Raw genomic sequence first — 288,358 nt, 5'->3', positions numbered from 1 at the left:
ATGGTAAGAACAAGGTCCGAGCCATCAACATGTACGCACTACCAGTCATCAGATACCCCGCTGGTATCATAAACTGGCCAAAGGAGGAGATAGAAGCCACAGATATCAAGACTAGAAAGCTCCTCACCATGCATGTTCCACCCCAAGTCCAGCACCCTGAGACTATACACTAAGCGGAAAGAGGGAGGCCGAGGGCTAGTGAGCATCAAGACCACAGTCCAGGATGAAACATCGAAAATCCAAGAATACATCAGAAAGATGGCCCCAAAGGATGAACTGCTAAGTGAATGTCTCAGGCAGCAGAACCCTGATGAGAGTGCAGAGGAGGAGGAGGAACAGACAACCTGGAGAGACAAACCCCTACATGGCATGTACCACCGTCAGATAGAGGAAGTGGCTGATATCAAGAAATCCTACCAGTGGCTGGATAATGCAGGACTGACAGACAGCACAGAGGCACTAATCATGGCAGCACAAGAACAGGCCATAAGCACAAGAGCCATAGAGACCAGGATCTACCAGAGTAGATCAGACCCAAGATGCAGACTGTGCAAAGAAGCCCCTGAAATAGTCCAGCACATAGTAGCAGGGTGTAAGATGCTAGCTGGATCAGCGTACATGGAGAGGCACAACCAAGTGGCTGGGATAGTATACAGGAACATCTGCAACCAGTATGGAATAGAAGTACCCAAGTCCCAATGGGCCATACCACAGAAGGTGGCTGAGAACAACAGGGCCAAGGTTCTGTGGGACTTCAGCTTCCAGACTGACAAACAGATCCTGGCTAACCAACCGGACATAGTGGTGGTGGACAAAGAGCAGAAGAGGGTGGTGGTGATAGATGTGGCGATCCCAGCTGACGCCAACATCAGGAAGAAGGAACATGAGAAACTTGAGAAGTATCAAGGGTTGAAAGAGCAGCTGGAACGGATGTGGAAGGTCAAGGGTTGCGTGGTCCCCGTGGTAGTGGGGGCACTTGGGGCAGTAACCCCCAAACTGGGAGAGTGGCTCCAGCAAATCCCAGGAACAACATCTGAAGCCTCAGTCCAGAAGAGCGCAGTCCTAGGAACATTGAAGATACTGCGCAGAACCCTCAAACTCCCAGGCCTCTGGTAGAGGACCCGAGCTTGAGGATGACATGGATACCACCATGTCATATATATATAATGTGTGTGTGTGTGTGTGTGTGTGTGTGTGTGTGTGTGTATATATACGGTATGTACACACGTGTATATATGCGTGTGTGTGTGTATATATATATATATATACACACACACACACACACATACATACACACACGTGTATATATGTGTATGTATATATATATTAATACACCCACCACACACATACACACGTGTGTGTGTATATTATATATACACATACACATATACAGTGGTGCTTGAAAGTTTGTGAACCCTTTAGAATTTTCTATATTTCTGCATAAATATGGCCTAAAACATCATCAGATTTTCACACAAGTCCTAAAAGTAGATAAAGAGAACCCAGTTAAACAAATGAGACAAAAATATTATACTTGGCCATTTATTTATTGAGGAAAATGATCCAGTATTACATATCTGTGAGTGGCAAAAGTATGTGAACCTCCAGGATTAGCAGGTAATTTGAAGGTGAAATGAGAGTCAGGTGTTTTCAATCAATGGGATGACAATCAGGTGTGAGTGGGCACCCTGTTTTATTTAAAGAACAGGGATCTATCAAAGTCTGATCTTCACAACACATGTTTGTGGAAGTGTATCATGGCACGAAGAGAGGAGATTTCTGAGGATCTCAGAAAAAGCGTTGTTGATGCTCATCAGGCTAGAAAAGGTTACAAAACCATCTCTAAAGAATTTGGACTCCACCAATCCACAGTCAAACAGATTGTGTACAAATGGAGGAAATTCAAGACCCTCCCCAGGAGTGGTCGACCAACAAAGATCACTCCAAGAGCAAGGCGTGTAATAGTCGGGAAGGTCACAAAGGACCCCAGAGTAACTTCTAAGCAACTGAAGGCCTCTCTCACATTGGCTAATGTTAATGTTCATGAGTCCACCATCAGGAGAACACTGAACAACAATGGTGTGCATGGCAGGGTTGCAAGGAGAAAGCCACTGCTCTCCAAAAAGAACATTGCTGCTCATCTGCAGTTTGCTAAAGATCATGAGGACAAGCCAGAAGGCTAATGGAAAAATGTTTTGTGGACGAATGAGACCAAAATAGAACTTTTTGGTTTAAATGAGAAGCGTTATGTTTGGAGAAAGGAACACACTGCATTCCAGCATAAGAACCTTATCCCATCTGTGAAACATGGTGGTGGTAGTATCATGGTTTGGGCCTGTTTTGCTGCATCTGGGCCAGGACGGCTTACCATCATTGATGGAACAATGAATTCTGAATTATACCAGTGAATTCTAAAGGAAAAGGTCAGGACATCTGTCCATGAACTGAATCTCAAGAGAAGGTGGGTCATGCAGCAAGACAACGACCCTAAGCACACAAGTCATTCTACCAAAGAATGGTTAAAGAAGAATAAAGTTAATGTTTTAGAATGGCCAAGTCAAAGTCCTGACCTTAATCCAATTGAAATGTTGTGGAAGGACCTGAAGCGAGCAGTTCATGTGAGGAAACCCACCAACATCCCAGAGTTGAAGCTGTTCTATACAGAGGCTAAAATTCCTCCATGCCGATGTGCAGGACTGATCAACAGTTACCGGAAACATTTAGTTGCAGTTATTGCTGCACAAGGGGGTCACACCAGATACTGAAAGCAAAGGTTCACATACTTTTGCCACTCACAGATATGTAATATTGGATCATTTCCCTCAATAAATAAATGACCACGTATAATTTTTTTGTCTCATTTGTTTAACTGGGTTCTCTTTATCTACTTTTAGGACTTGTGTGAAAATCTGATGATGTTTTAGGTCATATTTATGCAGAAATATAGAAAATTCTAAAGGGTTCACAAACTTTCAAGCACCACTATACACAGTGGGGCAAAAAAGTATTTAGTCAGCCACCAATTGTGCAAGTTCTCCCACTTAAAAAGATGAGAGAGGCCTGTAATTTTCATCATAGGTACACTTCAACTATGAGAGACAGAATGGGGCGAAAGAATCCAGGAAATCACACTGTAGGATTTTTAATGAATTAATTGGTAAATTCCTCGGTAAAATACAGTGCAATGTAATAATGAGTACACCCTCTTTGAAAAGTAACATTTCACACAATATGACAAGGAACACAAAGATATATTTCCAAAATGTTCCCAGACTAAGTTAAACACAGGTTCTGTTGAGCTTTTGAACTCAAAACAAAGGCTAATAATATAACTTAAATTATTTTTATTTCAGTTTTAGTGAAATTTGTGTGGTGCAGAAATGAGTACACCCCACTGAAGGGCTCTGAGTAAAGCAACTTTTTAGGCTACCAATGTGGACCTGAACAAACAATTAACCACAGGTGAGTCTAATTAGTCATTACACAGGTGTTAATTAGGCAGTTGGCTACAAAAGACTGTTACCTAAAGCAAACCACCCTTTCCCATTTCCTGCTGTCAGCAATGGCACCTCATGGCCAGGAAATGTCTCTGGATCTGAGAAAGTGGATTATTGCTTTACACAAGAGAGGTAAGGGCTACAAGAAGATCAGTAAAGCCTTACTTATCAGTAAGAACATGGTTGCAAAAGTGATCCAAAAATTCAAGACAGATGGAACTGTAGCCAAAGTACAGAGATGTACAGGCCGGCCAAGAACATTAACACCCAGGCAGGAGCGGCTTGTAATGAGAAAAGTTGAGGAAAATCGGCATGCAAGTGCACAACAGGTATCTAAGGAAGTAGAGACTGAAATTGGAGTGAATGTGTCACGTGACACAATATGCCGTACAGTGCAGCGGAATGGCATGCATGGGTGTCGTCCCTGAAGTAAGCCTCTCCTAAAGCCCAGTCACAAAAAAGCCCGTCTAGAGTTCGCCAGGGCACATGCTGAAAAGGATGAAGGCTACTGGGACTGTATACTCTGGAGTGATGAGACCAAAATCAATCTTTTTGGAATTGATGGCTTCAAAACAGTCTGGCGTCGCAAGGGTGAGGAGTACAAGGACAAATGCATGGTGCCCACAGTGAAACATGGAGGGGGTAGTGTTCTTATGTGGGGTTGCATGAGTGCTGCGGGTGTTGGAGAACTGCATTTCATTGATGGCATCATGAATTCTCAAATGGACTGCTCTATACTGAAAGCTAAGATGCTTCCATCACTTCGGGCCGTTGGTCGTCGTGCCATTTTTCAACAAGACAATGACCCAAAACACACATCTAAGGCCACTGCTGACTTTCTGAAGAGGAACAGGGTGAGAGTGATTCCATGGCCAAGTATGTCACCTGATCTGAACCCTATAGAGCATCTTTGGGGAATACTGAAGAGGCAGGTTGAGCATCACTCTCCATCCAACATCCAGGCTCTGAAAGATGTCATCCTTGAAGAATGGAAAAAGATTGATGTAGCCAAATGTTGTCAACTTGTGCACTCCATGCCAAGGAGACTTGGGGCTGTCATTGCAAATAATGGAGGCCATACAAAGTACTAAATGTACTGGATGTAATTGAGTTTGTTGTGGGGTGTACTCACTTTTGCTCCACCCCACTTTCACGGAAACAGAAAAATATGTAATTTAAGGCATCTTTTCACCTTTCTGCTTGAGTTATAATGTAAGAACATAGTGCAATAAACATCATCAAGGAACTGTTTGGGACATATTGTTTGTGTTCATTTTAATACTGTGAAAAATGTCATTTTTCAGGGGGGGTGTACTCATTATTGCATTGCACTGTAAGTATTTGGTCACCTACAAACAAACAAGATTTCTGGCTCTCACAGACCTGTAACTTCTTTAAGAGGCTCCTCTGTCCTCCACTCGTTACCTGTATTAATGGCACCTGTTTGTACTCGTTATCAGTATAAAAGACATCTGTCTACAACCTCAAACAGTCACACTCCAAACTCCACTATGGCCAAGACCAAAGAGCTGTCAAAGGACACCAGAAACAAAATTGTAGACCTGCACCAGGCTGGGAAGACTGAATCTGCAATAGGTAAGCAGCTTGGTGTGAAGAAATCAACTGTGGGAGCAATTATTAGAAAATGGAAGACATACAAGACCACTGATAATCTCCCTCAATCTGGGGCTCCACGCAAGATCTCACCCCATGGGGTCAAAATGATCACAAGAACGGTGAGCAAAAATCCCAGAACCACACAGGGGGACCTAGTGAATGACCTGCAGAGAGCTGGGAGCAAAGTAACAAAGGCTACCATCAGTAACACACTACGCTACCAGGGACTCAAATCCTGCAGTGCCAGACGTGTCCCCCTGCTTAAGCCAGTACATGTCCAGGCTCGTCGGAAGTTTGCTAGAGAGCATTTGGATGATCCAGAAGAGGATTGGGAGAATGTCATATGGTCAGATGAAACCAAAATAGAACTTTTTGGTAAAACCTCAACTTGTCGTGTTTGGAGGAGAAAGAATGCTGAGTTGCATCCAAAGAACACCATACCTACTGTGAAGCATGGGGGTGGAAACATCACGTTTTGGGGCTGTTTTTCTGCAAAGGGACCAGGACGACTGATCCGTGTAAAGGAAAGAATGAATGGGGCCATGTATCATGAGATTTTGAGTGAAAACCTCCTTCCATCAGCAAGGGCATTGAAGATGAAATGTGGCTGGGTCTTTCAGCATGACAATGATCCCAAACACACCGCCCGGGCAACGAAGGAGTGGCTTCATAAGAAGCATTTCAAGGTCCTGGAGTGGCCTAGCCAGTCTCCAAATCTCAACCCCATAGAAAATCTTTGGAGGGAGTTGAAAGTCCGTGTTGCCCAGCAACAGCCCCAAAACATCACTGTTCTAGAGGAGATCTGCATGGAGAAATGGGCCAAAATACCAGCAACAGTGTGTGAAAACCTTGTGAAGACTTACAGAAAACGTTTGACCTCTGTCATTGCCAACAAAGGGTATATAACAAAGTATTGAGATGAACTTTTGTTATTGACCAAATACTTATTTTCCACCATAATTTACAAATAAATTCTTTAAAAATCAGACAATGTGATTTTCTGGATTTTTTTTTCTCATTTTATCTCTCATAGTTGAGGTATACCTATGATGAAAATTACAGGCCTCTCTCATCTTTTTAAGTGGGAGAACTTGCACAATTGGTGACTGACTAAATACTTTTTTGCCCCACTGTGTATACATACATGCATACACACACGCGCACGTGTATACATACATGCATACACGCGCGCATACATACATACATGCATACACACACACACACACACATATATATATATATATATATATATATATATACACACACACACACCTGGACTTGCTTGAAATCCTTGAAGACATTTCACCTCTCATCCAAAAGGCTTCTTCAGTTCTGACTGACTAGTGGGAAGTTCCAGGTATTTATCCTCTAGTGGACCACAAGCAACCCTAAGGAGAGTTGTTGAGGTCATATGGGTCGTTGACCGTCTCGGTCATCCTGTAGGTTGTTAGGGTCACTGGAGGCCGGGTGTGAACAGTGTTAGCAGTCTATTGAAATGCAGGTGGTTCCTGTAATCTGCAAGTTTTCTGGAAGTCCTCTCATACTCCCGCACTAGTCGAAGGGTTCTCATCCCAAAGTGCATGGAAATATATTTGTGAAGGTTCTCAGTCATCTAGGTCATCATAAGCCGTAGGTGCTATAGAAGGCAACTGGACTTGCTTGAAATCCTTGAAGACGTTTCACCTCTCATCCAAAAGGCTTCTTCAGTTCTGTCTGACTAGTGGAGTTTCAGGTATTCATCTAAAATTAATAGAAAATTCAACAACAAAAAAACATGAAAGTAATTGGTAGCATGCCAGTCATACACACCCACTGGACACCACTCAACCCACAGAAAAGGCGGCATACACTCCGCCAACACACGCACAACAGCAGACACCAACCACACCACAAGCACATCAGACAACACAGAGGGAAAGTGTCCCACACAGTGGTGCAGATGTGGCACGGTTAAAAGAACAGCGCTAGCCAAGCAACAAGGAGTTAAGAGCTAGAAGCAAGCAGCCAGCGGTGAAGGAACACAGTAAGGTGTCTGCAACAGGCAAAGCAGCAGCCAACAAGTTTCTGAGACAATGTGTTTTTGAGCTTACAATCAGGAAACACTACAGCCATCCACTGTGTCTCGACCGATACCACATCAAAGAATGGCTTAACATTAACACATTCATTACACCCGATTCCCCCTAAATTATCTCTGAATGCACTCACCTGCTTCACATACGAGCATGTTACAGACTGCACAAATCACTAGGCCTACTTTCTGCATCTGAAGCTCTTAACGAACTCCCTAGACAAATAAACCGTATGATTGAACTGTGAGCGCACCAAATGCTAACTAAAGTGGATAAGATAAACAAGCAATGATCCATACCAGCGCAATCTGAATACCTGACATGCAGAGAAATAGAAAAAGCTGGCACATCTCCTGACTCTGTAAGCTGCGGACAATCAAACAACCTCCAACACCTGTGCTCTTAAAGGAGACCACGCTGATGAATGAACCTGTACCACCCGCACCACCCCATTCGCTCAACTTAAGTGGCATCCTACCACATGTGGTTAAAGTGTTGAACTATCAGGATTGAATACAGCCATAAAAGCAGTTTCTTTAGATTGTCCCAGTTTGAATTCAGACCGGTTAAGACTTTGGACCTGACTAAGAAAGAGTCAACTGATTGTTTATCAATTGACTTTTGAAAGGAATTCAAGGGAAAATAGCATGGGCTTTTCAGAATGAGTGGCATCCTGGCAGTTGGTACATGACCCGAGGTTATGGAGCCACTTTTGATGGATGTGGTAAAGAGGAGGATGTTGTGGGAGTCTGGTGGATCGTGGATGGGATGAACTCCAGTTGAGAAGTGATGGGACTAATTGATGTTAGTAGGTGTAGAATATCATTTGGAGACAGAGGAGAAAAAGATGTGGGGGAGTGAGGATTAGTGCAGGAAGTGGAGGCAGGGAAGATTGGCAGATCTTCCTAAGCTTATCTTTCAGAAAAACAGTGAAGAAGGCTTCAGAGATTAAGCGATGAAGGTGAAGAGCTCATAAAAGCTTAGGAGTCAGATGCTGATGATTTCATGTTTCCTTTGTAGATGATGGAGTTTAAATTAAACCTTTAAGTGTACTCAAGAATACAAGTGTCTGAGACATTTGAACTGATATACCATACACCCGAAACCCCTCACTCATCTTTGTGAAACTTTAATACAGATACAAGTGTAGTTACAGACACTGCTGCACTCACTTTACCCAGTGAGTCTTGAATGCAGCACACACATGCATGCACACGCACATGCTAGCATGCTCAAAGCCTCGTCATCATCTGTCCAGGGACAGTGTCTCAGTTGTTATGCAGAAGTATTTATAAAAGGAAAAACAACTGCCACAGAGCCTCATGAAATATGCATAACCACAGAATGCCATTCCCCTGCCAAGCAAGTAGATCTTTTTAAGCCAATGCATTAATAATTTACTCCACTCTGTTCCATTGCACTTCTCTCTCTCCTCTCTCTCTCTCTCTCTCTCTCTCTCTCTCTCACACACACACACACACACACACATACATATTAGTCATTCTTGTGACTTTATGCCCTTTATTCTATTATTTCCATGTAGGCAGATAGGAATTTCTGCCAGGACTGGTTCTCTCTCTCTGTCGCTTTCTCTCTCTCTAACTCTGTCAGTTCAGTTATCTCCAACTCTCCATCTGCATCCAAATACCAGCTCACTCTTCCTCACTGCACATCTACACATTAGACACAATCCAATCATTCATCTTGATTGTGTCACTGAACAGTAGAGTATAAAAAACCCATAGATGGTACTAGCTGTTGTTTGTTGCTCTTCATCTCTCTCTATGATGTACCTTCTGTACATCATAGATGGCAAGGTACTACCAAAAAAAATCTATGTTCATTCTCCCAGAGAAGTCTCATTTGAGTTGATAATGTAAATCTAGATTGACAGTGAGATGTTGCATCTGTAGCCGTCCACTCGAAGCATTGGCTCATTACGTTTACATTTTTTCTTTAGAGTTCAATGTGTTCTGGTATGTAGTCGCCTTTTCCTTCAAAATGTTCAATTGAAGTTTTCACGCATTTAACTGAACTAGCGCTTCAACTTAAGAGTGGAAAGGTTATTAAAGAATTTAAGCAAGATTGTGGTGGTTCCAGAGCCGATTGGACCATATTTGGTGCCAGTACTTCTCAAGGCATGCGCGCGCACACTCACTCACTCACTCTCTCTCCCTCTCTCTCTCTCATATATACCTAGTAGCAATTTAAAGTCACCAATCTGTCTATTTTGATTTTTTGGGAGACAGTTTAAACTGGAGTAGCAGAGAAAGTTCACTGATGTGTTTCACTCTTCTCTGGTATCTCATCTCATGTAGGTGGTAGCGTATCACTATTGTCAGGCTGACAATGCCTACACTTGCCTGGTGCCAGAGTTCGTGCACAACGTGGCAGCACTGCTGTGCCGCTCACCACAGCTTAACACCTACAGAGAGCTGCTACTGAGGGAACCACACATTCAGAGCACGCTCAGTCTGCGCTCCTGCGTCCAGGATCCACTCAGCGCTTTCACACGAGGAGTCCTTGAGCCACTGGATGCACTTTATAAAGGTGTGGTAAGACATTGATGCAAAAATCTACCCAGAACTCATTATATTCTGACATTGATATTCAAGATATAATGTTAGATTTTGGGTGGGTTGGCTGGTTGTTCTAAATGTTGAGTTATTTGTGTGTCCATGTCTTTGCCTTTCAGAGAGGAAAATGACAGTTGATGAAGACTTCATCATTCTTATAGATGGTCTTAATGAAGCAGAGTTCCACAAGCCTGATTATGGTGACACAATTGTCTCTTTCCTTTGTAAGACCATCGACAGGTTCCCAGCCTGGCTCAAGCTAGTGGTGACTGTTCGAACCTCATTGCAGGTATCACACATGCATGCTATTTCCCCCACACAAGTCACACTGTACAACCCCGATTCCAAAAAAGTTGGGACAAAGTACAAATTGTAAATAAAAACAGAATGCAATGATGTGGAAGTTTCAAAATTCCATATTTTATTCAGAATAGAACATAGATGACATATCAAATGTTTAAACTGAGAAAATGTATCATTTAAAGAGAAAAATTAGGTGATTTTAAATTTCATGACAACAACACATCTCAAAAAAGTTGGGACAAGGCCATGTTTACCACTGTGAGACATCCCCTTTTCTCTTTACAACAGTCTGTAAACGTCTGGGGACTGAGGAGACAAGTTGCTCAAGTTTATGGATAGGAATGTTAACCCATTCTTGTCTAATGTAAGATTCTAGGTGCTCAACTGTCTTATGGCCCTGTCACACTATAGCGTTTTGTTCGATGTTTGGTTGCGTTTTTAAAAATTTGAGAAACGCCGGGGAACGTCGACATTCTTCAAATTAAGTTTCTAGGTCAATGATGTTGTAACGTTCTTGTAACGCTTGGGTAACGCTCAGCTAACGTTCCCTCAGTGTCAGGAGACGTTTGTGGTCGAAAATAGCAGCAAAATCTAGCGTTCTCATAGCGTCCACAGCGCTTTGATAGCATTATCATAGCATTTGGGTAGCGTCTGCCTTGCATCCAGGTAACGTTCTCGACGTTTGTCCAGCGTCTAGCTGACATTCTCGACGTTTCCACAGCGTCTGCCTAGCGTTCCTGTAGCATTCGAGTAACGCGTGGAGCGTTTGTGTGACGTTCTTGTTACGTTTTGCCAACCTGCGGCTGGACGCGCAGTATAAAAGGGGGGGCTTTTGGCCAGAGTGCATCACTTCCATTTCAACCACCGCGCAGTCAACATCAAACGAAGAAGTATGCCTCCCAAGAGCAAGAGTGCCAGCAGCAGAGGTCGGGGCAGCAGCAGGGGCCAACGAGCAGCATCCTCTCCCAGCCAGGAGGTTGTTTCCATCACTGCAGAGGTCCATCCCCCTCCTGTTGAAAGCGAGGCTGATAGCCAGCCAGCAGGCAGCCAGCAGCAGAAGCAGCCGAAGAACAAGAGGGCAACAATCACCCCCTCCAGGTCCCAGTCGCCATCTCCAGCCTCTCCAGGGTCTCCAGGGTCTAGCTGCTCCTCCTCCTCCTCCAGAAGCTTGTCAGCAGCCTCCTCACAGGACAGAGGCAAGAGGAAGAAGAGCGACAGGATAAACTACAGCCTCTCTGAATCTGATGAGGCCATCATGGTCGAGTGGTTACAAGAGAACCGGACATTGTGGGACTCTAAGCTCCAGGCTTACCACAAGATCACGAACAAGGAGAAGTTGTGGGAGGCCCAGGCAGAGAAGATGCAGAAGACAGTGAAGCACTTGAAGGGCTGGTTCTGGTCACTGCGGGATAAGAACACCAGACTCATGAAGCACAAGAGCAGTGACGGTGCCCCAAGAAGAACAGAGAGGGACGAGTGGGTGTTCAGCAACTTCAGGTTCCTGCAGGAGGTAGTGCGACACAGACCGGAGCCAGCCAAGCCCATCCTACCCAGCAGAGCCTCAGCTGCAGCAACTGTCCAGGAGGAGGATTTACCGGTATCTGGACCTTCTATCACGGAGTCTACTGCCATACCTTCCAGACCTTCCACACCTGCCACAGCAGCCTCCAGCAGCAGCAGTTCCAAGAGGCCCAGACAATCTGGACAGGATGAGGATACCACCACCGAAGATGACGTGTTGGCTACCCTGCAGGAGAAGGTCAAGGAGTCAGAGGCTATACTCAAGGGTTTGTTCCAGCCTCCAGCAGTGACCCCTGAGTCGACCTTTGCCAACTACGTGAGGGACAGCCTTCTCACAATGTCGAGCCAGAAGTTCAAGAAGGCCAGGGCCAGCATCAACATGATCCTCACGCGGCTGATGGATGAAGACACTGAAGAGGAAGACCTGCCTACCTTCTCAGCTACATGTCAGTCCGCCCCCCCTCCTGGCATCACAACCACCAGGCAAGCCCAGAGCGACATGTTTCAGCTGGACCCTAGCCAGTGGCATGACAACCCGCCCACTGGCACTCCTTGGCAGTCACAGAACAGGGAGTGGATGGCCAGATACCACCAGCAGCAGCCTCACTCGTCCTTCCAGCAGCCTCACTCGTCCTTCCAGCAGCCTCACTCCTACTACCAGCCACAAAGGTTCTTCCAGCAACAGAGTAGGAACTCTCCCATCTTCCACACGCTGACAGCACCAGCCACCACCCATGCCTCCGTCTCTACGGCCATCAGCTCTGCAAGACACGCCATGGACCAGAGCAACCAAGGCAGCAGCTCTCCAGCCCTGGTTGTCACTTGTGCCGCCACGGATGTTACCGTGTTCCCCACCAGAGTGTCTACAGCAGCCAGTGTCAATGACTTGTTCAGCACCCTGGACAGTCCAGTTCCAGTTGCCACCCCGTCCATGGCTACCTCTCTGAATGACACGCTGAACACTCCACAGCCACCAGTGGACCCAGAGACTGACTCTTAGAACTTTTTGTTTAGGAATCTGTAAATAAATGTTGTACATAGTTTGAACTTTGCCTGCTTCTTGCGTGAAACTTTCAATTTCTTGTTTTTAATATTGTACCCCCCCAAAAAATAATGAAAAAAAAAATACAAAATAAAAAATAAAATAAAAAGTAAAATAAAAAATAAAATAAAATATAAAATAAAATAAAAAATATAATATAAAATATAAAATAAAATAAAAAATATAAAATAAATTAAAATAAAATAAGATAAAATAAAAAATAAAATAAAAAGTAAAATATATTTTTTATTTTATTTTTTATTTTATTTTATACGTTTTATTTTATATTTTTCATTTTATTTTATGTTTTATTTTATTTTTTATTTTATTTTATATGTTTTATTTTATTTTTTATTTTATTTTATGTTTTATTTTATTTTTTATTTTTTATTTTATATGTTTTATTTTATTTTTTATTTTATTTTATGTTTTATTTTATTTTTTATTTTTTATATTTATTTTACTTTTTATTTTAAAATAAAAAAAATAAAAAATAAAATAAAAAAATACAAAATAAAAAATAAAAATAAAATAAAGTTAAAAAAATGAAAGAATAAAACAATACAAAATAAAACTATGGCATTTATTAATACTGTTTTATACATTTGGTTACGTGAAAAGGGGTCGACTGGGAACTCAGTAAAATAAATAATTGAAAAAGAGATCGTGCCTAGAACAGATTGGCTAAAAAAGTAGGGCGATCAGTAAAAATAATTACTTCGAAATGACACACACAATTACTTTTATTATTACTGTTATCGACAAATAAGTCATTGTAAGTAAGTTACACATACAATATTTCAGTTTCTAAAAGTTGTGTCTACCAAAAAGTATAGTCTATATTAAGTCCATTCTGCATTACAACACTAGGGTCCAGGTCTACACCATCCTGTCCTGCCAGTCCAGTGCCCCAGCTGAGGAGTTGACCCAGTGCTTGATGAGGTTCCTCTGCTTCTTGGCTTCCTTGGTCGCAGTGTTGGGGCCTGCAACAACCTGTGTGTCTTCCATATTGAAGCCATCTCTCCAGGCACCAGGCACAAAGTCTTCTTCTGGCCCTTCTGGCTGGTCCAGCTGTTGGTTCTTCAGCGTTGGATATCTGACCCTCATCAAGTTGTGAAGGACCAAGCAGGTCTTCACTATCAGCTTCACAGTCTCTGGCTTGTGCTGCATAGTGCCAAGAATCACCTGGAACCTGTTGGCAAGGATCCCAAAGGCGTTCTCCACGACCCTCCTGGCTCTCGACAGTCTGTAGTTGAAAATGCGCTCCTCCTGTGATAGACCACGGAGACTGTAGGGCTTCATCATGTAGGCTCTCAGGGCAAAGGCGTCATCTCCAATGAAGTATGGAACATCTGTAGTGTCTTGTGGGAGAGGTATAGGCTGTGGAAACCCAAGCAGGTCTTCTTCAGCTCCATGTTTCAGCTCACTGGAGTTGTAGATCTGGGCATCGGATGCTGATCCCAGGCCTCCAAGATCTGCCCACAGGAACTTGTAGTCAGAATCCACAAGGGCCAGCAACACGATGGAATAGAACCCCTTGTAGTTGTAATACAAGGAGCCACTCTCTGCAGGACACCTAATGGCCACATGCTTGCCATCTAGTGCTCCCAGGACATGGGGGAAGTTCCACCTCTGATAGAATCTGTCAGCAACTTCCTTCCACTCTTCTGGCGTACTGGGGCAGGTCAGCATCTCATCCAGGTACTCGTCCAGTATGGCATGGCAAACCTCTCTGACCACCAGTAACTGTGTGTTGTGAGGTACTCTCCAGGCAAACTTCTGCGAAGCATAGCTGTCACCAGAGGCAAGGTGTCGCAAAGTCAGGCCCAGCTTCATACCAGGGTCGAGGGCCGGTCTAAAGCGAGTGTCCTTCTTGGTGATCCTGGGACCAACTCTCTGTCTCAGCTCATCAAACATCACTGCTGGCATGCGCAGGAAGTTGTGGAAGGAGGCTTGGTCTTCAGCTCTGAGTTCAGCCATCAGCTTGTCATGAACACCAAACTGTGGTCGCCTTCCTATCCAGGGTCTCACCCAGCTCTTTCTCCCTCTCCTCTTCCTTTTCTTCTTTGACTCTGCCTTGGACATCTTAACCTGGTGCAATGCCAACTGCAGGAGGCTGTTGTGATGCATGAGAGCAGCAACAGCATACTGGTGTTTCTCTTGGTCCGTCATTGTTCTGAAGTCTTCACTCTGTGAAAGTTCCAACAGGACTCTCGGTGGCCTCTGCAAGCCCCTTTAATATATATATATATATATATATATATATGGCAAGTGCCTGCCAAATGCTCCTGAACGCTACCAGTAGGTTACAGGCGCGTTACAAGGACGCTACATGGACGTTACACAGACGCTGGAAAAATTCAGAACACTGACAGACATTAGAAAGACGTTGAAAGAGCGTTACATGAGCGTTAAGAACGCTCGGCGAACGCTGACGAATGCTGAAAAATGTTGGCGACACGCTGGACAGATGTTCGATGGACGTTACACAGGCGTTAGGCAAGCGTTAGGCACGCGCTGGACACTCGACCCTGATGGGCCGGCGTCCGCCTAGCGTCCAGGGAACGTCCTGACTTTCGAGTAACGTTCGAGTAACGCCCGCAAACTTTCGTGTAACGTTCCTCTAACGTGTAAGTAGCGTTTTGATAGAACGTCCTGAATTTTTGTGCACGCCCAAAACTATTTTTCACCCTCAGCGTTCGCCGACGTCCCTCGATGTTCCCCAACGTTTGCCGACGCTCGTCTAACTTTCTTGTAACTTTTTTCTAACGTTCTCGATGTTCCTCTGCGTTTCGCAACACATTACTCAAACGCTGGTGAGAACATCGTAGTGTGACAGGGCACTTAGGTCTTTGTCATATCTTCCGTTTTATGATGCGCCAAATGTTTTCTAAGGGTGAAAGATCTGGACTGCAGGCTGGCCAGTTCAGTACCCGGACCCTTCTTCTACGCAGCCATGATGCTGTAATTGATGCAGTATGTGGTTTGGCATTATCATGTTGGAAAATGCAAGGTCTTCCCTGAAAGAGACGTCATCTGGATGGGAGCATATGTTGCTCTAGAACCTGGATATATCTTTCAGCATTGATGGTGTCTTTCCAGATGTGTAAGCTGCCCATGCCACATGCACTAATGCAACCCATACCATCAGAGATGCAGGCTTCTGAACTGAGCGCTGATAACAACTTGGGTCGATCTTCTCCCCTTTAGTCTGAATGAAACGGTGTCCCTGATTTCCATAAAGAACTTCACATTTTGATTCATCTGACCACAGAACAGTTTTCCACTTTGCAACAGTCCATTTTAAATGAGCCTTGGCCCAGAGAAGATGTCTGCACTTCTGGATCATGTTTAGATACGGCTTCATCTTTGAACTATAGAGTTTTAGCTGGCAACGGCGGATGGCACGGTGAATTGTGTTCACAGATAATGTTCTCTGGAAATATTCCTGAGCCCATTTTGTGATTTCCAATACAGAAGCATGCCTGTATGTGATGCAGTGCCGTCTAAGGGCCCGAAGATCACGGGCACCCAGTATGGTTTTCCAGCCTTGACCCTTACACACAAAGATTCTTCTAGATTCTCTGAATCTTTTGATATTATGCACTGTGGATGATATGTTCAAACTCTTTGCAATTTTACACTGTCGAACTCCTTTCTGATATTGCTCCACTATTTGTCGACGCAGAATTAGGGGGATTGGTGATCCTCTTCCCATCTTTACTTCTGAGATCCGCTGCCACTCCAAGATGCTCTTTTTATACCCAGTCATGTTAATGACCTATTGCCAATTGACCTAATGAGTTGCAATTTGGTCCTCCAGCTGTTCCTTTTTGTACCTTTAACTTTTCCAGCCTCTTATTGCCCCTGTCCCAACTTTTTTGAGATGTGTTGCTGTCGTGAAATTTCAAATGAGTCAATATTTGGCATGAAATTTCAAAATGTCTCACTTTCGACATTGGATATGTTGTCTATGTTCTATTGTGAATACAATATCAGTTTGAGATTTGTAAATTATTGCATTCCGTTTTTATTTACAATTTGTACTTTGTCCCAACTTTTTTGGAATCGGGGTTGTATGATGTTGATTATGTTAACTACTTTGTACAAAACGTCAGATATTCTCTTCTACTGAAGTATGTGTTCCGATGACATTCTGATGGATTTGATCTGAAATGGATCATAAGTTGTGGAGTCCATAACTTATGATCCATAAGTTGTGAGAGAAAGCAGAAAAGATTCAGCTTTTCACTCAAGTTGCAATGAAATGAAAATTGTTGCATTAAATTAGAAAGGAAGGCAAAATAGAAATATTTACACAAGTGGTGTCAGATTTTTGGACCCTACAGTGTATGTTATATACACTCCTGCATTTCGTGTTTTTCCCACGCTTTCATTCTCCCTTTCAGTTCCATTCTCTTCTTCACTTATGGCTTCATTACGGCATGCAGCTTGTCTCTTAGCACAGGCTTTTTTCCTGACTCTCCTCTCACCTGTGTGTCCGTGTGTATATCTCAGCTTCTCCTTACTACATTGCCTGTTGTCTATGTTCTATTGTGAATACAGTATCAGTTTGAGATTTGTAAATTATTGCATTCCATTTTTATTTACAATTTGTACTTTGTCCCAACTTTTTTGGAATCGGGTTGTACATGGGCATTCTATAAAAAGAAAAAAAAACTTGAACAAAACAGATTTTAGCATCCACATATTTCATATCAGATTATCTATAATGTAGGTTTAGCAGTTATTCCATGAAATCGAGTCATACATGAGCTGATAGCCGATGAGGCGCATAGCACCGAGTTGGCTATAAGCCATGTACAACGAGATTGAGTAGAATAACTGTTTTATTCTATCCACATTCACTGGATTTTGAGAAACAGAGCATTTTTATTTTTTGCAAATTCGATAAATAAAAACTTTATACAAAAATATCTGACAAAATCATTTCTGCTTAGAATGTAAACAAACCAGCGAAATGACAGTAGCAATTTGTGAAAAATGCTGCAATAATAATTCTTGAAAAATAACCAAATACGTTCATACTATCAAATACTTTCATTCAATATTTTGTTGCTTTTTTGTATTTTTGGGAGTTTTGTTTTCAGGTAAAGTTTTTATTTCATCCTCGGTTGGTTCAGCAACATGCTCTGCCATTTTGTTTTTCTCTACTCATAGTATATGAGCTGATAGCCTAGTAGTAGAGTAACCAATCAGAGCACACAATTGCTCATATCCAGTGAATGTAGATAGAATAATTTTTAATATACTGCCAGTGGAAGCTCATCCATAGGGGCAGATAGGGCAGAGTCCCACCCACTGAGCTCTATATAAAATCTGGACAGTTCATAGCCTATTCCCCTCTGTAGAGATGAGCGACACCATCTGGCCGCCATCTTACCACTCGCATTGCGTGTATTTGGCTTGGATGTTTAAACCATCGTATCTGATCAAAGTTGCCCCAAGAAAAGTATCTCCTAACATTTTCCCCTTTCATTACCTCCTCTTATTTTCTCACCTTTACCCCCATTCCTTACATATCTTTATAGTGCTCCCCTTCACTGTTATTTTTTTTCTTTTCCAGTCCAGTCTCTGATCATTTTTTGTTGAACGGCTCTTTTACTACTATAATTATTTCAACAGCAATTATTTCAGTTTCTCTTATACAGTATATCTTTCTCTTTCATATATTTCTTCTATCTATCTATCTATCTATCTATCTATCTATCTATCTATCTATCTATCTATCTATCTATCTATCTATCATACCAACACAAAGACTGTACAATACTTCCTTTCTATTTAGGACAGTTGTTGAAACAGGATTATTTTCTCATGTTATTTGCCATTTTCAATTTATTCTCACAGTCATGTCTTAACAGTATTTATTGATCATATTGGCTGCAAGCTGCATGAATATTCTGACAGTGAATTATGTGACCAATAAACCAATGTACTGTTACAGACCAATGTACTGTTAAGACATGACCGTGAGAATGAAGTGAAAATGGCAAACATGAGAAAATAATCCTGTTTCAACAACTGTCCTAAACAGAAGATAGATAGATAGATAGATAGATAGATAGATAGATAGATAGATAGATAGATAGATAGGAAGGAAGAACTATACAAAAGAGAAAGATACACTGTATAAGAGAAAAACTGAAATAATCTCCCTAAAAATAATTCTAGTCATAAAAGAGCCGTTCAAAAAATGATGAGACTGGACTGGAAGAAAAAAAACAAAAAACAATTGGCACAGTCCAGTCCAGTCAATCCATGCCTTAGATTGTGGGACTTCCAAGCCAGCTCCAGGACAGGAATTCAGTCCTGCCTTGCTGAAAGGCCATCAACCAGGACTTTTCAAGAACTGTTTGGAGCTACTCCATTTGTCAGACTGTCTTTTGTAGACTTTCCTCGCTTTGCTACAGCTCATTGGTATTGTGTCTTCTTGATTCCCCCTACCTGAATTTCTCCTTGTTTTTGGTAAAGTTTTTCTGTCCATTTTTTTGTCTTTTGCTACCTCTGCCTGGATTTCCCCTGTCCTTGTGTTCATCAGTTTTTGTGAAGATTTTTCTGTCTTGTTTTTTTTTTTTTTTGTCCCTGATCATGTCTACCTGCTCCTCTGTGTTTTTGACCTCCTGGCCTGTTTTTTGACCACCGATTTTTGCCTGAGCCCTACTGTACCTTTTTTGCCTTTCTGCCATCTACTTCATTAAAGAAGTTCTCTTTACACTGCCTGTTTTCTGAATCTGCTCTTGGGTCCTCACTTCACCTCAGCTCACCTCTCCTGACAACAATAACAGTGAAAGGGAGCACTATACAGATATGTAAGGAATGGGGTAAAGGTGAGAAAATAAGAGGAGGTAATGGGGGGGGGGGAGTCAGGAGAGAGTTTTCTTGTGGCAAGTTTGATCAGGTACAACGGTTTAACACAAGCCAAATACACGCGATGTGAGTGGTAAGATTGTGGTAAGATGGCAGCCAGATGGCTTCACTCTGACGAGCCTATGAGCTCTCCAGATTTTATATAGAGCTCAGTGGTCCCACTAATATATATATATATATATATATATATATATATATATATATATATATATATATATATAAAAAGCTGTTCAATAACAATATTCATAAAATCCTAATTCATAAGTGTGGGAAATAAGGCCAGACCGGTGGACATTTACTGGTAATTTTTGCATTTGTCCGTCTGTATTACAAAAGCATCAAACCAGATGGCCCATGGAAAAATTATAAAGATATGGGTCTAATCTACTTCCAATTTTATTCCAAATGTTACTCTGGGCGAATACATTGTCTTAACACGGACTGTGAAACGGGGATCCCTGTGGACGCGACTTTAAAAATTTATAACTCGGCCACCTATGGTCCGAGCCCTGCCAAACCTTACAGGCACCTTCCTCTCCCCAAGCCCTTTTGAACCAGCACAGGCATGGCCCGCAATGACCCTGCATCAGCCTGTCATTCGCCCCTGAATCCCCCATGCGAGTGCTGCTCACCAAGAACTTGAGCCCTGGTTCAAGCCAGCCTTTAAAAATTCATAACTTTGGTCACTGATGGTTCTAGCCCTGCCAAAATTTACAAGTACATCCCTCTCCCTGAGTGGCACACTAAATAAGATAATACACTCCGTTTTTATTGCATGATTCAGTTGAACTAGTGTTTTAGGGTTGACTAACTGATTTAGTCAGTTGCTTAAGGGTTCAGTTTACATGAAACTTTGCAGTACAGTGTTATGTTAAGTGCCAAACTGCCAATCAGTGGTTATGTGCATTTTTTATTCATAAGAATGACAGTCATAGTCACATGCTTTGGAGGATGTAGATTTATATTTTAAGAGTTCTTATTTTCTAAGTTCTAGTCCAGCAGATTTTAGTCTGAATGCCAAATGATATTACTATGTCTAGTTTTGAGTAATTTTAAAAGTAATTTTGTTACAAAGTTACTTGGAATCTCGTACTCAAAATTTTAACTCTTTTATATGTGGCGGCACGAGGCGTAAAGTATGGATTAGGACAGTGTAAAGGATTTAATTTGTTGCCAGACAACGCCACCCTGGGAATTTCACCCAGGGAAATATTTTAGATATGATAACCCCCAAAAGAAACACAAAAAGGGCACTTAGGTTCGTTAGTAAGTGAGACAGAGACGGCAGTTCAAGAATACAAAAATACAAATTTTATTATTAACAAGTTAATTTTTGTTTTAAAAAGAATAAAATATCACTCGCTCTGGGACAATCAAGGGAAAACCAATCAGGGCTGAGACTTAATTAAAAAACAGTGTTACTGAGCCACAGTACCGGAACCGACTGGCCAGCTGAATAGTCAGCGTCAGGCAAGGCAACCAGAAGCCAAGTCGGACGTGGAAAGGCCGTGCATGCCCGACGCAAGACAAAGCAAAGCAGCGCAACGCGGTGCAAAGTAATGCGAAGCAAAGTAACGCAAAGCAAAACAGCTTAAGGCAAAGCAGCAGTGGTTTCTCACAGGGTTGCCAGCTTTATGCCGCTGCTAGACTACCTTTACCCTGCAATACAAAACAAATACAAACATAAGCAACTTACAATGACTGGAGGAGGAAGCTAAAGCCACCACACTACATACCGGTCAGGCAGTCCAGGACAACACAGCGTGGAGCGAAGGGAGCGACGCTACACGAGAGCTACCTGTAAACAAACACACAGGTTGCTGCACATGCAACGTCACAACAGAGGACACATGAAAATAGCGCACTTACCAGCAGTGAACAGGGAGCGGCATAAGGAGCGGTGAGCAGCATGCAGCAACACCCAAGCAAGCTTCTATGACACAAAAATGAACACTGGATAGACAATGGGGGGAGAAGGCAACTGCTGCCAACAGCCTACCTGTTGCCACACAAAAGCAGAAATGGAAGACACCGGGACGTGATGTAACCCAGCCTCTGGCAAGTGAGAGGCAGACAGGTGCTCTCTGCTCACCTTTATGCAGCATTCTCATGCAGCGATTGGCTGGGATCGGAACCCAGCTGAACATCACTAGGGCAAATCACTGCATACTGCCACATATATAACGCGCCATGAATGGTGCAGGAAGGACTTTGACTATATAAGAATGGTTGTATTGTTAATTACTAAATTTCTTATAGACTTATTATAAACATAGTATAAAAGTCATTGTTGACAGAATGTTTCATGAATGTTATCATACCTACTATGAATACCAGTAAGTTGTAACAAACTGGAACATCCTTGCCCCAATACTTTTTTTGAGACATGGAACTGACCTTTGTGTGCTACTGTTTTCTTGGGTATAACTTAAGCATGTTTCTCTTGAATCTTCTGACATTTTCTTATAAATTATATTCAATTTGTAGTGTAATCAGCAACTAATGTCTTGAGAAATTTGGCCTTTGGAGAGCACAAAAATGTGCCTGGAAATAGCTGAGAAGCCATCTCCAGGCATCTAAAGCCCTTCAGCTTCCAGGGCCCTAATTCCTTATTTCCCACATTGCAACAATGTACTAATTACTATCTTGAGTGACCAACGATTAAAAAAAAAAAATGTTGCTATTTGGCATATACATGAGGATGATTTAGTATTTGTTAACCTCCATTATTATTATTCCACCTAGTGGTCAAATTGGCAACTGCAATCACCTGGTTGTACAGGAGTCACGGTTTTTACCCCAAATTGGCAGTTTAAAAACCAATATTAGATTAATTAATAATTGTTGGTCTCTTAATTTACAGTATGTATAGAAAAACAGCATAAACCATTTGGGGATTTGGCTATCAAAGGTCTCTAGTTGAAGGAACATAAATAAGCATAAACATAAATGTAAAAGTGTACATAATTAAAATCTATAATTAAAAGCCACACTGCTCAGTGTTGATTCTCTGCTTTTAAAGCCTGGTTTTGTTTTGGTTTTTAAATGTTGTTTAGTGCTGTTGTGGGCTTGTTCAGTTGATTGGCTTGCAGGTGTTATATTGATCTTGGCTGTAGTGCCCATCTGATTGCTTTGCCGTCACTAGTTGATACATGAAAGACTTGATAATTAGCTTTGAGCAGAGATGAGGTGGTTAGAGCAAGTACATTTAGGAATTACTTCAACATGACACCAGAACGACACCAAACTAATGAGAATAATATTCTTATGTTTGATTTTTAGGATATCACAAAACCGTTGCCGTTCCACCGTATCTCTCTGGATGCCCTGGAGGAGAATGATGCCATTGACCGGGATCTGCAAGCCTATGTGCTGCAGCGTGTGCATGGCAGTGCTGAAATCCAGAGCAACATCTCACTCAATGGTAAGATGGATGGCGCTGGCTTTGCCAAACTCAGCTCACACCTGAAGGCCCTCAGTCGTGGCTCATTCCTCTACCTGAAGCTGACCTTTGACCTGATTGAGCGTGGCTACCTGGTGTTGAAGAGCTCCGGCTACAAGGTGGTGCCTGTGAGCCTGGCTGAAGTTTACCTGCTGCAGCTGAATATGCGCTTTCCCACGCAGTCGTCATTCGAGCGAGCACTGCCCCTGCTTAATGTGGCACTGGCGTCGCTGCACCCACTCACCGATGAACAGATCTACCAGGCGGTCAATGCTGGCTCCCTCAGGGCCACGCTCGACTGGGATGATTTCCGCCAGAGAATGGAGCAGCTGGGTGTCTTCTTGGTCAAGAGGCGTGATGGCACACGTATGTTCGTGCACCCATCTTTCCGCGAATGGCTTATCTGGAGGGAGGAAGGGGAGAAGACTAAGTTCCTTTGCGATCCTAGGTGAGAAGGAAAAACAGGAGACGTTCCTGTACAACTAAAAATTGTAAACAGGATTTCATCATATAGGAACTGTATTTTAAGAAAGAATACACAAATATGCCTGAATAATTTTATTCTGCACCTCTGTTGCTGAGTGTAAAGTACAACAACAAATCAGAAAAAGTTGGTATGATATGTTGAAACTGAAATTAAAACTGAAAACAATAAGATGTTTAGGGACGGAAGACACCAAGTGATGAAGCGTTTCATGGGTTATTTTTTCCTGTTCTTCCTGCAAACAGGTCTTAAAGTGTATAACAATACAGGGTATATGTTGTCATATTTTTCATTTTGAACTTCACCACATATTTTTTGTTGGAGACAGGCACCCTCTTCTTCCACAGCCATGTCTTTGTAATGTGTGCAGAGTCTGGTTTTGCATTGTCCTTGTTGAAATATCCCTGGAAAAGATGTCAACTTGAAGGCAGCATATGTTGCTCCAAAATCTCAATGTACTTTTCTGCATTAATGCTGCCATCACAGACATGTAATTTACCTTTGCCAAAGGCACTAACGCAAATGAAATGAAGTTGACCAGACAAAACATGAAATATCTTGGGATCATACTGTCTGCAATGAAATACATGTCAAAGTCAATTTCTTTTTTATTTGCATTTTCCATGCCGTCCCAACTTCTTCTTTTTTGGGGTTGTATAATAATTAATGCCAACAGTCTTCAGCTAAGAGTGATGCTGCACAACAGCATGATTTAAATCAAAATGTTTCCTCAGCCTCTTACACGTCACATCTTTTTATTTTTTTTACTGTATTTTCCATTTGTTGCAGGAATGGACACACACTGCTGGCTTTCTGGTTCTCCAGACAGGCAAACAAACTCAACAGACAGCAGACTATAGAGCTAGGACATCATATACTCAAAGCACATATATTTAAGGTAAGAATAATCACAAGAGCACAATCAAAAAAACATCAGTCTATGTTTTTTTCGTATGCAAATGGAATATTGTGCACAGTGGCGATCCTAGAGTGATTTACTCCCCGGGCGAAACCCCCTGCTGGCGCCCCCCGCCCGTCTTGTTTTTTTTTTCGGGGTTTTTTTTTTTGGGGACCTTTTTTTTGGGGGGGACCTTTTTTTTTTCGCGCCCGCGCTCGTGCCGCCCCCCCACGATGCTGCCCCAGGCGGCTGCCCGGTCGGACCGCCCCCAGGACCGCCCCTGATTGTGCAATGTGGTTAATGGGATATTAACCTGTTTTAGTCATGTGATCTTCTGGTAACTGCCATATTTATGACCACTGAGCAGTAAAGTAATTACATAAAATTAAAAAACATCCAAAGAGTGACACTTTTTAAAAACACACACACACACACACAAAAAAAAAACATTGTCCATTGGTTTTGGTTCCAGGAAAAAATATATACACATATAAAGGCAGCACTCACTGACAAATTTAACATTCACAGACTTTTAGATATTTTTAATCCACAAGTCTGAGAGAAGCGTAACATTTCCTGAACAGGTTGGGGACATTAAGCTGTGACAACTGAAAGATAAAAAAAAAATCTCTGGTTGGTTCCCATCTCTGGTTGGGGAAGTAAACTTTATCAGGCTTTATAAATAGGAACAAAGTTTGTGGTGATGTGTGTTTTGTAATGGAATAAAATAATTATTATACATACAGGACACTTTTTCAATGGAAGAAAAACATGTATTCTATTCCCTTCTAGTGGGTTTCATTCATTTGGTTTGATAGCGTGCAATATTGTTAGCATATCGTTTATCCTACATGTATTATGTCACTCTACCCAGTGGAGAATGAGCATTGAATATGGTTTACGATATTGCATGGTTCTCAAGACAACGTGATGTCACACGTTGGAGACATAAAAGTTCCGCACTAGCGAGCAACTGTGACAATTTGTAAACAAACATGGCCGCCAGGTTTGCATTGTTAAATACGGAAGATTTTGAGAGAATTTTGGAAGAAAAAGATGCATTGAACACCCCAAAAAAGTGTAATAATAATGATAATAATAATAATAATAATAATAATAATAATAATAATAATAATAATATTGGCTGGCTTTTTTGTGGTATATCAGATATATTCCACTGAGCTAGCATGATATTGAACTCATCTTCAACTCATTCAGTATCATGCTAGCTGAATGGATCTGATGCATCACTCAACTCCAGCCAATATTATTTAAATATTATTGAAATTATTCAATTGTTCAAATATTTATTTATTTTTATTTTTACATATATAGTATATCATGTGTTAGCTCTAAAACCAGCTTAAAGTGTTTCAGCTAAAACTAGCCATTTTGTTTTATCTTTTGTGTTGCAGGGCCTGAGTAAGAAGGTGGGGGTCTCCTCGTCCATTTTGCAGGGGCTGTGGGTGTCTTACAGCACTGAGAGTTTATCCACTGCTTTATCTTCCCTGAGAAACCTGTACACCCCTAACATTAAGGTACCACACTCCAACCAAACCAAAAGGAGAAATTTCTAGTAGGACACGTAATAATCACATCACATCACATTATCTCTAGCCACTTTATCCTTCTACAGGGTCGCAGGCAAGCTGGAGCCTATCCCAGCTGACTACGGGCGAAAGGCGGGGTACACCCTGGACAAGTCGCCAGGTCAACACGTAATAATAATAATAATAATAATGATGATGAAGGATGGAATGTTTTTAAATACTAGTGAATGTTTTAGATTCCTACTAGCTTTCATTCATTAGCCACATTATCATTTTTATTGTGACATTTCTTTAAACCTACTCCTCATTAACAGTGATTGTTATTTACACATCATTGTATTTTTCTATACACATGGCAGCAGGATTTGAGGATCCAGTCAACCTGCTTTTTTTAATTTGCTGGTGTACCATACTTTGACCACATCTTTATTCAGTTCAATTCAATTCAGTTCAAATCCATTTTATAGCACTTCTAACAATAGACATTGGCACAAAGCAGCTTTACAGAATTCTACAAATATAGATTATATCTAGAGACATAATGAGTATACCAGAAACACAAGTGGAAAGGGAAAAACCCCTGAGAAGTCATTTGACCTTCATATGCATGTTTAGGTGTCTCGTCTGCTGATGATGGGAGGGGCAAACGTTAATTACCGGACAGAGGTGTTGAACAATGCACCAGTGCTGTGTGTGCATGCTCACTTGGGCTACATGGACATGGTGAACCTGCTACTAGAGTTTGGGGCCAACATGGACTCAGCATCAGAGAGTGGCATGACAGCACTGAGCTATGCTGCCACCGCGGGACACCTGAGCATCGTCACTGCCCTCTGCAAGAGAAGGGCTAAGGCACGGTGTACACACACACACACACACACACACACCTCTCATATTTTAGAATTAAGCTCAGTACCACAAATTCAAGGCCAATTATCAATTCAATTACAGTCTGATCAACCAGAAGCCCGATTCAAAAAAGGTGGGTCTTATGCAGGGACATACCTGAAACAAAAAAACAAGAAGCCTTTATTGTCACATGCACACTCAAGCACAGATTTAAGCACACAGTGAAATTCCTCCTCTGCATTTAAGCCATCTGAAGCAGTGAACATACACATGCAGACACACGTGAGCAATGAGCACACACGCATACCCAGAGCAGTGGGCAGCTATGCTACAGTGCCTGGGGAACAGTTGGGGTTTAGGTGCCTTGCTCAAGGGCACTTCAGCCCAAGGCCGCCCCATGTTAACCTAACTGCATGTCTCTGAACTGTGGGGAACCTGGAGCGTCCGGAGGAAACCCATGCAGACATGGAGAGAACATACAAACTCCACACAGAAAGGCCCCCATCAGCCACTGGGCTCGAACCCAGAACTGTGAGGTGACAGTGCTAACATCATCTGGATGGCAGCATACAGTGGCATGCAAAAGTTTGGGCACCCTTACTGAAAATGTCTGTTACTGTGAATAGTTAAGTGAGCTGAAGATGAACTGATCACCAAAAGGCATAAAGGTAAAGATGACACATTTCTTTTCAGCGTTTTCTGCAAGATTTGTGTATTATTTTTGTTTTGTACAATTGGAGAGTGAAAAAAGAAAAGGAACACCATGCGAAAGTTTGGGCACCCCAATACATTTGAGTTCTCAGGTAACTTTTACCAAGGTTCCAGACCTTAATTAGCTTATTGAGCTGTGGCTTGTTCAAATTCTTTGTTAGGAACGGTCAGATGATGCAGATTTCAAAGCTGTATAAATTCTCTGACTCCTCAAACTTGTCCCTAAAATCAACAGCCATGGGTTCCTCTAAGCAACTTCCTCGCATTCTGAATAACAAAATAATTGATGCTCACAAAGCAGGAGAAGGCTACAAGAATGTAGCAAAGTGTTTTCAGGTAGCTGTTTCCTCAGATTGTAATGTTATTAAGAAATGGCAGTTAACAGAAACAGTGGAGATCAAGGTGAGGTCTGGAAGAAGAAGAAAACTTTCTGAAAGAACTGCTTGTTGGATTGCTAGAAAGGCAAATAAAAAACCCTGTTTGACTGCAAAAGACCTTCAGAAAGATTTAGCAGACCCTGGAGTGGTGGTGCACTGTTCTACTATGCAGCGACACCTGAACAAATATGACCTTCATGGAAGAATCATCAGAAGAAAACCGTTCCTGTGTCCTAGCCACAAAATTCAGCGTCTGAAGTTTGCAAATGAACATTTAAATAAGCCTGATGCATTTTGGAAACAAGTCCTGTGGACTGATGAAATCAAAATAGAACTTTTTGGCCACAATGTGCAAAGGTATGTTTGGACAAAAAAGGGTGCAAAATTCCAGGAAAAGAACACCTCTCCAACTCTGAAGCATGGGTGTGGATCGATCATGCTTTGGGGTTTTGTTGCAGCCAGTGGCACAAGGCACATTTCATTGGTTGAGGGAAGCATGGATTTGAATAAATACCAGCAAATTCTGGAAGCAAACATCACACCATCTGTAAAAAAGTTGAAGTTAAAAAGAGAATGGGTCCTACAATAAGATGATGAGCCAAAACACACTTCAAAATCTACAATGGAATACCTCAAGAGGCACAAGCTGAAGGTTTTGCCATGGCCCTCACAGTCCCCTGACCTAAACATCATTGAAAATCTGTGGCTAGATCTCAAAAGAGCAGTGCATGCAAGACAGGCCAAGAAACTTGTAGAACTGGAAGCCTTTTGCAAGGACGAATGTGTGAAAATCCCCCAGGTAAGAACTGAAAGATTATTAGCCTGCTACAAAAAGTGTTTACAAGCTGTGATGCTTGCCAAAGGGGGTGTTACTAGGTACTAACCATGCAGGGTGCCCAAACTTTTGCTTCGGGCCCTTTTCCTTTTTTGTCATTTTGAAAATGTAAAAGATGGAAATAAAAAATTGTTTTTGCTTAAAATATAAAGGGAATGAGTCATCTTTAACTTTATGCCTTTTGGAGATCATTTCATCTTCAACTTGCTTAACTGTTCACAGTAACAGCAATTTTGACCAGGGGTGCCCAAACTTTTGCATACCACTGGTGCCAAAACCTGTATGTACTACACCTTTCAGCATTAATGGTGCCTTAACAGATGTGCAAGTTGCCCATGCTATGTGCACTAACGCACCCCCATACCATGACAGATTCTGGCTTTTGAACTTTGCACTGATAGCACTCTGGATGGTCCTTTTCCTCTTGAGCCCGGAGGACACAATGTAAATGATTTCCAAAAACAGTTTGAAATGAGGACTCATTAGAAAACTTTTCCAGATGAGCTCGGGCCCAGGGAATTTGTCGGTGTTTCTGGATGTTGTTGATATATGGCTTTCACTTTGCATGGTAGCTACAGTGATGAACTGTGTTTACTGACAATGGTTTTCTGAAGTGTTCCCAAGCCTATGTACTAATCCTTTATATAATCATGTCAGTTTTTAATGCAGTACCACCTGAGGGATCAAAGGCCACGAGTGTTCAGTGTTGGTTTTTAGCCTTGCCCTTTATGTGCAGAGATTTCCCTGGATTCTCTGAAACTTTTGATGATATTAGGGATTGTTGATGGTGAAATCCCTAAATTCTGTACAATTTTACATTGAAATAAGTTGTTCTTAAAGGAACAGTCCACCGTACTTCCATAATGAAATATGCTCTTATCTGAATTGAGACGAGCTGCTCCGTACCTCTCCGAGCTTTGCGCGACCTCCCAGTCAGTCAGACGCAGTCAGACATGCTGTCACTCCTGTTAGCAATGTAGCTAGGCTCAGCATGGCCAATGGTATTTTTTGGGGCTGTAGTTAGATGCGACCAAACTCTTCCGCGTTTTTCCTGTTTACATAGGTTTATATGACCAGTGATATGAAACAAGTTCAGTTACACAAATTGAAACGTAGCGATTTTCTATGCTATGGAAAGTCCGCACTATAATGACAGGCGTACTAACACCTTCTGCGTGCTTCGGCAGCGCATTGATACGGAGCTCAGATATCAATGCGCTGTCGAAGCGCGCAGAAGGTGTTAGTACGCCTGTCATTATAGTGCGGACTTTCCATAGCATAGAAAATCGCTACGTTTCAATTTGTGTAACTGAACTTGTTTCATATCACTGGTCATATAAACCTATGTAAACAGGAAAAACGCGGAAGAGTTTGGTCACATCTAACTACAGCCCCCAAAAATACCATTGGCCATACTGAGCCTAGCTACATTGCTAACAGGAGTGACAGCGCGTCTGACTGCGTCTGACTGACTGGGAGGTCGCGCAAAGCTCGGAGAGGTACGGAGCAGCTCGTCTCAATTCAGATAAGAGCATATTTCATTATGGAAGTACGGTGGACTGTTCCTTTAAAGTGGTGAACAACTGAGCCTTCATACCCAATCATGATACTATCACCTGTTACCAATTCACCTATTTACCTAAACTGTTCTAAATAGGTGATATATGGCTTTCACTTTGCATTTGTAGAAGCAGCAACAAATTGTGTTTACCGACAACAGTTTTCCAAAGTGTTCCTGAGTTCAGTGTTCGTTTTCAGCCTTTCCCTTTACATGCCGAGATTTCTCTGGATTCTCTGACTCTTTTGATGATATTCTGGATTGTCGATGGTGAAATCCCTAAATTCCTTGCAATTGTACATTGAGAAATGTTGTTCTTAAACTGTTGGACTATTTCCCCACAGTTTTTCACAAAGTGGTGAACCTTGCCCCATGTTTGCTTGTGAACAACTGAGCCTTTCCAGTTACCATTTAATCTGTTTACCTGTAGAATGTTTTTTGAGCATTCCACAACTTTCCCAGTCTTTTTTTGCCCCTTTCACAACTTTTTTGGAACATGTTGCAAGCAACAAATTCAGAATGAGTGTATATTTACAAAATATAATATAGATTATCACTTTGAACATTAAATATCTTGTCCTTCTGTTGTATTTAATTGAATGTAGGTCAAAAAAGGATTTGCAAATCATTGCATTCTGTTTTTATTTATGTTTTACACAGCATCTCAACTTTTTTTTTGGAATTGGGGGTTGTAGAACTGAAGTAGAACTGACCTAAAGCTCACCATTCATGATTTAATTTTGGTCATACAAAATAATTAATCAAGCCAGTTTTTGGCCATTATGACATCTTTCTGTGTATATGTGTATTCCACTGTAGCTTGACCAGCTGGACAGGAACGGCCAGTGTGCTCTGGTACATGCAGCTCTAAGGGGCCACATGGAGGTGGTGAAGTTTCTGCTACACAGCGACTGGGGAGGTGAGGGAGCAAAGACCACACAGCTTCACACTCCCTCTCCCACCAAACCATGTGACTCCCCACAGCTGTCCAGCCCAGAGCAGCAGGAGAAAGAGCAGGAGAAAGAGGGAGAGGAGACACCACAGGAGAAGGAGAGAGAGACAGAGCTCCCTGCTGAGAAGAAGGACACCAAGGAGGATTTGGAGAAAAAACACCAGGAAGCTCAGCCTCAACAGCAGCATGAAGCCTTCAGGAAGAGTCATGCAATACAGCAGGCTCTGGTAGCAGCAGCTAGTATGGGGCATATAGAGGTAATCATTAAACTAATGTTTATTCCTATGTGAAGAACAGTGTTAATTTTGTCAATGAAAATTTTGATGATTCTGATGAAGTATTGACCTTTTGTTTCATGACTAAATTATAACGACGACATAAATGAAAAAAATATTTGACAATGAAAGTAACAAGGAACACTGTTTATTATGCCCTGACGAATAAAGACGAGGTGAGCTCTGTTCAGGCAGACAAGCTTACAAGGGAATTTTTACAGCCAGGAGAAAAATCCATTCCTGTATGTTACCTTCCCTGTTCTGTGTTCCTGCCCAAAGTTGGGAAACAAGGGAATTTGGCTTGCTAGGCTCGCATGGCTTTCACAATGCTCCTGGATTCTAACAGGTATAGGAGTGAGGACACATACAGTATTGGTATGAACGAAATAACATCTTTATATGAAAATAGTGGTCATCAGTATCACAGTAGTGTTGTAGTTAAGGCCACCTAAACCGAGACCAAGTCATGACCAAGACCAGAGTGTATCAAGCCCGAGACAAGACCAAGACTTTGAGGGGTTGAGATCAAATCAAGACCAAGACCAAAGCAGGGTGAGACGGGGGGGAGACAACTGTTAACAGTAACGAAAATTTCAAATTAGCAATGAGTCACGTTACTGGTTGTTTTTGAAGCAGGAAGTTTACATCCAATCACAGTAACAATGTTAACAAAAAAAATCAGACAATGCAAAGGTAATTTATTGAAATCCCCACAGTTGTGGTCTTGACCGGTCTTGAAATAAAATTCAGAGTCCTCTGTGTCCAAGACCAAGACAAGACCGAGTAAAAAGACGAGACCAAGACCTTCAAAAAGTGATCTTGAAACCAAAGGCTGGTCTCAAGTACTACAACACTACATCACAGTGTACAAAATGCCATCTTCACTTGATAACCAGCAAAACGGTAATACATGGACTTTCTCAGTGACAAAGGTGCATCCTTTAAAGTCTGCATTTCAAGGATTCCATGAATACCGCCAAAGGATTGTTCCAATGTCTAGGAGGCTTTGAATTCTACCAAGTCCCCCTTTCGGAGAATTTTTCAGAAGTACATGTATGGATCCTTGGCATTCTTAAATCACCCATAATCCCATGCGCACATACAAGGCAGGGCCTTTTCAATGACACACACCAACATGATTGCATATCAGGCACACAAGCCCAAATTGTGATCTAAGATTAATCAATCTGGGGCATGTTTTTACTGTGTACTTTTGGAATGCAGGGAATATGCAGAAAAAATGGAGGATCTAGCTAAAGTGGCAAAATGTGGGTTGACATTAAATAGCCTGCTGAGTTTAGCACCTGGAACACAATCTATGGCTAAAGCTGTTTTCATATTTCTAAGGCTACATCCACACGACAACGGCAACGAGATGTTATTTAAAAATATATCGCGTCCAAATGGGCAACGATCAGTAAAAGATCAGGTCCATATGGCAACGCAACGCTTGCTGAAAACGATGCAATACACATGCCACACCTCTAGGGGCACTGTAAGACGGTCCCTTCGGAGACACCAGAACAATAGAAGAAGTAAGGACGCATGCGCATAAACTATTATGCGCGAGACTTCATATTAGCCACAAAGTCAGGAAAATCTGTTCGTAAAATTACATTATAATGACCAAATACAATGAAAAGTATTTTTCCAGTCTCACCTGTGAAAGGTAATCCCATGTGATCTCGTTTGGACGGCAAACCTGTTGGTACAGTTAAACGCAGCTAATCTTTATTCTCCGCTTTGACCTTTCCAATATGGCGGCGAGGATGACGTATGATTCTACGCGGAAGGCGGCGTCTTTAATGGTCCGGAATAAATTGAATACTACACGTTGATGGATTAATTTGTTGTTTCTCACCTGTGAAAGGTAATCCCATGTGATCTCGTTTGGACGGTAAACCTGTTGGTACAGTTAAAGGCAGCGCATGAATCTTTATTCTCCGCTTTGACCTATCCAATATGGCGGCGAGGATGACGTATGATTCTACGCGGAAGGCGGCGTCTTTAATGGTCCGGAATAAATTGAATACTACACGTTGATGGATTAATTTGTTGTTCTACGCCCTTTTTGAGGAATGTACTGTAGGACTAAAACCAACATCTGAAGAGGTGAGATCGCTCCTTTTTTCCCCTATTTTTGCTGGCGGGATTGACTCTGCCCTAAGGGCAGAGTCTCTCTCTCTCTCTCTCTCTCTCTCTCACTTTGCACCATTACACAATAAATATTCACAGTGAAAATATTTTGTAAGCACGTTTCATGAACCAAGTTATAGGATTTGTTGACAACTCGCATCGCAATGAGAAGATCATTGGCACTACTGGTGTTAAGAATCAGACCATTTCATAAATGAATATTTTGCTGTAGAGCTGCAGTGTTTGTACAATTGCATGTTTTTGCTTCACTATTACTGTCACTATTCTGCTTCTTGCATTACTACTGTGAACTAACACTGAACATAATAATAATAATAATAATAATAATAATAATATCCAAGCTCGTGTTTCACTCTCACTAGTGCTCTGTAAGGCTTTTTCCTGGTGATATCCTGGTGATATTCGTTACACTTCTACCCAGCGTGAAGCACTCACAGTCATGTGGTTGTGACATCATCGTAAACAAATCCGTTCTACTCATCCAGACGACTTCACAACGGCAACGTTGCCAGATCTTTCCACTCTGGAAATCGTTCTCAAAAAGATTGCGTTTTGGGCACCCAAAACGCCGGTGCCGTGTGGACGTCAGGCCTAAATGATAAGCAATTGTATCGGAGTCACCTGAATCCGTTGCCGTGTGGACAGGGCCTAAGTGTTCTTGCAAGAAGGTTCTGGTTTTGAACATTGCGGGCAATCAGGGCCTTTCAGTATGGAGTAAGCATGTTCTCCCCGTGCCTGTGTGGGTTTCCTCTGGGTGCTCCAGTTTCCTCACACAGTCCAAAGACATGCAGATAAGATCAATTGACTACTCCAAATTGCCCAGGTGTGAATGTGAGTATGAATGGTTGGTCGTTTCTATATTAGCCCTGTGACAGAATGGCGACCTACCCAAGGTGTACCCCGCCTCTCACCCGAAGTCAGCTGGGATTGGCTCCAGCTACCCCTGAGATCATGGCAAGTAAGTGGTAGAAATAATGGATGGGTGGATGATTTTGCAAAATACAATTTAACTAACTTACTTTGCTTCATTTCTGTTAGAAATGTAATTGAGTGTATCCATGTTTTGAGAAGACTGAATTAAAAACCTCTGTGCTCTGCCACTCAGTGATTGGTTTCCTCATGAATCCAAGAGTGACATCATTGACACACAGACCACGTTCAGAGATGTTTCTCAATTTAATTCTAAGTCATTACAGGCATTTAGCAGACACTCTTATCCAGAGCGACATACAACATACCCAGAGCAGCCTGGGGAGCAATTGGGGGTTAGGTACCTTGCTCAAGGGCGCTTCAGCCATTCCTGCTGGTTGAGGGAATCGAAGTGGTGACCTTTTGGTCCCAAAGCTGCTTCTCTAACCATTATTCCATGGCTTCCCATTGGTTCAAGTCAAACATGATTGTTCAATTCAAGTCAAACATGATTGGTCATGAGAAAACATGATTGGTCAGTTCAAACAAAGAAATACATATACCCTTCTAAAATTGGTTAAGACACGGCGGCAAATAATGACATGCATAGAAACAAAGACAGGAGTTCAAAGCGCTGCCAAGTAAGAGTTGACCTTGGGTGCAGAAGAATGCACAATGAGTTTTGTGTGCTGGTTGAAACATCCTGTATATTAAGAAAAACAGAAACAGTTGCGCCCCAAAGATTAATCTGATCACTTTCTTTCTAAAACATTTGTATTCCCAAAAGTATTTATACCTCAGTCCTGCAGATGGTGGTAATGTACTAAGATGGCAATAAACAAAAACAACAACACTGGAGTACCCTGCAGTACTCCTCCCATAATAGGCCATCTTAAAGCTATAGGGCACATTTTACAAGTATCGTGAAACTGTCTGAGAAAATAATGACTAAAATATTGACTAAAATCGAGTTCCACTGATTAAGTCTTGTCTAAAATGCCCAAAACTAAAACTAAAAAAACTAAATTAAAAATTCTATAATGTAAGTGTTAACAGAAACTAACTTGTTTTACAGATGCTCCACAACATTGAAGGTTACTATGAACAGATAAAAGGGATGATGTTTCAGTCTTAATAAAATTGCAATCATTGGCAAATCACTGTGGTATAAAAATATAGAATGAAACATGACAAGGTGTGCAGTTATAGAAAAATTATCAACTTTGCAGTGGCATTGGCCTTCTTCTTCGTGTCATATCCCCGTCTTCTCGGGTCTCATAACACCATTTCCATCATTGATTATTTTCCTATAAGAACATTCCCCAAAGAGTTTTATACCTTACTAATATTATGGGAAACACCGATCAGCCATAACATTAAAACCACTGACAGGTGACGTGAATAACATTTGATTATCTCATTACAATGGTACCTGTTAAGGGGTGGGATATATTAGGCAGCAAGAGCACAGTCAGTTCTTGAAGTTGACTTGTTGGAAGCAGGAAAAATGGGCAAGCATAAGGATCTGAGTGGCTTTGACAAGGGCCAAATTGTGATGGCTAGATGACTGGGTCTGAGCATCTCCAAAATGGCACATCATCTAGGATGTTTATGGTATGTAGTGGTTAGTACCTACCAAAAGTGGTCCAAGGAATGACAACTGGTGAATTGGCAACAGGGTCATGGGCATCGAAGGCTCATTGATTTGCATGGGGCACAAAGGCTAGCCCATATGGTCCAATCCCACAGAAGAGCTACAGTCGCACAAACTGCTGAAAAAGGTAATGCTGACATCTTTCTGTTTTAGCTAGCATTAACTTTTTCAGCAGTTTGTCCTACAGTGATGCACTGTGCTTGTGGATACTCTATTAGTAAGAAGCAAGAAGTAACCAATTGAAGGCTTTTCTAGGCAGTTCTGTGGTTACTTAGTCCATAATCTCTGATTCCTTCAGTGAGGTCAAAAGACCTTTGACTGTCATACAAGAGATACAAGGTCCTTGGAGGTAACATAAATACTGTGCAAATGAATTCAGTTATTACATGCCACACTGTAAACCCGAATAAGTTGAGTTTACTTAAAAAAATTGAGGAAAGTGGTTGCCTTAAAAAAAATAAGTAATTATTAATGATTGAATTGAGTACCTTAAACTTACCAGAAGATTGTAAGTTTAAGGTACTCAATTCAATCATTAATAATTACTTATTTTTTTTAAGGCAACCACTTTCCTCAATTTTTTTAAGTAAACTCAACTTATTCAGGTTTACAGTGCAGTTCCATAGCCTATAAAACACTATTAAATATGGTGTATTTTCTGATTCATTGCAAAAGAGAAAGATTCTCCTGGTTCACACCTTTTTGTGATTGAAACCTTGTCGTGGTGAAGGGGCTTGCATATTTCAGTGAACCTCAGGAGCATAACTCTCCCAGTGGGGCCACACCCTATGAACAGATGTGAAGAGAGAGGTCAAAGAGCAATCCTAAACACCTCTATGAAAAGCATAAAAAAGTCTAACTGTACCCTGCCCAGACTAGGATTATCAGGACCCAAACTTGGAGCCAGGCTTCAGGATGGTACCCTCAGGTGAGCATCTGGTGACCAAGCCACCCATCTAACCCACTCAGATTCAGCCAACAATGAACAATGGTGATGAGGAGCCATACAGTGGGCTTATCACCTGCAAGATGAAGGTTGGAGGTGAGGCCCAATGCCAGTTGGATGGCAGGCATGAGATGTGTTCTGTTTCATTGAAACTTGCACTCATGGGTTGACCAAGAAATGAAACAACTGCTGTTCCTACCTCAGTCCTGTCAACCTTATTACCTGTCCTGCCAACATCTAATTAATTTGTTTCTTTTAACTGAGCAGATCATTTTTTTCTACATCCCCATGTTCCTCATACCCTTTGCCTTAAATTCATTATCTAGACCACTGAGTAAGTGAAAGCTGCAAAGTGCTGAATAGTACCATTTTATGCTTGTCAGTTACCTGACTAAAATATGGCAAGTAAAGTAATTAAATTCAAAAGTAGGATAGGTTAATTATATGCATTAATACAGATGCTGGAAAATGATTGAGTGCTTTAATCTCTGGGAGGACAATTTTATGTAGCTACAGTCTTTTTATCCTCTCTTGATGATGTTTCTGGTGAAGAAGCATATCCTGTTTGCGCCCTCGACAAAAAGGCAGAAACTCTTTGGCTAACATTTCAGCTATGAGCTGTGCTGGTCTCATAGTGCATGTAAAAGACACTATCTGGCTAGGAGCTTCATTTTCGCTCAAGACGTATCTAAATATGACCTGACAGTGTGTTGTGCTAGAAACTTTTCAGAATTGAAAATGTAGTATCTGTTGTAGAAATAGTTTCTACCGATAGCTAAACCACATCTTTGCTTTGAGAAATAATGGGATTCATTTGGACCTCTTAATGGAGGGCAGTGGTTAGCACTGTCGCCTCACAGCAAGAAGGTTATGGGTTTGAGCCCAGTGCCCAATGGGGCCTTTCTATGTGGAGTTTGCATGTTGTCCCTGTGTCTGTGTGGGTTTGCTTGGGGTGCTCTGGTTTCCCCCACAGTCCAAAGACATGCAGTTAGGTTAAGTGGCTGCTCTAAATTGTCCATAGGTGTGAATGATTGTTCCCCAAGCCTGGACATGGGAGGGTTGCAGCATCCTGCATAAAATTATGCTCCAATTAATATATGACATGTGGATCAATAAGGTTCATATGGCAGCAACCCCACATGCGTAAGTGGGACAAGCTGGAAGAAATGAGTGAGTGATTTGGACCTCATAATAAAAACAATACTTTTCAATAGTCAGTGCAATACTTTGAGAGTCAGTGAATAGTCATTAAATGTATTTGACCAAATAGTATGTATCATAATTCACTGTAAAAATTAAACTTATCTGTTACTTCCTGTTTCTTTAGATTGTGTCCTACCTGCTGGATCTTCCCGAGAAAGAAAAAGAGGCTACAGAGTATGCTCAGATGAACAGCTATGACACTCTGTGGGGGGAAACAGGTAAATGGAGTAACCCCAGAGCTTTGCAGTATTGTATGTGTTACATACATTACTGACAGCTCTCTTATTCAATCTTCAGCACTGACTGCAGCAGCGGGACGGGGAAAGCTAGATGTTTGCCGGATGCTGCTGGAGCAAGGCTGTGCAGTATCTCAGCCAAACCGCAGAGGTGTCGTGCCTCTCTTTAGCTCTGTGAGCCAAGGACATTGGCAGGTAGATAAGCAGGAATTTCTCTTTCTTTCTTTCTTTCTTTCTTTCTTTCTTTCTTTCTTTCTTTCTTTCTTTCTTTCTTTCTTTCTTCTGAATTCTTAAAGATCCTCAAGAATTCTTCAGTTGTTTCCTGTGTTTCTCAATCGTTGAATATGGATATAATTATATCAAGGGTGAATAATTGGTCTTATGCCACAGTCCTGTTGGATTTGCAATTCTGATTGGTCAGAGGGTCGATTAATTTTCTAGAACAACAGTTCTAACAGTAGTTATAGCTGCAAAGGAAATCATAGCTTCTTATTAATGCGTTCTATTACATTATAATATTTGGCATGAAAGAATCAAAGAAAAATAATTGATATGGTGAACCTTGGAGACATTTATTTAACAGATTTTTAGAAGGAGTCACCAGGGTCATCACTTCACTATCAGTATCAGAAAAAACATTTATGAAGTGCTGGTAGCAGCTAACTTTTTGTGGACATTCCACTTAAAACACTTAAGGATGTGCTGTTATTGGAAAATAGTGAACTTCCAAGTACCAACAGTAACAATGTTTTGTATAAGGCTGTGTCACACCTCTCCATCACTGATTATCTCATTCATTCTCATTATCTCTAGCCGCTTTATCCTTCTACAGGGTCGCAGGCAAGCTGGAGCCTATCCCAGCTGACTACGGGCGAAAGGCGGGGTACACCCTGGACAAGTCGCCAGGTCATCACAGGGCTGACACATAGACACAGACAACCATTCACACTCACATTCACACCTACGGTCAATTTAGAGTCACCAGTCAACCTAACCTGCATGTCTTTGGACTGTGGGGGAAACTGGAGCACCCGGAGGAAACCCACGCGGACACGGGGAGAACATGCAAACTCCACACAGAAAGGCCCTCGCCGGCCCCGGGGCTCGAACCCAGGACCTTCTTGCTGTGAGGCGACAGCGCTAACCACTACACCACCGTGCCGCCCTCACTGATTATTGAACTATATATTTTAATCTGTCATGTTTCATAAAATGAACACAATTAAAATTATATACAAGGCTCGCAAGTGTGTGAGGTAGGTTTCTGTATGCTTAACCTGAATAATCTCTTACAGATTGTGGACTTGTTGCTGACTCATGGAGCAGACATAAACATGGTAGATAAACAGGGCCGAACTCCCCTGATGATGGCCGCCTCTGAGGGCCACATAGAAACCGTGGAGTACCTGCTGGCTCAAGGTGAGACACACATCTCTCATGTGATGGATTAGACCCCTACAGCTTAAAAAGGACATACTTTTAAAGCAATTTCAACAACTTTCCAAACATACAGTTTCTGGACATTTCCAACTATCTGGTAGTCCAAAAATTGTTTTACACGAAGAATCAAATGAAAGCTATCAAAAGTCTTGAAGCCGATAACTTTTTTGTCTGTGACTGGGTTCATGACGTTGGAAAAGGACAATAATCATCTTGTTTTTGCGAGGGGAAGTAATGTAAGCTGAAGTGTACTACATGATTCAAGTCAGAGCTGCTGTAGGCATTTTTGCAATGACATTTCAAACATAGCTCAGACTTATGAATTGACAACATTGGACAACCTGAAAAAAATACGTAAACAATCGAGTTTCAGTTGAGGCCGACCTACAAACTAGCTTCATCGTTTCATCAATGGTTTGTTTTATGACATCCAAAACTTAAGAACACTCATTTCACATTAGAAGTTTTGATTTTTAGATACATAAAGTTGATGGATACCTTTTAATAAAATAATCGCTGCAAACATGAGCACGTGGACTCTCAATTCCTTTCGAACACAGTGAAAGGTTTGCGTGCTGTTTTTCACAGCTTCTTTTGGAGATATTTTTCATTCTTTCACCCTTCTGCATGACTTGTTTTGGCATCCTATAATACTGTTTGTCTTTCTCAATTTGATTGGTTTGAACATCCAAATACAGAGCAACAATCTGGCATATTTGGAAGCGAAACACAAGAAACTACTGCAAAGTGACTGTAAATAAATATGATGCCTGCCCATCAGCTGGAAATCCGAATACACAATGAGGCAGATCACTACCGGAAGTGACATCTATTACAAACAAAGAATACACAACTCTTAAAGAGGAATTTTAAAAAAATGTATCAAGTCTCTGTGGTTTTAAAACTGTTCATTATAGCTCTGTAATGTTTGCAGGGTTTTATGTTTAAGCTCCTTTTCCTTTCTCTTTCATGTACCAGTTCTTTTTGTTTCTTTTCTCTGTCCATTTGATCATCTTAGTTTGAAACTGAATTCTGATTCATTATACAGTAGTGTAGACTTCAGTGAATATCATGGCTCCATGAGTCCAGTACCCGACTGTAATTTCCAGTGAAATCTCCATGTTATATTTTCTAAATTCCAAATTTGATTTAATATCTAGAACATAGTGTGTTATATGGTTTATTCAATTTAATAATTAGGTTTAAGCATTGCTGCCTCACTGCTCCAGGGTCTCTGGTTCAATCTTGAGTTCAGGTCACCATCTCTGTGGAGTTTTGGATGTTCTCTCTGTACCCATATATAGGGCCTTGCAAAAGTATTCATCCCTCTTGGTGGTTGTCCTGTTTTGTTGCATTACAAGCTGGAATTAAAATGGATTTTTGGGGAGGTTAGCACCATTTGATTTACATAACATGCCTACCACTTTAAAGATGCACATTGTTTTTTTTATTGTGACACAAACAATAATTAAGATGAAAAACACAGAAATTTGGAGTGTGCATAAGTATTCACCCCCTTTCGTATGAAATCCCCCAGACAATAACGTTATAACATTATAATGGCATTGATCTGGTTTTTGCACTGTTTATACAATGTCATAATACTCAGGTATCTGTCTGAATGTCCCTGCTCTGCACTTTATCAACATTGATGACTTGAACTTATGCTGCTATTTGCTATGCTGCTTTTTGTTGTACTGATGTAATACTGGGTCAAATGCTTACACTGGGTTACTTAGCGGGGTATGTATTTATTTATGGGTTTGCACTTTATCAACTCTGCTGTATGGATGCTCCAAATGAAATTTCGTTGTTCTTTTTTGTGACAATGACAATAAACATTCTGAATCTGAAATCTGAATCTGAATCTAAGAGCTGGTCCAACCAATTCACTTCATAAGTCACATAATTAGTTAAGATCCACCTGTGTGCAATCAAAGTGTCACATGATCTGTCACATGATGTCTGTATAAATCAACCTGTTCTGTTTGGACCCTGACTCTGCAATCCTACTAAGCAAGCAACATGAAAACCAAGGAGCACTCCAAACAGGTCAGAGACAAATTTGTGGAGAAGTATAGATCAGGGTTGGGTCATAAAAAATATCCCAAACTTTGAATATCCCACAGAGCACCATTAAATCCATTATAGCAAAATGGAAAGAACATAGCACCACTACAAACCTGACAAGAGAAGGTCGCCCACCAAAACTCATAGACTGGGCAAGGAGAGCATTAATCAGAGATGCAACAAAGACGCCAACGATAATGCTGAGGGAGCTGCAAAGATCCACAGCAGAGATGGGAGTATCTGTCCATAGGACCACTTTAAGCCATACACTCCACAGAGAGGGGCTTTATGGAAGAATGGCCAGAAAAAAAGTAATTGCTTAAGAAATCACGTTTGGAGTTTGCCCAACAGCATTTGGCAGACTCCCCAAACACATGGAAAAAGATTCTCTGCTCAAATGAGACAAAAATTGAACTTTTTGGCCATCATGGGAAATGCCATGTGTGGCGCAAACCCAACATCCTGAGAACACCATTCCTACAATGAAGCATGGTGGTGGCAGCGTCATGCTGTGGGGATATTTTTCATCTGCAGGGACAGGAAAGCTGGTCAGGACTGAAGGAAAAGATGGATGGCAGTAAATACAGGACAATTCTGGAGGAAAACCTGTTTGAGTCAGCCAGAGGTTTGAGACTGGGATGAAGGTTCACGGTCTAGCAGGACAATGACCCTAAACATACTCCTAAAGCTACACTGGAGTGGTTTAAAAGGAAACATTTAAATGTCTTGGAATGGCCTACTCAAGGCCCAGACCTCAATCCAATTGAGAATCTGTGGCATAACTTGAAGATTGCTGTACACCAATGCAACCCATCTAACTTGAAGGAGTTGGAGCAGTTTTGCCTTGAGGAATGAGCAAAAATCCCAGTGGCTAGATGTGCTAAGCTAATAGAGATATACCCCAAAAGACTTGCAGCTGTAATTGTAGCAAAAGGTGGCTCTATAAAGTATTGACTTTTTTTGGGGGGGATACTTATGCACACTCCAGATTTCTGCTTTTTCATCTTAATTATTGTTTGGGTCACGATAAAAAAAACAACAATATGCACCTTTAAAGTGGTAGGCATGTTGTGTAAATCAAATGGTGCTTACACAGAAATCCATTTTAATTCCAGCTTGTAATGCACCAAAACAGGACAAACATCAAGGGGGATGAATACTTTTGCAAGGCACTGTAGGTTTCCTCTGGGTTCTCCAGTTTCCTCCCTCCTCCCAAAAACATAGTCATAGATGTTAGGTTTTAGGTTAACCTAAAATTGCCCCAAAGTATCAAAATCTGTGTGTCCTTGATGCCATGTGATGGACTGGCATTCATTCCAGGGTGTATTCCCACCTGTGTTCCTTGGAGAGACTCTGGATTCACATCAGGTGTTGATTGCAATCAGGGACATCACTGCAGGGGGAATAGCAGAAACATCATGGAGGGGTTCTTGAGTTGCCTAGACTAAAAAGTTTGCATTTTCAACTGATGGGAAGAGAGCCTACAGAAACTGGCCTTGCACAAGGATTAGAATTTTGTGGAATGTCACTGATTAGAGCATATGAGGATTTAACTCTATTTGTACACTAACTGGTAAATGTGCACTATTCTGCAGGTGCGTCCATGCCCATAACAGATAAAGAAGGTCTTACTGCGCTAAGCTGGGCCTGTCTAAAGGGACATTTGCCTGTGGTTCGCTGTCTGGTGGAAAGGGGTGCAGCCACTGATCATGCAGATAAGAATGGGCGCACGCCTCTTGACCTGGCTGCCTTTTATGGAGACGCAGATGTTGTAAGTGTCCAGGATTAAAATTCCAAGAATTCCAGAATTCCAACTAGAATTCAGAGCTCCTGAGTGGTACAATATAAAAGCATTTGACCTGTTCCAAAACACCGCAGCCATCCATGGCCGTGAGTCCAACAGAGCAGAATTGGCCGTGCTCTCTGGCTGGGAGGGATGGCATACGCGCTTCCCTGTCAATCACAGCAACAATAGACACCAGTCTTGGGTGTTTGTGAGCTTATGTCTGCAGAAAAGGGCAGTTAGCATGTTCTGCCCTGTGTGTGTTACATTGCCCTGTGATGAAAATACAGTATGCAGTGGCTTCATATGTCACAGAAGAAGCATGTAATAACCTTGATAATCTACAGTTGGTAGCTGTCAGGGAGAACTATGTAGTGGGTGGGAGTTAGCAAATGGTAGAAAATTTAAAAATATCCCAGCATTCAGAGATTACTTTTTATCTTGCCATGACACCACTTTATTTCTCTCTCAGGTGCAGTTTCTTGTTGATCAAGGTGCTTTGATTGAGCATGTGGACTATAGTGGGATGCGTCCACTGGACCGGGCTGTGGGCTGCCGCAACACATCAGTGGTGATGGCTCTTCTCAAGAAAGGAGCTAAGATTGGTATGAAGAAAGAATGGCATATGCCTGTGATCCAAACTGACAGCAATTATAAAAGCTACTGTATATGTGTAAATGGTTTAAATAGCTTTTTTCCCAGTCCAGTTATGTGGTGGTGTTCCATTACTTTTGGTCTGATAGTGATACAGACATGCAGCATTATCACATGGCAGGGAAGTCAGTCCGATTCCAAATCATGCGTTCATTGATTTAAGCATGTCTGGCCCATCTCTAACTGCTCCTCTGCTGCCCCCTACAGTCTGCAGTGTGTGACTGCAGGTGTCTGTGTGTGTGCTCTCTGCAGCTCAGTTTTTGCTGTTGCTTAAATGTGGCTTCTGTGGCTCTGTAGCACTGTTACAGCTGCTTGTGGTTTTCTCTTCATGTCAAAATCAAAATGAATGACTTACTTTTTATATCTTGAATGAGTTCAGTCTCTTCTGTCATTCTGTTGTTCTCACTCTTATGTACAGACTAGAGTACAACTGGGTACTATACCACAACTAAATTGTTGATACTGACACCATGTCATTCATGAAAAAATATAAAGGTACTTTAAATTTGACTCAATGCTGAGTTAAGCTTAAGCAGAGATGTATTGTGTTTGTATTATACGTATTTCCCAGCTTTTTTCAGTAAATGTTGTTGGTTGTGTTTGTTGTCCTTTCTTGCTTTTTTTTCCTTATCTTGGCTGGAGCTCTTGTTCCCTGCCTCTCACTGCTGCTTCTTTTTGTGTTCCCTCTCTCACACTTTCACGACCACCAACTCTCTTCTTTTCTATCTCTCTCATCCTTTCACTCACCTACATACCTGCACTCCTCTCCCCTAAACTCCTCCCTCTCCACTCACTCTGATTGGGTTGTTCACTCCATTCCACATTTCCTTGCCAATGCTCCCACGCTCACGTCCTATGACACCATGACCTCTGGCTGCAGGATGTCAGACCTTGCCAAGTCGGCACAAAGGAGGTAACAGTCATGCTCAGGGTGTCGACTCTTCATATCCCAGCAGGCTTTTCATAGCTTCTTTCCTCCTCACTGTGTTTTGTGTCCTTTGTTTAATGTACTTGTTTGGTGGTTAGCAGCTATCACTGTAAACCCCAAATTACCCTTAGAATTGTCTTACAATTTGCCTGCATTTCAGTTTATCCTCAGTCCAATTGTCTGTTTGCAGTCTCCATCTGCTTTGATTTGTGGATTTGAATTTAAGTCAAACTCCAAGAATGACACAGGAAAACATATTTTGTTTCTTTTCATATGGATACAGCTTGGTGCATGTTCTTAAAAGCCATTTGCTGTATCATTGATCATTGAAAAATGACAGGGAAACATTCCGTGTTTAGTGTTTTGTTGACGTATACTTTTCTGTTTTTCTTTCTATTGTCAAGATCAGAGTTAGGTATTTTCAAAAGAAAAGTGGTGCCATGCAAAAGACATTTGTCTTGTCTCTTCTTGTTTCATCTTCATCTTGTGTCTGGTTGTCCTTGTTGGTTGTCCATATTGTTTTACATTTACCATAGAACACAGTGCACTGTCTTCTCCCTATCTGTCTCTCCCTCTCAAACCGTTAACTCTTCATTTTGACCCATCCATGCATCCTGTTGATCGTAGGTCCGGCTACATGGGCAATGGCAACCTCAAAACCAGATATCATGATGATCCTGCTGAGAAAACTAATTGAAGAAGGGGATGGTTTCTACAAGGTCTGATTTTTGTGTCGCCTAAACATTATGTGAACTTTTAGGACATACTCATAATATTTATTTCACAATTATTTGTGTACAATACAGAAAGGCAAAGTGAAAGAAGCAGCACAACGTTATCAGTATGCTTTAAAGAAGTTTCCTCGTGAAGGCTTCAGTGAAGATCTGAAGGCCTTTCGAGAGCTCAAAGTATCTCTGTTTCTCAACTTATCTCGTTGCCGCAGGAAAATGAATGTGAGTATTTAATAGGTGTGTTAATAAATGTTCATAAATTATGTCAGCATGCACAATAAAGGAACTGATTTTCAAATATTTAGACTATACAGCTGCACTATATTACCTTGGAAGAAATAGCTGATAAGCAGTTAGACTTAAATTCTCATTTTCTTAAGAAAATTGACCAAATCCTGAATTTTTACACCTGATAAATAGTATACAATGGTAAACTTATTTGTCAGGGTTTTTTTTTTGTTTTTTTTTTATTTGATTGGTCACTGTAGATAATTTTTCCCATACCTTAGGAACAAGGCTTTATTCAGTTATGCTCATTTTCATGAAGGGTGCCAATACTACTGAACTTTGTATAAATAAACACAAAGGAAGATTAAACAATAGTTGAATAAACAATCAAACGTTAGAGAAATATACAGGTACCCTGTGGGACTTGTTATGGAATGAAGAGGTAGATCATCACCAAGCCATGACATTTTTAAGACCCCTTTCCAGGAAAGGCACAGTTAACATTTGAGACCTAGTGGTATATTATGGAGCACATTTATCAGAAAGCATGAAACTAATGCTGACTATTTTATGTTGGCAAATGTCTGTCTTATTCTCATCACTTCCTGCTGTGTCCCCAAGGACTTTGGAATGGCAGAAGAGTTTGCTACCAAAGCTCTAGAGCTGAAACCCAAATCCTATGAGGCATACTATGCTAGAGCCCGAGCTAAACGCAGCAGCAGGTAGGACATGTTTTATTGTTTTATAGCTTTCTTCCTGATGAGCAGCACTTTTACATTCATTTAAGAATTACACTGTGGTCACTCATTTGCTGTAACACATTAAAAGCATATAGTTGACCTTAAAGGGATAGTTCGGGATTTTTGACATGAATCTGTATGGCATCCCCATCAATAGTGTCGTGCAAAAAGTCAGACCTCGAAATCGCTTGGCACTATTTTCTCTCCCTTCTTATCACTGCGCGCTGCCGCCAGGTGACAGCGAATGCAGACCCACTAAGCTGGTGGGAGACCAAGGCTGCACTCTATCCACGGCTTACACACGTGATGGCACGGAGGATGTGTATAGTGGCAGCATCTGTCCCCTCAGAGAGGATCTTTTCAAAAGCAGGACAGATTATAACTGAGAGGAGAAATAGAATCAGAATTAACTAGTTAATTGCAGCAATTAAAGGAATAGGTAGGAAAAGGAAGGCGCAAAGACACCGCGCAGCGCCTGAAAACGGGTTTTCAGGCGCTGCGCACCCGTTTTCAGGCGCTGCGCGGTGTCTTTGCGCCTGCAGCGGTGCTTTGCCTGTGCTGTGGCTGAAAATAGTTCCAGATATAAATTGGTCTAGTAAATCCCTTCGTGTTAATTTGCATTGATATGTGTACTCGATGTGACTGTACAAGTCATGAGAAATAATTATAAAAAATCTTGAGTTATTTAATTCACTTTTGTAACGACAATGCTAGCTGGACACGCCGGATTACAGCGACTACGCTAAGCTAAGCTAACCGGGGTGTTTATAGATCAGGACAATGGCTGGGTCGGCTACAAAATGCTTTGGCTCACTCATCCAACTCTAGGGACTGCAGGGACTGACTCAATTTCATCTGGGGGTGGCGTACTCCTTTAAATCAAAAATAAAATCTCAGGAGCCGAAAGAGCCGGCTCCTTATAGTAAGAAGAGCCAAAAGAGCCGGCTCCCGAAAAAGAGCCGAAATTCCCATCACTAGTAAACAATGAATGAAACAGCCGTGGCTGTCACCTGGCGGCAGCGCGCAGTGATACCGAGGGAGAGAAAATAGTGCCAAGCGATTTCGAGGTCTGACTTTTTATTTGGCAACGGTTTTGTGATGCAAATATATCACTCTTTTGAACACATACTGTTTTGAGACGAAAAACGTTTTACTTTCGTGACCCCAACAAACTTGCCGGACTACTTTCGTCTGGACCAAAACTGGACAAGAACTGGACTCACAGGATGCTGTCAGGGGTAAGTCAGTGTGTTTGCACGACACTATTGATGGGGATGCCATACAGATTCATGTCAAAAATCCCGAACTATCCTTTTAAGATCTAATCTTGGTGTTGTGTGTGTTTTCTTTGCCTATTTTAAATCACCCTTTAAATTTATCCCCATCTTTATGCACTGCAGACAATTTTCTGAAGCTCTAGAGGACCTCAGGGAAGCCATAAAGCTGTGTCCCAACAATCGTGAGATTGTGCGTCTCTTGCAGCGTGTGGAGGAAGAATGCAGGCGAGTCACCCAGACAGAGGAACCTGAACTTGAGCCCCCACCATCCCCACCACCATCCCCTTTACCTGTGGAGGAAGAAGAGGAGCCACCTCATCATACTCCACCCCCAGAACCACGACTGGATGACATGGAACCTGTGCAAGATCTTTTTGAGGATGATGACTTTCTGGAACAGGAGCTGGAGGGCATGTCTATTGGCCTTCCTCCTGAACACATCAATCCATCCAGCCTCCAAATTGTCCACAGCCCACCTCTCTCTCCTGTTCCTCTATCAGGAGGCCAAGCCTTTGAGTTCCACCCAAGCTCCTCTTCACTGTCATCTCCAACTCGCCAAAGCTACCAATCAACCTCACCTTGTGTCTCTCCCACACACCAGAATTCCCATTACCGCCATAGTCCTCCACACACTTCTCCTGCCCATCAAGCTTCCTACCGCTTCAGCCCTCCACCTATGGGTAGTGGAAGTCAGGGGATAGACTACCAGAGTCCCCCACCTTCCCCTCTTCGTCGCACAGCACCATACAGAGCCAGCCCCCCCTTGGAGAGTGTGTGTCTCTACCGTTCCCAGTCAGGATCTCCAGTCCGGTATCAGCAGGAGCCTTTGCCCAGTCGCCCCAAATCACCCCTATCTAAGATGAGCAGTCAACGCTCTTTTCAGCTCCAGTCACAGCCATCCCAGTGCTCCCAATCCTCCCAACACCACCAAGCCCAGGGCCTCCGACTGCAGCCTTCTGTGGCCCAGATTGTACGCACCAACCAGCCAGGGAGTGGCATCTATAGCCAATTGGCCCACCCACTCAGCAGCAGGTACCAGGGCAGCTCCATTGACATAGACCGGGAAAGAGAGCGGGAGGCCCGGCTGGTGTACCAGCCCTCCTTGGATGGAAGGTCCATCTCTCAGGTACAGTCCAGTCTGAGTGTGGGTGCTCTATGTAAGCATGGAGGGCGAGGTGGGCCTGGAGGAGTACTCGAATCTGGAGTGGGGAAAGATGAAGTGCCTCAGCGCCCTGCCTCAGCCTACCGCTCTGCAACCGGAGGTCCGGGAGGAATGCGCTTTAGCCAGACACCTCAAATTAGCCGCAGCCAATCTGCAGCATACTACCCCGTCTCAAAGCATGAGCTGGAGAGAGCTGCTGCAGCATCTTCCATGTCTCCATGCCAGCTAGGTTCACCGGAGATCCCACATCTGGTGCGTCGGCCCATCAGTGCAAACACGGGCGATCTGAAACCACACATGTCCACCCCTAGACCCCTAATCCACTCTCAGAGTGTGGGTCTGCGATTTTCCCCCTCCAGCAGCAATATCTCCTCAGGCTCTGGTCCTAATCTAGCTTCTGGCTTTAGGCCTTCCTCATCCATGGCCCAGATGGAGATCCCCCTACAGGTGGCATATGAACGCAGCTTTGATGAGCCATCCTCACTCTCGCCCTCACAGAGTGGCCTGTACCCCAGCGAGCCAGCCCGATCTCGGACAACACCCTTTATGGGCGTTATTGACAAGACAGCACGGACTCAGCAGCAGTACTTGCACCAGCCTTCTCGCGCATGGCCAGTCACATCTTTGGACAATGTCATCACAAGCCCTACATCACCAGGGAACCTGATTCACCAGGCATCTACAGCCTCCTCCTACAGCCCACCCACCTCATTAGGAAACATTGCCTATTACAACAAGACCAACAATGCCCAAAATGGCCACATGCTGGAGGATGAGTACTATAACCAGCCACAGCCCTCATCCCTAGGCAAGCTGGCAAACGGAGGAGCCCGTGACAGGGACCTCCTGGAGCGGGTCAGTCAGGTGCCGACATACCAGGATGTGAAGGTGGCACGGACAATGCCCGTGGCACAGGCGTACCAGGAAAACATGTACCGCCAGCTCTCTCGTGATGCCAGGCAAGGCCCCACCTCACCCATTAAACCAAAGAGACCCTTTGTGGAATCAAACGTGTAACAAGGCCAGTAGAGTGTAATGGATGTGTGATAAGGAGTGAGTGTGTGTTTAAATGTGGTGGTGGTCCAATGTATTAAAATAACTAGAAAATGTCATTTTTTGAAACTCCACTAACCCAGGGAGGGTAATGTTGATATATTGAAACTCAATGAAAGAAATTGCTAATGCCTGGATCTGTGCCTGCTTCTGGTATACTTGAGGCATAAGCTTTAGTGCGAGAAGACCTGAGACACTTGGACTTAGAATTCCATGAATATGATACTACTGAATGTTCTTTAAAGCTCTGCACATTATGTGAAAGCACATTTTGAACCTTCCCTGAATTGAAGCAACAAACATGAGTGCACACACGCAGCTTGAAGAACAGTGTGTGTCTTGCAGTTATTATCCCACAAGTGTGAGTGAGCATCATGAGCAAGAATGTGTGAATCACGGCCTGTTCATGAATTTAAATGCTTAAATCGTTTCCTCTCTTCAGTAGGCAATTCCAAACAGGACTGCTAGGCCTTCCAGAGTATATAATGTTGGATTATTCAATGCTGTTTAATAAAAAATAATAAATAAATAAAAAAAGCTGTAGTTACAGAAGGAACACAAAGGAATATTTATACCCGAGTTCGATAATGTACAAATCAAAGCATAAACTTAGTTTCTGTGTTTGCTTTATTTTAAGTTATCTTTATTTTTGTATCTTTTTTGGCAGGAGAAATGGTACATAATATTTTCGAAAATGCAGATTCAAAGTCTATGGATTTAGAGACGGGAATGTACAAACTTTCAGCACACTGTTGTTCAAAAGCTTACAAGAGTTATATCCTCATTTTTACAATAACCCCATTTTCATACTTAAGAAATGGCTTTCTAGAAAAAAAAAACCTGGATAGAGAATACATTATAGCTGTAATGCAGACTGAATCAGAAGTGATCATGAGTTCATTTTGTTTTTAGAGCAATCACTGAAAAGGCTGATGAACAGTCGTACATCTTTTTTTAATGAACTGAAACATTTATGTAAATTGGATCATCAAAGTTTGTACATGCTCTGCTCCATATATATAAAAAAGATGTTTCAGGGGTGTTGAATAATTGATGGTAGTTTCTTTTTTTTTTTTATTTTGAAACAGTTTTAACAGTTACAGTATTGTTCTAAAATATGAAAAGCATTAGTATATTTAGCTATAGTATATTTGTTTTAACCTTTCAGTGACAATATTGGTTCTTTTTGCTGCACTGTATGCCCATGAAAGCTCTGAAGAAAAAAATAGCACTTTATTAGTTTCATTCTGATGATGGAAAATCATACAGTAGGCATGAGGAATGGCTCATTTGGACTTAAAAAATCACTAACAAACACAGAGTGAACACTGGAATATTATTTGTGAATTAATTGTCCTACTAGAAAATCAAAATAGCAGTCTTTGTTATTGGTGCAATCTTTTTTCTTTTACAAAGCTAAAGAATAAACAGTAAAATGAGTGAAACTATGTTTTTAAAAAGCTATGAAAACATGTATATAATAGCCTTTATAGAGCGCACTGTATGTGCTGTATATACTGGCCAAATGTGTTTATGCGTAACCAATTCATGACTATTTCTCTATAGCTAATTCTTCACTGTTGTAAGGTTATGGTTAACACCTAAGAAACAAATGAATAACAGTATGCAGTATGTACTGTAGAAGTGAATAATTGAAGCAAATATCAAATGTGAAACATGGGTGTTCAGGTTCCATAGCATCCTGAAACACTACCAAATGATTTTTACTATGAAATCATAAACTCCAGGAAATGTTTTCTGAAATGTCATAAAGCTGTCTGCAGTAGAATGCAATATAGCCAACATGCAGTGTTCAAACTCTCTATGGTCACATGTTCTCAATAATGGACTCGGACACCTGCTGTCTCGAGTAAGCCCATACATTTTAAGTGTTTATGCCAGTAAGCTTTCACCCTTTCTCATGCAGGACTAATTGATAGTGCTTAAGAAGTAACAATTATTCATCAAATTAAAGGGAACAAAGGACTACAAAGATTTCTTTCTTTAAGAAGGGATAGTTTTACTATTAGTGTAGATTATTTTGCTGTAAATACATTGCATGTTCTATCCTCAGCCACCCCTGAGCTCATGTGCACACGCTGAAGTGTACCTGATGTGCATCTCAAATGAAGCTGGTTTCCAAATAATTCATTCCAACCTCTCATTTTTCCAATTGTTAATTAGGAAACACACTACTGACCTCCTATGAGTTGAACTGGGCTTTTTTTAATTTGCATTTAAGTTTATATTACTGTACTTGCTTGCTGCGCTGAGTTCTCTTGTCTGTAAATGTGAGCTTTCAGAGCGCTGTGACAAAGTTCTATGACTACAATAAAACAGAATGTGTTTTTATCATATTGGAACCTGTTATTAATTACTATTAAGCTGAACTAACACTGTCTGAAAATCACCCCCTCCTGTGATAGAGATTAATTCCCCAATTCACCAAAGTTATTTTACTGATCTGAATTAACATTGGATTTTCAATTAACAGTGGGGAAATCTCATCTCATTACCTCTAGCCGCTTTATCCTTCTACAGGGTCGCAGGCAAGCTGGAGCCTATCCCAGCTGACTGCGGGCGAAAGGCGGGGTACACCCTGGACAAGTCGCCAGGTCATCACAGGGCTGACACATAGACACAGACAACCATTCACACTCACATTCACACCTACAGTCAATTTAGAGTCACCAGTTAACCTAACCTGCATGTCTTTGGACTGTGGGGGAAACCGGAGCACCCGGAGGAAACCCACGCGGACACGGGGAGAACATGCAAACTCCACACGGAAAGGCCCTTGCCGGCCCTGGGGCTCGAACCCGGACCTTCTTGCTGTGAGGCGACAGCGCTAACCACTACACCACCGTGCCGCCCAGTGGGGAAATCAATATCTTTTATTTTTGAAAAGTGTGATTGCATAAGTACTCTACCCCCATTGCTAGGAAACCCCTAAAATTAGTTCTGGTGCAATCAGTTGCCATCAAAAGTCACATAAATTGTTAAATGGAGTCTACCTGTGTGCAATTAAAGTGTCCTATGATGTCCAAGTTTATTAATGAACATACTTAAACAGCATCATAAAGACAAGGGTGCTATCAAAACAAGTCCAGGACAGAGTTCTAGAAAAATATTATTCAAGATTTGGTTATGCAGAATATACACCAAAGAAAAAGAGAACATCCCACAGAGCACCATTAAATCAAATATTTAACAAATGGAAAGAATTATAGCACAACCATGGCTTGATCCTGCCTAAAAGAGGCTGTCCACCAAAAATCAGCCATCAGGTTGTTAGGTTTTGATCTGTCTGTAGCGAAGGAGGTTGAAATGACAAAGTACAATCTAGGAATGTAGACCTCTGACGCCGAAGAGATTCTGCCTCATGGAATGATTCAACAGTCACTGCCACAGACACAGCTGCTCAGAGAGGTTTCTCAGTTTACTGTAGGACAAACATGAGTACAACCCCGATTCCAAAAAAGTTGGGACAAAGTACAAATTGTAAATAAAAACGGAATGCAATAATTTACAAATCTCAGAAACTGACATTGTATTCACAATAGAACATAGACAACATATCAAATGTTGAAAGTGAGACATTTTGAAATTTCATGCCAAATACTGGCTCATTTGAAATTTCATGAGAGCATCACATCTCAAAAAAGTTGGGACAGGGGCAATAAGAGGCTGGAAAAGTTAAAGATACAAAAAAGGAACAGCTGGAGGACCAAATTGCAACTCATTAGGTCAATTGGCAATAGGTCATTAACATGACTGGGTATGAAAAGAGCATCTTGGAGTGGCAGCGGCTCTCAGAAGTAAAGATGGGAAGAGGATCACCAATCCCCCAATTCTGCGCCGACAAATAGTGGAGCAATATCAGAAAGGAGTTCGACAGTGTAAAATTGCAAAGAGTTTGAACATATCATCATCTACAGTGCATAATATCATCAAAAGATTCAGAGAATCTGGAAGAATCTCTGTGCATAAGGGTCAAGGCCAGAAAACCATACTGGGTGCCCGTGACCTTCGGGCCCTTAGACGGCACTGCATCACATACAGGCATGCTTCTGTATTGGAAATCACAAAATGGGCTCAGGAATATTTCCAGAGAACATTATCTGTGAACACAATTCACCGTGCCATCCGCCGTTGCCAGCTAAAACTCTATAGTTCAAAGAAGAAGCCGTATCTAAACATGATCCAGAAGCGCAGACGTCTACTCTGGGCCAAAGCTCATTTAAAATGGACTGTGGCAAAGTGGAAAACTGTTCTGTGGTCAGACAAATCAAAATTTGAAGTTCTTTATGGAAATCAGGGACGCCATGTCATTCGGACTAAAGAGGAGAAGGACCACCCAAGTTGTTATCAGCGCTCAGTTCAGAAGCCTGCATCTCTGATGGTATGGGGTTGCATTAGTGCGTGTGGCATGGGCAGCTTACACATCTGGAAAGACACCATCAATGCTGGAAGGTATATCCAGGTTCTAGAGCAACATATGCTCCCATCCAGATGACGTCTCTTTCAGGGAAGACCTTGCATTTTCCAACATGACAATGCCAAACCACATACTGCATCAATTACAGCATCATGGCTGTGTAGAAGAAGGGTCCGGGTACTGAACTGGCCAGGCTGCAGTCCAGATCTTTCACCCATAGAAAACATTTGGCGCATCATAAAACGGAAGATACGACAAAAAAGACTTAAGACAGTTGAGCAACTAGAATCCTACATTAGACAAGAATGGGTTAACATTTCTATCCCTAAACTTGAGCAACTTGTCTCCTCAGTCCCCAGACGTTTACAGACTGTTGTAAAGAGAAAAGGGGATGTCTCACAGTGGTAAACATGGCCTTGTCCCAACTTTTTTGAGATGTGTTGTTGTCATGAAATTTAAAATCACCTAATTTTTCTCTTTAAATGATACATTTTCTCAGTTTAAACATTTGATATGTCATCTATGTTCTATTCTGAATAAAATATGGAATTTTGAAACTTCCACATCATTGCATTCCGTTTTTATTTACAATTTGTACTTTGTCCCAACTTTTTTGGAATCGGGGTTGTATATTCACATTCAAGAGCGTGTTGTAGCTATATGATTAGATAATGATGATGTGATTGACGAAGCTAAGTTATCTATGTATGACAGGGTAACGTCAATGGGTGATGAAGCATTACATCACTGGTTTAGATTACACTACTTTATGAAAGAAGAGAGACATTATGTACCATTACATCACCCATCAGGATCATAGTCTTATGAAAAGAAGAAAGACATTACCGGTCAGCATAACCTTCATTAAGCAGAGAGCAGAATGTGTGAGCGAAAATAAATCTCAAGGATTTAACCAACCAAAACAAGTAGCAATCAGAACAGCCTGCTTGTTCCGGTGTCAAGAACAAATAGCAATCAGACCAGCCTGTACTAGTTCCAAGCATGCCAAACAAATATCTCTATCATTTGGTAAAGCAACCAAGTGGCCAACTCTGAAGGAGTTAGAGAGATCCAGAGCTTAGAAGCGTGTTTGTTGGTTTGTATACTGAGGATGCCGCAGCTATCCGTGGCCAGTACCTCTCTGGGTAGTTAGGAATGGCATATTCATGTCTGAACAGGGCAGATAGCACTTTCCTCTGTGTGTGTTACACTGCCCTGTGAGGCAGAAAGAACCGTTATTCAAAGTATGTGGCTGGCTGGCTTCACATCTTGAAGGAAGCATGTCCAAGCCCTCACCCAAAAGATTTGAGACTGGGGCAGATTTTCACCTTTTAACAGGAAGCATACTGTCAAAGTGACACTAGACAAGTTCAAAACCAAGAACCTGGAGTGTGTTAGAATTGCCCACAAAGCCCAGGTCTCAATCCAATGCAGCAATTATGGCAAAACTGGAAAGTTGCTGTTCACCGATAGGCTCCATTCAGTTTGACAGAGCTTTAATAATTTTGCCAAGATGAAAAAGTAAACATATCAGGATTATACACCATATGGCCAAAAGTTTGTGGGCACCTGATCATCAACACCCATATTTACTTGTTGAACACCCCATTCCAGATTTAGTCCCCACACTCCTGTTATAATAACCTCCACTCTTCTGAAAAGGTTTGCCACTAGATTTTGGAGTGTGGCTGTGGAAATTTGTTAATTCAGCCACAAGAGCAGTAGCCAGGTGAAGTTGGATGAGGAGGCCTGGGGTGCAGTCGACATTCCAGTTCATCCCAAAGATGTTCAGTGGGGTTGAAGTCAGGATACTGCCATGCTGGAACATGTTTGAGCTAAGCCTCTTAATTCAAGTGAAGGGAAATTGTAATGCTCCAGCATCCTATCCTATACAGTCATGTGCTTCCAACCTATGTGGCAACAGTTTGGGGAAGAACCACATATGGGTTTGATGGTCAGGTGTCCAGAAAGCCTTGGCCATATAGTGCATCTTCAAATAAATATATTTCCATCAACAGGTATTAAAACAAACAAACAAAAAAAAATCCCCATCTACAATTTGTAAAACAAGTTACAGAGGAGGGCCCCACATCTTAAATCTGTCTTGAGAGCATGAACACCAGCCTGGTGACTAGTTTCTGAATGATGGCAAGCTAACGCTTTTCTTTTTCCTTTTGTCATTACTGATTTAATGATTTCTTAATTTTCACCATGGCTAATTTTTTTTGTCAACAAAAGATTGACAAAATAATAACAATAACGGTTGCTGCATTGAAACAATGTCTGACCATTGCTATTTGGTCCAGCTAAAATAAATAAATAAATAAATAATGTGAACAGCATGTACATGCCCTTAGCCTACATTAATATTTGTGTTTGGTTCATTAACTGTCTGTTTACCTTTAAAATAGCTTACATTCTACATCTCATGGTTACAAACAGGCACTGGGCTCATGGTGTCCCGGACAGCAATAGCCTAAAATCATAGAAGTGTGAACTATTTGAACATACTTGAACTTTGTGTTTTCATTAGTATAATGATGCATTTTGCATGACAGTGCCATAAATCAAGCCTTTCTTCAGAAAAGGTTAATCGCAGGCAGTAAATTAGACTAAAGTTGAATGTGCATGCATCTTTTTTTATTAGCTTCATCATCAGTACTTCTCATCTCATCTCATTATCTCTAGCCGCTTTATCCTTCTACAGGGTCGCAGGCAAGCTGGAGCCTATCCCAGCTGACTACGGGCGAAAGGCGGGGTACACCCTGGACAAGTCGCCAGGTCATCACAGGGCTGACACATAGACACAGACAACCATTCACACTCACATTCACACCTACTGTCAATTTAGAGTCACCAGTTAACCTAACCTGCATGTCTTTGGACTGTGGGGGAAACCGGAGCACCCAGAGGAAACCCACGCGGACATGGGGAGAACATGCAAACTCCGCACAGAAAGGCCCTCGCCGGCCACGGGGCTCGAACCCGGACCTTCTTGCTGTGAGGCGACAGCGCTAACCACTACACCACCGTGCCGCCCTCATCAGTACTTAAATGAACAAAAAGAAATAATGTAAATTCTCATCTCATCTCATTATCTGTAGCCGCTTTATCCTGTTCTACAGGGTCGCAGGCAAGCTGGAGCCTATCCCAGCTGACTACGGGCGAAAGGCGGGGTACACCCTGGACAAGTCGCCAGGTCATCACAGGGCTGACACATAGACACAGACAACCATTCACACTCACATTCACACCTACGGTCAATTTAGAGTCACCAGTTAACCTAACCTGCATGTCTTTGGACTGTGGGGGAAAACGGAGCACCCGGAGGAAACCCACGCGGACACGGGGAGAACATGCAAACTCCACACAGAAAGGCCCTCGCCGGCCACGGGGCTCGAACCCGGACCTTCTTGCTGTGAGGCGACAGCGCTAACCACTACACCACCGTGCCGCCCATAATGTAAATTTTTACAAGTAAATAAGTACATACTTTTGCACAGCACTGTGCAAAAGACTTAGGCACATGTAAAGAATTGCTGTAGACCAAAAATGGCTTAAAAAAATGATGAAATTAAATGTTTCAACATTTAATACTAATATACTATACTAATATAAACAGCAGTAAGCTCTAATAAATGAAACAAAGTCAATATTTGGTGTGAGATGACCCTTTGATTTAAAAAAAAAGTAGTCTCAGGTACAATGAGTGCAGTTTTATAAGGAAATGAGCTGTAGGTTTTACTGAGCATCTTGCAGAACTAGCCACAGTTCTTCTGGACACTTTGTCACACTTGCTTCTTCATTTTGCAGCAAAACCCAATAGCCTTCATTATGTTTTCTTTTTTAATCTGAAAAGTGGTCTCTTATGTAATATGCTACTCAGAAGCAAACTTTTTTTTTCTGTAACATTTAATTTTGTGCTGGAAAACGAACGTTTGGACTCTAAAATGTTTTTGTCCTGACTTGATTATGTAGAAGTCATAAAATAGAAATTTATAACAAAGATTGTATGAAAAAAATAGGGTGCCTAAGATTTTTGCACAGTACTGTAGATTTAAAAGTGCAAGGGTTGTTACAGTCACAATTATTTAAAGCAGAAAAATAATAATTCAACATGCTACATTTGAAAGAGCTAAGATTGTCTGTGTTTAAATTCAGTTAATCAGAAAGAGCGTTCAACATTCTTGTAGTTCTAACGGTAAAGGATTTCTGGTAGGTTGTGGTTTTACACTTACGGACATCGTACTTAACGACATTGGTGCTCGAGGATCTGGTTGATCTCAAGCAGTGAGGAAGAGGTTGCACTGACGGAGATACATTTACCAGATGATGAGACATTTTAGAAAAGAAAACTATATTGAGAGAGAGCATCTACAGAGATGTGATTTAATTAATTAGCCTACTTCAGTACACTATGGGTGTATCACATCCGATTGTTTTGTTATTATACATATTATTGTTATACAGTGGTGCTTGAAAGTTTGTGAACCCTTTAGAATTTTCTATATTTCTGCATAAATATGAGCTAAAACATCAGCAGATACTCACACAAGTCCTAAAAGTAGATAAAGAGAACCCAGTTAAACAAATGAGACAAAAATATTATACTTGGTCATTTATTTATTGAGGAAAATGATCCAATATTGCACATCTGTGAGTGGCAAAAGTATGTGAATCTCTAGGATTAGCAGTTAATTTGAAGGTGAAATTAGAGTCAGGTGTTTTCAATCAATGGGATGACAATCAGGTGTGAGTGGGCACCCTGTTTTATTTAAACAACAGGGATCTATCAAAGTCTGATCTTCACAACATATGTTTGTGGAAGTGTATCATGGCACGAACAAAGGAAATTTCTAAGGACCTCAGAAAAAGTGTTGTTGATGCTCATCAGGCTGGAAAAGGTTACAAAACCATCTCTAAAGAGTTTGGACTCCACCAATCCTCAGTCAGACAGATTGTGTACAAATGGAGGAAATTCAAGACCATTGTTACCCTCCCCAGGAATGGTCGACCAACAAAGGTCACTCCAAGAGCAATGCGTGTAATAGTAGGCGAGGTCACAAAGGACCCCAGGGTAACTTCTAAGCAACTGAAGGCCCCTCTCACATTGGCTAATGTTAATGTTCATGAGTCCACCATCAGGAGAACATTGAACAACAATGGTGTGCATGGCAGCATTGCAAGGAGAAAGCCACTGGTCTGCAAAAAGAACATTGCTGCTCATCTGCAGTTTGCTAAAGATCATGTAGACAAGCCAGAAGGCTATTGGAAAAATGTTTTGTGGACGGATGAGACCAAAATAGAACTTTTTGGTTTAAATGAGAAGCATTATGTTTGGAGAAAGGAAAACACTGCATTCCAGCATAAGAACCTTATCCTATCCGTGAAACATGATGGTGGTAGTATCATCGTTTGGACCTGTTTTGCTGCATCTGGGCCAGGATGGCTTGCCATCTTTGATGGAACAATGAATTCTGAATTATACCAGCGAATTCTGAAGGAAAATGTCAGGACATCTGTCCATGAACTGAATCTCAAGAGAAGGTGGGTCATGCAGCAAGACAACGACCCTAAGCACTCAAGTCGTTCTACCAAAGAATGGTTAAAGAAGAATAAAGTTAATGTTTTGGAATGGCCAAGTCAAAGTCCTGACCTTAATCCAATCGAAATGTTGTGGAAGGACCTGAAGCAAGCAGTTCATGCAAGGAAACCCACCAACATCCCAGAGTTGAAGCTGTTCTGTACGGAGGAATGGGCTAAAATTCCTCCAAGTCGGTGTGCAGGACTGATCAACAATTACCGGAAATGTTTAGTTGCAGTTATTGCTGCACAAGGGGGTCACACCAGATACTGAAAGCAAAGGTTCACATACTTTTGCCACTCACAGATATGTAATATTGGATCATTTTCCTCAATAAATAAATGACCAAGTATAATATTTTTGTCTCATTTGTTTAACTGGGTTCTCTTTATCTACTTTTAGGACTTGTGTGAAAATCTGATGATGTTTTAGGTCATATTTATGTAGAAATATAGAAAATTCTAAAGGGTTCACAAACTTTCAAGCACCACTGTATGGTCAAGAAAGGAAGTACATGATTTTCAGTTTGTGGCTTTAATTCGTAAAACGAGGCCCAGTCTTCCAGCAGCATCAGTAAGCTAGCCTACTGATAGTAAGGAACTGATAGTAAACAATTGTAAGGCAAAATTCATAAGTAGGCTCGTGTAAATAAAATAACAATATTAAAACAGCATTATAGCCTACAACCATAGCCTTATGTTATCATCATTCTAGTCAAAAAATGGATTAGGCACTCGAGAATATTATGGCCTAAAGAGAAATATAGGCTACTGACATATTCCACCAAAAGAAAAGCAACACTACCCTGTTGTTGTCATGAGAAGGCACACTTCCCCCCAAAAAAACTCTCGAGACACCACCCTGACATTTTGCCCCTAGGCAACCGCCTGCGCCACCTATGCCATGGGTTGACAGACTTTTAAAAGACTAGAGTCTGCGACCCTCTGACATCTTAAGACAATGTGTCACTCGTCACAGAGCTATGCTGGCCTTACACCAAATGACTTTCCAAGTGATTATCTATGATTTTGCAAAGACTGGGGATCTTGCAGTGTCACTATCTGTATGAGCCATGACTAAAAATAATATTAAACATGAAACGTCAAGACAAGTCTGTGTCTATGTGTCAGCCCTGTGATGACCTGGCGACTTGTCCAGGGTGTAGCCCGCCTTAGCTGGATAGGCTCCAGCTTGCCTGCGACCCTGTAGAACAGGATAAAGCGGCTAGAGATAATGAGATGAGATGAGACGTCAAGACAAGAAAAAAAACTGACTGAAGACAGCTATCCTGACCACCTTACAACAAACAGCTGAGATGATGGGAGCGCAGCCCAACTCCAGCAAAAGTTTCATGATTGTGTGCTGACACTGGAAATTTATCTGAGACAGTGAAACAGCTTGAAAAGCCAATTGGTGTAAGACCAGCATAAGCAGCTGACAGTCGTGACAGTAGTGTCCTATAATCGGTCTCACACAGAAAGGGGAGAAAATGTTGGAAGTTAAAAACGATGTGTGACTGCTATTAAAGGGATACACCAATGATTTTCTCAATTTTCAAATCTCAATGCACAGCATGAGAGATTATTACAGAAAAAACTGTACATTTTCTCTGAACAAGACAAAAAACATTTATGCCACAGGCGATTGCTCTAAGACAACGAGGGAGGCTCAGCCTCCTCTAAAAATGACGAACATCGTGTAGGATGAATTGCGCTAGGCTTATGCTATAGCCAACCTTATAACATTGCTATTTCAGATCCAGAATCATAGAAATATATGTGCTCAACCCAACTACAGTGCGAAATCATTCCGTTATAACTTTCCCCAGTTCGCCTAATGTGTGCGTGAGTTTTTCCCCCTCGTGACAGCGCGATGTAACCCAGCCTCAGTGCACTTCAGTGGCATTTGGGAGCTCTGCGCTTTTCAATATCAAAATGCAAGACGATTATTGGACAAATACTGCGAAAACGCCCGCCCACGGAGTCCCACGGACTCCCAGCCTCAGTGGACTTCAATGGCATTTGGGAGCTATGCGCTTTTCAATATCAAAATGCAAGACGGTTATTGGACAAATACTGCGAAAACGCCCGCCCCACGGACTCCCAGCCTCACAGTGGGAGGGACATGGCAAAGCTTTCCGTGAGGAGACTGGTGATTGGTGAAAGCGGCCGGATATTTTCTTTGATTGACAGCTCGTTTCAAATATAGACAGGCAGCGGTGAATTTCAGTTCCGTCCCATGCGGATTCGCAAGTGCTGTGGTGTATTGTAAGGGATCGGCTTACATTTCGATTTCATTCATTACATATGGTTTCTACCAGCTTTTTTAGTTTGTATATATTTTCATTGTAAATAAAGTGTAAATATAGTGTTGTCAAGTTTGCTATCTTAGTTCCAGAAATTTTGTTTATTTGAGTGACTGAACTTGAACTTGAGGGGGCTAGTCAGCTAGCAAGAAAGCTGCGCACGGATGCCAAGCATTGCTGATTTAATTTTGGCGAAGCCATTTGCCAGTCTTCCTTTCGAGGAAAAAATTAAAATTAAAGAGCAGGGTAGATCAACGCCTCAAATTGACTTGGTGAAAAAGGTAGGGAATAATACTCGTTCCTTTCAGCTCTCCTGGTACGAGAAAGTGAATTGGCTAACAGCAAGTGACCCACATCAACAACAGTAAATAGGCTACTTTAGTAATATGTCATGGATGGACCAAAAATATAGAATCTATTTAAAATAATTATGCTGAGTATATTATATTTGAATATATATTTTTCTGGATATGAAATAAACACAGCTATAATTTGGAAAACATTTTAAAACAAAAACACAGCCGAGAACATTTCACACTACAGACCTGGATTAAAAGTGAAGGGTTATCAAAATTGTCAATAAAACATTTCTCAGTCAAAATAAGTAAAATATAGGGAAAGTGTCATTGAATGAAATGTGTGGCACCCAGTTCTATGTTTGGCTCCCCAAGGTCAGTGCTTGTGCCTATTCCAGAACACTCTGCTGTTACTGCTGAGGTTCCTGACAAAGAGCTGCTTTCAATAATGATCAATTTTTAAACAACATGCCACAATTTTAAAATATAAAATGTCAAAATATACCCCCCCCCAAACACCACCATCATGTATATTGGACAGTAGGCTAATGGGCCAAAAGAACCTGTTATTTCACAGTTTGTGACCCTGCCAACAATCAGCCAGATCAGAGGCAAGAGTATGGGCAAAATTGATGTTTTTTTCTTTTTTCTTATAAAATCCGGAAATATCGTAACCGACCAGCCTCCCCTGTTTGAAAGACTACCAGCCGCCACTGATTTATGCCAAACTGCAACTGGACATCTAAGGGCAGGTGTTGAATTATGTGGATAAACATTCACACAAATCATTCATCCATCCATCCATCCATTATCTGTAGCCGCTTATCATGTGTAGGGTCGCAGGCAAGCTGGAGCCTATCCCAGCTGACTATGGGCGAGAGGCGGCATACACCCTGGACAAGTCACCAGGTCATCGCAGGGCTGACACATAGAGACAAAGAACCATTCACATTCACGGTCAATTCAGAGCCACCAATTAGCCTAACCTGCATGTCTTTGGACTGTGGGGGAAACTGGAGCACCCAGAGGAAACCCACACAGACACGGGGAGAACATGCAAACTCCACGCAGAAAGGTCCCCATCAGCCACTGGGCTAGAACCCAGAACCTTCTTGCTGTGAGGCGACAATACTAATCACTACACCACTGTGCTGCCCTAGTTCCATCCAGAGTCATGTTAATTTTTCTTATCTTGTCTTGATGACTGTAGAGTCGAGCCACTCTGTAAAGTCTTCTCCAGCACATCCCAAACACTGTGGGGGTAAGGTTGGGACTTTCACTCACTCACTTCTTCCAGCTTGTCTGTCCCGTGTGTGTGGAGTCACTGCCATGTGGACCCTACTGATCCATGTCATATTAATTAGAGCATAGTTTTATGCGGGGCGGCACGGTGGTGTAGTGGTTAGCGCTGTCGCCTCACAGCAAGAAGGTCCTGGGTTCGAGCCCCGGGGCCGGCGAGGGCCTTTCTGTGCGGAGTTTGCATGTTCTCCCCGTGTCCGCGTGGGTTTCCTCCGGGTGCTCCGGTTTCCCCCACAGTCCAAAGACATGCAGGTTAGGTTAACTGGTGACTCTAAATTAACCGTAGGTGTGAATGTGAGTGTGAATGGTTGTCTGTGTCTATGTGTCAGCCCTGTGATGACCTGGCGACTTGTCCAGGGTGTACCCCGCCTTTCGCCTGTAGTCAGCTGGGATAGGCTCCAGCTTGCCTGCGACCCTGTAGAAGGATAAAGCGGCTAGAGATAATGAGATGAGATGAGATAGTTTTATGCCAGATGCCCTTCCTACTGCAAGCCTCCCATTTTTGGGCTTGAGAAACAACAATTCACACATGCATTCACATGTATGGACAATTTAGAGTAGCCAGTTAACATGTCTTTGGATGATGTAGAAAACCATAGCACCCGGAGGAAACCCACACAGACATGGGGAGAACATGCAAACTCCACACAGAAAGGCCCCCACCAGCCACCAGGTTCAAATCTAGAACCTTCTTGCTAATCACTGCATCACCGTGCTGTCTGGGTAAGGTCAAGACTCTGTGGTGACCAATTCATGTGTGAAAATGATTCCTCATGCTCCCTGAACCACTCTTTCACAATTTGAGCCATAATTGTGTTTCTGTGCCATCAGGGAAGAAAAAAATCTATTGATGTGTGTAGCGGTTCAGTATTGGTGGGTGGAGCACAGAGGACGGCAGGACAGAGATCAGGTTCAAAATAGTGTTTATTGCTAGACTTTTCAGTTTAACAACTTCACTCACTCCAACAGACACACACACACACACATACACACAACTGGCGTCTTGTTCAAGGCTGAGCTCCTTCCGCTCTCACTCTCCCTCCTGATATAGGGCGCGGTCACTGGGAAAACACACAAACACAGGTTAATTGCTCTCAGGTGTAGTGATTCTGCCACTTACCTTCCCTGACTCCGCCCTCCTGTCACAGACCGGCGCTTGACCACGGCCCCGCTGCCACATACCCCCACCGCCCGACTCAGGCCGGGCGGCTGTCCGGCCTGCAGCCGACTCCCCCCCTTGACAGGAGAGGAAGTCCGCCACGACCATCTGCGCCCCCGGCCTGTGGACCACCTTGAAATTAAAGGGTTGGAGCGCCAGATACCAACGGGTGATCCGGCGTTGGCATCTTTCATGCGGTGGAGCCACTGGAGGGGCGCGTGGTCTGAACAGAGGGTGAAAGGGCGCCCCAGCAGGTAGTAACGGAGGGCGAGAACCGCCCACTTGATGGCCAAACACTCTTTCTCTATGGTGCTGTAGAGCCCCTCACGCACCGACAGCTTCCTGCTGATATACAGGACAGGGCGGTCCTCCCCCTCCACCTCCTGGGACAAAACCGCCCCCAGCCCTCTGTCCGACGCATCGGTCTGCAACATAAAGGGGAGAGAAAAGTCAGGGGAGTGTAGAAGTGGCCCCCCACACAGTGCAGCCTTTACCTCTGAGAAAGCCCGCTGGCACTGCTCAGTCCACTGGACTGGATCTGGTGCCCCCTTTTTAGTGAGATCAGTCAGCGGGCTGGTGACGTCCGAATAATTAGGTATAAACCTACGATAATAGCCAGCCAGCCCCAGGAACTGTCTCACCCCCTTTTTGGTCTTGGGCCTCGGGCAGGCCCCAATTGCTGCGGTCTTGTTAATTTGGGGACGCACCTGCCCGTTGCCCAAGTGGAAGCCCAGATACCGTACTTCCACCCACCCAATCGCACACTTCTTTGGGTTGGCTGTGAGCCCCGCTCGCCTCAGCGACCTAAGAACGGCCCTCAGATGTTCGAGGTGCCGCTGCCAGTCATTACTATAGATGATGTCATCTAAATACGCGGCCGCATAAGTGGCGTGAGGGCGGAGGACTCTGTCCATCAGCCGCTGAAACGTAGCGGGCACCCCAAACAGCCCAAACGGAAGGGTGACGAACTGGTGTAAACCAAACGGTGTGGAAAAGGCCGTTTTTTCTCGGGATAGTGGAGTCAAGGGGGTCTGCATGGTCTGAAGTTCTTCCCGAACCACCTTTTTTTTGTGTTCGGGTAGCCTGTAAGGGCGGCTATGCACTACCACCCCCGGGGGCGTCTCTATGTGGTGCTCTATGAGGTTAGTGCGACCGGGCAGGGGCGAGAACACATCCGAAAACTCGGTCTGCAACTGGGCGACCTCCGTGAGTTGGGTCGGGGAGAGGTGGTCTCCACAGGGGACCGGAGAGGTACATGATGCCAATGTCCCTTTTTGAACCTCCGGCCCCACCTCCGCCTTCTCCGGAACCACCGACACCAACGCCACGGGGACCTCCTCGTTCCAGAGTTTAAGCAGATTGAGGTGGTAATTCTGTAGTGCCCCACCCCTGTCCGTTCGCCTCACCTCATAGTCGACGTCCCCGACTCGCCGTGTGACCTCAAAGGGTCCTTGCCACTTGGCGATCAATTTGGAGCTCGACGTGGGCAACAGTACAAGTACCTTATCTCTCGGTGTGAACTCTCTAAGGCGCGTACCCTTGTTGTACAGGCGGGCTTGCCGTTCCTGGGCCTGCCGCAAATTCTCCTGAGTTAGGTGGGTGAGCGTGTGGAGTTTTGCGCGCAGGTCCATAACGTACTGAATTTCGTTCTTACTTTGTGAAGGTCCCTCCTCCCAATTTTCCCGCAGCACGTCCAGGATGCCGCACGGCTTACGCCCATATAATAATTCGAACGGGGAGAACCCCGTGGAGGCTTGGGGGACCTCTCGCACTGAGAACAGCAAGGGTTCGAGCCACTTATCCCAATTACGTGCGTCCTCACTTACGAATTTCTTTATAATATTTTTGAGGGTGCAGTTGAACCGTTCCGCTAAACCATCCGTTTGTGGGTGATACACGCTGGTGTGGATCGGCTTAATCCCCAATAACCCATACAGTTCGCGCAGTGTTCGTGACATAAACGTAGTGCCTTGATCAGTCAGAATCTCTTTCGGGATTCCAACTCGGGAGATGATGCGGAAGAGTGCCTCTGCAATACTGCATGCTGAGATATTGCGCAGAGGCACTGCTTCCGGGTATCGCGTTGCATAGTCCACCAGAACTAATATAAAGCGGTACCCTCGTGCTGACCGATCTAATGGCCCGACGAGATCCATTCCAATTCTCTCAAACGGGGTCTCGATTAACAGTAGAGGGCGCAAAGGCGCTTTTGGAATGGCCGCTGGGTTTACTAACTGGCATTCGCGGCATGCCGTACACCACCTACGAACATCGCCGTGAATCCCTGGCCAATAGAATCGGGCCATTATTCGGGCTAGTGTTTTATCCTGCCCCAAGTGTCCAGCCATGGGATTAAAGTGAGCCACCTGGAATACCAATTCCCGGCGGCTCTTCGGAATTAAAAGCTGCGTGACTCGCTCTTTAGTTTGAGTGTCCTGCGTCACTCGGTATAATCTATCCTTCATAATCGCGAAGTAGGGGAAGGACGGGGTGGCGTTCGGCTGGAGCGTTTGACCATCGATTACTCTCACTTGGTCAAACGCATGCTGCAGAGTCTCGTCTCGCGACTGCTCTAATGGAAAATCTGCAAGGGATTCCCCGATAGAGAGAGGAGGAGCCGGCAGCTCCTCACTCTGACGCAGAGATGACGTAGACGGCTCTGTGACAGCTGCTCCCGCCAAAGCGACACCAGGACCTCCCCCTGTCAAATGGCAGGACCCACTCTCTACTAGGCGCATTATTAAACCCCGAAATCCCGGCCAATCAGTCCCCAAAATTAAAGAGTGGGTAAGGCGAGGATTAACCGCCGCCTTCACTATAAATTTTTCCCCTCTGAAAATAATGTGGACCGACACCAAAGGGTAGCGGTGAACATCCCCGTGCACACACAACACCTTCACCCCTTGTGCTCCCCCCAATGCCTCGTTTTGAACCAGGCTTTGGCGAATTGAGGTCTGATTACAACCAGAATCCACCAACGCCTGATATGTAGCCCCTTGGATACTTACCGGTATGCGATACGCTCTGGCCCGATCGAGGGCGGCCTCTGGCGCGTCGGGGATCCGAACCACCGCGCCCAATTCCATTACTGTCCACTGCTGTTGAAGGTGGCCCGGCTCCCCGCAGCGCCAGCAAACCGGCCCGGGCTTTCCCTCTGCACCGGTGATCTGGGGCTCACTCACCTGAGGTGGGGGAGAGACAGACACAGAAGGGAGAAATGGGAGGGCACCGCGGGTGCGGCGGGCCGGCTGGGGTGGTGCCGGCCCCCGCCTCCGCGGTGGGGGAATGGGGCGAGGACGGGACACAGGAGGAGGGAGAGAGAGAGAGAGAGAGAGAGAAGAGGAGAGCAGAGAAGATGCCATCTGCTGTCCTGCCGCCGGGACAGCCACCAGATGATCCTCCGCCAGCTCGACTGCCTGATCCAGTGACGCCGGGCGGTGGCACTGGACCCACTCCGCGGTTCCTGCTGGTAAGCGGGCGATGAACTGTTCCAGTACCACCTGGTCGACGATTCCCTCGGCGTCGCAATCATTGGCCCTCAACCACCGCCAGCAGGCGTCCCGGAGCTGCTGGCCGAACGTGAACGGCCGGCCGACTTCCTCCAATCGCAGCGCGCGGAAGTGCTGGCGCTGTTGTTCCGGTGTGCGCCCCACGCGCTGGAGGACGGCCCGGCGGAGGTCCGCGTAGCCCAGCCGGCGGTCGGCGGGGAGCTGTAGCGCGGCCAGCTGTGCCTCTCCCGTTAGCAGGGGGAGGAGGCACGCCGCGCGCTGCTCCATCGGCCACCCCGAGGCTTCGGCGACCTGTTCAAACAACGTGAGGAACGCCTTGGGGTCGTCCTGTGGGCCCATCTTGGTGACAGTGAGGGGAGACGGGCCCGCGGCCGGAGCGCTGGTGGACCCCACCGACGTGAGGAGATGCCGCAACGCCTCGCGATCTTCCTGCTGGGCCAGCACCAGGGCTTCGAAGCGCCGTTCTTGTTCCTTTCGGAGTGTGACGAGCGCCTGGTGCTGGCTTTGTTGAGCCGTGGCGAGGGCGTGGACCAGGTCGGCGAACGGGGAGGATTCCATGGGGCTGCTGGGTTGGTGCTCCACTCTCCCGGGTTTCGGCACCACTGTAGCGGTTCAGTATTGGTGGGTGGAGCACAGAGGACGGCAGGACAGAGATCAGGTTCAAAATAGCGTTTATTGCTAGACTTTTCAGTTTAACAACTTCACTCACTCCAACAGACACACACACACACAACTGGCGTCTTGTTCAGGGCTGAGCTCCTTCCGCTCTCGCTCTCCCTCCTGATATAGGGCGCGGTCACTGGGAAGACACACAAACACAGGTTAATTGCTCTCAGGTGTAGTGATTCTGCCACTTACCTTCCCTGACTCCGCCCTCCTGTCACAGACCGGCGCTTGACCACGCCCCCGCTGCCACAATGTGATAACCTGGTCATTCAGTACATTCAGGTCGTCAGCTAACTTCATTCATCAGCTAACATCCCATAATGTTTCTGAGCCTCGACCTGACCAACTGAAGCAACCCCAGATCATAACACTGCCTCCAGAGGCTTGTACAGTGGTCACTATGCATGATGGATGCATTGCTTCATGTGCTTCCCTTCTTACCCCGACACACCCATCACTCAGGAATAGGGTAAATCTGGACTTATCAAACTGCATAACCTTTTTCCATTGCTCCAGAGTCTGACCTTTATGCTTCCTAGCAAACTGAAGATTTTTCTTCAGATTAGCTTCACTAACAAGTGGTTTTCTTATGGCCACACAGCTGTTTAGTCCCAATCCTGTGCGTTCTCATCACACTGTGAGTGTGGAAATGCCCTTACTTTCACTATTAAACATAGCTGTAAGTTCTACTGTCAGATTTTTATGAAGCAGCATAAAAACCGCTGCAATGCCCTTCTACCACGCCAGCTTTCCAGCTGAGACGAGAGGAACGTGTGTGTGTGTGTGTGTGTGTGTGTGTGTGTGTCAGTGTAAGTGTGGGTTCACGTTACTCACAATCCACCGGTCAGACCAGGAGAATCAGGTTGCAGATGATGATGATGCCATCATGCAGCAGATGCTCCTGAGCAGAGGGCTAGCTACTGCTGTGGGTTAGCTGAGATGCAGCTTGCCCTGAATCCTTCGGCAGCTGGCTGGATCCCGTACACAGTGAGTCCCCGGGAATGACGATGGCGCTCCGGTGGGCCCAGCACCGGAGGGCAGATGTGTCCAGTCAAGACAGTGTCCTTCCTCAAAGGTGGGACTAGGCTAGCAGCGACTAGCAAGCCTGTCTAGAGAACATCCCGCGAAAACCCGCCAAGCTAACCTAGCAGCTAGATTTCTCGCCAGTGAAGAAGAAAAAAATAAATGAAAGAAACAGCAAGATCACTCACTGGAGTGACACTGGAGTCCCAGGTACACATTAGGGCCATGAGCAGGCCGAAATAACAAATGCTCTCCGCCAAAACAAGCAAGAAAATCCAGCCAACAAACAGCGCAACCTCTCTCTCCTTTGGTGCATGCTGGACCGCCACGGGCTTCGCTCCCACGAGATGATGGAACATTGAGAGAGCTCGTGAATTTGTGGGCATTAAATATTTACAGCTTACCATTGGTTCATATCAAAATTCAAATAAAAACATATTAAAGTAACAAATCTGATTGGTCTGAATGTACAGTATAACACAATGGTGAAAAATATTTTAAACCACAAAGCATTATGGTAAATAGAGTTATTTAAAATACACAGTATTATTTTATAGGACCTTATATACACACATATATATATATATATATATATATATATATATATATATATATATTACACACACATACACACACACAGTGCTCAGCGTAAATGAGTACACCCCCTTTGAAAAGTAACATTTTAAACAATATCTCAATAAACACAAACAATTTCCAAAATGTTGACAAGACAAAGTTTAATATAACATCTGTTTAACTTATAACGTGAAAGTAAGGTTAATAATAAAACTTAGATTACACATTTTTTCAGTTTTACTCAAATTAGGGTGGTGCAAAAATGAGTACACCCCACAACAAAAACTACTACATCTCGTACTTTGTATGGCCTCCATGATTTTTAATGAGACACCAAGTCTTCTAGGCATGGAATGAACAAGTTGGCGACATTTTGCAACATCAATCTTTTTCCATTCTTCAACAATGACCTCTTTTAGTGACTGGATGCTGGATGGAGAGTGATGCTCAACTTGTCTCTTCAGAATTCCCCATAGGTGTTCGATTGGGTTCAGATCAGGAGACATACTTGGCCACTGAATCACTTTCACCCTGTTCTTCTTCAGAAATCCAACAGTGGCCTTAGATGTGTGTTTAGGATCATTGTCATGTTGGAAAAGTGCACGACGACCAAGGGCACGGAGTGATGGTAGCATCTTCTCTTTCAGTATAGAGCAATACATCTGTGAATTCATGATGCCATCAATGAAATGTAGCTCCCTGACACCAGCAGCACTCATGCAGCCCCACATAAGGACACTGCCACCACCATGTTTCACTGTAGGCACCATGCATTTTTCTTTGTATTCCTCACCTTTGTGATGCCATACAGTTCTGAAGCCATCAGTTCCAAAAACATTTATCTTGGTCTCATCACTCCAGAGTATAGAGTCCCAGTAGTCTTCATCTTTGTCAGCATGGGCCCTGGCAAACTCTAGGCGGGCTTTTTTGTACCTGGGCTTTAGGAGAGGCTTCTTTCATGGATGGCATCCATGCATGCCATTCCTCTGCAGTGTACGCCGTATTGTGTCACGGGAAATCGTCACCCCAGTTTGGCTTTCTACTTCTGTAGATAACTGCAGTCAACTTGCATGCCGATTTTCTTCAACCCTTCTCATCAGAAGATGCTCCTGTCGAGGTGTTAACTTCCGTGGACGACCTGGACGTCTCTGTGAGATGGTTGCAGTTCCATCTTTCTTAAATTTTTGTACCACTTTTGCTACAGTATTCTGACTGATAAGTAAAGCTTTGCTGATCTTCTTGTAGCCTTCACCTTTGTGGTGTAAATAAATTATTTTCTTTGGGGAATTCTGAAGAGACAAGTTGAGCATCACTTTCCATCCAGCATCCAGCCACTAAAAGAGGTCATTGTTGAAGAATGGAAAAAGATTGATGTTGCAAAATGTCACCAACTTGTTCATTCCATGCCTAGAAGACTTGGTGCTGTCATTAAAAATCATGGAGGCCATACAAAGTACTAGATGTAGTAGTTTTTGTTGTGGGGTGTACTAATTTTTGCACCACGCTAATTTGAGTAAAACTGAAAAATGTGTAATCTAAGTTATATTATTAAGCTTACTTTCACGTTATAAGTTAAACAGATGTTATATTAAACTTTGTCTTTTCAACATTTTGGAAATTGTTTGTGTTCATTGAGATATTGTTTAAAATGTTACTTTTCAAAGGGGGTGTACTCATTTTCACTGAGCACTGTATGCACAGCAAGCAAGTACGTTAAAATGAACTCAAATGCAAATTTTAAAAGATTATTTCAAATTGGTTATTAACGTTTAGCGTGTGAAATAAGCATTTGGGCCCAAATGCTTCATTTCACACACTAATAACACGGCTTGAAATTCGCGGTGGTCCGGTCGCCCGAGGTGACTTAATTTGTCATTTGGTGGGTAATTCCTGTCACTAGCCAGCCCGGGTGGCTAGTTGAAAATAAAAAATATATATGAAGCGAAGATTCAGACTAAGGCTGTGCAATATATCGAATATACTTGATATATCTCCGAAAATTCTGTGTGAGATACATAAAATTATTATATCGTAACTATCGAGTATTTTATGGTCATCTGCCGACTTGCGTTTGTTTCGTGTTTGTTACGTTTGTTTAAAACATTTTCCTGTGATTTTCTCCCTGTCCCTCAGGCAGTAATGTGAGAGGCTGCCTAAGGGTAAAAAAAACAATAACGTCACGCACTCGCCAACCAATCCCGGGCGACATCTAGGTGCTGAAAGGAACTTGCGGGAAGATTTTCTAGTTTCGGTTTACAGCGCTGACTCAGTTTGTGCAATCACTGGTGTTGCATAGGCTACCGTGTAAGCTCTGTCAATTTCAGCGACAAATTAAAAATGGAAGCGGACGAATTGGTTCCTAAAAGAACGAGTAAGGGGTCAGTCATCTGGCATTTTTTTTGGGATATCGCGAGGAGGATGTGGAACAGCAAATGCCAATTTGTAAAGTGTGCAAAAAAACCCCTGTCATCACAAAAGGCAGCAGCACTACCAATATGTTCCATCACCTGAAAACTCACCCGGTACAGTATGCAGAGTCTCTTAAACTCCGAACTACTTGCCCATGAGCTAAAACCCCCCCACAAGCTAAACAAATGACCATAGCGGCCTTGTTCTCCAAAGCCACCCCATATGAGAAAACGAGTCAGAGATGGAGAGCTATAACGGATGCAATCACTGCCAAAGACATAATCCCAATTAGTATAGTGAAAAAAACAGGCTTCCAAAAATTACTAAACACTTGATCCCAAATACGAGTTGCCTGGTCACAGACATTTTACAGAGAAGGCAATACCGGAATTATACACATCTGAGAGGCAGAGCCAGAAAACATTCAGTTCAAAAATGTGCAAAGAGAAAAATTATGTTTCGCATATCTCTCTCTTCTCTCCCTCAATCTCTCTCTCTCTATTGTGAATATTCCAGTGGTTCTCAGTAGTCAGGTTAATAGCTTGGAGATCTACCTCTATTTTTTTAAATAATTTAAGGAAAGAGCACTTTTCTTATTGAGGCTAAATGTCTTTCTCAGTGTTGAGCTTGCACTTTATTGATTTGAGCTCTGAGCAGCTCTGTATTGTATTGCCCCTTTGTTGCAATTTTCAAGATTGTTTTTTCAGTTTGTGCTACATTTTTGTCGAATAGTCTTATTTCAACTCAATTGTGATTAATCACGAACATGAAAATTTAAAATGTGTTGTTGAAACCCACCTGTAAAGTTAACCAAGAATGTTATTTAATCTGCAGGGATTGTAGTGAAAACAGTAAAGAGTAAAAATTAGATTTCATGGGGTCCTTTAGAGGAGATTTCAATATCTCCTCTATATCGTGAAATGGAGAAAATGTATCGGGATATTCATTTTTTCCCATATCGCACAGCCCTAATTCAGACACACCATCAACTAAAGCCGCCACATATTAAGCGTGTGCCGTGTCTGTGTTAATCGATGTGTTTATCGGCAGGACGGAAAATACCAAAGAATTCCGAATCACATCGTGTACGAGTCAGGCTGTCGGTTTTTTCACTACTGTGCATGCATATAACGCATCTCGTTGAATATCGCGGTAATCACGTTATTAAATTCAATAGATGTGGCCACATTATCGCCCATTTAAACATGTGTTTTTGTTGTTGTTTACATCTACATCTGCCAAAGCTACATTGCGATGTGGAATTTTCTGAAAGGTGTACAGAAACCACCAGAGACAGGGACAAAGCGACCTTGGTCTGAAGAGGAGAAAAAGGCCGCCAATAAAGCGTACGAGAAGGAGAAATGACAAAGGACTTATAAGCAAACGTGGGAGCAGGGTAGGCTTTGGCTGTGATACGATTTTTATGGAATAATTAAATTTTTTCAAGTTGATTCCTAGTCAGTATGAAGCTCCTAATGCTTTCTCTCTCATAAATGGTTAAATACAGAATATTTTGGGTGCTATAGTCATGATAGTAAGTATATTTGTTTTCAATACTCATACACCAAGTTGCCAAGTTTTCCAATATATTATTATTTGTTGATATTATATTATGGTGCTCTGTGTTGTTCTCATTTATGTATTTAACAACAGTATCAAAATATTTGGGTCTTGAAATAAATGCACATTAGTCATGAACAATGGTAACTACTCTCTTTTGTGTTATTTTTGACAGAAGTAAAATTCATACATGAACAAGTTTTGGCTAGTTGATTTTCTATTTAGCTAGTTACTTTGGAAGGTAACTAGTCCAGCTGGCTGGTGAAAAAATATATGAATTTCTAGGCCTGAATAACCTCCAACTTGAAATAATCTTTTAAAATTTCCATTTGAGTTCATGTTAATGTACTTGCTTGCTGTGCTGGGTTCTTTTGTCTTTAAAGGCTTTCAGAGTTCTGTGACTGAAAGTGAATATAATGAAACACAATATCTAATCATATTCCAAACAGCTGAGACACATTCAACTCCAAAATTATTCTGAAAATGAGCAGAAATTCTTATATATAATGAGTAACACATACAGTTAATGGTGTTTTAGGTCATATGTTTGATGCTGTATAATTATATTTTAAAATATTTTTTCAACCATAACCCTTTAAAGCAGTACAATTTCTACAGAAAAAATTTTTTCGGAGAAAATCTTGGATCCTTCTTGATGCACTTTTTTTACACTCCTTTGTATTCCTATGCATATGGACACTTTCAATTCACATCACTGGTTTTCAGTCAGGTTCGTTTTTGCAAAAGCCAATATTTATAATAATCCCATTACTGCCACCAAAATGTCATTATTTTTCCTTTGCATTATGAACACACACAAAAAGGCCTCACTGCCTGCAATTATGCTTGATATTACACTGACTTGATATTATGCTTGAATATGCTTGATATTAGACTAACTCATTTTCTTTTTAGGTTGCACATTATTTTTAATGAAAGTGCCATTGTATTACCTGTGTCACAGGTGCAAAAGAAAGCCACTGCAAAACACTGATACTGTGTCCTTTAACCATGTGCTGATTTGGGCTCATCTCTTTAACAACTGAATAGAAGACCTTTACACTCAGTTAGGGTTTCATCTCTTACTGTGACATGAATAGAGAATACAGTATGTATGTAATAGCAGTAATGGAATACTGTACACAACAGTTGAACTGTTTCAAGCCTTAACTTCAACCAGACAACCCGGAAAATATCTTGGTCTCGAGCAGAACTAATGATACTATCAAGGATTGCCAGTCACAAATCAGCTCCACAGCACCAATGATCCACCAGGCTTTATAGTGGGCTGGAGGCTTTTCCTTACATATGCTGATGTTGTTCATAATCAGAAAGTTTGATTTTGGTCTCATCTGACTGGAGTTTAGGAGCTGCAAATTGTACGTTGTCCTTAAGAAGGACTTCTTTCACATGACACTCCAACAAAATTGCTATAGAAGCAGCATCCAGTAGTTGATTTGCCAAGAATCAATTAACCTGGGCAATTAAAGCAATTCAAACAATCTTAAAACTGTCAGTCAGCATTTCCCCATGAAGATGGATGACCAAAGAATTAAGCACCTACAGTAGTTATGCCTAAGAATGACATGACATAGTCAAAAACAATAATAAGGTTATTGCTTATAATGGTTGATAAGCAATATTAAAAACAGGAGCACAGAACTGCAAAAATGCACACTGCTCAGGATTGGGATTACACACGAAGGGACATTTTCTCAGCATATACTCTGTAACATATTCATTATATTTATATATTGCTTTATTATTCTGTTTATAAACCATCCTTTATTGTTTGAGATATGTTACTACCGTTTAATTAAAACAAGTGACAAAAATAATTGTTTTTGAATTGGATGGAACAATTCCCCTTCTGTAGGAGACAATATGAAAATCTTTCAATCTCCTCTATATGGAATGATATCTATAGAATAATGTAAAACAGTTAATCCTAGCATGTAGGACTTACTCAAATACAAAGACTTCATTGTTCAGTTGCACTCACAGGAGTTGATCTTTTGATGAAGGATAAACTTCTGAATCAATTCAGAATGGTTATCTTTCATGTTCTTCTAAAATAGTAAGATTTTCTGACCATGCCAATTAAAACATCAATCACTGATAAACTGGTCATTGGTAAATTTTATGTCGAATTATGACTTATGACAACTAATGTGATTGTCCTGGCACAGCCATGTCAATATACTGCCTTAAGTGGCCATTTTTGACTCCATGTAGAGGTTAAAAGTCATTCTGTTTAATCCTCTCAATCCCTCTTGGGTTTGGATGTGAGGAGATGCACCAGCCCAGGTACCAGCACCATCACTACCGGGGGCACTATTACATATTTGAAGAAAAAGAGTGAGTAAAAGAGGAGGGCTGGAGCTGGAGGCAGAGGGAATCGGCTCACGTGGTATAGGGCCATAGAGGACAGTGCCATACAGAGGGTCTTCGGTGCCCAGGGAAGTGCCCATCCTCCTGGCTTCCAGAACTGGGCAAGCCCCAGCCCGAGCAGAGCACCAACATCGCGGCTCAGAGAAGAAAAAGGATTTGTGTCCATGCGAACCCACTCAGACTTAGAACACCACCTCTTGGCCAATGCAATAGACCTGGAGTTCAGTGAAGAGGGTAAGATCAGTGATTTGGAACCTGTACTTCCTCATTACTTTTCGTTTCATTTTCTTAATAACCAACAATAATTATTTACCCACATTTGTAAAGGTTGGAGGAAAATAATCCTTTTATTAAAATTAAAAACATTAACAATAAATAAGCCTTTTCTTAAAAAACTTTTATGAACATTTGCACCACCAGCATTTTCTTTTCTTTAGCTTTTGGCAGTCTGTAAAAAGACAGCCCTGATTTCTTGTTAAACCTAGCTGTATAGTCAATCACAGAACAGTTATTTCCCATTTAAGATCTTTGTGTGTGTGTTTTCATGGCATTAGAGCTGTGTTACTTGTGCCTAAGGTGAAGTCACACACATTCCCGCTATGGAGGACAGTCATGTGACGTCATCGTAACTGCAGATTTGTTTCTGTGGCCATATTGCCTGGCGAGCTTTGTGTTTGCCAGCGACTGGCACAAGTGTATGTGAATGATTGTAAGCCAAATTCAGGAAACATCTACAGATAAACTTGCAGAAGTTACATCTAAAAGAACAATACCAGAGATCTTCAGTGCTTTTGGATGAAATAACGGACATGGAGATAAGCCTGGTTTAACTTTTCACTGCTTCCCAGAGAACCCAGAAAGACAAGGAAAATGGCGAGCTACAGTTAAACAGGATGACTGGATGCCAGCAAAACATTCCCGTGTGTGTGCAGAACATTTTATATCAGGTTAGTGTGAAAACTCTGTGTAACATTAAAATGTAGATCTGGATGTGGGCTTTAGAAGCGATATATTTTATTAAATCTAATGCTTGGCTAGGCTAGCATCATGGTCGTTATGTACTGATAATGTAGACTTGGCTAAACACCATAAAATATGCTAAATCTAGGATCTGGCTTGTTTATGACTGTTATAAGTCCACATCTGAGCTTACCTTTGTCATAATAAGGTATTTTTCTTTATCAGGAATTTCCCATAACATTCCGGCATGAAACCTGCCTCAAAATATCGGTTGGCAACTGTACTTTTGTCTGCCTTTAGCATCTCCGGTGTATTTAGAAATCCCAAATACTAAATAGTTCAGGATGTCGTAGTGTCCCAAATCTGGTAAATGGTTTGCTGAACACTTTTCAAGTGGAAGAAATACATTTGTGGGTAAATTAAGAAGAAGCAGCATTTATTTTTATCAAATTCCTCCTCTGTATTTAACCCGCGCACGCACACACACACCTAGAGAGAGAGAGAGGAGAGAGAGCGCACGCACATGCAGTGGGCAGAATGAATAAATAAATACTTTTGTGGGTAAATTATATGGATGTGATTGCTGCATGTTCCGGCTTTTTGATGTAACGCGATCTGCTGGTATAAAATGAATTTTTTATCGTTTCAGAGAGATTATATTGACTGCAGTCCTCTCGAGTTTCTTCATTCCCTGTCGCAGCTATGGTTCTTTGTTTGCCTGGCAATATGGCAGACGCTGCGTGATAAACAAAAATCCATGATGTCAGTGAAAGTCCTCTGTATAAACACCACAATTACAGATAGAAAAATCTAAGAGATTACACAACCTGATAATCACAATTCATTTTTCATTTCAAATCAAATCAAATCATCATAAATTTGTATGGTGATATATCATTGCATGAGATATTGTTACGTGCCTAATGTTTACTGTACAACATGTATCAATGCTTATTTTTTTTATTATTATTTTGAATTTACTATTACAAACAGCAAATTGGTTAAAAAAATAAAAGTGATATCAGCAATTTGTAAACTAAACTATTTCATTCTGTAATAAATAAAAAGCAGACTCAAAATAACCTACTAATATGCAATATCTATGATTCAATGTCAATCAGATGACTTCTCCTCCTAGGCCAATCTTTAACCCCGTTTTTGTAAATAATTTATTTCATTTAAAGTCAGTTGTAAGTCCTCATGTTTCTTTTCTAAGTACACAAAGTGAAGAACAATGTTGGACTTACCAGGCAAGGTCGATGCCAACCTTCTTCAGCCCAGCATACATAAGCAGTGCTCCGAACAGCAGAGCCATGCTGGAGCACAGGAAGAACAGCAGGGGGCGACAGTCTGGCACTGTGCGGTTTAAAAACACTCCCAGCATCATGCCTGAGAAAGCCCAGGTGGCACAATTCAACCGAATGCTTATACCACAATGATAGCATCAACTCTTTTTTCCACCAAATCTGGCAAGTATTTATAGTGAATCCATCTCAAACATTTTATTAAAGGGTGGTTGAATTCTTCAATCAGAAGGTGTGGATTCATTTTCTGTAACATCAACTCTCAGGGGTGGCATGGTGGTGTAGTGGTTAGCGCTGTCGCCTCACAGCAAGAAGGTCCGGGTTCGAGCCCCGTGGCCATCGAGGGCCTTTCTGTGCGGAGCTTACATGTTCTCCCTGTGTCTGCGTGGGTTTCCTCCGGGTGCTCCGGTTTCCCCCACAGTCCAAAGACATGAAGATTAGGTTAACTGGTGACTCTAAATTGACCGTAGGTGTGAATGTGAGTGTGAATGGTTGTCTGTGTCTATGTGTCGGCCCTGTGATGACCTGGCGACTTGTCCAGGGTGTACCCCGCCTTTCGCCCGTAGTCAGCTGGGATAGGCTCCAGCTTGCCTGCGACCCTGTAGAACAGGATAAAGCGGCTAGAGATAATGAGATGAGATGAGATCAACTCTCAGAGAAGTTCTGGTTGTAGCATGAGCAACAGGTTTATATTAATGCACGCATTCTAATATACCACTGTTTCTATAGCAGTAGGGAATTGTTTGGTTGATGAGCCACATAATCTAAGTCTGATAATAAATTTTAAAAAAGGATGTTGTTATTTAACAAAGACAAAAATATAATTGTTGATATGGTGTGTTTTTCACCACAGGAGAGTTTTCAGAACAGAGGACTTTGATATTTCTGGTCTCTCAGTAACATGACAAGTGGCATATTTTTATTTTGGTCTTATTATTAATGTCAAAAAAGACAAAGAAAAGAGAGGCTGGTGAGGGAATGACTGTTTAAAGCTGCTAAAAGCTAAGTGATAACAGGAACTAACTTGTCTCCTGGATCTTCCATAACATTTTAAATGTAAATATTCTATCCACATTCACTGGATATGAGCAATCGCGCGCTCTGATTGGCTACTCAACTACTAGGCTATCAGCTCATATATTGTGAGTAGAGAAAAACAAAATGGTGGAGCGTGTTGCTGAACCAACTGAGGATGAAATAAAAAGATACAAAAAATATAAAAATACAAAAAAGCAACAAAATATGGAATGAAAGTATTTGAGGGTAAGAACATATCTTTTTTTTCCTAAGAATTATTATTATAGTATTTTTCACAAATTGCTTCTGTCATTTTGCTGATTTGTTTACATTCTAAGCGGAAATTATTTTGTCAGTATAAAGTTTTTATTTATTGAATTTACAAAAAATAAAAATGCTCTGTTTTTTAAAATCCAGTGAATGTGGACAGAATAAAAAACAGTTATTCCAGTCAATCTTGTCGTACATGGCTTATAGCCAACTCAGTGCTATGCGTCTCATCGGCTCACGTACAACTCGATTTCGTGGAATAACTGTTAAATGGTCTTAGTGACTGGGTTCCAACATGGATAGCCAAAGAGCTCAACTCAGTTTCTCTTATGGTTTATCCATGCTCACATTTGTCCCTCACTGGCACCTACACAATTACCACAATAGTCAAAGAGCACTGCCTATTTGGCACTAATTTAGGAGGCCAATCCCCCTCTGTATCTGCTCCAGCTACTGGTAATCTATCATATATTTGATGTTATGCTAAAGATATTACATATGTTAAATAATATACACCATGATTTTTCCTCTGTTCTTCATATCAGGAATTAATGGGAGACAGATTTACAGCGAAGAGTTGAAGACTAAGAGTGGGATTCAGCTCTTCTATGAAATACTTCATCTTTAATCTGTTCTAAACAGTTTGATTCACATGAAATTGGTATATTGGACAAAGCCAAAGGTAGCCAAAATTAAACCAAATACTGTATTGACCCTCTATGTGACAGATGCCTTTAGCTCCTGCCACCCTCTATCACATGTTCTGGCTTTGTTTTTTTCCTGGGAACTTACTGCAGTCAGTATTGAGGTATTTCACTCACGTGACCAAGTCATGTGACGCTGCCATTTTGGACGGCACGGCTCGAATCAGTTTGAACGCGAGGAAGGCGACAAACGAAAAACATAAAAGAAAAAGGAGCGAGATGCAGAAAACACCTTCACTATCCAGCGACGTAGGGCATTTACAGGGCGAGCAGAGGGAGAGGGATTTGCAAAAATTGAGGTTAGCAGGCTTAGAGAACGACGTTTACCTGCTTCCACCAGGATTGTTCACTGACGTACGGAAGTACACGAAGCCCTCGTCTTTACCTGACTTCGGCCCACATGATCTGTATACCTATGTCGTTAAAAACCCATCGCCATACACAGGTATTGATCTGAAAGCGTATAAGAGTTTGGATGCCTACAAATATTTTGTGTCAGGCTGGGTAACATGCCTACATCAGCGGGTCGTCCCTGGAGCCGGTGGTCGCCATCTGATTACAGCTAAGGTTTGTTCACATTTTCATTTACTTTCGGTCCTCAGGATAAACAAAATGTTATTAAATGTCATTGAAATAACTTCTTAGTCTGTTGAGACATGGCCCGTTATAAATTTTCTGTTACCAGGCAATGACCAAGAACTGTATTATTAGGGTCGGTGTAGTTGTAGCAGTGTATTAGCAACTAGCTGTTAGCACTAGCTAATGTCAACAACATAGTAGCTGGTATGTTACTGTAGCAATGTTTACGTTCAGTCATTTGGATGACTGTTAAAACCTTTCAGTCTCAAGTTTTTCCTTTACTGGATTTACTAGTTTACTGAGCCATCGCGCGCTCTCCGGCCGAGCCGGGAGCCATCGCGCGCTCTCCGGCCGAGCCGGGAGCCATCGCGCGCTCTCCGGCCGAGCCCGGAGCCATCGCGCGCTCTCCGGCCGAGCCCGGAGCCATCGCGCGCTCTCCGGCCGAGCCCGGAGCCATCGCGCGCTCTCCGGCCGAGCCCGGAGCCATCGCGCGCTCTCCGGCCGAGCCCGGAGCCATCGCGCGCTCTCCGGCTGAGCCCGGAGCCATCGCGCGCTCTCCGGCCGAGCCCGGAGCCATCGCGCGCTAGCTCAGTAAACTAGTAAATCCAGTAAAGGAAAAACTTGAGACTGAAAGGTTTTAACAGTCATCCAAATGACTGAACGTAAATATTGCTACAGTAACATACCAGCTACTTTGTTGTTGACATTAGCTAGCTTGCCGTCCAAAATGGTGGACACCGGGGCGTCACGTGACCCTGTGACGTCAGGTGAAATACCTCAATATATATGTTATTTACCAGCTGGGAGGTCCATATCATGAAATACCATGACTGAGGTCTTGAAAGTACTGACCGATAAATACTTAAATACTGACCCTCTGGGCCGAGGTCAGTATTTAAGGCCGAGGTCACGGTATTTCATCATACGGACTGACCATAAGCTGGTAAATAATATATTTTTTTCCTTTACCAAATTCTAACAGCAAACGAGAGCGCCTGAAAGGGAAAACCGAGCTGAGGCGAGCTGCCATTTTGAATCCTTATTCACGGCTGTAATGCAAATGGCTTCCTCCTCGGTATAGAAGTGCACTTCCATGGCAGGAAAAAAAACTATATTTTGCCGTCTATGTAGTCCCCTATTTATACAAAATTGAGTCTGTGGCAGCGGGGGCGTGGTCAAGCGCCGGTCTGTGACAGGAGGGCGGAGTCAGGGAAGGTAAGTGGCAGAATCACTACACCTGAGAGCAATTAACCTGTGTTTGTGTGTGTCTTCCTAGTGACCACGCCCTACATAAGGAGGGAGAGCAAGAGCGGAAGGAAACTCTTCCTGATCCAGACGCTGAGAATGTGTGTCTGCAAAGTACACATCGATTGTTATGCTGAAAAGTGTAGAAATAAAACAGTCTGTCAAACCTTATCTCTGTCCTGCCGTCCTCTGTGCTCCACCCACCAACACCGAACAGTTACAGTGGTGCTGAAACCAGGGATCTGAAGCACAGCAGCCTAACAGCCCCATGGAGTCCTCCCCATTCGCTGAACTGGTCCACGCCCTCGCCATGGCCCAGCAAAGCCAGCACCAGGCGCTACTCACCCTCCAAAAGGAGCAAGAACAGTGGTTCGAGGCCCTGGTGTTGGCTCAACAAGAAGATCGAGAGGCGTTCCGGCACCTCCTCGCGTCGGCGGGGTCCACCAGCGCTCCTACCGCAGGCCCATCCCCCCTCACCATCACCAAGATGGGCCCGCAGGACGACCCCGAGGCGTTCAATCACGCTCTTCGAGCAAGTCGCCGAAGCCTCGGGGTGGCCGATGGAGCAGCGCGCGGCGCGCCTCCTCCCCCTGCTAACGGGAGAGGCACAGCTGGCCGCGCTACAGCTCCCCGCCGACCGCCGGCTGGCCTACGCGGACCTCTGCTGGGCCATCCTCCAGCGCGTGGGGTGCACCCCAGAACAGCAGCACCAGCGCTTCTGCGCGTTGCGCTTGGAGGAAGTCGGCCGGCCGTTCGCGTTTGGCCAGCAACTCCGGGATGCCTGCTGGCGGTGGCTGAGGGCCAACAACCGCGACGCCGAGGAGATCGTCGATCAGGTGGTGCTGGAGCAGTTCGTCACGCGCTTGCCAGCAGGAACCGCAGAGTGGGTCCAGTGCCACCGCCTGGCATCGCTGGATCAGGCAGTCGAGCTGGCGGAGGACGAGCTGGCGGAGGACCATTTGGCGGCTGTCCCGGCGGTAGGACAGCAGATGGCATCTTCTCTTCTCTCTCTCTCTCCCCCTCCTCCTGTGTCCCATCCTCGCCCCATTCCCCCACCGGGGAGGCGGGGGCCAGCACCACCCCAGCCGGCCCGCCGCACCTGCGGTGCCCTCCCATTTCTCCCTTCTGTGTCTGTCTCTCCCCCACCTCAGGTGAGTGAGCCCCAGATCACTGGTGCAGAGGGAAAGCCCGGGCTGGTTTGCTGGCACTGCGGGGAGCCGGGCCACCTTCAACAGCAGTGCACGGCGATGGAAGTGGGCGCGGTGGTTCGGATCCCCGACGCGCCAGAGGCCGCCCTCAATCGGGCCGGAGCGTATCGCATACCGGTGAGTATCCAAGGGGATACATATCAGGCGTTGGTGGACTCTGGTTGTAACCAGACCTCAATTCACCAAAGCCTGGTTCAAAACGAGGCATTGGGGGGAGCACAGGGGGTGAAGGTGTTGTGTGTGCACGGGAATGTTCACAGCTACCCTTTGGTGTCGGTCCACATTTTTTTCAGAAGGGAAAAATTTATAGTGAAGGCGGCGGTTAATCCTCGCCTTACCCACTCTTTAATTTTGGGGACTGATTGGCCGGGATTTCAGGATTTAATGACACGCCTACTAAAGAGTGGGTCCTGCCATTTGGCAGGGGAAGGTCCCGGTGTCGCTTTGGCGGGAGCAGCTGTCACAGAGCCGTCTACGTCATCTCCGCATCAGAGTGAGGAGCCGCCGGCTCCTCCTCTCTCTATTGGGGAATCCCTCACGGATTTCCCATTAGAACAATCGTGAGACGAGACTCTGCGACATGCGTTTGACCAAGTGAGAGTAATCGATGGTCAAACGCTCCAGCTGAACGCCACCCCGTCCTTCCCCTACTTCGCGATTATGAAGGATAGATTATACCGAGTGACGCAGGACACTCAAACTAAAGAGCGAGTCACGCAGCTTTTGATTCCAAAGAGCCGCCGGGAATTGGTATTCCAGGCGGCTCACTTTAATCCCATGGCTGGACACTTAGGGCAGGATAAGACACTAGCCCGAATAATGGCCTGATTCTATTGGCCGGGGATTCACGGCGATGTTCGTAGGTGGTGTACGGCATGCCGCGAATGCCAGTTAGTAAATCCAGCGGCCATTCCAAAAGCGCCTTTGTGCCCTTTTCCTTTGATCGAGACCCCGTTTGAGAGAATTGGGATGGATCTCGTCGGGCCATTAGATCGGTCAGCACGAGGGTACCGCTTTATATTAGTTCTGGTGGACTATGCAACGCGATACCCAGAAGCCGTGCCTCTGCGCAATATCTCAGCACGCAGTATTGCAGAGGCACTCTTCCGCGTCATCTCCCGAGTCGGAATCCCGAAAGAGATTCTGACTGATCAAGGCACTACATTTATGTCACGGACACTGCGCGAACTGTATGGGTTATTGGGGATTAAGCCGATCCGCACCAGTGTGTATCACCCACAAACGGACGGTTTAGTAGAACGGTTCAACCCCACCCTCAAAAATATCCTTAAAAAATTTGTAAGTGAGGACGCACGTAATTGGGATAAGTGGCTCAAGCCCTTGCTGTTCTCAGTGCGAGAGGTTCCCCAAGCCTCCATGGGGTTCTCCCCGTTCTAATTATTATATGGGCGTAAGCCGCACGGCATCCTAGACGTGCTGCAGGAAAATTGGGAGGAGGGACCTTCACAAAGCAAGAATGAAATTCAATACATTATGGACCTGCGCGCAAAACTCCACACGCTCACCCACCTAACCCAGGAGAATTTGCGGCAGGCCCAGGAACGGCAAGCCCGCCTGTACAACAAGGGTACGCGCCTTAGGGAGTTCACCCAGGGAGATAAAGTACTCGTACTGTTGCCCACTTCGAGCTCCAAATTGATCGCCAAGTGGCAAGGTCCCTTTGAGGTCACACGGCGAGTCGGGGACGTCGACTATGAGGTGAGGCGAACGGATAGGGGTGGGGCGCTACAAATTTACCACCTCAATCTGCTTAAACTCTGGAAGGAGGAGGTCCCCGTGGCGTTGGTGTCGGTGGTTCCGGAGAAGGCGGAGCTGGGGCCGGAGGTTCAAAAAGGGGCATTGTCATCACGTACCTCTCCGGTCCCCTGTGGAGACCACCTCTCCCCGACCCAACTCACGGAGGTCGCCCAGTTGCAGACCGAGTTTTCGGATGAGTTCTCGCCCCTGCCCGGTCGCACTAACCTCATAGAGCACCACATAGAGACGCCCCCGGGGGTGGTAGTGCGTAGCCGCCCTTACAGGCTACCCGAACACAAAAAAAAGGTGGTTTGGGAAGAACTTCAGACCATGCTCGAAATGGGCATTGTCGAGGAGTCCCACAGTGACTGGAGCAGCCGGGTGGTCTTGGTACCCAAGGCCGATGGGTTGGTCCGGTTCTGTGTGGACTATAGAAAAGTCAACGCGGTGTCTAAATTCGACGCATACCCAATGCCTCGTATTGACGAGCTGCTCGATCGACTAGGCACGGCTCGCTTTTATTCGGCACTGGATTTGACGAAGGGATATTGGCAGATCCCCTTGACTCCACTATCCCAAGAAAAAACGGCCTTTTCCACACCGTTTGGATTACACCAATTCGTCACACTTCCGTTTGGGCTGTTTGGGGCGCCCACTACGCTTCAGCGGCTGATGGACAGGGTCCTCCACCCCCACGCCACCTATGCGGCCGCCTATCTCGACGACATCATCATATATAGTAATGACTGGCCGAGGCACCTTGAACACCTAAGGCCCGTCCTTAGGTCGCTGAGGCGAGCGGGTCTCACAGCCAACCCAAAGAAGTGTGCGATTGGGTGGGTGGAAGTACGGTATCTGGGCTTCCACTTGGGCAACGGGCAGGTGCGTCCCCAAATTAACAAGACTGCAGCAATTGCGGCCTGCCCGAGGCCCAAGACCAAAAAGGGGGTGAGACAGTTCCTGGGGCTGGCTGGCTATTATCGTAGGTTTATACCTAATTATTCGGACGTCACCAGCCCGCTGACTGATCTCACTAAAAAGGGAGCACCAGATCCGGTCCAGTGGACGGAGCAATGCCAGCGGGCTTTTTCTGGGGTAAAGGCTGCACTGTGTGGGGGGCCACTTCTACACTCCCCTGACTTTTCTCTCCCCTGTATGTTGCAGACCGATGCGTCGGACAGAGGGCTGGGGGCGGTTTTGTCCCAGGAGGTGGAGGGGAAGGACCGCCCTGTCCTGTATATCAGCAGAAAGCTGTCGGTGCGTGAGGGGCGCTACAGCACCATAGAGAAAGAGTGTCTGGCCATCAAGTGGGCGGTTCTCGCCCTCCGTTACTACCTGCTGGGGCGCCCTTTCACCCTCTGTTCGGACCACGCGCCCCTCCAGTGGCTCCACCGCATGAAAGATGCCAACGCGCGGATCACCCGTTGGTATCTGGCGCTCCAACCCTTTAATTTCAAGGTGGTCCACAGGCCGGGGGCGCAGATGGTCGTGGCGGACTTCCTCTCCCGTCGGGGGGGGGGGGGGGGGGAGTGGGAGTCGGCTGCAGGCCCGACAGCCGCCCGGCCTGAGTCGGGCGGTGGGGGTATGTGGCAGTGGGGGCGTGGTCAAGCGCCGGTCTGTGACAGGAGGGCGGAGTCAGGGAAGGTAAGTGGCAGAATCACTACACCTGAGAGCAATTAACCTGTGTTTGTGTGTGTCTTCCCAGTGACCGCGCCCTATATAAGGAGGGAGAGCGAGAGCGGAAGGAAGCTCTTCTTGACCCAGACGCTGAGAGCGTGTCTGCAAAGTACACATCGATTGTTATGCTGAAAAGTGTAGAAATAAAACAGTCTGTCAAACCTTATCTCTGTCCTGCCGTCCTCTGTGCTCCACCCACCAACACCAAACTGTTACAGAGTCATTCAGGATTCAGCCATGTCTTCGCTCGGCGTTAGCAACAGTTACAGGTTTTTAGCTTTCTCCTGAAATGTTTTCTTTTATTTCGTGTTCCTCAGGGTAGTAAAACTCGCTTTCGCTGTGAACACTGTCGTTATCACTATCCATGATGTAAAATTAATGCTATTCTCCTGAGAAATGCGAAAATAAAGGTTGACAAAAATTGCTATGATGTTTTTGTTGTGAATGAGCGAGTCGCCAGAGGTCCGTATCCAGGGTCCGTATCGTAGGATACGGACCTGCTCACCAGTCAATCAGAGCGCAGGATTTGATGGAAACCGTACCGCGAAAAAAATAAATAATTTTCTTTTTTGTTGTTATTTTGAACACAAAATAACATTGTTATTTTTTGTTATTTTTAAGCCTTGCCCTTGGGTTGCCTAGTTTTGGCAGAAAATGAATCTTACAATCTGATGTGCAAAGTTTTCAACGCACCTAAGGGCCTTTTTGCTAATTCTTTTCTGAGACTTATTTCCTTGACATTCCTGAAAGCTAATGTTCTCTCAATTATTCTTCCCAAATATTTATTTCGATTTTGCGTCTCTCTCTCATTTTTTCTGTCTTCTCTCTCCTTGTTCATGCATGTGTGTTTTGGTAGTCTGGCTAACGCGACTTCAAAGCTCTGCGAGCATTTGGTCTGGCAAAGATATTAAGCCCAACCGTTTCCCAAAGCGCGTGGTTGACCCGCCTCCCTGAAATGCCTCAGTTTGCTACTGGTCGAAGCCAGAAAAGGCTGTGACGAAGCTTAAACCAATCACATCACTCTTTCCTCTGACGTATGTGACGCGACGGAAACTGCTTGAGTAACAGGAAGAAGATAAATACCTCCAGGGCTGCTCTTTGCTCCGTTTTCAATGAGAACTTCCCGTTGAATTCTTTCAATACAGCATCTACCGCTGTGTCAAAGGCTTGCCGCTGCTCCATGTTCGTAATGTTTCTAGTGAATGAAGCGCTTCCGGCATAGATTCTGTAAACAATCTATGGCTTCCGGTCGCAGTTCTACTACGTCACTTCCTTGAACACGCCTCTACCCAGGGCCGTTGGAGATGCTCAAAGTTGATTGGCTCCCAATTTTTCGGGAGCTTGGAAGAGCTGGAGATAGCTTGCCTTGCCAGACTAAGCTCGCAACAGGCCCTCGTGTTGCGTCACACTTAGGATGAATGGGCCCAGGCTAGTGTTTTGGTACACACAAATATATAAGTAGCCTCCACAATTATTGGCACCCCTTGGACGATTAGTAAAAAGGGTTTTTTAAAAAATCCACCTTTTGGGGAAGTAGCTTCATCTCACACTGAAAATATGAGAACAACTTTTAATTGAAATAAATTTATTCAGAGAAAAACAAATCCCTCATCAAGAAATAGCTAATTATTTTCAACAAAAACACATGCTGCTACTATTGGTTATTGGCACCCCTGCATCTAATAAGTTTTACAACCTCCCTTTGCCAGTAAAACAGCACCAAATCTTCTCCTCTAGCATTTTATAATGCGATACACACAAACACCTCTGGGTAGGTTGGGGTGTGGGTTGAGTTGGGGTCAGACTAGGGCAAGCTGAGGGGGTCTAACAGTTTCTTAACTGTACTTTAATTTAATCTTCCTATAAATAGAACATTGAAAGAAAAAATAATTAACCCCAAAATAATAATCCGAGTCTGCATCAGGCTGTAAATTACTGTATTACTGTCATATACCACAGTGGATGTTGCACAGCCAGGCCTTTCAATTACATAATTTGGGCTACACCCTGTATTTCTGAATTTGGGCTTTTTCCGTCGTGATACAGGGTAGTTTGGGCTTTTTTGCACGCGCAAAGTGATGTTTTCCCAGTGCTCTGTGTTTAAACCTGCTGCTGCTTTTTTAGCTACAAAGTTACGATTAAATAAAGAAATCTATGAATGTTATTTTTACCTTGATTGCAAAATGTCGACAGCATTAATCCCTCTTGATGTACATGTACAGTGGTGCTTGAAAGTTTGTGAACCCTTTAGAATTTTCTATATTTCTGCATAAATATGACCTAAAACATCATCAGATTTTCACACAAGTCCTAAAAGTAGACAAAGAGAACCCAGTTAAGCAAATGAGACAAAAATGTTATACTTGGTCATTTATTTATTGAGGAAAATACAACCCTGATTCCAAAAAAGTTGGGACAAAGTACAAATTGTAAATAAAAATGGAATGCAATAATTTACAACTCTCAACAACTGATATTGTATTCACAATAGAACATAGACAACGTATCAAATGTCAAAAGTGAGACATTTTGAAATTTCATGCTAAATATTGGCTCATTTGAAATTTCATGACAGCAACACATCTCAAAAAAGTTGGGACAGGGCAATAAGAGGCTGGAAAAGTTAAAGGTACAAAAAAGGAACAGCTGGAGGACCAAATTGCAACTCATTAGGTCAATTGGCAATAGGTCATTAACATGACTGGGTATAAAAAGAGCATCTTGGAGTGGCAGCGGCTCTCAGAAGTAAAGATGGGAAGAGGATCACCAATCCCCCTAATTCTGCGCCGACAAATAGTGGAGCAATATCAGAAAGGAGTTCGACAGTGTAAAATTGCAAAGAGTTTGAACATATCATCATCTATAGTGCATAATATCATCAAAAGATTCAGAGAATCTGGAAGAATCTCTGTGCGTAAGGGTCAAGGCCGGAAAACCATACTGGGTGCCCGTGATCTTCAGGCCCTTAGACGGCACTGCATCACATACAGGCATGCTTCTGTATTGGAAATCACAAAATGGGCTCAGGAATATTTCCAGAGAACATTATCTGTGAACACAATTCACTGTGCCATCCGCCGTTGCCAGCTAAAACTCTATAGTTCAAAGAAGAAGCCGTATCTAAACATGATCCAGAAGCGCAGACAACTTCTCTGGGCCAAGGCTCATTTAAAATGGACTGTGGCAAAGTGGAAAACTGTTCTGTGGTCAAACGAATCAAAATTTGAAGTTCTTTATGGAAATCAGGGACGCCGTGTCATTCGGACTAAAGAGGAGAAGGACGACCCAAGTCGTTATCAGTGCTCAGTTCAGAAGCCTGCATCTCTGATGGTATGGGGTTGCATCAGTGCATGTGGCATGGGCAGCTTACACATCTGGAAAGACACCATCAATGCTGAAAGGTATATCCAGGTTCTAGAACAACATATGCTCCCAACCAGACGACGTCTCTTTCAGGGAAGACCTTGCATTTTCCAACATGACAATGCCAAACCACATACTGCATCAATTACAGCATCATGGCTGCATAGAAGAAGGGTCCGGGTACTGAACTGGCCAGCCTGCAGTCCAGAGCTTTCACCCATAGAAAACATTTGGCGCATCATAAAACAGAAGATACGACAAAAAAGACTTAAGACAGTTGAGCAAATAGAATCCTACATTAGACAAGAATGGGTTAACATTCCTATCCCTAAACTTGAGCAACTTGTCTCCTCAGTCCCCAGACGTTTACAGACTGTTGGAAAGAGAAAAGGGGATATCATAGTGGTAAACATGGCCTTGTCCCAACTTTTTTGAGATGTGTTGTTGTCGTGAAATTTAAAATCACCTAATGTTTCTCTTTAAATGATACATTTTCTCAGTTTAAACATTTGATATGTCATCTATGTTCTATTCTGAATAAAATATGGAATTTTGAAACTTCCACATCATTGCATTCCGTTTTTATTTACAATTTGTACTTTGTCCCAATTTTTTTGGAATCGGGGTTGTAATCCAATATTATAGATCTGTGAGTGGCAAAAGTATGTGAACCTTTGCTTTCAGTATCTGGTGTGAACCCCTTGTGCAGCAACTACACGTTTCCGGTAAGTCAAGTCAAGTGGAGCACCACCCTGATTTCTCTTCAGGTTCTAAGCCATAGAGTCCATCTCTACACCCAGCTCAGAGTCTGAAGCCAGGCCCTGAAGACAAAAACTTCTGCCCACCAAGGTACATCTCCTTCCATCTGGTGGATACCAAGACAGGTGTGGTAGACAGTTACCCCAACCAGCTTTTGCCTTAATATTCACCAGATTCATCTGGCATCTCAGCCCAGCCCTAGAAGAAGACTAGTTCTTTTAGCTATCAGCTGAGTGCTACTCTCTTTGATGGAAATAGTAAACCTTAGGTAAGTTTGCAACAGTATATCCCTGCAGAGGAGATTGTTTGCAGTACAACAGAGAAGTAGTCCAGACTTCCACCTCAAAACTCAGCTGGAAAAAATAAACTGGAACTGAGATGTGACAATCCCTTCTCAGGTGGTCTGGTTGAATAAATTTCCTGACAAACAAATCAGGGTGATAGTGCTATACATTTGCACCCTTTGGGTCTTCCAACTGCAAGCACTGCCATTGACCAAAGAAAAAGAACTGAGAATCCATCCTCTTAGAAGAAGGAAGAGAAAGGAGAGAGCAGCATGAGTGAGTTCCAATACTTTTATGCTGAGGAGAAAACGCAATCAGCTACTCCATAGTCCAACCATTCCAGATAGCCCTGCAAGTAATGGCATCACTGATCATATCCATACAAGTTGGAGAGGATCCAATCATGGACAGATAAAGAGGCTCATGACACTAGATCATCATCGCTATATTGTTTCCCTCAGACAAGACGCAGATTTCCAGTTCTGAGTGAACGCTGGCGCGTTTGGCAGCCGCTACTCCCCAGTCCCGCATTTGTTCGATTGTTATTTTTTAGCATTTTTACTTTCACGCTATCTGTGTTTTATTTTTTTCTTAACCTTCTCTGGGAGATGGGTTTCTTATCTCACGCTTCCTTGAATGTCATCTGCAAATACTAGTCTAAACAGTAACGTTACCTGTTGAGCAGATTCCAGGACTACCTGTGTCAGATATTTCCAACGCCCAGCGCTCGAAACTAACGGTGTCCCGATGTCCCGGGGACCATAAAAAATGTCATCGGGACACAAAATTATCATATCTGGGACAATCCCGGGACAATGGAAAAAAATAGATCTAGAAAAAAAAAGTTCTACATTAATATTATTTACAAAGCCGTAACACATACGTAGACATTCACCTAATTTGTCAATTTTAATTTTAAAACGTTAACAGCGAAAAATACATAGTAGCTACAGAGCAGCGCATTCTGTTCTAGAATCTTCGGCCGGAGTCCGCATTATATGGACTTGGAATGGAATTGCTACCGCACACGCTGCGCCGACTCTTGCCAGAACAAAAATGCTGAAGTGGTTGAAGCGGACCGACCGTGGGGAAGAAACTGAAAGCCCAGACATAACGTCTCCGGGACCTTCAGGATCCAAAGTGTCATCGCCTGGTCTGCAGGCAACGCTAGCAACTGAATGAACTTAATGAACACTGTTAGACACGTTATAAAATACAACAGGAATGATGTGGATGATATTGACGGAAGATACCGTTCAACAGAATAAGTGAGTTTTCTTGGTGTCTTTCTAGTTCAGAAAGTTTAGTCAGTCAGCAGCACAACAAGGCTCGGACCTGCCACTATGCTGATGTTCCACCCACGTTCCGGCAGCGAAAGTTCATAAAATGGATAACGGAAAGTTCATAAAAATGGATAACGGAAAGTTCATAAAAATGGATAACGGAAAGTTCATAAAATGGATAACGGAAAGTTCATAAAAATGGATAACGGTCTCATCTCATCTCATTATCTCTAGCCGCTTTATCCTGTTCTACAGGGTCGCAGGCAAGCTGGAGCCTATCCCAGCTGACTACGGGCGAAAGGCGGGGTACACCCTGGACAAGTCGCCAGGTCATCACAGGGCTATGGATAACGGTAATGGTGAAAATTATAAGTTGGCCTTATAAGTGCCAACAGATATTCAAGGTATAAGTAGATGAAATGAACATAAAAGGGGTCTTATTTTCAACTAAAGTGTACTGCAGATGTAGGGAGTTGAAACATTTTCTGAATGAGCTAGTTGGCCCCTTTAAATAAACGGGTATCTATTCATACAGTGAGATCGCCAAAGTTTAATAAACTGAAAATGCAATAACTGTAATTTTGAAGTAGATGATGTATAGGACGGGCGGCACGGTGGTGTAGTGGTTAGCGCTGTCGCCTCACAGCAAGAAGGTCCTGGGTTCGAGCCCCGGGGCCGGCGAGGGCCTTTCTGTGTGGAGTTTGCATGTTCTCCCCGTGTCCGCGTGGGTTTCCTCCGGGTGCTCCGGTTTCCCCCACAGTCCAAAGACATGCAGGTTAGGTTAACTGGTGGCTCTAAATTGACCATAGGTGTGAATGTGAGTGTGAATGGTTGTCTGTGTCTATGTGTCAGCCCTGTGATGACCTGGCGACTTGTCCAGGGTGTACCCCGCCTTTCGCCCGTAGTCAGCTAGGATAGGCTCCAGCTTGCCTGCGACCCTGTAGAAGGATAAAGCGGCTACAGATAATGAGATGTATAGGACATGTGTCGCTTGTGTCTTGTGACTTATTGTAAAAATGATATAAAGGGTTCAAAATTGCATAGTTACAAATATAATATTAACTTCATATGATAATATTAACCACTGGTTATTTCAGAGAGGGAAAAAAATGGGGACACTATTGCTTCCATTCGGGACAATACAACACAGAATTCGGGACCACTGGGGGACACAAAGAAAAAAAGTTAATTTCGAGCCCTGCCAACGCCCTCAGAAACCTGTTTGCTCTTGACATCCTAAGATAAGCCATCTGCTATTGCTGAAATCAGGATATAGACTGTGTACTGAGTGGGGATTCATCTTATCTACAGTGGGGCAAAAAAGTATTTAGTCAGTCACCAATTGTGCAAGTTCTTCCACTTAAAAAGATGAGAGAGGCCTGTAATTTTCATCATAGGTATACCTCAACTATGAGAGACAAAATGAGAAAAAAAAATCCAGAAAATCACATTGTCTGATTTTTAAAGAATTTATTTGCAAATTATGGTGGAAAATAAGTATTTGGTCAATAACAAAAGTTCATCTCAATACTTTGTTATATACCCTTTGTTGGCAATGACAGAGGTCAAACGTTTTCTGTAAGTCCTCACAAGGTTTTCACACACTGTTGCTGGTATTTTGGCCCATTCCTCCATGCAGATCTCCTCTAGAGCAGTGATGTTTTGGGGCTGTCGCTGGGCAACACGGACTTTCAACTCCCTCCAAAGATTTTCTATGGGGTTGAGATCTGGAGACTGGCTAGGCCACTCCAGGACCTTGAAATGCTTCTTACGAAGCCACTCCTTCGTTGCCCGGGCGGTGTGTTTGGGATCATTGTCATGCTGAAAGATCCAGCCACGTTTCATCTTCAATGCCCTTGCTGATGGAAGGAGGTTTTCCCTCAAAATCTCACGATACATGGCCCCATTCATTTTTTCCTTTACACGGATCAGTCGTCCTGGTCCCTTTGCAGAAAAACAGCCCCAAAGCATGATGTTTCCACCCCCATGCTTCACAGTAGGTATGGTGTTCTTTGGATGCAACTCGGCATTCTTTCTCCTCCAAACACGACAAGTTGAGTTTTTACCAAAAAGTTCTATTTTGGTTTCATCTGACCATATGACATTCTCCCAATCCTCTTCTGGATCATCCAAATGCTCTCTAGCAAACTTCAGACGGGCCTGGACATGTACTGGCTTAAGCAGGGGGACACGTCTGGCACTGCAGGATTTGAGTCCCTGGCGGCGTAGTGTGTTACTGATGGTAGCCTTTGTTACTTTGGTCCCAGCTCTCTGCAGGTCATTCACTAGGTCCCCCCGTGTGGTTCTGGGATTTTTGCTCACTGTTCTTGTGATCATTTTGACCCCACGGGGTGAGATCTTGCATGGAGCCCCAGATCGAGGGAGCTCATCAGTGGTCTTGTATGTCTTCCATTTTCTAATAATTGCTCCCACAGTTGATTTCTTCACACCAAGCTGCTTACCTATTGCAGATTCAGTCTTCCCAGCCTGGTGCCGGTCTCCAATTTTGTTTCTGGTGTCCTTTGACAGCTCTTTGGACTTGGCCATAGTGGAGTTTGGAGTGTGACTGAGGTTGTGGACAGGTGTCTTTTATACTGATAACGAGTTCAAACAGGTGCCATTAATACAGGTAACGAGTGGAGGACAGAGGAGGCTCTTAAAGAAGAAGTTACAGGTCTGTGAGAGCCAGAAATCTTGCTTGTTTGTAGGTGACCAAATACTTACAGTGGTGCTTGAAAGTTTGTGAACCCTATACAGTTTTCTATACTTCTGCATAAATATGACCTAAAACATCATCATATTTTCACACAAGTCCTAAAAGTAGATAAAGAGAACCCAGTTAAACAAATGAGACAAAAATATTATACTTGGTCATTTATTTATTGAGGAAAATGATCCAATATTACATATCTGTTAGTGGCAAAAGTATGTGAACCTTTGCTTTCAGTATCTGGTGTGAGCCCCTTGTGCAGCAATAACTGCACCTAAACGTTTCCAGTAACTGTTGATCAGTCCTGCACACTGGCTTGGAGGAATTTTAGCCCATTCCTCCATACAGAACAGCTTCAGCTCTGGGATGTTGGTGGGTTTCCTCACATGAACTGCTCGCTTCAGGTCCTTCCACATTTTGATTGGATTAAGGTCAGGACTTTGACTTGGCCATTCCAAAACATTAACTTTATTCTTCTTTAACCATTCTTTGGTAGAATGACTTGTGTGCTTAGGGTCGTTGTCTTGCTGCATGGCCCACCTTCTCTTGAGATTCAGTTCGTGGACAGATGTCCTGACATTTTGCTTGAGAATTCGCTGGTAAAATTCAGAATTCATTGTTCCATCAATGATGGCAAGCCGTCCTGGCCCAGATGCAGCAAAACAGGCCCAAACCATGATACTACCACCACCATGTTTCGCAGATGGGATAAGGTTTTTATGCTGGAATGCAGTGTTTTCCTTTCTCCAAACATAACACTTCTCATTTAAACCAAACAGTTCTATTTTGGTCTCATCTGTCCACAAAACATTTTTCCAATAGCCTTCTGGCTTGTCCATGTGATCTTTAGCAAACTGCAGACGAGTAGCAATGTTCTTTTTGGAGAGCAGTGGCTTTCTCCTTGCAACCCTGCCATGCACACCATTGTTGTTCAGTGTTCTCCTGATGGTGGACTCATGAACATTAGCCAATGTGAGAGAGGCCTTCAGTTGCTTAGAAGTTATCCTGGGGTCCTTTGTGACCTCGCCAACTATTACACGCCTTGCTCTTGGAGTGATCTTTGTTGGTCGACCATTCCTGGGGAGGGTAACAACAGTCTTGAATTTCCTCCCTTTGTACACAATCTGTCTGACTGTGGATTGGTGGAGTCCAAACACTTTAGAGATGGTTTTGTAACCTTTTCCAGCCTGATGAGCATCAACAATGCTTTTTCTGAGGTCCTCAGTTCATGTGAGGAAACTCACCAACATCTCAGAGTTGAAGCTGTTCTGTACAGAGGAATGGGCTAAAATTCCTCCAAGCCAGTGTGCAGGACTGATCAATAGTTACTGGAAATGTTTAGTTGCAGTTATTGCTGCACAAGGGGCTCACACCAGATACTGAAAGCAAAGGTTCATATACTTTTGCCACTCACAGATATGTAATATTGGATCATTTTCCTCAATAAATAAATGACCAAGTATAATATTTTTGTCTCAATTGTTTAACTGGGTTCTCTATATCTACTTTTAGGACTTGTGTGAAAATCTGATGATGTTTTAGGTCATATTTATGCAGAAATATAGAAAATTCTAAAGGGTTCACAAACTTTCAGGCACCACTGTATTTTACCGAGGGATTTACCAATTAATTCATTAAAAATCCTACAATGTGATTTCCTGGATTCTTTCCCCCCATTCTGTCTCTCATAGTTGAAGTGTACCTATGATGAAAATTACAGGCCTCTCTCATCTTTTTAAGTGGGAGAACTTGCACAATTGGTGGCTGACTAAATACTTTTTTTGCCCCACTGTACCTGTCCGGACTTTAAAACAGGAGTTTACTGAACTGTTGGCCAAACTGATGGACTAGGCTACTACTAACGCTGACTACACTGTATTACCTTGCGTGAGCCCTTTTAGGTGTGTCCGCCTTAACTGTTCTTTTGGGTAAGTCTCTTACTTGCTATGTGGGTAAGTTTCTTGTTAGAATGAACTATTGCTCTCCCTAGGGCTGGCTATTTCTGTTGCCTGCCCTCTGGAGTGTCAAGTGGAGTATCCTGTTGGCTAACGTGTTAAGGGCACAGGTATCTGGCTAGCTGCTCTGTGTGTAGCCTACATTTGCTTGCTTGGATGGTGCGTGCAACAGTGATTCTACTCTGGCTCCTTGTTTTGATCTAAGTCACCTACACTGGCTTTACAGTGAGCCAAAACTTTCGCATCAGCTTTCCTGGGACTTCTCCATGGCGCTTAAATATTCGTCTGCCTATCTCCACTATTTGGGGAATAAAACATATAAATTCCCTGACACTCTGCTTGCACACAAACATCTTGGGTTCCTGCGTCAGCCTAAATATATACATAGGGGCTCTGGACGGACGTTTGCTCGCCACCAACATCCAAACAACGTTGATTCGTTTTGGAGCTGGAATCGTAACATCAAGCGTACTGTCGTTGAGAGGCGCTCTGTTGACTTTACGAACTTGTGTTCCATAAATTTAGTTAAAACTTCACAGAATTGCCCTTCCTCAAGAAATGCGCAGTTTGCTTTATTAAATGTGCAATCTCTTAATAAAAAAGCACTCTACATTAATGACTTGATCACTGATGTTGGGATAGATCTACTATGTTTAACTGAAACTTGGCAAATACCAAATGATTTTCTGGCTTTAAATGAAGCTACTCCTGTTGGATACGAGTATATGGAGAAGCCATATTTAACTGGGTGGGGGGAGGGGGTGTGTCTTGCTGTGATCTATCGCTCCAGTTATAGGATTGTATCTATGCCCTTGCAGGATTTTTCATCATTTGAATGTCTTGCACTGAAATTTACTGGTGGTCTACCTCTACTGCTTTTGCTCATCTACTGGCCTCCCAGAGTTTCCTCTGTTTTTATTAATGAATTGTCTGAGCTGCTTTCATCTGTCAGCGCTCTATGTCCATCTATACTGGTGCTTGGTGATTTGAACATTCATGTTGACTCTGATAACTATGATTTTGCTAAAAACTTTGTGGCTGTCCTTGATTGTTTGATTTCACCCAACATGTAGATTTTCCCACCCACTCAAAGGGCCATATCTTAGATCTTGTTTGTACCTCTGGCATCACACCATCAAATTTATATTCCAGAGACTTCTGTGTTTCTGATCACATGGCTATTTTTTTTAAATATTGCTGTCCCTGAGCCTCTCCATCGCAGGCATGCAATTCGCACCATCACATACAGGAACACAAAAAACATAGTTACAGCTGATTTATTTGACACACTACACCCTATTCTGACCACTAAATCATTAAACTCATCCCCTGAGAAGTTAGTCATGCTACAACTCTCACCTTGCTGACTCTCTCAATCACCTTGCCCCCCTGAAGACGCGTACTGTCTCTTTCTCTCACTCTGCTCCGTGGTTCACACCTGAGCTTCGTAAAATGAAGGCTGCTGGTCGGCAGCTGGAGGGACTTAGTCGTAAAACTGGCCTGACAGTTCATGCGCTGGCATACAGTGACCATGTCTCTGCCTACAAAGAGTCTCTAATTGATGCCAAGACCAGTTATTCCACCACCATCATTACCAGAGGCCAAGGTAACCCTAGAGCCCTTTTTTCTACTGTAAACAAACTTATCTTGCCTGCTAAAAACTTTCCTCTTACTCCTTCTACTGATTTGTTGTAAATTTCTTGAATTTTTTCCAAACAAAATTAACTTTATATACAAGCAGATCAAATCCACTCCCATCACTCCCTCTAATGTCCCCTTTCCCTGTCCACCACCAGCTGGATGTTTCTCTGCTTTCTCATTAGTTGATGAGCAGTATGTCCTCGACTTAGTATCTAAATCCAGGCCTACTACCTGTCTCCTCGACCCTATGCCCACCTCTTTGGTCAAGATTTGCCTGCCAGTTCTCTGCCCCCTGCTGGTTAAGATAATAAACTCGTCCCTTTCAACTGGATTAGTCCCTCAGGCTCTCAAAACAGCAGCTATCACTCCTGTCTTGAAAAAACCTGGAGCAGCTATTGATGATTTTAAAAATTATCGCCCCATTTCCAATCTTCCCTTCATTGCAAAAGTCCTAGAGCGTATTGTTGCCAATCAGCTCCAAGAGCATTTAACCCAATATAATCTTTGGGAGAAGTTTCAGTCTGGGTTTAGGGCCATGCACAGCATCGAGACTGCCCTGGTCAAGGTTGTCAACGATTTGCTGTTAGCTGCTGACACTGGCCATGTCAGTATACTTGTTCTCCTCGACCTTACAGCAGCTTTTGACACTGTATGTCACAATCTTTTATTGAGCCGCTTAGAAACTCTGCTTAGCATCACTGGTTCTTCTTTAGCCTGGTTCAAATCTCATCTTACCATGAGAGAACAGTTTGTGTCAATTGGAGACTTTAGATCCCCTAAATCACCCCTCCTTCATGGTGTCCCTCAGGGCTCTGTCCTGGGACCCTTATTATTTGTAATATACATCCTCCCTCTTGGCCACATAATGCTGTAGCATTATGGGCTCAACTATCACTGTTAAGCCTAGGTCACAACCGGACATACGATTTTTTGGCTGTGCGATTTTTGGCGTTTCCCAAATCGCTGCATTTTTTTTGTTCGTGGAGAAAGACGCACGTTGGCCGTAAGTTTGTCTTGCAACCTGAAAAAAACGTAAGCGCCCGTAGAGTTTGTTTGACATAAAGAACCTCTGCGGCCGGTCTGCGGCCAGTCTACGGCTCGAAAATCAGCACGTCACACGCGCACCCTCAGTGCGTTTCACGTGCGCCCTCTGTGCGTTTCTTGCGTTTTTTGCACGTAGACCGGCCGTAGGAGCACGTACGGCCAGTTGTGACCTAGGCTTTATGCAGATGACACCCAAATTTACATGCAAACCAAACCCTCTCACCCACTCCCTCCGTCCAATCTTGTCAACTGTCTAAATGCAGTTAACAATTGGATGGTGCAGAACTTTCTTAAATTAAATCAAGACAAAACAGAAGCCATCCTCATTTCCACCCCTTCTATCTTGAAAAAACTGGAGCACTCACAGTTATCTATTCCTGGTTATTTCACCTTCACTACTGTTGAAGTAAGAAATCTGGGTGTTATTCTGGACTCTACTCTCTCTTTTGACTCACACGTTAAAAATATTACTAAAATAACTTTCTTTCACCTGAAAAGTCTCTCCAAACTCTGTCCCTCTTTAACTTCATCTGCAGCTGAAACGCTTATACATAGAGATATCCGATATTATCGGCCGACAGATATTATCGGCCCAATATTAACATAAAAATGTAATATCTGTTAATATTGTTATTGGATTTTTTTTGCCTCAAAACCGATAAAATAATGCTTGCGTTACACCCAAATAGTGCCTATGCGCTCCTGAAGCGTTTACCGGCGCAAAGATGATGACCTCATCAAGCTGTGTCTTGAAGCGTACAAACAAGCGTGGATGGCTGCAGTGACAAACTTGCTCGCTCTGTTTCAACATTAAGGAGGACTTTGTTTACTACTCTGGAAGGTCTGGACTGAAACTTTGTGCCTTCCTTGTTCTTATTGCACACTACCTTAATGTTGCATATCTTTGTTGTTGCTCATGTAGAGCAGTGCTGATTGAGCCCAGTTTATAATTTCAATGATTGCATTAGCCCAAGTAATGGGCTAGGGACACAGGCTGCTTACACCTTAAAATGTTTCATTTTTTGTACTTCACCTCAAGCCTGAAGTATTTTCTGTAGCTCAAACAAATGTGCAGTTTTCAAAATTGTGCAGTATAGTTGCCACATTGTAATTGACTCATATTTGTGCATTCATTCAATTAAGGTGATTGAGTTTTAGTTAAAGAAACAGTTCATGAGGCATCCTACAAACGCAGGCTCATTTAACACAGAAAAAAGAGTAGCCTGTCATACACTATGCCTGTTATTTTAGTTGACTTTAGATGCTGCTATGTTGCACATAGTTGTTCAGGTACAATGTTTTATCATTTGTGAAGAAGTCAAATTTGCCCTATTTGTTGTGGGCATTGTCAAGATTATCTCAGGGAGAGTGTAATCCAAACTGTTGTTTGAGACAATTTAAAAAAAAAAAATAAACATGGCACTTTTTCCCTAAATTAAGTTGAAGTATTTTTCTTATTTTGCACAGACAATGTTAACATTTGGAAAGCCTTGTTGCATTCAAGAATGCATCCAGTGCGGCATCACAATAACATTAAGCATGTTGTGTTAATTCCACAGCAGGAGATATGTGATGTTACCTAAATTAGTTCTGAGGAAAAATAACCCACATATCGACATCGGTATCGGCTGATATCGGAATCGAAAATTGAGAGTTGGACAATATCGGCATATCGGATATCGGCAAAAAAGCCAATATCGGACATCCCTACTTATACATGCTTTTATCACCTCAAGATTGGACTACTGTAATGCCCTACTCGATGGCATTCCAGCCAAGCGACTAAATAGGCTGCAGTATGTCCAAAACTCAGCTGCTAGGGTACTCACTCACACCAGGCCCTGGGATCATATTACTCCTATTCTCTACAACCTGCACTGGCTCCCAGTCAAATACCGCATTCAGTACAAAATTATCCTACTTGTCTACAAATCCCTACATAACCTGGCCCTATTTATCTCCTAACTCCATATCAGCTACCTCTAAATCTTCGCTCCACAGATGTCCACCTATTAGCAGTCCCTTATTCTCGGCTCTGCTCTATGGGTGACAGGGCTTTCAGTGTAAATGGCCCTAAGCTGTGGAATGCCACTAGCGTTGCGCCAATACTCAACACTGTCCACTTTCAAAAAACAGCTAAAAACACATCTCTTTAGCTTGGCCTTTTCTCTTTGATTTTTAATAACATTATTATATTGATTTCTCATGATCTTATTATTGTTCTTATTTTACTGTTTTGCTTTTTATTGTTTGTTTTACTATTCAGTGTCCTTGGGTACCTTGAAAGGCGCTTATAAATAAAATTTTTTATTATTATTATTAGATGATAAAGCACCTAAACTCTGACCTAAATAGACATGAAAGTTCCACTTGGAAGATGGCTCTGGACACTTACAATAAGTCAAGTTTATTTGTATAGCGCTTTTAACAATAAACATTGTCGCAAAGCAGCTTTACAGAATTTGAACGACTTAAAATATGAGCTAATTTTATCCCTAATCTATCCCCAACGAGCACGCCTGTGGCGAAAGTGACAAGGAAAAACTCCCTCAGACGACATGAGGAAGAAACCTTGAGAGGAATCAGACTCAAAAGGGAACCCATGGGGGCGTCGTGGCTCAGGTGGTTAAGGCGCCATACCATGAATGCGGGCGACCCGGGTTCGATTCCGGCCTGAGGTCATTTCCCGATCCCTTCCCGTCTCTCTCTCCCGCTCATTTCCTGTCTCTACACTGTCCTATCCAATAAAGGTGCAAAAAGCCCAAAAAAAAAATATCTTTAAAAAAAAAAGGGAACCCATCCCCATCCGAGCAACAATAGACAACATGACTATAACATTAACAGTCCTAACATAAAGTCAGCTTCGTTGATGCTATAAACCCCCCACTGACGGAAACCCGAGTGCAAAACCGTTTACGACAACCGTAGTCCCAAAGTCAGCAAGTCAACTGCAGTCACCAGCCACAAAAGCACCACTGCAAGAGTCCAGAGCGTCCTCCAGGCGCGACCCCCAACTGTCCACATGGGGCCGCCCTCCACAGGAGCGATGCGATGAGACTCCAACCAGACACAGGGCACCAGGATGGATCAGGCAGGTCCGAGGAACAGAAGAGGTCAGCATCTCGATCCCAGGACCGACATGTAACTCAGAGAGACAGATTTGGGGGGGGGAACACAGGTTGTTAGGTATGCCCAATGTCACCTGAATAAGTAGGAACAATATACATATTGCACTGAGTACAAGCAGGGACTCTGGAAACTAACTATGACAGCATAACTAAAAGGGGAGAGCCAGAAGGTAACATAGGCATGAGGGAGCCCCGGGACATAAAGCAGCCAGCCACTACACCAGGGGTCATCAAACTACGGCCCGCCACCCCCCTTTGACCGGCCCCCCAGCCCTTCTGCCCCCCACCACTTGAACCGGCCCTATGAGGCAATCCCCAAAAGTGGTCATGGCCTATTTTTTTAAATTGCTTTTTGGCAAATAATAACATGTCTGCATCTTGTATTTTGTTGATTTTATCAATTAAAATTGATATTTAGTTATAAAATGAACTATTCATATTTTCCGGATTTTCGTCATATGATTTTCGTCATATGCTTTCGTCAAGCAGTGACAGGCAGCGCGCGCGCGCAGAGAACTGTCAGTGTTCAGGACAGCAAAATGGCTAGCAGTAAGCGAAAAGCTGACAGAGAGTGCAGAGTTTTTAAAGAACAGTGGACCACCGATTATTTTTTCGTTCAGTGTAAGGACCGTGCAGTTTGTCTTTTATGTAAAGAAAGTGTGTCAGTTTTCAAAGAATATAATCTGTGTCGTCACTACGAAACCCGCCACAAAGAGTATGCTAGTTTGCGAGGGCAAACAAGAGAAGACAGGATTCGGAGGATGAAATGCGGACTGGCTGCACAACAGAATGTATTCCTTTGCCAAACCCAGATCAACCAGGCTGCTGTCCGAGCTAGCTATAAGGTAGCTCACCTACTAGCTACCCATGGAAAGCCGTTTACTGATGGGGACTTTGTTAAAGTATGCATGCTTGCTGTGGCCGAGGAGGTGTGCCCCGACAAGAAGGATGCGCTGAACGCGGTGAGTCTCTCCGTACCTGCTATGACCAGGCGAACCGAAGATTTGGGGGACAACGTGTATGACCAGCTGAATGAGAGAGCGTCAGAATTCGAGTTTTTTGCTTTGGCCATGGATGAGAGCAATGACGTGCAGGACACAGCACAACTGCTGTGATCTATTGCTCACATTATTATAATTTCACTGTTTTTTAAAATGTATTTATTTTATAGGACTATTTATTTGACCTTTATTAAGTGCTGCACACTATTATTATTAATAATATCAACAGGCCTACCTACAATTTATAATTTTCCACTCACCTTTGCCAGTGTCAATCACCTCAACTAGGCAGATGTTTCTTACCTTGACAGCTTTGATGTTATTTTTATTAGAAAATAAATAAATGGAATATCTGTGGTATTTCAAATTAAAACAAAGTGTGAAGACTCGATTACTACTTTTGCAAACCACTAGTAAAGATAAACAAATATGTGCCAGGAATCAAGTGTTGATATAGTAGTGGGGATATAGTAGTGGGGATGGCTGTGCCAGGCTAGTAATCTCTACTACACAATGAGGCCTGCTGGTGGTCATATTTGTCTGGGTCATAAAATTCTATGTTATATAGCTGACCCGGGTCGGCATGGTGGTGTAGTGGTTAGCGCTGTCGCCTCACAGCAAGAAGGTCTGGGTTCAAGCCCTGTGGCCGACGAGGGCCTTTCTGTGTGGAGTTTGCATGTTCTCCCCGTGTCCGCGTGGGTTTCCTCCGGGTGCTCCGGTTTCCCCCACAGTCCAAAGACATGCAGGTTAGGTTAACTGGTGACTCTAAATTGACCGTAGGTGTGAATGTGAGTGTGAATGGTTGTCTGTATCTATGTGTCAGCCCTGTGATGACCTGGCGACTTGTCCAGGGTGTACCCCGCCTATCGCCCGTAGTGAGCTGGGATAGGCTCCAGCTTGCCTGCAACCCTGTAGAACAGGATAAAGCGGCTAGAGATAATGAGATGAGATAGCTGACCCGACCCCCCCATCACAGTCAGGAACGACAATGTGGCCCCCAGAGAAAAAAGTTTGGTGACTCCTGCACTACACCGTCAACAAACTCGAGTGAGCAAGCGAGTGGGGGACTGACAGCATCCATACATCCCAGTTTACCAAAACACTATGTCTGAGGACCCTCTAGATCTACTCCTTTACCTCATAAACACCATTAACAAAAGGCTTGACTAAACAGATATGTTTTCAGCCTAGACTTAAACACTGAGACTGTGTCTGATTCCCGAACACTACTTGGAAGGCTGTTCCATAACTGTGGGGCTTTGTAAGAAAAGGCTCTGCCCCCTGATGTAGCCTTCACTATACGAGGTACCAGCAGATAGCCTGCACCTTTTGATCTAAGTAGGCATGGCAGGTCATAGAGGAGCAGAAGTTCACTCAGGTACTGTGGTGCAAGACCATTCAGTGCTTTAAAGGTCAATAGTAGTATTTTATAATCAATATGAAATTTGATTGGGAGCCAATGCAGTGTGGATAAGACGGGTGATGTGGTCATATTTTCTAGTTCTAGTAAGGACACTTGCTGCTGCATTTTGAACTAACTGGAGCTTGTTTATGCACTTATTGGAACATCCAAACAGTAAGGCATTACAATAATCCAACCTGGAGGTAACGAAAGTATGAACTAGTTTTTCTGCGTCACGTAATGACATTAAATTTCTTATCTTAGCAATATTTCTGAGATGAAAGAAAGCTATCCAGGTAATGTTATCAATGTGAGTTTCGAATGAAAGACTGGGGTCAATAATCACTCCGAGGTCTTTTACTGCTGCACGTGAAGAAACAGAAAGGCCATCCAGAGTTACTGTGTAATCAGAAAACTTACTTCTAGCTGCATGTGGTCCTAGTACAAGTACTTCAGTCGTGCCAGAGTTAAGCAGAAGGAAATTAATAAGCATCCAGTGTCTAATGTCCTTTACACATTCCTCAATTCTATAAAGCTGGTGTCTCTCATCAGGTTTTGCAGAAACATACAACTGTGTGTCATCAGCATAACAGTGGAAACTAATACAATGTTTACAAATAATATCACCCAGAGGTAACATATATAAAGAAAAAAGCAGTGGACCCAAGACAGAACCTTGTGGAACACCAAACTTTACCTCAGTACGTCTAGAAATATCATAATTTATATCAACATACTGATAGTGATCAGTTAAATAAGACCTGAGCCAGGAGAGGGCCATTCCCTTAACTCCCACAACATTTTCTAGTCTATCCAGAAGAATGAAATGATCAATGGTATCAAATGCTGCACTAAAGTCAAGCAACACAAGCAGCGAGACACAGCCCTGATCAGATGCCAACAGTAGGTCGTTTACTACTTTAACCAAAGCTGTCTCTGTGCTATGATGAGGTCTAAATCCTGACTGATACATTTCATGGATGTTATTCCTATGTAAATATAAGCATAACTGCTGTGCCACAGCTTTTTCAAGGATCTTGGAGATAAAGGGGAGGTTTGATATTGGCCGATAATTGGACAGCTGACAGGGATCAAAGTCAGGTTTTTTAATCAGGGGTTTGGTAACTGCTAGTTTAAAGGATTAGGGTACATAGCCAATCGTAAGAGAAAAATGTATTATTTTTAGAAGCGGTTCAATTACTTCAGGTATTATCTGTTTGAATAGACGTGTAGGTAAGGGATCTAGTACACAAGTTGAGGCTTTTGATGCCGAGATTAATGAAAGTAATTCAGTTTCTTTTAGGGAGTAAAACATTCTAATTGATGATCTGATACAGTTATATTGTTAACTACAGGGTCACTTACATTGTCTGACCTTAAATTAGTAGTTTGAATTTTTTGTTGGATATTCTCAATTTTGTCATTAAAAAAATTCATGAAATCTTTGCTACTACATACTGCAGGTATGCATGTGTCTATAGTGGACTTATTCCTGGTTCATTTTGCTGCAGTATTAAATAGGAATCTAGGATTATTTTTGTTATCTTCTATTAGGGAGGAGAGATATGTTGATCTCGCAGCACTAAGAGCTTTTCTATACTTCAGGAAGCTCTCCTTCCACGCTAATTTGAACACTACCAATTTTGTTTGACGCCATTTACGTTCCAATTTTTGAGTGGTCTGTTTTAATGTGCGAGTGTCATCATTATACCAGGGTGCTAATTTTTTGTCTCTGACCATTTTCCTTTTAAGAGGAGCAACATTATCTAAGGTATGGCGGAATGTTGATTCTAAGCATTCAGTTGCCTGATCAAGTTCTGCAGGGGCTGACAGTGACCCAATCAAAGTTGATAACTCTGGGAGATCATTTATAAAGCTCTGTGCAGTAGTTGACGTGAATGTACTTTGAATACAGTAGCGTGGTGAGGTGTATATATTATTACTCAGACATATTTTGAATGAGATGAGATCATGATCTAAGATAACTTCAGACTGTGGAAGTGTGACTATATTTTCTATGTTTAACCCGAATGTTAGTATTAGATCGAGGGTGTGACCACAATTATGGGTCGGTCCTATGACATTCTGATTAATCCCTACTGAATCTAAAATGGACACAAACGCTGTTTTCAAAGGGTCTTCTGGGTTATCAAAGTGAATATTAAAATTTCCGACAACTAAAGCTTTATCTAAGGAAATGACCAAATCTGAGATAAAATCTGCAAATTCAGAAAGAAACTCAGAATATGGCCCCGGGGGCCTGTAAATAATAAGTAACGGAATTAACTGGGTAGATTTATTTTTCGAGGCTACATACATTATATGAGTATGAAGAACTTCAAATATATTAAATTTATAACCAGGTTTTTGTGTTACACCTAGATAATCATTATAAATAACTGCAACGCCTCCTCCTCTGCCAGTTAGACGAGGCTGGTGTATATAACTGTATCCAGGAGGACTCGCTTCATTTCATGCTATATATTCATTTGGCTTAATCCATGTTTCAGTTAAACAAAGTACATTAAACTCCTGATCAGTAATGAGTTCATTAACCATTAGTGCTTTAGATGTAAGAGATTTAATATTTAATAGCCCCACCTTTAGATCAAAGGTGCTGGCAGTGGCTGTACAGTCAGTATGATCTAATTTTATATTGACTAAGTTACAGGAACAAACTCTCTGAATATTTCTACCTTTTTGTTTAGCTCAGGGAACAGACACAGTCTCAATGTAGTGGACCCTGAGTGACGACTCTGTGCAGCTAGCAGACAGTCGGTTTAGCCTGTTCGTCTGCTCCCTGGCCTTGGCTCTGGATTGTCAGAAATTAACTAGGCCTGTTCTGAGACTATGACGTATGCTGCAGGAAATGAGAGCAGCACCTTCCCGAGTGGGATGGATACCATCCCGCCCTAACAGGCCAGCAGTGCCCTCAAAATTAGCCCAATTATCTATAAAGCGCACACTGTTTTCAGAGCACCATCTGGACAACCAGCAGTTCAGCGACGCTGTAAGCTACATCGCCACGCCGCATTGGGATGGGGCCAGAGCATACTACAGCATCGGACATCGCCTTCGCTAATTTAAACACCTCTACAAAGTTACTCTCAGTAACCTCAGACTGACGAAGACATACATCATTAGCTCCTGCATGGATAACTATCTTTGAGAACCTGTGCTTGCCTAGGACCCTAAGATTACCTGCTATGTCCGGCACCCTGGCTCCCGGTATACACCTGACTAAAGCTGCTGGTGCCCCAAAAGGCTGAGCTAATTTCACATGCTGTATGATACAGTCCCCCATAACCAGAGCTCTTTCAGGTTTCTCAGCAGGTGCATCACGAAGGAGAGCAAACCTGTTCAACACGTGATGCAGAGAGGAGTGGTGCTCCCGTGGGCGAGCCTCAGCGGTAGCTTTGGCTCTACGCTTATGCGGCGGAGTCGTCACCCATTCGCCCCGCTGTAAGGGCTCTAATGCCGGAGTTGGGGGATTGCTAACTCCACCTATGGCATCCAGACTTTCCCCTACAGAAACTACACTGTTCTCATTCTTACTGGCCTTCTCTAAAGCCTGGACACGCGCTTCTAGCACTATAATATTCTCCGTCAGAGAGCTAACTAATCTGCACTTATCACAAATAAAGCTATCGCGAGCGACAGAGGAAGAAGGACTTCGTGCACTCAGCACACTGAACAGGCTGAAGGTGTGCCATGATAAGATTCACGTACCTTAATCGAAGGTCTGTTGATATTAAAGCAGATCCGATGTAGATGGCCTCCACTTGTGGTCTTTACACAGGACGAGAAAAAAAAAGAAAAAGAAAGTTTCCGGTCTCGGCGTTCTTCCGAAAAAGAGAGGAAAAAAACGGAAAAAGGAAAGCAAAAGTGGAAACTACAAAAAGGAAAGCAAAAGTATACTAAAAAATGAAGAGAATACTGGAAAATTATTTGTATAATTTTTTTTTAAAAGATTAATTAACGCCAACACTTGCGGAAAAAAGACTTGTCGCAAACAACTCAGGAACCAGGAAGTGCGTAGCACTGTTGATCAGTCCTGCACACCGGCTTAGAGGAATTTTAGCCCATTCCTCCATACAGAATAGCTTCAACTCTGGGATGTTGGTGGGTTTCTTCACATGAACTGCTCGCTTCAGGTCCTTCCACAACATTTCGATTGGATTAAGGTCAGGACTTTGGTTTTGGCCATTCCAAAACATTAACTTTATTCTTCTTTAACCATTCTTTGGTAGAACGACTTGTGTGCTTAGGGTTGTTGGCTTGCTGCATGACCCACCTTCTCTTGAGATTCAGTTCATGGCCAGATGTCCTGACATTTTCTTTTAGAATTCACTGGTATAATTCAGAATTCATCGTTCCATCAATGATGGCAAGCCGTCCTGGCCCAGATGCAGCAAAACAAGCCCAAACCATGATACTACCACCACCACCATGTTTCACAGATGGGATAAGATTCTTATGCTGGAATGCAGTGTTTTCCTTTCTCCAAGCATAACGTTTCTCATTTAAACCAAAAAGTTTTATTTTGGTCTCATCCATCCACAAAACATTTTTCCAATAGCTTTCTGGCTTGTTCACATGATCTTTAGCAAACTGCAGATGAGCAGCAATGTTCTTTTTGGAGAGCAGTGGCATTCTCCTTGCAACCCTGCCATGCACACCATTGTTGTTCAGTGTTCTCCTGATGGCGGACTAGGGCTTTGACTTCGAACTTCGATATTCGAATACAATTCGAATGTTGTGAAAAAAAAGAGATGTTCGAATGAATATTAGGCAGCTCTAAATATTCAAACCTGTATATGGTATCATTAGGCATAATTCTTTTATTTTTGTGAATGTGGTTGTAAACGTTTTCAGTTCAGGTCGCAGGTTTTTTTTTTTAACGTCTGTGGAATTTATGTGAATCGCGAAGGTCATTGTCTTTTGTCTTATCTGGGCACCTGTAGACGTTAGCGTCAAGCTGGCATGCATTGAACAATGGAGTCAGATGCTAGCATGTTGGAGATTTGCACTCCGGAGAATTTAAAAAGTGATGTGTGGTGCTATTTTGGATTCGAAAAAAAAGATGGAGAATGCGATAAAAAAAAAGGTTACCTGTAAAATATGTGGAAACAAATTGGCCTATCAATCAACAACTTCAAACTTGAGGGCCCACTTGAAGACATTGCACGCGGGAGCGCTAGAAGGTGAGAGGGGGCTGCTAATGTAGCCCCTTTTTATTACTAAATTACTAACGCAGACTATGCGACACTGCGCAGTAATGCTTTCATGCGCTGTTATTTTTGTCACCTTGGGATAGTTGCTAAAATAAAAAAAAACTATTAGCTTACTTGCGCAAGTAGCCTATAGGCCTAAATTAATTTAGCCTACACATGGTGGAATTTACATACCATGAAGTTCATAAGTTAACGAAGTGAGCACGTAAAACTAATCTGTGATCTTATAACATATCGTGTCCGTGTTTGTTTGAATTGTGAATCAGAGAAGCGAGCAGGAAGCAGTGACATGACAGCTGACACCGGTCTCATTCAAAACAAACATTCTCAAAAGCCAACACGAATGGGCTCGGAACGGCAGTGTTATAAACTCACAGATTAGGTGTAGGCCTAGCAGTACCTGCTCATTTTGTAAACGTTCCCCTTTGATTGTCAGTGAGGCTACAGTTTAGAGGCTTTCATCAGTACAAGCAACCAGGAAACCGAAGGAACAGCGTTTCACACAAAAAAGGCAACGGACAAACGACGAAGTTTGTGGATTATGTAACGTTAAGTGTCAGCCGGTATAATGCCAATTACTACGACACTGCACGTTTCATTAGTAGTGGTTGTAAAAACATGCCTGAATATTTCATATTTCCTGCACGTAATCTTAGGCAGCTGGGCCATAGAAGGTTCACGCTGCATGCTGCATGCTACACGTTCACGTGAAGAACCGGACCCTGGGCCATTAAACTTCATGCTTGGATGTTCACGTGTTGCGTCTGTTCTACTTTGACCGAGTAACCAACAATATGGACTCTTCGGATGACGACGATTGCCTCATTCTGCTTTTACTGAGACAGAGGAAGAGAAAAAGGAACAGAATTTGGAGCCGAGAACACTTCCTTTTGAGAGAAACCCGTGGTGAATTTCACCGAACATTCTATAATCTGCTTGACAATCCCGATGAAGAACTATTTTTCAATTATACCATTCAATTATATTTTTTCTGAAGTTTTCCCCTGAAAGCATAGAGTTATCTCCCTAGACCCGTTCTGATTGGCTGGCGCGGCGGTGACCGCATGCATTGACTGGAATTTCCGTCTTCACGCCTAGAAAAAAGTGTGCATGTTCATTTCACGCTTCACGCGTGAAGTGTGCAACGTGAACGCCGTTCTATGGCCCAGAGCAAGTCATGCTACGTTTGTCCACTTTTCTTTACACGCGTGTAGCGTGTAGTGTGCAGCATGCAGCGTGCAGCGTGAACCTTCTATGGCCCAGCTGCCTTATTGACATTGACTGAACACTGCCCCCTGGTGGACTGAATATCATTTAATTTTGATGCCGAGGTGTTAGTGAGGCATTTAAGAATAATATAATTAATAAAAAAGTTCGAATACTATTCGAATGTCTAGATTAATTTCCAAACGAACTTCGAATATGATTTTTGGGCCAAGGTCAAAGCCCTATGGCGGACTCATGAACATTAACATTAGCCAATGTGAGAGAGGTCTTCAGTTGCTTAGAAGTTACCCTGGGGTCCTTTGTGACCTCGCCTACTATTACACACCTTGCTCTTAGAGCACCTTTGTTGGTCGACCACTCCTGGGGAGGGTAACAATGGTCTTGAATTTCCTCCATTTGTATACAATCTGTCTGACTGTGGATTGGTGGAGTCCAAACTCTTTAGAGATGGTTTTGTAACCTTTTCCAGCTTGATGAGCATCAACAACGCTTTTTTCTGAGGTCCTCAGAAATCTCCTTCATTCGTGCCATGACACACTTCCACAAATGTGTTGTGAAGATCAGACTTTGATAGATCCCTGTTCTTTAAATAAAACAGGGTGCCCACTCACACCTGATTGTCATCCCATTGATTGAAAACACCTGACTCTAATTTCACCTTCAAATTAACTGATAATCCTAGAGGTTCACATACTTTTGCCACTCACAGATATGTAATATTGGATCATTTTCCTCAATAAATAAATGACCAAGTATAATATTTTTGTCTCATTTGTTTAACTGGGTTCTCTTTCTCTACTTTTAGGACTTGTATGAAAATCTGATGATGTTTTAGGTCATATTTATACAGAAATATAGAAAATTCTAAAGAGTTCACAAACTTTCAGGCACCACTGTATGATATAGTGTTAGATTGAGCACTGACCTGTCAGAATGCCAGCGATGACCTGGTGGGGAAAATGAGCCAAAATGAAGATCCGTGACAGACCAACCGCTCCCAACAGCAGCACGTAAAAGATGTAAGGTATCCCAGCTAGTATCTTACTATATATAGGAGAGTCCATGTTAGAAAAAATTAATGTTCCATACCTCATTGACATACCATCCCATGATCCAGGATAACAGTCAAAATATGAATCCTTCTATATTCTGACTAACCTGCCAGAGCGAGAATGAAGAAAGGAGGCCAGATCGGATGTCACCACCCACCAGACGGCAGCAGTGACCATGGCATGGCCTGAGGGACTACCTGGAAAGTGTGAAACTGTGAGTTATAAACATCAACGAGCTGTTTAGGGTATAATTAATAAATGGATGAATGATCACAGTACTTCGAACCATCCTTGTCAAACTGTCCAAAAACACAGCGAACATAAGAAATGCAAAAATGTCTTAAGCCATCCCTGCACACATTGAACAATGTGTTACTGACTTCTATGCATTTTTGGTTTCCTAACCTGGTCCTGTCTCACAGGTGGACTGGAATTGCTGGACCGAAGGGCTGTTTTTCACAAATAAACCTGACTGACCAATCCACCAGTAAGGCCTCTCCCCAAACAGGACCCTATAAAAGAGACAACACAGGACAGGATGCGCAAATTAGCACTGTGTATATATCACTAAATCAGTCATCTCATCTCATCTCATTATCTGTAGCCGCTTTATCCTGTTCTATCTGTAAGGAATAAAACATGACTTAAGTTCTGCTTTATATATGAAAATATCATTCATTAAATAAGGACATCATACTTCTTATGTTTATAGTTACATTTAATGCTGTGAAATAATTTCCCAAAAGGACAGACAACAGAACAACTTTTCGTTTCGTGTGTTTTTATTTGAAAGTATCAAAAGTGTTACAATTTTCCTGTTTACCATTGTTGGTCGAATGAAGTGAAATTTGTTGCTATTATTCAACACTAACAGTTTCATTGGCAAGCTATTGACAGATATTTGATTTTAGCCCCCAATTTAATATCACCACTAGACATCACTGAGCATCAATTACAATTTGAGAGCATATGATACAACGTGGGCGGCACGGTGGTGTAGTGGTTAGCGCTGTCGCCTCACAGCAAGAAGGTCCGGGTTCGAGCCCCGTGGCCGGCAAGGGCCTTTCTGTGCGGAGTTTGCATGTTCTCCCCGTGTCCGCGTGGGTTTCCTCCGGGTGCTCCAGTTTCCCCCACAGTCCAAAGACATGCAGGTTAGGTTAACTGGTGACTCTAAATTGACCGTAGGTGTGAATGTGAGTGTGAATGGTTGTCTGTGTCTATGTGTCAGCCCTGTGATGACCTGGCGACTTGTCCAGGGTGTACCCCGCCTTTCGCCCGTAGTCCAGCTTGCCTGCGACCCTGTAGAACAGGATAAAGCGGCTACAGATAATGAGAGGAGATGAGACGAGACAACGTAACTGGACTTGACATTTTAAAACTATCAACTGTACACCAATTTATCAAATATTTTCCAATTTAAGCTGCACCAAGCTCTGAATTAAACATACACTGATTGACTTTGGAATCTGAAATTAATATTTTTCCCCTCATCAGAGTGACATGTCAAGGACAAGTGGCTGAAAACAGCAGATGAACTGATTAGATTTTGCAATTGATCCAAACAGGGTCAAGGTCAGAGCAAGGTCAAAGTCTGAAATAGGGTTTCTTCAATAGCTTCCTTCCTGCTTGTCATACAAAGATTTTTTTCTTATGCACTTATGGTCAAGAACTCATTTTGCCATCAGTGTCTGTCTGAGATTCTCGTTAGTGTGATATCTCAAGAATGAGTGGTTGAATGTTTGTAGGATTTACATGGAATTATTATCGTAACCAATTATCTGCTACTACTGGTCACCTGGCCCCTCCTCCTCTCCATTCTGCCCAGCCCACTCAAAACTGCTATCTGTCCTGGCTCCCCATTGGTGGAATGATGTTCCCAACTTTTGAGGTTGGTGGAACGACTTTTGAGATCAGAACTGCCAACTCCCTGACCACCTTCAAGCGCAGACTGAAGACTCATCTTTTCAGGCTGCACCTCTCCCCTGCCCACTGTCTATTGGTCTTGACCAACCCAGGCTGTGTACTGTCTAGCCTGGGGTTAGCTGTTGGAGTTTTATTTTTCTCTATTTAGTTGTACTTTGTCAGTTCATTTGTATGGTTGGTTTGTTTCCTTGGCTGTTTGCTGAATGTTGGTACTTCAACAGAATATTACACTAAGTATTATTCTGTCACTTGTTCAGTTGGCTCTAGAACTTTCTTGTCTAGAAGTTCAGCAATTGTTGTACGTCGCTCTAGATATCATCATCATCTGTCATCCAGCGAGCCGGTGACTTGATAAGATATCCTATCCCAGACCCGCCGGTCGAGCATAGCTGCTCTGAGTTGATCTTCCTTCAACCCCGTCTCTCGCTCGAGGATCGTTTTCAGAGTGGTACGTGGTCGACCGACTTTGCGCTTCGCCTCAGGCTCCCACAAGAGAACTTGTGCGGCAGGCTGATCGTGACGAAACACATGGCCGCACAATGCCAGATGGCGTTTGGCGATTATGGTTGAGAGGCGTGGTAGGGAACCATACAGGCGGTTGTTTGTCCAATGGTCCTGCCAGCTGACGTTGAACACTCTGCGGCGCATGCGGGTGTACGTGCCATCCAAGGATTGCTCTTGTGCTCTCGTTAGAGACCAAGACTCGGATCCGTAGAGAAGAATGGATTCGACTGAGGCCTTGAACACTCTGACCTTTGTGTCTCTAGACAGCTCTAGATAACGGTGTCTACTAAATACCATGTAACGTAATGTAATGAGCAGATTAGATTTTGTAAATGATCCAAACAGGATCAAGGTCACATCGAGGTAAAATGCCTAAAACAATTTTCAATAACTTCCTTGCTGTTCGAAGGAAGTTCTGGAATACAACATGAATGACTAGGAATTCTTGGTTTAGGATGTCGACCAGCTGGCATCAAGTTTGACTTGTATGAATCCATGTGGCATTTTATTCTTCTTTCAGCTGCTCCCATTAGGGGTCACCACAGCAGATGTGTTCCATATATTTGATTAGGTGTAGGTTTTACACCAGATGCCCTTCCTGACGCAACCCAATCTATCCAGGCTTGGGACCAGCAATAAGCTGGCACTGGCTTGTGTGGTATTTTTACCTAAGCTGTATGTCTTTGAACTGCGGGGGAAACCAGGGCACCCGGAGGAAACCCACGCAGCCATGGGAAGAAGATACAACTCCACACAGAAAGGCCTCCGTCAGCCACTGAGGTTCGAACCCAGAACCTTCTTGCTGTTAGGCGACAGTGCTGACCACCATACCGCCCTTCTATGTGACATTATTATGTGCTGAATGATAATCTCAGTCACCAACATACTTTGCAAGCCACATCCCACAAGCCATTACATCATTTACAATTCAAACATAGGCATTTATTACCATTTAAAAACTAGATTAAGCCACTCTGATACAGCAGCCACCCAGAGGATGGCGATGCCGGTTCGTCTGTGCAGGTAGAAAACGGGTGGGAAAACGAGCAGAAATGCCGCTTTTGGGTCTCCCATATGAGTAGCGAGCTGCCAGAAAGACTGGTAATTTCTCGTGTGTGACTGAAGAAGCTCAGCCATCCAAATACCTTGAGTATAAACCGCCTCCATTTTACTGAAGTGAGCTAATGAACCTGAAATAACACAACAGCCGTGATGGGGCGAGCTAGCTTGCTAAATTCTGTCACTAACTAGCAGCTATAACACTAATTACTACGGTTTTTACGCTCAGCTTCGTACAACGCTGCAAAAAGTTGGAAACAGAAAACGCTATCATGAAAAAATAACGTTTAACGTGTTCGCCGGTAACATTTTGACAAGAATGCTAATACAGTACTAAAGTAAATCCATTGGCAGAGCTGCAGCACTGAGCTCTATATAAAATCTGGAGAGCTCATGGGCTCGTCAAAGTGAAGCCATCTGGCCGCCATCTTACCACTCGCATTGCCTGTATTTGGCTTGTGTGTTAAACCATCGTGCCCGATCAAACTGACTTTTTTCCCCTTTCATTACCTCCTCTTATTTTCTCACCTTTAACCCCATTCCCTTCACTGTTATTGTTTTGTTTTCCAGTCCAGTCTCTTGTCATTTTTATTAATGGCTCTTTTATTACTAGAAGTATTCTTAGGGAGATTATTTCAGTTTTTCTCTTAAACAGTGTATCTCTCTTTTGTATAGTTCTTCCTTCCTTTCTATCTATCTTAATCAATAAGTTAATTAATTATACCAACACAAAACTTCCTTTCTGTTTAGGACAGTTGTTGAAACAGGACCTCCGCCGAGGAGGTTATGTTTTCGGTAGCGTTGGTTTGTTTGTTTCTTGGTTTGTCTGTTAGCAACATTACGGAAAAAGTTATGAACGGATTGCTCTGAAATTTTTTCCAGAAGTGTGACTGGGCACAAGGAACAATCCATTAAATTTTGGCGGTGATCCGGATCACCTTCTGGATCCCAGATTTTTTTAAAGGATTCTTGGCAGAGGTCTGCGCTCTCCGAGTGCTTTTCTAGTTTTCTCATGTTGTTTGCCATTTTCACTTCATTCTCACCGTCATGTCTTAACAGTACATTGGTCTGTCACAGTACACTGGTTTATTGGTCACATAATTCACTGTCACAATATTCATGCAGCTTGCAGTCATTATGATCAATAAATACTGTTAAGACATGACTGTGAGAATAAATTGAAAATGACAAATAACATGAGAAAATAATCCTGTTTCAACAACTGCCCGAAATAGAAAGGAAGTATTGTACAGTCTTTGTATAGATAGATAAAGAAAGGAAGAAGAAATATATGAAAGAGAAAGATACACCGTATAAGAGAAAAACTGAAATAATCCCCGCTGAAATAATTATAGTAGCAAAAGAGACGTTCAAAAAAGATGATCAGAGACTGGACTGGAAAAGAAAAAAAACAATAACAGTGAAGGAGAGCACTATAAAGATATGTAAGGAATGGGGGTAAAGGTGAGAAAATAAGAGGAGATACTTTTCTTGGGGCAAATTTGATCGGATACGATGGTTTAACACAAACCAAATACAGGCAATGCGAGTGGTAAGATGGCGGCCAGATGGCTTCACTCGTCTTTACAGTGGAGAATAGGCCATGAGCTCTCCAGATTTTATATAGAGCTCAGTGAGCTACAGTCAGCGTCTGTCTTCTTCCTGTTATGGATACCGGCACGGGACCTGAAAATCGAAAACTCGAGTGAAGGGTTATTAATCGTCAGACCACGAAAAGTCAACTCCAGAATTATTAGCACCCTACAAGAAAGTGAGCACAAACTTACAATGGGTGATAGTTTTAGTAGATGTATAATATAAGCTAAGTACCATTGCCTTACAGCAAGAAGGTTCTAGGTTTGAGCCCAGTGGCCGACGGGGGCCTTTCTGTGTGGAGTTTGCATGTTCTCCCTGTGTCTGCATGGGTTTCCTCCCATAGTTCAAAGACATGCAGATTAGGTAAACTACCCAGCCACTGGGGTTGTACAAGCCAGTGCATACTTAGGCTACATCCACACGACAATGGCAACGAGATTTTATTTTAAAAAATATCGCGTCCACATGGGCAACGGATCAGTAAAATATCAGGTACATATGGCAACCCAACACTTGCTGAAAACGATGCAATACACATGCCACACCTCTACGTGCGCTGTAAGACGGTCCCATCGGAGACACCAGAACAATAGAAGAAGTAGGACGCATGCGCATAAACTCATAGATTTACATAGAAGACTAGATTCATAGATTTGCATAGAAGACTAGATGCCTCGTCCCCGTTGCCCGTCAACGAAGTCGAATGTCCGCACATGGCGGCCATCTTACCTCAGACAGCTGGCTTACCCATTACATTGTGTTGGTAGCGATATGTACTTTTCAGATGACCGTAACTTCCTCAAATTTCAATCGATATTCAAACGGTTTGGTTTGTTATATAAAAAAAAAAACGTAAGTATGTATTTATGATATTAATGATGAATAATCATTTTATGTTTTAAAAAAATACGCATAGCTTGGCGAAAATATTTCAGTATACTACAGACTGTAAGACAGGATGCATGCTGAAATTCCTATGCTGTGAGAAGCCTAACACTGCATACTTATGGATAACTGTGGCCTTAGGACAAATAACCATACAATTTATTTCCAATTTTTAGTGAAAATATTTTTACATGTGATAGGACCGTAGGGGAAGCTAAAGTTAAATAAACAGCTTACTCACTTCTGAAACTTCAGAAATACTTCATCCACCTCAAAAACCTAATGCATTCACATCATAGCATAATAACAAATGTAAACTCACATCATAGCATAATAACAAATGCACTGCCTGAGTAAGTAATAGTATAAAACAGTGACAGCGACTCACGGTAGTTTGTGACAAAAAAAGCATTTAATTAATCACATGTGGTTATACTTCCAAGGATAAAAAGATATCTTTACATTTACAAAAAGAACATTCAAAGCTGATTATCATCATATCATTATCTTTAGCCGCTTTATCCTTCTACAGGGTCACAGGCAAGCTGGAGCCTATCCCAGCTGACTACGGGCGAAAGGCGGGGTACACCCTGGACAAGTCGCCAGGTCATCACAGGGCTGACACATAGACACAGACAACCATTCACACTCACATTCACACCTACGGTCAATTTAGAGTCACCAGTTAACCTAACCTGCATGTCTTTGGACTGTGGGGGAAACCGGAGCACCCGGAGGAAACCCACGCGGACACAGGGAGAACATGCAAACTCCACACAGAAAGGCCCTCGCCGGCCCCAGGGCTCGAACCCAGGACCTTCTTGCTGTGAGGCGACAGCGCTAACCACTACACCACCGTGCCGCCGCTGATTATCATGTCAAAGTCAATATATGTTAGCACAGAAGATTGAAATTTCATTTGACTAGGCTCCAATGTGCAGTTAAAATAAAACTAAACATACTGATATAAACATCTACAATTAAAACACACACAGACACACACATCATCTTGTCATCAAAGTCAGTACCGCAAATTCTATGGAAAAGCTTGTCTGTGGTAAGATGGCCGCCCTGTGCGGACATTCTGGAATACGCGGTGAGGAATCTAGTCTTCTATGTAAATCTATGACTAGATTCCTCACCGCGTATTCCAGAACGTCCGCACAGGGCGGCCATCTTACCACAGACAAGGGGTATGAAGACTTACGCAAGCACAGCACAGCCCAGCACTCACATTATGATTTACAGGAAATCAAAGTACTGACTTTGATGACAAGATGATGTGTATGTCTGTGTGTGTTTTAATTGTGGTTGTGATGTCATCGTAAACAAATCCGTTCTACTCATCCAGACGACTTCGCAACGGCGCCATTGCCAGATTTTTCCACTCTGGAACCCGTTCTCAAAAAATATCGTTTTGGGGCACCCAAAACGCCGGTGCCGTGTGGACGCCAGGCCAAAACGATAAACAATTTTATCAGATTCACCTGAATCTGTTGCCGTGTGAACAGCCTCTTAGTGCTGGTCCCAAGCCCAGATAGATTGGGGAGGGGTGTGTTAGGAAGGACATCCAGTGTAAAACCTATGCCAAGTCAAATATGTGGATCAGATCTGCTGTGGTGACCCTAACGGGAGCAGCAGGAAAAAGAAGAAGGTTAATATTAACGTTACATTAGTGTTGCTGCCTCACAGCTCCACTGTCCCCAATTCAATCCTGAGCTCAGGTCACTGTCTCATACCCATTTTCCACCAAGGCAGTTTTTGGAGCCAGCGCCTTCACATTTTGACAGCCAGAGAGCAGGCTCTCGCTCAGGACAACTGGTTAGAGAGTGGCGCAAACACTTAGCTAGTCTAGAACCAAGAATCGCTAATGTCAGGGGCTGGGGTCAGGATTATCATGACCTAAATGATGACCTAGATGAACTAAAACTTTGTGACTGCAATTTAAAAAACAAAAACAAAACAGAGTTAGTGTAGTGTCCAGTCTGCCTCATCCAGTAGTCTGTGGGTGGTAAAAGAGAGCAACTGGACTTGCTTGAAGATTCTTGAAGACTTTTCACCTCTCATCCGAAAGGCTTCTTCAGTTCTGTCTGATGAATGGGGAGTATCAGGTATTTATCCTCTCATGGATGAAAAGCAATCCTAAAGTGTCATTGAGTCATCCTGTTGGTGTGGGTCACTGGGGGCTGGGTGTGAATGGCCTAGAGAGTCGTTGGGGTGATCAATGGTTGTTGGTTTTCTCTGTCCTCCTGTGAGTCACTGAAAACAGCTGGGTTTTGGTGTGCATTCAGTTGTCTGGGAAGTATGCCAAGGACTGCATTGTAGGTGGCTGATAAATGGTGTCTTAGGCCCTGTACACACAGCAATGGATTCAGGTGACTCCGATACAATTGCTTATCGTTTAGGCCTGGCGTCCACATGGCACCGGCGTTTTGGGTGCCCAAAACGCAATCTTTTTGAGAACGGGTTCCAGAGTGGAAAGATCTGGCAACGTTGCTGTTGTGAAGTCGTCTGGATGAGTAGAACGGATTTGTTTACGATGACGTCACAACCACACGACTGTGAGTGCTTCACGCTGGGTAGAAGTGTAACGAACTCGATGCGAGTTGTCAACAAATCCTATAACTTGGATCATGAAACGTGCTTACAAAATATTTTCACTGTGAATATTTATTGTGTAATGGTGCAAAGTGAGAGAGAGAGAGAGAGAGAGAGACTCTGCCCTTAGGGCAGAGTCAATCCCGCCAGCAAAAATAGGGAAAAAAAGGAGCGATCTCACCTCTTCAGATGTTGATTTAAGTCCTACAATACATTCCTCAAAAAGGGCGTAGAAGAGCAAATTAATCAATCAACGTGTAGCATTCAATTTATTCCGGACCATTAAAGACGCCGCCTTCCGTGTAGAATCCTACGTCATCCTCGCCGCCATATTGGATAGGTCAAAGCGGAGAATAAAGATTCATGTGCTGCGTTTAACTGTACCAACAGGTTTACCGTTCAAACGAGATCACATGGGATTACCTTTCACAGGTGAGAAACAACAAATTAATCCATCAACGTGTAGCATTCAATTTATTCCGGATCATTAAAGACGCCGCCTTCCGCGTAGAATCATACGTCATCCTCGCCGCCATATTGGAGAGGTCAAAGCGGAGAATAAAGATTAGCTGCGTTTAACTGTACCAACAGGTTTGCCGTCCAAACGAGATCACATGGGATTACCTTTCACAGGTGAGACTGGAAAAATACTTTTCATTGTATTTGGTCATTATAATGTAATTTTACGAACAGATTTTCCTGACTTTGTGGCTAATATGAAGTCTCGCGCATAATAGTTTATGTGCATGCGTCCTTACTACTTCTATTGTTCTGGTGTCTCCGAAGGGACCGTCTTACAGCGCCCCTAGAGGTGTGGCATGTGTATTGCATCGTTTTCAGCAAGCGTTGCGTTGCCATATGGACCTGATATTTAACTGATCGTTGCCCATTTGGACGCGATATATTTTTAAATAACATCTCGTTGCCGTTGTCGTGTGGATGTAGCCTTAGACCACCACCTCTGTTCAGTGATGGCCGTTCTAGGTTGACAAAAATGGCTTCTTTAATTCCTTGCTCATACCAGTGATCCTCACTGGCTAAAATGCGTATGTTGCAATCCTGAAATGAGTGTCCTTTGTTGTTAAGATGAAAATAGACAGCAGAGTCCTGGCCTGAGCCATGTGCCTGTGAAGTGGTTGTTTTGTTTCACCAATATATGAGTCCGTGCATTCTTCACTGCACTGAATTGCATACACTACATTGTCCTGTTTGTGTCTGGCTATTCTGTCCTTAGGGTGGACCAGTTTCTGCTTCAGGGTGTTACTGGGTCTGAAATGTACCGGAATGTTGTGTTTGTAGAAGATCCTCCTGAGTTTCTCAGATCACAGATGTATGGCTCAACACAAGAGAGCCAGTTCCTCAGGCCAGGACTCTGCTGTCTATCTTCATCTTAACAACAAAGGACACTCATTTCAGGATTGCAACTTATGCATTTTAGCCAGAGAGGATCGTTGGTATGAGCGAGGAGTTAAAGAAGCCATTTTTGTCAACCTGGAACAGCCATCACTGAACAGAGGTGGTGGTCTAAGGCCCTGTCCACACGGCAACGGATTCAGGTGAATCCGATACAATTGTTTATCGTTTCGGCCTGGCGTCCACATGGCACCGGCGTTTTGGGTGCCCCAAAACGCAATCTTTTGAGAATGGGTTCCAGAGTGGAAAGGTCTGGCAACGTTGCCGTTGCGAAGTCGTCTGGATGAGTAGAACGGATTTGTTTACGATGACGTCACAACCACATGACTGTGAGTGCTTCACGCCGGGTAGAAGTGTAACGAACTCGATGCGAGTTGTCAACAAATCCTATAACTTGGTTCATGAAACGCACTTACAAAATATTTTCACTGTGAATATTTATTGTGTAATTGTGCAAAGTGAGAGAGAGAGAGAGAGAGAGAGAGAGAGAATAGCCCTTAGGGCAGAGTCAATCCCGCCAGCAAAAATAGGGAAAAAAAGGAGCGATCTCACCTCTTCAGATGTTGGTTTAAGTCCTACAATACATTCCTCAAAAAGGGCGTAGAAGAACAAATTAATTCATCAATGTGTAGCATTCAATTTATTCCGGACCATTAAAGACGCCGCCTTCCGCGTAGAATCATACGTCATCCTCGCAGCCATATTGGATGGGTCAAAGCGGAGAATAAAGATGCCTCATTCATGTGCTGCGTTTAACTGTACCAACAGGTTTACCGTCCAAACGAGATCACATGAGATTACCTTTCACAGGTGAGACTGGAAAAATACTTTTCATTGTATTTGGTCATTATAATGTAATTTTACGAACAGATTTTTCTGACTTTGTGGCTAATATGAAGTCTCGCGCATAATAGTTTATGCGCATGCGTCCTTACTACTTCTATTGTTCTGGTGTCTCCGAAGGGACCGTCTTACAGTGCCCCTAGAGGTGTGGCATGTGTATTGCATCGTTTTCAGCAAGCGTTGCGTTGCCATATGGACCTGATATTTTACTGATCGTTGCCCATGTGGACGCGATATTTTTTTAAATAACATCTCGTTGCCGTTGTCGTGTGGATGTAGCCTAAGACACCATTTATCAGCCACCTACAATGCAGTCCTTGGCACACTTCCCAGACAACTGAATGCACACCAAAACCCAGCTGTTTTCAGTCACTACGTTTACATGCACATCCAAATCGAGCTGCTGTCGGTAATCGAGCTGAAGGTCCCAGCAGGGTGCCAGAGAAATCCAATCCTACATGCACACAACTGAAATCGGGCTATTGTGTGAGGTGCATTGTGCACCCGAGCCACAGGTGGCACAACATGCCCCATCGTGTTGGTACACTTCCGGTTGTCGTCATGAAGAAGAGCTATTCAAGAGTGTAAACAAAGTTATCAGTTCCGTATTCTCCATTGCGCGTTTTTCTCCCGTCCATGAATTTTAATATATTCAACTCCTTAAGCTGAATGAGCATGAACTCTTTCTCCTCATTGCTACAGAAGTGCACGTTTCTGCTTGCCTGTAGCAGTGGGGGCGTGGTCAAGCGCCGGTCTGTGACAGGAGGGCGGAGCCAGGGAAGGTGAGTGGCAGAACTGACGGTAATTAACCTGTGTTTGTGTGGCTTCCCAGTAACCGCGCGCTATTTAAGGAGGCAGAGGGAGAGCAGAGGGAAGAGCTCATCCCGGGACTAGAACACAGCGCGCGTGTGTGGTTTTTTTCTCTCAAGAATAAAAGTAGGCTGTTAAACTGAAAAGTCTGACAATAAAAAGCCTATTAGTACCAGAAGCTTTGTCCTGCCGTCCTCTGTGCTCCACCCACACTTCAGAGAGCTCTACATTGCCATTTTCTCTTCTCCGTTTGTTCCTCCTGACCTCTTCTGCTGCTCGCTACTACTGTTGTCATGCCGACCGAGGCTGTTGTGTTTCCCGCTTGTGGTCTCGTCACTCGTCACTTCCGGAAGTAGCTCGACAACTAGCTCGATAGGGTATACATGCACAAAGTAGCTCGGCAGAAATCGCATAAACTAGGTCGTGTAGCTCGATTCCGAGAAATCAAGTTCGGTTCAATTTCAGCCGAATTAAGATGTATACATGGCATTTTGAACTTCGATTTCAGTTGAGCAACGGCAGAAATTCGATTCTCTCTGTGTGCATGTAAACGTAGTGACTGCGGCTACGACCGTATCTGTCTCGTTTTCTTCGCGGATGCACTGTCCGTTTACATTAAACCACCTGGAAAAGCCGGGAAACGGGAATCCGCCAGCGTCCACGTATTCAATCTAGATCGTATCTGGTCCGGTGCTGTGTAAACATTGAGATACGCGAATACGCTGTGCTGAGCTCTAGCTGGCGTCCTCATTGGACAACGTCACTGTGACATCCACTTTCCTGATTCGCTGGCATTGGTCATGTGACGCGACTGCTGAAAAACGGCACGGACTTCTGCCTTGTATCACCTTTCATTAAAGAGTATAAAAGTATGAAAATACTGCAAATACTGATGCAAATACTGCCCATTGTGTAGTTATGATTGTCTTTAGGCTTGCCATCCTTCCACTTGCAAGTAGTAAGTGATATGCGCTGGGATCACACACACAGCGGCTCAGTCCCGAATCGTGGCTTGTGCACTTCACTCGCGCGCTGTGTGAGCTGCGCAGGGCCGGAGTGCGCACCCTCCAGAGGGCACTCGCTGTTCAGGGCGGAGTGATTTGGAGCGCAGGATGCCTGCGGAGCCGAGCGTATCCGTGTATTGGTGTTGCTGTGTGCACGGCTAACGGTTTTAGTGTAAACGCGAATCGTTTTAAGAACGTTAATCTGATGATCCGCTGATTCGACGTAATGTAAACGTAGCCTTTGTTGCCATATGGACCTGATATTTTACTGATCGTTGCCCATGTGGACGCGATATTTTTTTAAATAACATCTTGTTGCCGTTGTCGTGTGGATGTAGCCTAAGACACCATTTATCAGCCACCTACAATGCAGTCCTTGGCACACTTCCCAGACAACTGAATGCACACCAAAACCCAGCTGTTTTCAGTGACTCACAGGAGGACAGAGAGAACCAACAACCATCGATCACCCCAACGACTCTCTAGGCTGTTCACACCCAGCTCCCAGTGACCCACACCAACAGGATGACTCAACAACACCTTAGGATTGCTTTTCATCCATGAGAGGATAAATACCTGATACTCCCTATTAGTCAGACAGAACTGAAGAAGCCTTTCGGATGAGAGGTGAAACGTCTTCAAGAATCTTCAAGCAAGTCCAGTTGCTCTCTTTTACCACCCACAGTTTACTATGACCTGGATGACTGAGAATCTTCACAGACATCTCATCCAGTAGTCCGCCATTATTGTTGTGCTTGGCACTAGCATCGCTGGGAAAGCAGAGATGTATACAGACAGATACTATGATGTAACGATGTGGCTCTTTGATGGTTGTCTAAAGCCCAGCGCACATGGGCGATTTCTCGTCGCAAGCGTATTGCAATTTTTGGATGCAAGTTTCCCATCTCGGGTAGCTGCGTGTGCACATTATCTGCGACCCGTAGGGAATTTGAGGAGGGGGATGCAAGTCATGTGGAAATCATGTGACTCCTTCGCGGGTGGGGATTGGCTTAGCCTTTGGAGGTGATCGCTTCATCATCGCAGACGCGCACACGTGGCGATATCTCTGCAACAAGTCAGTGACCAGCGATTTTTTTGTCACAGAATATCAAGCATGTTTGATACCTGCAATCTATCACAAGCAACAAAAATCGACATTGCAAATATCTGCACATGAAGCAATTTTTCGCTTGCGTCAGAAAGTTGCACGACCAAGCGATGGGAAAATTGCCCATGTGCACCGGGATTAACCTGTAGAAAAACAAACCAGTTCTAAGATTTTCAAGATATACTAAATCTGAACTGGCATGAACATCAGTCCAGGATGAGCACCCAGTTTGCACTGGTGGTGTGGAGTTTCACATGTTCTCCCTATATCCATGTGGGTTTCATCTGGGTTCTTTAGTTTCCTCCCACCTGTAAAAAACATGCTTGTAGGTGGACTGGCTTGGGTAAACTGCTCCCAAGTGTGTGTGTGTACACACGCTCACTGTTCCCAGTGATTACGTTACAGGCATTTAGCAGACGCTCTTATCTGGAGCAGCCTGGGGAGCAGTTGGGTGTTAGGTGCCTTGCACAAGGGCACTTCAGCCATTCCTGCTGGTCCAGGGAACTGAACTGGCGACCTTTTGGTCCCAAATCTGCATTAGACCATGGCTTCCCCAAGATGGCAAGATGGGTTCATATTTAAATGTTATGTTGTGTTATAATGTTGGAATAATTTCTTATAAAATAAATCTGTTCTGAGGGGGTCTGGGGCGGCACGGTGGTGTAGTGGTTAGCGCTGTCGCCTCACAGCAAGAAGGTCCGGGTTCAAGCCCCGTGGCCGGCGAGGGCCTTTCTGTGCGGAGTTTGCATGTTCTCCCCATGTCCGCGTGGGTTTCCTCCGGGTGCTCCGGTTTCCCCCACAGTCCAAAGACATGCACGTTAGGTTAACTGGTGACTCTAAACTGACCGTAGGTGTGAATGTGAGTGTGAATGGTTGTCTGTGTCTATGTGTCAGCCCTGTGATGACCTGGCGACTTGTCCAGGGTGTACCCCGCCTTTCGCCTGTAGCCAGCTGGGATAGGCTCCAGCTTGCCTGCGACCCTGTAGAACAGGATAAAGCGGCTAGAGATAATGAGATGAGATGAGGGGGTCTCTGGGATTTTTTAAAAAATGTGTCTCTAGTGTGTTTTGAGATTTCTGACCTGTATGAATCTTTAATGTTAATCTTTAATTCAGCACCCTGGATACTGCCCTGCTGGACAGTAGTGCCTGTGTCTAAATCTCGTACTCCACTATGAGGTTTAACACTGTACCCTAGTGCGCAGACTCAGGACGCAGCCTTTTTGTTGTTGCGCGTCATGTGACCACGCCCAGTTTCCTGAGCGGGGCGTAGTCACGCAGTCGCGTGCGTTTACGTAAAGCTAGCGCTCCGGTTTCCCTGGCGGAGAAGATGGCGGCTCCTGGACCGGGGGAGTATTTTAGTGTAGGGAGTCATGTCTCGTGCCTCACCTGTCTTGGACAACGTTTGCAAGGAGAAGTCGTGGCTTTTGACTACCAGACCAAGATGCTAACTCTGAGTATCCTTTTCACGCGCTCGTGGTTTCTGGGACGCTGCTCGCGCGACGGTTTGTCAGGGGCCTGCTGTTAGCTGGAGCAGACTTGTGGTCAGACGTGTTTATGAACGCTGTTTAGCTGCACACTTTGCGCTTTCTGTTCTCATTCAAAACAGTTTCTTTTCCACGGATTTCCATTTGCTTTATTTCGTGCCGCTGTTATTTTTAATTCCTGCTACTTAAACTAATATCTCGTCACCAGACCTGTTTACTTTCCTGGTTTGGTGTGTGTGTTTATATATATATATATATATATATATATATATATATATATATATAAATATGTATGTGTGTGTATATATGTGTATGTACGTGTGTATACTTTTTTTTTGCTGGTTAGCTTGGCTACTTTTACCTGTCTGTCCTTCCTTGTTACCTCACTGGCTAAGTTAGCATTAGCACAGTACAGAAGCTAGCTCTCTCATTAACTCAGTGCTGTTCTAATGAACACTTGTTTAGATTTAGATGTGCATGTCGTTGTTGTTTATATTTTCCCTGTGTGGATTGTTTACTCCAGGCTGTGGAGCAGAGAGTGCGCTTTAGTGTGTTCAGTAGCAATTAGCAAACGTTTAGCGAGGAAGTGTTCTTCAGCTGTTTGTTCCTCCTTTACTTTAAACTTAATCTGGCATTTTGAGTTAAATTTCGCAGTGATTATCATCACACGTGACATTACTGTGTGTGTGTACATATTATATACAGTCTTGTGCAAAAGTCTTAGACATCTTATTTTTTTCCATACGAACTTTATTGATTTCTATTTTATGATTTCTACATTGAGTCAGTACAAAAACATTTGAGTTCCAAACGTTCGTTTTCCAGCACAAAATTAAATGTTACAGGAAAAAAGTTTATCTGAATAGCTTTATTATTAATATTAATGTCCAAACATTTTTTCATTATTTTTAAGCTATATTTTGGTATACAGAATTTCTTTACGTGTGCCCAAGACTTTGCACAGGTGTGTGTGTGTGTAATATATATTACACGGCTCGAAATTCGCGGTGGTCTGGTCACCTGAGGTGACTTAATTTGTCATTTGGTGGGTAATTCCTGTTACTAGCCAGCCCGGCTGGCTAGTTGAAAATAAATATATATGAAGCAAAGATTCAGACTAGGGCTATGCGATATATCTCCGAAAATTCTGTGTGAGATACACATTATTATATCGTAATTATCGAGTATTTTATGGTCATCTGCTGACTTGCGTTTGTTTTTGTTTAAAACATTTTCCGGTGGTTTTCTCCCTGTCCCTCCAGGCAGTAACGTGAGAGGCTGCCTAAGGGTACAAAAAAAAATTACGTCATGCGCTCGCCAACCAATCCCGGGCGACATCTCTGTGCTGAAAGGAACTTGTGGGAAGATTTTCTAGTTTCGGTTTACAGCGCTGACTCAGTTTGTGCAATCGCTGGTGTTGCATAGGCTACGGTGTAAGCTCTGTCAATTTCAGTGACAAATTAAAAATGGAAGCAGACGAATTGGTTCCTAAAAGAACGAGTAAGGGGTCAGTCATCTGGCATTTTTTTTGGATGTCGCAAGGAGGCATGGGCGCAGAGTTGTGAACCAGCCCTGGAACTGATTTTGGTGGAAAAGGGATAAAACACACACAGGGCTCGAAATCCATATTTTTTTTTTTCCACCAGCCAGCCAGACTAGTGACCTTCCAAAGTAACTAGCCAAACAGAAAATCAACTCGCCAAAATTTGTTCATGTATGAATTTTACTTCTGTCAAAAATAACACAAGAGAGTAGTTACCATTGTTCATGACTAATGTGCATTTATTTCAAGACCCGAGTATTTTGATACTTTTTTTTTTGCACACTTTACAAACTGGCATTTGCTGTTCCACTTCCTCCTCGCAGGGGCGCAGATATGTTTTTTTTGAACTGGGGGGGACAAAGCTGCCAGCAAACCAACCCCAACATGTGTTGTCAACATGTGTTGACTTTCTAACTATGCCTGTGTGTTGTGTGAGCGGCAGTCAGTCAACAACTCTTCGCAAAGTTTCCTTATGAAACAATATGCTCACTGAAATTATGGCAGGGAACGCCAGATTAAACATTAAAACTGCCTTCTGAGCACTGTATCTACAGGCTACCACCGAAAGAAGGAGGCTACCAGAAAGGCATCTCTACTCTGTACGATTTTACTTTCACTACATTACTTTGAACAGACTATCAAAAAATTGCAAGGTGATATTATCATAAGTAAGGCACAGTTTACTTAGTCGTTTTTTGAAAAAACGATGCAATCGTTTTCTGCCTTTTCGGTTTGGCACTCTTCATCATGCCGTGTTGGGGTCCTGAACTAGGAGCTGTCCCTGATATGCCTGTCAAACTTGTTGTGGGTAACCATAGCAACCAAGCTTGAGCTCACAACCTGTGCAGTCTGTGCAGCTCAACCAACCGAATATCAGTCTTTGTTTTATGTGAGTTGTTGCAACTATGTATGTACTGCTGTGCACCTCAATAAACCGAATGGTAATTAGTCTTTTGATTTTTCCGTGAGGTTTGCCTTATGCAAAGAAAGACAGCATAGACGTTTTTTCCTTCCTATAAGTGGGGGGGACCGAACGAGGTGAATTTAAATCTGGGTGGAACGAATCCCACCCGTATCCTCTCAGTGGATTTATTCTCAGACATTTTAAGTAAATCACAAATTTAAAAAATCAAACTTTCATTTTCAGAGACCAAATAGTGTTCATGAAAAATGAATTTTCTTTAAAATGCCATATACGCTTGATGTATGTGATGTCGTCAGGTAGTGGTCACTTGGAGCAACTCAGCTGTTTTATATTCTGTTTAGATTGCAGTTTTGCTCGTATTACAAGTATTTTACCAAATGTATCAGTTTTTTAAAAAGTATGCCTCATTGTGTAGCATATAAATGCCACAATGATGCTAAAAAGAAAGCACAAGCTGGAACTAGACTGCATTGCCACAGAGAAAATGTGAAGCGTGCTTGCTGAGCTGCAGCAGAACAGCTAGCATGTTAAAAGCCAACATGCTAACACCTAGCATGCTAACAGTTAGCATATTAACATGCTAAAAGCTAGCATGTTAACATGCTAATAGAAAACATGTTAACAGCTAGCATTCTAGCATGCTAATGATTAACATGCTATTTGTTGATTCTAACACTTTAAGGCTAATATGCTGACAGCTAATATGCTAACAGCTAACATGCTAACGGCTAGTATGTTAACTTTTAGCATGCTAACATGCTGAGGGTGACATGCTAACAGTTAGCATGCAAACATGCGAACTCTGCATGCTGCCATGCTAATCCTAACGTTAACAGCTCTCATGATAACATGCTAATGGTGAACATGCTAACAACTTGCGAGCTAACAGCAGGCATGATATCGTAATTGGTAACATGCTAACAGCTAGCATGGTAACACGTGAAATTGCTAGTGTGTGCATGCGCGTAAGTATTCCTAATAAAGTGGCCATTGAACTGAAGTTGATTTGCTGTCAAAGTCTCAAATGAGCAGATCCTTGCCAAATGCATCACCACCTATGGGGGAAGGGAGGAATGACTCAGTCAAGCTTCCATTGATTAGCAGCAAAATGGAGAAAAAATAGACGGATGAAAAGCAAGACAAAGACGAGTGCAGGTCAGAACCGATATCATGTGTGTGATGGTGATTTGGCCTGAGGTGCCATATGAAGTTTGGTGGATGTGTGGTGAAGTGTTACTGAGCAAAACTCCATTCATTTGAATGGGGCCAAAAATCAATGGAAGCCTATGGAGGTAAAGAGTTGCGTGCAAACCAAGGAAAAGACGAGTGCAGGTCTCAGATGAGGGGATGGATCTGTGCGGGGACTTGGCCTGAGGCATTAAGTGAAGTTTCTTGAAGTTTGGTCACTTGGTTAAAAAAATTGATGCAGAGTGAAAGTTTTTCTCCTGAAACACCATTCATTTTCAATGGGGCCAAAAATCAATGCAAGCCTATGGAGGAAAAAGGGATGAGCAGAAAGAAAGGAAAAATGAGTGCGGGTCAGAACCGATTGCATGTATGTGTCGGGGGAGTTGGCCTGAGGTATCACGTGAGGTTTGGTGCATCAGCGATGGAGCGTGTCCGAGTAGGACAATTCGATTCATGAGCCTATTCATTCTCTATGGGGGGAAAAACAAAAGAAAAATGACAAGAACAAGAGAACAGGCGCGTTGATCCAAAAGCTGTATACAAGCACACTATACCACTTCGGGCCAGACGTCTCAGAGTTGGAATGGTGTCTCTATCTCGAACGCCGTAGGAGGAGGAGTGGATCCAAAAAAATGTCGGAATAAGGCAGAACAAGTAACTTTAGAAGAACAATAGTGTGCTTGCCTTTGGCAAGCACACTAACTAGACGTCATTTTCCCTGTGGAAATGCAAAGTGTGCTTGATCAGCTGGAACAGAGGGTCATCGAGAGAAGCTATTCTTTTTTTTTTTTTTCATTAATAGTAACATGATGAAATGTTCATCCTAAGGCGACCAATCCACAAATGTTCATCCTCGGGGCATAATTCCAAATATGGATTTATCACATGAGACCTCGCACTGCAAACTTGTTTATTTTTTTTTTAAATTTTATTTATTTATTTTTTTTAAACGTGATCTACATGGTGCTGGTTCTGATTAGTGTGTGTCAAGTTTGTTTGGATAGCGCTTTTAACAATAGACATTGTCCCAAAGCAGCTTTACAGAATTTGAATGACTTAAGACATGAGCTAGTTTTATCCCTAATCTAATGGTGTATAACTTAGTGTGGCTGCGTACGCTAAAATCTCGGTTTCAAATGGCTCAACTCGCAGCGCAACATGATACTTTGTGCTCAAATTTATTTATTTTTTTTAATTTATTTTTTATATGAAATACAGCTGGTTCTGGGTAGTGTGGCATGGTTTAAAACAGATTTTAGGGCATGAGGCGTGCAGCACAACATGAAAGTTTTTCTCCCAACTCCATTCATTTGAATGAATGAAGGTGAATGGGGGGGAAGAGATGAGTGAAAAGAAAGGAAGATGAGTGTGGATCAGAACTGATTGCATGTATGTCTGTGGAGTTGGCCTGCGGTATCTCACATGAAGTTTGATGGGTCTCTGAAGAAGTGCATTCAAGCAAGACAATTTGATTTGTGAGCCCCAGTCATTCTTTATGGGCGGGAAAAATTACAGGAAAATGACAAGAACGAGAGAGTAGGTGTGTCTATCCAAAAGCTGTATGCAAGTGCACTACACCGGGTCAGGCTGGATATGTCAGAGTTGAAACGGTGTGTATCATCAACAAGACCAAGTGTGTTTTTTTTAAATTTATATTTATGCTTAATTCACTTGCATATTTCCGAAGTAAAGGAAATAAGCCACATTCATCATAGCTTGCTGCATCTTTCTTTTTCAGCCTGTTATTTTGATTGCAGTTATGGATGAAGACTCTGAGCTCTTTTGCTTTTAAAAGTTGAAATTTCATTTGTCGGGATACCATTTCTTTAGACAAGTTCATTGTTTTCCATGCTTTAGACGGCCCAGGATATGAAGTTTGTATTTGACTGTGTCCCGTTCACGCGCAGTAGTATGCCTGGAACTGCTACTCATGTGCACGCAATCACAGCGCGTGCTTATAAGGACTCTTGCTGCACACGGACTTTGACATATATATGCTGTACCTTGTGTCTTGCGTTACTAAGGCTACGTTTACATTAGACCGTATCTCTCATTTTCTTCGCAGATGCACTGTCCGTTTACATTAAACCGCCGGGAAACGGGAATCCGCCAGCGTCCACGTATTCAATCCAGATCGTGTCAGCTCCGGTGCTGTGTAAACATTCAGAATACGCGGATACGCTGTGCTGAGCTCTAGCTGGCGTCTCATTGGACAACGTCACTGTGACATCCACCTTCCTGATTCGCTGGCGTTGGTCATGTGACGCGACTGCTGAAAAACGGCACGGACTTCCGCCTTGTATCACCTTTCATTAAAGAGTATAAAAGTATGAAAATACTGCAAATACTGATGCAAATACTGCCCATTGTGTAGTTATGATTGTCTTTAGGCTTGCCATCCTTCCACTTGCAAGTGGTAAGTGATATGCGCTGGGATCACACACACAGCGGCTCAGTCCCGAATCACAGCTTGTGCACTTCACTCGCGTGCTCTGTGAGCTGCGCAGGGCCGGAGTGCGCACCCTCCAGAGGGCACTCGCTGTTCAGGGCGGAGTGATTTGGAGCGCAGGATGCCTGCGGAGCCGAGCGTATCCATGTATTGGTATTGCTGTGTGCACGCAAATCGTGTATTGGTGTTGCTGTGTGCACACTAATCGTTTTAAAAACGTTAATCTGATGATCCGCTGTAACAGTCTAATGTAAACATGGGCTAAGCCTTTTGTAGCACTGTGTTGATATTCTAGTTTCTACTCTTTTTGTATTTGATTTTGCCCTTTGTCTCTGCCTTTGACATCCTGTCTGTACCTTGCTTGATCATTGCCTGTTTCTTGACTCTGATTTTTGATCACTGATTTGGATTGGTTTGCCAACGGGTTTTTAAATAAAACTCCTCCAGCAATTACAGCTGTCTATCACCTGCATTTTCTGACAGACGGAGAGTATCTTGCATTTGCGAGCAGCCGTGACAACAGTGCTTACTGTGTAAAGACTCCAGTAAAACTGCTTTTAGCTCATGAAATAAAGTCCTTTTTAAGGGATTTGTTTTTAAGTCAGTGATCACCGTTCTCGATAATTGTTAGTGATTGACACAAGTGAGGCTCGTTAAGCTTTTGTTTTATGCCGTTAACATGTATTGTTAACTTGGCTGTGGACTTGATTACTTATTTTTTTGTGTCTGGTGGGAAGAGGGGCGCTTGGCTCAGTGATGTGGGGTTTTTTTTTTTGGTTAGACTAAGGCTACGTTTACATTACGTCGAATCAGCGGATCATCAGATTAACGTTCTTAAAACGATTCGCGTTTACACTAAAACCGTTAGCCGTGCACACAGCAACACCAATACGCGGATACGCTTGGCTCCGCAGGCATCCTACGCTCCAAATCACTCCGCCCTGAACAGCGAGTGCCCTCTGGAGGGTGTGCACTCCGGCCCTGCGCAGCTCACAGAGCGCGCGAGTGAAGTGAACAAGCCACGATTCGGGACTGAGCCGCTGTGTGTGAGATCCCAGCGCATATCACTTATTACTTGCAAGTGGAAGGATGGCAAGCCTAAAGACAATCATAACTACACAATGGGCAGTATTTGCATCAGTATTTGCAGTATTTTCATACTTTTATACTCTTTAATGAAAGGTGATACAAGGCGGAAGTCTGCGCCGTTTTTCAGCAGTCGCGTCACATGACCAACGCCAGCGAATCAGGAAGGTGGATGTCACAGTGACGTTGTCCAATGAGACGCCAGCTAGAGCTCAGCACAGCGTATTCGCGTATTCTCAATGTTTACACAGCACCGGAGCTGATACGATCTAGATTGAATACGTGGACGCTGGCGGATTCCCGTTTCCCCGCTTTTTCAGGGGGGTTAATGTAAACGGACAGTGCATCCGCGAAGAAAACGAGACAGATACGGTCTAGTGTAAACGTAGCCTAAGGCCCTGTCCACACGGCAACGGATTCAGGTGACTCCGATACAGTTGCTTATCGTTTAGGCCTGGCGTCCACACGGCACCGGCGTTTTGGGTGCCCAAAACGCAATCTTTTTGAGAATGGGTTCCAGAGTGGAAAGATCTGGCAACGTTGCCGTTGTGAAGTCGTCTGGATGAGTAGAACGGATTTGTTTACGATAACGTCACAACCACATGACTGTGAGTGCTTCACGCCAGGTAGAAGTGTAACGAATATCACCAGGAAAAAGCCTTACAGAGCACTAGTGAGAGTGAAACACGAGCGTTGTTGTTGTGTGTTTAGTTCACAGTAGTAATGCAAGAAGCAGAATAGTGACAGTAATAGTGAAGCAAAAACATGCAATTGTACAAACACTGCAGCTCTACAGCAAAATATTCATTTATGAAATGGTCTGATTCTTAACACCAGTAGTGCCAATGATCTTTTCATTGCGATGCGAGTTGTCAACAAATCCTATAACTTGGTTCATGAAACACGCTTACAAAATATTTTCACTGTGAATATTTATTGTGTAATGGTGCAAAGTGAGAGAGAGAGAGAGACTCTGCCCTTAGGGCAGAGTCAATCCCGCCAGCAAAAATAGGGGAAAAAAGGAGCGATCTCACCTCTTCAGATGTTGGTTTTAGTCCTACAGTACATTCCTCAAAAAGGGCGTAGAGGAGCAAATTAATCCATCAACGTGTAGGATTCAATTTATTCCGGACCATTAAAGACACCGCCTTCCATGTAGAATCATACGTCATCCTCGCCGCCATATTGGAAAGGTCAAAGCGGAGAATAAAGATTAGCTGCGTTTAACTGTACCAACAGGTTTGCCATCCAAACGAGATCACATGGGATTACCTTTCACAGGTGAGACTGGAAAAATACTTTTCATTGTATTTGGTCATTATAATATAATTTTACAAACAGATTTTCCTGACTTTGTAGCTAATATGAAGTCTCGCGCATAAGTTTATGCGCATGCGTCCTTACTACTTCTATTGTTCTGGTGTCTCCGAAGGGACCGTCTTACAGCGCCCCTAGAGGTGTGGCATGTGTATTGCATCGTTTTCAGCAAGCGTTGCGTTGCCATATGGACCTGATATTTTACTGATCGTTGCCCATTTGGACGCGATATATTTTTAAATAACATCTCGTTGCTGTTGTCGTGTGGATGTAGCCTAAGGGCCTCTGCATGCTCTTGCGACAAGGCTTTCGCAGATAGCTTTTCGCAGACGGTTGTAATTTATCGTTGAGCGGGGAGTATAGGCGTGTATAGGTGTGCGCGATGTTATTCACCGCCACAACGCAAGGGGGTGCGAAGTCGCGAAATCGCTAGGAGTAGTTGGTGGGTGTGGTTAGTGGAGTGTTTATCCTCCGGCTACTTAATGACTAGAACTGGAGTCGTATAGATGTACGTACTTCCCCGATCAACCGCTCTTCGTGCTGCTCCATATTCGCTCGCGTTTTTAAAAATGGCGGTAGTGAAAACAAAACAAACCGGGAAAGTAGGGAAGCGGAAGTGCGTGTGCAGCGGATGTAGAGTGGACCAATCAGAGCCCTCTTGTCTGCGACGCTGTCTGCGAGGCTTCTGCGGTGGTCACAATTTTTGGGAGGTGCGCGCAGAGCGTCTGCGAAGGTGGGGGGGGGGCTACGCAGACGCTATCTGCGAGGCCATCTGCCAGGACTGCGTTGTCAGCATAAATTGGCCTTAAGTCTCGTCATTAAAGGCAGGGGACATGATCTTGCTTTGTGAAAGTTTGTAGTAAGAGTTCGTTATAGTAGGGTCGCAGTGTATTAATGCAATATCCTGACAGTAGATTTTGGATTTTTGCTGAAAAGGAGCTGAAAATGTGATGCTACAAAGTAATCAGTTGTTGCAGTTTGCATCGGTGCGACATGTAATTACGTTTCTGGAGAGGCACGTCAGGCTACAACATAAGGTACGTGGCTACACTGTACCCTACGGCATAGATTTGATGCAGAAGTATGAATTGATCTTAAGATGGTTGACTGGATACTGTCACTGTTATCACGTTATACACAGTTTTTATTTAATAAGAAATATTGTTTGATTCTGGTTAGCAGTACTATGTTCTGTCTGAGAGCTGCTGTTGTATGATAGTTATGAACATGTGAGTTGTGACAGCAGAGGTACTAAAACATCAGTTATACACTGGAGATCAAAATTAGAGAACAACTTATAAAAACTTGAATAATTTTGAAATAATACCATCTTCACTGCTCAACAGTTTAAGGACATTTTGTTGTGTCTATACCATGCTACAACAACACTTTTTCACAAAATGGATAACGCATTTCAACAAAAAACCTGCATTTTGCAAAAAATGCACTGATCAAAATTAGAGAACACTTTCAGGTGCCTCCCACTTAATGGTGCTAATCTAGCACATGGTGCTAATTTCCTTGATTATCAGTCAACCCCTATTTAAGTGGCATTCTAACTGCCAGTTTCATTGACTTTGCAAGATGGTGGGTCGTTCTAAAGTGACTGAAAGCCTCCGGCAGCAGGTTGTCCAGATGAAAACCAAAGGGATGACCCTATCAGCCATAGCAAGACAAGTTGATCGTTCCAAATCTGTGATTTCAAGAATATTGAATCTTTACAAAACTACAAACTCATTCAAGTCGCCCAAGAAGGCTGGTCGTCCACGGAAGACAAATGCAAGAGAGGACAGGTCACTGCGAAGGATGTCAGTGGGTAATCGTTTCCATACTGCAGGTGGAATTGCTCGCCAGTTCAGTGCTGAACATGGTAAGGATCTGTCTCGCCATACAGTGGCTCGCCGTTTAAGAGCATTTGGACTGAAGGCCCACACTGCAGTGACCAAACCTCTCATTAGCAAAAAAAATCAAAAAGCTAGACTGAGCTTTGCTGAGGAGCATGTTGTGTGGACAGAGGAGAACTGGTCCAGGGTTCACTTCAGTGATGAAAGCAAATTTAATTTATTTGGGTCTGATGGGAAGCATTATGTTCGGCGACACATTGGAGAAAGACTAAACCCAAAGTGTGTAAAGAAGTCAGTGAAAGGTGGAGGAGGAAGTGTCATGGTTTGGGGCATGTTTTCTGCTGCGGGAGTTGGGCCTCTTGTACAGCTACATGGCCGAGTGAATGCAAATGTGTATCAGAACCTTCTTCAACAGCACATGGTTCCTTACTTGCGTTCATCGCCCAATCAGCCTGCAGTCTTTATGCAGGACAATGCTCCATGTCACACAGTAAAACGGGTAAAGAATTTCCTTGAAGGTGAAAACATTGAATTAATGGCATGGCCTGCCCAGAGTCCTGATCTCAACCCAATAGAGAACCTCTGGAAAATCCTTGGTGACAAAGTTATGGTCAAGAAACCCTCTACAATCACCGAACTGTGGAGGAGGCTGGAAGAAGAATGGACCAAAATCACACCAGAGCAGTGTGAGAGACTAGTGCTATCCTGTGGCCGCAGATGTGCTGAAGTCATTCACAGCAGAGGCCTGTACACTTCTTACTAATTGCTGACTGTTGTAACCTTCAGATTTTTGTTCCAGATTGTTGTTCTCTAATTTTGATCAGTGTGTTCTCTAATTTTGATCAGTGTGTTCTCTAATTTTGATCAGTGCGTTTTCTGAAAAAAAATTTTTTTTGTGAAATGCCTTTAGTCATTTTGTGAAAAAAATGTTGTTGAACCATGATATGGACACAATAAAATGTCATTTAACTGTTGAGCAGTGAAGATGGTATTATTTCAAAATTATTCAAGTTTTTATAAGTTGTTCTCTAATTTTGATCTTCAGTGTATAGTAACGTCCACATAGTGGATCACACAGGTGAAGGATTTTCAGTGCAGTGTGTCCCCTGCACAGAGAAATGAAGGTTGCTGTAGTATGATTGAGGGAGAGTTCATAGATGCCCCTTTTCCACCAAAGCAGTTCCAGGGCTGGTTCGGGGCCAGTGCTTAGTTTGGAACCGGGTTTTCTGTTTCCACTGACAAAGAACTGGCTCTGGGGCCGGAAAAACCAGTTCCAGGCTAGCACCAACTCTCTGCTGGGCCAGAGGAAAGAACCGCTTATGTCAGCGGGGGGCGGAGTTGTTAAAACCAACAATAACAAGACCGCGAAAGGTCGCCATTTTTAAGCGGCGAGAAGCCGCAGCTGTACAAACGCGAAGTCATCCATTATTATTATTATTGTTCTTGTTGCTGCTGCTGCTGCTTCTTCCGTGTTGTTTTTGCCTTGATATTCGCGCCAAGGTTTATGTAAATGTAGCGACGTAACTGACGTATACAGCGACGTAATGATGTGGCTCCGCTTAGCACCGCGAGTGATGGAAAAGCAAACTGGTTCTCAGCTGGCTCGCAAGTTGAACGAGTTGTGAACCAGCACCAGCACTGGCCCCGAACCAGCCCTGGAACTGATTTGGTGGAAAAGGGGTAAGAGAGGGAGTTGCAGGGGCTTAAGGCCAATTTATGCTGACAACCCAGTCCTCGCAGATAGCGTCTGCGTAGCCCCCCCCCACCTTCGCAGACGCTCTGCGCGCACCTCCCAAAAATTGTGACCACCGCAGAAGCCTCACAGACGAGGGCTCTGATTGGTCCACTCTACATCCGCTGTACACGCACTTCCGCTTCCCTACTTTCCTGGTTTTTGTTTTCACTACCGCCATTTTTAAAAACACGAGCGAAGATGGAGCAGCACGAAGAGCGGTTGATCGAGGAAGCGAGGAAGTACGTACATCTATACGACTCCAGTTCTAGTCATAAGTAACCGGAGGATAAACACTCCACTAACCACACCCAACAACTACTCCTAGCGAGTTCGCAACTTCGCGCCACCTTGCGTTGTGGCGGTGAATAACATCGCGTATGCCTATTACTCCCTGCTCAACGGTAAATTGCAACTGTCTGCGAAAAGCTATCTGCGAAAGCCTTGTCGCAAGAGCATGCAGAGGCCCTTAGCCAGGATTGTTTTCTGAAAGTAGGGAGTGTAACTTGGTCGTGACCGGGGGGAACACATTTTGAAAATTTCATCTTTTTTGGTGCAGTCTGGTGACTTCTGGAGCTGCAACTGAGCCTTAAAAAGAAATTAATGCAAACATCAATTTTAAGTGTGATTTTATTAGGCATTTTACACATTTTAATTTACTAACTTAAAATGTTATAAGGTTTTTGTTTCTTATTCATTAACCAGAACTTTACAAATCACTGTAATATCAATAAAATCTTCTACAAATTCCTGCAATAAAAGCAGAAACCTTAAATTATAATTTCTAGTTCACTAAAGACAAAAAAAATACAAATTGCTGCGATCAAGTCCTATTACACAGAATACATCTTTACTATATACAACAAAGATAACAAATGAGATTCAGCCAACTCTGAAGATTAATATTATGAAATATATACAACTGAAAGTAATAGATACCTTTAACAAGTTTTGATTTTACGAAATATACATAATGCAAATGTTGCATAACAATGTTAGGAATCATTTTGATCCTGTTAAAAAGTGCAGTAAACAGGAGCTAAAAATAAGTGAAATTAACTTGCAAATAAAAGGGAATTCTCCTGTAGTTAAGTTACCTGAAATGTAAATACTGAAAATGATACAAAAAATTTAGTAATAACAGTAGTTTGAGAGTATTATTTGAAGGGGAACTGAAGGCAATTTTTTTTTTAATCAAAATTCTGTTTGTCTTGAAGGAATGCATTTGACAGCTATTTCGTCACTGCTATAGCAAGTTGAGTGTGTGAAATATTATCAGTCCATACGTCAAAGCAATGGCCGTAAACGAGATTCGCTGAGACGTGAGACTTTGTAGGATGGAAGTAAAACGTACAGCGGAAATCAAAGTGACCAACATCTGCCAAAGTTGTCAAAAGACACGCGCGCCCTCCTTCGAATGCTGACGTAATCAAGCCGGAAGTTTTCCGTGTCCGAAATTGCTCCCTATTCATTATATATGTGGAATGCCATTTTGGAGTGCTGTCTGAAACTTTAGTGAGGATTATGGCCCTTTTCCACTACCCTTTTTCGGCTCGCTTCAGCTCACTTCAGCCCGACACGGCTCGCGTTTCGACTACCAAAAAACAGCACGACTCGGCTCGCTTCAGCCCTGCTTAGCCCCTAAAACTCGCACGGTTTTGGAGTGGGGCTGAAGCGAGCCGAGTGAGGCTAGGGGCATGAGCAGACACTCCCCTGTGCACTGATTGGTGAGGAGGAGTGTCCTCACATGCCCACACACGCCCCGCGAGCACGCTGGGATCTGTAAACACCGCAAACCCGGAAGGAGAAGAATTACGAGAATTTCTGAAGCCTTATGCGCCTTGCCTCATCTATATGCTCTTGCCAGTATCTGTTCGCGTTGTCGGTGACAACAAGCCACAGAACCAAGACCAGCAACACTAACGACTCCATGTCCTCCATGTTTATTGTTTACTATTCGGGTCGTGAGACTACCGCTTAAAAGCTCACTGATGTCACTGTTTGCGCTGCTTAACGACATCACCTGACGTCCACCCACTTTCGCTAACTCCACCCAATGTGTCCACCCACTTCCAGCCAGCACGGTTCAGCGCGGTTGTAGTCGAAATGCAACTCCAACAGCCCCGCTCAGCTCGACTCAGCCCAACTCAGCACGGCTCAGCCCGACTCAGCCGCGTTTGTAGTGGAAAAGCGGCATTATTTACACCCTATATAGTGCAGTCAAAGTATCCCACAATGCGTCACAAAAAGTAGTGTACAATCGATGGTCACAAACAAGGCAATATATCCCATCATGCATTGTGGTCATGCTGAAAGAAATCAAAGTCTCAAATTTGATTTAATAAAAGGCAGCAGCAAAGAAGAAAGTATTCAGCCTTGATTAAAAAAACTGAAAGATGCAGGTGCTTTGTATTGATTAATGTGGGAAATGCATTCAGTATAATATGGCTTTATCATAAATACATGCATGTATGTATTTATTATTTTGAAAACCCACTAGCTGCCTGATCTGGCACGTTTTTAATTGTATGACAGTAATGACGCAAATACCAGCACGACGGACTAGTGTTCGAAAGCGGGTGTGTGCCCCCCCTCCCAAAAAAGTGTAATCAATGTTTTGAAGTTGTATGGAATAATCTCAGTCACTGATGAAGCTGGCAAATCTCGAAGTTAATCTAAATTGGAATGATATGGCGATCTGGCTGCTGTGTAAACAGTTTTCAAAATGGCAGCACTGACACTTCACGTTTGAAGTCTTGCACAAGTCGCGTGAAGATAGCGTGGATAAGCGACACCTGCCGTGGACCATACGAACTACGTTCAACATGGATAAAAACTGAAAAGGCTGATAAGTGTAATATAATATGCCAATACGAATCACAATATAAGGTTAATAAAACCGAAAATGTAATTGAATAACATGTTAGTTAAGAAATGAAGCAAGTTTAAAAATGACTTCAGTTCCCCTTTAAGATAATCACTTTCACCAAGATTTACATTATCATGCTGTTACCATGCAGTGGTCAAAATACTTTTTTCCAGTGTTAATATTGCAGAATGTCAATTTTGTTCTGCAGTTTGGAAATATTTTCTGCAAATACACAAGCCTACGTACTACACCCTTCTCAACATAATAATGCCTATATTTACATCATATCTAGCTTTACAACTCGTAGCATTACTGTAATTCTTTATTCTCTCACTCTATTTTTAATTTCCGTCTTCACAGATCCTTCTCTGCAGCAAAGTTATCATTCTATGATACCTCCACAGGTCTTTCATCCCCCTCGCCCTGACGCTACGGGCTACTACAACTTGAAGTATACCAACTAATTCATAAATGTACTAGTTATCACACCCACACATTATCCTTCCACACAACATACTAATAAAGGCATCACCACAATAAAAAATAGAACACAACTGTTCTTCAAGAAACAAAACATTAATTTTCATGTTACACGTCATGTTACATTTTGTCAAGATTAAGTTTCTAGCTTGAACAATAGATTTTTACCCAAAATGTACTTCAGTGTTTGCATCTGCAACCTGTGGTTTTAAATTGAAAGCAAGGTTTCAATTCTACACTTGGTGACATCTTACAATGATGCAAAGGATTGATGCCATTATGGAATAAAACCCAACTGGCAAATGGAAAGACATTTGGGTTCATTGTGTTTGCCTGGCTTCTAAAGTGCAAGGTCATGAACTGAACTGAGAACTACTGCAGGGGCTTCACTGCTCTAAACTAACAACAGAGAACTGGGTACAAACTAATCATGGCAGAACAGAGCTACAGAACCTATGGGTTTTGCCTTACAGGGCAACTGTTTTACTTTGTGCTCGTCTGCACCACAGGCAAGACAGCACTAGTAAAAAAAAAAAAATAGAACATGTACAGAAAACGTGTATTAGTGTAGCTTGGTATGAGAACAAAATATTCAAATGTATCTATGCATAAAGGTAAAATACTGTTGCTGTCTTCAAAAGGGATATATCAGTATAATTTTGCATGATTCAACAATACAATATGTACAAACCTATATACAAGATAAGAACTAGTCAGCAGCGACCGTCTTCATTTTTGTCACCCTCGCGGACGCGCGATCTGTCGCTGTTGTTGGAGTCACGCTGGCTGCCGGTTTTGCCGAGAGATGACAAAATCGTCCTTGTTTTCTTGGTGTTTTTGTCAGACTCTTGCCCTGAAGAAACGATCCTCTTCTCGGGAGCCATGTTTGTTGTGCCGCATTGAATTCTGGGAGATGCATGGTGGAAACTGCCGAACACTGCCGAGGTAGTTGTCGGGTCCTCCCGGCGGGTATTAAAAGTGATGAAATCTTACATCGGAAAATGGCAACTGCCCTTATTTGGTTGTCGTCGCCTTTCGCCGGTATTACGTAAGTATTGCTCAGCTTTGACCTGGAAAACGCCGTCAGGTTCGCGCGGCGCAGGTTTCAGTTTATTTACAGCGCCGCTAGTTTGCTAAATTGAGAACCATTGAATCCCGAGCCTGGTGTGTGGTTCCCCCCCCATTCTGCAAAATTGCAGGTTGTTTAATTTTTCTTCTGCAATCTTGAAAATCATTCTGCAAAATGCAGGCTGCAGACAGGTATTTCGAACACTGCCATGGGAACAGTCTTTTACAAATACGGAAGTGAGCTCTCAGCGTGCCGAGTCCGGTGTGACCTGAGGAAGGTGACAAGTTTTAGGCTTCATCTAATTTAGGTCATTTTAAAAAACTATATTTGGCAGTGGGCACATAGGAAAGTATAAAGTTTCTGTCCGTATGTTTATCATGCTTGTATGATGACAAACTCCTGAAGATATTTATCTAAATACATGACCTATTCATTCTAAACCTGCTGGGCTTCGCCAGTGAAACTCTCCAAACTCAGTTTTTTGCTTCCATTCCATTCATGCCTTGTTTTGAAGTCTGACCAATAAAAAAAAATGCAACATTTTTGGTGGTAAATTTGATTTTCTCGATTTAACTTCCATATATGGAAAGCATGTGCACCGGGCATGCTCTGGGAAATCGCTGACCGTCAACAAAAACGTCCACAGAAATGCACAAAACAGCAAAATTTTGGTTGGCACAGATTGGTATAAAACATATAGGCCATGTTTGGGTATTTATGGCGGTGTCTTTTGAGAATTGGTTGTGTAAAACGCGGCTGCACAGCTCACTAGCTAAGCCTATGGATCAGGTCCACTGGAGGAAGGAATATGGTCAGGTTTTTAAAAAAATAATCAATCAGGTGTTTGTCAACTTGTGGACAGCATTGTCTTATCCCGTGGTATTCTAGACTATTATTGAGTACCAGCACTAGCCAGTTTTCCTGCAGTCAGTGTTTATTTTGAAAAACCCATCATGTTGCATTCAAACCTACCAAAAACCTTGTCTCTGAAACTCCAGAAGGCTGGTACTAGAGTTTTGGATTTGAGAAGCAGCTCATGATGACTGTCACGATGATGACACAGTTTTAAGAAAGATTGAGCTCGTCCATGTCTTTGTCATCCACAGCAATATTAAAGTGCTAGTCTAATGAAAATTACATCATGAAATCCTGGGTTTTCTGTGTGTGATATGCTCAAATAGGTTGGAAAGTTCACTGATTAAAAAAAAAAAGTTTGAATTATTTATTTTGGCATCTGAATTCTGTTCCAGAAATCACTAAAAGCTTATCCACTGTGATTAGATTACAGCGATTTACAGTTCAGTGGTGCTGCATGTGTGATGACATCTTTTGTGTCCACACAAACTCTATACTATTCTCTGCAATGGCATGCTCTTGATACTAATTCTTTTGAAAAAGATGAGGAAAGCTCTTCAAATTTGTCCTTAATCTTTGGTTGGTTATCTGAGGATGATTTAGAACCTATAGCCATGGAGAAAGAAAGAGGTGGATGAATACGCAAGCCAAGCTGCTTGCAAAGAAGAGGAGCAGCAACTGCTCCAGCGGTTTTCTGGAACCCAGGAAGTTGATACATGGTACAAATAGTTTGCTTGCTTGCTTTGTTTGGCGTTCAACTTTCACAGTTATGACTAAGCAGTGCCTCTTTGTCATCTTTGTAACCCCACTTGGTAGGCACAAGGCTAAATAATGGCAGTAATTAGGCACTTTCACTTTTGGTGCTGGAGCACGCATTTACCTTTTTTTTTTTTTTTTTTTTTAAACTAAAATCACGATTTCTGCAACCATAAAATATTTTTTAAAAATTCCAAAATCTATGATCATCTTACGGTGTCCCTTTTACAAAGAGCTGATTTTAAGGTAAATTGAACCTGCTTTAAATTTTAAGGTAAAGTCCCTACAATAATCATGGAATTGGCGTGAAGGAAAAGGCCATTGCAAGATTAATTTATCATTCTGTGATATACTTCCCTGTGTGTTTTCTGAATCTTGCCTTTTTGTCCACTGAAACACGTGTGACGTATTGCATCTAAAAACATGATTCCAATATCAAATGAACAGACACGCTGTTCTGTTCTCTCTCTCTCTCATGACTAACTCGGGGGGGGGTGTCCCCCCCCCCCCCCCCCCCCACACACACACACACACTTTATAGGCTCTGAAAGAAATTCTCTCACAGCATGAGCAGAATGTACCCTGTTCAGTTAATACTGTATCTTCAGGTCCTGTTAACACATCCATCTTTTAACACGTACCTAAATACCTTTTAGGTATTTCATCCGAGTGTGCTATAGCCAAAACAGCTGAAGCATCCGTCTACTGTAGTACAAATGGCAGCTTCTCCTTCTACAAATACTGCATCATTGGCAGAAACAGCCTTTCCACACTCTCCATCTACAGCATTGGAATTTTAGTAAAAAAATAATGGTAATTGCACGCTGAAGACGTCCGCCACCGCTACACACGCGCTCCTCTACTTAATGTTGTAGCACAAAATAGAAAGGGTCTACATGGTTCTAATTGGTACTGTTTTTTTTTTTTTTTCCTTTTTTTCTTTTTTTTTTTTTTTATGAGCAACGTAGTTTGAGGTGAACCTGATCAAATTCCTGGCTGTTACGTGCTCACTGTGCACAATGCATGTGAGACAAAGTGCCACCTGCTCCTACCAGCACTGAAAGTGCCTAATTACTGCCATTATTTAGACTTGTATAAAGCTTGAGAACTGCTATCGGTGGGAAGGATAAAAGACGAAGGGCAACTAATAAATTCAAGCAACACTTAATGTGCGGTGAGCTCTTTGGTATGGCGCTTCTGACTTTTGTTTCCAAATCGTAGGAACTGTTCCGTGTACCAGACGGGGCTGAAATCCTTCTATGTGAATTTGCCTCACAAATTTGCCTTTTCCAAAATGTATGGAGCAGACACCAAACCATCCTGTCGGCTTGAAGTTACCTCTCTGTCTGTATAAATCGAACCCATTCATTCTGTAAGCGTCCTAACGACTTTGGGCTATAATGGATCAAAATTCTGCTTTTTTTAAAATTCTTTTTTTATCGGCTACACTTGAACAGCCTTGAACAACGTGCCTCTTAAGAGGCATGCTTTGGTTTTAGTTTTGTTGCAGAATAAAAAAAAATTACATGCTACACTTTGCAAAGCAGATGAAGCCAGAAATGCTATGAACTTTCAAACGTTTCACATGACGTCACGGTCTTTGAATTAACAGTAACTTGCCAGGAACGCATTCATGTTATGGCAGACTCAAAGAGCCAAACTTTACCCGCTAAATAGAACATGTTCCTAGTCTCATATTAAAATGCAGTTTAGACTGTAAACTATTTAACATGTCTAGTTTTATAAGGTATAATTTCCAGGGATTGTCATTTTCGTAAGACTAGCACTTTAAATGTTTTACAGTTCCACTTGGAAACCTGACGGACAGGGGTGTTTTGGCTCTGACGTGCCGTCTAGTGAGGGGCAACATCTAGATGATTTAAAAGCAACGTTGATGCCACCCCAGCATGGATTATTTTCCTACAATACATGATGGTACAAGAGTGGTCCTTTTTATAATAGATCTGGCATTTGCACATTGTGCAGCATACTGACTCGTGAGAGTTACTTCTTGCTCCTGCTGCACGTGCATGACCTTATGACACTGTTTGCAACAGGAACAGTCCTGGAACTTTTTGATCGCACCTCATACTTGATTACTTGTTCAGTCTAAAACACTGAGCATACAGCGCATTGGTTTCAGAAGGTAAATATACATACTCTTGCTGGCTGGACTCGTCTCGTCGTCTTCCGCTTTATCCGGGACCGGGTCGCGGAGGCAGCAGTCTAAGCATGGAAGCCCAAACTTCCCTCTCCCCAGACACCTCGGTCAGCTCCTCGGGAAGAACACCAAGGCGTTCCCAGGCCAGCCGAGAGACATAGTCCCTCCAGCGTGTCCTGGGTCTTCCCCAGGGCCTCCTCCCGGGGGGACATGCCTGGAACACCTCCCCAGGGAGGCATCCAGGAGGCATCCGAAAAAGATGCCCGAGCCATCTCAGCTGGTTCCTCTCGATGTGGAGGAGCAGCGGCTCAACTCCGAGCTCCTCCCGAGTGACTGTGCTTCTCACCCTATCTCTAAGGGAGCGCCCAGCCACCCTGCGAAGGAAACTCATTTCGGCCGCTTGTATCCGCGATCTTGTTCTTTCAGTCATTACCCAAAGCTCATGACCATAGGTGAGAGTCGGAACATAGATCGACCGGTAAATTGAGAGCTTCGCCTTTTGGCTCAGCTCCTTCACCACGACGGACCGGTAAAGCGACCGCATCACTGCGGAGGCTGCACCAATCCGCCTGTCAATCTCACGCTCCATCCTTCCCTCACTCGTGAACAAGATCCCGAGATACTTAAACTCCTCCACTTGAGGCAGGACTTCTCCACCAACCTGGAGAGGGCAAGCCACCCTTTTCCGGTCGAGAACCATGGCCTCGGACTTGGAGGTGCTGATTCTCATCCCAGCCGCTTCACACTCGACTGCAAACTGCCCCAGTGCATGCTGGAGGTCCTAGTTTGAAGAAGCCAACAGGACATCATCATCCGCAAAAAGCAGAGATGAAATCCTGTGGTTCCCAAACAGGATTCCTTCCGGCCCCTGGCTGCGCCTAGAAATTCTGTCCATAAAAATTATGAACAGAACCGGTGACAAAGGGCAGCCCTGCCGGAGTCCAACATGCACTGGGAACAGGTCTGACTTACTGCCGGCAATGCGAACCAGACTCCTGCTCCGTTCGTACAAAAACCGGACAGCCCTTAGCAAAGAGCCCCGAACCCCATACTCCTGAAGCACCCCCCACAGAATACCACGAGGGACACGGTCGAATGCCTTCTCCAGATCCACAAAGCACATGTGGACTGGTTGGGCAAACTCCCATGAACCCTCGAGCACCCTATGAAGGGTATAGAGCTGGTCCAGTGTTCCGCGACCAGGACGAAAACCGCATTGTTCCTCCTGGATTGGTCGAATTCTCCTCTCCAGTACCCTAGAGTAAACTTTCCCCGGGAGGCTGAGAAGTGTGATTTCCCCTATAATTGGAGCACACTCTCCGGTCCCCTTTCTTAAAAAGAGGGACCACCACCCCAGTCTGCCACTCCAGAGGCACTGTCCCCGACCGCCACGCGATGTTGCAGAGGCGTGTCAACCAAGACAGCCCCACAACATCCAGAGACTTGAGATACTCAGGGTAGGGCTGCACGATTATGGAAAAAATGATAATCACAATTATCTTGATCAAAATTGTAATCGCGATTATTAATCACGATTATTCTTGATGTTAGGGAAATCACTTACATTTTATTTCACTATATTCAAACTAGGGGTGTGCGATCTGACTATATAAAATCGTTAAGAATAAGAACGAGTAGAAGATCGCAGACGATCTGCCAAAGTGGAGAAATCGTATAGATTGCCTTGGCCAATGAGAGCAATAACTTGACGTTCTATGCTGGTTCCTGCCGACGCGGCAGACGTAAGACGTCCTTAACCTGTAGAGGGACTGAAAATCCGCAATCGCGGAAAACGGGTGGAAATTGCGGAATTATGCATCTGAAACGGAACTTATTGTCAGAAATGGAATCTACACATTCTAAGCTTGGGGAGGCTGGAGCCGCCGATGGGAAAACGAAACTAAAGCCGAGCACCATGGCTCTTCGTCGGGCTGGAGCCCGGGATAGAAACGAAACCTAAGCGGAGCCCTGCAGCGCGCCTCCGCGCTGCGGGGCTCCGCTTAGGTTTCGTTTCTATCCTGAGGTGGCGCCCCGTGCCCGCGCTGGTTCTTTGGGCAGAGTGCAGAGGTCTCTGGCTGTCAAGTTTGGGGAAGCTTCTTTAAATATAAACTACATTTCGAGCACAAGAGGCTGGTGCTAGCAACATTCAAACAGCCACAATAAAGCTATGCAGAAGCCTCCCCACCACCAGTCTGGACCATTTTTCAAAAAGCTATTTGGTGTTTTGATACTTAAATCATTTCAAAATAACCGAAGACTGTGTGTTATTCAACATTTCATATTTTACTTTTTTATATTCTAAGAATGCACTTTATCAGAGTGATGTTTACTTAGTGTTGTTGTCTTCACAACCAATAGTGCACTTTATCAGTGTTATCAGTGTGTTTACAATGTTTGCACATGCAAAATTGCTACTATTAATTAAAATCTGTTCAGAAAGGTTTGTAGCCCCAAAATGCCGTTTTTTTTTGTTTGTTTTTTTCGATGGAAGATCGTGATAAAAAATCGAAATCGAGATTTTGTTAAATCGTGATATGACATTTTTGCCATATCGCCCACCCCTAATTCAAACAAACGATATGAACAGCTTTCAGTGCAGAATGAAATTTAAGAGAGAAATTCTGATTTCCAAATGACAAATAAATGAAATTTATCCAAGAAATTACCAAAGGATGAAGGAACTGAAAACTCAGTTGCAACAATTACATAGCATTATACTGAGGCCTACAAGTTTTTAGCTAGAAAGAGCAGCCTATCAACATGCTCTGGCTTTAAACAAGAGCGAAGGCAGGTCACAGCATTGCCTCCAGTGCTAAATAGTCTGTTCTGGCATAGTTAGCTTTTCTCTCACCTCTATCTGTTACCTACTCTCACGCCATTAGGGGGCGAACCGACGCATGTAAGGTTTCATTACTCCGCCTAAGGCTTGCTTGCTTATTTAGGCGGAGTAATGAAACCTTACATGCGTCGGTTCGCCCCCTAATGGTTTGGCGGAGTACTGGTCAAAAAGTGCTTAATCATATACAGCAGAGCTCGGATTTTAAATGGAAATAAATCGCGATTTTCATTTAATTTAATCGTGGCAGCCAAAATCGCGATTTTTGATTAAATTCGATTAATTGTGCAGCCCTAACCTCATCCACCCCCGGTGCCTTGCCACCGAGGAGCTTGCAAACCACCTCAGTGACTTCGGCTTGGGTAATGGATGAGTCCACCTCTGAGTCATCAGCCTCAGTCTCCTCAATGGAAGACATGACGGTGGGATTGAGGAGATCCTCAAAGTATTCCTTCCACCGCCCGACAATGTCCCCAGTCGAGGTCAGCAGCTCCCCACCTGCACTGTGAACATTGTTGGCAGAGTACTGCTTCCCCCTCCTGAGGCGCCGGACGGTTTGCCAGAATTTATTCGAGGCCGACCGATAGTCCATGGCCTCCCCGAACTCCTCCCAGTTCTGAGTTTTTGCCTCCGCAACTGTCCGAGCTGCAGCACGCCTGGCCTGCCGATACCCGTCAGCTGCCTCAGGGGTCCCGGAGGTCAACATGGCCCAATAGGACTCCTTCAGCTTGACTGCATCCCTTACTTCCGGTGTCCACCACCGAGTTCGGGGATTGCCACCACGACAGGCACCGGAGACCTTGCGGCCACAGCTCCGAACAGCTGCGTCCACAATGGAGGTAGAGAACATGGCCCACTCAGACTCAATGTCCCCCGCCTCCCTTGGAAGCTGGGAAAAGCTCTCCCGGAGGTGGGAGTTAAAGACCTCCCCAACAGAGTGCTCGGCCAGACGTTCCCAGCAGACCCTCACCATACGTTTGGGCCTGCCAGGTCTGTCCAGCTTCCTCCTCCGCCAGCAGATCCAACTCACCACCAGGTGGTGATCAGTTGACAGCTCAGCCCCTCTCTTCACCCGAGTGTCCAAGACATAGGGCCGGAGATCAGATGAAACGACAACAAAGTCTATCATCGACTTCCGACCTAAGGTGTCCTGGTGCCACGTGCACTTATGGACACCCCTATGCTCGAACATGGTGTTCGTTATGGACAAACCGTGACTAGCACAGAAGTCCAATAGCAAAACACCACTCGGGTTCAGATCGGGGAGGCCGTTCCTCCCAACCACGCCCCTCCAGGTGTCACTGTCGTCGCCCACGTGAGCATTGAAGTCCCCCAGTAACACAATGGAGTCCCCAGTCTGAACACCCCTCAGTACCTCTCCCAGGGACTCCAAGAAGGCCGGATACTCTACTCTATACTGCTATTCGGCCCGTAGGCACAAACAGCAAGAGCCCTCTCCCCAATCCGAAGGCGCAGAGAGGTGACCCTCTCGTTCACTGGGGTAAACTCCAACACATGGCGGCTGAGCTGGGGAGCTATAAGCAAGCCCACACCAGCCCGCCACCACTCACCATGGGCGACTCCAGAGAAGTGGAGAGTCCAGCCCCTCTCGAGGAGCTGGGTTCCAGAGCCCAAGCTGTGTGTGGAGGTGAGCCCAACTATCTCTAGCTAGTACCTCTCAACCTCCCGCACAAGCTCAGGCTCTTTCCCCCCCAGCGAAGTGACATTCCATGTCCCAACAGCTAGCCGCTGTGTCCGGGGATCAGGTCGTCGAGGCCCCTGCCTTCGACTGCCACCCAATCCACACTGCACCAGTCCCCTACTGCTACCTCTGTGGGTGGTGAACCCACAGGAGGTCGGGCCCATGTCACCTCTTCGGGCTGAGCCCGGCTGGGCCCCATGGACAAAGGCCCGGTCACCAAGCGCTTGCATACGAGCCCCAACCCCAGGCCTGGCTCCAGGGTGGGGCCCCGGCTGCGCCATACCGGGCGACGTCACGGTCCTTGATGGTTTCTCCATAAGGGTTTTGGTGAACTGCTCTTGGTCTGGCCTGTCACCTAGGACCTGTCTGCCTTGGGAAACCCTTACAGGGGCATAATGCCCCTGACAACATAGCTCCTAGGATCATTCAAGCACACAAACCCCTCCACCACAATAAGGTGGCAGTTCTAGGAGGGGCTGGCTGGACTGTGGCTAACAAATGAGGAATGTGGAGTTCCGACTTCCTGTTTCTAACACTACGTTCAGACTGCAACCTGAAACGACCCATATCCGATTTGTTGTGAAATCCGATTTTTTTGTTAGGCCGTTCACATTACCAATTATATGAGACTTGTATGCGATCTCCAATATGAACGGAAAACGACCCAAAAGTGTCCCGCATGCGCAAATTGACACGTAATAAGCACATCTACGTAATACGTAAACAAAAAAAGCGCACTCTTCATGTTTAATGATTTTCTTTTTTTTTGTTTGTTTGTTTAATTATCTGGTTAAAGTGTGAGGTCTTGTGTGTTTTTGTTTCTGAACTGAAATGAAAGCGTGTAGCCTGGTAATGAGGGTTGACTCCTAAATGTGTGTCTAATTTCTATATAAGTGCACTATGTGTTACTAGGAAGTAATGGATTTTTAAACTCCATATAGTGCACTCGAGCTTCAGTAGGCAGTCATTTGGGATACTGCCGCTGTATTACCAAACTCTTAATTCAGGCTTAATAATTTGCACATATTTATTTCATCATATTAATAAACTTTTTTTTTTCCTGCATTTTTATAAATATTTATTTAGATTGTTTATAGCCAGCTGAATTTTGCAACTTCTCTCAGCGCTGGCTCAAGGTGCATAAACACCAGTGCAGTTTGCTATGCAGATGAGGCGAGACCTGGCGATGTGGTTTTTGTGGTGGTGGCGGAACTCACACAATAATCTGATTAACAGCAGACTAATGAGACCGAAGGTGTCAAATTACTGGAAATTTCCAGAACAATCTTATCTTGTAATACAGGATGGTTTAAGCTATAAATCAGTTATAGAAACTGTTTTATTTAATCAGGCTAACAGATAAACATCCAGGTCCCTACCAAATCCACCATTAGCTTGATCAATTCTGTAAAAGTCTATTTAAATTCTGAAAACTGTACAAATGTTGTTGTTGTTTTCCACCAAAGAGGCGGGATTAGCCAACGTAGAATAGTGACGTTTGTCTCTTGTTGATGACGTGTAGGTCGCATGAATGCGACCTGTCCGGTCAGACTGCAGTCGCATGTGAAAATATCGGATATGCATCGGATTTAGGACCAAATATCCAAGTGGCCTGGGTCGCATGTGAAAAAATCGGATCTGTCGTGTTCAGATTGTCAATAACAAATCGGATACAGGTCGCATATGGGCAAAAAAATCAGATATGGGTCGTTTCAGGGTGCAGTCTGAACATAGTCTTTGTTGCATTGAATGCAACATATGAACATGGCCCCTGTTGTGTGAATGTGACTCCTTGTCTAAAAGCCACCAATAGAAGGATCACACATAACTCGCAGAACAGATACACAAATGGTGATGGTGGAATGAAAACAAAACTTTTCTGTCCAAGGTCATGTATCTTTCTTGATGACGTAAACAGAACATAGTAAATTTGTTTAATCTCAGGTCTGTCATTACAGAAACTTCATATCTGGCATGTGAACATGTTATCTATTGCAGTCTGTTAAAGCATTAGACCAAGTTGTGTTTTTATTTTTTGGGATCATCTGTTCATACAGTGTAATGAGTAACCGTTCTAAAACTGGCTTCAGTGACCAGATGAGATTCTTTGTACATAATTGTTTTGAGTCTTAAGTCTAGATTTGTATTCTGTCCAAATGCTGGAGATTTTTTTGTGTTTTTTTTTTTCTCTTTTTTTTTTTTTTGGTGTGGTTCCTTTCCCTGTGCTGAGCCATCAAGCAAGACCTAGTTTATACCAAAAAGCATCGCAAAGTTAAAATGTTTTCGACTGGTATAATGTGTTACGCATGTTTTCAAGGGTCTGAGTGACTGATGCTTTTGGTTTGGTTTTGCACTGCATGTAAATTTTAAACAAATATGAAAGCAAAACATTGGCTGAGGAGGGTGTGTATGCAGGGATGAAACCATATTCCCTGAAAGTCTTACTCACTGCTCAGTAGTATGGAGATTTGGGGGGGGGGGGGGGGGGGGGGGTGTAATCAGAACAAGCACAAGTGTGTGTAAAAATCTGCAAAGCCAAAAGAACATGGAGTGAGAGTGCTGTCCTTTTCAGTCAGTTTAGCAGCTCATATGTACAGGAAAATTCCCTTGCAAGCCATAATACTCTCTCACTGCAGTCAAACCGCATTCGAGTTCAAACAGATGCTCTCGGTTTGTTTTGGTTGAAAGTTGTGCGATTTGTGTCTCTTCATCTCACATTAGTAACGTTTTGGTAAAATCTCATCAGGACTCAATTTTCTTGTGGAAGATGCACTGAATGACCCTTGAATTCTGTCAGGGTAAATGAAGATTCTTGAGTTTGTTAATGTGAAATAAAATCTATTGTATATGTGAGTTGGCCAACATTAAACCTGTAGAGTATATAGGTAACCTTGGTTTGCTGTGTTAGGAATGCTGGAAAATGACTGAAAACTGAAATTTTTAGGCTGAAGGGAGGGGAATAGGCCAGAAAATTTGACCAAAAAAAAAGATTAAATAGGTCTCCAAAGACATGTCAAGTCAAATCAAACCGTATGTTCAGACCAAATGTAGTGAGAGGAGTCAAATTTCACTCTGCTCTGGTAAGTTTGTGGACGTGCCGTGACCTAGATCAAACGGGCAGCTACAAGGCTGTTCAGAATGCTTCGTCTTGCAAACTTTATTTAAAAGGGCTGCAAAGAAAATGTGTCAACCAGTATCTTGTAGCGTAATACAAATAATTTTAAAATGTACAATAATTTAAATAATGAACATAATTTTATTCACAATACCATTAGGGAGACCTAATTAGATTTTTTTTTTTTCCTCCCCCCTTCAAAAGTGACCACTTTTGGTTTAACATATCCAACATGCACCTCTTTTCGTAATCCTTCCTGTTCAGCAGCATCATTCAGGTTACATATAAACAAATGGCCAACACTGTGTTGCATTCTGTGACATGAGTTAGCATGCAATTACCTCTTATTTTCACAAAATGTATTATGCAGTTCACCAACTCAACTGAAACACTAAGTTTCCAACACTTTGGCGTTTCCAACATGCTTGGTTTTTAATCTACAGTATCTATTGCCTAGATGAGATGTGCAGCCTTGGGCCCAACGGGTTGCCTGTTTGATTTCTGGGACCAGCAGGAAAAATCTGAGTTGTTGAGTGCATGGACAGCACTTTCCTCTTCCTCTGTATCATGGCTGAAGTGCCCTTGAGTAAGGCACCTAACACCCCCCCCCCCCCCCCCCCCCCCCCCCCCAACTGCTCCCTGTGTGCTGAAGCATAGTTGCCCACTGCTCTGGGTGTGTGCGTGTGCACACTGCTTCAGTTGGGTTAAATGCAGAGGAGGAATTTCACTGTGCTTGAGTCTACATATTACACAGGCTGCTGCTTCTTCAAACAAGGACACACAAATAATGGGGAAACTCACACTGCAATTCGTTCCTCCTCCATGGCAGGCTAGCTGGGAACAGTTTGATTGGAACCAAAATTTACATGACTGTGTAAAACACCGTTTCCGATTGGTTGGTGCCAAACCACATCATAGCTCATTACCATAAAGTTGCCTGGACTTCAACTTTATTCTGACGTCCCCACCGCCCGAGACGCGCCACTGTCGAGACGCTGGCTAACATAGAAAATGAATGACTTTTGGTCATTTTGACTCTTGCTGGGTTTGGTGTGAACATAGGGTAACACTTCTTAATAATTAAAGATGATGGTAAAAATCTCTGCAGATCAGCTCAGACACATTCACACTAGGGTTAACATCAGTATCTGTACTATAATGGAAATATTTAGTTTGTTTGGGAGATTTGACTCGCTTTTAAATTGGTAAATACATCGTACTTTTATTGTAGTTATAAATTCCTATTGTATAGCTTTTATATAGATGAAAGTCTTCCGGGTTTACCCGGAAATCCGGATATTTGACAAAACTTGAAAATCTCCGGTTTCCCGAATGGAGAAACTAATTTTTCGGATTTTTCGTGTTCCTAGACGCGGCGTAATACTTCGCATCGTCCTTGCATGGGCGCAGTCCTTAAATAGCCCAAGCATAGTTTGATTAAAAACAGGTGTTCTTTGTCAGGGCCGTTGACAGCTTTGGCTGAGCCCGGGACAAAATAATCTGAGTGCCTCCACACACACACATACGCGCGCACGCACATCGCCACACAGCAACCACCCACACCCAACCCCTCTTTTCACAGTCTCCATTCACTCCAACCCTTAAATAACAGGTATTCCAAGCCCATTATAACAGTCAACCATTTTATTTCAACATATTTACAGTTTGAACATTTCCTTAGTCTGCAACTATTCAGGTGCGAAATGCAATGCGCCGGACTTTTGCTGTGGCAAAGTCGTCAATAAGGTCATTGAAGTCCAGCTTCTTTGCAAGTTCGCGCTCTATAGAGAGCATAGCCAGCCCATTGAGCCTCTCCTGTGACATGTTTGAGTGCAGGTAGTTGATAAACCAAAATGATTGTTTACGGGATAGAACTGGGCCTCAATGAGAACGGAGTTATGGCTTTCCCAAAATCTGAACATAGAAGCATCACCACTAGTGATGTGTACAGTGAGTTTTTCAGTGTATTTTTTTTGTCTTGTTTTTCATAAACGTCCTTTCCGTACTCAATTTTTAGAATGTTACAAAAAAAATTGACACCCTCCCAACCACGTAACATTAGCCTATCTGACCTGGGGGCTGACACGTTTGTTATGGATAAACCAAAAGGATTACAACATTCCCTGGATATAGAACTGGACCAAGAAGATTTCAAAATCTTAACGTGTAAGCAACAACAATAAAACAGGTTGTTTTATTCATTTAGGGCTTATTAGGCTACTTTCATTAATTGCGCTTTTCATACAGGCCTATCATTTTTCACTTGAGCAAGGGAATTGTTTGAAGAGTATCCAGTCTAAGCGAAAGTTTAATGTTTTGCAACAGACTAACCTCAAAACACCCCATTTATAGCCCATTCATTACATTAAACTCTATCTAGCTGGCAATTTCACATGCCGTCGTATCTACACGGGATGATTTCCAACAAAATAAGGTTTAATTAACAAGAGGCAGCGTTCCACGGGCTTTCAGCTAACCGGAGTCCAGCTCAGCTCAGCGCAGCTCAGCAAGCGTGCCTAAAACATTTGGATATGATTGTGGGCCAATGTGCTATTCTTTGCTTCATTGAGATATATGCAACACAGTGTTATTAAACCGATATGTTTATGAAATAATTCAATGCCCTGTGCATTTCAGTGTTCACTCAGTGTACCCTGCTATCCCCTACTTTATAATTATGAATGGCGCGGCGCGCGTGCTGGGGTTACATTACGGGGCTGGAAAAAAGTTGTCTTACCTGGCTCAGCTGCCCCACTGCCTTCACCACCTGCTGCATCATCTGACCACACATGGACTGGCCATCGGGAGTAGCGGGAGTTTTCCCGGTGGGCCGGTGGTTCAGTGTGGGCCAGCGGAGAAAAAAAACAGTTGCGCGCTGGCCTTTAATATGATAAGCAATGTTAACAGTTTCTTTTACTGTTAACTGTTAACATTGCTTATCATATTAAAGGCCAGCGCGCAACTGTGTTTTTTTTTTTTTCCTCCGCCGGCCCACACTGAACCGCCGGCCCACCGGGAAAACTCCCGCTACTCCTGATGGCCAGTCCGTGTGTGTCTGAATCTTTTCTAAAATATCTATGTGGTGAGCCCCTGAGGCTCTTGGCTTCTTCATCATCTCTTTTTCTCCTTTTCTTTGCTCCTGACTTGTGCATGTTGGCAAACGGGCTCGCACGCTTATTGTCGAAGCGTTATGATGGAATAGTGCCGTGTTATTTGGCGCCTTAATCAAAGACCAAACCATTTCTGCATTAGGGGTGGTAGGTGGGTTCTTGAATCTATTTTCGAAGACAATAAAGGCAAAAGAACCAGAAATCATTCATTGAATGCAAATATAGCACATTTTTCTTCCCCAAATCAACACATTTTGAAATGAAACAGAATGATTAATGGCATCTTCATGAGGGACCAGTTCTGGGCCCCCCCTCATGCCTGGGCCCGGGACAAAATACCCGGTTGTCCCCCCCTGTCGACGGCCCTGTTCTTTGTTAACGGCGCGCATGCTGGAGCTTGTTAGGCGCGCCTTCAGGTGCACGAGCTAAGGCGCGCAGGACTGGCACCGTTCTGTGCGAGTGCAACACAATCGCACTTGTTCAAGCTGCCAGTGTAGCTGCAGTCTTTTTAGTTGCGAATTACAAGTATTTCCTCTTGTGTTAATAATTCACCATGTCAAAACAAGCAAAACTTTCCTTCTCCTTTCGACGTGAAGAGAGGTAAGCAATTTAGTGCCGTTTCTAGAACGCAACATCAAGAAAACGTGGAAGAAACAGCAATAATGGAAGAGACGGTTTCTAAGCTACCTAAAACTAGCAATGGTAACTTATTTTTTTTGTTACATAATGCACTCAGGGGCGGCACGGTGGTGTAGTGGTTAGCGCTGTCGTCTCACAGCAAGAAGGTCCTGGGTTCGAGCCCCAGGGCCGGCGAGGGCCTTTCTGTGCGGAGTTTGCATGTTCTCCCCGTGTCCGCGTGGGTTTCCTCCGGGTGCTCCGGTTTCCCCCACAGTCCAAAGACATGCAGGTTAGGTTAACTGGTGACTCTAAATTGACCGTAGGTGTGAATGGTTGTCTGTGTCTATGTGTCAGCCCTGTGATGACCTGGCGACTTGTCCAGGGTGTACCCCGCCTTTCGCCCGTAGTCAGCTGGGATAGGCACCAGCTTGCCTGCGACCCTGTAGAAGGATAAAGCGGCTAGAGATAATGAGATGAGAGATAATGCACTCAGGCTGCCAGTCAGTGTGTGACACACACACACACACACACCCTGAAAAGTCCTAGCTACGCCCCTGATTTACATGAGAAATTTGGTATTCATTGGTGTGTTTTAAATTTACAGACAATACGAACTAATCTAAACAATTGGCTTCAACTCGCATAAATATGAATTGGAAATTTTTAGTTTACTTTAGCTTATGCAAACGCACAACTCTACTAAAAGATTGATAAACGAGGCTCAATGTCCCCAACATTGAAACCGGAAAGCTTTAGAAACTCTAACAGACCTTTACTTTTTAACAATACTGTTTGGGGATTTTGCTGAGTTTACCTTCAACTGTCTTTTTTTTTTTTCAAAGTAATGAACTGTGTAGCCAGGAAAATCACTACGTTTTCTAAATGCACTCCTGAAAATTACTCATTAACTAGGGGAATTAAATATGATATTTTTGACATGTTAATCATTAATGTACATGAAAGAAAAAGGCTTAAAATTTATATCGTTTTAGTGAAAAGTACTAGAATGCTCCTGCATTCTAGTACTTTTCACTAAAACAAGATATAAATTTTAAGCCTTTTTCTTTCATGTACATTAATGATTAACATGTCAAAAATACCATTTTTTTTTGCGTGTTATGTTATTAAAACTTTTTTGGGGGGTGTTGTCCCCCCCCAATCTTACTTTGACTGTCAAAAGTTCAGGATTTTTTTTCTTTGCTCCACTTTCATCTCAAGCTTTAATTCTTATATTACGTGACTGCCCTGAGACATGGCTCAAATTGGAGGGGGGACAAAGCAGTAGAACTTAAAGGAGATATGCAGAGCCTTTATTTTTAAATGCGTTTCTGAGTGGATAGTATCTCCATCCTTGACTCTTGTATGCTGCATAAATGGGAATTAAAAATGTATATATTTTTGAGAGTTAAAATCGACCGCCAAGTTGGCATTCGAGCTGCCCCACTGAGCCAGCCAGCCCTGAGGGTGTGATGTCACAGCAGGAACCAGTTTTAAGGCCGAGGCATTTTACAGCTATAGACCAAAGTCATATAAAAAAAAAAAAAAAACTTATGGTGAAAGTAAGAAATACCGCTACTGACTTGCTCAACTAAGACTGATTTTGACTTCCTTGATTGTGGGTTGACTCTCATTAAAACAGGATAGGTGTTAACTTGTGCAGTGTACATGCATGCATTTTCACTGACAAAACGTAAAAGGCTAATTAAATAATCGGATGAACTGAGACAATCACATTCTGCAGCAAATTAAATAATCTTATACCGGTAACTTAAACACCACAATACAAGTTACATGTATTTAATCTAAATGCAGGTAAACAACTTTTTTAAATCCAAATGAGTCGGCGCTTATCCGTCTGTGTTCTTGCTTCTTGAAGGCTGATTGTTTTTGAAACAATCTGACTTTCAGTTGTTTTGTTCAGTTCTCCATTCACTTCTTCCATGTAAAGGAGAGATGGCAGCAATATTCAGTTTAGAAATAAGATGGCTGCTCCACTCATTTACTTTTCATGCTGTGTATTCTGCTGTTACTGCTGGGCTCGGGCAATTACTAAAACCTGGGACGGAGCGGGATGTCACCGGTTTTAGCAACAACTGCAGGGAGGTCACTGTCTGAGCGATATGTCCCGTCCCGGGTTTTACCAACAACCCTCGTCTCACTCCGGGAGGACTGGTGCAACTGAACTCCCTTTCCTTTTAAATAAATAAATACTTGTTTTATTTAATTGTTGGTACTGCACCCTCTTTCAATACGGGCTTATAGCCAATGCTCCTGAACAGATCGGAGGTCTTGTACGAGTCCAGTAAAATGTGCAGAGGAGAGGCCACTTCATAGCCACCCAATGTGCCCGTGAACTTCTTGCAAAACGCGTCCAAATCTTTGCAGTTTGAACATTCTTAGGCCATGAATGCAACATAAATCCACCTTCTGTCATGTTGCTGTACTGGCAAAAAAACCACCCCTACATGGCATGACAATAAATTGGCTCAAAATGGAGGATCGGAGTTGCAGTCAGCTCTGTTTTTAGTATAGCGGAAATGGCGATGAGACTGACGGACTTCCTGCTGTGACGTTACGGATGTCAAGGTCGTTCACTCAGACCGCTACCTATGTGAATCACTTTAATCGTAAAAATTACTATATTCGATTTATTGTTAACGCTTAAAGCTATTTCTGTGCCATTCTTGAGATCTCAAGGCATTTATAAACGAAAGTGAGGCCATGGCTCTGCATATATGCTTTAAGGTGATGCTTAGACTATAATGCTCTGACTCAAAGTTCTATTTTGTTCTTAACTGTGAAGCACTAATGTTTTTTACAACACCTGAAAAAGTCTGGGGGGAAGGGCCTGATATCAGTAATTGTGCTACAGGTCAAAACTATCAGTCAGTGCGTTTACATGCACATCCAAATCGAGCTACTGTCAGTAATCGATCTAAGGGGTGCCAGAGAAATCCAATCCTACATGCACACAAGGAAATCGAGCTATTGTGTGAGGTACATTGTGCACCCGAGCCACAGGTGGTGCTACACGCCCCATCATGTTGGTACACTTCCGGTTGTCGTCATGAAGAGCTATTCAAGAGTATAAACAAAGTTATCAGTTCCGTGTTCTCTTCTGCTGCTCGCTACTACTACTGTTGTCATGCCGACCGAGGCTGTTGTGTTTCCTGCTTGTGGTCTCGTCACTCGTCACTTCCGGAAGGGGCAGTGCTGAAATAAGTAGCTCGACTACGTAGCTCGATAGGGTTTACATGCACTAAGTAGCTCGGCTACAATCGCATAATCTAGGTTGCGTAGCTCAATTACGAGAAATCCAGTTCGGTTCGATTTCAGCCGAGCTAAGGTGTTTCCATGGCATTTAGGACTTCGATTTCAGTCGCGCTACGGCTGAAATTCGATTTTCTCTATGTGCATGTAAACGCACTGAGTGTATGTTTATGTAACTTTTTTTTTTTTTTTTTAGAAAACCTGCCAATTGGCCCTAAAGTGTAATGGCGAATAACACATTTTTTAAAATGTATTATTTTGTGATGTTTATTAAAGGTCTGCAGATTATTCTATTCATGAAAGCTGGTGTGGTCATGGACGCATTTGCTTTGGAATGCGTGGAGTTTTCTCGCAATTCTTTTCTCTCTCTCATATGTTTGACTCTTGTTTGTTGGTGTATCTTTTCTCTCCTCTCCTCAGCATAATTGTCTCTTTCCTTTTTTTTTGTTTTTTTTTGTTTTCAGATATCCACTGTGATCCCCGTGTTGCATGCTTTGGCCCCGTCTTTGCTTTGCTTTTTTTTTTTTTTTTTTGAACTTGGGTGATTTTATACTTTACGATTTTGCTGGCAATTTATTTATTTTTATTTTATTAAGTTTGTTGCTGCCTTTTTCACAGTTTTCTCCTCTCTCCAGTTGCGCATCTTTTCAGCGTTAGATGGAACATTTTTTTTTTTTGTTCATTTTAAAAGTAATGTTCAATGCACTTCAGGCCATGCTGCGATCATAGTGTTCTGAAATCAAGTTTAACACAGCATTGTCAGACTTTGATCAAGCAGAGGATTTTCTCTTTAAGCCCTTAATTTTCATCAAAACACTCTGCATATAACCAGGGAAGATTACCCAGTTTTCCAGGGCAATGAACTCTCCTTTGACTTGTTACAGGACATTTGCTAGCTGCTCTGTTGTATTAATATAATGGATATTTTCCCTTTGCTCCCTCAAACTTATGAAACATGCTGAAAGCTCAGCTTGAACGTAATCATATTTAAACTGACATTGTTGCATTTTGAAAGTAATACAGGAGCAGAGTGTATCTGTGTTGTCCGTCCCCCCCCCCCCCCCCCCCCCAACTTTTTCATTGTTGTAATATAACTGGAAAGAGAACATTTTTTTCAGTACATAAAAATGTGTGGAACATCACATTTACATGTAAAAACAACCCAATTATTCAGGATTATTCCTTATTTTTGTTAAATAAATTACTATTCACATTTGATAGTGATCTACATTAAACTGCAGTTTCTTATTCTGTTAAATGTTTTTGCGCATTCCTGTAACTTTGTATGAATAACAAGTCCATGGTGATTGTGCTACAGGTCTTTTGCTTTTAGTAGTTTTGGGACTGGGAGGAGGAGGATACGAGTGTAAGAGGAAAGCTTGTTGGATCCATGAGTCACTGATTTCAAGAAAAACTCTATTTCAGATGTACTGCCCCTTTAAGAATCTGACTGGTTTGATTGGTCAAAACACCTGGAAGGTTCCTAGGATACACTAATGGCAGATTCTACCATAACAGAGGCCAGTTAACTCCCATCTCCTTAAATTGCTGAATTGATTATTTTTATCATTCTATTAAGTTTTTCTAGTAGCATTTGGGGTCTTGGACATTCATAGTACATTTTAGGACAGTAGTTCTGGTAACTAATTAATAAAAGCCGTTTTAATTAACCTGTGTTTCTACCATCATTCTGACAGACAAAATCAGTCTTTATCTGACAGACACTCTCCCACAATTTTCAATCTTTTTCATGGAGGAAAGTCATGAAAATCATATAGAATGTCTGCCAGAGTATGATATAATCATATGAAGCAAATATATGTTCCACAATTAAAAAAAAAAGTTTCTCTTTGAAAACCACCATTTCTATTATCATTTCTGACAGACATGCTAAATGACAATAGAAACACATCGGTTTCTATCATCAAAATCTGACAGACAAACTAACGTCTGCCATCATATTCTGACAGACACTCTAGATGACAATAGCAACAAAACTGTTTCTTACATTATTAATCTGACATTTAGTAATATTAAATACCTCATCACTAGAACCAAATATAAAATATTGAAATAAATTTATTTTCAAAATTGAAATCAACAATTGTAAAATACCAGTATTGTGGAAATTACATGAAACATTATACATGCATTCTTTTCAATCAGAGAGAACATGCAATTCAAAAATCTTTATAATCAATGACGCTTATGCAGTTGATACTTATTGAGAATGTATTATTAACAGTACATTGTATACATGTAATTACATACATCAATATCACTATAATTCCATCAGTTCCTTAACAATTGACAGGTAATCTAAAAGTTTGAAACATGAATTTTTAGGAATAACAAAACTATACAGTAACACAGGAAAGTATAAAACATTTCAAGTTCACCTTTTTTGTCATATTTTCTACTTAACTTTAAGTCAACTTAGTTGCAAAACAAAATGACATAAGTTGACATTATTTGGTATGGCTATAATAGATAGGCCTATATACAGTATTTAATGCAGTGTACTCTGGTAGGCCTAATGCTTTATCCATGACTGTGAAGGCATGATATTGATGGTAGTAAGGCCTATGATGATGGATCATAGGTAATAAACCCCGATGGAAATAAACCCCTAGGAAAATAACCCCATGGAAATAAAGCCCTAGGAAAAAATCCCCCTAAGATAAAATGTGGAAAAAAATTCTATATGATTTTTAAGAACAATTTGAAAAAAAGGGACAGTATAAACAGTAATTATTGAGTTTTTTAAAATTTTTCCTTTCATAAACCTTTCCATTATGATCTATTTAGACTGTGAGGGGACCGTTGATTTCATAATTCACTGACCGTAACCTTTATTGTTTGCTAATTACTGACACCTTTCATTTCCCAGGAAAATGAAATGGTTTATACAAGGAAAAATTTTAAAACTCAATAATTACTGTTTATACAGGAGAAAGGCAAAACAAAAATTGTTTGTAGCATAAAAATACAGGCCTTATACAAGGCTATATTATTATTATTATTATACATAACAGAATTCATTCATACAAAATGTGGCTAAATTTCCAACCATTCCTTCTTCCTTTGAAATTCTTTTCTCGTTTTGGATATTTTAATGTGGGTAACTCTACTGATTATCAAAAGAGATTCTGACTGATCAAGGCACCTCGTTTATGTCACGGACACTGAATGAACTGTATAGGTTATTAGGGATTAAGCCGATCCGCACCAGCGTGCATCACCCACAAACGGACGGTTTAGTTGAAGGGTTCAATGTGTCCTCAATCACCAGTCTGCTACTATTGGACAAAATATTTCATCAAAGACTGCGATTGGAATACGGGACGGGAGCTGTTCCTCGCAGGACAAATTAAATTCACCTAAAATTCGGGACGTCCCAGGCAAATCGGGACTGTTGGCAACCCTACTTGCGACCCTTTCAGCCGACAGGCCATTTCAATGTGTTATTTCCCCGCGAAAGTGACAGTCGTGTCTATCGTCACTGTTCTGACAGACTATGAGATTGCTATCGTTAGTATATGACCAACAGGTGTGTGTGCTATCACACTTTACAAAGTCTGTCATTTTTGTGATGATAGCACACACCTGTCGGTCATATACTAACGATAGCAATCTCATAGTCTGTCAGAACAGTGACGATAGACACGACTGTCACTTGCGCGGGGAAATAACACATTGAAATGGCCTGTCGGCTGAAAGGGTTGCAAGTGGCTCTGATTTATCTCAACTTGCGATAGTTTTCCTCCAGAAAAATTTTAATATGAATGCACAAATATATTCTCAATGTTTCTATCGTCAAAAATTTCTATCGTCAGGATAGCTGACTGAAAATCTTACCTTGATTTATTTGATGAAGTCTTGCCCGGAAGTAAATGTCTGCTGTCACAAAAATCATGCGCAGTAGAATTTCCTCTTTGCGTCCGTCAACATGTGCGTGGTGAGGGCTTGAATTTTGCTATCGTCAGGTGCATTAGACTGACGATAGCATATTTTAAAAATAACTGTGGGCTTCTCTCGTGAACGAAATAGTTTTTTCGCTGTTAAGCTATTTCAACTCTATCTGTTAGGGCTGTACAATTAATCGAATTTAATCAAAAATCGCGATTTTGGCTGCCACGATTAAATTAAATGAAAATCGCGATTTATTTCCATTTAAAATCCGAGCTCTGCTGTATATGATTAAGCACTTTTTGACCAGTACTCCGCCAAACCATTAGGGGGCGAACCGACGCATGTAAGGTTTCATTACTCCGCCTAAATAAGCAAGCAAGCCTTAGGCGGAGTAATGAAACCTTACATGCGTCGGTTCGCCCCCTAATGGCGTGAGAGTAGGTAACAGATTGAGGTGAGAGAGAAAAGCTAACTATGCCAGAACAGACTATTTAGCACTGGAGGCAATGCTGTGACCTGCCTTCGCTCTTGTTTAAAGCCAGAGCATGTTGATAGGCTGCTCTTTCTAGCTAAAAACTTGTAAGCCTCAGTATAATGCTATGTAATTGTTGCAACTGAGTTTTCAGTTCCTTCATCCTTTGGTAATTTCTTGGATAAATTTCATTTATTTGTCATTTGGAAATCAGAATTTCTCTTTTAAATTTCATTCTGCACTGAAAGCTGTTCATATCGTTTGTTTGAATTAGGGGTGGGCGATATGGCAAAAATGTCATATCACGATTTTTTAACAATCTCGATTTCGATTTTTTTATCACGATCTTCCATTGAAAAAAAACAAACAAAAAAAACAGGCATTTTGGGGCTACAAACCTTTCTGAACAGATTTTAATTAATAGTAGCAATTTTGCATGTGCAAACATTGTAAACACACTAACACTGATAAAGTGCACTATTGGTTGTGAAGACAACACCACTAAGTAAACATCACTCTGATAAAGTGCATTCTTAGAATATAAAAAAGAAAGTAAAATATGAAATGTTTAACACACAGTCTTCGGTTATTTTGAAATGATTTAAGTATCAAAACACCAAATAGCTTTTTGAAAATGGTCCAGACTGGTGGTGGGGAGGCTTTTTGTTTTTGTTTGAATGTTGCTAGCACCAGCCTCTTGTGCTCGAAATGTAGTTTATATTTAAAGAAGCTTCCCCAAACTTGACAGCCAGAGACCTCTGCACTCTGCCCAAAAAACCAGTGCGGGCACGGCGCGCCACCTCAGGATAGAAACGAAACCTAAGCGGAGCCCCGCGGCGCGAAGGCGCGCTGCGGGGCTTCGCTTAGGTTTCGTTTCTATCCCGGGCTCCAGCCCGACGAAGAGCCACGGTGCTCGGCTTTAGTTTCGTTTTCCCATCGGCGGCTCCAGCCTCCCCAAGCTTAGAATGTGTAGATTCCATTTCTGACAATAAGTTCCGTTTCAGATGCATAATTCCGCAATTTCCGCCCGTTTTCCGCGATTGCGGATTTTCAGTCCCTCTACAGGTTAAGGACATCATCTTACGTCTGCCGCGTCGGCGGGAACCAGCATAGAACGTCAAGTTATTGTACCCAAAGGGGGGGAAAAAAAAAGTTATTGCGCTCATTGGCCAAGGCAATCTATACGATTTCTCCACTTTGGCAGATCGTCTGCGATCTTCTACTCGTTCTTATTCTTAACGATTTTATATCGTCAGATCGCACACCCCTAGTTTGAATATAATGAAATAAAATTTAAGTGATTTCCCTAACATCAAGAATAATCGTGATTAATAATCGCGATTACAATTTTGATCAAGATAATCGTGATTATTATTTTTTCCATAATCGTGCAGCCCTACTATCTGTTGACACCCAAAAATTATAAAGCCTGCTTCCACACGATAACTACCAAAGATCCATGATGGCGGAGTCTGTCGTCAGGTCATCTGACAGAAATTCACTGACGATAGCAACAGGGATAATGAAAGTGATTTTTAAAATGGGAGTTATGTCTGTCAGATATGTCAAAGAAATAGAACTTTATTCTTTAAAAATCTTTTATTGATATACTCAGTGTATTTTTAAATGACGTGCTGTTTTAGAAGACCAAATACCATATTTTCAAGATTGAAAATATTACCTCACTGAAAAAAGGACAAGAAAAATGTCTTATTTTGTGGGCAAGTGGTTAATGGATCCAGTTATGGTAGAATCTGCTTAATGTGAACATTGAGCATTACACAATGCTCATCAAAGTTGTATAGAGTTCAACTTGAACGAACACTCTGCCCCTACTTCACTAACATTGTTAGCGGTGTCAACCGTTCTGTTACCAAACCACAGCAAGCAATAGAAAATCTGTCGCATCTGCTGTACTACCACTGATCAGTGTGATCCCTGCATTAGACTTTCAGTATGTCGGAGTTTTAAGTAATGCATCTTGATATCTTTTCTCAGCAGTAATGTGTTGAAGGTAATGTCGGTCCTAATTGGACACATCCTACAGATGCAGTGGATAGAAAATGCCAATACTCCTTTAAGGATCTGCATTAGTGACCTGAAAGTTGTGAGCTGAGATGGTGTAGAGAGACTTGATTTAAACCCTTAACTTGCTCGGCTGCATGTTGAGATTGGGTTCTGCCTCATTTTGTAAATGTTGGAAGTTATTGTAAGAAACCCAGTATCGTTCCTCTTGGCTTTGTCTAAAGTATTTTTACAGGTGCAGCTTTCCAGATGAACACTGCTAAAATGTATTTATCATGCAGCCAGAAAGCTTTTCTAGATGTGGCCAAGTTAGTATTTGATATAATGGATCTGTCTCAGCAGTGAATTCTCTGGGAAATGTTCAAATCTGGTATATAATTTGTCTCCACTCCCTCTCACGAAGGCTTAGTATTCCAGATGGCAATGATCTGTTTTTTCTTTGTTTACAGAGTTCTGTTTTCTGATTTTACATGTGAAAGGATTTGATTTAATTAGACCTTGTTTGGTGTCTAATATTTGCACTGCATAGTTCATTAGTACACAAAAAATAAACGGTCACAAAAGCATCACATGAACAGTATCATTTTGCATATCTTAAGCATTAGAATTTCAGTTTGTGAAGTCCGAGCTGCTTGTTTTTTGGTTTCCTTAACCCTCCTGACAGAATGTGCTTCCTCCAGTGGCAAGCCCAACCTCAGTGACATCATTCTGATCAACTTGGCCTACGTTTCTGACGTAGAAACCATTAATGACCGTACAGAGACCCCTCCTCCTCTAGCATCTTTGAATGTCAGCAAGGTAAACACAGAACCCTGTCCTCCATGACCCTTTGTTCCATTCAGGGCCAGCCACATGGAGCTTTTAGTGTGGCAACTACATGTACATTGTGAAGGGACACTCGTATGCGATTTTTCTATGATCTGAAGAGATGTGTAGTCATTTCAGATATCCTCGGGCAACATTACTAGACAGACACATGTTTGGAAATCTCAGCCCTTCCAACTCCCCTGCTTTGGGTAGAAAATTCCTGAAACATCACCCTAAGATAGCCTTTTATTTATCCCACAAGGGGAAATTTACATTGTTACAAAATATGTAAAGACAGTGAAGGAGTAGTGCAAAAGTACCAAGTATATAAAAAAGTGATTTTTATATTTATTTATTTAAATTTTATTTATATAAATCACAAATTTGCATAAATCAAATGGTTTGCAGATGTATAGTTAAGTGTATTACAAAGGTGGTATTGCACAGGTATTATTACCCAGATAGTAATGTACAAGAGCCATTTTAACAATGTGTAGCTAGCAGTTTGCTGTAAAGTATTGATGCTTATAGTCAGTGCACACAGTATACGTTCAGAGGGGTTTCTATGGATGTAGAAGTGATCTGAACAGTATTGTTCATTATTGTGAGGAGTGACTGGTGCTGTTTGGTGAGGTGCTGGTTGTACAGTCTCTCAACAGTAGGGAGGAAGGAGCTGCTGTATATCTCCTTAACACACTGCAGATGGAGGAGCTGGTCACTGAAGGAGCTACTCAGTAGTCTGGCTAACGCAACTTCAAAGCTCTGCGAGCACTGGTCTGGCATAGATATTAAACCCAACCGTTTCCCAAAGTGCGTGGTTGACCCGCCTCCCTGAAATGCCTCAGTTTGCTACTGGTCGAAGCCAGAAAAGGCTGTGACGAAGCTTAAACCAATCACATCACTCTTTCCTCTGACGTATGTGACGCGACGGAAACTGCTTGAGTAACAGGAAGAAGGAGGAGCTGAAGAGGACAATAACACGAGCAGAAATGGAGAGAAACTACTTTTGTCGAACATGTAAAGTTAACATGCGAGTGGCGGGTGTGTATTCGCATTGTAGTGTCTTATTTGAAAGAAGGACAAAGCCGCAGTCGATAGCGGAACGACTCGAGAACATTGGCCTCACTGTTTCCCAGGACATCGGAAAGTCAGAGAGAATGTGTCCGAGATGTGTTAGTACTCTCATGCGGCTCGAACGGGACCTGCCCGTTTTTCGACAGTGGGAGAGTGAGTTTGTGGGAGCCACTGGAGCCACATCTGAAGCCCCCACAGAAAAAAGACCACGAGAGCCAACACCATCCAAAACGCCACGCAAAATAAAAAAGGGACGTCCAAGCTTACCTAATGACAAAGACTTTACTCGATTCAATTATATTGTATTCTTTTCTATGATGAGTGGCAAAAAGAGAATTATAAATGTAATTGTTTAAACCTATTTTACTTAATACTGCATTTGGTCTTTGTTTATTTTCAGAGATGTTCATGAAGTCCAGAAGAAATACAAGTCAATAATTATTACTGATGACCATTTCATGTATGTGGAAGTTACTTTGATTAGAACTAATGTTTGACAATTTAAAAAAAGGTTCATTTACAGCAACGTCCGTCCTTTCAATAAATACCTCCAGGGCTGCTCTTTGCTCCGTTTTCAATGAGAACTTCCCGTTGAATGCTTTCAATACAGCATCTACCGCTGTGTCAAAGGCTTGCCGCTGCTCCATGTTCATAATGTTTCTAGTGAATGAAGCGCTTCTGGCATAGATTCTGTAAACAATCTATGGCTTCCGGTCGCAGTTCTACTACGTCACTGCGCCCAGGCTAGCTACTCAGTGCTGCTACTGTCTCCTGCAGTGGATGGGAGGTGTTTGCCATTAAGGATGACAACTTGGCCAACATCCTCCCCTCCCCCACTACATCCACTGAGTCCAGTGTACAGCCCAGGACAGATCCTGCCTTCTGAATCAGTTTGTTCAGTTTTTTCCTCTCTGCTGTTGTGATTCTGCTTCCCCAACAGACAACTCCATAGAATATGGAGTTGAACACGCCTCTACCCAGGGCCGTTGGAGATGCTCAAAGTTGATTGGCTCCTGATTTTTCAGGAGCTTGGAAGAGCTGGAGATAGCTTGCCTTGCCAGACTAAGTTCACAACAGCCCCCCGTGTTGCGTCACACTTAAGATGGGTGGGCCCAGGCTAGCTACTCAGTGCTGCTACTGTCTCCTGCAATGGATGGGAGGTGTTTTGCCATTAAGGATGACAACTTGGCCAACATCCTCCCCTCCCCCACTACATCCACTGAGTCCAGTGTACAGCCCAGGACAGATCCTGCCTTCTGAATCAGTTTGTTCAGTTTTTTCCTCTCTGCTGTTGTGATTCTGCTTCCCCAACAGACAACTCCATAGAATATGGCTGATGCCACCATAGAGTCCAGAAGTGGACCCTGTACTCAAAAGGCCTGGAGTCTGCTCTGGCCTTTCTTGTACAGGGCGTGTGAGATCAGTCCAGTCCATCGTTCAGATGAACACCCAGGTACTTGTAGCTCCTAACGATTTCAATGTCCTTTCCCTGAATGTTCAGTGGGGTAGGTGAAGAGAGCCTCGTCCTGTGGAAACCCACCACCAGTTCCTTGGTTTTACTTGTATTGATCTGGAGGGAGTTCTGTTGGCACAAGTCCACAAAGTTCCTTGTCAGTTCTCTGTACTTGCCATCATCGCCATCTAAGATATAGCCCACAATAGCAGGGTCATCAAGAAGTTCTATAGATGACGGGTAGTTGTATTGTATCTAAAGTCTGCAGTGTAAAGTGTGAACAGAAATGGGGCCAGGACTGTCCCCTGTAGAGCCCCTGTGCTGCAAAGAATGGTGTCTGATGCACAGTCCTTTAGTCTCACATACTGTGGTCTGTTTGAGTCCATAGTCCACGAGGTAAGATGATTTGTCCACCCCTGCGCTCTCCACCTTACTCCTCAGATGAGTTGGTTGGATGGTGTTGAAGGTACTGGATAGATCAAAGAACATGATTCTAACAGTGCTTCCTGCCATTTCAAGATGAGTGAGAGATCTATGAAGCAGGTAGGTAACTGCATCTTCCACCCCAATGCCTGGCTGGTAGGCAAACTGCAGGGGATCCATAGCTGGCCCCACCAGTGTGCGGAGATGTGCCAGAACAAGTCTTTCCAGAGCCTTCATCAGGTAAGAGGTCAGCGCCACTGGTCTATATCTCTTAAACTCAGTGGGGTGTGCAGTTTTTGGTATTGGAACTACACATGACATCTTCCGAAGGACCGGCACTCTTTACTGTTCCAGGCTCAAGTTGAAAATGTCCTGCACTATTTCACACAGCTGGTCAGCACAGTGCCTCAGGAGCCCAGGGTTGATGCCATCAGGACCTGCAGCCTTTCTTGCCTTCATCTTACTCAGTGCCCTCTTGACTTGTCCTTTGTCGAAGGACAAAGAGGACAGCTGAGTGCTCAGTGTTGCGCATGGAGATGTGAAGCACTGAGCTGGAGGTATGATGGTTGAGGGGTGCTGAGAGAGTGAGGAGGTTGTCTGTGGGCTGGGTGACGATGACCAGGAAGAGGCAGTAGCAGTAACAGTGGGCTGATCTTGGGGGGAGGGCCGATGTCTGATCAAATCTGTTAAAGTTGTTCTGGTCATTTGCCCATTGCAACTTTCCTCCAAGCTGCCTATTGGACTCCTTAAGCCCCGAGATGGTTAAGGCCCCTCCAGACTACACTCATGTTACTCTGCTGCAGCTGGTCCTCAATCATCATCCTCCTGTCGCGGTCTTTGCCTTCCCTGATCTTTCTTCTCAGCTCCTTCTGCACCCTCCTCAATTCCTCTGTTTTCTGATCTGAATACCCTCTTCTCATTCAGGAGAGCATTTAGGTCAGGAGTGACCCAGGGTTTGTTTGAGAAGCAAATGGGACTCATGAACATCCCAGTCTGTAGTGCTAAAGCAGTCCTTCAAAGCCTCATCAGTCCAGCTTTTCACCTGTTGTGTATTGACTGGATGTCTGTGAACAATTGGCCTGTAGACTGGCAGGAGATGCACCAAGTTGTGATGAGATTGGCTTGGGGGGGGGTGATGTACGATATGCTTCCTTGGTGTTGGTATAAAACAGATCCAGTGTCTTTATTGTGTCTTGTGCTGCATGTTGCGTACTGTTTGAAGTTGGGGAGAGTGGAGGACAGGGAAGCATGGTTAAAATCCCCAGAGATCAGGATGAGAGCCTGTGGATGCTGTGTCTGCAGTCCGCTTGTGACTGAGTGGATGACGTCACATGCCGCATTTGTCAGCAGAGGGGAGAATGTAAGCAGTTATCGCGCTAACATGCGAGAATTCCCTTGGTAAATAATATTGCCTCATGCTAACGGCTAACAGTTCAATATCTTTACTGCAGATTTTATCTTTAATAGTGATGTGTCCTGGGTTACACAATCAATCGTTGATCAACACAGCCAGTCCCCCTCCTTTCCTATTAGCGCTCTCCTTTGTCCTGCCTGCATGCCGAATTTGGAGGCCATCAAGCGTGATTAGCTCGGTTAGCCATGTCTCTGTAAACAGCATCAGACTACACTGCCGGTATTCCCGCTAGTGCCGAGTCAGCGCCGCTAACTCATCCATTTTATTGGGAAGAGATCTTACATTCCGCATGGTAATGGATGTAAGGACGGGTTTGTAGCATCTCTTTCTGGCACGACGCTCAGCACCGGCACATTTTCCCCTTCTCCACCTCCTTAATTCCCATGATATATCTAGAACCTCCTCGGGGATCACAGCGGTTACTGAGTGCTAGCAGCTGTTCCCTGGTATAAAAATAGACCCATGGCTGTGCGCTGGCTCCCGTGACATGAGCGTGAACAGAAGTCCACAAACGAGCAGAAAAAACACATGTTCCGAACATAGTTCGTGTAGTAAAATAAATGGTAGTTAAAAGAAACTAAGTAAACTGTGAAAAACTTAAAGAACATGAAAAAGGTAAGAATGAAAAGTAAGAGAGGAGCTGCTGTGACTGGCTGCCACTCTCAAGGGGCACCAGAAGTAGAACACCCTAGGTCCTGCCTTTCCGCTTAGGCCCTTTATTTTCCCGCGTAAAGCAAAAATGTTGCTAATTTAAAAAAAAAAATTGTCTGCTAGCTTTCAAATGTGCCTGCCTGGAAAGCTGCACATGTGCCATTTGCAGTTACGGTGGTAATCAGCAAACCGGAAGCATAGTACATTTTACACACATGCCATACAGACGGAGCTGTGATGTTGGCGGCTTAAAATGTTCTCAGGTTAGATTTTTCGAGTTTGAGTCGCATTTTTTGTGATTTTAACATGTCGGGAAAGAAGGCTGAGAAAGCTTACCAAGTTTCTGCCCAAGTACATGAAGGTATTTCCTTGTGTCACTGTTTCAAAGAAGTTGGAGTACCACGGGAGATGTACGGTCTGTTCGGTAGACTTCTCATTTTCTCACGGCGGCATTGGGGACATTCGGAGATGCATAGGTTGCCCATCACATAAGCAGGCTGCAAAAGGCAGGTCTAGCACTCCTAAGTTGATGACACACGGTTCAATAATGATTTGGCTGTCACAAAGACCGAAGTGAGCTTCACCAACTTTTTGATGGAGCACAATATGCAGCTAGCTACAGCAGACCATGCTGGTGCCCTCTTCCGTAAAATGTTTCCAGATAGACAAATAGCTAAGCAATATTGGTGTGCCCAGACCAAAACCAGGTCTACGGTGAGGACCCTGTCAAGTAATTTTAAAGGAGATACGCAGAACCTTTATTTTTAAATAAATTTGAGTGGATAGTATCTCCATCCTTGACTCTTGTATGCTGCATAAATGGGAATAAAAAAATATATTTTTGAGAGTTAAAATCGACCTCAAAGTTGGCATTCGAACTGCCCCGCTGAGCCAGCCAGCCCTGAGTGCATGATGTCACAGCAGGAACCAGTTTTAAGGCTGAGGCCTTTGAACGCTATAGACCAAAGTCATATAAATCACTGATTCTTGGGATTTTGGGTAAAACGGGTTTTAATTTTGAAAATAAAAAGTTACTTGAATTACAAAATCTAAAGGTATATCATTATAGGACAAGGCCTTGCCTGTTCAGCAATGTACTGGTGCAAGCTCTTTTTTTTTTTTTTTTCATAAAATAGGCATTTTTTTCAGCTATTACTTTGTTTTTGTCAACACCGTCAGACACAATAAAAAGCAAATTATTTTGTATATATTTGGTGTAATATGTATTTAGAGTTTTTAAATCATTATCTGGCATTCTTAGCACACATACACTTAAGTTGAATATTCACTTTTATTCAATTTTTATACAGTTTCATGTGTACTCCTTTAAAGATCTAATTATACAATATTTACTTTCAGCCTAAGGAGACAAAGTAATGGGTTTTTTTTTTTTTGCTTTTTTGTTTTTTTTATTTAACAAACTTATTTTTGCATTAAGAGAGACTATTACTTTCATAACTCAACAGCACTGAAGAAACATGTAAGTATATTCATTTAAAACAAATAAAACTCCCTCTGACTGTGGTGACTTTAGAACTGACGGTGGTGACAGTGGCCTCATTACAACATATAATTCCAAATTTCAATTCCAAAGTCAATGGCTTTTTGCTTAAGAACTTTATTTAACTATTTGGTCCAAAAAAATAATCCTGAGCAATGTAATAAAATTTTTTCAAGGAATATAGGCCTAAGGTACAATTAAGCAATATCATTTTTAAAAGTACTCCATCCTCATATAATCAAAAATCAAATCATCATAATAAGAAATGTTATTACCAGTGGGAATAATGTACAATGCATCACTAACATCTTAAACTGTTATCAAAGTTGAGTGTAATGACTATGAAATTGAGGGAGATGTTATGAATGTTGGATTTGGTTAAAGGTCATTCCATTTCCATTTGGCTTTAGTCATTGGAGAAGGGACACTGTATACTATGTGCTATATAGGTAGGTAGTAGGTGCCCTATGTGCATCCCAAATGACATCAGCCAAATGAACATGGCATAATAGTGAACTGAGAGAGAGAGGAAAGGCACACTACATCCCCTAAGGGTTGGACAATAGGGAAGAAATATAGAGGGATTTCACTGACGTCACCCGGAACCGGAAGTAAACAGACCCTGCGCCATTTTGGAAGACCAACAAACCCGTGATTAGGGGGAAATAACGGCAGCGGTATGTGAACCCACGAGAATAAAGTGGAGTGGCAAACGACTTAAACAAATCTGAGCTGTTTTATTTATGATTTATTGGCCCAACAGTAGACTTGAAAGAAACGTGAGACTTGGCAAAAAAATGTGGATATAATGGATAAGTCTGCATGATCTGCGGACACTTTGAGGTAAGCAAACGCAAGAAATTCAGATTTAAAACATGCTAAATTGGCCCCAAGTTGATAACTGTATGAGGAGCAAGCCTCCCAGACTACTACAATTTAATAATAATTTAGGATGGTTTGGGGCTTGCTCTCCCTCCTATTATATAAATAAAGCATAGTTGTTGTGTAGGCATATATCATAAATACATATGTATAATGTGGATAAATTAACCTAAATTATGGATACCTTAATAGTAACAAAAAGTATTAATTTTTCAACTGAAAAGATATATTTATTAAAAGATAAATATCAACAAGATTACTTTGGCCATAACTATGTGTAGGTTATTCTTAACAGCTGTAATATCACGAACCAAGCCACTAACAACATAATTGTAAGCCTGTAGCCCTTTGTAGGCTTTCAGGTCATCAGCAGTGTAGGCACTGGGTGTAAACAACAAATAGTTTACAATGTCTGGGTAGCAAACAGATGGCATAATTGGAGTCAGGTCCTCCTTACGTTTCCATTCTCCTTTGCCGCGAGTCTTATCATATGGGTCAAACCCATCAATCACAGCCAGTTTCTCCACATACCGTGCCCTTTCTGCAGCTGGTAATGTACTCACATAACCAGAATTATCAGCCATCGTGTCACTTTACTCTCGCTCGTACTTTGTTTTATATTGTGAGTGCATGTACTTGGTCTTCCAATATGGCGCCTAACAAAATCTCACGGCGCGGTGACGTCATGCGGTAGCCCTCTATAGGAGGAATTATATAAATATAAAAGAGGTTAATGAAACATCACGTTATATTGGTATTTATTGTGCTCAACAATTATGTTCTAGCCTCCGTTGAGGGTCATTTGTAGATTTTTGTCACCACCATCAGACTGTGTGTCACCACCGTCAGACAGAAAACCTGATGGTGACGTCTGACAGTGGTGACAAAAGCCTACTCTTTCACATATGCAGGAGTTGTTCACATTAGCCATCTTGTTTTCCCTCTGTTGCTAGCTACTTCAGACCTCTTCTTAAAAAGTATACATTTGTCGTCATCCGATCTAATATTTTTTATACAAAAGTGACGGTGTTGACATGCTATGGTTGTGACTGTAGCAGTGTCCAAAAATATGAACAAGTTTAAGAGAAAATACCAAACTTACAGGAGCTTGAGTAATCTGGAAGCATGCAGTAGAGCTGAAGGTTTGAAGAGTGTCCTCGGGAATATAGTTGACCTTGTAGTTGCCTGATTTTATTGCTTTTTGTAAATATCTGATGGTGGTGATGAATATGTGGGACACATTTTGAGCAACCACAAAATAATAGTAAACATCGTTCAAAACTCACTGTTTGCAGTTTTAAATACATATAACAATGTATTCTTTCATGTAGTAAAGGTATTATTCAATTAAATTATTAATTTTTTTTAATCAAGCTGAAATGATTAGCTCCTATCCGAGGACAACTGATTTTGTAGGCAGTGGCCAGCATATAATCATTAAATTAATAAAATAAAAACAATCCTATAAAAGAACCTTACAATATGTGCAAAGGACCCCCTGATTATAACTTTTTTTTTTTATGAAAATGTTATTAATTTCCAATAGACTTCCCACTTTTCTTAGTGGGACACGTTTTTGCCAAAGTTTCAAGAATCAGTGAAATAAAAAAAATTTATGGTGAAAGAGAGAAATACTGTTACTGACTTGCTCAACTAAGACTGATTTGACAACATTGATTGTGGGTTGACTCTTATTAAAACAGGATAGGTGTTATAATTTATGCAACATGCATGTACATGCATGCATTTTCACTGATAAAACGTAAAAGGCTAATTAAATAATCAGATGAACTGAGACAATCACATTCTGCAGCAAATTAAATCTTATACCAGTAACTTAAATACACAATGCAAGTTACATGTATTAATCTAAATGCAGGTAAACGTGTGGGTTTTTTTTTTTTTTTTTGTATCCAAATAAGGGTTGCAGCTTACCCATCTGGTAAAAATATGTGAATCTTTGCTTTCAGTATCTGGTGTGACCACCTTGTGCAGCAATAACTGCAACTAAATGTTTTTGGTAACTGTTGATCAGTCCTGCACACCGGCTTGGAGGAATTTTAGCCCATTTCTCCGTATGGAACAGATTCAGCTTTGGGATGTTGGTGGGTTTCCTCACATGAACTGCTCGCTTCAGGTCCTTCCACAACATTTCGATTGGATTAAGGTCCTGACTTTGTCTTGGCCATTCCAAAGCATTAACTTTATTCTTCTTTAACCATTCTTTGGTAGAACGACTTGTGTGCTTAGGATCATTTGTCTCTTTGCATGACCCACCTTTTCTTGAGATTCAGTTCATGGACAGATGTCCTGACATTTTCCTTTAGAATTCGCTGGTATAATTCAGAATTTATTGTTCCATCAATGATGGCAAGCCGTCCTGGCCCAGATGCAGCAAAACAGGCCCAAACCATGATACTCCCACCACCAGGTTTCACAGATGGGATAAGGTTCTTATGCTGGAATGCAGTGTTTTCCTTTCTTCAAACAACGCTTCTCATTTAAACCAAAAAGTTCTATTTATGTTCTTTTTGGAGAGCAGTGGCTTTCTCCTTGCAGCCATTGTTGTTCAGTGTTCTCCTGATGGTGGACTCATTAGCTAATGTGAGAGAGGCCTTCAGTTGCTTAGATGTTACCCTGAGGTCCTTTGTGACCTCGCTGACTATTACACGCTGTGCTCTTGGAGTGATCTTTGTTGGTCAACCACTCCTGGAAAGGGTAAGTCATCTTGAATTTCCTCCATTTGTACACAATCTGTCTGACTGGAGGGGGGTGGAAAGGTGGAGGTGGGTTTAGAGGAGAGGTAGAACTGGGTGTCATCTGCATAACAATGGAAATGGATGTTTTATTTTTACAGAAAATATGACCAAGAGGAAGGAGATAGATGATAAATAGAATGGGATGGAGGACAGAGCCTTGGGGAACACCAGGGGAGAGGGTTGGGATGTGAATGTCTTTAGCTGGATGAACTGAGTGCGGCCAGAGAGGTAGGAAATGAACCAGTCCAGGGGTGTGTCAGATAATCCAACAGATGCTAGCCTGTCGAGGCGGACAGTGTGGGAGATGGTGTCGAAGGCTGCACTCTTATCAAGGAGGATAAGAATGGATGATTGTCCAGAATCAGCTGCCATCAGGAGGTCGTTGGTGATCTTTAGAAGAGCGGTCTCTGTGCTATGACGTGGGCGGAAACCAGACTGGAACTGTTCATATAGGTTATTATGGAGGTGAGCATGAAGCTGGGATGCCACTACTTTTTTTTTCTTTTTTTTCTTTCTTTCCCCCAAGATTTTTGAAAGAAATGGTAGGTTAGAAATCGGACGAAGGTTATTGAAGTTGTTCGGATCAGAACCAGGTTTCTTGAGAATAGGTGTTACAGCCACATATATTTGAGAAGTGATGGAACAGAGCCAGAGGTTAGGGAGGAGTGAATGATGGCAGTTATCAGGGGCAACAGAGAGGGAAGGCATGCAGTGACTAAAGAGGTCTGCAGTGGGTCGAGCTGGCAGGTGGATGTTTTTGATTTCAGGATGAGGTTAGAAATTGCATTAGGAGAGGGGAGTTGGAAGCTTGAACAGTTGAAAGAGGGGGGCCTGAGAAGCCAGAGGAGACGGATTGCAAGATGAGTGAGGGGTCAGTTGCTGGTGGATCTTACTTATTTTTGCATTAAAAAAATGTCATTAGTGTGTTCGTGTTCTGTGGAGTAGAAATGAGGGGGAAAAGAGTCCGGGGGGGCATAGTATTTTATTCAGCACTGAGAATAGGGCCCTGGTGTTCCCATCACCAGCACTGATCAGACCAGCATAATATTGGGATTTGACTGAGGAAAGGGTGTTTTTTATAATAAATGTGGGAGTGAACAGAGTCCAGTTTTCTTGTAGAGCCGTTCAAGTTGACGTCCTTTGGTTTTGAGTTGTCATAGAAGAGGTAAAAACCAGGGAGCAGAGTGAGTGAATGATAGTCTGAGTTTTTACAAGGGCAAGTGAGTTCAACAGAGTGTGGAGATGATCACTGTAGAGGGTAACCAGTTGATCAGGAGGGGAGGAGTAAATGAAACTGGAGAGGCTGTCAATGCCTGAGGAGAGAGCTGCTAAATCAATGTTTTTAATATTACAGAAAGAGATAAGATGTGACTGTTTTAGTTTTAGACAGTTTTAAGCTGGAGTTGAATGAAATTAACATGTGATCAGAGATGGGAAGATCATCAGCGGAACAGTTAAAAGGAGTGACACCAGAGCAACAGACCAGATCCAAAATATGTCCTTTAGTGTGGGTAAGAAAGTCAATGTACTGTTTTAGACCAAAACTGTCCAGGCATGATGTAAAATCCTTGGTAAGAGCCTGATTAAAGTTGTCCATATGAATATTATAATCACCAAGCATAATTACATTGGGAAAGAGAGCGCAGGTGTGAGTGAGAAAAGCAGCGAAGTCATTAATAAAATCCTTATGTTTGGGTGGGCGATAGATAGTAACTAGAACAGTTGGAGTCGGACCATTAAGTTGAAGAGCCAGAGTTTCAAAAGATGAATATGCTGGAACTGTAACAGGTGAGACCTTCCAGGTCTCGCAGTAGATTATCGCAAGACCACCACTTCTGCCGGTGAGACGTGGCTGGCAGGTGTAAACAAACCCAGGTGGTACAGAGTCATTCAGCTGAGAGGAGTCATTGGGTTGTTGCCACGTCTCAGACATAGTCATGCTTGTGATCATGGAGGTGGTCCTGGAGCAGTTGTCCCTTGCCTGTAAGAGAACGAATGTTAAATAATCCAATTTTGACGTTGCTGCGCTCATTGGTGAAGTTGACGCTAGCCGACCTGGCTAGGCTAATGCACTGCGGTCCACTTTCCTACCGGAGTTTCTCGGAGGATGTCAAGTTGTGGACCAGATGGGGTTGATTGCAGTGGAGTCGTCAATGTGGTAGCTTCGTCGGGAGCCACATTGGATGTATTTCCGAGGAGGTGGGCGAGTGAAGTCAGGGCAGAGATGCTGAAGCAGTGGAGGATCATATCGGTGGAGCTGAAGCTGGAGGAGCTCATCAGCTGTGTATTGGAGTAAGGCTGACGATGGATTAAATATAATGGACAGGACAGTCCAGGTGAGCACAAACCTCATGGCAAGGTTGTGAATCTCTTCATTTTAAGCGAGAGAGAAGTAATGTTCCCGGAAAGCAGTAGGAGTAGGGAGGCGTGGAAGCCCCATAGGTGAGCAGTCCACAGGTGAGCAGACCAGATCGGACAAAACTGACAAACGGGTTGTTTTGATGGGGGAGCCAAGGTATAAAACCAACAGTGCCGTGTTTGCCGAAGGTAAAATATCTACTGCAGAGTCCATATATTCAATAAAAGTTAACAAATAAGGGCCGGTGAGCAGCGGCAGCAAATGCGCCAGCGTACACTCAACCAGAAGTGGAGGTCATTTGCCTGTTGCACATTTTACTGTTCCAAGGTTGCTTTCCAGGATTTAAAAAAAGACTAAACAGTATGAGGATGAGATGTTCATGGAAGAGAATTGAAATTTGAAAGAGAGAGAAGAGCAGTCAGGAAGATTCGGAAAGAGAATTCCAGAGTTTGGGTACAGTGGTACTGAAGGACCTGATACCAGGATAGAAAGTCTGCTGTGTGGGACAGCAAGTTAGGTTATTGTTGGAAGACCTTAGTGAGCAAGAGAGGGTGTAGGGGGTCAGTAGTTCCCTAAGGTATATAGGAGCAAGACTATGCAGGGCTTTGAAAGAAACAAGCAATATTTTAAATTTAATACAGGTCAGAATCAGTAGCCAGTGTAGCTGAGAGGATGGGGGTGATCAGAGCATTTAGTATGGGTTAGAACTCAAGTTGCAGAGTTCTGAAAATATTGTAGGTTTTGTAAAGACTTTTGCAGGAAGGCCTGTGAAGAGTGAACTGCAGCAAACTAAAGACATAAGCATGAACCAGAGTTGGGGCATCATTACTTGTCAGAAGCAGATGAAGATGAGCAGTGTTACAGAGGTGAAAGAATGCAAGTTTGGTGAGTGACTGACTTGATATGAAGATCAAAATTGAGTGATGGATCAAATATTACTCCAAGATTTCTGACAACAGGAGCAGGCTTAAGTATCAGTATCAATAGAAAAGTTGGATTTCAGATAGTAGGGATTTGGGATGAGCCAATAGAACTTCAGTTTTATCAATGTTTAACTTGAGTTTTTGTGCAATCAAAGGTTTAAATCTGGGGTGCAGTCAGTTCCTGTACAGGGAGGGGAGTCTGCAGGTGAGTCTGTACTGAGATGTAGCTGTATCGTTTGCATGGCAGTGAAATTTAAGTCTATGGCTACGAATAATATGAACAAGGGGTGGGCTGTAGATTAAAAAGGGACAAGGCCCAAGAACTGATCCCTGTGGGACCTCACACTTAAGGCAGACTTGTGTGAATCTTGTCTGTTGTCGAAGACAACCTGAACCATTGAAGGGCTAGGATACCAAAAGAGAGACAGGAAATGGGTACATCAAGTGTCAAACGCAGCACTTGAGTCCAGAAGCAGAAGACTGTTGACTCAAGACCATTATCAGCAGGCTGGTGGAGTTCGTTAACAGCACGCAGAAGAGCTGTCTCGGTGCTGTGATGCGCACGGAAACCAGGTTGAAAGGGTACATGGTGTGTTCGTTAAGAAAGGTATGGAGTTACATAACTACTACTCGGTCACTTTAGTTAGAAAGGGAATTTGAGACAGTGCCGCTGTGCCCCACAGCCTCAGGCAGGATGAAGGGTGAAACCAATGTGATGGTACTGCCAGAGTCAACTCAGGCTTGCACTGGCCATCCCTCTATCTGCACGGGGCACTTGGGAGGTGAGGACTTGGAGGAGAGTGTGCTATGTAGCAGTAAGCTGTGACTTGGAGGCCTTGGGCCTTTCGGCAGGGGTTCCTTCCCTACTTGAATGCAGCACGGGATGTTTCTCACCCTCAAAGACCTGTGAGAGCATGGCTCTTGGGCCCCTCTTGGAGTTGTCTGCCTGGATAACAAATGGAAGGACGTAGCTAGGTTTCCAGAGGGCTAGCATGCTGGTGAAGGCTGCCTTCAGGGCCTAAAGTGTCTGCTCTGCTTCAGGCATCCACGTCACCACCTCTAGGTATCCCTTTTTGGTGAGATCTGGGAGGGGAGTGGTTAGAGAGAACTTGGGTACAAAGCTCTGATAGTTGCTCGGCAACCCGAGAAAGGCCATTTTGATGTTGGCCAGGGGTACCCACAAACTGCCTTGAAATTCTTTTCTTGTGGTAGCCAAGGGTACTGTGCCACTTGCAGGAGTTTATGGTGAGCCCAGCTTTCCTGAGTGTGTTCAGGAAAAGGGTAATTATGCTCCCGGAGTCCAGGAGGGTGCCAGCAGGTGGCTACTCCAGCCTGATTTTGAAAGCTGGGGAGATGGGTGTCCATGGTGGAGTGGACCATGCAGCCTGTTAACTATGGCTTCATCGCTGGGCCCATGGTGGAAGACCTTTTTTTTTTGGGGGGGGGGTAGGGGAACCCGTGGGCCTTTTGTTGGAGTATTGCTGCCGCCTGGCTTCATTCCAAGTTATGGGACAAGGAGGCCACCAGGGTTCTTGGGTCTTTGGGAGGGGCTCAGGCTTTGATGTGGAGTGTGGCGAGCATACACAAGGCCTTCACCAGTCCCTTTGATGGCTTTCATCCCAATGGCCATGCACTCAGTAGGTGGGGAAGGGAGCGAAGAAACTGGTCCAAGGTAACTTTCTCTGTGACTTGGGTGGTGGAGTGAAACTCTGGTTGGAGCCAGTGCTTTGTGATTTGGAGCAGACTATGGTGTGAGGCTGGGTTGATATGTCCATTGATGGAACTCCACCACCACCTGACTAGGCAAGAGTCTGCACTGGACCAGGATTTTCTCCTTTAGGAGGTTGTAATCTTTGGCAGCCACTGGAAGAAGAGATGAGTAGGCTAGCTGGGCCTGACCAGAAAGCAGGGCAGCTGAGCCCATTCTTCGAGTCAGCCCTGCCTGTGCATGGTTTGTTCAAAGATGCAGAGGAACGCCTCCACATTAGGGCCCCAGCTTTGTGAGCAGATGTGTGGCTTCCTGCTGAAGGTCAGGGAGGAAATGGCCTGGAGATTTTTGGGCAGCAACATGGATCAATGATTTGTTGCAGCAGCTCTTGGGTGGTTCTGTAGGCCTCAAGCCAGCTACTGCATAATGTGTTGCTGCTGGAGGTTAGCTTTGAAGAGGTGCTGCAGGAAGGATTCCATTGTGTGGCAGGGGTGCTGTGTTCCTGGTCCAAATTCAAGAATGTGAGTATCTAGAAACGCACACTGACCCAGGGATTCAGGTGTAGGGGGAAAAAGTGCTTCTTGTTTAAGGGTTGTGGAATTGCTGGACTGTGGCTGTGAGGTGGGATGGTGCAGGCAGGAGGATTGGGTAGAGCTGGTCGGGTAGGCACTACAAGAAGGCCGCAGAAAGCCCCCGAGGAACTCGTGAGCAGCTTCAGAAGTGGGTGTGGTACTTGGGTGCAGCAGACTTCCTTGTTAAACTGCCTGGGAGAGGAGAGTGTGGCACAAGCTGTAGAGCTGAGCCAAAACTCAGCTAACTTGCATGTGGCGTGGGTGGTACTGGCACTGCCTTATACTGTCCTGTGCAGCTGGAGGTTAACAAGGCACCCATTAACAAGCAACAGCTAAGGCTGTGATGCTTGGCTCTTCAAAATGGTGGTGCTGAAAGGGTGCTGCTTGTTAACCAGTAAATCCTGAAATAAGTCTCAATTATGAAATTGCACTAAAAATTCATGGAATTGACCAGATTTTTAAACGTGTACATTGGTTATACATGAATGAACTGGGTTGCATCTGCAGTTTTTGTACAGTCAGCGTGATTGGATCGAGCCCTGGAATAAAAGTGACATTTTTAAGCACTCTCCTTGGCTGAGGATCAAGCCAGTGGTCCTCAAGCTCTGAGGCAGTGACGCTACCCACTACACTATGGGCCCGTCCACAGGAGTACGCGGCCTCACCCAATACGCTGTCGTTTTGAAAAAAATCTCTGTAAACACTGCGTCGTTTCCAGAAATGTCTGCGTCCACACAGGTTCACTGGAAACGACCTAAAACGCTGTAGTATATATGCCAGGCCTGTATGTGGCGCTGTGACAGCGCCACACCAATACACTAAAACTGGAAGAGAAGCCATGGAGCATGCGTATAAAGGTCACACGCTGTTTACAAACAAGCTCATAACACGAGAAGAGGACGATCATGGCCAGTGCAACTCAGTTGTTTCTGCAGTACGAGCACAAGCCTGTAGTCCGCTATTGTTATGACTCCTCTAGCGGCGGTGGCTGAGGTTAAAGGTTAGAGAGGTGGGACTTGTATGTCATCGTTTCTGAAAAAATCTATATTCGCCGTCCAGATGACTCCGGGCTATCCGGCGTTTTAGGATTTTCCCACTCTGGGACCCGTTTTCAAAAAATACCGGTTTCACACCTCGAAAAAGCCAGATCCGTCACGATAAAGTATTTATGCGGATTCGATAAAAACGTACTTGTGTGGATGGGCCCTATATCACCATTTATGCAGAAACAAATGGTTCTTTTCAAGTCATTTTAAATGGGAACAGTAATATGGGGGGGGGGGGGGGGATGGAACAGTTGTAGGAATGCCAGAAAAGGCTAAAACTAAAAGAATAAGGCTACGTTCACACTGCAGGCTGAAGTGACTCAAATCCGATCTTTTCGCCCATATGTGACCTGTATCCGATCTTTTATTGACAATATGAACGACACAGATCCGATTTTTTCAAATCCGACCCAGGCCGTTTGGATATGTGGTGCTAATTCCGATTCCTATCCGCTCTTTTCATATGCGACTTCAGTCTGAACCGCCAGGTCGCATTCATCCGACTTACACGTCATCAACAAGCCACAAACGTCACTATTCTGCGCTGAAGTAGGCGGCGGGTCTCTCAAAAAAGTTACAACAACATGGCGCATAATCACGGGCGCGGATAGAGGGTGGGACGAGTCATATTTAAATTCACCTCGTTCGGTCCCCCCTACTTATAGGGAGGAAAAAACGTGCTGTCTTTCTTTGCATAAGGCAAACCTCACGGAAAAATCAAAAGACTAATTACCATTCGGTTTATTGAGGTGCACGGCAGTGTATACATAGTTGCAACAACTCACATTAAACAAAACAAAGACTGATATTCGGTTGGTTGAGCTGCGCAGACTGCACAGGTTGGGAGCTCGAGCTTGGTTGCTATGGTTACTAACAACAAGTTTGACAGGCATATCGGGGTTGGGGTTGGTTTGCTGGCAGCTTTGTCCCCCCCCCCCCAGTTTTTTGTCCCCCCCAGTTCAAAAAACGTATCTGCGCCCCTGCGCATGACATCAATGCGAGGGACGCTTCGGGCTGTGAAGGTTCTGAATCTTCTCAATGGAAGGACGCAGAGGTTAGGGAGCTGATTTCCATTTGGGGGGATGCAGCTATTCAAGCTAGATTGGATGAGTCATACCGCAACCGGGCGGTTTTACTTCCGTAAACACTGGCCATGCTCACTGCGTGTGACGTCGTTGTATCGTGCAGTGCGCATGCGGAACACTTTTAGGTCGCTTTTCGTTCATACTGAGGATCACATACAAGTCGCATATATTTGTTAATGTGAACGACCTCACAAAAAAATCGGATTTCACAAAAAAAATCGGAATTGAGCATTAAGCCTTGCAGTGTGAACGTAGCGTAAGACCAGATAATGGCTAGTGTACACACAGAGGAAGAAATCCTCTCCTTCCCTCCCAGTTCAAACTGCTACCACATTCACACTGCACAAAACAGGATTCCTGTGTGCAGGAACTAACTATTCAGCCTGGGCAGGAAAGCCTGCCCACAGTCAGTTGGTTGAGAGCTTGGCCCCTCAAGCAAATTTGGGAGGGGGGGGGAATAATAGGGAAAAACCATTTAAAGAATAGGGTTTTTATTTTTTATTATTTTTTTTATTTCTGCATTTGTTTCTGTATTCTTATATTGTAACTCATTTTCTTATTCTTTTGCAGATTTCTTTGACGGTCCTGAGTCCATAGTTTCCCCATCAATGCAGTGGTGTTGACTTATTTTCAACTGTTCCTTAAGCTTTGTGTTGACAGGGTTTTTTTTTATTTACATATAATTTAAAACCTCTACAAAACATTGTACAATTTTAAAGGTTTGAGTACAAACTTCCAGTCATTTTGTAACTTTAAAACCCCCCAGCTTTATCAGAAATCATAGCCATCATCACAATATGTAATCTCTTTTCCTCCAACCAAAAAATCCCCCCAAAAATACTGTCATTTTTTTTATATATATATATATATATATATAAACAAACACATAAACACACGAGTGCATCTCAAAAAAAAAATTGGAATACCATGAAAATTCCTTTTGGGTCATTCCACGCCAAACGTCCGAATGCTCCCGCTCGACCATCTCAGATTTACCTGAAAAAATTCCACGAGGTTCACACACTTCCCAATAGGAAAAGTCTCAAATTTCAGCTCCCAACTCATTATAGTTTTGTCATAAAAAAATATTTAGGCAGCTAACCCCAGACACGTTTTCAGCAGAGTTTTCTAGGGAGCCACTTTCACATTGCTGTATCTAGAAAACTATTTGAGCTAGGTCTTTCAAATTTTCAAGGGCTAATATCTGGCTAAACTACTCGTAGTATATGGAGTTTTACACATGTGCTTTCGGTTTATCATAGCGTTCTGGCAGCTTGAATTTGCTCAAAAATTCAACTCTTCAAATCTGGCAGCATATTTGAAGGACTGTTGAAAGTGTAATATTAAAGATAGAGGCTTGATATTGCACATGCACCTTACCACACATGCTGTGTACTTTGTATTCAAAAACTGTCCCTCTGTGAAGCATGGTCTAGAAGATATTAAGGTTTAAAAATTGGAAAAAATAATTTGGTGCCATTTTTGGCATGGTATAGCAAAAAAATGATAGGTCCCACCAACATAAAATTGGCTGTTTTTGAAAGATTAGATGTATGTTTCTAACATATCCAAAAATTGTGATGGTGTTTTGCCTTAATGTTGCAAAATGATTTTTTGAAAATGAGGTGTTTGCATATATACACAGCATTCATGGCCTATGAAGGCACTTCCAGATGCTAAGAACACGCCATGAATTTATTTTGCACAGCTTAAACTTAATAAAATGCTTCATTTGATTCATGGTAAAGTACACTAGAAGGATAGCCTATATGCCATTTTTAGGTATTGCAATATTGGAACTCCAATATTGGTGAAAACTGAAACTTGTCACAAACCATTACATATCTGTTGTACCATGATTTAAAAGAAAAAAAAAAAAACTGTATGCATTGGCAACTTAGGGAAAGCTATTGTAAATTATCTGAACTCTTTAATGAATCTTTCAGATGCTTCGATGTCACATTCCTGAATTGTATATCACACATGCAAACTCCTCACCTTTCGGCGAAATTCGCCGTTTTGGTCCCAAAATAGGTCACTTGTGTGAATCGTGTAGATCCGAAGAGTTTTTTTTTTTTTGGGGGGGGGGGGGGGTAGGCAGGCTACAACGCTATTGTTGCCAAACATTTCACTTACAAGGTTACAGCCAATCAAGATAAACAGTTACTAACACGCTTCTTTTCCATTGGAGTTCTGATCAGCTGGTGCACAACCCACTGCTGGTTGCCAGTCCTCGCTTACGAATATTCCACAGATTCAGACCGCAAAGTCACCTTTTTATAGAGAGATCTGGCAACCTCATCTCGCGACTGAATCTGAATACCAATGGAACAGTTTCCAGCGCGCTCGGGGGTGAATAACCATGGGCGGATCTACCGGGGTGGCATATGCCACTCTAAAAGAAAGCCTTGCCACCCCTGCTGCTACCCCAGTTGGCAGCGACGAATTCAAAGAAAAATTACGGCCAATTTGACATTTACGTGCGCGAATTTCCAATGTCCGACTGCGGCGAATGCAGCACGAGATAACGCCAGAGATTGGTTGTTTTAGAAAATTGAGAGGCGCGAAGCGAGGGAGCCAGGAGTCGCGAGGAAAGGAGACACGGGAGGAAAGGGGTAAAAGCTGATTAACTATCTATCAAAAAATGAAATTATAATGAATGAACAGTGCTAGCATAGTTGCGATGCTGATTTTGAGAGGATAAAAATCAGGTTGGAGAAGGTTATTTAGCTAACTATACATGTAAGGCAAAAAAAAGTGTGTTTCCGGTAACCCGACCGATCGAGAATTTCCGCGTCGAAATTGCCGACCGTAAAGTTTTTATTACAAATTTCCCCCGATATTTTAGTGTAAGCAGCGTTAGTTTGTCATAATTTTTTGTTTCAACGCATTCAAGTTGTGAAAGAAACGATAAAAAGTAAAATGTTTTGCCACTTCTATCAGCCCTCCTGGCTGTAATGCAAATTGCTTCCTCTTCAGTATACAAGTGCACTTCCATGGCAGGGAAAAACACTACATTTTGCCACCTATGTAGTCCCCTATTTATACAAATAGGAGTCATTCAGGATTCAGCCATGTTTTTGCTCCGTGTTTTTGCTCGACCCAAGTTCTACAGTAGGCTAGGCGAGGCCGTCTGCTTTTAATGGAAGTAGCCTAGCCTAGGACGTTAAACCATATTTTCACGTTATTTCTTGATAAGGTGTTTTCACATTGGGCAATTCCATGTAAATGTCAACCTCACCATGCAAAAATAAAGCAACATGCAATACATCAAAACCACTCCCAGAGATATCACCTAGGCCTGTACTAAATAAATAAACAAATAAATACATACATAAATAAATATTTTGATCACCTAATACGTCACTGTCAGTCTTTCTTTCTTATAATGTAAAACCCAAGCTAAAATCAACTTTGATCATGTACAATTCTATATTATTGCCACAAGCCACAGAAATGTATGCTAAAATCCACAAAACAGCAAAACAATAGCCATCCTAAATATTATTTAAGAACTTTGATAGTTTTAGCTGATATTTAGAGAGTTTTTCAAAGGGTTATGGTGGTTAAATTGCTGATTTTCTAAACATATGCCATGTCTATTTCAGACGCGTCACATCCATAACGGAATTTCGTCACATCCATAACGCCGACTTTTCCTTCCGAAACTCTGCATGAAATACAAAATATTTTAAACAAAGATTTTTTAATATTCACCTTGGACCCCTCTATCAAACGGATATCTCCATTTCGACATTAGGTTTACAATTTCACAGAGTTTGATAAAAATGTACAGTCACCCAAGAAAAGTGATACTTTTTCTGTCACATCCATAACGCATCTTTTATTGGCATTTTCTGGCATGCCCTAGATGTACTATGGGAATTGTTCTTGTTCTATCACTTCTCCAGTATGGTACAGCCTTAAAATATGCAACACCTGTTTAAATACTGGGAGACAATAAAACATGCACTGGGTCATTTGTTGCCATTTTGAGTTCAAGTGTCACGTCCATAACGCTGGAATTGCTCATTATCACATGAAAATATCATGAAATTACATGTTATGTTATTACATGATAAATATATTGTAAAAATGTGATAACTCTGTTAACAATATCTTTTCACGTAATTACTTGAGTCTAAGCCAATTTTTTTTTTTGAGTGTGGCAGCAATACGCTTCCGCAGATCATAACTCGAACTCTTGCGATATTTTTTTTATTCGTTTAAAGATTTAAAACACTTATTTTATTATGATGTGTGGTATAAAGGATTCTGTGCCAAAATACTATTTTGTAAGATGTTTACTTGTGTTAATTTTTTCGAACAAAATAAAACAAATTAAGAAAAAAAAGTTCCTACCTACCGACCTTATTTTAGTATTTCATGTTACCTGAAACACACTTTTTTTTTTTTTTTTGGCCTAATGTTAGCTAGGTCTGACATTAGTTTTGTGTAAAGTCGGCCACAAAAGTTAATATTGATTCACCGTCTGTCAAGAAAAACATTGCTATTGGCTGAAGCTTATGATTCAAATATTGAGGATCTTAAACATGAGTTACATCAGATGAGGAGAGTACTAGACAGAAAAAAGGGGGAACAGGAGAGTCCTACCACTCTCATGGAGTTCACTGTTTTTGGACCCATACCAAGATGATGTTGTTGTTTTTTTTTGAGTTGTTCAGGTTGTGTAAAATAGCGGTTGTCTTGCCTGTGAGCATCCTGTGAACGAAGTTTTTCATCTCTCAGGCTCATAAAGACTTATTTGCGGTCGACTATGACAGAAAAGAGACTATCAAGTTTGGCTGTACTCAGCATTGAATCAAAGCGCACAAAAGCATTAGATCTTGATAAATTTGTAAAGCGTTTTGCTGAGCAACATGGAAATCGCCGCATTCAGCTGTTGTAGGCATGACAAGTTCATGTTATGCTCACTGGTGAGCCTTTACAAAGCGTGAGGAAAAAAACTATAAAATGTGACACTGGTGTAAATGGTTTAAATCATGCTGAACTTGAAGCAGTGTTGTTATTGTTGTTTTTTAGTGTCTGTTCTTTTGCATATACAGTATAAAACTGTCCAGAAACGGTATAGACCTCATCTGAGAATGTGTGTTCTTCGTGAACAATAAAGGCATGAGATTAAGTTTATCTGTATGAGTTTGTAAATGGCAGTCTGTGCCCTTTTGTAGTGTGTACATACTATTTGTCGTCAAACTGTGATTAAATTCAGTATATATACACACATGTCTGTAATACGTTGCCACCCCTCAAAAATTCCTGCCCCCCTCTTGCCACCCCATAAATATTTTTCTAGATCCGCCCCTGATTTCACATAGGTGATGTCTTTAAGAAAATTGACAGACAGGGATTGGCCAGGTGTGTCCTCTGGGGTAGGTCTGTTAGATAGCACAAGCAGTAATATATACCTTTTTGTAAATAGCCCACTGTGTTGTACACAGGGGTGAAAATTAACTTCACAAAATATCAAACTTTACCGGCCACTGACAAATAAATGGTACAATTTACCGGCCACTCAACAGTAACTTATTAAGACATGTTTATGGAAAGTTATTTTGTACTGTATTAAATTCAAGATGTCACTGGTTGCAATTTTTTTTGTAACGTAGACTACGAAATGTACTTTTGCGCGCGTGCCGTGTCCCCGTGCATCCTTCTCACCTTTTTCACCCCTGACCAGTTTGCATGCCTGGTATATAGACGTCCAGTTGTAGTTCTAGGAGCATCTATTTTAGAGATGTGGTCATCATAGGAGCAGCCCATGACGTTGAAGGGACTGCAGCACACCAATGTAGCATTTCCTTGGTCTTGTGGCCAACTTCTTCAACCTTTCTCTTAATGTACGCTTCCTTATCCCTGGGACTGACTCGTGAGATTTTACATGGGGAAAGTCCAATAGCAGTGAAGCACTTATCCAATTGGTCTTTTATGTCTTCCTGTTGTACATAGTCAACATGATCATGATCAACATGCTCTTGCAATGGAACTTTGACTGACACTTTATACATATGCTTCTTGCACTGCATGCATACTTTCATTCCAGCCTTTACAGATGTCTTTCCAATGGCCTCTGCTTGGGACAGAGAGATGATGCGAAGATTTTTTTTCATAGGTCTTGCATGTAAGCCATATGGGTTGCTGCAGTTTTTTTGTAGAGAAGAGTAACAATCCAGGTTTATTTTCTTATGGTACAAACATATAGTTGCATCAGGTGGTACATCATCCTGCAGACTACACCTGTGCTTCAGGAGCATTTGGTCATCTTTTGACAGAGAAGTGATGGATACCAGTTGTCTTGGTCTGAAACAATAGAAGCATAACATGTCAAAATGATGGTCAATCAGCAAAGTTGCAAGAAAAGTATTAATGTAAAGTAAGTATTAAAGTAGTTAGACTTACATTGCATAACTCTTGGTGTAATCCAACCTGTGGCAGTCTTCAGCACATCCCAACACAGCTCCAATAAAACATGGAGCCAAAGATGCCATCTTGAAAACTGTGAGCCTGCTCATTCTAGTCATTTAAATAGTCAATCTGATTGCAAGTGGCTCGTTCTAAATACAGGTGTGAACATTTACTAGAGTGCCTTGGAATCTGATTGATGTGGGGATGGTATGAGACACTTGCATCCACATTATGTTCTGCAGTGTGCATGCTCAATTTGACACATTTCTGTTTCTATACCTAATGATTACATATAAGTTGACCTTCAAATATAGTTTATCATGAATCAAATGAAGCATTTTATTGAGTTTAAGCTGTATGTAATGAATTTAAGGCGTTCTCTTAGCATCTGGAAGTGCCTTCATAGACCATGAATGCTGTGTATGTGTGCAAACACCTCATTTTCAAAAAATCATTTTGCAACATTAAGGCAAAACACCATCACAATTTTTGGATATGTTAGAAACATATATCTAATCTTTCAAAAACAGCCAATTTTATGTTGGTGGGACCTATCATTTTTTGCTATACCATGCCAAAAATGGCACCAAATTATTTTTTCCAATTTTTAAACCTTAATATCTTCTAGACTATGCTTCACAGAGGGACAGTTTTTGAATACAAAGTGCACAGCATTTGTGGGAAGGTGCATGTGCAATATCAAGCCTCTGTCTTTAACATTATACTTTCAACAGTCCTTCAAATATGCTGCCAGATTTGAAGAGTTGAATTTTCGAGCAAATTCAAGCCGCCAGAACGCTATGATAAACCAAAAGCACATGTGTAAAAGTCCATCTACTACAAGTACTTTAGCCAGATAGTAGCCCTTGGAAATTTGAAAGACCTAGCTCAAATAGTTTTCTAGATACAGCAATGTGAAAGTGGCTCCCTAGAAAACTCTGCTGAAAACGTGTCTGGGGTTAGCTGCCTAAATATTTTTTTATGACAAAACTATAATGAGTTGGGAGCTGAAATTTGAGACTTTTCCTATTGGGAAGTGTGTGAACCTCGTGGAATTTTTTTCAGGTAAATCTGAGATGGTCGAGCGGGAGCATTCGGACGTTTGGCGTGGAATGACCCTTTTTTCATAATTTAATTCAAAAATATTCTATATTCATTACATGTAAAGTGAAATATTTAAAGCCTTTTTTGTTTTAATTTTGATGATTATGGCTTATAGCTCATGAAAATCAGAAATCCAGTATCTCATTATTAGAATATTCCCTAAGATCAATCAAAAAAAGGATTTGCAATACAGAAATGTCCAACTTCTGAAACGCATATTCATTTATACACTCAATACTTGGTTGGGGCTCCTTTACCATGAATTACTGTATCAATGTGGTGTGGCATGGAGGTGATCAGTCGGTGGCACTGCTGAGGTGTTATTGAAGCCCAGGTTGCTTTGATAGTGGCCTTCAGCGTATCTGTATTTTTGGGTCAGGTGTTTCTCATCTTCCTCTTGACAATACCCCATAGATTCTCTATGGGGTTCAGGTCAGGCAAGTTGGCTGGCCAATCAAACACAGTAATATCATGGTCAGCAAACCATTTGGTAGTAGTTTTGGCACTGCGGGTAGGTGCTAAGTCCTGCTGGAAAAGGAAATCAGCATCTCCAAAAAGCTCGTCCACAGATGGAAGCATGAAGTGCTCTAAAATCTCCTGGTAGATGGCTGTGTTGACTTTGGACTTGATAAAATACAGTGGACCAACACCAGCAGATGACATGGCACCCCAAATCATCACAGACTGGAAACTTCACGCTGGGCTTCAAACACCTTGGATTCTGTGGCTCTCCACTCTTCCTCCAGACTCTAGAACTGTGATTTCCAAATTAAATGCAAAATGTACTTTCATCTGAAAAGAGGACTTTGGACCACTGAGCAACAGTCCATTTCTTTCTCTCTCTTAGCCCAGATAAGACACTTCTGACATTGTCTCCGGCTCAGGAGTAGCTTGATATTAGGAATGCGAAAGTTGTATCCCCTTTCTTGAAGATGTCTGTTCGTGATGGGTCTTGATACACTGACACCAGCCTCAGTCCACTCCTTGTGAAGCTCTCCCAAGTTCTTGAATCAACTTTTCTTGACGGTCCTCTCAAGACTGCAGCCATCCCTGTTGCTTGTGCACCTTTTCCAGCCACCCTTTTTAGCAATGACCTTTTGTGGCTTACCTTCCTTGTGGAGGGCATCAGGGATCATCTGGACAACAGTCAAGTCAGCAGTTTTCCCCATGATTGTGGTTGTGTACTGAACTACACCGAGAGATACTGTTCATACTGTTTTTTACTCAAACTCGAAATGAAATATTCTAATATTTTGAGATGGGCTTTTTTTGTACTGTATGCCATACTGATTAAAATTAAAATAGAAAAATGCTTGAAACGTTTGTGTAAGGAGTATAATGTATAATATTTTTCATTTTCTTAAATAACTGATGGAAAATATTGAATTTTCACAATATTCTAATTTTTTGAGGTGTGTGTGTGTGTGTTGCCAAAAGTATTTGCTCACCCATGCAAATTATCAGAATCAGGTGTTCCAATCACTTCCATGGCCACAGGTGTATAAAATCAAGCACCTAGGCATGCAGAGTGTTTTTTTTTTTTTTTACAGTTTGGAGCTGGCCCCGTCTTCTTCCAACATGACTGTGCACAAAGCAAGGTCCATGAAGACATGGATGACAGTCTGGTATGGATGAACTTGACTGGCCTGCACAGAGTCCTGACCTCAACCCGATAGAACACCTTTGGGATGAATTAGAGCGGAGACTGAAGCTAGCCGCACACTACGCCGATTTTCAGCGTACCGAGCCAACTGAAGTCGCGAGTCAGGCGTAAAGACTAGTTTTCGATGGTACCGACTCATCTCACAGCCGATTTGAAAAACTAATCGGGAGCCAGACTGATCGGCGAGAGTCGCGAGCAATAGCCAATCATATCTTTCGCATATAACACGTGACATCATTAAACACAATTTCTAGCGCGAGAAATACGTGTTGGTAGCACCTAATGCAGGTATATACTGTAATTCCATAGACTGAAGCTTTATCCATAGACACAGTGGGCTGGAAAGCCACTCTGCTCAAGTTGTGTGGCTGAATTCCAAATCGCTTTAACTCCCCTATATAAGTACACTATTTAAGGTTGGAAATAATAGCTCATGCAGCCTAGATAGTGTGCTACATATTCCATGTTGTAATTTGTAATTCAGCCTGTAGCATCTTCAAGTGTTGGATTTAACAGTAACTATATCCAATAGCCAATCACAAAGCTATTAAGTTGTCACGTGATATTTAGCGGAATGTTTATGATGCTAGTTGGGGATATATGTGTGCCCTGTCGGGAGTCGGCTCTGAAATGGGTCGGTTCGGTACCGTGTGGATCGGCGTAGTGTGCGGCTAGCTTGAGAGCCAGGCCTTCTCGTCCAACATCAGTGTGTGACCTCACAAATGTGCTTCTGGAAGAATGGTGAAAAATTCCCATAAACACACACCTAAACCTCCTAAGTCTTCCCAGAAGAGTTGAAGCTGTTCTAGCTGCAAAGGGTGGACCGACATCATATTGAACCTTATGGATTAGGAATGGGATGTCACTTAAGCTCATATGAGAGTCAAGGTAGGTGAGCAAATACTTTTGGCAATAGTGTGTGTGTATATGTGTGTGTGTGTATGTGTGTGTGTATATATATGTATATATATATATATATATATGTGTGTGTATATATATACACACACACATCTCAATATCAGCTGGATAGTACAGTGGTAACGCTCACTAGGGTATTAGGCAGAAAAAGAAATTTACCAGTCAAAAATAATATTTTATATAATCCTGATAAGCGCCGCAGGTGCGAAGACGAGCGCCGCAGGCGCGAAGTCCCTCTAGGGGGGTCTGGGGGCATGCCCCCCCAGAAAATTTTTGAAATTTAGACTTCATTTCCTGCAGTCTAGGACATTTTCAGGGTGAAATGGCGTGTAATTTTTGATCAGAAATATTGCATATTTTTACTTTGTATTTTTTTCAGTTTCACTCCTGAATGTATCAGATGTATGTATGGTGTTTGATTTGGTAACAAAAGTGAAAAGAAAATAAACAACAATGAATTGTATATAATCTTTTGATCTAGTTACAGTATTTAATTAAAAAAAAAAAACCAACAGTATTCTATTTTACCATACCCCAATGAACCCCCCTTGTTAATCAATGTATCACACATACCTTTTCTGTCTTTTTGTGGAAAAACGAATCAGTTTTTGTCACATTCAATTTGGGGCGTTTGTTGGGATTCATCTTGATCCAGAAGAGTGAGTCAGCAAAAAAAAATGCGGTTCTCCCGCCAAGAAAGAGGAAACTACAATGCAGGGTGTTTGGCAATTTTCGACCAATCAGAATTCGCGATTTATTCAGTCCGCATGTTACAAGATTCAGTGCGGGCCAAAATGGTGGAAACGATGAAATATTCTGATTTTTCATTTCAAGTTTTCAGTATTTTTCGTATTAAACTGTGTTTCTTACGATTTGTAAATGATGGCGGAACCACACACGGACTGGCCATCGGGAGTAGCGGGAGTTTTCCCAGTGGGCCGGTGGTTCAGTGTGGGCCGGCGGAGAAAAAAAAAAAAAAAAAAAACAGTTGCGCGCTGGCCTTTAATATGATAAGCAATGTTAAGTTTCTTTAACAAACTGTTAACATTGCTTATCATATTAAAGGCCAGCGCGCAACTGTTTTTTTTTTTTTTTTTCTCCGCCGGCCCACGCTGAACCACCAGCCCACCGTGAAAACTCCCGCTACTCCCGATGGCCAGTCCGTGTGTGGGCGGAACATAACTGGATTTATCGGATGACATGTGGGAGTATTCATGTGCGAAAATTTTCGGCATTATCGTCCGTTTCAGTATCCGTCTGTGTGTATACTTGCCCGTTGAAATCGGCAATTGCCCGTCAAATTTACGGGTGGACGGGTCTCTGCCTAATACCTTAACGCTCACTGACTACGAGGCAGGAGATCGGGGTTCGAATCCCGGTCGGGGCAAAACATCATCCAGTAAGGGTCCTTAGGCAAAAACCCCTCATGATATATCAGCCTACCTCAGGAATGAGTGAAGACATAACCGATAGTCATACCGGCTCAGACATCGCCCGGGTCAACAAGGTCTGCGTCAGTTGCTAGGGAACCAGGGCAAACTGATGAGAAATGGGCTACTGGAACAAGACATCGATGGACGAGGACAGAAAATACGGAATTGCTGGAATGCTACTATACAAGCAATCCCAGAGAGAGGGGATACATGCAGCGAATGTGGGACCATTGGATACTTCGAAACCCACAATCAAGGCTAACAGTGTTCCAACATCCGTAATCAAAATCTACTATCACAACTAGAGATTAATGAAATACAACAACGATGCTACGGCAAGGGGGAGCCAGGAAGACAGGTCAGCGGGGAGATGTCATCATCCCCACAACCAGAGATTGGGTACCAAGCCCCAACAGCTAACAGCCTCAACACAAGAGCTGCTGACCTGAGAAGGAAGATCGTGACCCAACTGGAAACCTGGAGCCCCCGACGAATACCGAAGCTGAGTTGCCAAGTACCTTCAGAAGATCTACTAGTAGATGTGAATGCTGCTCTGAAGACAATCTCCACAAGAACCATCATTGAGACCAACAAGCTGATACACAGTACAGCAACAGTAATCATGGAGATGCTTGGACACAAGGTGGGCTCGGGACATAAACAGTATCCACCATGGAAGAGACTATTAGAGACCAAGATAATGGCAGCACAGAGAGAAGTTAGCCAGCTAGCTGAACTACAGAAAGGGAACATGGTGAATAAAGGGGCACCCAGGAAGTACAACTCACTCTCCATACCAGAGGCACTCGAAACTGCCAAACCGTGACTAACAGCTCGGTTGAAGAGATACACCAAGGAGGGAGAGGCCAGGAGAATAAACAAGCTGTTCTCCACTGAACCAGCCAAGGTGTACTCTCAGTGGAGGTACCGGTCAGACCCACCAAGAGCTGAGGTGGAAAAAATACTGGAAAGACATATGGGAAAGAAAGGCATCACACAACACCGATGCCCAATGGTTAGTGGACCTAAGAGCTGACCACAGCAACCTCCCAGAACAAGAACCAGTAACCATCTCAATGGCAGATGTCAAAGATGAAGAGCTGGACAGTACCAGGCCCCGATATGATCCATACGTACTGGCTGAAGAAGCTAACTGCACTCCATGAATGCCTAGTAGCACAGATGAACCAGCTGCTGAGGGATGGGACCCACCCAGAATGGCTAACCCAAGGCAGGACAGTCCTAATCATGAAGGACCCCCAGAAGGGACCCATCCCATCCAACTACCGGCCAATTACCTGTCTCTGCACAACATGGAAGGCCCTGTCAGGCATCATTGCGGCAAAAATGAGTAAGCATGTGGCTCAATACATGAGCGAGGCACAGAAAGGGATTGGCAGTAACACCAGAGGAGCCAAGCACCAGCTACTGGTCGATAGAACAGTTGCCCGAGACTGTAAGAAGAGACAGACCAACCTGTGCACTGCCTGGATTGACTACAAGAAAGCCTACGACTCAATGCCACACACATGGATACTGGAATGTCTGGAACTGTATAAGATCAACAGGAACCTAAGGACCTTCATCCAGAACTCAATGGAAATGTGGAAGACAACCCTAGAGGCCAACTCAAAACCCATTGCCCAAGTCAACATCAAGTGTGGCATATACCAAGGAGATGCGCTATCACCACTGCTGTTCTGCATAGGCCTGAACCCCCTCAGTCGGATCATCACGAAGAGCGGCTACGGGTACCGATTCCGTAGTGGGGCAACAATCGGCCACCTGCTCTACATGGATGACATCAAGCTGTATGCCAGGAACGAGCGAGAAATAGACTCGCTGATCCACACCACCCGGATCTACAGCGATGACATAGGGATGTCATTCGGATTGGACAAGTGTGGCCGGATGGTCTCAGAGAGGCAAGATGGTCCGAACTGAGGGGATTGACCTACCAGAGGGCAACATAGGTGATATCCAAGACAGCTACAAGTACCTTGGCATCCCACAGGCTAATGGAAACCATGAAGAGGCCACAAGGAAGTCAACCACAGCCAAATACCTCCAGAGAGTAAGGCATGTCCTGAAAAGTCAGCTGAATGGTAAGAACAAGGTCCGAGCCATTAACATGTATGCACTACCAGTCATCAGATACCCCACTGGTATCATCAACTGGCCAAAGGAGGAGATAGAAGCCACAGATATCAAGATTAGAAAGCTCCTCACCATGCATGGAGGGTTCCACCCCAAGTCCAGCACCCTGAGACTATACACTAAGCGGAAAGAGGGAGGCCGAGGGCTAGTGAGCATCAAGACCACGGTCCAGGATGAAACATCGAAAATCCGAGAATACATCAGAAAGATGGCCCCAAAGAATGAACTGATAAGTGAATGTCTCAGGCAGCAGAACCCTGATGAGAGTGCAGAGGAGGAGGAGGAGGAACAGACAACCTGGAGGGACAATCCCCTACATGGCATGTACCACCGTCAGATAGAGGAAGTGGCTGATATCAAGAAATCCTACCAGTGGCTGGATAATGCAGGACTGACAGACAGCACAGAGGCACTAATCATGGCAGCACAAGAACAGGCCATAAGCACAAGAGCCATAGAGGCCAGGATCTACCAGAGTAGATCAGACCCAAGATGCAGACTGTGCAAAGAAGCCACTGAAACAGTCCAGCACATAGTAGCAGGGTGTAAGATGCTAGCTGGATCAGCGTACATGGAGAGGCACAACCAAGTGGCTGGGATAGTATACAGGAACATCTGCAACCAGTATGGAATAGAAGTACCCAAGTCCCAATGGGCCATACCACAGAAGGTGGCTGAGAACAACAGGGCCAAGGTTCTGTGGGACTTCAGCTTCCAGACTGACAAACAGATCCTGGCTAACCAACTGGACATAGTGGTGGTGGACAAAGAGCAGAAGAGGGTGGTGGTGATAATGTGGCGATCCCAGCTGACGCCAACATCAGGAAGAAGGAACATGAGAAACTTGAGAAGTATCAAGGGTTGAAAGAGCAGCTGGAACGGATGTGGAAGGTCAAGGGCTGCGTGGTCCCTGTGGTAGTGGGGGCACTTGGGGCAGTAACCCCCAAACTGGGAGAGTGGCTCCAGCAAATCCCAGGAACAACATCTGAAGCCTCAGTCCAGAAGAGCGCAGTCCTAGGAACATCGAAGATACTGCACAGAACCCTCAAACTCCCAGGCCTCTGGTAGAGGACCCGAGCTTGAAGATGACATTCTATCGGGTTGAGGTCAGGACTCTGTGCAGGCCAGTCAAGTTCATCCATACCAGACTGTCATCCATGTCTTTATGGACCTTGCTTTGTGCACTGGTGCACAGTCATGTTGGAAGAGGAAGGGGCCAGCTCCAAACTGTTCCCACAAAGTTGGGAGCATGGAATTGTCCAAAATGTCTTGGTATGCTGAAGCATTCAGAGTTCCTTTCACTGGAACTAAGGGGCCAAGCTCAGCTCCTGAAAAACAACCCCACACCATAATCCCCCCCACACACACACCAAACTTTACGCTTGGCACATTGCAGTCAGACAAGTATCGTTTTCCTGGCAACCGCCAAACCCAGACTCATCCATCAGATTGCCAGATGGAGAAGCGTGATTAGTCACTCCAGAGAACGCATCTCCACTGCTCTAGAGTCCAGTGGCAGTGTGCTTTACACCACTGCATCCGACGCTTTGCATTGCACTTGATGTATGGCTTGGATGCAGCAGCTCGACCATGGAAACCCATTCCATGAAGCTCTCTGCGCACTGTTCTTGAGCTAATCTGGAGGCCACATGAAGTATGGAGGTCTGTAGTGATTGACTCTGCAGAAAGTTGGCGACCTCCTCGCACTATGCGCATCAGCATCTGCTGACCCTGCTCCGTCAGTTTACGTTGCCTACCACTTCGTGGCGGAGTTGCTGTCGTTCCCAAACACTTCCATTTTCTTATAATACAGTTGACTGTGGAATATTTAGGAGCGAGGAAATTTCACAACTGGATTTGTTGCACAGGTGGCATCCCATCACAGTTCCACGCTGGAATTCACTGAGCTCCTGAGAGAGACCCATTCTTTCACAAATGTTTGTAAAAACAGTCTGCATGCCTAGGTGCTTGATTTTATACACCTGTGGCCTTGGAAGTGATTGGAACACCTGATTCTGGTAATTTGGATGGGTGAGCAAATACTTTTGACAATAGTGTGTGCGTGCTTCATCTTGACAGATGTTAGCCGTCTCACTGCTCCACTTCATCTGTGCTTGCAAAAGATGTTTCACGAACTGTCATTCTCATCCCCCTTTCTTCCATGTGCTCAAAGATGGCTCTTCAGCCCAGCAGATGATCTACAAGGTCTCAAACATATGTGGCATATAAAATCCAATGTCCTGACAGGGTTAACAATGTCTGTATGACTGATTTCCGATGGACTGCCATATGTCGTTTCAGACCAGCTGTTGTTTTGCAAGTTCTCCCGTACGCTCCATGTTCTTTCCTTAGGTCGTGTAGGGAGAGGGTTTATGAATGCCTTGTGCCCTTTCATGGAATTTCATATGATTTGACATAGCCAGCCTTCGAAAGGAGAGTGCAACCACAGGTTTCACATTGAAATTAATGAGTCTGATTGTGGTCTGCATCGAGAAATCACAATCTTGGAATCACTTGGTAAGGTGCTGGCTCAGCTTCTGTTAAACTGACTCCTGGAAGACACATGCCCTACTGTTATACCAGAAACTCCATGCGGTTTCAGAAGGGGAACTATGGATGTGATGTTCACTGCAAGACAGTTGCAGGAGAAGTGCATTGAAAAGCAAGTACCATTTTATCAGGTCTTTGTTGATCTAACAAAGGCTTTTGATACAGTGAACAGAGAAGCTTTGTGGAAGATTCTTGGAGAAAATGGAGGCCCACCAAAATTTGTCAATATGATACGACAACTGTGTTGAAACATGAAAGCCAGAGTAAATTTTAATAGACAGCTATCTGAGGAAATCACTGTGGATAATGGTGTTAAACAGGGTGACGTACTAGCTCCATCCCGGTTTTCGATTTACTTTGCAGTATTACTCGTGTGTGTGTGTACACGCAGTGCCTTGCAAAAGTATTCATCCCCCTTGGTGCTTGTCCTGTTTTATTGTATTATAAGCTGGAATTAAAATGGATTTTTGTGGTGTTAGCACCATTTTGATTTACACAACATGCCTACCACTTTAAAGGTGCATTTTTTTTTTGTTTTTGTCTTTTTTTTGTTTTGTTTTTATTGTGATGCAAACAAGATGAAAAAATAGAAATCTGGAATGTGCATAAGTATCCCCCCCCCCCCCCCCCCCCCCCCCCCCCCCCCCCCCAGAAAAAAGTCAATACTTCATAGAGCCACCTTTTGCTGCAATTACAGCTGCAAGTCTCTTGGAGTATGTCTCCATTAACTTGGCACATCTAGCCACTGGGATTTTTGCCCATTCCTCAAGGCAAAACTGTTTCAACTCCAAGTTAGATGGGTTGTGTTGGTGTACAGCAATCAAGTTGTGCCACAGATTCTCAATTGGATTTGAGGTCTGGGCTTTGACTAGGCCATTCCAAGATATTTAAATGTTTCCCTTTACACCATTCCAGTGTAGCTTTAGCAGTATGTTTAGGGTCATTGCCCTGCTAGACCGTGAACGTTCGTTGCTGACTCAAACAGGTTTTCCTCCAGAACTGCCCTGTATTTAGTGCCATCCATTTTTCCTTCAGTCCTGACCAGCTTTCCTGTTCCTGCAAATGAAAAACATTCCCCACAGCATGATGCCGCTGCCACCACCATGCTTCATTGTCAGGATGTTGTTCTCAGGGTGTTGGATTTGTGCCACACATGGCATTTCCCATGATGGCCAAAAAGTTCAATTTTTGTCTCCTTTGACCAGAGACTGTTCCATGTGTTTTGGGGATTCTGCCACATGCTGTTGGGCAAACTCCAAACGCGTTTTTTTTTTTTCTTCCCCCTCTCTCTTCTGGCCACTCTTCCAAAAAGCCCCACTCTGTGTGGAGTGTATGGCTTAAAGTGGTCCTGTGGACAGATACTCCCATCTTTGCAGCTCCTTCAGTGTTACTGTTGCTGTTTCTTGTTGCATCTCTGATTAATGCCCTCCTTGCCCAGTCTGAGAGTTTTGGTGGGTGGTCTTCTCTTGTCAGGTTTGTAGTGGTGCCATATTCTTTCCATTTTGCTCTAAAGGATTTAATGGTGCTCCCTGGGATATTCAAAGTTTTGGATTTATTTATTTATGACCCAACCCTGATCTATACTTCTCCAGGACTTTGTTTCTGACCTGTTTGGAGTGCTCCTTGGTTTTCATGTTGCTTGCTAAGTAGTGTTGCAGAGTCAGGGTCCTTCCAGAACAGGCTGAGTTATACAGACATTTTGACAGATCTTGTGACACTTGGGTTGCACACAGGTGGATCTTAACTAATTATGTGACTTATGGAGTGAATTGGTTGGACCAGCTTTTATTTAGGGGTTTCATACGAAAGGGGGTGAATACTTATGCACACGAGAGTTTTGTTTTTCATCTTAATGAATGTTTTTATGAGACAATGTGCACCTTTAAAGTTGTAGGCATGTTGTGTAAATCAAATGGTGCGAACCCCCCCCAAAATCCATTTTAATTCCAGCTTGTAATGCAATAAAACAGGACAAACACAAAGGGGGATGAATACTTTTGCAAGTGTGCGCGCGCGTGCACACAGACACACTTAAGTTTTGTGAACCCTTTAGAATTTTCTATATTTCTGCATAAATATGACCTAAAACATCAGATTTTCACACAAGTCCTAAAAGTAGATAAAGAGAACCCAGTTAAACAAATGAGACATATTATACTTGGTCATTTATGCATTGAGGAAAATGATCCAATATTACATATCTGTGAGTGGCAAAAGTATGTGAACCTTTTGCTTTCAGTATCTGGTGTGACCACCTTGTGCAGCAATAACTGCAACTAAACATTTCTGGTAACTGTTGATCAGTCCTGCACACCGGCTTGGAGGAATTTTAGCTCTTTCCTCTGTACAAAACAGCTTCAACTCTGGGATATTGGTGGGTTTCCTCACATGAACTGCTCGCTTCAGGTCCTTCCACAACATTTCGACTGGATTAAAGTCAAGACTTGGCCATTCCAAAACATTAACTTTTTATTCTTCTTTAACCATTCTTTGGGAGAACGACTTGTGTGCTTAGGGTCGTTATCTTACTGCATGATCCACCTTCTCTTGAGATTCAGTTCATGGACAGATGTCCTGACATTTTTCCTTTACAATTTGATGGTATAATTCAGAATTCATTGTTCCATGAATGATGGCAAGCTGTCCTGGCCCAAATGCAGCAAAACAGGCCCGAACCATGATGATACCACCCCCATGTTTCGCAGATAGGATAAGGTTCTTTTGCTGGAATGCAGTGTTTTTTCCTTTCTCCAAACATGGCGCTTCTCATTTAAACCAAAAAGTTCTATTTTGGTCTCATCTGTCCACAAAACATTTTTCCAATGGCCTTCTGGCTTGTCCACATGATCTTCAGCAAACTGCAGACGACAGCAATGTTCTTTTTGGAGAGCAGTGGCTCTTTCCTTGCAACCCTGCCATGCACACCATTTGTTCAGTGTTCTCCTGATGGTGGACTCATGAACATTAACATTAGCCAATGTGAGAGGGGCCTTCAGTTGCTTAGAAGTTACCTTGGAGTCCTTTGTGACCTCACTGACTATTACATGCCTTGCTCTTGGAGTGATCTTTGTTGGTCGACCACTCCTGGGGAGGGTAACAATGGTCTTGAATTTCCTCCATTTGTACACAATCTGTCTGTGGATTTGTGGAGTCCAAACTCTTTAGAGATGGGTTTTGTAAGCTTTTCCAGCCTGATGAGCATCAACGCTTTTTCTGAGGTCTTCGGAAATCTCCTTTGTTCATGCCATGACACTTCCACAAATGTGTTGTGAATATCAGTCTTTGATAGATCCCCCTGTTCTTGAAATAAAACAGGGTGCCCACTCGCACCCTATTGTCATCCCATTGATTGAAAACACCTGACTAATTTCACCTTCAAATTAACTGTTAATCATAGAGGTTCACATACTTTTTCCACTTAGTTATGTAATATTGGATCATTTTCCTCAATAAATAAATGACAAAGTATAATTTTGTCTCATTTGTTTAACTGGGTTCTCTCTATCTACTTGTCTGAAAATCTGTTTTAGGTCATTTATGCAGAAATATAGAAAATTTCTAAAGGGTTAAAAAAAATTGTGATTTACGTTCTATAATGAGCACACAGCAGAAGTCCATGCACATTAAGAGGCAAACGCATTATGATTAGCTATTACACTGAAAATAAATGAGCTCAACTTGATCAAGTGTCAAATAGCGAGGAGTGAGAAAGTAACTGAGGGGAAATTGGTCACAATGTTCAGGCACATCTCTGATTTGGAAAAATTAAACAAGACAAGCATCATCCATGTTTTGTGTCAAAACATGTTGAGTGTTGGCTTCTGTAACTTTTGGATACATTGTACACTGATCACGATTCATTTTCATTGTAAGTGCATTAGACGAAAATGTGCTTTTTACTCTTTCATTCGGCTGTGTTCTCCAACTGCAAATGGTTGTTGGGTGGAAAGCAAAAGATATGAGCAAGAAGCCATTTGGGATTCAGTTTAAGTGTGAGATAAATATTGAGTTAGCACTATCATGCATATTATTCACACCTCCGAGGGAATGATTTCATGGAACTAAAACAATATATTTTGGTCTTAATTCAGCAACCTCTTTTTTTTTTTTTTTTTTGGTGGTTGTTGCTGTTGGGCTCTTTATTTTACTGCCCACTTGCATGTACTTGTTTTATGCAGCAGGATGGGGAAATTTAGTTTGAAGTTTTCCTTGGTTGAAAGGTCGTTATGTTGGAGTAACGTTACTGTATTGCATCCCCAGTGTATGACTATTTTCATGACCTGTGTGTTTCTCCCACAGCTTGCCAATCGGGCAAGGACGGAAAAGGAAGACAAGTTGTCCCAAGCCTATGCAATCAGCGCTGGGGTTTCAGTTGAGGGCCAGCAACTATTCCAAACTATACATAAAACGTAAGACAACACCATCTTCTCATCAGCCATAGCTGTGGGTGTGTGCGTGAGTGACGTATGTTTTGGGGGGGGGTGTATGAGGGCATGTTATGTCGACACTCATGCTGAACTTGTCAACATTTTTATTCATGTAAGATAAGTAAGGAAATACTTTGTGTAATGTTTTTATGGGAGACTAATGATGTGGCAGTGTGATAGTCAAAGGTACTGTTACTACCCCCACTTTCACCATTTTCTTCCCAAACTGTTTTTGTTCTACCCCAACAATTAACCAAGAAGTAATTATCAAACATCAGTTTATATCTGCTTGATTACGTTTAAAATTGTAGAATGTCCATGATACCAGTTGTCGCTCACTTTACAGCAAATGTCAAGTCACTAGATTCTTATTGTCTCTCTTTCTGTTGAAACTAATGAGACAACAAACCCTGCAGCTTGTCATTTTGCAGCAAAACCCTGGAATCACAAACTCCTCTGTCCTGAATACTGTGCTGTGGCAGAAAAATGACTGACTCTTGGGGCCTCTGCATGCTCTTGCGACAAGGCTTTCGCAGACAGCTTTTCGCAGACAGTTGCAATTTATTGTTGAGCGGGGAGTAATAGGCGTGCGCGATGTTATTCACCGCCACAACGCAAGGGGGCGTGAAGTCGCGAAATCGCTAGGAGTGGTTGGTGGGTGTGGTTAGTGGAGTGTTTATCCTCTGGTTACTTATGACTAGAACTGGAGTCGTATAGATGTACATACTTCCTCGATCAACCGCTCTTCGTGCTGCTCCATCTTCGCTCGTGTTTTTAAAAATGGCAGTCGTGAAAACAAACCAAACCGGGAAAGTAGGGAAGCGGAAGTGCGTGTACAGCGGATGTAGAGTGGACCAATTAGAGCCCTCTTGTCTGCGACGCTGTCTGCGAGGCTTCTGCGGTGGTCGCAATTTTTGGGAGGTGCGTGCAGAGCGTCTGCGAAGGTGGGGGGGCTACGCAGACGCTATCTGCAAGGACTGGGTTGTCAGCATAAATTGGCCTTTAGGAAGCACTGAAACTAGAGACTCCTCCTATAAATATTAAACGGAGGTGGGGGTGTGAAACTTCCTCGGAAATGCAGAAAATCAGGGTTTTAAACATTTGTATTTCGGGTATAAAAAAAAAAAAGGAGAGATTTCCATGTAAACTAAATTATTTTTTTTAATTGCTTAGTTTTTCCACTTGAAAATATTGCGAAGTGAATGCAGTGGCAGTTTGCTGTGGAACTGTCTGGATTTTAAGACCAATAAACACTTCCAGGAGAAGGAAGCTGAAATTCGCCTGGACTCTTTGCCGTCCTGCTACAGCAGCATGCGATGCAGAGGTCGCGTGAACATTGCTAATGACAAACGGTGCGTGTCGGGAAGATTAACAGTGCACGCTAGGGGAAACCAGCAAGAGTGAAATTAGATTTTTTTTTTTAAAGCATCAACAAAAAAATCCCACCTCTTCCCTTTAGTTCTCCCTCCGAAGCCACTCCTCCAAAACACATGAATGTGCACTGCTTGATTTACGGCTGGAGGGAGGAGTCCATGAGAGAGTGTGTGTGTGTGTTGGGGGAAAGGAGTGTAGCGCATCGTCATGTTCAACTAATAAAATTTCTCCTCTCCTCCACAAAAAAAGGGGAAAAAATTTTCAAAACAAGCCAGGTAACTCCCTCAATTGGCCATCTTTGAAAAGACGTACTGATGTTCACTCTGGTTTGACTTCTTGCTGTTGCTGCCTTCACATGCTCATCAGCAGGTCCCACAGTATTACAAGTATGTCATGTTCAAATGCTTTTTTCTCGCCATGAAATGAAAAATGGCGGCTGCAAGATTCCTCCTTTCTTATTTATTAGGGAAATCCTATTTTGTTTGTTATAGCATTGTTCTATATTGAATCAAGTGTACACAATTATAGATCAGATTATGTACACAAGCAACAGCTAACGATAGTTGTATTGCTAAAAATAAAATTGCGTACCATCCAGTACTGAAACTGACCTCTGCCATATGGAAAGTTTGAAGGTCGTCCCAACTCAGAAACACTGGTATCAGTTATTTTTTAAGTTCCCACTCAATTACTAGTTGAAGGGCATTTTGTGTGCACCTTCCAAATTGGCATCTTCTATTTCATCATTATTCTGTTAGCAAGTGAAGGCAGCATTTATCCAACAACTTTATTTATTGGTCCATGCACGTCGCTGCTTCTCCCACAGTTCTTCACCGATTTTGATTCTTTCTGGCATGAAGGTAGGGGTACCTAAGTTGCATATAACTTCTATCCGGATTTGGGCTAGTGAGCTATGCAATCATTGATGGTCTCATTAAGAAAATGAAAAATGTTTTATTTAACTACAGGAATATTTATGTTGCTAATGGGAAAATGTTGCTTTTATTTTGTAAGAAGATTTTCATTTAATTTTTGTTAAATATAATGGGGAAAATCAAATCGTGAACCCAGTATTGTGACTTGGATTGTGAATTGTTAGATGCATAGTTATTTATTAATTTTCAGCTGTGGTCGGATTGGATTTTCTTAAAGCCTTCCTTAAAAGATGCTTTGAATAAAAGCTGGCGAATGAAAGTGCAGGTTTGATAGTTATTTGTTGGGAATCGTGGTGTTAAAGCTAGACGGCCTTTTGATTTTCATAAAATCGGTGAAATTTACCTCTGAAATTTGGTCATTGTGATGCATGTTTATTTCTATAATCTCAAAAAAGGCCATTCTGTGGCTGGGAAGTCACTTAATTTGAAGGGATTCCCGAGCAAATAGGATGCATGAAATCGCTTGCTTCACACAGTCAAGCAGACAGAGGAAGTCTGTGTGCTCATGCACAGGTTTACCACCTTTTGGGTTTTACAGCAGCTGGCATCCACAGTGTTGCATTACTGCCATCTACAGGTTTACCTTGACTGTGCATGGACTTCATTCCGTCACTAAAAGAGCAGCTGCTTATAGAGGTGCTCGCTGACCGCTGATATTTGTTAGTTTGGTCCTGTGTCTCTCTTCTTGCTTTGTTACTATAGTCGGTCTTCGACGTCTCCTTTGCACACTCGCATCCTCCTTTTTTTTTTTTTTTTCTTGTTTCAAATTTGTATCCCACAATGCTTTGCATGAATGGGGAAAGCCTACGTATGACACAGTATCTTGAATTGGGTCATGGTGAAGCTGGAAAAAATAGCAGAGAATTTATGGCCAAATTCATTAATTGTTCGATTTAAAAAAAAAAAAAACCTAATAAAATTTGAAGTCTGTGATTCAAATTCAGTAGCTTTTGGTCCACTAAACAAAAATAATTAGTTGTCGGGGATAATTCTTTTTATTAACTACACTTAAAATCTGAAAGGCAGTCTACTTTTAATGATTGAGCTGAACCATGAGCTACTGTGAGTGATCAGTACTAAGATTGTCTTTGTAAGTAATGTTAGCATTATAACAATGGGCAACATGATGTACTGTCATGCTGATATTCTTGTCATTCTACTTGATGTGGAGGAAAATGCATAGTAGTTAATATCCTGCTTTGATGTTTGTAACATTGCAGGTTTTTTATTTTTTTTTGGGGGGAGGGGCTTCTTTTGTTTTAATTTAAATACAACTGAGTAAATTTGTAGTTTTGAAACTTTATGGCCATTTTATTTGTCAATCATTTACAAATGGTAACTTATTTCTGAACCTCTTTCCCTCTTCCAGCATTAAAGACTGTAAATGGCAAGAGAAGAACATTATTGTGATGGATGACGTCATAATCTCACCACCCTATCAGGTGGAAAACTGCAAAGGCAAAGAAGGAAGTGCTTTAAGTCATATACGCAAAATTGTAAGTTTTTTCATTCTATTTAACAGTGTATCATTCAGTGAAATACTGTTGTATTTATTGCATCTTTCCCATATATACATCAAGTTTATGCTGATATTTACATTGGCATTACATTTCAAATGTGTTATTTACATACATTTTGAAAGTCTTGTTTCATGACAATACAATAACTGTGGTTCCCAAAATAAACCCCTGAAATAAATAATTTGATAGTAGTAGTTCTGAGTGTGAGGAGTGTAAACCTATAAATAGTCAGGAAGATAAATTGGACCTAGTCCACACCAACATGCAGCAATTTGAAAACAAGTCAGTTTATTTGTAAAGTGCTTTTAACAATAGACATTTGTTGCACTGAAGCTTTGCAGAAAAATAAAGATTTTAAACATATGAACTAAAAACTTTATCCCTAATGAGCAAGCCTGAGTTGACAGTGGAAAGGGGAAAAACTCCAACTTGATACTCACTGAACGAATAAGCTCTGACTTGGCCAAATATATAAAGAATATTACATGGTTGCATGAAGATGTGCAGGTTTGCCACTTGAAGATAAATTTCATATCTTTGTGCCACCATATGATGTTTTTATATTATATGGAGACATCCACAAAAAAAAAAGCTTATCAAAATTTTAATTTTGAACTGGTTCGCCATTTTGACAATGCGCGTTTATGCCGCTTTTCCACTACAAACGCGGCTGAGCCGTGCTGAGTCGAGCTGAGCGGGGCTGTTGGAGTTGCATTTCGACTACAACCGCGCTGAACCGTGCTGGCTGGAAGTGGGTGGACACATTGGGTGGAGTTAGCGAAAGTGGGTGGACGTCACGTGATGTCGTTAAGCAGCGCAAACAGTAACATCAGTGACAGTGGTGGAACAAGTCAGAGCCGGGCCGGGGGCGGGGCAAATGACCGGGCCCTTTATTAAAGCTTATCATAACATCATTTTAGGCTACAAAATGTCCGCAACTGCGGTGTTTACCAATTTCAACACTACCGGGTGCAACTATATGTTATTTAGTACATCAAGTCCTTCAAACGAACATGTAACTCAGAAACAAAAAACATTAGGATACTGTACATGGCTCATAATAAAACATCAATAGCCTATACTGCGCACATTATTTGAAGGGCATACGAATGAGCGCTCAGAGGTTGCAACGGTGACAGGAAGAGTCAGAAATAAAAGGAGGGCGGTGCAAACCTCACTGAATGCACTGTGTTTACCAATTTCAACACTACGGGGTGCAACTATGTTATTTTGTACATTAAGTCCTTCAAACGAACATGTAACTCAGAAACAAAAAAACATTAGGCGACATACTGTACATGGCTCATAAAACATCAATAGCCTACTGCGCGCATTATTTGAAGGGCATACGACGAGCCTTGCGCTCCGCGAACTCGTCCACGATGCTCTGTATGTCACTGATTCAGTGATCTTTTAAGCGGTAGTCTCACGACCCGGATAGTAAACAATAAACATGGAGGACATGGAGTCGTTAGTGTTGCTGGTCTTGGTGCTGTGGCTTGTTGTCACCGACAACGCCAACAGATACTGGCAAGAGCGTATAGATGAGGCGAGGCACATAAGGCTTCAGAAATTCTCGTAATTCGTAATTATTATTCTTCCGGGTTTGCGGTGTTTACAGATCCCAGCGTGCTCGCGGGGCGTGTGGGGGCATGTGAGGACTCTCCTCCTCACCAATCAGTGCACAGGGGAGTGTCTCCTCACGCCCCCAGCCTCACTCGGCACGGCTTGGCTCGCTTCAGCCCCACTCCAAAACCGTGCGAGTTTTAGGGGCTAAGCAGGGCTGAAATGAGCTGAGTCGTGCTGGTTTTTGGTAGTCGAAACGCGAGCCGTGTCGGGCTGAAGTGAGCTGAAGCGAGCTGAAAAAGGGTAGTGGAAAAGGGCCATTAGTCAGTAGGAAAACACTGGGAGTGACGACAGTGACACATGGGGAATTATTATACATACGGGCCACTTTTTCCATGGAATAAAAACGTATTCTGTTCCCTTCTGGTGGGTTTATTGATGGCATGCAATATCATATCGCTTAATCTCTGTGTATTTACACCACTCTCTAATGAAGAATGAGCATGCAATAATGTTATTATATTGCACGTTGTCAAGACAACACGATGTCGCACATCAGTGCTCATGCGAAGATTCAGTGATGACTTTTCTGCTGTGCATGCGCAGAATCATTTCTTTGTCGAGAGAGGAGATCCAGTGCTAGGTTTGAGCACTAAATAAACTGAAACTAAAGATGCACTGAATACCCGAAAGGCCACCAAAACGTCATTATATATTCACGCGTATTTACAAGAGGAAAAACATACCAATGCACATCGAAAAACTGGAAAAGAGACACATCGGAGATGTAAAACTTCTGTGCTAGTGAATGACTGACCATTTGTACACAAACATGGCTGTGAGGTTTCCTTCATTTAAAAGCAGATTTAGAGAGAAATTTGAAAGGGAAAGATGTAGGGCTGCACGATTATGGAAAAAATGATAATCACGATTATCTTGATCAAAATTGTAATCGCGATTATTAATCACGATTATTCTTGATGTTAGGGAAATCACTTAAATTTTATTTCACTATATTCAAACTAGGGGTGTGCGATCTGACGATATAAAATCGTTAAGAATAAGAACGAGTAGAAGATCGCAGACGATCTGCCAAAGTGGAGAAATCGTATAGATCGCCTTGGCCCATGAGCGCAATAACTTGACGTTCTATGCTGGTTCCCGCCGACGCGGCAGACGTAAGGCGTCCTTAACCTGTAGAGGGACTGAAAATCCGCGATCGCGGAAAACAGGCGGAAATTGCGGAATTATGCATCTGAAACGGAACTTATTGTCAGAAATGGAATCTACACATTCTAAGCTTGGGGAGGCTGGAGCCGCCGATGGGAAAACGAAACTAAAGCCGAGCACCGTGGCTCTTCGTCGGGCTGGAGCCCGGGATAGAAACGAAACCCAAGCGGAGCCCCGCGGCGCGCCTCCACGCCGCGGGGCTCCGCTTGGGTTTCGTTTCTATCCCGAGGTGGTGCGCCGTGCCCGCGCTGGTTCTTTGGGCAGAGTGCAGAGGTCTCTGGCTGTCAAGTTTGGGGAAGCTTCTTTAAATATAAACTACATTTCGAGCACAAGAGGCTGGTGCTAGCAACATTCAAACAGCCACAATAAAGCTATGCAGAAGCCTCCCCACCACCAGGCTGGACCATTTTCAAAAAGCTATTTGGTGTTTTGATACTTAAATCATTTCAAAATAACCAAAGACTGTGTGTTATTCAACATTTCATATTTTACTTTCTTTTTTATATTCTAAGAATGCACTTTATCAGAGTGTTGTTTACTTTATCAGTGATGTTTACTTAGTGTTGTTGTCTTCACAACCAATAGTGCACTTTATCAGTGTTAGTGTGTTTACAATGTTTGCACATGCAAAATTGCTACTATTAATTAAAATCTGTTCAGAAAGGTTTGTAGCCCCAAAATGCCTGTTTGTTTCTTTTGTTTGTTTTTTCCGATGGAAGATCGTGATAAAAAATCGAAATCGAGATTTTGTTAAATCGTTATATGACATTTTTGCCATATCGCCCACCCCTAATTCAAACAAACGATATGAACAGCTTTCAGTGCAGAATGAAATTTAAGAGAGAAATTCTGATTTCCAAATGACAAATAAATGAAATTTATCCAAGAAATTACCAAAGGATGAAGGAACTGAAAACTCAGTTGCAACAATTACATAGCATTATACTGAGGCTTACAAGTTTTTAGCTAGAAAGAGCAGCCTATCAACATGCTCTGGCTTTAAACAAGAGCAAAGGCAGGTCACAGCATTGCCTCCAGTGCTAAATAGTCTGTTCTGGCATAGTTAGCTTTTCTCTCACCTCAATCTGTTACCTACTCTCACGCCATTAGGGGGCGAACCGACGCATGTAAGGTTTCATTACTCCGCCTAAGGCTTGCTTGCTTATTTAGGCGGAGTAATGAAACCTTACATGCGTCGGTTCGCCCCCTAATGGTTTGGCGGAGTACTGGTCAAAAAGTGCTTAATCATATACAGCAGAGCTCGGATTTTACATGGAAATAAATCGCGACTTTCATTTAATTTAATCGTGGCAGCCAAAATCGCGATTTTCGATTAAATTCGATTAATTGTGCAGCCCTAGAAAGATGTGCTGAACACCCAAAAGGCTACCAAAACTTGACTGGATATTCCTCATGCATATTTACAAGAGAAAAACATACCAATGGACGGACATTGAAAACCTGGAAAAGAGAGCAATAGCGGAAATATTGTCAGTTCTACTTTATCAAAAATAACTTAGAACTTGAACAGTCATCCTGTATATAGCTTGTATCCAAGTTGGGTGGTCGTTCAGGCTTTTTGGACTTGTACCATTTTAATTGCTAGAACTTTGTACGTTGGATTGGCAGAACATTTTAATTACATTCTATCAGAATCAGCATTCAATATTGGTAAGTTGAACACCCACCCCCGGTTCTTTTTCTCTAATTGTGCCATCAAATGTGTATTTAAAAATAATAATATTGGCTGTTTTTCATGGTATATCAGATGTATTCCGTTCAGCTAGCATAATTGAACTCGTCTTTAACTCGTTTGTCATACTAGCCAAATGGAATATATGTACCACTCAAAGCCATCCAATGTTGTTTACATGTCTCTCAGATCCATGCTGTATTTCATATGAAAAATGTGAGCTTTTTCAACACAAGAAGATAAACTTAATATCTTCATGCCAGCATGTGATTTTATTATATAGACACATTCACAAAGTACCCAAATTTATCAGTACAATTCGAGTTCCTCATGAGTGACATGTAGAGATATTTGTTTTGGTTCTCTAGGTCCTGGATGTAGCTTGTATGAAAAATGCATGTGGTGTAGTTCCCAGTAAAACACATCTGTGTAGTATTAAAATTATGTCCAGGTGTTTCTTTTGTAGGCTTTCGAGAGTTAAGTCACAGATGAACATATTATACTTGAAGAAAGTTGAGTGTTTTTGTATTGCTACTCAAATGCCATCAGGAGGCTGCCATGTTGCCTGTTGGAAGGGTTATGCGTGACGTCATTTGGGTGCAAGACTGAGTGTCGCTCTTTGATACTGAAGGGACAAAGCGAAAGGCCTACTAAGGTGACAATATCGGGTCTCTCTCTCTCCTCTCGAGTATTTCAGACAATGACATGAATAACACTGAACGTGAAAAACAAGCATTACCATATCAATTGGTTACACCCAAGTAAACAATATTTTATAAGAGTTGTCATTACTGTGGCATTTTTGACAGCACTAAATCAAAGTAAGACACCCAGCAGAGATCAAGCCGCTTGGCTGCATCAGCAATTATTACGTTTATGCCCAAAGGAACGCAAAATAACATCACACTTAAAAAGTTAGGGAAGCTATAAAAAGTGTTTTCTTACCCTTTGAACTTCTCTTTTGCGGACTACTGACAGTGTTGTCTTGTTTGTCTTGTCCGCTTTTTGGCTGAAGATGGTGGGAACTGCATCTGGATTCAGCGCTGGCTTGTATGGTATTCCTAATGCCTGGTGCATCAGACTTGTTTGAGTGAAATAACTTTCTTCAAAATGTTCCAAGCACACGAACTGCGTAAAGCAGTGTTTGTTTATCCTCTTTCTGCGTTGCTGCAGGAGTTGGACTGTCTACTACAGTAATGACGGTAGGCTAGTCTGGTGATGTTTTGAAGTTTTTCATGAATGAGTTGAGAGCATGCTAACAAGTGCTGCCAGGAACATGTGAAAACTCGCACTTGCCTCTTCAACAGATTTAGGTAAGTCAGATTGTATGCAGACCTGTTTGTAGGTAGTCTAGCAAGGTTACAGTCCGCAGAATGAGGCTGTCACGGCAGCACTACTTGTCTCATCTCATCTCATTATCTCTAGCCGCTTTATCCTTCTACAGGGTCGCAGGCAAGCTGGAGCCTATCCCAGCTGACTACGGGCGAAAGGCGGGGTACACCCTGGACAAGTCGCCAGGTCATCACAGGGCTGACACATAGACAACCATTCACACTCACATTCACACCTACGGTCAATTTAGAGTCACCAGTTAACCTAACCTGCATGTCTTTGGACTGTGGGGGAAACCGGAGCACCCGGAGGAAACCCACGCGGACACGGGGAGAACATGCAAACTCCACACAGAAAGGCCCTCGCCGGCCCCGGGGCTCGAACCCAGGACCTTCTTGCTGTGAGGCGACAGCGCTAACCACTACACCACCGTGCCGCCAGCACTACTTGTACCAGGGATATAAATATGAAAAGTTGCCTCCTCCATGTAAGAGTAGATCAGCTGTTCACTATTCCCTCAAACTTTATCAGTGACATCCGTATCTTCCCCCTCCACTTTTTTTGTTAAAGAAATGGAATTTCAGGTTTTTTTTCATAAACTTTTAAAGGCGTCGTGCGGTAATTTCAGCAATCAGGCTATATCGTGTCAAAATGTCGGGTTTGGTGGGTTATTCAAGCCCCTCGGTTTCCCGCGATCTCAGTGTCACGATGTGCCCGCTACAAGCATTTAAAGTTGACGCGCGCAGCCAAATTTAGGCAGCCAGCCGTTAACTAGGTCAACTTATGTGTGACGTCATACCAGTAACCTCCCTTGGGTGATGCTGGCCTGTCGCCATGTTTTCTCTATAGCGTGCGTTTACCAGAGTTGTTTACATTGCGGATTTTGTGGATTTATTCAGTTTGTGGATAGTTTTGAACACTCAAAACACTATGAAATGATGTATTAATATTCTTGGTCACCATCAGGTAGATCGTCAAACTGTGCAATGACTTGGGGTCGCTCCCGACAACATCTGCATTCCTGTGCAGTTGGCATAATTCTACAGTTTCCACAACTGCACCTGGAAAACATGCATTAAAAATAAATTTTGTTTATAATGTCTGCTTTCCAGCTTCCCAAGCCACCTTTACTAGCTTTTTAAAAACATTTTCACAAAACTCCAATTAAACCTCCATGATCTTGCAATATTATGTACAACACCCTATGTCGCTTTTAATAGGTCTAAGATCATCATGGGAGAGCAAAATAGATCTATAGGATAGAAACCAAAAGGCCAAATTTGGACTTGTGTCCAAATTTTACAGTGATTTATGCCACAGAGCTGCCTTTAACTAATAATCATCACTTATTACTGACGATTGTACGTTTACTATACAATACAAAGCTCAATACTCCCAGCCTATAACATACTTAATATCAAGTTAAAATCAACCGCAATAAAAGGAAAATGATGAAAACTGGAATATCAAGGGGTCTACTGTATCAGAAGGCCCACTGCATTTCGTGAGATCGCAAGCTGTCAAGTTGCTAGAATTCAATCTTTCTAGCTATACTTTCACCCCCTACAGCTATCAGTATTACACATAATCATAGATTAATCACACAGCATTCTAATTCAAGTGAAAATGGTCTTTAAAAATACACACAAGTAGTGATTTAGTCAGAGAAACCAACCAAAAGAAGTCTTCAAGTCGCCGGTCTTCTTCATTCTCGTCTTAGTTTCTGTTGTCATCAGAACTGTCCTCATTTTCTTCTCAAGATGAGCGCTCAGGTTCAAATCTGTAAGGCTGGATATCACCAGGACATTCAGCTGTCAAAATCTCTACTTGTGGGCCATTTTCTTCTTCTGTATCGGTAAAATCAAAGCTAATTTCCTCAGCATCGCTCCTATTTTCTGGTGTGTCCGCCATTGCAACTGCACCGAGTGGTTACTGGTATGACATCACGCAGCTGTTCCATTGACCGAGAGGGGGTGCTGCGAACGCAGGAAATTTCAAGTGATGGGCATGACCAAATAAGGACCGATTACAACCGTGGGAAGCTTTTGAAAAATCGACAGTCAATTTATTTCGAATCTCGAAAGCATTCTGGTGCAGAATAATGCGACTTTTATCGCCACTGCATGACGCCTTTAATGAAAAAATCTCCAGCCAGAGGCAGCTTCAAGTCTTACTTGCAATGTGGTGCTTGTGTCTTGCAACCAAATGATGTCAGAGCACTGCCAGAAACGATCGGGGGGGACTTCTGATTTGGTTAAAATATTTTCAATAGCGGCATCCATGAAATCATCCATTCTGCATAGAAACTGACTTTCGGAGATGGATATCTTAGTTGTGTGAGCTCCTTATTTTCAATTCACATGAATCGTTAGTTTATATCCTCCATCTTCATAACTGGTATTTTAAAAATGGGTTTTCTTTTCTTTTAAGGGTCAAGGGACCTTAAAACCTGAAAGGTATCACTAATAATGAGTTGTATTAGACACCAATAAACACTTATGCCAGGGGTTCCCAAACTAGGTCACGACCCCATGTGGGGCACTTGATTTACAAATGGGGTGTTGAGAGATCTCCCTTTATTTCATTGACAAATTAATATTAGAAATATCAAAGATGGATTTTTGTAGCAAAAGCTGATTTATGTTTTGTACACGTCCCGATGAGCCAGGCTTGAGGTTTCCTGTTTGTTTGTTATAGCACCAATTAGGGCTGGGTACCGGTACCAGGTACTGGTGGCTGGGTACCGGTACAAAACCGGTATTTCTTGCTGGACCGGTCCAAAAAACCGGTCCGGGGGGGGGAATCAGTGGACCGATTTAGAAAATTCACAGCACCAGGCTACCAGCAGGTGGTCACATAACAATGTTATCGGTATAAGAAAATAACAAAACAGAGCAGATTTAGCTATCCGTGGTTACTCTCGAAGACGTTCGCTGTGAATCATATCTAGAAACACTTAAAGGATGAGTCAACAGACGGCGAGGCGAGTATAGTTAGTTTTGAGAATTATTATTTTTTTTCTTGGTTGTTACCGCAGAACAATACAAACCATTTTGTTTTGTCTGGTATATTCTGACCGTTATAGACTAGTAGCTCATGATCTATAAAGAATTTTACAGAAATGATGGCATTATTTCCAACATTCTTGCACATTGCATTCAGTTCTCCTTTTCAATTTTTAGCCATTTACCGTAGACTGTAATATTGTTATACAGTTGAATTTTTGCGATTGCTACAAAGTCAACAGAACTATTTACGCCCTTTTCATAGATAAGATACAAGTGTCTGTCGTCTGTAGGATCGTCCGTCAGCACTGAATATCTGGCCTTCTTGTTCCAAATGGGCAGAACTCCTTCCCAGGTTGTTCCGTTGTCGTAGCTCCACTTTAGAGCCATTTTCTGTTGTCCTTTAGAACTTGGCAGTTTGCTAATATGTTGCACCTAATATGTTAGACCTTAAGAAGACCTCAAAAGTTACCTTGGAATAAAAAAAGTTGCATGTTTTTGTTACATCTCCGTTTCCTTTCTGCATATTAGTTGCTTGTGCATTGAAAATAATCATATTCTAATATACAATTTGAACATAATTTGTAGGACTCGGAGACCTGAATTTGTGTCTCGCTCCCCAAAATATATCGTACTGCTGCACTACTATAATCAGGTCCAGGTCTGGACCTGAATTTTCTGTACTGGTACCCACCCCTAGTACCAATGTCAGTTTTGCAGTTGGACTAAAGGTAATTTTAAAATGTTTACCACAGTGCTGTTGATTTTTCCCAAATCTGATTGTTCAGAAGGTGTTGATAAATCTTTAGTGTAAGTTTAGTAAGTACAGAGGTGGTGATAGGAAATCGTGTGCTGATTGGTCAAGAAATTGGCTGTTTTTTATAATCCCTCGAGTGACTTGGCAAAATGGTGCCCAATCGCTTTGTCACTCTTAGGGCTGCAACGATACACTCAAACTTCGGTTCGATACGTATCACGATACTGATACCCCAGTTCGATTAATTTAGATACGATACAAGCAGATCCGGTTTTCGCATTTATTCATAAACTTAAAACAAATAATAATAATTAAATACATCACAACGTCAAGATATTTACAAGACTAGACAAAAGTCAACAGTGGTAACAACATTACTCCCTTGCTTTGGTCTAGATTTTAGAACAGTACAGATGCCACATTACAGTGCAGGGGTGGCTGAAAAAAATGCAGAATGTCACTATACACAGACTACATCAGGTATTTTCATGTTTTTTGCTAAGAACACAAGCATTTCAACATTCTTACTTGAGAGACAAGCTCTCTGTGCAGTTACAATGTCTCCAGCTGTAGAGAACACTTTCACTGGTTGCTGGTGTACCTTAAGTTTTCTTTGCAAATTGCGAGAGGATTGGGTATTTCCCCTGCACAGACACAGCTTTCCACCAAGCAAGGGGGTCTGAAACTAATTTAAGAAGCTCTTCTCCTTTGTAATTCTGAATTTCAGATTTAGCTTGGTCAAACAGGCTCTTAACAGGTTCCACTTTTGTCACAAAACGTCACCAAATAAATCAAGAAGAGCACAGCTACTGTTGCTGTCGGTTTCTTTTTTAATCTTTGCAAGTGGTTCATCACTTTTCTCTTCAAGGGCTGGGGTAGCAGGTAGATTAGGCAGTGCAGCATGGTTGCTCTCCTCAGTAGAAGTTCCTGGTTCTTTTTTACATTCTGAAATGTATAGAAAATCCTTGTAAACTTGTATTTTTTCAATGCTTCTGCACAGCACAGACTGAGAATGGACAGTAAAATGATTTTAGTGGCAAATAATGCACATACCTTTTGAGTTATATGGTCCACTGCTTCCATTGCAAGAGCATGGAAGAAAACACGTCTGGCATCATCATCCAAGTAGGGAAGGCTTTTAAAGTGAGGGTCAAGAACAGATGCCTGAAGAAGGAACTTCAATACAGAAGTCTCTGTGTACCAGTAATCATAAAAGCAGGAAGTTAATTAAACAGATTTCCCAGTCCTGAAGATCACAAATGGAATTCTTTGTAATTTCTACAGTCTTAGCATTATCATGTGACATTTGCGAATTAAAATGACTTACCTTGGTATGAAATCTGAACTTATGGCTGTTTTGACTTCTGACTGCAGTATGTTGTCAGTTGGTACAGTTTCAAGTTGCCTCAGGAGCATTTCCTTAAGGGGGTGTATAAGAGAGACTGTTGGATGCGTCTGACTACACATAATGCTGGTGACTGTCTTGAGAGGTTTGAGAATTTTCAGAAATTCTTCAATGTTTTGGATATGCTCATCAGACAGTTACCAAGTCTTTTACATTCTTCTTAACTTCAATTAGGGCAGCAAACACAGCAGCCTGCTGTTCCAAATATCTCTCAAGCATGTCAAAAGTAGAGTTCCATCTAGTAGAGACCTCAATAAGCAACTTGTGCTGAGGGAGGTCAAGCTTCTTTTGCATCAGTAAAAGACTCCTGGTGGCTGACATACTCTTAAGAAAAAATTAATCACGCGTCTGACCCTACCCAAAAGTCTGTCCACTTGTGGCACTTTTAGTCCATGTGTTGCAAGATTTATCGTATGTACAAAGCATGGAATGTGTGGGCTCAGTTCTGCATCCTTAACAGTACGAACAGTGTTACTTGCATTGCCTGTAGTAACAGAAGGATCAATTTATGCTCAAGTTTCCATCTGTCAATGGTTTCTTTCAGACCATGTGACAAGTTTTCAGCTGTGGGGGATTCACTGAACTTTTGTTTCAAGCATGTAATTTTCAACTTCCCATTTAGTATTAATGAACTGAGCAGTGACCGCTACATAATCTTCTGTTGCATGTGAAGTCCAAGAATCAGTTGTGATAGCAATGCTGTCAGCCTTTTCGAGTTGCACTTGCACTCTAGGAACATTTTCACACAGACTTGGAACAACAGTTTCACTGAAATGAGTTCGGCTGGGAAGTACATACCTGGGCTCTAACACTTTAATCGTGTGCTTGAAACCCTCATTTTGTACAGTGGAGAAGGGTCGCTTATCACTTGCCAGATATCCAGCTATGGCCTTCAATATTGTTGTGCTGTTATGAGAATATCTAGCATTCATCACATCAGCGAGGCGAAATTGACCTGTAGGTGTCATCTTGGTGGTACCATCACTTCCAGATGCCGAATCACGCTCTGATTTGCCAGTTAGATCGATTCCATGTTTCCTCTTTAAATGCGTGCTCAAGTTGTGTGTATTACCAGTTTTACACGTGACATCTGTAAAGCATATCTTGCATATCGCTTTTTCTTTCTCGTTTATGTTTTAAAACCAAACTGAGCCCATGGTGGAGCATGTAAATGTACATCGTCCATATTGAGCCTCCAGATAAAATGGAACGTAACCTGGAAGTTGATTTGGTTTATTGTGCTTGGATTAACCAATCAAATTGCGCATTTCAGAACTTAATGCAGGAATTGACTTGGGTTTAAACATGTACACGATGGCGGTTGTACTGGACCGAAACAAGGTGATTTGACATCGAATATTGAACCAAAGGTGGTGGAATCGGTTCTCGATGCACTGCGGTAAACCATTGCACCTCTAGTCACTCTGAGGAAGAATTGCAAATTATGAAAGAAAATGCTGTTCCTAAAAGCACTAAAGATGCTACAAAGTTTGACTCTAAAACTATTCAAAGGTAATGTGGAATTGTTTATTTTATCTATTTCGAAACAAAGTATTTTATGTGACTCCACATAGATAAGTGACAGGTCTGTGCTGTGCTGTTATTACATTTGCATGTTACTTTTGAAGATTGAAATGTTTTTTTTTTTTTTTTTTTAAGTGTGTGTGGGGGGTGTTAAATGATCACCTGTGTATTTACACTAAACCAATTATCTGCCTCAGGCTCAGTGAATATCAGTGAAATTATAACGTAGACGAAGATTCCTGTTATTACTCACTGATATTCACCTCGCCTTCAGCAAATAATTAACATCAGCCCTGATGGAAGTTCTTGCTGCAAGATAAATTGCAGGCTTAATAATATAAAATACAATATAGTCTATTAACAGTAAGCTTTGGTTGCTAAGCAAAGATAATGCCCTTATGTGATCAGAAAGTGTTTTTAAAAACCTGGTCTTTTAATACTGCATTACAGGGATACAGTCACTGGTGTATGTATATCAAGGAGTTGATGATGACTCTAAGCATGGCTTAGCCAATCAGATTTCTAGAACTAAAGCTGTCCATTTTATAAAGGAAAATAATCCACTTCGGGGCAGCCTTTTTTTTTGGCGGGGGGAGTGTTTGGGCAACAGCACACCTGTTGTGTTATTCCTGAACTAACTTTTTGAGAAAGTGTTTGTGTATAAAATTAAAATGGTGTTTGATCATGTCACAGATGCAGAGATCTTGTTTTTAAGTCATTGTCATCTCTTTGCTGCAGGTTGAGAAACATTTTAGAGACGTGGAAACGCAGAAGTCGATGCAGCGTTCACAAGCACAGCAAACACAGAAGGAATCGTCGTTATCATCCTGAGATGATAGTGGGCGGGCATGGATTGGCCAGAGAGGGCACAGTGCACATCAGCGCCCTGGAAGCTGAGCGAGAATGACATTTGCCTCCCCCTCAATCTCTCTCTCTGTCTGTCTGTGTCTCTCTCCTCCTCCCCCCATTTAGCGTCACAGACAGAGGGTGGGGGGGGTCACCAAGGGGCCCTGTCTGCCAGATCAAATAAACACAAAAAGTGGGAAAAACTCAGATAAAAAGTGAGGGTGGAAAGACTTGATTCTAAATTAGACTCTATAAAGATAATTTAAAATACCATCCATTAAGCAACCCAAAGTTTACTAACTAGACCTCTCTCTCTCGCTTTTTCTGTGCCCTCCTCTTCCTTCCCTCTCCATTTTTACCCCGTCTTCAATTCCATTTTCTCAAAAAAGGAAGAAAAAGCCCCCAAGCAGTCAGAAAAGAGCGTTAGCTTTGTTTCCCTCCCCTCCCAGTTTTCCTTTTTTTTTTTTTTTTGGTGTCGTGTCTATTTTCTGTATTTTAAAACAAATTACTTGAAATGCCACAGTTTAAAAAGGACATTTTCTAAAATAAATAACAAATTCTGACTGTAATGCTGTAATATTTGTCACTTTTTTAAAATTTTTTTTTATATAAATGTTGCCTGAAGGTAGGATCTAGAGGTGTGGGGGGGTGTAACATACATGTGTGGTCACACAGGCTTTATACCACTCTTACTGCTGAAACCTAGAGTAACACAAGCCTTTCATTCAATGGTTTATTTAAATGTGAAAATATCAATTGTGTAGCTAATAATCTATACATTATATACATCAATAAGCCATAAAATTAAAAACACCTGAGAGGTAAAGTGAAAAACATTTTGATTGTTACAATAGCACCTGTCAAGAGGTGGGATATATTAGGCAGCAAAAGAACAATCAGTTCTTGAAGTTGTGTTGGAAGCAGGAAAAATGGGCAAGTGTAAGGATCTGAGCAACTTTGACAAGGGCCAAATTGAGAGTGCTGGATGATTGGGACTGAGCATCTCCAAAATGGTACATCTTGTGGGGTGTTCCTGGTATGCAGTGGTCCAAGGAAGGACAACCGGTGAACTGGTGACAGGGTCTTGGGTGTTGAAGGATCATTGATTCACATAGGGCACGAAGGCCTAGCACATGTGGTCCAGTCCCACAGAAAAGTTACTGTAGTGGAAACAGCTGAAAAAGTTAATGTTGACACCTTTCTGTTTTAGCCAGGATTAAGCTTTTCAAGGAGAGAAAGAACTGGACTGTTGCTCAGTGGACTTGATAAAACACAGTGAACCAACACCAGCAGATGACCTGGCCCTCCAAATAATCACAGACTGCAAAAACTTCACACTGGACTTTAAACACCTTGGATTCTGTGCCTCTCCACTCTTTATCCAGACTCTAGGACCCTGATTTCCAAATGAAATGCAAAATTTACTTTCATCTGAAAAGATTACTTTGGACCACTGAGCAACAGTCCAGTTCTTTCTCTCCTTAGCCCAGGGAAGATGCTTCTGATGTCTCTGGTTCAGGAGTGGCTTGATGTTAGGAATGCGACAGTTGTAGCCCCTTTCCTGAAGATGTCTGTGTGGTGGCTCTTGATGCACTAATGCCAGCCTCAGTCCACTCATTGTGAAGCTCTAAGTTCTTGAATCGACTCTTCTTGACTGCCCTCTCAAGGTACAGTCATCCCTGTTGCTTGTGCAACTTTTCCAGCCAGCCTATTCAAGCAATAACCTTCTGTGGCTTACCCTGCTTGTGAAGGGTGTCAGTGGTGGTCTTCTGGACAACTGCCAAGTCAACAGTCTTCCCCATGATTGTGGTTGCATGTACTGAACTAGACTGAGTTGATGCATGGTATTTATACTGTTTTACTCAAAGTCAAAATGAAATTCTAATAATTTGAGAGATTTTTTTTCATGAGCTATAAGCCATAATTAAAATGAGAACTAAAATATTTCACTTTATATATAATGAACACAAAATATAAAAGTTTACCTTTTTGAATCAAATTATGAAAAAAATGAACTTTTTCATGATCTAATTTCAGATGCACTAGTATGTTTGAAACATTTAATGAAATGTTTCAACACTTAAAAATAAATACTACAAACAGCTGTAAGCCATAATAAATGAAATAATGTAAATATTTGGTGCGAGACAACCCTTGGCTTTAATTAATTGATAAATAGTAGTAGTCCCAAGTGCAGTTTTATAAGGAAATGAGCTATAGGTTTTACAGAGCATCTTACAGAACCAGCCACGGTTCTTCTGGACACTGTCACACTTGCTTCTTCACTTTGCAGCAAAATCCAGTAACCTCTCCTCCCTGCCCCCCTTTTCCTCTTTAACATTTAATTTTATGCTGGGGGAAAAAAAGTTTGGAACTCATGTTTTTGTACTGACTTGATAGTGTAGAAGTCATAAAATAGAAATATATAACAGTTTGTATGGGGTGTGTCATGCTTTGTATAACTTTGTATTTAGTTGGGTATTTCTCCACCTGGTGGTTGTTTATGGGTAACACACTTTCTTAATTTCTACTAGTTGTTTCTTTTCATTGGTTGTTTGCGTCATGTGATGCAGTCAAGTCATAGCCCAGGGAAAATAGAGGGAAACCCTGTAGTTGACAAATTACATGTGACCAGAGTGCAGCCACAGCTGTCTTACTTTCCATCCCTCATTTGTGTCCAGGAAAGCATGGCTTTTTTACTATTCTGTCCTCAACGTGTGTATAGATGCATACACATGTTGAGGACGGAATAGGGTGCCAAAGAATTTTGTACAATTGTGTATATAAATTTTATAATGTAGATCAAATTTATTTTATACATGTGTATGTATATAGATAAGTGTAAGGTGGTGCTTGAAAGTTTGTGAACCCTTGAGAATTTTTTATACATTTCTGCATAAATATGACCCAAAACATCAGATTTTGATAAGTCCTAAAAGTAGATAAAGAGAAGCCAGTTAAACAAATGAGGCAATTATATTTGGTCATTTATTTCTTGAGAAATGATCCAATATTGCATATCTGTGAGTGGTAAAAGTATGTGAACCTCTAGGATTAGCAGTCAAGTTGAAAGTGAAATGAGTCAGGTGTTTTCAATCACTAGGATGACAATCAGGTATGACTGGGTACCCTGTTTTATTTAAAGAACAGGGATCTATTGAAGTCTGATCTTACACTTCAACAAAGGTGTTGTGATCATGGCACGAACAAAAATTTCTGAGGACCTCAGAAAAAGCATTGTTGATGCTCATCAGACTGGAAAAGGTTGCAAAACCATCTCTAGAGTTTGGACTCCACCAATCCATAGTCAGATTGTGTACAAATGGAGGAAATTCAAGACCATTGTTACCCTCCCCGGGAGTGATCAACTAACAAAGATCACTCCAAGAGCAAGGCATGTAATAGTCTGTGAGGTCAGAAAGGACCCCAGGGTAACTTCTACCGTAAGCAACTGAAGGCCTCTCTCACATTAGCCAATGTTCGAGTCCACCATCCTGCCATGCACACCATTCTTGTTCAGTGTTCTCCTGATATACATTTTATATACGCGCGCGCGTGTGTGTATATATATATATATATATATATATATAATGCGCGCATCTGTATGTGTCTCATTCTCATTATCTCTAGCTGCTTTATCCTTCTACAGGGTCGCAGGCAAGCTGGAGCCTATCCCAGGTGACTACAGGCGAAAGGCGGGGTACACCCTGGACAAGTCGCCAGGTCATCACAGGGCTGACGCATAGACACAGACAACCATTCACACTTACATTCACACCTACGGTCAATTTAGAGTCACCGGTTAACCTAACCTGCATGTCTTTGGACTGTGGGGGAAACCGGAGCACCCGGAGGAAACCCACGCGGACACGGGGAGAACATGCAAACTCCGCACCGAAAGGCCCTCGCCGGCCATGGGGCTCGAACCCGGACCTTCTTGCTGTGAGGCGACAGTGCTAACCACTACACCACCGTGCCGCCCCATGTACATACAGTGGTGCTTGAAAGTTTGTGAACCCTTTAGAATTTTCTATATTTCTGCATAAATATGACCTAAAACAACATCAGATTTTCACACAAGTCCTAAAAGTAGATAAAGAGAACCCAGTTAAACAAATGAGACAAAAATATTATAATTGGTCATTTATTTATTGAGGAAAGTGATCCAATATTACATATCTGTGAGTGGCAAAAGTATGTGAACCTCTAGGATTAGCAGTTAATTTGAAGGTGAAATTAGAGTCAGGTGTTTTCAATCAATGGGATGATGATCAGGTGTGAGTGGGCACCCTGTTTTATTTAAAGAACAGGGATCTATCAAAGTCTGATCTTCACAACACATTTGTGGAAGTGCATCATGGCACGAACAAAGGAGATTTCTGAGGACCTCAGAAAAAGCATTGTTGATGCCCATCAGGCTGGAAAAGGTTACAAAACCATCTCTAAAGAGTTTGGACTCCACCAATCCACAGTCAGACAGATTGTGTACAAATGGAGGAAATTCAAGATCATTGTTACCCTCCCCAGGAGTGGTCGACCAACAAAGATCACTCCAAGAGCAAGGCGTGTAATAGTCGGCGAGGTCACAAAGGACCCCAGGGTAACTTCTAAGCAACTGAAGGCCTCGCTCACATTGGCTAATGTTAATGTTCATGAGTCCACCATCAGGAAAACACTGAACAACAATGGTGTGCATGGCAGGGTTGCAAGGAGAAAGCCACTGCTCTCCCAAAACAACATTGCTGCTCATCTGCAGTTTGCCAAAGATCATGTGGACAAGCCAGAAGGCTATTGGAAAAATGTTTTGTGGACGGATGAGACCAAAATAGAACTTTTTGGTTTAAATGAGAAGCGTTATGTTTGGAGAAAAGAAAACACTGCATTCCAGCATAAGAACCTTATCCCATCTGTGAAACATGGTGGTGGTAGTATCATGGTTTGGGCCCGTTTTGCTGCATCTGGGCCAGGACGGCTTGCCATCATTGATGGAACAATGAATTCTGAATTATACCAGCGAATTCTAAAGGAAAATGTCAGGACATCTGTCCATGAACTGAATCTCAAGAGAAGGTGGGTCATGCAGCAAGACAATGACCCTAAGAACACAAGTCATTCTACCAAAGAATGGTTAAAGAAGAATAAAGCTAATGTTTTGGAATGGCCAAGTCAAAGTCCTGACCTTAATCCAATGGAAATGTTGTGGAAGGACCTGAAGCAAGCAGTTCATGTGAGGAAACCCACCAACATCCCAGAGTTGAAGCTGTTCTGTATGGAGGAACGGGCTAAAATTCCTCCAAGCTGGTGTGCAGGACTGATCAACAGTTACTGGAAACGTTTAGTTGCAGTTATTCCTGCACAAGGGGGTCACACCAGATACTGAAAGCAAAGGTCTCTAGAAAGGCAAAGATTAACTCAGGATTAATTCTCGATGCAATCACATATATGATCATGAGGTGATAATAGGATTTGATAATAGTGATACTATTATCAAAGGGGGGGATTGTTAGGTTTATATAAGTATTATTCTTATTATTCTTATAAGTATTATTATTAAAATGGTGACAAAATTAAGAGTTAACTTAAGGTTCAGTTAAAAATGACCTTCTGTCTCGGCTGGACATTGTTTGGGAACATTTTGTTTATGAAATGTGTATTTTGAACAGAGAAGTGTCTGAAGGACCCACCAAGGTCTGTTTTAGTGTCAGATCGACCCACACACACACTTTAATGTTGGATGTAATGGTAGCCTTATTGCTGAACAAAGAGTTAAGACTCTTATATTATATTTTTATAGTATATATTATAGTATATATTACTTATAGTATATTTTAGAGCTTTTTAAGATCCTTTATTATTTTGGACTATTGCATATACTATGGCAGTGATTTTAAACTGTTCCTGTGTAGCCTGACCTTCGTCCAGTGGAGAAGAACACTTCTTTGTTAGACCAAACATAGTCTTTGTTTAAAACATTGTCGTAAAAACATCTCACGCGCTTTGACATACGTAAATGAAATTGCTGAATTGCTGAAATATTATTTTGCTTATGATTGAAGGTTTCTTTCACACACATACGTATGGAATTAAGATGTGATTTGCTGACCTAGCACATCGACACAGATATCAAAATGATGTCACTCACTCACACCCTCCCATAGACACATACACACACACACACCCCTCTCTGAGGTCACATGCAAACACACACACATTTGACAGACACAATAGCCGTTTGGAGAGATTATGATTTGTTATAAAAGGTGTTTGTAATCTTTCATCTTTGACGAAGTGACTGTGCGAATAAACTGGCATGTGAACAACTCAGGTGTTCCCCTGTCTGTTTCTCTCGTTCTATCATTCGTCCCGGATCCGAGGGTGGCTCATGAAGGAATCGGGGTCTCTTTCTGGGTGAACCCCAACAATTTGGTGTCAGAAGTGGGATACTGCCAACCAGGTGAGTAAATTATTTTAATTTTAATGTATAATTTGATTGGTCAGACTTCCGCCTGGTTGGTAGTAATTTCAAAAAGAAAAGAGACCCAGTAAATTCAGGTAAACCTCGTGTGGAGGCACGGGACGTAAGGAACCTCGTAGACTTTTTAGAGATTAGATTAGACCTTTTAGACTCTTGTTTACGGGACGAGACGGGGCTAGTAGAGCCACGGGATTGGGCTGGTAAACCTCGTAATTTGTTTACGGGACGGTAAGCCTCGTGAAGACGCTCCAAGGGGGAGAACTGTCACGAGAAGAGCGCGCTTTTAATCTCTGGTTCCTTCGTGCAGCCACCATGGGGGGAAAAATTGTATTATATTAATTGTATTATATTAATTGTATTATTGTATTAAGGTACCCGGACCCCGAGAAAAAACCCACGGGACTGGATGTGGTTTAGCATTCTACACAGATTCTAGACAATTTGGCCGGCTCAGTTTTGATTTATCCTCATCCAGGTATTTGCAATCTCTGGGAGCTGTGTAATGTATCTTTAATTGTTTTAGCATTTATATAAGGCATTACTGGATATGCACAAAATAATGAAACAACAAATCAGTACTCTGGACATGAACAGTTAGAACTGTGTTCCTGGTGTGCATAAATGTTAAACCTTTGGTCAATCAAACCTGTATAACCAACTTCCAAAATCCTTATTTCCCTTATAAAATCCTTATAAGATGCAAATTAAAATGATTTACCTAAAATTTGAATGATAATTAACAATGATATATCCCAGGTACTTTTTATTCAATAAACTTTAAGAATGAATACAAAGCTTCAATGTTTGACAAAAAACTACAAAGTGTAAATGTTATGTGCTCTTTTATCATCGTGGGAATTGATTATAGCTCTAAATAAATATTGAAGGTTTTTTTTTAATCCGTATAACTATTTGTACGCTCATATACTATGTTTATTGAATCAAATCCGTATAAAATACGGACATTCTGTATATTGTGCATTTTAATCTCAACGAAAGCTTCACTGAATCTTTAGAACAAACTCGCATGCGTGTGAATCAATTTACTTGATTCACTCTTGATTCTTGACTCAGAAACTACGGAAACCTTATTTGTATTCCTGTTTTCAAATTGTAAACAATAATCACACTCTCATGCTGCATGAAATTAAAGTATGAACTTTCCTCAACCCATTACGTGTGCATGAACTCAACAAATGCCGTTGATGCGTCTGTATCGATTCGCTCGATCGAGTCATTTATGTTTCGTCCCGAAAAAGATCCGAATCGTTTGTGAATCTCATCACTGTTAGAAACCCAAGAGAAGAGATCCTCTTCCCTTAACATCATCAGAGGAAAAATCTGCTTCTTAATCAATTAGTTTCAGCGTTTGGTGAGTAGATCATCTGTATTTTATTTTATATTCATTGTGTGTTGATAGTCCGAAACTTGTAACTGGAAGGTTATCAGGAAAGTCACGAGTGGTCCCTGAGCACTCTACAAGACTATTAATGTGTTTTAATAATTAATAGTGCAGCTATTAATGCAGTTTCATGTCTAGATCTTATAAATGATGGATACGAAGTTTTCAAAATAACATGAGAACTCCAGTTCCCATGATGCTTGTGAACTGGGCATGCGCACTGGATAAAAGAAAAAACAGCTCTTTAGGGCAAAACTCTCGTCTCATCAGATTTGGGCCGTAATTCTGTGCGTTCAGACCTTAAATAATGAAATAACTGTACAAGCAAATACAACACAAAAACCATTGTAAAACATTCACTTAAATTAAACAGACATGGTAAAAACAGAAGAAATATATTTAAGGCTTAGAGTTTGATTAATTCAGCCAAATCAAATATCACTTTCAGATTTGAAGATATTTATCAGGAATCATTTTTAAAATATCGAGTATTATACCACTTCCTGTTTAAAGGCATAATAAAAGGCATCAAATATATTTACCCTACGTGTGAATGGAAATGCCGAAAAGTTTAATGTTTAACCTAATGTTTAATGTTGATCTAAAACATTTTAAAACTGATCGTGTGGTGGTCTAGTGGTTAGGATTCAGCGCTCTCACCGCCGCTGGTGTAGTGGTATTTTTATTAATCATATGTAATTCTAACCTTTAAATATCCTATATACTCCTGTTTCTAACGCGTTGTAGCGAAATGTGGACTTATCTTGTCTGGAAAGCATGAAATTAGTTCAACAGCGAGCTAACCCGCTTTTTACTTCATTTTTGACATTTTTTGAATAATTGTCGTCCTATTATAAATAATATTTTGAATAATTGTTCCGTAGCAATATGCTCTGTCTCTTTTCTCAGTGAACATTGAGATAAGGGCTCCCAGACTGTTACAGATAGCTATAATATAAACAACTCATGCAAGAATAGCAGGCAAGGACAGCCACAGAAATCTGCAATGAGCAGAGAAAATCATTATTTTTGGCACTTTCTCACAATAATAAATGTAATAAGTAATCTCTTTATATTATTAGGTAAATTCCATATACATAAAGTTGAAATGTCCAAGACAACCAATTCTCATTAATACTGTTAATTGAATTAAAAATGTATTTTCAGTCTCTGTCACATATCGAATCCAACAAAGAGTGCTTATCAGCTATTCAATTTCATTCAAATTACATTCAGTGAAATTGTTTGTCATTTCAATTTGCCCTGTTTTTTTTATCTCCTTATCTTTCTTTAAACTTATTGCTACTTATGAGGCTAAGCTTAACCATGTTCCTCCTAATTTCGAACTATTGATATGAAATGCTCTGATTAACTGTTTGCTGAGTTTTAAACCTCCATACTTTTGCCTTTAAAAACCACAGAGGATATGGAATGGATAGGCTTTTAATGTATTTAGTTAACCATAATTTTTTTTCCAGCAAGAAACAGTTAACAAACGTTTACTTGAATAACTTTTTGTTTATAAATCGGAGACTTGGTTTTATCTTTGTTTAACCATTAAGAAAAAACTTCATAAATTATCATGATTATGATACATTGGCTTGTATAAGTACTCATTGTCCTTGAACCTTTCCGCATTTTGTTGCACTTAAATTGACATGAAACTACACAGAATATGATTTAATAAGCAATACCTCTCTCTCTGGATCCATGTAATCCTACAGTCTCTTCTCGAGCAAGGCGTGGTGAGACACTTTACACAAGATTTACGTAAGATTAATGAATTGATTGTTTCTTCTGTAATATCACAGGTTCCTGCCATTAATGATCTCTGTTCTGCCTTTTTTTCATGCACATGAGGAGATAGCGTTTGGACTCAAGGTTTCATTTGACTCTCCTGCTGTTTTTTTTCAGCTGTAATTCATAACGTGCTCTATGACCTTCTCCCTCCCTCAGGACTCTGTGGTCTGTGTGTTCTGGTGTCTGCTGAGTCACCAGAAATCTGCCAAGACACTGACACTTGCGCCTGCTCCAACATCTGGCGCATAAGGGCTTTAAGGTTTCCAGAACCAAGCTGCAATATTGTATGGACACTTAAGTATTTGAACTTTTGAAGTTTTGAACTTTCTCAAGGCTGTCATTCTAGACACAAAACCTCCTCCACTGCAACATCCTTTGACCTGGACTGACGCTATGGTGGTCGCTTATCACTCCCTCAGAAGCACCCTTTGTTCCGCCCCTGGGTTACCTGCTCACTTCAAGCCCTTCCACCTCTATGCCTGTGGACACCGGGGCACGGCCTCTGGGGAGCAGGGGGGGGGAATGCATCATTGTGCGTTTTTATCCAAAACATTAGACATTGTTGCTCAAGGCTTACCTGTGTGTCTGGGGGCTGTCTCCGCATGTGCTTTGATGGTTTTAGATGCGGAAAAATTGGTTTTTGTCTCACCCATTGATCTTGCACTCGTCACATCAAGTTAAACAGGTGTTGCAAAATTTACAGACCCATTAAATTAATTTATCAGTAATAGGGGTCTCTAGGGATCTTTGTTGATGGTTCTTGTTCTAAACCCTCAGACGGTTCTTGTTTTATAATTTATAATATTATCACACCTCTGTGGTTATTCTGTGTGTTCAGTCAATATCAGCCTGATATTCTGCATGAATATACGCTTTTTTTTATTTTTCATTTGATTTTTGTCATCTTGATTGTGAACAAATTCTCTAAATGGGTAGAAGTTTTTCCCTGTTCTCGAGAGAACACGAAGGTAGTTACTCGTTTTGATACCTACGGTAGTTATAATAAATAAAATGTATCATTATTATTATTATAAGTGCCTTTCAAGGTACCTAAGGACACTGGACAATAAAAAAGAAAGACAAACAATAAAAGCAGAACAATAAAATAACAATAAAATAATAAATCAATAATTATTGTTATAGTTATGGGGTTTCAAATGCCATAGACTCAGACAAAGGTACCCCTTTCACCTCAAAAGTCACACAAAACCTTTGTAAGTATCTCTAAACTAAACTGGTGTTTTCACATTCCTCAATCCTCTGGTATCGTAGAACGTACTAATCGAACATTGAAAGACAAATTAATTAAGACATGCAGGACACAGGTTTGGTTGTGTAATCCATAATTCATTCTGGCTGAAATTCGTGTGACACCAAGAAATGATTTTTGGAAATAAAGTTCTCCACTGATTAAAATAGAAAAATGCTTGTTGGGGTTCACCCAGAAAGAGACCCCGATTCCTTCGTGGGCCACCCTCGGATCCGGGACGAAGTGACTGTGCGAATAAACTGGCATGTGAACACTCTGGTTCCCCTGTCTGTTTCTATCGTTCTATCATTCGTCCCGGATCCGAGGGTGGCCCACGAAGGAATCGGGGTCTCTTTCTGGGTGAACCCCAACAGTTATTTTTCTATTTTAATCAGTATGGCATGCAGTACAAAAACATAAAAAAAACCCATCTCAAATTATTAGAATATTTCATTTCGAGTTTGAGTAAAACAGTATGAACACAGTGTATCTCTCGGTCTAGTTCAGTACATACAACCACAATCATGGGGAAGACTGCTGACTTGACTGTTGTCCAGATGATGATCACTGATGCCCTCCACAAGGAGGGTAAGCCACAAAAGGTCATTGCTAAAAAGGGTGGCTGGAAAAGGTGCACAAACAACAGGGATGGCCGCAGTCTTGAGAGGATTGTCAAGAAAAGTTGATTCAAGAACTTGGGAGAGCTTCACAAGGAGTGGACTGAGGCTGGTGTCAGTGTATCAAGACCCATCATGAACAGACATCTTCAAGAAAGGGGATACAACTTTCGCATTCCTAATATCAAGCTACTCCTGAGCCAGAGACAATGTCAGAAGTGTCTTATCTGGGCTAAAGAGAGAAAGAACTGGACTGTTGCTCAGTGGTCCAAAGTCCCCTTTTCAGATGAAAGTACATTTTGTATTTAATTTGGAAATCTCGGTTCTAGAGTCTGGAGGAAGAGTGGAGAGGCACAGAATCCAAGTTGTGTGAAGTTTCCACAGTCTGTGATGATTTGGGGTGCCATGTCATCTGCTGGTGTTGGTCCACTGTATTTTATCAAGTCTAAAGTCAACACAGCCATCTACCAGGAGATTTTAGAGCACTTCATGCTTCCATCTGCTGACGAGCTTTTTGGAGATGCTGATTTCCTTTTCCAGCAGGACTTAGCACCTACCCACAGTGCCAAAACTACTACCAAATGGTTTGCTGACCATGATATTACTGTGTTTGATTGGCCAGCCAACTTGCCTGACCTGAACACCATAGAGAATCCATGGGGTATTGTCAAGAGGAAGATGAGAAACACCTGACCCAAAAATACAGATACGCTGAAGGCCACTATCAAAGCAACCTGGGTTTCAATAACACCTCAGCAGTGCCACAGACTGATCACCTCCATGCCACATTGCATTGATACAGTAATTCATGGTAAAGGAACCCCAACCAAGTATTGAGTGTATAAATGAATATAGTTTTCAGAAGTTGGACATTTCTGTATTGTAAATCCTTTTTTTTGATTGTTCTTCGGGAATATTCTAATAATTTGAGATACTGGATTTCTGATTTTCATGAGCTATAAGCCATAATCATCAAAATTAAAACAAAAAAGGCTTTAAATATTTCACTTTACATGTAATGAATATAGAATATATGAAAGTTTACCTTTTTGAATTAAACTATGAAAAAAGGAACTTTTTCATGGTATTCTAATTTTTTGAGATGCACTAGTCTGTGTATATATGCGTGTGTGTGTGTGTGTGTGTGTATATATATATATATATATATATATATATATGCACACATTAAAAAAAATACGTGAGAGATATCTCACATACATACAGGGGGCTGCAAAAGTAGGTATACAGTAAGGATTACTCCAGTATTATAATAGTGGTGCTAGGTTTCATTTTATACTAACATTTTGTGCGACTGTTTTTTCATTATTGTATACCTACTTTTGCAGCCCTCTGTGTGTGTAAACAAGTGTTTTATGAGGAACTACACCATGGGTATTTTTCATACATGCTCCATCTGGGGGGGGACAGAACCAAAGCCATGACGAATCTGTCACTCATGGTGAAATTGATAGTTTTAATAAATTTGGATACTTCGTGAATGTGTCTATATAATAAAAAGAATCACACATTGGCTTGATATGAAATTTCTTCTCGTGTTGAAAAATGCACATTTTTCATACGAAATACATAGCAGATCTGAGTGACCAATAATATTGGCTGGCTTTGAGTGGTCTATCAGAGATACTCCATTCAACTATCATGATACTGAATGAGTCGAAGATGAATGGCTTAGTGCCACAGTCCAGTTACCTTCCAGCCAGTATAGCAGTAGCCTTGGCGAAGGCCAAAGCTAGCTTACCCACGATGCAGTGCAGTTACCTTCTAGCTGGTGTAGTGTAAGCAAAGGCCAATGCTAGCGCAGTCAAGCTGACTAATAAATTGCCCAGGGAAAATAGTTACTTTTACAATCAACACCAACTACACACAATGGCACGACCTGGCATCCAAAAGTCTCTCAAAATCTTCCACTTTTAACGAAAGAAACTTTGTGGCCATGTTTGTTTACAAATTGTTACTCGCTAGTGTGGAAGTCTTAGACCACCAATATGTCTCTCTTCCAGTTTTTTAAATATCCGTTTGTATGATTTTTCTCTTGTAATTGTGTGTGAAAAGTATGTCTTCAGTTTATTTGGTGCGTAATCCTAGCAGTAGCACTGGATTAGCCTCATCTCTTTTTCCCGTCAGACAAAAAAAAAATCTTTTATATGCGCAGCAGAAAATTTCATTGGATAATCACATGAGCTCTGATATATGTTGTCTGTAACAATATTGCATGTTCATTCTCCACTGGGGAGAGTGGTGTAATCCATGTAGGAGAAACTATATAACACTATTGCATGCTATTAATAAACCTGCTAGAAGGGAATAGAATACGTTTTTATTCCATGGAAAAAAGTGGCCCGTCTGTATAATTCCAGCTGTTTCACTTCAGTAATGTCAAACTTCACTGTTTCCCCTGTGACTAGATTTGCGTGGTCAAAATGGCAAAGCGGCTCAAAATTAAAATTCTTTTGATTAATTCGCATTTGTGTGGATATTTATATAATGAACATTACATGGTGGCAAGATATGAAGTTTATGTTCTTGTGTTGAAAATATTTAACACTTGTTTGCTTCATTCACTCATGAATGTTCACCACTCGAAGACAAACTTCATATCTTCATGCAATCATGTAATATACCTAATGTTTTATTATAGACACGAACAAAAATTAATCACAATTGTAATTTTGAACCGGTTGGCCATTATGACAACACGCATCAAGTAGGTGGAAAAACACTGGAATTGTCATCAATATCCTCATGAATGAAGATATTGGAAAAATGTTACTCAATGTCCTAGATGCTAAGTAGCATTTTCCCATAAAACACTAGTTACTTAATTTTTTTTAAATAATTTTGATCATAGAAGTGTTGCCTCAGCTCTAGAATCCGCTGCTAGGTGGACTGGTTACTTGAGAATGTTTGCAAGCTACCCTGTAACGAACAGGCATCTCGTGCATAAAATGGTATTCCCACACAGCATTCCCTAGAATACACTCCTGCTACACTATAAGCATGACCAAGATAAAGCAGTTAATAAATGTTTGATAACATTCGATGGGTGAGCCCTTGGTTCTTCCCATGTGGTCTGCAAGTTGAGAGGTAGAATAAAGGTGGGTGGGAGTAAATAGGATAGACAAAACCACAAACCAAAACCCTTCAAATATAAAAGTTTCATTGTTTTTATTAAAACAATGATGTGGTGATATTGGATAAAGAAAGAATGTAGAGCTCTGAGCTGCCAGTAATGGAGCAGTCTTGGAATTGCTTAACATACTATACAGCATTAGCAACAACAAAACAGCCTTTTAAACAGGCTCTAATTAAACAATGCAACATTAAGACCTGTAGAAAATTCTTACATTTAAATTAAAAAAAAAAAAAAAATGTAAACAGTCACTTAAAATTCAAACACCTTTTTCAAACTGGGCTTTTCTTTAAAACGACGTACCCACAGGCACAATGTAGCAAGGCGCAATCTCCTATTTAACTGGATTCATAAATTATTTCCCTGTTAATATCTAAACTAATGATCAGAGAGTTACAATTCAAACCTGAGAACAGCCATTATCATGATCTGAAAACAGTGTGTGCAAATAGCATGCCATCTCTTCTGTATAGTGTCCTGGTGGAGTATAACCCAAGTATAAAACCATACATTAGTTTACTGAATAATGGCAGAGACAAAGCCAGCTCTGCAGTTTAACACCAAGAATGTTATCTCCTCTGGGTCTGGATGTAGCCAAATCAAGAGTTATTTTGATACACTATATTGCCAAAAGTAATTGCTTACCCATCCAAATTACTGGAAATCAGGTGTTCCAATCACTTCCATGGCCACAGGTGTATAAAAATCAAGCACCTAGGCATGCAGACTGTTTTTACAGTTTGGAGCTGGCCCCTTCCTCTTCCAACATGACTGCACCAGTGCACAAAGCAAGGTCCATAAAGACATGGATGACAGAGTCTGGTGTGGATGAACTTGACTGGCCTGCACAGAGTCCTGACCTCAACCCGATAGAACACCTTTGGGATGAATTAGAGCGGAGACTGAGAGCCAGGCCTTCTCGTCCAACATAGGGATGGTGAAAACTTAAAATCTTGACCGACCACCGAGCCTCATTAGCCGGTTAAAGTCAGTTAACCTATGAGTTTAAACAGGGATGCAAACAGCGCGCCTTTTTCACGGCTCGTGCAGATCCGATTTTTTTTTGGGGGGTGCGTTGGAGTGTCTGAATAATTTCATCAGAGTAAATTCTGTATTAAAATTATTACATAAGCAAATGCCATTACAGTCCATGAAAAAGCCGTGAAAAAGTCGGCATCTGCGCCTTTAGTTTGTGTGGAGAGATATGATCTGCAATAACATGCATTGTTGGCTACAGACCGAAACATACTTTCAGAATGCACTGGCCAAGGCAGGACTAAAGTTGATGTGCCTTCTAATAATAATAATAAAAAAAAACAATAGTAATTTGTAAGCTAAAAAGCCTGTCTCTACACTTTTTTTCTTTCGCCGAGTGGCAACTGTGTTCAACTGGGGCAGGACATGACTGAATGGGTGTTTCTGATTTGTCAGCTGTCGTCCTTACACTGCATGGCATGGCCCAAGCGTTTACAACACAGAATTCCAGGTTCTCCGCTCCAAAATCGGCAGCTTCAAAACGATTTTTTTTTTCTCACCGACAACCAAAAAAAAAAAAAAAAAAAAAAAAAAAACAGTTGACGCTGATTCGGTCAAACGGTCATCGGTTAACATCCCTAGTCCAACATCAGAGTGTGACCTCACAAATGTGCTTCTGGAAGAATGGTCAAAAATTCCCATAAAAACACTCCTAAACCTTGTGGACAGCCTTCCCAGAAGAGTTGAAGCTGTTCTAGCTGCAAAGGGTGGACCGACATCATATTGAACCCTATGGATTAGGAATGGGATGTCACTTAAGCTCATATGTGAGTCAAGGCAGGTGAGCAAATACTTTTGGCAATATAGTGTATGTAGGACAATTTGGAGCAAATACTCAGTGCAGTTACAGGGAGTTTGGATGGAGTGACTACCCACTACTTGTGCTAAGGTGACATTCACTTCCTGTGTGTTTAGCCATCTGTACCAAGGATAAGCACAGCTCCAAAGATGGCCACGTTGTGTCCAATCAGCTTCATTTGGTTCCAGAACTCGACGCGGCGTGTGCGGTGCCAGTAGCCGATATTGCCATCGATGAACAGGAGGATCAGCGGGAGGAGTACAGCTAAGATCTGAGAGGCTAAACGCACATAGTACCCTGAGAGGAAGGAGAGTGCAAGTACACCAAAGAGAATGACCAGGAGCTGAATGGTGATTTCACCACCGGGGATGTGGTCCAAGTATGCCAATCTGTCCTCCTGACTGTGCTGGAGAGAGTAAACCTAGTGAAAGACAAGAGAAGAGAAAAGGGGGGGTTGGGGGGAATCAATCACCAGGACAATGACATGCACATGGAAACTGGGTATAAACTCTGGCAAAGATTAGCTCACTAACTGTTTGTATCGAAGGGCTGTACTTATAAATGCTACAATAAATCTGACTGATTCACATCGAGTAAGTGGTCTCTATACAGTGGTGCTTGAAAGTTTGTGAACCCTTTAGAATTTATATTTCTGTATAAATATGACCTAAAACATCAGATTTTCACACAAGTCCTAAAAGTAGATAGAGAGAACCCAGTTAAACAAATGAGACAAAAACATTATACTTGGTCATTTATTTATTGAGGAAAATGATCCAATATTACATATCTGTGAGTGGCAAAAGTATGTGAACTTTGGCTTTTAGTATCTGGTGTGACCCCCTTGTGCAGCAATAACTGCAACTAAACGTTTCCAGTAACTGTTGATCAGTCCTGCACACCGGCTTGGAGGAATTTTAGCTCATTCCTCCATATAGAACAGCTTCAACTCGGGGATGTTGGTGGGTTTCCTCACATGAACTGCTTGCTTCAGGTCCTTCCACAACATTTTGATTGGATTAAGGTCAGGACTTTGACCTGGCCATTCGAAAACATTAACTTTATTCTTTAACCATTCTTTGGTAGAACGACTTCTGTGCTTAGGGTCGCTGTCTTGCTGCATGACCCACCTTCTCTTGAGATTCAGTTCATGGACAGATGTCCTTACATTTTCCTTTAGAATTCACTGGTACAATTCAGAATTCATTGTTCCATCAATGATGGCAAGCCATCCTGGCCCAGATGCAGCAAAACAGGCCAAAACCATGATACTACCACCACCATGTTTCACAGATGGGATACGGTTCTTATGCTGGGATGCAATGTTTTTTCCTTTCTCCAAACATAATGCTTCTCATTTAAACTAAACTAAAAAAAAAAAAAAAAAAAAAAAGTTCCATTTTGGTCTCATCTGTCCACAAAACATTTTTCTAATGTCTGGCTTGTCCACATGATCTTTAGCAAACTGCAGACGAACAGCAATGTTCTTTTTGGAGAGCAATGGCTTTCTCCTTGCAACCCTGCCATTGTTGTTCAGTGTTCTCCTGATGGTGGACTCATGAACATTAGCCAATGTGAGCGAGGCCTTCAGTTGCTTAGAAATTACCCTGGGGTCTTTTGTGAACCTTGCCGACTATTACACACCTTACTCTTGGAGTGATCTTTGTTGCTTGACCACTCCTGGGGAGGGTAAAAATGGTCTTGACTTTCCTCCATTTGTACACAATCTGTCTGACTGTGGATTGGTGAAGTCCAAACTCTTTAGAGCTGGTTTTGTAAACTTTTCCAGCCTCATGATCAACAACGCTTTTTCTGAGGTCCTCAGAAATCTCCTTTATTCGTATCATGCTACCAGGGTTCGTACACATTTTAACCAACAGATTTCCATGACTTTTCCATGAGTTGGCCACAAGTTTCCATGACTACACATAACCTCTAAAATGTCAATGCATGTATTAATTCTGCCTTCCGTAGAAATCATGCATTATGTTCATTGTGACTCAGTTATTTGTACAGTAAATACTCCCACATTGTGGACTAAATGTGCAACTGCAAGGTCTGCATAAGCCACGATTTCAAGCACTGGAAATTTTCAACACTGGAGTCTGGGACAGGCGGCACGGTGGTGTAGTGGTTAGCGCCGTCACCTCACAGCAAGAAGGTCCGGGTTCGAGCCCCGTGGCCGGCGAGGGCCTTTCTGTGTGGAGTTTGCATGTTCTCCCCGTGTCCGTGTGGGTTTCCTCTGGGTGCTCCGGTTTCCCCCACAGTCCAAAGACATGCAGGTTAGGTTAACTGGTGACTAAATTGACCGTAGGTGTGAATGTGAATGGTTGTCTGTGTCTATGTGTCAGCCCTGTGATAACCTGGCGACTTGTCCAGGGTGTACCCCGCTTTTCACCCGTAGTCAGCTAGGATAGGCTCCAGCTTGCCTGCGACCCTGTAGAAGGATAAAGCGGCTAGAGATAATGAGAATGAGTCTGGGACATAATTTGTCTTTTTACAGCAAAAGAATTATAAAGAATAAATATGCATGCAAATGTGCCATCGTTCAACTGTTAGCTAGCTGTCTAGTTTTGCAGACTGGAACGCAGTATAGTATGTATGAAATTCATTAAACTACATGTAAAAATTATCACTGTGAAATGACATAAGAATACGCATAATGACAAATTGTAGGATTATACAAAAACTTTTATTTAAACCACCACTGACAATGATTCAAACTTGCGTCGAACATAACATAACTTTGCTCCGAGAGGCGGCTGGCTTAACGCCAGACCCTTAAAGTAGGGAGCTAGTCCAAATTTGCAGAGATATGCACACTTGTGTTCACCGCATGCAAATCTTGTGGCTATCTGACTATCGGGAAACATGGCCTGGAACAACTGGGCTGTATCCTCACACGGCTTGGAGTAGTGAGCTTTGATTAACTTTAGCGCCCAGAATATCTCCGGAGTAAGCAAGTCATTTCTAGTCACAGCACTTGAAAGCGTTCCTTGTCTCAAAGACGAAGTGGCAGTAATGCAGGTAGATGTCGTCGTGTGAGGTTGAAAAAAAAAACAAAAAACTGGCAATTGAGTTTGCTTGGCGGGCAGCGACTACAGCTTGGTGCTTAGCACCTTTGGCATGGCTAGTAAGAGCTGCTTCTCCCATGTTAGCCATGTCGAATATTTTACTGCACAAGACACATTTGGCTCTTCCAGGGTCCTCTACCCTCTCCAACCACGATTTGCATTTTTCAGCATGAAGCCAGACATTATTAAATGTACATTTCCCTGGCATTGTGTACTTTGTCTCTTGGCACAGTATAAGCCACGCGATCTGATCTAAAGACTGAGGGAAGTTTACATTGCATCTAGGCAACGCACGTCACACGTGATATGAACAGTGGCCGGAGAGGGGGAAAAAGCGGATCAGTAATGATCTCTGCACTGGCCAGTTAATCAAATCAACACACACGATTTTCTTATTATAAGTTGTTTACAATATACAATAACCAATTTTAAATCACATTGTCTGTTCACAAAGGAAGGCGGATAAATTCCATAACTTTTCCAGGGTGCTCGTGTTTCCAGGAGTATTCCAGTCCTGGAAAATGACATAAGTCACATTCCATAACTTTTCCAGGTTTTCCATGACCGTACGAACCCTGTGCTACACTTCCGCAAACGTGTTGTGAAGATCAGACTTTGATAGATCCCTGTTCTTTAAATAAAACAGGGTGTCCACTCGCACCTCATCATCCCATTGATTGAAAACACCGGACACTAATTTCACCTTCAAATTAACTGCTAATCCTAGAGGTCCACATACTTTTGCCACTCACAGATATGTAATATTGGATCATTTTCCTCAATAAATAAATGACCAATTATAATATTTTTGTCTCCTTTGTTTAACTGGGTTCTCTTATCTACTTTTAGGACTTGTGTGAAAATCTGATGTTTTAGGTCATACTTATGCAGAAATATAGAAAATTCTAAAGGGTTCACAAACTTTCAAGCACCACTGTATAAATTACAGATTAGTGATTGGAACACATGAGGTGCTTTTAGACTGAAGGAACTTTTTCAAACAACTGCTGGAAGAAGTTTGCCCTTTTTTTGTCTCCCCACACTGCAGGAACTGAGGATGATTGCAGTTTGTGAAACGCTGTTTTAGCTCAGCTCCTACTTCAGGATAGGTTTTTCCTCTTCCAGCACAAGAGGAACCATAAATGATGTCAGCATATACTGACTGGTCCAAATGTAACTGCATTTTGGTTGAGCACGAGCCAATGCAACAGCAGCAACTGCCATTTTTAAAAATCCTTCTAAAACCTTCAGGTTTAAAAAAAAAAAAAAAAATCCAGGCTTTACTGAGCTGGAGGATAGACTGACGGAGGAAATGCACTATGATTGACATGTTCAAGTGAAATGCATAGAAATCTTAAACTAAATGTTTGTCCATGTTTTTTTTTTAACTATTATATTAAGCAAACCCATTATAAAATAATCCACACCCAGTGTTAGATTAATCTATTATAAGCAAATCGCCAACTATTTTTCGCCACAAATTTGCCATTTATAATGTCAACCAAAGAGCCTACTATCAGCACAACACTTCCTGGTCCCCTCCATTCTACAGTGAAGTGGAATGATCTGTTTCTATAGAAATGTGACAAACACGACAAACCAAAATGGACAGGTTTAAATTCTAATGGGTAGTTCTTCAGCAGCGGAATTACATTTCACGGCAAAATGTGGTAACTTTTTTTTAGTTGCAGTACTCAAGATAATGGTATTAAATAAAACTTTCACACTGTATGGGGTATCTTTTGACCCTAAAAAAAGCATAGCCAATGCTATCTTTTATGAGGAAAGAAAAGGCAGTATGACGCAATTACATCAGAAAAACTGAACTTTCATTTTTTAAAATTCAAACCAAGATTTCTCTCAAGTGACATTGCTGTAACTGGGGTGGTGATTTTTAAATATGGTTCTCAGTACATTTTGTACTTGGATTCCATACTTTAGCAATGTCACCGAGCTGACAAGTTAAGGCAAGCTTAATAATTTCATAATTTTGGGCTCTCTGCTGAAGAATTGCCCTAATGTTGTGGGTTTGCTTTTCACAGCAACACAAGAACACTGGTGGACAAGACACACATTCATATAAAAACAAATAAATTGGCGACATCACTATTGCAACCATCAGCCAGCATACGTCCCTTCAGCGTTCATACTAACGGTGTGAATGGCTCTCACCAAGTCCCTCAAACCATTTGGTCCAAAAGCTCCAACTGTTGCCATACCAAAGGCTCCGGTTTGCAAATCTTTAATGCAAACAGATTGACTGGTTTGTTGATGGGTTATTTGGTCATGCTTCCTACAACAATGCTTCATTAAAAGTATTTCCAAATAGAACCATTTTGTTTAAGTGAAGAACTCCTAATTATCCAACCAACCCTTCAAGAATTTTTTTTTCCCCTAAGCATCTAAGATGTTGATGCTAATAAGAGAAAATAACAGGAATGGGGGATATCTTTGAAAGAAATAAACTTACCACACAGATCAAATAGATTCCTAAGAAGACTTGGCCAGTGGACTGTAGTGAGCGCGTGCGTGGTTTCTGCCTGTACACTTCTCCTGCTCCACTGGCCAGCACTAGAAAAGCTCCAATCACAGCCATGGCCCTCGAGTACATCCTCACCTGAGAAACATAGAAACAGCTCAAAGATACCCATGAGGAAAGAGGATCAAATGACCACCTTTAACCAGTTTAAAATACATTTGACTATTTGATGCCCCTCCTGTATTATATGCTTCCAACTTCATATGTACCTTTAACCAGTCCCCATAATAAACATGTCCACTGATGTAGGATGCATACGTGCTGAAAGCCAACTGGACTGCGGCGCCGAGAGCAAACCATCTCCTCTTCACCCCAAACGACATGAAACTGGCACACAACACTGCTGCTGCCATGTCGATGTACAAGTACGGCACCTGGATATCTGGCTTCCTGAAATACATTTACACCACAGCACTGCTGAATTCTTCATGCTAATGCCAGGAGGTGTTGATTTATTTTCTATAACAGCAGCTCTGACATTAGTGCCATCTGTAATTCAAATCACAGCTTTAAATTAATATGCTCCGATACATTATTGTAGGGATTTATATGGTGGACACTCCATATTAACTGTTTCAGGGCTTTCCCCAGAAAAAGATATCAGAACGGTGCTACTGATGCAGAGCCTAGATAGATAGATAGAATCTTAAGATGGTAGGCCTAGAGATGCAGATTAACTCTGTCCATCATTCAGTATTAGTCAATCATATTATAATAAATTACTGGCAGATATTCAGTTTCAAGATCGTCTACTGCCAGTACTAGCCAGCTGCTTCACCTGGGACACTATTTCTTTTGCATATCAGAACCACACTCCACAGTAATTGTCACTGAACATAGTGTGCAATGGGAGACTGTACCCTGCATCATCATATGCTAATACTGTAGTGTTATTTTTATCGCCCATGTGCACCTGAACTGACAGCAGCAGTAAACACGTGTCATTTTGCCACCTATTCACGAATGGATCTTGGCTACTGAATATGGCCCTAATATGAAGAGTGTCTAGTGTACGTACTTAATGCTCAGCGATTTTGGGCAGCTTCATAGCATGCCTCTTCCTTTTCCAATTCTAGGATGCCAGGAACAGAATCAAGGTCAAATCATGCAACAGCACCTAGAACGTGGTTTTATGTATGGGTGTGAACGGCAGTCAGTGCACACAGCGAAACCCTTTATTTTCACTTCTGGGTTCAGTACCAGGATAGTCTAGACCTATATATTACAAAAACTTCCTATTTTTTATATAGTTATTACTCATTTTCAGAAGGGAATAGGAGAGATTTAGGTGTGGAAAGTACCCTGCATTGTTCAATTTCCATCCATCTATTATCCGTAACCACTTATCCTGTGCAGGGTCACGGGCATGCTGGAGCCTATCCCAGCTGACTCTGGGCGAGAGGCAGAGTACACCCTGGACAAGTCGCCAGATCATCGCAGGGCTGATGCAAAGAGACAAGCCACCATTCACATATAATGAATAATGGAGAACTACCTCCGAATTCTTCAGCATAAACCATCAGAAACTTGAACACGACTTGGGAGTTACAACAGGACAATGAACCCAAACATGCATCAGAGCTGGTTGTGGAGGATAAAGCAGGCTAACATTAAGCTGAAAACAAGTCCTGACTTCAACCCTATTGAAAATATATGGACTGTGCTTATAAGTCCAAGGAAAAAAAAATTTAATTGAACTCCACCAATTATACTATGAAGAGTCATGAAATATCCAACCAGAATTCTGCCAGAAGCTTGTTCATGGTAAACAAAAATATGTTTGGTCAAGGTGAATCTTGCAAAGAGATATTTTACCAAAATATATTAAGTGTGCTGTATGTATATTTTTGACCCTGTGTTGATTTCAGAAACCCCAAAGAAAATTAAAACTTGTGCACCAAATTTGTGTTTTTTTAAAGACGTATGCTGTACATTCTGCCACAGGAAAAAAAAAAAAAAAAACAGTTCAAAGAAATTAGTAAAAGCCCAAATATTGCCATAACAGTCATGTCACTGTATGTAAACTTCTGACCAAACTGTAATTTTCTTTCCTTTGACTTTATAATCATGCAAGCTGAAAGTTGTCTTTAAAAAAAAAAAAAAAAGGCAGGTTATTTTCATAACCAATTAACTACAAAAAGAGCTAATTAAAGTGGTTTAAACTCTATTCAGATGTGGAAGCAGATCCTGGAAGTGTCGTGGCCATTTCTTTGGCTGAAGACTAATCCGCTCTTTACAGTCTCTATAGGTGCATTAGATAGGGTGCGAAATACAGGCGACTTCACCCTACGTAGCGCGCCATATTATTTATCAGGAAGCCATCTGAGACTGAGCCAACGAATATAGATATACAACTGGAGAAAATATTTGAGGACTATTGTAAAACGCTTTTCAATGAAACTTGACTATACCGTATTGACTCATGCTAACAGGCTAGCGTTAGCTATTCATACCGTTAACTATCTCTGGGATTACTGGAGCTGACCCAAGCGGACATTTTTTTTACCTTTTCACATCAGCCCGCTCAGCAAAAAGCATGAGCATACTGAAACAGTTCCAGAAACCAAACCGGGTCAGAATAAACGCTCCGAACTGCGCGATAAGCCTCAGTACCTGCCTTCTACTCGGAGGCGCCATAATTTTTCTTCCGGTTTTATGGCGGTTGGCAACTAGCTTCAATGGTGCATTACCGCCACCAGCTGGACTGGGGTGTGATACTTGAGTTTAATTTTAAAAAAAAACAACCCTAAATTATTTTAATTAAGACCTGTGTTCCTTAAGAAACTAAATACATATTTGAAGCAGATTTCACCTGTACTTCTTTGCAGAATGTCCTCCAAGTTTAACACTAATTGTTTCCCTTGCAACTGTAAAATTAATCTTTGTCTTTCTTCCTGGTATTTAGGACATTGCAAAATAACATGATCTGTAGACTCTGGGCTGCCACAGAAATCACATTTTCCATCTGCATGCTTTTTTAACATCACCAAAGAACTATTTAATCTTGTGTCCCCAAACCTCATTCTTGAAAAAGCATCCTCCTCTTCCTTACTTCTGTTGGTGTTTCTGCTCTTTCCCACTTTGTTCTGAATATTATAAAACTGTCTCCCAGTCTGGCCATTGTCCCATAATGTTTGACATTTTCCCTTAACTATGTTTTTAATCTCATCTCATTATCTCTAGCCGCTTTATCCTTCTACAGGGTCGCAGGCAAGCTGGAGCCTATCCCAGCTGACTATGGGCGAAAGGCGGGGTACACCCTGGACAAGTCGCCAGGTCATCACAGGGCTGACACAGACACAGACAACCATTCACACTCACATTCACACCTACGGTCAATTTAGAGTCACCAGTTAACCTAACCTGCATGTCTTTGGACTGTGGGGGAAACCGGAGCAAACCCACGCGGACACGGGGAGAACATGCAAACTCAGCACAGAAAGGCCCTCGCCAGCCATGGGGCTCGAACCCGGACCTTCTTGCTGTGAGGTGACAGCACTAACCACTACACCACCGTGCCGCCCCTATGTTTTTAATCATACTTTTAATTTCTGCCTTGCTGTAAGCGACTTCAATATCTATGCTGGGATTTCCAGCTGCTTGTTTAGCGCACTTATCTGCCATCTCATTCCCTACAACTCCTATATGAGCTGGTACCCATACAAGAGTTATCCTAACTCCTGTCTTTAACAGATTATTTGCAACTTGTAATATTTCATACACAATGTCCTGCCTTGATTTTGACTGGGATGTTCCAATGCTAATCAAAGCTGAGCTGGAGTCTGAAGCAATTACTGCCTTCCTTGGCCTGTTAACTTCCACCCATTGCAGGGCTAGCCACACAGCAACCAACTCCGCTGTATAAACTGCTAGATCATCATTGATTCTTTTTCCTACTTTGACTTTTAACTTTGGGATAACAAAAGCAACCCCAACTCTTTTACCAGCCATTTTAGAGGCATCTGTATATAGAATTATATCCTCTCTATACATCTCCATAAGATAGCTCTGAACCCTTAATTTGTCCATATTACTCTCTTGCATCTCCTCTAATAACCCCAGGTCAATGGATATCTCTTTAAAGACCCATGGTGGGACAGCTGGGATAGGCACAGTAGGACTTATCTTTAATTCACTAAACCCTGTCTCATTAACTTTATCATTAATCACCCAACCAAAACTTCTGACTTGGGCATTTCCACGCTCTTGACATTGCCTCAGGACTGGTTGACACTCATGATTTTCATTATGACCCTTTAAATTTGCCCAATACACAATGGTTAACTGTTCTCTTCTAAGATGAAGAGGCATTTCTCCCATCTCCACCTGGATAGCTGACACTGGAGTAGTTTTAACAGCGCCACAGCATAACCTTAATGCTTGATTTTGGATCACATCCAACTTATTCCGCAGTGTTTTGGCTGCAGACCCATATATTATACTTCCATAGTCAAGCACAGACCTAATCAAACCTGTATAAATTGTTCTTAAAGCATGTCTGCTTGCTCCCCACTCCACTCCGCATAGACATCTCATTACATTTATTACTTTCTTGCATTTATCAATCATTTTTTGTATATGCACTGCCCACGTTAATCTTTGGTCAAACCATAAGCCCAGTTATTTAAAGGAGTCAACCCTTTCCAATTCATTAGCAGAGAGATTCACTTTTATATCCTTAACCATTTTCTTTCTTGAGAAAACCATTATTTTAGTTTTGTCAATAGAGATCCTAAAACCCCATCTATTGGACCATTTATTCACTACATCAACTGCTTACTGTATCTTACTCACCACAAACTCAATATTTCTCCTTCTTTTCCATAAAGCACCATCATCTGCAAACAATGCTACATCCACAAAATTCTCTACTTCCTTAAAAATGTCATTTATCATAATGAAGAACAATAAAGGACTGATAATGCTCCCTTGTGGGATACCATTTTCTACCTGATACCGCTCACTTGTCACTCCGTTAATCCTCACCTTTATTGTTCTATCTGATAAGAATTCCTTAACCCATGTAAAAACTCTTCCCTTGACTCCCATATGATTTAACTTAATCAAAAGGCCCTCCTTCCACATCATGTCATACACCTTCTCAATATCAAAAAAGACAGCCACAACTGATTCCTTATTCACATGTGCTCTTCTTATGGTATACTCTAAATATACTAAAGGATCCATGGTGCCTCTGCCTCTTCTAAAACCACTCTGATAATTTTCTATCAGTCCTTTAGCCTCAACTGTATATATTAGCCTGTTATTTATTATTCTTTCCATTGTTTTCCCCATCTGAGATGTTAGTGCTATTGGTCTGTAGTTGCTAGGGATCTTTGGGTCTTTCCCAGGCTTTTTAATAGGGATAATTATAGATTCTTTCCATACTTTTGGTATTATTCCTTCTGTCCAGACCCTATTATAAAGGCCCAATAGAACGTCCTTTCCTTTATCAGTTAGGTTCTCTAACATAGAATAACAAATCCCATCTACCCCTGGAGAAGACTTACCTAACTTTCTTAGTGCATTATTAAGTTATTGTGAGTAGTTCATTCAACTCCTCACCTATCACCTCTTCACAGTCCTGCTGATAATTTATAACTGTTTCTGCCCTTGCTCTCTTTTCCTGATGGCTAAGATTTTCAGTGCTGTGTACCTTACTAAATGTCTTTGCCATTATCTCTGCTTTGTCAATACTACTAATGGCTATATTTTGACCGTCAATCAACACAGGATAACCATATTCTTTCCCACTTCCTTTCATTTTCTTTATGCCCCAGACTCTCTCCACTGGAGTAGTTCTTCCTATAGAATCACAAAACTTTCTCCAGTAACCATTCTTAGGCCAAGTTTACATTAGACCGTATCTGTCTCGTTTTCTTCGCGGATGCACTGTCCGTTTACATTAAACCGCCTGGAAACGCCGGGAAACGGGAATCCGCCAGCGTCCACGTATTCAATCCAGATCGTGTCAGCTCCGGTGCTGTGTAAACATTGAGATACGCGGATACGCTGTGCTGAGCTCTAGCTGGCGTCGTCATTGGACAATGTCACTGTGACATCCACCTTCCTGATTCGCTGGCGTTGGTCATGTGACGCGACTGCTGAAAAACGGCGCGGACTTCCGCCTTGTATCACCTTTCATTAAAGAGTATAAAAGTATGAAAATACTGCAAATACTGATGCAAATACTGCCCATTGTGTAGTTATGATTGTCTTTAGGCTTGCCATCCTTCCACTTGCAAGTGGTAAGTGATATGCGCTGGGATCACACACACAGTGGCTCAGTCCCGAATCACAGCTTGTGCACTTCACTCGCGCGCTGTGTGAGCTGCGCAGGGCCGGAGTGCGCACCCTCCAGAGGGCACTCGCTGTTCAGGGCAGAGTGATTTGGAGCGCAGGATGCCTGCGGAGCCGAGCGTATCCGTGTATTGGTGTTGCTGTGTGCACTCAAATCGTGTATTGGTGTTGCTGTGTGCACACTAATCGTTTTAAAAACGTTAATCTGATGATCCGCTGATACGGTCTAATGTAAACATGGGCTTAGCCTCCCTGATGGTTTTCCTTACAACTGGACTTCTTAAATTCAATTAAATTTTGGAAATTGTGCATTCTTTTCAAGACTCTAAATGCTTTGTTCCTATCTTTTATTGCTTTTTTGCATTCATTAGACCACCATGAAACTATCTTACTTAACTGCTTAGGTTTGGACTTAGGAATGGCTAAAATTGCTGGACTAATTATGCCGGCACTAATATCTTTACATAAGCTTTCAATATCTTTATTTATATCTATTACTGACAGCATTTCATCACTTACCTCTCTAAATTTGTCCCAGTCCGCTTTCTCTAAATTCCATCTCTCATTTTTAACTTCGTATTCAAATTAAACTTCCATACCCACTTGAATTTTAATAGGGAAGTGATCACTACCTATAGTATTATCATTCAATACCTCCCACTCACACTTATTTGCTAATGATATTGTAACTAATGTGAAGTCTATTGCTGAGTCTGTGCCCCTAACGACATCCAATCTAGTACCTGACCCATTATTCAAACAAACTAATTCTTCCTCATCCATAAATTCTAAAATCACATCCCCATTAACATCATTCTTATCCCTCCACAATGTACTATGTGCATTAAAGTCACCACACCATACCACTCTCCCCTTTGTATCTTTCCAAATTTCTGCCAATTGACTTAATTCTATTTGCCTACATGGGTTATAGTAATTTATTATTTCTATATTGCCTTCATTTGACCAGACCTCTATTATAGTGTATTCTAGCTCTTTCCCTCTTGTAATTTCCCTATATTGAATACCTTTTTGTCTGAATGTTATAACTCCTCCACCTTTTCCAGATTCTCTATTCCTCCTTATTAAAGTATATCCTTTAATAATAAAATCCAGTTTGGGGATCAACCAAGTTTCCTGTATGCATATAACATTAGGTTTTATACTTAAATTATCTATATATTTTTTAAATTCCTGCCCGTTCGCTATTAAGCTCCTCGCATTCCATTGCAATATAAACAAGACCATTATCCTGAGCCAACCCATACTTGAGATTGTTGATGTACCTCTTCATTTAAAGTATCCCTGACTGATTCCCACAGCAGTTCTTTTACATCCAAGAATTTCTCAGCAGATTTGACTATAATTTTAATTTTCTCTGTTCGGCTTGTAGTCTGTGCTGAACAATTGATAACCTCAGCCATGAACAATATAAAATTACTTTTAGACACAGTGTTTCCTCTTTAATTTTGCCACACTTTACACATGGCCTCCCCTCTTTCACAACTGGGGCTGGACCTGCTACTACCCTTTTAACAGTTTTTGTTGCTTCTGCATATGATAACCCTTGAGTTACTTTGAGCCGCTGTACCTCTTGCATTCTCTTGCTCACTTCACATCCTCTGTAGGCAGAGCTGTGTTCCCCCCCACAATTACTACATTTTAACTTTGCGTCCTTGTCGCACTGCCCATATTCATGCTCTCCACTGCACTTACTACACCTTTGTTTCTCCTTACATACTGCAGCTACAGGTATATGCCCAAACTTTTGGCACTTAAAGCATCTTAGTGGTGGTGGGATATACCGGTTACACCTTTATTTCATAACTCATGTATCCTGTGAATACCCTCTCAGGAAGTTTTCCTTCAAATGTTAGCACAATTGAAAGGCTATCAGTTATAATTCCACCTCATCTTGTTTTCAGCCGCCTTGCTTCCTTTACCTTGGCATTAGTTATATTTTCTTTGACTGATTTCCACTGATTCCCTTAACGGGATCCCTGAGATTACACCCCTTACAGGGTTGTCAAACACCACCGAACACTTTACTTTGTTACCATTTATTTTATTATCTTTGATTGCATTTCTTTGCTGCTCTTCATCCTTACATGTAATCAGTAGACAACCATTTCTTAATTTTTTGGCACTTCTTACCTCACCAAACTCCCTATGCAGTGCTTTGGTTAGTTTTATTGGACTCCACTCGTCAAATGTAGATCCCTCATTAATCAATCTTACAAACACTTTATACTCCACTCTACTCCTTTCCACAACATTAGGTATACACCTTTCCTCCTCATTACTGTTATTTGTTTTCTCCTTTTTTTCCGCTTTTTACCCTTAGTTATCATCCATGACTCCCGCTTTCGTCCATTTCCTTACACTCACTTCCTGAAACATCACTTCCCTTTGCAAACTTCTGACCATTCCCAGTCCAGTTGTCACCAACCGCCTTTACGACACTTCCTCCACTCATCTCAGCCATCCCACCGAGCTCCTCGCGGGCGCTCTCGCCAGCAAATCAACCCATAGACATATAAACATAGACGCCGCATTGAACTGGTGGCCCCATTGCTGGGATACGTCAGAGTGTCCGCCATATTTGATGTGGCAAATCTTCCCCATAAACCAATGCAAGTAAATGGACTGAACTTCATAAAGCCCCTTTCTACAATAATATTTAACTCGATGCCTTTTATTCACCCATTAAGACACACACGTATATGTTTGGGAAACAAATAGGCATCAAAACACATAACTTTTAATGTGATGGTTATAAATAGTGTGCGAAATACCCTGTACACTGCAAACTAGCGACAGATACGCGATAGATAGCTCAGGTAAGCTAATCAGTCAGCATACCGTAGCAAGCTACCAAAACCTGAGGCCACAATAACCAACCTACAAGACTGAATATGATAAATGATGGAAATAGTGGAAAAACTGGAAATAGTGAATGAAAATAAAAATGTACTGTTTTATTTATTGAGCCACCACACAGACCTACTCTTGTTGAATAAAGTGAGCTGAATGACCGCCAGACTGAGTTCGGCCAGGTTCTAACGTCATACCAAAACAAAATACATCACTGATTCCTTCACATTCAGAAAGGTTAAAAACATTCATCATACGTTCAAAAATGTTCATCATAGTGTGGCACTGTATTATCTAATTCTCACTGCTTATAACTATACACCTACCCGGTGGAGATGAGCGGGAAACTGAAGACTGAAGGAACAGCTCCCTCTCTGATCCTGACTGTCTGACCTCTTCTGTCAAAATCCTCCATTCTGAAGTGTTCACTGCAGAGCATGGATGACGGAGTAGCAGAAAACCCTTCCTGTCGCACAGCTGTCTCCCACTGCTTTTTCATGTCTTTATTTTTGGGAAACCTACATAGTATGTGAAAAGTTAGCTAAGCAGCTAACAACAATCAGCGTAATTACGAAGGAAATACTTCGTTGTTTGGAGACAGGTTTCACCGAGCGGCTATTATGCGCGAGACTTCATATTGGCCACAAAGTCAGGAAAATCTGTTCATAAAATTACATTATAATGACCAAATACAATTAAAAGCATTTTTCTAGTCTCACCTGTGAAAGGTAATCCCATGTGATCTCATTTGGACGGTAAACCTGTTGGTACAGTTAAACGCAGCACATGAATAAAGCACTTTGCCACATCCAATATGGCGGCGAGGATGACGTATGATTCTACGCAGAAGGCGGCGTCTATGTTTATAATGTCTATGAATCCATAGATTTACATAGAAGACTAGATGCCTCGTCCCCGTTGCCCGTCAACGAAGTCGAACGTCCGCACATGGCGGCCATCTTACCTCAGACAGCTGGCTTACCCATTACATTGTGTTGGTAGCGATATGTACTTTTCAGATGACCGTAACTTCCTCAAATTTCAATCAATATTCAAACGGTTTGATTTGTTATATAAAAAACCAAACAAACGGAAGTATGTATTTATGATATTAATGATGAATAATCATTTTATGTTTTAAAAAAATACGCATAGCTTGGCGGAAATATTTCAGTATACTACAGACTGTAAGACAGGATGCATGCTGAAATTCCTATGCTGTGAGAAGCCTAACACTGCATACTTATGGATAACTGTGGCCTTAGGACAAATAACCATACAATTTATTTCCAATTTTTAGTGAAAATATTTTTACATGTGATAGGGCCGTAGGGGAAGCTAAAGTTAAATAAACAGCTTACTCACTTCTGAAACTTCAGAAATACTTCATCCACCTCAAAAACCTAATGCACTCACATCATAGCATAATAACAAATGTAAACTCACATCATAGCATAATAACAAATGCACTGCCCGAGTAAGTAACAGTATAAAACAGTGACAGCGACTCACGGTAGTTTGTGACAAAAAAAGCATTTAATTAAATCACATGTGGTTATACTTCCAAGGATAAAAAGATATCTTTACATTTACAAAAAGAACATTCAAAGCTGATTATCATGTCAAAGTCAATATATGTTAGCACAGAAGATTGAAATTTCATTTGACTAGGCTCCAATGTGCAGTTAAAATAAAACTAAACATACTGATATAAACATCTACAATTAAAACACACACATCATCTTGTCAAAGTCAGTACTTTGATTTCCTGTAAATCATAATGTGAGTGCTGTGCTGTGCTTGCGTAAGTCTTCATACCCCTTGTCTGTGGTAAGATGGCCGCCCTGTGCGGACGTTCTGGAATAGATAGTTTTCACATGACGTCACAGAGTCGGGGATTCCCTGGTGGCGGCCATCTTGGAGGGCTAGCTTACCGTACGGGTCACTGAGCACACATTGTAGTGCGCGAGTTACATTCATTTATATATTATTTACATTTATAGTTACATTACTACTATTTAAAGCTAGCAATGGTGCACACCTGCTGTATTCACGGCTGTCGTAATAGGTCAGATGATGACGTCAAGCGGAGCTTTTATGGAATTCCCACTGTAGGGAGCACGAAGGCAGCAAACAAGCTCAGCATACAAAGGAGAAATCTATGGCTTGCGAGAATCAACCGCAAGGATTATCAGCCTTCCAAACACAGCAAAATCTGCTCCGATCATTTTATAAGTGGTAAGTTGTTTAAATAAACAATCAATTGTGTTTAAGTTTGTTTTTGGAAACCAAAACATCATGTGAACAATGTCTGGAGAATGCCTAACTGGAACCGCTGGAACCGTTTACATTGCAATGTACACTTAATACCGCTCGTTTGTCACATTTCTATTTGAAACTTGTCGCTTCACTCACGCAAGGGTCATTTTTGAAAAATATTTTAGGTCTATTCTGTATGATTTCATTTGTGTTTGGGATGCAAACAGCGCGCCTTTTGGCGGATGCCGCCTGAATCGCGCAGATCCGGGTTTTTTTTTTAGGGGGGGCGTTGGAGTGTCTGATTATAAAAATGGGTGTCCGGTGATGGACAGGGTAAAGGACTGTATAAGGGGGACACTGGATCGGGTATACAGCAAGCTACACAGGCTGTCCGGTTAGAACAGGAATTAATGGATGTCCACTCACGAGAAACCGTGTAAACCGTGGTTTTACTAGAAAACAGAATAAAATACAAATACAACAAGACATGAGCAATAATATACACACAAGCAATAATGTAAATAATGACAATGATATAAATACAAATACACATCGCATTAAATATATATTAACGCAAATGAACAATAACTATATACAATGTAATACAAATGTAAAACACACAAATGAATACTATATAAGTAAAACAATGTAAAGCCCAATGAATGCTATTTACACCCCATAATAAATAACACAACACACTAGATACTGACTATATACACGATATGTACACAATATGTACAATGTGTACAACGTACACGGAGGATGAGGATAGCTGCCTACAGCAGCTATCATTACCAAGGTGCGTGGTGCAACTGCTTACAGCGAGTCACACCCGCATGAAGACACAGAGTGTGTCGGCTGAATGAAGGGGAGCGTGGCTCCTTTAAGCGCTGCCCCGCGCTGTATTGCGCATAGAAGGTTAGAATATGTGGCGCGATTATGAACTGTACATACCACCACTACACTCCCAACACGGCAATGGCTAATAATGAAATGTGCTCCCGTAACAAACCGTGGTCGAGAAAACAAGCGCTATCATTACATGGCTACTGAACAGAACAGAACAAACACGTAAGAAAATAGACAGACACAGGATGAGAGAAAAGGAGAAGAAATACTCGCTAGCCTTACCGCCACATGTAACAGTTACAGATAACGAGTACACACATAACACAGTAGCTACGCAACAATAAACAACTTACATTCAAGGACGCACGGAATGCTCACACGGCACAAATGATGGACGTTGGATCCTGACACGTCCGCGATAGAAAGACAGAAAGCAAGAAAGAAATGAAACCGAGAAAGAAAGAGAGAAACGGATCCAAATATTCACTGATGAGAAGCAGGTGTTGCATGGAGTCCCCGTCTGATGTGTGCTGTGTTTTCCTCGATGTTTGTGCGCATCTTATATAGTCCACGCAGCACAGTGTGATGGACAGTGGCGCCAGGGTGTCTGAAGTTGGCGTGTGATGGACAGTGGCGCCAGGGTGTCTGAAGTTGGCATGTTGTAACATGCCCTGACAACTAACGAGTTGGGAGCCACTATGTCTGACAAGGGTGCCTGTTCACTACTTCTAAAGGTCAAAATAATTAAGACCTGGCACCGCAATTCTGAACAGCCGCCCCCAACTTTGTGGAACAAAGTTGTGTCCATGATGTCAGGCAGAGGTGTCCTGAGGGAGTGAAGGGAGTCTCACCAGGCGTGAGACTGGGCGTGTGTAGGTCCGGTCCTTGACCTGCACCTGTGCAGTACGTACCCTGCCATCTGCTCCAGGGATGACAGCAGTGACCTTGCCCACAGGCCACAGGGCACGTGGGAGTTGAGGGTCGACAATCATCATGATGCTGTCAACGATGAGGTCCTCCCGGTCTCGTTGCCACTTGGAGCGGGTTTGAAGAGAGGGCAGGTAGTTCCTGATGAACTTAGCCCAGAATTGGTCCACAAGGGCCTGGCACTGTCTCCACCTGCGCCTGCTCAGGATGTCGGAGTCGGTGTAGACCACTTGTGGTATGGAGGGGTCGTGCCGCCCCATCAGCAGCATGTTTGGAGTGATGGGATCTGGATCTGCGATGTCTGACGAGGTGTAACCCAAGGGCTTGGAGTTGATGATGCTTTCCACCTCGATCAGCACTGTCCTCAACACCTCCTCAGTGACTGTCTGTGCATCGAGTGTAGTGTGTAGGGCAGCTTTGATGGAACGGATCTCCCGTTCCCAGGAACCACCGAAGTGCGGAGCATGTGGAGGATTGAACTTGAAGTCAATCTGTTGACTGGCTAAGTGGGACTGTAGCTCTGGGCTGAGGGCTTTGAACGTCTCCTGCAGTTCAGACTGACCCCCTCTGAAATTGGTGCCTTGGTCGGAGAGCAGCTCATGTGGCTTCCCTCGGCGTGCGATGAAGCGCCGCAGGGCCATCAAGAAAGCATCAGTGTCCATGCTGGTGAGGAGGTCTAGATGCACTGCATGGGTTGTCAGGCACTTGAAAACGATGCCCCACCGTTTCTCAGTGCGTCGGCCAATCTTGATGAGGTACGGCCCGAAACAATCCATTCCAGTGGAATAGAAGGCTGGCTTGTGCAAGCGCAGACTTGATGGTGGCAAGTCAGCCATTCTGGGGATCACTGGTGTGCCTCGCCACTTCTGACACTCTGGACAGCTGTGCTGATGTTTCTTGACAGCCGCTCTCCCACGCACGATCCAGTACCGCCGGCGCAGCTCAGCAAACACTCGCTCTGGTCCTGGGTGCGCCAGGTGGCTGTCGAAGTCTCGGATGATGAGCTGTGTGATGGGGTGCTGAGGGTCAAGCAGGATGGGGTGTAGAGTCTCCTCCTCAACCGTGTCACACCTGCGCAGACGACCTCCGACCCGGATCAGCTGTGTCTCAGCGTCGTACTCCGGGGACGATGTGAGGATCCTGCTGTCAGTGGAGACTGGCTTCCCCGCTGAGAGCAGGGTGAGGTCTTCGGGGAAGGAGTCACTCTGTGCCTTCCTGAGGAGTGCCATCTCCGCTTGCCTGTAGTCCTCAGCTGTGATGGCGGGTGTGGCCGCCCCGTGACGCGCTCTGACTGTGGCCTCCAGCAGCTCTGGATATTGACTGAAGTTCCCTGCATCAGGCAACGCAGGGTCAGAGGTCACGGTGATGTGGCCGCAGAACTGGGACTTCTGCAGCTTGGTGGCATCCTGCAGCAGCTCCACTGATGGTGACGGTGCACTGATGAACAGGCACGCTGGGGTGGAAGACCGACGCTTGACAGCCTTGGCGGGGCCTTGAAGTGTCCACCCAAGGCGTGTCTTCAGGGCAATGGGTCCACCTAGTGGGCCTATGTGCACAGGCTCGATGGGGATGAGAAGGTCTGGGTAGTCAGACCCAATGAGGAGCAGCGGACGGGCCTGAGTAACGGAGTGAAGAGGCAGCCCTCTGAGGTGGCGGTAGGTCCTTTGGAGGGCCTCAACTGGGTGTGAATGAGGGGACAGTCCCAGTTCGGGTGATGTGAAAGCCCGCTGTATCTTGTACCGCTGCTGCGGTTGACTGAGGGATGACACAGAGAAGGACACTGACCTCCCCGGCACCGTTCTGATGTCATGACGGATGGTGCGGAGGGCCAGGTTCTCACTCTGTCCTTTGAGGCCAAGCTGCTGCGCTGCTTGGGGGAGGAGCATGGTGCGCTCTGACCCGTCATCGAGGATGGCGTAGGTCTCCATCTTCTTGCCCCCGTGATGAAGGAGGACCTTCACCATCTTCAGCAGCACACAACTACCTCTCCGTGCTGGGTCGAGGTAGTAGGTGGATGGCTGGCTGGGTGAAGACAGTGTCGCAGTCTCCGGCCTGCTTTGTGCATTCACCTCATGCAGTACCTCGAGGTGCAGGCGATTGCACTTCGGGCACCGTGCCTTGAGGTAGCACTGAGCTGCTTGATGGTCGCGTCCACACCTCCAGCACTTCTTCCCGGTCTTGATCCACTGGAGCCTTGGTTCCAGTGACATACTCTTGAACGCAGTGCACTGGTTGAAGTAGTGCTCCGTGCTGTTGCAGAAGGGGCAGTACTTCTTTGGAGGCTCCACCTTGGCGGGTGTGCGTGGAGCTGACTTTGATGGCTGCTGAGTTGACTTGGTTGGGGGGTCTACCAGCAGGACCGTGGTGGAGCGTGTGGCTGCCGGCTGCTTGCCTCTGGTGCTCCGCTGCCACTCTGCCTGGTTCGCTGTTGCCTTTGGCGGGTCGTTGGTCTCGTCCAGCTGCACACCAACCTCGTACTGTAACCATGCGGCGAAGTCCAGGAGTGTGGGGACAGGCACACGGTCTGGGTCGATGTACCGCCTGAAGGCAGTACGCAGCTCGTGAGGCAGCTTGGGCAGCAACCGAGACACATGCGAACCACACCATAGCTCAAGCTGTTCCTGGGTCCCCATCTTATCCAGCATCCCCACCAAGGACTGCACCTTCAGGGCGAAGTTCCTGAAGCCTCTCTGGTCACCGCTCCTGACAGGGGGCTCAGCCAAGACCTGGTTGATCTGCCTGAGTGCCAGTTTGCGGGGCTGCCCAAAGAGCTTCGTGAGGGCTGCCATCGTATCACTGTAGGGGTAGCTACTGTGGCAGTAAGCATCCGCTACCAGGACAGCATCCTCTAGCTTCAGGTGGTCCAGCAGGATCTGATATTTGAAGCGCTCTGTCGCGTCGGGTGGTAGGACGTTGTCGAGCGCCAGCTGCATCCTGTTGAACTGCCGTGGGTCGTCCTCGGTGAACGCTGGGATTCTCATCTTGGGCCCATGGTAGGTCAGCTCCTGAGGGGGAAGAGATGTCAGTCGCTGTGGGACAGGTGACAGCCTGTGATGATCTGGTGCCACTGCCCTCTGACCGGCCGACACCGGTGATGACGTCCGCTGTCTTTGAGCAGATGAAGGGCGCCGTGGGCTGAATGGCGCTGAGTACTGTGGGGTGGCAGGAGAGGGTGAGGATGACGTGAATGAGTGACCCCGTGGCAGATGCATGCTCCTCAGGTGCTCTGTCAGCTCTGCCGTCTGTGGTGTTGGCAGATGGGGAGCTCCTCCGTGTGGCGGTGTGGACGTCACTGCCTCAGCTCCTGCGATGTGTGGCCGAGGTAGAGGTGATGACTGCTCTGCCACCGGGGCGCGGCGATGTCCACTGGTTGAGTCAGCAGGGCTGTATGTTCTGTCATGCTGCAGTGGTGATGATAGGACTGCTGGGTGGGTTCCAGGCGTGACGGCTGGAACCTGGATGTCCCTCGCTGGTGTGCGTGGAGGTGATGCATAGTGTTGTTGTTGCAACAGGTACTGCACATCCCGCTGCAGCTGCCGATTGTCCTCCCGTATCTGCTGAAGGGCGAGGAGGATAGCTGCTGACGTGTCCAGGGGAGTCTGCCCAGCAGGGGGAGTGTGTGATGGCTCCCGGGGCCTGCTGTCTCCCACGTGGGAAGAATCATCCTGGGTGTGTACGCCGTCCTGTGGCAGCCGTCGCTGAGTCTGGGTCACCACGTAGTCATCCAGGTGCCTGGGGTGGTGGTGCTCACGGCGAGGACGGGCACTGCCATCATGAGTGGACATCCTGACTGTGTAGAACGCTGTATCCGGCTCGAAGGACCATATAAAAATGGGTGTCCGGTGATGGACAGGGTAAAGGACTGTATAAGGGGGACACTGGATCGGGTATACAGCAAGCTACACAGGCTGTCCGGTTAGAACAGGAATTAATGGATGTCCACTCACGAGAAACCGTGTAAACCGTGGTTTTACTAGAAAACAGAATAAAATACAAATACAACAAGACATGAGCAATAATATACACACAAGCAATAATGTAAATAATGACAATGATATAAATACAAATACACATCGCATTAAATATATATTAACGCAAATGAACAATAACTATATACAATGTAATACAAATGTAAAACACACAAATGAATACTATATAAGTAAAACAATGTAAAGCCCAATGAATGCTATTTACACCCCATAATAAATAACACAACACACTAGATACTGACTATATACACGATATGTACACAATATGTACAATGTGTACAACGTACACGGAGGATGAGGATAGCTGCCTACAGCAGCTATCATTACCAAGGTGCGTGGTGCAACTGCTTACAGCGAGTCACACCCGCATGAAGACACAGAGTGTGTCGGCTGAATGAAGGGGAGCGTGGCTCCTTTAAGCGCTGCCCCGCGCTGTATTGCGCATAGAAGGTTAGAATATGTGGCGCGATTATGAACTGTACATACCACCACTACACTCCCAACACGGCAATGGCTAATAATGAAATGTGCTCCCGTAACAAACCGTGGTCGAGAAAACAAGCGCTATCATTACATGGCTACTGAACAGAACAGAACAAACACGTAAGAAAATAGACAGACACAGGATGAGAGAAAAGGAGAAGAAATACTCGCTAGCCTTACCGCCACATGTAACAGTTACAGATAACGAGTACACACATAACACAGTAGCTACGCAACAATAAACAACTTACATTCAAGGACGCACGGAATGCTCACACGGCACAAATGATGGACGTTGGATCCTGACACGTCCGCGATAGAAAGACAGAAAGCAAGAAAGAAATGAAACCGAGAAAGAAAGAGAGAAACGGATCCAAATATTCACTGATGAGAAGCAGGTGTTGCATGGAGTCCCCGTCTGATGTGTGCTGTGTTTTCCTCGATGTTTGTGCGCATCTTATATAGTCCACGCAGCACAGTGTGATGGACAGTGGCGCCAGGGTGTCTGAAGTTGGCGTGTGATGGACAGTGGCGCCAGGGTGTCTGAAGTTGGCATGTTGTAACATGCCCTGACAACTAACGAGTTGGGAGCCACTATGTCTGACAAGGGTGCCTGTTCACTACTTCTAAAGGTCAAAATAATTAAGACCTGGCACCGCAATTCTGAACACTGATTATAATTTCAAAGTAAATTCTGTATTAAAATTACTAAATAAGCAAATCTGTTACAGTCCATGAAACAGGAAGTATAAGGATAAGAAAAAAAACCAGTTTAAATCGGGAAGCTGCGCTCATTTGTGCAGCCTGAGCGGTGTGCAGAACTGCACAAATGTGCGCAGCTTCCCGATTTAAATTGTTTTTTTTTCTCATCCTTATACTTCCTGTTTCATGGACTGTAACGGATTTGCTTATTTAGTAATTTTAATACAGAATTTACTTTGAAATTACAATCAGACACTCCAACGCCCCCCCCCAAAAAAACCCAACCCGGATCTGTGCGATTCAGGCGGCATCCGCCAAAAGGCGCGCTGTGAATATATAAAGTTGTATATATCAGACAGCCTTTAAAGTTTGATGAAGTCAGTTTCAGGCTTTGGAGCAGGCTTTGGCAGTTTCAGGCTTTGGCAGCCCTGCATAGTCACTTGAAAATGCATCTTTGTCCACTTCGTAGGGGTCAATTCCCCCAATCAAGGCCAGTTTGGCTGCATACCGTTGTCATGAGATGTCGTCTAATGTATCTATATACTTCTGTTTGCTTGATTTTGCTGACATTGATCTTTATTTTAGAAAACTGATTATATAACTTCATAAATTCGTCCGAGATAACGTAGCCAGTAGTAGCAATGGTTTGTTTTGTTTGCCCTCCAAGATGGCAGCTGGGGGGCATTTCCCAGAATGCCGTGACGTCAGTGAAAACTATCTATATGCGGTGAGGAATCAAGTCTTCTATGTAAATCTATGTATGAATCAACCTACCAGCACCCTCCAAGGACAAACAGTTTCCGGCTCTCACTCCAATCCTCCTCCTTCTTCTTCTGTCGATTTATTGGCGGTTAACAATCGATGTGTATTACCGCCATCTACCGGGCTGAGGTGTGATCTCAAGGGATATTAATCGTTGCAAATGCCTGCATGAGAATAACTCAAAACTGAGCCTGTAGTTAGACCTTGAGCAGGTCACGTCCTGATAGAATGTTCAAAAAGATATCAATATTATGTCTCGAGCAATGTGTCATCATAACAGTACAATACACAGTGAGACACAAGGTCACAGAAGAATTCTAGCTTTCTTTAAAGGTCCCATGGCATGAAATTTTCACTTTCTTAGGTTTTTTAACGTTAAAATGAGTTCCTCTGACCTTCTTAAGTCACCCCAGTGGCTAGAAATTTCATAATGATTCCCACCCACTGTATGGATTGCCCCGCCCAGTTGTAGTGAGGAGACCATAGAGGACACAACAACATGGCATCACCTAAGCGAGCGAAACATGGAAATTGCGCTGTACATGGATGTGACAACACAGAAAAGAGTCTGTTTTTACTGCCGACGGGAGAGCCCCTGAAGACGCAGTGACTTAATTTTATTTACTTCAATAATACGCCGTCGAGTCTACCTAAGACGGTGTATGTTTGTCGGAAGCATTTTCCTGAGGAATGTTTCCACAACTTGGGACAGTACAGGGCAGGTTTTGCACATCAACTGTCACTGAAGCCTGGGTCCGTACCAAGCATCCCTGCCGCATCAGCAACAAACACTGAACAAGTAAGTGTATAACTGGTCGTTTTGCTGTGTTTTAAAATCGGTGCGTTAGCCTAGCAATGGCTACATTAGCTGTGCAGCTAACCACTTCCTGCAGTTAGCCAGGTAATCTGCGCTACAAAACTAAAGAGCATGCAGCATGCTCTGTTAAACTGAGTTTAGTCTGGAAATTGACTGTAACTTATGAGCTTATGTTTGACTATTGCTCCGCAATGCATGTCTTCTGTTGGATAAGCAATATGTTGTTGTAGTTGCTGCTTCTATCCTCTTTGGTTATGGAGTGCGTGTTCAAGCCTAGGTTATTATACGTTCATAAACTACCACTCCGAACACTCTCACTCTCTGTTCTCTGTGTCACGTTGAGTTTACGAAAGGAGTCCGAGGGAGAACGGGGTTTTGTCTTAGCAGCGTGGCTACAGGTGCTGATAGCAGCGAGTATGTGTGTGCGCAGCTTGGTCAAGCCCCTCCCCCTCCCCCCATGGCCCGCCCCCACCCTCTACCCTTCCCCGCCTCCTGCTTCTCATTAGCAAAATGACGCACTGGGAAAAGCGCTGAAATGGGGCTTTCTCCCAGGAGGCTATATTTACGTGCCGAGGGTTCATTTCGAAAAAGGCTGTGGATATAACATCCGGAAGCCTCCATGGGCCCGTTTAAAGCATCAACAAACCACCATGCCATGGGACCTTTAACAATATTAAGAGATATATGCTTGAGTTAATCCTTGCTCTTCTTGACGTGTATTGGTGCTCAGAGGGCGGGCATGCCCTATCAGCCCTCGTCCCACCTCACCGGAGCTTAGAGAAACTCTGGCCAAATTGTCTAGAGTTTGTGTAGAATGCTAAACCACATAACCAAACAAAAATCTTCCCGTAAACCAATTATGAGGATAACCAAACAAAATCTTCCCGTAAACCAATTACGAGGATAACCAAACAAAATCTTCCCGTAAACCAATTACGAGGATAACCAAACAAAATCTTCCCGTAAACCAATTACGAGGATAACCAAATAAAAATCTTCCCGTAAACCAATTACGAGGATAACCAAACAAAATCTTCCCGTAAACCAATTACGAGGATAACCAAACAAAATCTTCCCGTAAACCAATTACGAGGATCACTCCAATCCTTCCGCTTCGTCTTCTTCTTATTGGTGTTTTATGGCGGTTGGCAAACAACGTTTTGATGCATTACCGCTACCAATTGGTATGGCGCGTGGCTCGGGCTATCTAACTATATCTTGTCTTTAAAAAAAAAAATTGAATTCTCCCCATCAATTTCATTCTTCTGAGATACTGAAACAAAAATAAATAGCATTTCTCTCCTGAGCTTCTTTGTAAAAGATCCCGCAAATCCAAATTTAAGTTTTACCAAGTTTTTCAAGGTTCAGTCTCAGTTCCCTTCTCATCGTTTCATATTTTGGACAGTAAATCATAACATTTTCTGTAGTTTCTTCTTGACCACAAAATTCACAACTTCCTGTATTCTGTTTCCTTATTGTAAATAAATTGCTATTTAATCTTGTATGACTAAAACGCAGCCAAGATATGACCATTTCTTCTCTCTGTGTTTTCCTTGTGTTTCGCATCAGACATACTTTTCTTTGAATTCCATAAAACCGTCTTCCTGTTCTCTCTTTTTCCCACTATTTTTGCCACCTTTCTTTCAACTTTTCTTAATTAGGGCCCGAGCACTGGGATGCAAAGCCCAATTGTTTTCGGCCTGTTTATTATTATTATTATTATTATTATTATTATTATTATTAATATTATTATTATCTCATCTCATCATCTCTAGCTGCTTTATCCTGTTCTACAGGGTCGCAGGCAAGCTGGAGCCTATCCCAGCTGACTACAGGAGAAAGGCGGGGTACACCCTGGACAAGTCGCCAGGTCATCACAGGGCTGACACATAGACACAGACAGCCATTCATACTCACATTCACACCTACGGTCAATTTAGAGTCACCAGTTAACCTAACCTGCATGTCTTTGGACTGTGGGGGAAACTGGAGCACCCAGAGGAAACCCACGCGGACACGGGGAGAACATGCAAACTCCACACAGAAAGGCCCTCGCCGGCCACGGGGCTCGAACCCGGACCTTCTTGCTGTGAGGCGACAGTGCTAACCACTACACCACCATGCCGCCCTATTATTATTATTATTATTATTATTATTATTAGGAGCCCTGTGATGACCTGGCGACTTGTCCAGGGTGTACCCCGCCTTTCGCTCATAGTCAGCTGGGATAGGCTCCAGCTTGCCTGCGACCCTGTAGAACAGGATAAAGCGGCTAGAGATAATGAGATGAGATTATTATTAGGGCCCGAGCACCGACGTAGGTGCAAAGCCCTATTGTTTTCAGCCTATTATTATTATTATTATTAATTTTTTTTCTCTATGCGAAAACCAATTTTTGAGGCACTTGCTATGCTCAAAAACTCATGAATTTTGGCAGACTGATCAATTGTGCATGAAATCAAAAAGTTACATTGAGCCCTTGCTCAATGCAACTTTTTAATTTTATGCACAATTGATCAGTCTGCCAAAATTCATGAGTTTGTTTGATCCATTCACGGTTTGTTTGATCCATTCCTGATTTATTATTCATCATGGCAAGATATTGATGTTGTTAAATTGCAAAGGGATTTGCGATATGTCGCAAGATGTTGAAATGGCGAACCAATAAATTTTTACGTTACTCCAAGCAAACAGAAGGCGACTGTGTGTGGTCCCAGAGCTCTATAGCTCCTCCAAGAACAGGCTATGGTTGAGATGAAGTTGCTCGGATCGGCACAAATTTGGTGTGATCGATACTCTTGTGATACAGGATAATTTTCACTTGGGTGTATTTGACTCCACCCAACAGGAAGTCAGCCATGCTGAATGGAATGTGGGATTTTGAAATTTTCCCGTGCTGTGGCTAAAAACTCATGAAACTTTGCACATACATTTGTCCTATGATACAATTTGAGTTGATATAGCAAATCAGTCTAGTTGGGCTTCGTTAACTCCATAGCACCACCTAGTTCAAGAATGCAGATTTGACACCTTGTACATATTCGAAAACTCATGAAATTTGGTATATATGTCAGTCATGCGCACGGAAACTCAGCCATAGGGGCTTGACCCTAGCTGTGTCCGGGGGACTCCATAGCACCCCCATATGTCATGGAAACTCCTATCCAGTATATAGTTTTACCTATCTGTGTCAAATTTGGTAGGTGTGTGCAGTGCCCCAAGATGAACAAAATTGCCTATACATTGCATCAGCCATACTCAACAGGAAGTGAGATATTTTTGGTTTTGTGCATTTTGACACATTACGTTTTAACGCACTCTTCCTAGGCGGTTTGTTTGATCCATTCCTGATTTATTATTCATCATGGCAAGATATTGATGTTGTTAAATTGCAAAGGGATTTGCGATATGTCGCAAGATGTTGAAATGGCGAACCAATAAATTTATACGTTACTCCAAGCAAACAGAAAGCGAGTCATAAATTCACCATGCATTGCCTGATACGGCTCAAATTTCACAGATTGTAGGATATTGTTCTGAAGATATCCACATACCCAAAGACACCCTCTGGTCGCAAGGATACAGTGCCACCATTTGGACATGGACAGTAATGACTCTATTGCCAAAACAAGTGTTATATTTTGATGTGCTCCTCCTTGGTGGTTTATTGGCTTCATGCCATATTTGGTATCCATAATGTCAAGATGTCGCTGATATTTTAAATTGTGAAGAGATTGGTCCATATTATTTTTGGCATGTTTTTCTTATTATTATTCTTTTTTGATAATTACAGATTTGACACCTTGGGAATATTCGAAAACTCAACAAATTTCATGCACTCATGAAAATAGGGCAAAAGTTTATTATTCTTAGGCTATTTCCCTATGGGTGAGGCTAAAAGACACCATAGCGCCACCTAAAATATTACATTCAAATTTATAGCTTTGGATGCCACTTTGAGACTCCTGCCCAGTATACAGTTTCACTTATGCGTGTCAAATTTGGTAGGTGTGTGGCGTGCTCTTAGACAAAATTACATATACATTGCATCAGCCATACTCAACAGGAGGTGAGATATTTTTGGTTTTCTTCGTTTTGACATGTGTTACATTTTAACGAACTCCTCCTAGGCGGTTTGTTGGATCCATGCCATATTTGCTATACATCATGTCAAGATGTTGCTGATGTTAAATTGCGAAGGAATTTGCAAGATGTTGCGAGATGTTGAAATGGCGAACCAATAAATTTCTACATTACGCCATGCAAACAGGAAATAAGTAATAAATTCACCACGCATTGCCTGATACGGTTCAAAATTCACAGGTTATAGGATATCAGGGTTTGGAAGATATCCACATGCCCAAAGACACCCTCTGGTATAGTGCCACCATTTGGACATGGACAGTAATGACTCCATTGCCAAAACACGTTACATTTTGATGTTCTCTTCCTTCCTAGGCAGTTTGTTGGATTCATGCCATATTTGGTATATATTTACATGTGATGTCAAGATGTTGCTGATGTTAAATTGCAAAGGGATTTGCAGTATGTCGCAAGATGTTGAAATGGCGAACCAATAAATTTATACGTTACGCCACGCAAACAGGAAGTGAGTCATACAGTCACCATGCATTGCCTGATACGTCTCAGACTTCCCAGGTGATAGGATATCTTCATTCTGAAGAGATACACATGCCCAACAACACCTTCTGGTATAGTGCCACCATTTGGACATGGATAGAACAAGCTATGGTTAAGATGAAGTTGCTCGGATCGGCACAAGATTTGGTGTGATCTATACTCATGGGATACAGGACAAAGTTCACTTCATTGTATTTGACTCCACCCAAAAGGAAGTCAGCCATGCTGAATGGAATATGGGATTTTGAAATTTTCCCATGCTGTTTTGACCAGCTTACGATGGCTAAAAACTCGTAAAACTTTGCACATATATTTATCCTCTGATATAATTTGAGTTGACATGGTAAATCAGTCTAGGTGGGCTTCATTAACTCCATAGCACCACCTAGTTAAAAAATATAGATTTGCCACCTTGGAGCTATTCGAAAACTCATGAAATTTGGTACACACTTCAGTCATGTGCACCACTACACAGCCTTAGGGGCTTGACCCCAGGTGTGTCCAGGGGACTCCATAGCACCCCCATATGTCAATGACACTCCTGCCTGGTATATAGTTTCACCTATCCATGTCAAATTTGGTAGGTGTGTGGAGTGCCCGCATAGACAAACAAAATTGCAATATATATTGCAGCAGCCATACTCAACAGGAAATGAAATAATTTTGGTTTTGTGCATTTTGACATGTGTTACATTTTAACAAACTCCTCCTAGGCAGTTTGTTGGATCCATGACATATTTGGTATACATCATGTCAAGATGTTCCTAATGTTAAATTGTGAAGGGATTTGCGATATCTTGCAAGATGTTGAAATGGCAAACCAATAAATTTATATGTTATGCCACACAAACAGGAATCGTGTCATAAATTCACCACGCATTGCCTGGTATGCCTAAAATTTCATGTTATAGGATATGATGGTTCTGATTACATCTACATTCCCAATTTGACCCTCTGATATAGTGCCACCATTTAGACCTGGACAGTAAAGATTCCATTGCCAGAAACATGTGTTACGTTTTGATGTACTCTTCCGAGGTTATCTGGTGGATTCATGCCATATTTGGTATCCGTCATGTGAAGATGTTCCTGATTTTAAATTGCGAAGGGATTGGGCTGTATTGTTTTCGGCATGTTTTTTCTTCCTATTATTATTATTATTATTATTATTATTATTATATAATTACAGATTTGACACCTTGTAAATATTCGAAAAGTCATGAAATTTGGTACACACCTCAGACATCTGCATCACTACTCAGTGATAGGAGCTTGACCCCAGGTGTATCCGGAGGACTCCATAGCACCCCCATATGTCATTGAGACTCCTGCCCAGTATATAGTTTCACCTATCCATGTCAAATTTGTTAGGTGTGTGGAGAGCCCCAAGTGGAACAAAATTGCAAGATACATTGCATTGGCCATACTCAACAGGAAGTGAGATATTTTTGGTTTTGTGCGTTTTGACACTTATGTTTTAACAAACTCCTCCTAGGCAGTTTGTTAGATCCATGCCATCTTTGGTGTACGTTATGTCAACATGTTGCTGATGTCAAATTGTGAAGGGATTTGCAATATGTCGCAAGATGTTGAAATAGCAAACCAATAAATTTATACATTACGCCATGCAAACAGGAAGTAAGTCATAATTCAACATGCACTGCCTGATAAGGCTCAAACTTCACAGGTTATAGGATATCATGGTTCTGAAGGGATCTACATGCTCAAAGACACCCTCTGGTATAGTGCCACCATTTGGACATGGACAGTAATGACTCCACTGCCAAAACACGTGTTATATTTTGATGTACTCTTCCTAGGTGGTTTGTTGGATTCATGCCATACTTGATATGTTATGTCAAAATGTTGCTGATTTTAAATTGCAGAGGGATTGGGCTGATTTGTTTTTGGCATTTTTTTCTTCTTCTTCTACTTCTTCTTCTTCTTCTTCTTCTTCTTATATAATTACAGATTTGACACCTTGCAAATGTTCAAAAACTCAGGAAATTTTGTGCACTCGTGAAAATAGGGCAAAAGTTTATTATTATTAGATTATTTGCCTTGGGTGAGGCTAGAAGACATCATAGAGCCCCCTAACATTTTGGATTAAAATGTATAGCTTTGGATGCCAGAAAGTTCATTCGATGTTCATGAAAATTTGCACATACATTTCTCCTGTGATATATTTTGAGTTTATGTCATAAATCAGTCTAAGTGGGCTTCATTAACTCCATAGCTTCCCCTAATGCAAAAATCCAGATTTGACACTGTGGCAACGGGGGCGTGGCCAAGCGGCAGTTTGTGAATGGAGGGCGGGGTCGGGGAAGGTAAGTAGCTAAGTCATTACACCTGGTGTCAATTAGTGTGTGTGTGTGTGTGTGTGTGTGTGTTGCAGGGATGGAGCATAAAAGGAGGGGGAGAGCAGCGAAGAGTCTCTCCCTGACCACAACGCATGTGTGTGTGTTGCGTGACTGACTGACGCTGAAACGCTAAAATAAGGAAAATAAAGAGCATGTATGTGAACATCAACTGTCACCTGCTGTGCTTCTGTGCTCCACCCACATCAGGAACTGTTACAAATTAGTCTAGTTGGGCTTCATTAACTCCATAGCACCACCTAGTTCAAGAATACAGATTTGATACCTTGTAAATATTTGAAAACTCATGAAATTTTGTACACACCGCTACTCAGCAATAGGGGCTTGACTCTAGGTGTGTCCGGGGGACTCCATAGTGCCCCCATATGTCACTGAGACTCCTGCCTGGTATATAGTTCCACCTATCCATGTCAAGTTTGGTATTTTTGTGGAGTGCCCCTAGACAAACAAAATTGCAATATACATTGCATCATCCATACTCAACAGGAAGTGAGATGTTTTTGGTTTTGTGCATTTTGACATTTGTGATATTTTAACAGGCGGCACGGTGGTGTAGTGGTTAGCGCTGTCGCCTCACAGCAAGAAGGTCCGGGTTCGAGCCCCGTGGCCGGCAAGGGCCTTTCTGTGTGGAGTTTGCATGTTCTCCCTGTGTCCGCGTGGGTTTCCCCCAGGTGCTCCAGTTTCCCCCACAGTCCAAAGACATGCAGGTTAGGTTAACTGGTGACTCTAAATTGACCGTAGGTGTGAATGTGAGTGTGAATGGTTGTCTGTGTCTATGTGTCAGCCCTGTGATGACCTGGCGACTTGTCCAGGGTGTACCCCGCCTTTCGCCCATAGTCAGCTGGGATAGGCTCCAGCTTGCCTGCGACCCTGTAGAACAGGATAAAGCGGCTTGAGATAATGAGATGAGATGATATTTTAACAAGTTTTGTTGGATTCATGCCATATTTGGTATACATGATGTCAAGATGTTACAGGTGTCTAACGGTGGTTTTTATCTAGACGGTTTGTTGGATTCATGCCATATTTGGTATACATGATGTCAAGATGTTACAGGTGTTAAATTGTGAAGGGATTTGTGATATCTTGTATGATGTTGAAATGGTGAACCAATAAATTTATATGTTATGCCATACAAACAGGAAGTGTGTCATAAATTCACCATGCATTGCCTGATATGGCTAAAACATCACAGTTTATAGGATATAATGGTTTTGATGACATCTACATTCCCAATTTGAACCTCTGGTATTGTGCCACCATGTGGAACTGGACAGTAATGATTCCATTGCCTAAAAACTCTGACTCATGAAATTTGCTTTCCACACTGTTTGGATTACACCAATTTGTTATGCTCCCTTTTGGGTTGTTTGGGGCACCTGCTACATTCCAGCATCTTATGGACAGGGTCCTCCGCCCTCACACTGCCTACGTGGCTGCATATCTGGATGATATAATAATCCACAGCCATGATTGGCTGCGACACTTGGAACACCTGAGGGCCGTTCTAAAGTCACTGATGCAAGCGGGCCTCACAGCTAATCCAAAAAAGTGTGCAATTGGGGCTGGTGGAAGTACGGCATCTGGGGTTCCACTTGGGTCATGGGCAGGTGTGTCCCCAAATTAACAAGACTGCAGTGATTGCAGCCTGCCCGAGGCCCAAGACCAAAAAGGAGGTGAGACGGTTTCTGGGCCTGGCTGGCTATTATCATAGGTTTATAGCTAATTATTCGGATGTAACCAGCCCGCTAACTGATCTCACTAAAAAGGGGGCTCCAGATCCGGTCCAGTGGATAGAGCAGTGCCAACAGGCCTTCTCTGAGGTAAAAGCTGCACTGTGTGGAGGGCCACTTTTGCACTCCCCTGACTTCTCTCTCCCCTTTATTTTGCAGACTAACACATTGGACAGAGGACTGGGGGCCATTTTGTCCCAGAAGGTGGAGGGCGAGGGGAGTCAGCTTCAGGCCGGACAGCTCCCCGGCCTGAGTCGGGCAGTGGAGGTATGTGGCAGCGGGGCCGTGGCCAAGCAGCAGTTTGTGAATGGAGGGCGGGGTCTGGGAAGGTAAGTTGCTAACTCATTCCACCTGCTGTCAATTAATGTGTGTGTGTGTGTACAGGGAAGGAGCATAAAAGGAGGGGGAAAGCAGAGAAAAGCAACGCTCCTGACCAGAATACATATGTGTGTGCGTGTGTGGGAGTGAGTCAGTTGAAAAGGTCGACATATGAGAAAAATAAAAGTTTGTAAGAATGTCAGTTCCCACCTGCCATGCTTCTGTACTCCACCCACATCAGGGATTTACTACACTCATCACTGGTGGTGCACACATCAGATACCCAGGTATTTGTCGCATATCTCAGATGCGTGTGGATTGTATGATGACCACATGTGACAGGTTGTGGACCCATTGTTTTGAGGGCCTCTCATCACTGCTTGTGGCTATGTTTATTTATTTATTGCACTGTAGGTCATAAAGATCAAAATTTCAACAGAAAAATACATGAAACATTTTAGTTTACATGTAACAAGTTGAGAATATATTACTGTAACAGTTCCCTGATGAGGGTAGAGTACAGAAGCACAGCAGGTGGGAATTGATGGTCACACATGCTCATTATTTTCTTTTATTTTCCACTTTTCAGTATCACACACTCACACTCTCCCAGTGTCTCACACTCACTCTCTCTCTCACACACACACACACACACACACACACACACACACACACACACACACACGTGTTCTGGTCGGGAGAGCTCCCTTCTCTCTGCTTTCTCCCTCCTTTTCTATCCTCTGTCACGGCAACACAGACACACATTAATTAGACACAGCTGCATTGACTTTGCCGCTCACCTTCCCTGGCCCCGCCCTCCATTCACAAACCAATGCTAGGCCACGCCCCTGCTGCCACATACCCCCACCGCCCGACTCAGGCCAGGGAGCCGTCCGGCCTGCAGTGGACTCCCCCCTCTGATTGGACAGGAAGTCCGCCACCACCATCTGCACCCCTGAACTGTGGACCACCTCGAATTTAAATGGCTGGAGGGCTAGATACCAACTGGTAATCTTTCATGCGGTGGAGCCACTGTAAGGGCGTGTGGTCCAAACAGAGGGTGAAGGGGCACTCCAGCAGGTAGTATTGGAGGGTGAGGACTGCCCACTTGATGGCCAAGCTCTCTTTCTCGATGGTGCTGTACTTACTCTCACGCATCGAGAGTTTGTGGCTGATGTACAACATGGAGCGTATCTTGCCCTCCACCTCCTGGGACAAAACAGCCCCCAGCCCTCTGTCCGATGCATCTGTCTGCAAAATAAAGGGGAGAGAGAAGTCAGGGGAGTGTAAGAGTGGCCCCCCACACAGTGCAGCCTTTACCCTGGTGAAAGCCTGTTGGCACTGCTCCATCCACTGGACCGGATCTGGTGTTCCCTTTTTAGTGAGATCAGTCAGCAGGCTGGTGATGTCCGAATAATTAGGTATGAACCTACGATAATCGCCAGCCAGCCCCTGGAACCGTTTCACCCCCTTTTTGGTCTTAGACCTTGGGCAGGCCGCAATCACTGATGTCTTATCAATTTGGGGACAAACCTGCCCATGACCCAAGTGGAAACCAAGATACTGTACTTCCACCTGCCCAATTGCACACTTTTTCGGGTTGGCTGTGAGACCCGCCCACCTCAGCAACTCTAGGATGGCCCTAAAGTGTTCTTTGTGCCACAGCCAGTCACTGCTGTATCTAATTATTTCATCTAAATAGGCTGCCTCATAGGTGGCATGGGGGTGGAGGATCTTGTCCATGAGCCGCTGGAACGTAGTGGGAGCCCCAAACAATCCAAAAGGAAGTGTGACAAACTGGTGTAATCCAAACTGTGTGGAAAAAGCCGTATTCTCTCAGGATAGAGGAGTCAAGGGGATCTGCTAATATCCCTTCGTCAAATCCAGTGTCAAATAAAAGCGAGCCGCGCCTAACTGGTCAAGCAAATCATCAATGTGAGGCATTGGGTACGCATTGAATTTAGACACCACATTGACTTTTCGATAGTCCACACAGAACCGGACCGACCCATCGGTCTTGGGTACCAGGACCACCAGGCTGCTCCAGTCATTGTGTGACTCCTCGATTATGTCCATATCGAGCATGGCCTTGAGTTCATCCTGAACCACATTTTTTTGTGTTTGGGTAAGCGGTATGGGTGGCTATGCACCACCACCCCTGGGGGTGTTTCAATGTGGTGTTCTATGAGGTCAATGCGACCAGGAAGGGGTGAGAATATGTCAGAAAATTCCTCCTGCAACTTGGCTACCTCTGTGAGTTGGGCCGGTGAGAGGTGGTCTCCACAAGGGACCAGAGTGATTCGGGTTGTGGTTTTGGTTATTTTTACCTCCAGCCCCAGCTCTGCCTTCTCTGGTACTACCGACACCAATGCCACAGGGACCTCCTCATTCCAATGCTTTAATAGGTTGAGGTGGTATATTTGTAGAGCCCCGCCCCTATCCGTTTGCCTCACCTCATAGTCAACGTTCCCGACTCACCGTGTGACCTTGAAGGGCCCTTGCCACTTGGTGACTAATTTTGAACTCGACGTGAATGGTATGTGATACATTCCGGCCCAATCGGGGCAGTCTCTGGTGCATCGGGGATGCGGATCACAGCTACCACCTCCATTGCAGAGCCTTGTGGCTCGAGAGATGCTCCGGCTCCCCGCCACACCAGCACACCAGCCCAGGCTTTCACTCTGCACCGGTGTTATGGGCGTCATTCACCTGAGGGGGAGAAGACACAGACATGGAAGAGGGAGATGGGAGGACTCCACGGGTGCGACAGGCTGGCTGGGGAGGAACCGTCCACCGCCTCTGCAGTAGGGGAACAGGGTCCGTGGGGGGGGGAAGGAGAGATAGAAAGAACATGAGGAGAGGCTCCTTGACCGCATGCCATCAGAACTGCTTCCAGATGGTCCTCCGCCAACTTGATGGCTCATTCCAGCGAAGCCAGGTGATGACACTGGACCCCTTCCGCCGTTCCTTCCAGAAGTTGAGAGATGAACTGTTCCAGTGCCACCAGATTGATGATCCCATCGGCATTGTGGTCTTCCACCCTCAGCCATCACCAGCAGGCATCCTGGAGTTGCTGGCCGAGTGCAAACGACCGGCTGACCTCCTCCAGTGTCAGCATCTGGAAGCGCTGGCAGTGTTGTTCCGGGGAGTGGCCGACACGCTGCAGGATGGCTTTCTTCAGGTCAGCATACCTGAGCTGGCTGTCAGCAGGGAGCTGCAGCACTGCGAGCTGCACCTCGCCAGTCAGAAGTGGGAGGAGGCACGCTGCACGCTGCTCAAACGGCCACCCCTACATTTTGGCTGCTTGCTCAAAGAGAGCGAGGAAAGTTTCTGGATCATCCTGTGGGCCCATCTTTGTGAGGGTGGTGTGAGGGTCCACCGTGGTGCTGGTTGAAGCCCCTGCCAACGTGAGCAGATGCCGGAACACCTGGCGATCTTCCTGCTGGGCCAGCATCAAGGCTTCAAAGCGTTGCTCCTGCTCCTTCCCGAGGGCGATCAGCGCTTGATGCTGGTTCTGCTGGGCGGTAGTGAGGGCATGGATGAACTCTTGGAATGGAGAGGACTCCATGTGGTGGTTCCCTTCTGTAAGTCCCGGGTTTTGGCACCACTGTAACAGTTCCCTGATGAGGGTGGAGTACAGAAGCACGGCAGGGAATTGATGTTCGCACATGCTCTTTATTTCCTTTTATTTTCTGCTTTTCAGCATCACACACTCACACTCTCCCGGTCTCTCTCAGGCGCGGTTTTAAGGGGTGGCAAAAGGTGGCAGTTGCCACTGTAAAAATATGCTTTGCCACCACAGTTGCCCCCTATTTTAAAAAAAATTATTAATTAAAACACATTTTTGAAATTCAATTATCTATCTACAGAGATACTAAGCCCTCATCTCATCTCTACCTACCATTATTTACGTTATTTCACACCCCACCCCACCCCCGGAATTTTGAAATGGTTTCACTCAAAGAGAGACGTTCTTCTGTTATGATTCTTCTGAATGCTCGACTTCTGATGAGGCAACATGCTGGAGCAAAGAGGTTGGTCAAATTGTTTTCACCTGATAGAACACAGTCTTGTCCTTTCTATGTTAAATGCATTTTGGTACTCAATTATTCTTTTAGCCCAGCTATCTTTATTATCAATGTAACCCAGTGAAGAGAAAATGGGTTGGGGTGGTGTTATGCAGATCTAGGTGTGCTATTTCTATGCTCCGCCTCCGTCTGAGCGTGATAGACAGGTCACAACATGAGCCGATGTGTGTGTGTGTGTGTGTGTATGTGTGTGTGTGTGTGTGTGTGTGTGTGTGTGTGTGTGTGTGAAAGAAATGAGGAGAAGAGAAGAAAATTATGTTTATGGTTGCTAAAACTCATAGTTACCAGTGAATCTGTATGGAAAATTAGCGAATTACCTGAAGAGGGTCCAGAGAGGGAAAGTCTTGTTTTTTTCTTGGTCGATCTCGGTCAGGTTTTATGGATAGAGTGAGAGTTCTGCAGGAGATCCATTCAAATTGATGGCGAGCCTCCCAGCATGATCCTGATTGGAGCTCAGAACTGATTCTCTTGAATATTCCACCTGGTGGTAGGGTGGTGCCAGTCGCCAGGACTGTCATACATTTACATACTCATATCCCAGGAACATTCATGAGAACACTGGACACTTGAATAATAAATCTTCAGAGGATGGATTTGAAAGACACTTTACTGTGACAGTGACCACAGTACACACAGACTTTATTGACTTTTTTTTTGACAGACCAGACTAATTACTTTGAAGGGCCCATTTTATTTTATTGTCATTCATCTGTATCCTGTATCTTAGTTCACTATACTAAAACATACCAGTTGCAACTTACCTTGTCATCCGTGTGCTTTCGTGTGTGGTTATTACAGTCCTTTCCCTTAGCTCCTTATGAACCTAGATTATTAGTGTATAAACCAGGAGTGGGTTACACATGCTACAACTTGGCGAGCCAGCCAGGAGCTTTGTGGACAGACTGAAATCACACATGAAGGTCACCTGTAACTTGAGTCACAGATCAACATTTTGATTTGAATTTGCAGTATTTTGTTGCATATGTTTTTTGGTTAAAAAAAACAAAAAAACTAAACGTCAGATTTAAATAGAGGTTTTGAGTGATATACTTTAAAAAATGGAGATTGTTGAAACAGAGAATATCAAAGTACCAAACTCCCTCATCATTAGTGGGCTGTCTCACACCTCTGCAGATGAGGAGATTGCTGATTTCCTAAAGCAGTATGGGTTAATTACAAGGATAGTTCGTATTGATAACCCTGAGTCTGAATTTCACAAACAGGCTATTGTTGAGTTTGAATCAGGTGAAGCAGTACAGACGCTTGCAGCCATATTACCATTAGATAGGCCCAGTTCTGCAGACCCTAAGATCATTCATCATGTGCGAACCCTGTCTAGTGTCTACAGCGGTAAAGCAGGCACTAGGGTCACTCATACATTCCTATCTGAGCTTAAAAACATAGCCAAACTGAGTGGAAAGTCCTTTGAGGACATTTTACGAGAGGAGCTAACTAGAATAACAGAAACTATTGAGAACTCTAACCAACCAGTGAGTGAGGAATTAACGACCCCTTCTACAACTGCCATAACTCCGCCCAATTTCACACAAGTTCAAGAGTCAAAACTTACCACTGCTGAAACTCCACTTCAGATTGAATCAGCTGTACCACTATTTTCACCTGTACAACGGGAGAGCACCCATAACTTCAGCTTGTCCCCTGAGCATCTCAGTACCCCGGATGTACAATGTGTAGTAGTGGAACATATTGTGAAAAGCACAGACATTGCATCTCAATTCCACTCACCTGCTAAACTGAGGTCTTTTTCAGGCAGAGTCCCATGTCCCAACTATGAAGTTGACTATGACACCTGGAGAACCAGTGTCGATTTCTACTTGACATATCCCACTGTTTCCCAGTCACAGTTGGTAAGACGAATCGTTGACAGCCTCTTACCTCCTGCAGCTAACATAGTGAAGCCTTTAGGTCCCCAGGCTTTTCCACAAGCCTATCTGGATTTGCTTGACTCAGCGTATGCAACCATTGAAGATGGAGATGAGTTGTTTGCTAAATTTCTTAATACTCACCAGAATGCATGAGAGAAGCCGTCTGGCTATCTTCATAGGCTACAGTCATCCTTGAATGCAGCTGTGAGAAACAAAACTGTATGTGCAAGTGATGCAGACAACCAGCTACTCAAACAATTCTGCAGAGGTTGCTGGAACAACTCATTTGGCCCTTTTCCACTACCCTTTTTCAGCTCACTTCAGCCCGACACGGCTCGCGTTTCGACTACCAAAGAACAGCACGACTCGGCTCGCTTCAGCCCTGCTTAGCCCCTAAAACTCGCACCGTTTTGGAGTGGGGCTGAAGCGAGCCAAAGCGAGCCGAGTGAGGCTGGGGGCGTGAGCAGACACTCCCCTGTGCACTGATTGGTGAGGAGGAGTGTCCTCACATGCCCACACACGCCCCGCGAGCACGCTGGGATCTGTAAACACCGTAAACCCGGAAGAAGAATAATTACGAATTACGAGAATTTCTGAAGCCTTATGCGCCTCGCCTCATCTATATGCTCTTGCCAGTATCTGTTGGTGTTGTCGGTGACAACAAGCCACAGAACCAAGACCAGCAACACTAATGACTCCATGTCCTCCATGTTTATTGTTTACTATTCGGGTCGTGAGACTACCGCTTAAAAGCTCACTGATGTCACTGTTTGCGCTGCTTAACGACATCACGTGACATCCACCCACTTTCGCTAACTCCACCCAATGTGTCCACCCACTTCCAGCCAGCACGGTTCAGCGCGGTTGTAGTCGAAATGCAACTCCAACAGCCCCGCTCAGCTCGACTCAGCCCAACTCAGCATGGCACGGCTCAGCCCGACTCAGCCACGTTTGTAGTGGAAAAGCGGCAATTGATTGCAACACTCCAACTGGAACAAAAGCAGAATAATCCACCAAGTTTCTCAGAACTTTTGCTGTTGTTGCGTACCGAAGAAGATAAGCAAGCAGCTAAGGCAAATCGAATGAAGCAGCATTTAGGAATCATCAAGCCCAAAGTTCAAGCTAATGCACAAGCTGCATGCATCAGTGAGTTAAATGATTATGATATGCAAATCCAGGATAACAGTGCATCAACAGCTGTGGAGCAGATTAAGAAACAGATAGCCAGTCTCCAAGCCCAGATTTCAGCTTTCTCAGGTGCAAAGAGAGAAAAATCTGTGAAATCTAAAATAGTTAAGACTCAAAACCTTAAGACAAATGGAAACCGACCTACGCCTCAGAAGCAGTCACCAGGCCAGCCCCCGTCATCAAGGCCCAGACCATGGTATTGTTTTCAATGTGGGGAGGATGGTCATATTGTCGTCAGCTGTAGCAATCCTCCGAATCCGCAGCTGGTTGATGCTAAGAGAAAAGAGCTGAAAGAATGGCAACAGGCTTGGGACAAGAAAAACTCCTCTAGTGATACTTCCCCTTTAAACTAGATGTTCCTATTGAGGGACAAATGGGAACAGGCGAAGTCAGAAGACCCAACACTGAACATAAAATACAAATCACTACATCACTAAAAGAACACAGAACAGCACAAACCAGAAAGCTGCCTAAAGGTCTTGTAGGAAGTAAAAGCACTGCTAACGTTAAAGTTAACGGAATTGCCTGCCACTCACTGCTCGACACAGGATCCCAAGTTACAACTGTGTCTCAGTCCTTTTACAATTTGCACCTGTCAGACCACACTATCCATCCAGTGAGTGACATACTAGAAATAGAGGGAGCAAATGGCCAATCAGTTCCATATACAGGCTATGTGCAGCTACATGTGCAATTTCCAAGAGAGTTTATTGCTTCTGAGCCAGAAGTTCAAACTCTAGCTTTGATAATACCAGATGTCCGTTCCAATAATGACATACCGGTACTGATTGGAACTAACACCCTTGATCCGCTCTATGAGCAATTTTGTGATGACAGTTCCCTACAGGCTAAATCATACTGTGGCTACCAACAGGTTTTAAAAACCTTACAGCTCAGACACAAACAAAACTCAGATGGTCAACTTGGTTTTGTCAAACTGCGAGGCCAAGAGGCAGATGTTATTCCTGCTGGTCAGAAAGTTGTTCTAGAAGGTTTTGTTAATGTCAGTAGTTTGAACAATGAGAAATGGGCGCCACTGGACAACCTACCTTTTCATCCTTACCTGGTGGAATCTTCACTGATGGTTGTCTGATTTCCATTCCAACACGATCTCCATACAAGATCCCTGTTGTGTTAAGAAATGAAACTAGCCATGATGTTACCCTACCGACTAACTGTGTTATTGCTGAGCTCAGTATTCCTCAAGAAATCATACAAGCCCAGGACACCACTAGTAATCAGCAACAAGAAGTTAGTCATTCATGTCAACCACAAACAGTTAGCTGCTCAGGACAGCAACAGTCTGCTAACCATACAAATTCACAGCCATGGAACACGCCTGAGAGCCTCCAGTTTGATTTTGGAGATTCTCCACTCCCCTTGGAGTGGAAGACTCAAATAACAAAAACATTGAACTCCTATTCTGATGTCTTTTCTCATCATGAGCTTGATTTCGGTCATGCAACAAAAGTAAAACATCGCATCAGATTAAAGGATGAGACGCCTTTCAAACAGCGGCCCCACCCCATACATCCACAAGACTACGCTGCTGTGCGACACCATCTCCAATCCCTCTTTGATGCAGGGGTCATCAGGAAATCCGAGTCCCCCTTCTCGTCACCTATTGTGGTTGCCAAGAAAAAGAATGGTGACATCAGACTGTGTGTGGATTACAGGAAATTAAACCTTCAAACCATCAAGGATGCATATGCATTACCTAACCTGGAGGAATCTTTTTCTGCACTCAGTGGGGCTCAGTGGTTTTCTGTAATGGATCTGAAATCTGGGTATTATCAGATCGAGATGGAGGAGAGTGACAAACCAAAAACAGCTTTTGTTTGTCCTTTGGGATTTTGGGAGTGGAATCGAATGCCACAAGGAATAGTGAATGCACCATCCACATTCCAGCGCTTAATGGAGAAGTGCATGGGTGACATACACCTGCGGGAAGTACTCGTTTTCCTTGATGATTTGATTGTCTTTTCCAAATCCTTGGAAGAACATGAAACTCGATTGACCAGTGTCTTGAATCGACTGAGAGAAAATGGCCTCAAGCTCTCACCTGAGAAATGCCTTTTTTTTCAAACCTCAGTGCACTACTTGGGGCACATTGTGTCAAGAAGCGGAGTTGAAACTGACCCAGAAAAGGTCAAAGCTCTTAAGACCTGGCCGAGACCTCAAACATTGAAGGAGTTGAAGTCTTTTCTTGGCTTCTCCGGTTATTACAGGAGATTTGTACAAGACCATGCGAAGATTGTGAAGCCCTTAACCAATCTCACTGCAGGTTACCCGCCAACACG

At 42.8% G+C, this 288,358-nt stretch overlaps 4 protein-coding genes across 4 annotated transcripts in view; 2 read left to right on the top strand and 2 right to left on the bottom strand.

The window, feature by feature from the left end:
• tanc2b (tetratricopeptide repeat, ankyrin repeat and coiled-coil containing 2b) overlaps positions 1-51,679 on the top strand; it is a 626,942-nt gene extending 575,263 nt beyond the window's left edge. The window contains exons 13-28 of the mRNA XM_060939453.1: positions 9,505-9,736; positions 9,882-10,051; positions 22,802-23,409; positions 24,235-24,343; positions 25,759-25,881; positions 26,509-26,745; positions 31,043-31,432; positions 38,444-38,537; positions 38,617-38,750; positions 39,851-39,974; positions 43,661-43,836; positions 44,321-44,453; positions 46,058-46,149; positions 46,237-46,383; positions 47,011-47,111; positions 48,530-51,679. Of these exons, the coding sequence (XP_060795436.1) occupies positions 9,505-9,736; positions 9,882-10,051; positions 22,802-23,409; positions 24,235-24,343; positions 25,759-25,881; positions 26,509-26,745; positions 31,043-31,432; positions 38,444-38,537; positions 38,617-38,750; positions 39,851-39,974; positions 43,661-43,836; positions 44,321-44,453; positions 46,058-46,149; positions 46,237-46,383; positions 47,011-47,111; positions 48,530-50,585 (4,926 nt within the window). The 3' untranslated portion in view covers positions 50,586-51,679. The remainder of the gene's footprint in view (positions 1-9,504; positions 9,737-9,881; positions 10,052-22,801; positions 23,410-24,234; positions 24,344-25,758; positions 25,882-26,508; positions 26,746-31,042; positions 31,433-38,443; positions 38,538-38,616; positions 38,751-39,850; positions 39,975-43,660; positions 43,837-44,320; positions 44,454-46,057; positions 46,150-46,236; positions 46,384-47,010; positions 47,112-48,529) is intronic.
• A 25,536-nt stretch (positions 51,680-77,215) lies between these two features.
• Positions 77,216-118,484, bottom strand: g6pc3 (glucose-6-phosphatase catalytic subunit 3). Its single transcript, XM_060938776.1, has 6 exons — positions 118,018-118,484; positions 115,047-115,153; positions 114,748-114,838; positions 114,515-114,633; positions 80,044-80,185; positions 77,216-78,051 (listed from the first exon to the last, which is right to left on the bottom strand). The coding sequence occupies exons 1-6, from the start codon at positions 118,233-118,235 to the stop codon at positions 77,709-77,711; spliced, it is 1,020 nt and encodes a 339-aa protein (XP_060794759.1). The 5' UTR covers positions 118,236-118,484; the 3' UTR covers positions 77,216-77,708.
• An 11,163-nt stretch (positions 118,485-129,647) lies between these two features.
• lsm12b (LSM12 homolog b) lies at positions 129,648-228,292 on the top strand. The gene is made up of 5 exons (XM_060939452.1): positions 129,648-129,840; positions 171,869-172,002; positions 210,409-210,518; positions 214,215-214,341; positions 227,616-228,292. The coding sequence occupies exons 1-5, from the start codon at positions 129,714-129,716 to the stop codon at positions 227,706-227,708; spliced, it is 591 nt and encodes a 196-aa protein (XP_060795435.1). The 5' UTR covers positions 129,648-129,713; the 3' UTR covers positions 227,709-228,292.
• Positions 228,293-242,427: 14,135 nt separating this feature from the next.
• tmem101 (transmembrane protein 101) lies at positions 242,428-270,944 on the bottom strand. The gene is made up of 5 exons (XM_060939451.1): positions 270,939-270,944; positions 252,371-252,514; positions 250,074-250,254; positions 249,796-249,942; positions 242,428-244,672 (listed from the first exon to the last, which is right to left on the bottom strand). Exons 2-5 carry the CDS (start codon positions 252,499-252,501, stop codon positions 244,364-244,366), a joined length of 768 nt encoding a protein of 255 aa, XP_060795434.1. The 5' UTR covers positions 252,502-252,514; positions 270,939-270,944; the 3' UTR covers positions 242,428-244,363.
• Between the last annotated feature and the right edge of the window lie 17,414 nt (positions 270,945-288,358).

This window comes from Neoarius graeffei, chromosome 14 (genome assembly GCF_027579695.1).
Source record: "Neoarius graeffei isolate fNeoGra1 chromosome 14, fNeoGra1.pri, whole genome shotgun sequence".
NCBI classification, from domain to species: domain Eukaryota; kingdom Metazoa; phylum Chordata; class Actinopteri; order Siluriformes; family Ariidae; genus Neoarius; species Neoarius graeffei.
Note: the sequence above shows the minus strand (reverse complement) of the source record. Positions and strands in the feature narration are given on the sequence as shown.

Excerpts from the sequence above, each read along its gene's own strand:
- tmem101 (XM_060939451.1), bottom strand. The coding sequence starts at position 252,501 with ATGGCGCCTCCGAGTAGAAGGCAGGTACTGAGGCTTATCGCGCAGTTC. Across the intron at positions 250,255-252,370 it reads GAGCGGGCTGATGTGAAAAG|GAAGCCAGATATCCAGGTGC; the intron begins GTAAAAAAAATG and ends AATGTATTTCAG. Across the intron at positions 249,943-250,073 it reads ATTATGGGGACTGGTTAAAG|GTGAGGATGTACTCGAGGGC; the intron begins GTACATATGAAG and ends TATGTTTCTCAG.
- g6pc3 (XM_060938776.1), bottom strand. The coding sequence starts at position 118,235 with ATGGAGGCGGTTTATACTCAAGGTATTTGGATGGCTGAGCTTCTTCAG. Across the intron at positions 114,839-115,046 it reads CACCTGTGAGACAGGACCAG|GTAGTCCCTCAGGCCATGCC; the intron begins GTTAGGAAACCA and ends CACACTTTCCAG. Across the intron at positions 114,634-114,747 it reads CTTCATTCTCGCTCTGGCAG|TAAGATACTAGCTGGGATAC; the intron begins GTTAGTCAGAAT and ends TCCTATATATAG.
- lsm12b (XM_060939452.1), top strand. The coding sequence starts at position 129,714 with ATGGCGGCTCCTGGACCGGGGGAGTATTTTAGTGTAGGGAGTCATGTC. Across the intron at positions 210,519-214,214 it reads TTCCAAACTATACATAAAAC|CATTAAAGACTGTAAATGGC; the intron begins GTAAGACAACAC and ends TCCCTCTTCCAG. Across the intron at positions 214,342-227,615 it reads TAAGTCATATACGCAAAATT|GTTGAGAAACATTTTAGAGA; the intron begins GTAAGTTTTTTC and ends TCTTTGCTGCAG.